At 62.5% G+C, this 240,854-nt stretch overlaps 7 protein-coding genes and 1 pseudogene across 80 annotated transcripts; 4 read left to right on the top strand and 4 right to left on the bottom strand.

Annotated features, from left to right (window-relative positions):
• Nucleotides 1–19,954: 19,954 nt before the first annotated feature.
• PPP1R7 (protein phosphatase 1 regulatory subunit 7) lies at nucleotides 19,955–38,443 on the bottom strand. 8 transcript variants are annotated; one of them, XR_014828780.1, is made up of 10 exons: nucleotides 38,362–38,442; nucleotides 35,470–35,598; nucleotides 31,970–32,025; nucleotides 31,281–31,346; nucleotides 30,635–30,765; nucleotides 30,163–30,325; nucleotides 29,058–29,174; nucleotides 28,024–28,128; nucleotides 23,835–25,046; nucleotides 19,955–22,373 (listed from the first exon to the last, which is right to left on the bottom strand). XR_014828780.1 is itself a non-coding variant. In NM_001243902.1 (10 exon segments), coding segments are annotated over 10 exon segments (1,083 nt in total). In that variant the 5' UTR covers nucleotides 38,414–38,443; the 3' UTR covers nucleotides 19,955–20,081.
• Nucleotides 38,444–38,556: 113 nt separating this feature from the next.
• Nucleotides 38,557–69,093, top strand: PASK (PAS domain containing serine/threonine kinase). Of its 25 annotated transcripts, XM_085000774.1 has the most exons (20): nucleotides 39,782–40,254; nucleotides 40,851–40,891; nucleotides 41,184–41,322; nucleotides 42,200–42,445; nucleotides 43,765–43,997; nucleotides 44,451–44,621; nucleotides 45,255–45,395; nucleotides 45,953–46,087; nucleotides 46,987–47,247; nucleotides 47,997–48,165; nucleotides 49,823–49,949; nucleotides 51,962–53,292; nucleotides 54,377–54,558; nucleotides 55,267–55,434; nucleotides 59,604–59,729; nucleotides 59,813–59,947; nucleotides 62,469–62,668; nucleotides 63,754–63,887; nucleotides 65,321–65,467; nucleotides 66,001–66,541. In XM_085000774.1, exons 1-20 carry the CDS (start codon nucleotides 40,080–40,082, stop codon nucleotides 66,108–66,110), a joined length of 4,371 nt encoding a protein of 1,456 aa, XP_084856900.1. In that variant the 5' UTR covers nucleotides 39,782–40,079; the 3' UTR covers nucleotides 66,111–66,541. The 25 variants fall into 25 exon arrangements, 17 of the variants coding, with proteins under 17 accessions (XP_020931369.2, XP_084856903.1, XP_084856911.1 ...); XR_014830326.1 differs by lacking the exons at nucleotides 39,782–40,254; nucleotides 40,851–40,891; nucleotides 41,184–41,322 and adding exons at nucleotides 38,557–38,656; nucleotides 54,108–54,171; XR_014830325.1 differs by lacking the exons at nucleotides 39,782–40,254; nucleotides 40,851–40,891; nucleotides 41,184–41,322 and adding exons at nucleotides 39,353–39,607; nucleotides 54,108–54,171.
• A 382-nt stretch (nucleotides 69,094–69,475) lies between these two features.
• On the top strand, nucleotides 69,476–79,224 carry MTERF4 (mitochondrial transcription termination factor 4). Of its 5 annotated transcripts, none has more exons than XR_014830343.1 (4): nucleotides 69,476–69,507; nucleotides 70,642–71,125; nucleotides 72,883–73,375; nucleotides 74,916–79,224. XR_014830343.1 is itself a non-coding variant. In XM_085000817.1 (4 exons), the coding sequence occupies exons 1-4, from the start codon at nucleotides 69,487–69,489 to the stop codon at nucleotides 77,809–77,811; spliced, it is 780 nt and encodes a 259-aa protein (XP_084856943.1). In that variant the 5' UTR covers nucleotides 69,476–69,486; the 3' UTR covers nucleotides 77,812–79,224. The 5 variants fall into 5 exon arrangements, 4 of the variants coding, with proteins under 4 accessions (XP_084856943.1, XP_003133860.3, XP_084856944.1 ...); XM_085000817.1 differs by having other exon boundaries at nucleotides 72,883–73,067; nucleotides 77,722–79,224; XM_003133812.5 differs by having other exon boundaries at nucleotides 72,883–73,067; nucleotides 74,214–79,224.
• Nucleotides 75,416–135,534, bottom strand: SNED1 (sushi, nidogen and EGF like domains 1). 27 transcript variants are annotated; one of them, XR_014830334.1, is made up of 32 exons: nucleotides 135,005–135,534; nucleotides 119,386–119,673; nucleotides 116,535–116,675; nucleotides 115,779–115,941; nucleotides 113,907–114,032; nucleotides 113,525–113,638; nucleotides 111,790–111,903; nucleotides 111,600–111,713; nucleotides 108,966–109,091; nucleotides 108,729–108,833; nucleotides 108,430–108,543; nucleotides 107,842–107,958; nucleotides 106,513–106,629; nucleotides 106,192–106,308; nucleotides 105,913–106,026; nucleotides 105,486–105,659; nucleotides 99,749–99,862; nucleotides 99,108–99,221; nucleotides 98,742–98,898; nucleotides 97,340–97,453; nucleotides 96,699–96,995; nucleotides 95,707–95,890; nucleotides 93,659–93,771; nucleotides 92,609–92,890; nucleotides 91,434–91,578; nucleotides 91,275–91,357; nucleotides 90,517–90,618; nucleotides 84,660–84,776; nucleotides 84,087–84,174; nucleotides 81,102–81,185; nucleotides 80,235–80,272; nucleotides 75,416–79,801 (listed from the first exon to the last, which is right to left on the bottom strand). XR_014830334.1 is itself a non-coding variant. In XM_003133813.6 (32 exons), exons 1-31 carry the CDS (start codon nucleotides 135,215–135,217, stop codon nucleotides 80,236–80,238), a joined length of 4,245 nt encoding a protein of 1,414 aa, XP_003133861.4. In that variant the 5' UTR covers nucleotides 135,218–135,534; the 3' UTR covers nucleotides 75,416–79,801; nucleotide 80,235. The 27 variants fall into 27 exon arrangements, 13 of the variants coding, with proteins under 13 accessions (XP_003133861.4, XP_084856937.1, XP_084856932.1 ...); XR_014830335.1 differs by having other exon boundaries at nucleotides 96,699–96,969; XR_014830331.1 differs by having other exon boundaries at nucleotides 96,699–96,969; nucleotides 98,742–98,855.
• Nucleotides 135,535–138,801: 3,267 nt separating this feature from the next.
• Nucleotides 138,802–214,799, bottom strand: CROCC2 (ciliary rootlet coiled-coil, rootletin family member 2). 11 transcript variants are annotated; one of them, XR_002339298.2, is made up of 30 exons: nucleotides 203,482–203,713; nucleotides 189,391–189,541; nucleotides 188,675–188,823; nucleotides 186,532–186,638; nucleotides 185,383–185,548; nucleotides 182,406–182,506; nucleotides 181,726–181,923; nucleotides 180,618–180,714; nucleotides 179,757–179,956; nucleotides 177,975–178,157; nucleotides 177,587–177,731; nucleotides 177,029–177,175; nucleotides 176,647–176,877; nucleotides 172,419–172,612; nucleotides 169,313–169,440; nucleotides 168,766–168,935; nucleotides 167,976–168,152; nucleotides 164,569–164,682; nucleotides 161,878–162,021; nucleotides 158,927–159,144; nucleotides 158,208–158,367; nucleotides 156,801–156,968; nucleotides 155,642–155,999; nucleotides 155,245–155,414; nucleotides 154,602–154,722; nucleotides 154,082–154,215; nucleotides 145,492–145,641; nucleotides 145,116–145,283; nucleotides 140,039–140,816; nucleotides 138,802–139,713 (listed from the first exon to the last, which is right to left on the bottom strand). XR_002339298.2 is itself a non-coding variant. In XM_085000770.1 (29 exons), the coding sequence occupies exons 1-29, from the start codon at nucleotides 203,557–203,559 to the stop codon at nucleotides 140,730–140,732; spliced, it is 4,890 nt and encodes a 1,629-aa protein (XP_084856896.1). In that variant the 5' UTR covers nucleotides 203,560–203,713; the 3' UTR covers nucleotides 138,802–140,729. The 11 variants fall into 11 exon arrangements, 8 of the variants coding, with proteins under 8 accessions (XP_084856896.1, XP_020931363.2, XP_020931364.2 ...); XR_014830317.1 differs by lacking the exon at nucleotides 154,082–154,215; XM_085000770.1 differs by having other exon boundaries at nucleotides 138,802–140,816; nucleotides 172,143–172,612.
• Nucleotides 174,607–174,707, top strand: LOC146396249 (U6 spliceosomal RNA; annotated as a pseudogene).
• Nucleotides 212,145–222,210, top strand: MAB21L4 (mab-21 like 4). 2 transcript variants are annotated; one of them, XM_021075715.2, is made up of 6 exons: nucleotides 212,145–212,290; nucleotides 213,018–213,565; nucleotides 217,270–217,495; nucleotides 219,101–219,254; nucleotides 220,602–220,958; nucleotides 221,738–222,210. In XM_021075715.2, the coding sequence occupies exons 2-6, from the start codon at nucleotides 213,082–213,084 to the stop codon at nucleotides 221,828–221,830; spliced, it is 1,314 nt and encodes a 437-aa protein (XP_020931374.2). In that variant the 5' UTR covers nucleotides 212,145–212,290; nucleotides 213,018–213,081; the 3' UTR covers nucleotides 221,831–222,210. The 2 variants fall into 2 exon arrangements, with proteins under 2 accessions (XP_020931374.2, XP_084856942.1); XM_085000816.1 differs by lacking the exon at nucleotides 212,145–212,290 and having other exon boundaries at nucleotides 212,960–213,565.
• Nucleotides 222,211–226,016: 3,806 nt separating this feature from the next.
• AGXT (alanine--glyoxylate aminotransferase) lies at nucleotides 226,017–236,226 on the bottom strand. Of its 2 annotated transcripts, XM_003133834.6 has the most exons (11): nucleotides 235,865–236,226; nucleotides 235,581–235,773; nucleotides 234,229–234,293; nucleotides 233,601–233,701; nucleotides 232,584–232,654; nucleotides 231,217–231,301; nucleotides 228,865–228,960; nucleotides 228,065–228,134; nucleotides 227,173–227,268; nucleotides 226,646–226,774; nucleotides 226,017–226,383 (listed from the first exon to the last, which is right to left on the bottom strand). In XM_003133834.6, the coding sequence occupies exons 1-11, from the start codon at nucleotides 236,093–236,095 to the stop codon at nucleotides 226,276–226,278; spliced, it is 1,245 nt and encodes a 414-aa protein (XP_003133882.4). In that variant the 5' UTR covers nucleotides 236,096–236,226; the 3' UTR covers nucleotides 226,017–226,275. The 2 variants fall into 2 exon arrangements, 1 of the variants encoding a protein (XP_003133882.4); XR_014830342.1 differs by lacking the exon at nucleotides 228,065–228,134 and having other exon boundaries at nucleotides 228,135–228,960.
• Between the last annotated feature and the right edge of the window lie 4,628 nt (nucleotides 236,227–240,854).

Here is a 240,854-nt window from a genome sequence, read left to right as displayed (position 1 = left end):
CCCTGTCGAATGTCTTCCACGTCGTCTGTGTCCATAGCTGCGATCCATCCCTTGGCCTTAACTTTGGAATTTGGAGATAATATGCAAACATGTGTAAAGGCTCATGAATACGGGTGACACTGGAATTTTATACATTCTAAAATAAAACCCGAAACCAGATGCAGTGCTCCGAGACTCCTCCTATCGCGCCGTGCGTGTGGGCTCAGCCTCGTGGAACCAGGGGTGTCTTCCCGACGCCCAGAAACTCCGTGTGAGTCTCCCAGCTGCCTGTGGCTCTCAGCCTCGTGTTGACAGCCCCCACAGGAGCCACAGTGCTGCGGGGCCAGTGGAGGACACAGTGAAGCTGGCTGCCTGTCTCTGGGCTGCTGTGCCTGCTGGGGGTGCCCTGACCTCGCTCCCCCCACCGCTTAAAGACAAATCTGTTTACCCAGTGACCCAGCAGTTCCACTCCTAAACCTGCCTGTCGGGGGCACCAGTGGGCACCAGGCGGTCTGGACAAGAGCTGAGGGCAGCGTTTTCCCTGACGGGCAGAGTGGATCAGCAGGTGCTCTAATTCACGGAGCATCCAGGACAGGCTGGTGGTGTGGGCCTGTGGGTGCCATGGTTCCAGCCTTCTGGGAAACTTACTTTAAAATGGGAGTTAGGAATTCCTGTTGTGGCATAGGGGAAATGAAGCCGACTGGTATCCTTGAGGACGTGGGTTCAATTCCTGGCCTCGCTCAGTGGGCTAAGGATCCAGCGTTGCAGTGAGCTGTGGTGTAGACCAGCGGCTGTGGCGCCCATTCGACCCCTGGCCTGGGAACCTCCATGTGCTGTGCCGCTGGTGCGGCCCTTGAGAAAAGCAAAAAATAAAATAGAGTTAAAAACAGCAATAAGAACAGAAAAGCAACCCCCTGGAAGGAACTACTTGGGGATCTGGTGATAAGGGCGGGCATCGTGCAGGCAGCCCCACTGCCCACCCACAAACGAGGACATCTTCCAGATGGTCCGGGCACAGTGGCACATCCAAGAGAAATGCCAGCGGCCGTGCCTCAGCCTCACTCCTCGCTGCCAAGGACGATGTAAAGGTGCGGGGGGCAGCTCTGGGAGAGGGTGGGCGGGGTGTGTCGCAGTCTGAAACCTGCCGAGCCTTTGGACGCCCCTGCCAGTGGAGGAGCGTCCCCTCGGGAAGGCAGGGCGGGCGCGGCGTTTCTGGGAGTCTGTGGTTTTCAAAGATGAGGAAGGGGAGTGCCACGTGCAGTCAGGGTCAAAAACTGCAGGGACTGTCATGCTCCCAGTTTTAAGCAGGACTTGCCAAGAAACTTCTGGAAGGAGCCCCACCAGCGTTACTGGACTGTCCTTTCCTCCAGGTGTCTGATGGTCAGGGGGTGAAGTCCAGTTCGCTCCCACGACCTCCCCGCGGGGCGCTCCCGGGGGGCGGGGAGGGGGCTCCATTCAGCGCGCAGAGTCTGGGAGGGGCCGGCAACGCCACCGGAAGAGGTTAACGGGATAAAGGGACGCCTGGGGCTGCTGGTGGTGGCTGGAGGGGGCCGGGCCGGGCTCAAGCAGAGAGGAGATGCAGGCGCAGGCCCTGGCGGGGTCAGCGTGGTGAGCAGACTTCGGGTCGTGACCAGGGTCGGGGGCTGATGGTGGGGCTGTGCTGGGAGCAGGCAGGGTAGGGAGGGGCAGGGCTGGCCTGGAGAGGGTCACTACCATTTGAGGGTCAGCAGGTGTGGGGAGCACCAGAGTGAGGACAGGACCCACATCCACGGGCGCAGCTGGAGCCGAGCCTCGGACCCGGGCAGGGGGAGGGCTGGAGGGACCAGAGCTGAGAGGCCAGGCCCCAGGAGGTCAGGGGTGGGGGGCAGTGACTGGGGGCAGCATCCCAGGTGGGGGCCCGTTTGCCCTGGGGAGGCTGTGGCCTTGGGCTGGTGAGCCTCCCTCCACCAGTGGGCCCGCCTCAGGGAAGGGGCTGGGGAGGCCCGCGGCCTCATCTCTGGGCCCAAGGGCCCGTCCTCTCTCACGCGTTTTGTCCCAAAAAGAGCCTGTTCCCAGGAGAGGGCGGCGGAGGAGGAGCGAGATGAGTCTGCCTTGGTGGCAGGACGAAGCGGATTGCGCGAACTGTGCGGGGCTGGGGGCGGGGGGCGCGCACCGCCTTCTCAGCCAGCGCCTGCTTGGCCAGGGGGTGCTCCCGCTTCATCTTGACCTCCACAGACCCAGGGGTCGGGAACCAGGAGGGCGAGGACCCGGCCCAGGGAGAACACCACTGCGAGGGCAGAGGGCACCCCCTTGGCAAAACACGTGCCCAGCGTGGCCTTCCCCTGCTCTCATCCGTGCAGAACAGGAAACTCCTGGGAGGGGCAGGGGCCAAGGCCACAGGAGCCACCCCCAGCTTCCACGGGACACTCCGCAGGGAAGGCCCAGAGCACTCCGGTGGCCTCACACCGGGAGACAGGCCAGCGGAGGAGTGGGGCCCACAGGACTGAGCGTCTGACCAGGTGACAGCGGGAAGCGCCAGCTTCCAGGTGCGAGCAGGGGGGGTAGGGGCTGGGGACCACCCCGCCCAGGTGCCCAGTACCTCAAACACAATGATGAAGGCCAGGCGGATGGCCAGAAGGTTCCAGGAGGTCGGGGAGTAAAGGGCGTCTTCTCCCCTGAAAGCCCGGTACCTGCAGGAGGGGCGGCGCTCCGCGGGGCGCCATGCCCAGGGCGCTGGAAGCGGGGCGAGTCCCGTATCTCGGGGTGTCAGAGGAGAGCACTGCTGGTTTGTCCGTCCCCCAGCAGGCTGACTGAGCCCGCAGGGCGGATGCCTCATTATCTAGCAAAGGTGACAGTCCAGCAGATGCCATTCTGTGGGGTCGGCTGTCCACCTGCCCAGCCATCCCTGCTCGCGTGACAGATGCCGGGCTTTGCTGGCCCGTCCCGATCAGCCGCCATTCGTCCCCCTCTCACAGCCTCCGCACTTCTGGGTTGTGGTAAGAAAGCACTACCAGGGCCAACTCTGTAGGAGGGAAAAGAAGCCAAAAACCTGGGCAATAAAAGACAGTCGCTGAGAAAAGCTCCCCCACGAATGGGATAAAGTCGAAGTGCCACACCAGACGCAACTCAAGGGGCTCCCTCGGAGCTGGGAGGCCCACGGTGAGGTCACCCTGGATGCGACGGGGAGGATCAGAAAGACAAGGTGCGAAGGCACCTGAGAGACAGAGACGGAGAGGCTCCCCCAGAAGGGCGGCCCGAAGACGGCGGGAGGAAGCAGGCAGAGGCTCTGCCTGCAGGAACAAAACGGAGCCGCGTCCGGAACGAAAGCGAGACATGGCTCTAGGTCAGTAGCACATCCTGAATCTCACTGAGAAACGTTAAACCCACCATGACAGACAGCCGCTGGTGACACAAATCGAGGGAAATGAGAAAGTCTTACATGCTACGAATGCTTCTAACAGGACAAGCCAGTTCACAGAAAGTAAACATTCAGAAAGAGCTGAGGGATAACAACTCTTAACAGATTTTTTTTTTTTTTTTTTTTTTTTTGTCTTTTTGCCTTTTCTAGGGCCGCACCCGCCGCATATGGAGGTTCCCAGGCTAGGGGGTTTCATCAGAGCTACAGCCTGTGCCACAGCCACAGCAACATAGGACCTGAGCCATGTCTGCGACCTACACCACAGCTCTAGGCAGCGGATCCTTAACCCACTGAGCGAGGCCAGGGATCAAACCTACAACCTTATGGATACTTGTCAGGTTCACTACTGCTGAGCCACGATGGGAACTCCCTCTAACTGTAAAATTAAAGCCTGCACAGTAAAATTAAGGAGCCTGACCTAATATGTGAATATGTAGAATCTTGCTCCAAAATTAGTTTTGGTTTTTCGGTTTTTTTTTTTTTTCCTTTTTTGGCAGCCTGGTGTCATATGGAATTCCTGGGCTATGGATCGGATCTGAGATGCAGTTGTGACCTACGCTACAGCTGTGGTAACACTGTATCTTTAACCCACTGTGCCAGGCCAGGGATTGAACCTTCCTCCAGGTGTGCCAGAGACACTGCTGGTCTCCTTACACCACAGCAGGAACTCCCCAATTAATAAGGATTCGTTTTAGGTTCACTTGAAACGTACGCAGAATCCATTTGAACAGACCGTAAAGGAAGAGGGCACTCACAAGAGGTTTACGCCAGAGCAGCTTCTCTGACCCCCACGGAATTAAACCACAGAGGATTCTTAAGAGGAGCAAAAAGAAAACTCTGCGTTTGGGAACTTACTCTGCTGAACAATTTATGGGTAACTAGGGAAGTCACGATTGAAGTGATGAAATATTTAGGAGTGAGGGATGGAAGTGTTATCAGTGCTGGTGGAATGAAGCTTGAAAAAAGTATGTGAGTCTCCTGGTGGCAGAGTGAGCTAAGGATCCAGTGTTGTCACTGCTGTGGCTCAGGTCACTGCTCTGGTGGGGATTCCATCTCTGGTCTGGGAACTTACGCTCTGGGTACAGACCCCCCCCCCCAAAAGAAGTATGTTCAAATAAATTTAGAGGCATAAATTGATTAAAACCCAAGAAATGGGAGTTCCCGGAGTGGCTCAGCAGTTAACGAATCTGAGGAGCATCCATGAGGATGCAGGTTTGATCCCTGGCCTTGCTCAGTGGGTTAAGGATCCAGCGTTGCTGTGGCTGCGGTGTAGGCCGGCAGCTGCAGCTCCGATTCGACCCCCAGTCTGGGAACTTCCATATGGCGCAGATTCAGCCCTAAAAAGACCAAAAAAAAAAAAAAATTTTAAAAACCCCAAGAAGTCCAAAAACGCTTATGTAAGTTAAAGTTTCAACTCCAGAAAAATCGGTTTTTAAGAGGAAAGTGCATATATACTATATCTGGAAAGAGAAGGGGGCTGTAACTACAAAAACAGAACTTAAAATCGTTACGAGAATATTATAAGTTTGTGTCGTTACATTCCAAAGCTTAGCTGAAACAGTCTTCTGTTAACAGAAATGCCAAAATTGCTTCAAGAATTAGAAAAAGAAAACGAGCCCGCTCGCCTGGGACGGGGCTGGTGGTGACACCGCCTCCCCGGCGCCGCCTCACCTGCGTGTGCGGTTGTGCGCGGCGGCCAAGGCGGCGGGGGCGCGCGCCAGAGTGAACTTGACCGAGCCGCGCAGGTCGCGGGCGCCACTCCCCTGGCGGTAGGTGCGCGGCCGGAAGTCCGACGAGAAGGCCGGCAGCAAGGTCCGGGCGCCGGCGGCCCCGCCCCGAGGCCCCGCCCCGAGGCCCCGCCCCGAGGCCCCGCCCCGAGGCCCCGCCCCGAGGCCCCGCCCCGAGGCCCCGCCCCGAGGCCCCGCCCCGAGGCCCCGCCCCGAGGCCCCGCCCCGAGGCCCCGCCCCGAGGCCCCGCCCCGAGGCCCCGCCCCGAGGCCCCGCTGCCCGCCTCCCGCTGCCCCGCCCCCGGCTGCCCCCCCGCCCTCCCGCCCCGGCTGCCTGCCCCCTGCTGCCCGCCCCTCAGGGCAGGCCCGCGCCCTCACGTTACTAATGACCGTCAGGGGCGCGATCCCCGCGAGGATGTGGAACCAGATCCCGACGGCCTGCGCTGGCTGGGCCACAGGACGCCGGCGCTCGCGGGCGACCTTGCGCGCGTCCAGACGGATCTCCACCCAGCTGTTGAGCAGGGCGAAGAGCGGCGCCAGCGGGCAGGCTGCCACGAAGAAGCTCATGAAGCCGAACTGTGGCACTGCGGGCACGGGGGCGGGGGTCGCTGCCAGGCCCCTCGCTGGCCATGGCCCGCGAACCCCGACTCCACCTGTCCTCCCCAGTGTTTGGCCCATCCTATGGGCTTATGGCAGGAGTGGCGGCAGAACGCGCTTCTGATTTAGGGCTGATTCTAGGAAATGGTTCCTTGAAAGGGGTTCCTGGCTCTTAAGCAAATTCCTAAGGAGAACGAACACCGGGACCCCTTGCCAGATTCCAGTGGGGGCACAGGGTCGACCCCACTCACACAATCCCATCAGGAGCAAAAACCCACAAAGCAGGAAGTCCTCCCTCCCAGGTGAGGAGAAGCTGCCAGGAGAGCTGTTTACACCCCTGGAGCAGGCACGAGCCTCTCCCTGGGGGACCTTCTGCTCCCTTTTCCCAGAGACCGATAGCCCTACTGCCACCCTCTGCTTTGGCCGAGGCAGCTCACTCCCAGTAGAGCCGGTCATATTCTCCCTCTGTTGTCAGAGACCCTGGCTGCAGGGCCTAGTGCCCGCATTCCTCAGTCGGCCCACCGCAAAGTGCAATTACCCCAGGGCGGGGAAGGAGCCCCAGGCAAGGCCACCACCCGGCAAGGGCACTTGCTGAGGGTCCAGCAGTGTGCGCACTGAGAAAATGGCTGGAGAAGACCAACTTGCCAGACCCAAGGCCTCCTAGGCGTAGCCTCACCTCTCAGGGGGCCTCTGCACCCACGTCCAGGGCCTGCCTGCCCGTGCACACCACTTCTCACGCCCTGCCTGCCAGAGGCTCTGGCCCTGCCTTTTCCAGGCACTCCCCAGTCTGGCCTCGCAATTTCTCTCTCTCTCTCTCTTTTTTTTTTTTTGGGCCTTTTAGGGCCGCCCCCACGCAGCCTATGAAGGTTCCCAGGCTAGGGGTCCAATCGGAGCTGTAGCTGCCCATCTACACCACAGCCACAGCAACACAGAATCCGAGCCATGTCTGCGACCTACACCACAGCTCACGGCCACGCTGGATCCTTAACCCACGGAGCAAGGCCAGGGATACAGCGAACCCGCGTCCTCAGCGGGCCAGTCAGGGTGGTTTCCACTGAGCCACGATGGGAAGGCCCCGCAATCTTGCTCCTGGTCTTTGCAGGCGGGGCTCCTGAGGGGTGTGACACCCCCTGTCACCCCCACCCCTACATCATGTCTGCAGGCAGATGTAGACAGCAGTGCTGCAGCTCCCAGCCCCTCAGTGGCACAGCCGCCCTTCCCTACCCATGGCAGTGGCCACGACTCCTACCCATTTCAAAGCACTTGTCAGGCAGGCCCTCAAAGGGCAGAAGCTCGTCGTCTGCCTCCCAGGGAGCCTCGCCGGTCTCCACTGAAGCCCCCGCCTTCCTCTTCTTGGCACAGAGTCAGAACTTCTGCCACCAGCCCTTCCGCCTCCCGGAAACAGAGACACCAGGAAAATGGCCCGGTTCTTCCCAGCCAGGTCCTGGTTGCTCTGAAAGGGAAGGGCAGGAGGAGGAGGGTCTGGGCCAGAGCAGGCGGAGCAAGGGGCCAGGCGCTGGCACCTGTGGCCCTCTGGCGGCAGGGGTGGGCGAGTGGGTGGGGTGCCGAGCTCCCCTGCAGCGCCCTTGGGAAAGTCAGCATCACTCATAGAGATCTGGGGGGACTGAGTCCTCCTGGGAGCTGTAAAGAGGTGCCAAGAGCTAGGTCAAGGTTGGGAGGGAACTGATGAGGCTGGGGCGGGGGGTCACTTTGCCACACTGCCAGTCGTCCAGCTACACCCTGTGCCTCGTGATCATGAATTCAGCCGCCCAGCATCACCTGTCCCGAGAGTCGGGCCCCAGCCAGAGAGGGCGCGTACCTTGGTTAGCTTGTGGCCAAGTCCCACAGCGACCGCTGTGTTCCCTGAGGAGTCGCCGGGGAGCTGCCATCAGGGGAGGTCAGGTGGGAAGGGGGTGGTGGAAGCCATCCAGGTGGGGTCCATGCCTGGGCAGGCCCTTGCAAGGGCTCTGGCCTGGGAGGGGGCCCTCGTCTCCCTGACTGGGGCCACAGTGGTGCCAGTGGGTGGCATGCGGAAATGGGACCCCAGTATCCCTGTGAGGGGCACCGGGAGCCCCCGCTTGCTCCTCCCTCTGGGTGTACTGGAGTGAAAGAATGCCCTGGCCTGGCCACAGAGGGCTGCAGACTGGCTGCACTGTCCTGAGCGGAACCCAGGCCTCCCCCCTCCAAAGGCGGCCCCTGCGGCCGGTCTCAGCGGGTGGATGCCCGGGTGGGGAACTCGCCCTTGAGAGGAAGAAATGCACCTTAGGCATGAGCGCAAAACTGCAGTGGGCCTGTGCTAACGCCTAAAGCCAGGATGAAGCGGGACAAGGCGATCTGCCCCACCCCGACCGCCTGCCGGACCGGAACCTAACGCCGCACAGGAGTTCAACAAAATCAGCAGACACATGACCGACGCTCTGCGTAGTGGAGCTGCCGGCAAGCGCTTAAAATACGGGCGGTTATTAAGTTAAAAAAGAGAGAAGAATGGACAAAGAGGTCCGATTAACACCTGGGTATTTCAAAAGAGAATTAGAATCTATGAAAAAAAAAAATCAAATGAACGGCCTAAAATAGCAAAACATGAAGCTCCCTGCTGGCTCCGTGGGTTAAGTACCCAGCGTGGTCACTTGTGTGGCGAGGGTTTGATCCCTGGTCCAGGAAACTTCCCTGCTGCGATTGTGGCCAGAAACTAAAATAAACGAGCAAAACACAGCATATGACATTATGAACTTGTCGGACCAGTTTAACAAGATGCTAGTCTCCACAGAAGACAGGATTGCCAAGCTGAAGGGCAGAATGGCAGGAAAAATGAAGCTCGGAGCAAAAAGGATGGAAGAACAGAACAGGGAGAAGAGGGTCTCGGCTGGAGGGCCCGGCGACTGTCATCCGAGAACCAGGAGACGGTGGCAAAGAAGCGATCGCCGAGCAAGAATGTTCAGAGTTTCCAAATCTGATGAGATAAATTAGTTCAAAGACTCAAAAAGCTCAGTGTGCTCTAAACAGGATTAAAACACTACACCTAGGAAACTCACCGCGCAGCGAACCTTTGCTGTGTTTGCTGCGTAAAAGATAAAGAGAAATCTTAAAAGCAGCAAGAGGGTAAAAACATTATTTTTCAGGGAAAAATAATAATATAGACACCTGATGTTTCAGCTGAAACAGTGGAGGCCAAAAGACAACGGAACGGCACCTTCAAACGGCTGAGGAAAAGGCTGTGAACTGGGCGTCTCCATCCTGCGAAGACATCCCTCAGAAATGAAGGCTAGGAGCTCCCGCCGTGGCGCGGTGGGTTAAGAATCCGACTGCAGAGGCTCAGGCTGCTGCAGAGACGCAGGCTGGACCCCTGGCCTGGTGCAGGGGGTTGAAGGATCTGGTGTTGCCACGGCGGTGGAGTAGGTCACAGCCGTGGCATGGATTCAGTCCCCGACCCAGAAACTTTCGTATGCCTTGAGTGCAGCCAAAAAAGGGAAAAAAGAAAATAGAAAAAGAAATGAAAGCTAAATGAAGACATCCTCCGACAATGCAAACCCGAGACATTTAGTCCCAGACACAAGCTGTGCGGGAATATGAAGGGACCGTCTCCAGGCGGAAGGCAGTCCTCTCAGGTGACGTGCAGGTGTGCCAGCCCGGATGCACACACCATGAAGGACAGACAGACAGACAGACAGGTGAGCATGAAAGTAAAATGATCTCTCTTTACAGAAGACATGATCTCGTACACAGAAAATCTGAAAGAATTCACTACAGGGAGTTCCCGCTGTGGCTCAGCAAGTTCAGAGTCCAACTGCAGCAGCTTGGGTCACTTCAGAAGCACTTGGCTCCTGGCCCAGGGCAGCGGGGAAGGGTCTGGCATCACCACAGCTGCTTGAACCCTCACCTCCCGTGCCTGCTGACAGGTTCTTAACCCACTGCACCACAGCAGGAACTCCATTAGCTGTAAGTCTTGTTTTGTTTTGTCTTTTTAGGGCCTCACCTGCAGCATATGGAGGGTCCCAGGCTAGGAGTCGAACAGGAGCTGTAGCCGCCGGCCTACACCACAGCCACAGCAATGCCGAATCCTTAACCCACTGAACGAGGCCAGGGATCGAACCCACATCTTCATGGATGCTAGTTGGATTTGTTTCCGCTGAACCACGACGGGAACGCCCTCTAGTTTTAAGTTTTTTTTTTTCTTTTTTCCATTTCTTGGGCCGCTCCCACGGCATATGGGGGTCCCCAGGCTAGGGGTCCAATCAGAGCTACAGCTGCCGGCCTACACCAGAGCCATAGCAATGCGGGATCCGAGTTGCACCTGCAACCTACACCACAGCTCACAGCAATGCCGGATCCTTAACCCACTGAGCAAGACCAGGGATTGAACCCACAACCTCATGGTTCCTAGTCAGATTCGTTAACCACTGAGCCATGACGGGAACTCCTAGTTTTAAGTCTTAATGGCCTGTTTTAGACAGTGATTTCTTAGATATGACACCAAAAGCACAGCAATAAAAGAGAAGATTGATAAGATGGGCTTCATCAAAATTAGACCCTACCTGCCTCAAAGGATGTCATCAAGAAAGTGAAAAGGCAGGAGTTCTTGCTGTGGCGCAACAGGTGAAGGGTCAGGCATTGCCACAGCTGTGGATTTGATCCCTGCCTGGCTCAGGAACTTCCACATGCGGCAGGCGTGGCCGAAAAAGAAGAAACAAGTGAAAAGGCAGCCCACAGAACGGGAGAAGAAATACGCAAATCACACATCTGACAAGGGACTTGTATCCAGAATATATAAGGAACTTTTACAACCGAACGATAAAGGGACAAAGTGCCCGATTTTCAGAGGATAAAACAGCAAAGATTTTGCATGGACACTTCTCCGAAGAACATATTCAAGTTGCCAGTGCGCCCACGGAAGTATATGCCCAGTCCCATCAGTCACTGGGGAGGAGCAGTGACGCCCACAGTGAGACAGACGCACTCCACGCCCCCCAGGACGGCGTCCTGCGAAGACGGACGAGAGTGCCGGACGGACACACGGACCCTCGCACGCTGGCGGTGGGTGGAAAGGGCGTCGTCACTTTGGAAACCTTTTCGGCGACCCTTTAAAGTGTTGAACTTGGAGCTGCCGTAGGACCTGGAAACGCCCCGCCCACCAACTCTCGTTCTCGATTTCACTGCTGCGTTAGTCAAAACGCCTTGAAAAGGAAAACCACCAAAAGGTCGCCATCACCCCTTGGGTGTCGGCCTGGAAGCGGGTCGGCCGGGTCCTCGGCAACCCTCTGGGTTTGTGACTGGATCTGCCGCCCCAGCTCACCCCCACCCAGCCGTGCCGGACGCTCCTATTGTGCCGCATCCTCACCAGCACGTGTTTTTTGCTTTTTTGCTGTTTAAATAACAGCCATCCTGACGAGTGCGGGGGAGCTGGTCGGCAGGTGGGCTGGGAGCCCAGGTGGGTGGGCGCTGGCGCGGAACTCGCGGTGGGCAGAGCAGTGAGGTGGGGAGTGAGAAGCGGCTCTGGTGGCTTTTCAGGGTAGAGGAAATGTGGTTTCAGGAGGCGAGAGTTTGAGGTGACTTGAGTTTGTCCCGAGGCCAGAGCAGGAGGGAGGCCCCCTCTGCCAGCCAGCTCCACCCTGCACCAGGGCACCCCTTTCCTGCAGGCTCACCCCACCCTCCAGCACAGCAGCTGGCGCTCAGTGAGGAAGGGGGCCTGGTTCCTCCACCCGTGGGCACCGCGACCATGTTCCCACCCCCAGCACCAACATGTGCACCGCTGGCAGATGCTGGGCGAGGCTCACCCATCCAGGGTGTGGCAGGGCCTCCCGCACTGGCGGCCGCCTGGTGTCCAGCTGGCTGGCAGGAGAGAGGAAGAATGGCAGCATCTGACCGCATGACCCAGAGGGGCTCAGGGCACAGACATGTCTCGGCGGGGGTGGGGTGGCCAGCCCAGGCCCTACCCAGCCTCTCCAGGGCGTCCCCAGGCCTCTGAGCCCCTGGCCCGGGCTCTGGCCAGGTCAGGTTTGTAGCCAGCAGAGGCAGGACCTGGGTGTCCACTGTGCTAGCCTCCGGAGGCTGGGGATAGCCAGATGGCGCTTAAGTGGCCTGTGGACAGGCCACCTCCATGGGGCCCAGGGGCTGGATCCTTTTGCGTTTCCAGATGTTCCAGGTGAGTGAGCCAGTTCCCCGGCCCCGGCCCAGGGCTGTACTGTGGGGCAGCAGGAAAGGGGCACCTGTGCCCACTCTCAGGCCTTGGAGGCAGACATGGGGCCCAGGAGGGCTGGGAAGGAGACCTCAGGTCTCTTCCCGGGTCTGGGGCAGGAATCTTTCCAACAGCCTCGCCTGGGGGAAGGCGGCCCCCAGGACAGGGTGGGAGCCCTAGAGATGGACTTGGGCAAGGAAGGCCCACGACAGGCTGTCCAGAGGGCCTGCCTGCAGCCCCAGGGGGTGTGTCCTCCGGCTTTGACCCAGGGCCCCAAGTTGGACTTGAGTGAGCAGGAGAGCCGCTGAGGCCCTCAGGATTCCTGGGGTTGCCCGAGGTCGGCTGGAACCGAGACAAGGTGGGGCCTGGCACTCTCACCCAGGCTTTATAAAAGGCGCCCGTACCCACCTGGGCCCGGGACGACCCTAATCCCAGCCCCGTCCCTAGTCTCCATCCTGCTTGGAACCCTAATCCTAACCCAAGACCTACCCTGCTGAGAACCTCAGCCGGGACGCAGCTCTGACCCCACTCCCACCCGACCCGCCGAGCTCCGACTCTGACCCCAGCCCTAGTTCTAAAGCCCATCTCGACCCTCCGGGGCTGCTCGCCGGTCACTTCTGGGTTCTGATTAACTGGCAAATGTGGACAGAAGCAGACACGCCAGCAGCACCCAGGACCCGCACTGGTAGTTCTTCTGTGCTTTCTTTTCTGTTTTTAGGGTCACATCGGCCAGAGGCTCTGTGGCCCAGCTCTGCTCCCCTCGCTCGGCGCCGGGAGCCCACCCTGAGGGTTAAGGACAGGGGAGACTTGGGGGTTGCCGGGGTTGCGGGAGGGAAGATGCAGTGGGCGTGGCATCTGCCCCCAAACTCTCGGGGCCACGGTCTTCGGGTCCCGTGTCTACGTCCTAAATGGCCAGCAGCTGAGTCTGGGCCCGGGAGGCGGGACGCTGAGCAGTTCCCTCTGGGCTGTTCCCCGTGCTCCCAAAGGACTCGGCCTGCTCTGCCCCAAGGGCCCACGGCGATCAGGACAGCGCTGTCCTCCTCCAGGGCCCGTCTGCGCAGCATGCCGCTCCTGCACCCCACGAGGACCAGGGCCAGGGCCGGGGTGGGCACGGTGTGGGGGTAGAGGGGCCACCACACAGCCCACTTCAGAGGGGAGGCTGGGGCTGGGAGCCAGGAAGCTCCCTGAGACGGGGCTTCGGGCTCCAGACCAGGCCAGGGAGGGCGCACATGGTTGGGGGGGGCTGGCCAGCAGCCATGTGTCTGCCCACCTGCAAGCTAAGTGCCCGCCTCCCCCTCAGCCCTGCGTGGGGTGGCGGGGCCTGGAGAGCCCCAGAGGGGTGGGCTCGGAGTGCAGCCCCTTCTCTCGTGCAGGGAGCAGCAACCCTTTAGCAGACAGGCAGGGCCTTGACTCCTCCTGGTGGGCTCTGGCTGGAGGGCAGGGGAGGAAGAGGGAGGGGGCCAGGTTGCAGGTGACAGGTTGGCAAGTGGGTAGAGATAGAGGGGAGACGTGTGGCTGGCGGGGGTGGGACTGGGGCTGGGCTGGTGGTGGCTGGGAAGGGACGAGAGTAGAGGGGGCAGGGAGGCCCGGGCGGCCGGGGGGGGGGGGGTCTGCTCATCTAGTCCAGAGGGGCAGGGAGGCCTGGGGGGCAGAGACATGAGCAGAGGACAGAGGCTGCCCCACCACAAAGGTCCCCAAAGGGAGCCACTTCCAGTGTCCAAGGGGCAGGAGGGAAAGTCAGGTCCCTGGGCTGGGGACCCAGCCCAAAGCCTCACTGAGCACCTGACCTTTCTCAGGCCCTGGGATCCGTGGGGGCCTGACAGCCTGGGGTGCTCACCCAGCTCCCTGGGGCCCATCTCCCCGTCCACCCCGTGGCCCGCCTATAGTGGAACAAGTTCCCACCTGGTACGGCGGCTTCCAGAAGAGCCCTCCAAGGTCATGGTCAAGTTCCCAGCAGGAGCCTGGCCTGGGCAGCGCTGAGGGCAGAGAGCTGGGAGGAACCCTGTCCTCAAGGCCCTGCCAGGTGGCGATGGCCACTCACAGGCCCTCTCTGGCTGGCTGGGCCCCGAAGCAGGCAGGAGGGGCGCCTGGTCCAGGAGAGGCCGGCACGGGGCGAGTCCCTCCAGCTCATGGAACAGAACCTGCTTTTGTTGGCGGAGGAGGCGTGGGGCTCCGCGTCTGCACACAGAGCAGCCCGTTTTCCTCGGCCTCCTCACCCCAACAAGCAAATGCCACTGTCCTCGTCTCCCTACTTTGCCTGGAGATGAACCCCCCCCCCGCCCCCCGGCCCCACCGCAGCAGCTGTGGTGTGGGGCTGGCTGGGGACAGGCAGGCTGGGCAGGGCCGGCCCCCGTGCAGGCTGGTGTCACCACACCCCGTGGCTGGGTCCGCAGACACGGGAGACCCAGGCGGAGGCAGCCCCACCACCTCCTGGGTGTGACTCCAGGACCATCACGTCAGCTCAGGGCCCCACACGCAGTGAGGACGGAACCCGGGCCCCGCTGACCCCTTGGCTGTGCTCACACTCAGCCCTGCCCCCACGGCCGCTCCCCTCGCGCCCTCTGCTGCCTGTGGAGCCTGAGTCCGACCCTTGTCTCGGCTGCAGCCACCGCAGCTCCCACGCTCCTCCCGGGAGCCCCAGACCTGGGGACAGACTGGGCCTGAGGACTCTGCCTGGGGGCTTGGGATGGGTCCCTGTGCGAGGCTGGGTGGTTAGCTCTGCGCAGAGCCCAGGAAAGGCAGCCGCGGCCTGATGCACGGCCCGTGGCAAGAAGGCTTGGCCGACTCCTTCCACCACAGGGAGGCAGCGTGCACTCCGACCACCCAGCAAGGGGCCAAGGCTCGGGCTCCGGGCGCTCTGCTCCGGGGCATGGGGCATGGCAGCTCTGGTGGCCCCAGTGCCCAAGAAAAGCATGGGGGGCATGTTGCTGGAGGCCAGCGCATGCGCACACCCCCCACACCACTTAAAGGGGTACACACACCCCTGGGTATAACTTTTAGTTTTTATTTTATACAATGTTTCATGGTTTGAAAATTTCCCACGTTGCATTACTTTGGCAATTAAACAAAAATTAAGGACTTGCCTCGTGGCTCAGCAAGTAGAAGATCTGGCATTGTCACTGCTGTGGCTCTGGTTACAGCTCTGGTGTGGGTTTGATTCCCGGCCTGGGAACTTCTGCATGCCCCAGGTGTGGCCAAAAATAAAGAAATAAATAAGAATAGTTTAAAAAAAAAAAGGGGGGGAGCTCCCATTGTGCCCTCAGCTCATTGCCGAGCTGTGGTGTAGGTCACAGATGTGGCTCAGATCTGGCATTGCTGTGGCTGTGGCGTAGGCCGGTAGTGACAGCTTCTTCTTTTTTTTTTTTTTTTTTTTGGTCTTTTTTTTTGCCTCATTCTAGGGCCACTTCCCGTGGCAAATGGAGGTTGCCAAGCTAGGGGTCTAATCGGAGCTGTAGCCGCAGGCCTGCGCCAGAGCCACAGCAACGCGGGATCGGAGCCGCATCTGGGACCCACACGACAGCTCACAGCAACGCAGGATCCCCAACCCACTGAGCAAGGCCAGGGATCAAACCCACATTCTCTTGGACACTATTTTGGATTTGTTTCCACTGAGCCACGACGGGAACTCCTGTGACAGCTTCTTGATTCAACCTCTATCCTGGGAACTTCCAATGCCCCGGGTGCAGCCCTAAAAAGCCAAAAAGCCAAAAAACAAACAACAAAAACAAAAAACAAAAAAATGAAGCATGCAAACTACATTGAGCACAGGTGCATTGCTGGGTCCCAGGTGCTCGGGAGAGGGCAGGCTGAGGACCTGCTATACTAGCTACATTTGACTAACTTTTGGGGGGGAGTTCCCAGGCTAGGGGTTGAATCAGAGCTGCAGCTGCCAGCCTTACCACAGCCGCAGCAATGTGGGATCCAAGCCACATCTGTGACCTACACTGCAGCTTGTGGCAACAGCAGATCCTTAGCCCACCGAGCCAGGCCAGGGGTCAAATCTGTGTTCTCATGGATACTAGTTGGGTTCTTAACCCCCTGAGCCACAACGAGAACTCCTGACTATAACTTTTAATATACATTTATATAACATTCAGAAATACATTTAGTGGAAGTAAAAAACCAAAAAGGCTCCAACTGCCTTATTCCTCACCTCACAGGAAGCGGGGAGGGACTACCCAGGGTTGGTTCAGTGGCGCAGGGGCGCAGGGATGCCAGGGCCAGAGCCCTTGCTCATGGTTGCAGGATGGCTGCGGGAGGTCCAGCCATCAGGTCCACATGCAGGGGCTATCTCAGCTGTACCGGCCCTCTTCCTCAGGAAGCAGGTGTCCTAAGCATGAATCTCAGGCCCCCGGCTGTGAGGGAGTCTGGAGAGGTGGCAGGCCCGTCCAACTGGTCTGGAACAAGTGCACCTCGTCCCTGGGGAGGGGGCACACGGCTGGTCTCAGCTGAACCCCGGGGGTGAGTCGCCGCTGCGGTGACTGACGCTGAGCCTGCTCTGCACACGGCCTGCGGGGGCGGGGGTCTGTGCCCTGACTGCTGGCTGCCCTGCCCCACCCTGCCCAGACCTTCTCTCCGAGAATGAGCACCGTCCTCAGGTGACTGCTCAGCCAGTCACCGCCACCTGCCACCATCCTGCCCGCCTGCCTCTTGCCCCCAGGGCACTTCCTTCCCCCCAGCCTCGCCCAGGGGCAGGTGCGACTTGCAGCCCCGTGCCCTGGCCGCCCTCTCCTCAGGGACACTCTCCACGCGCCTCAGCTCTGCTCTCAGCAACTGCAGGTATCATAAGCATGAATCTCAGGCCCCCCTGAGATTATACTAAAATGTCCCAGGATTCTTGAAATTTCTTACCCAGACTTGGAATTAGCTATTTTTTCAAGGAACTCAGGTTCAAAGAGATTTTTTGAAGGAATGGGATTTTTCACGTCCTGGCAGTGTCCTGCCAGGAAGCCTGTTCCCCCCCCCCCCACCCCCCCGCAGCCCCGGGCCTCCTCCCCCGTGTCCCCTATCCCCCCTCGGCCCCCCGGGGACCCTCCCCGCCCCCATCTTCCTGCGAGTGCCCCAGTGAGCCTGCCCCCCAGCGCGGACCCCCTTCTAACCTCCTAACTGGGAAGCTTGTTGTTCAACCCACACCCATTGCGCCGAAGTTCACTGGGACTGAAACACCTGTCGGTTCACGGGGCACTGCAGGGGTGACCCAGAGGGGGTGGCACGGAGACAAAGCGCGCCCCCTCCCGCCTCTCGCTTTGTCTGAGCGGCTGCTGGCTCCAGCCAGTGGGGGGGCCTGTTCAGCACGGACCCCCGCCCCCTCCCCTCCCCGCCCGAGGGAGGCACACCGCCCCCCCCCCCCCCCCCCCCGCGCCTGAGGGAGTGCGGCTGCGTCCGCGTCCCTTGACCGCGTCCCTTCACAGCGGACAGCAGGGGACGTGCAGCCGAGGTGTGGGGCTGGGTCTGGGGAGGCCCGCCCCGCCCCGGCCGCTCCCTCCCCGGTGGCGACCCCGTCCTGGTTGGCGTCTCTGGTGGCAGCGGGGCCTCTGCCCCCCCGCTTTGCTTTGCAGGGGTTTCCCCCCCACCCACCGCCAACGCCGCCCAGCGCCCAGCTCTGCCCGCGGAGTTTTCTTGTCGGGCGAGGGCAGCGCGGGCCGGCAGGGCGGGGAGCGCCTCCGCACTCCCGGCCACCGACCTACTCCCCCACCTGCTGTCGCTGGTTTACTTTCCCACAGACTCAGCGCTCGGCTTGGCCCGGGACAGTGTTCCCTCTTCTGCAGACTGTGCCTCTTCGCCCAGCCCGCGCGGCCGCTCCTTCCCAGACCCGCGGGCGCCTTGCCAGCCTCGAGCCTGACCCAGGGCCTGTGCGCTGGCCTCCACAGTGCTTCTAAGGCGGGTCTGAAGCTTTTACTTACTTACTTTATTGGCATGATTTTAAGCCTTCTTTGCCCCCACCCCCCTTATCGGGCCACACCCGCAGCACATGGAGGTTCCGGGTTAGGGGTCCAATCAGAGCTACAGCTGCCGGCCTACACCACAGCCACAGCCATCTCAGCCGCCTCTGGGACCTCACAGCCACGCCGGATCCCTAACCCACTGAGCGAGGCCAGGGATCCAACCCGTGTCCTCACGGATGCTAGTCTGGCTCCATACTGCTGAGCCAGGATGGGAACTCCTGGGTTTGTAGCTTTTAGATTCTGGCAGGAAACCACTTTTGACTTATTTTCAAAGTTGACTGAACTTTAAGTTTCAAGGTTCAATGTGCTTTTTCTCCCATATAAATGTTGGAGTTTAAGAAGTTTCTCAAAAAGTCAAATGGCATGAAAATCAGGATTGTGCTGGATTTAGCAAACCTACCCCTTCTGTTTTGTACCATGTTGTGTCTCTGGGGAGGTCTCCTGTCCCTGGTGGGGAAGGACAGGTGCTCAGACTCGGACTCGTCCCCGTGTCTGTCTGCGGCTTCCTCAAACCTCTCTAGTGTCCTCTTTGCTTGAAGCTTTTCTCCGCCCGTTTGCAGGTTGGCTGCTTCATAGCTTTTGGTTCTATGAGGAGTTGCTGTAAACTTGTATGCTCCACAAACTTGACGAGCTACCGCTCCCTTCCTTCTGCACGACCTCTGTTTCTACTTGCCACGCACGGGCTCAACCTCCAGATTTAAAACCAACCCTGCGGGTCGGATCAGTCATTGTTTTAGGGGCAGGTGTGTCAGGATTTGTGTCCCAGCCTCTCTGAGTAGCTCAACAACCAAATTCATACTTTTGTACCAAAATTTTGCTGGCTTTTAGTGCTTTTGCTTCCCAACCCTATCTTTCCCTTTTTTCAGGTCTTTATTTGGATTCATTTTTTTGTCCGGGAGGACTTCTCCACATCATTTTTTCAGCAAGGGCTCAAACCCTGAATCCTTGTGTGTCTGAAAATGTCTTTTTTTTTTTTTTTAAATACTTTTTTTGCCCTCCCCCCAGTGTATGGGGTTCCCAGGTCAGGGGTCAGATCCAAGCCATAGTTGGGACCTACGCTGCAGCTGCGACACCGCTGGATCCTTAACCTGCTGTGAGGGGCTGGGGATCCAACCTGCGTCCTAGCCCTGCAGAGACGCCACCAATCCCGTTGTCCCACAGTGGGACCGCCTACAAATGCCTTTCTTGTTCCCAGACAGCGTTTGGCTGGGGCAAAATTCTAGGGTCCCAGTGAAGAGCTGGTGCTGGGGCCGTCCCGACCCTGCGACCCCGCTTTGCTCCTGCTCCCAGATCTGGTGACGCGGTTTGCGTCGGTGAAGATCTGAGTCGGGAATTGGACGCGCCCGAGCCCTGAGGCCTCCGGGCGGGCTGCCCGGGGCTCTGACAGGCTCCAGGGCAGCGCTGTCCAGCAGGGCCTCCTGGGAGGACGGCGCCGGGCGGGTGGGCGACTGCTGGGGCATGTGCTGCCGAGGACGCGAAGTTTTATTTTCATTGGAACAAGTAGAAGTTAGAACGGACGCAGCTGCATGAGGCGCAGGGGCTCCTGAACCTGGGGCCGGGGCCTCGGGACCGTTCCGCAGAGGGGGACAAACACCCGAGAGCCCAAGCGACGACAAGGCCCCTGGCCCATCTGGGGGGTGGCCGATGTTGGTCGTGCACGGATCCAGCTGCGCACAAGGGGTGACGGGGTGGGGGGTCCCTGCAGGGAGAGCCAGGTGGGCTTGGCCGCCGGCGGCACTGCGGGCGGGGGTGTGTGCGCGCGTGCATGCGGGTGCGGGTGCGGGGTTCGGGTTAGGCACGTCAGCAAGGCCCGGCGTGCAGCCACTGCTCAGGAGGGTGCGCTGGGTCGCGCGCGGCACACAGGCCCCGTCGTCCTTGCCCGCGGTTTGGTTACTTCATACAGAAAACGAACCTGGCACCACGGGCCTGAGACGCCAGTCTCGGCCGACGGGCAAACACCCTGGCGTCCGCCCCGACGCCCGCCGGGGCCTCGCCTCCCCCGGAGACAGGGAAACACAGGGTCGTGCCCTCGCCACGCGGGGCGCCCCGGCCGTGGGCCGCTGGCTCGAGCTCAGTGCAGCCGGAGGCGACAGAGCTGGCGTCCCGGGGCGCGAGCGGAGCGGCGTCACACACGGGCCTTTCACTCGGTGCCTTTTTATTGCCATTGCGTTTGTGACTGTCGATAGTGACGACTCAGGAGCAACGGGAGGATTAAAAACCGCAGCCAGGAGGCTCTTCTGAGGGAGGCCGGGGCCGCGGTGCGGCTCAGAAGCGGACGAAGGTGGCGTCGATCTGCCGCACGGTGGGCAGCGCCAGCAGGATCTTGCGCCGGTACTGGGGGTCCTTCTGCAGGGGGTTCCGCTCCAGGTACACCGTCTCCAGGCTCTTGGCGCCCTTGAGCTCATCCAGGTCACTCCAGCTCTCCAGGAGGTTGTCGTTCATCTGGGGGACACGTGTGCGTCAGGAGAGCCGTCGGAGCACGACAGCCCCGAGCCCCCCCACGTGGTGGGAGGCCCCCACTCAGAAGACGGGTGACTGGCACCCAGCAGCCTTCCAGCCATCCCTGCTGGCATGCCCTGGCCTGGCCGCCTTTGGGCAGCATCCGAGCTACCTGTCCAGCCTGCGCCTGGCACGTCGACAGGCCAAATCCATGTTCTGTGCAGCAGGGCGAAGATGGAGCCACGGCGATCACAGCCCGCCCCACCCCGTGTCCCCCACCAGCCCATCCTCATCACTGCTGCCAAGGCCCGACAGTGCTCCAGTTGCACCCTGGCCAGCACACTGAGGCCACGCCGCCTGATGCCCAGGGGCCTGCCCACGAGTGGCCTCTGTGGCCTGCTCCCTGGGCCGCCCGCCCTGTCTACGGGGCGGAAATGCCAGGGCTGACCCCTCACGGCCGGCGCCCGTCCCAGATGCGTGGTGTCAGGACAGGCTCAGAGCAGGTTAGGTCCCCGTCCTGGCCCCGCCAAGGCCCATGGGTGGTGGGGGGACCGGCCTCCGCCAGGGGCCCTCTCACTTTTCAGAGCGCCGGCACGGCGAGGGCACCGAGGACCTCCGGGTCGGAGCACCCGTCACGGTGTCTGCTCCCGCTCGGTCCAAACTGTCCGTCAAGCGGACGCCGCGGCCCTTCTGCTGGGGCTCTGAGAGACCGGCCCCCCGTTCTTCCAGTTTCCAAAGAACGTGGTGGAAGGCCACGAGAACCCCACGTGCAGAGCTGCCTCCATGCAGGCGAGGAGCCAGCACAGGCGCGGGTGGAACGGCTCTGTCCAGGCGCCGGACTGGGACCCACCCTGGCCCCCGCCTGAGGACGTTCTGGATCACAGGGAGGGTGGGGGCCCCACGGAGGTGAGGGGCTGCATGTAGACCGCAGGCGGTGGCAGCTGCGATTTCTGGAGACGAGCAAGCTAGGCAGGGTAAAGGCTCCAGGAGTCCGCCTGGGGTCCCCGGACTGCTGGCTGCAAGCAGCTGGGGAACGACGAGGGCCAGGGGGCCGAGGGCCCAGGACAGAACGAAGCCCCAAGCAGAGCAGACAGGCCTGCAGGGCAGGCTTCCCAGCTGCATGCTGAGAAGGCTTTCCTGAGCCTCGAAAGCCTCAAGCAGTGACTCGACTGCCTGCCACATAAAAAGCCCGACGAAACACACTTTAAGGAGAACAGCAAAAGCCCGACACAATTTAGCATCCCAGTGCTTGGCATCGAACAAAAAATTACTAAATGTGTGAGGGAAGGATGGAAAGGAAGTGTGACCCCGGTGAGGAAAGGGACACCCCATAAAACACACGCCACGCGTTTTCTTAGAGTTGAGACGCACGGCATCTGAGATTCCAGCAGGTGGACAGCGAAGCAGGACATCCTGATTTCGGAGACAGAGAAACAGCAACCGGACCGTGGAAGCACGAGAGACAAAAGCCCCGGCTGGGGGTCGGGGGTGGGGGTGGTAGGAGGCCGGAGCCTCCCTGCTGCCCAGTGACAACACACATACAACTGGATTTGCAGAAGGAAACTGGGGAGGAAGGGCAGAAAAACTGTGTGAAGAAATAATTTCCAAAGAGGGTTTTCTGCATTTGATAAAAACTATCAATTCTCAGATCCAAACCACTCAGTAAGCCTTAGAACCAGCATCGCACTCAAGTTGCAAAAAGCAACAGCGATTAAAAGAACACATTAAAAAGCAGTCCCAGGAAAGAGACACGTTACACATAAGGGAACAAAGCTCTGGTCATAAACCACGCGAACCAGAGCGCAGTGGACAAGGTGCTGTCTCAGGGAAAAACCGCATCAAACGAAAACTGTGTACTCTCCTTCAAAGAGGCAGGCAAAAATACACGTTTTTTTTGGACAAATCAAAGCTGAAAGAATTGGTTTGCAACAGGCTGCACAACAAAAAAAATGTTAAAATGCTTCAGGTGGGAGTTCCCGTCGTGACTCAGCAGAAAACGAACCCGACTCACATCCACGCGGACGCGGGTTCGATCCCTGGCCTCACTCCGTGGGTTAAGGATCTGCTGTTGCCGTGAGCTGTGGTGCAGGTTGCAGATGCGGCTCAGATCCTACGTTGCTGTGGCTCTGGTGTAGGCTGGCGGCTACAGCTCCAACTGGACTCCTAGCCTGGGAACCTCCATGGGCCGCGAGAGCGGCCCTAAAAAGGCCAAAAAAAAAGGCGTGAACGGATGGAGAGAGACAGCTGAGACGGCGGTACCGCGAGATGGGGGGAGCGGCTGTTGGTAACAGAAGGCGGACTCCAGGACGAGGGGGGGACAGTAACGCACCAGGAGGCTCCACAGGACGAAGGGACAGTCCACCCAGAGGCCATGACAGTCCTCAGCGCGCGTGGACCGAACATGAACCTTCCAAACACACTGAACAGGAACTGACGGCCTGAGGAGAGGGACGGACAAATCCGCAGCTCCAGTAACATCAGCAGCACAGACAGAAACTCAAACCCACAGGCTCCGGGGCAGGAAAGCTTCACGGAGCCCGTTTCCCGTCTCTCCCTCGGGCTAGCTCACAGCCCAGGACGGATCCCACACGGCACGCGCGCCGGACAGAGTTTGAAGCTTCCCGCTTGGCAGCTTCCCCTCCTGGAATCCGATCCCTCTGCGGTGAAGCGGGGAACTGATCTCAGATCAGGGGAGCGCCTGGACCCGGGAAGCACTCTGCCAGCTCTGCCCGTGCCGGGTCCAAGAATCAGACTTCCTCTGCCAGCCTCAGGGTCAAGGCTGTCAGCCTCCAGAGACTGCCAGCCCGCCTGCCTCCCGGGGGCCAGGGTGCCGGGCTGTCTGCCCTGCCTCACGTCCCACGCTCTGTCCCCTGGCAGGACACACAGAAGGAATCACGCCTTGCACTGCTTCGGTATCAGCTGGCTTCCCAAACCTGCTCCCTAAATTTTCCACCCTCAGGGCCTCTGTTGCTGAACTCCTTTTTCTGGCTGGCTGGTTTTTCTCTGGGAGTCCCTGGCCTCCTCAGACCCAAACCCCTTCGCTCCGGCCCAGCCAGCTTACCCTAGGCCGCACGCACCTTCCTCCAGGGCTGGGCTGAACACCGCACCCACGGGCTTATGGTGGCCTGCTCGTCTCCCCCAGACTTTCTTGTTTTTTGTCTTTTTAGGACTGCACTGGCGGCACATGGAAGTTCCCAGGCGAGGGCTGAATTGGAGCTGTAGCTGCCAGCCTGTGCTGTAGCTTACAGCAACGCTGGATCCTTAACCCACTGAGCGAGGCCAGGGCTCAAACCCGTGTCCTTACAGAGACAAGGTCAGGTCCTCAGCTCACTAAGCCACACATGGGAACTCCAATCCCCAGCCTTCCGAGTGCTGGTTCTGGCCTCGCTCTGGCATCACTCCTGACAACATCCAAGACCGAGTGCCATTTCTTTTTTTTTTTTTTTTTTTTGTCTTTTGTTTTTTGTTGTTGTTGTTGTTGTTGCTATTTCTTGGGCCGCTCCCGCGGCATATGGAGGTTCCCAGGCTAGGGGTCCAATCGGAGCTGTAGCCACCGGCCTACGCCAGAGCCACAGCAACGTGGGATCCGAGCTGCGTCTGCAACCTACACCACAGCTCACGGCAACGCCAGATCGTTAACCCACTGAGCAAGGGCAGGGACCGAACCCGCAACCTCATGGTTCCTAGTCGGATTCGTTAACCACTGCGCCACGACGGGAACTCCCGAGTGCCATTTCTAAGGGGCAAGGGAGTTCCCTGGTGACTCGGTGGGTTAAGGATTCAGTGTTGTCACTGCTGTGACTTGGGTCGCTGCTGTGGTGCAGGTGTGATCCCTGGTCTGGGAACTTCTTCCACATGCTGAGTGTGCAGCCAAAAAGAACGGGTGGGGGCCCGGGACCTCTTCTCAGCGGCCACCTGTGTTCTAAGGAAACCTGGATGACCTCGAAGATGGGGAAGGGAAGCCACGTGGACGCGAGCAGGCTGAGCAGGATGGCTGGGCAAGGAAGAGCCACGCCTGAGACACGGCACAATTCTCGGTGCAGCCTGAGCACGTCAGGGACAAGGCTCACCAGGCTCACGGTCGTCACAGGGTGGAGGGCGCAGCAGCACCTGCAGGGGCCATGACCCCGGGGCCTGGGGACAGGCAACTAAGGTGCCGCAGAACATCCGCGTGCAGCCCTGACACCGACGCTCGGCTTGGGGGTCACTCCGCAAACCTGTCGGAGCGGCCTTGAGGCTGCCGACGGCCTGTTCCTCTCTGCGGGCTCTGCCACACTGGGCCTGGAACCACACCTACGCCTGAGGCAGACCCGAGGCAAACCCCCACAGGGCTGACTGCGGAGGCCCCGACAGCCCTTCCGTGGTGCAGGGATGGACCTGCACTGCGGGCACGTGCCATCCCAGGGCCCAAGGGCACAGACTGGGGTTTCTCGCCCTTCCACATGCTCGGCAGCCACCCAGAATCTTCTTGCCAGTTGCAATTCAGTCTGCACCTGGGGTGCGACAGGCCAAGGACCCTGCATCTTTAATAAGCTCCCGGGTGCCGCCAGGCCACAGACGGCAGCGGGAGCCAAGTCCCGGGGCCCGTGGGCAATGCCACTCCACGCCCGGCCCCCAGGGCCGAAGTTCCTCCTTCCCGCAAACACCTGACTCAGAAGGACCAGCGTAGCGGAAGCGCCGCCTGCCCGCGAGATCCGCACTTACCCAGAATTCCTGCAGCTCGGTTAGATGGCTGACGTTTTCAATCTTTTTGATCCTGTTCGACGCGATGTCCAACATGGTGAGCTTGTTCTGCACGAGGAGATAAAATTTCGCCTGGGTCACCTCAGTTCAGCGATGACTGCGTGGCCGTGCACAGGGCCTTGGGGACAGAGCTCGGAGCCGCGCGGGGGGGCGGGGGGAGTGCGGTGCGGGGGGCTGCTTCTCAGAACGCGGTGACGTCGCCCCCTGGGCCGGACTGGTTTTGTTGACACCCGAATCCTCACACCCACCTCCCCGAGCCCTTGTCACCAGCATTTGCGCCATCAGACTCACAGGTCCTCGCCCACAAGGATCCCAGGAAAGTGCCCTGTCCTGGGAGGAGCAGATAAACACCTGCCCGAGGCAGAGGGAGGAGGCCTGGGGATGGGCTCTGAAGGGGGCAGGTCGGTATCCACGTGGCTTCTGTGTTATCGCAAGGAAGCACACAATTCCAAGTGGCCCTGACATAGTATTTCTTCCTCCCTCTAGGGCTGGGGAATCTGGGGCTCGGCGAGGGGAGGGAACCGCCCAGGCCCCACACGGGCTCCCGGAAGGGCCCTCCTCCCAGCAGGAGGCCGCCGGAGGAAGGGGCAGGGAGTGGAACGCCTGGAGCTGGCCTGGAGTTTACAGGAAGAGGCGAGGGGCGCTCGGCCCGCTGAGCAGTGTCGGGGGCTTGGCCCTTCCTCTCGGGGACACCACCGTGTCTTTAGCGCATCCTGACCTGCCATTCAAAAACCTCAGCAGATGCCTACTTTCCAACACACACCAGCCGAGCCTGGGGAGTAGTTTAAGTTCACAGAGTTTCAAGATTTAACAGAAAAGGCTGAATAGAACTGTAGAAGCTGAGGGTTTTTAAAGCTCGCGTTGCTTTCTGTAGAGTGAAGCCAATGGGCAAGTTTTTCTAAGACCAAACGGAGCCGCCACACGCAGCACCCCCTCCCCGCCCTGCCGTGCCCACTTCTGACATCGGGCTCCCGTTCTTCCATTTCACGTTCCTGGGATTCTGATTCCAAATTCCCTAGGTTTTAAGAGAAAATAAAAAAAGTCTCAATAAAATAAAAACGACCCCCAGCAGGTGGCCAGCAGCTCTGCTGAACCCCCGAGGGCTGGGTGAGCGCCCCTGGAATCTGGGCTCAGCCATGGCAAGGCACCCTTTCACCCATGGCGCGGGTGGCGGCTCAGATGGCGGGGTGACTACAGTGCACCAGGATGCTCCTACCTGAGGGGTTTGGGGTTTTTCTGAACAAACAGGGGCGTAGGAGAGGGACACGGTGGGTAGTGAAGCGAGGCAGGCCCACTGCCCCTGCTCCACCCGAGCCCAGGAACCGGCAGAGCTAAGGTGGCCTCAGCACAGGGCACAGGGGGCGTGCGGCTGCCAGAACCGGCCCCGAACCCCTGAGCACGTGGGTTCCACTGCATGCTCAGCACTACTTCGTGTTGTGCTGGAAGCTGGGCAGTGTTTTAAAAGCTCGTTCGAAAGCAGGAAAGTAAGCATTACTTAAAAAAAAATAAAAGGAGGGGACAGGGTGGGCAGAGCAAGCAGGGCAGAGACCACGTCCACAGCAGCAACCGTCACTGCCAGACAGTGACCCCGAGCGTGAGGGACGCACCAGAGCAGAGGCGGCCGGGCGGTGGGGGACGGGGCGCTCGTGGGGTCGGGACGGCGGACCTGCCACGGGGAGCAAAGACCCTTCTTTCCTGGTCTCACGGCGCGCAGGTAAGTCCAGCTGAGGGACAAAGCTTGGAAGAGACCTGGCGAGAGTCTGGTCTCCGGTTGGATCAAGAGCCCAGAGGAAAAACTCACATCTGATTCTGACGGCTACTGACAGAACTGCCTTCAAAGCCACGGCTGCTTTTCCTGCCTGTTTTGTGGCAGAGGCCCCAGGCGGGCTGGCGCTGAAGCCGGACTGCGGGTTCAATTCCAAAGCCTTACCCCGTCCTGTTTGCCCGGGATCTGGCCGCTCACTGTCCCTGGCGGGCCCTCCGGGAGGCGGTGGCACTGAAAGGGACGCTGGCCAGCTCCAGCCCCCCGGCCTCTGGACATAGTCCCACCTCAGACGTGGCCTCAACCTCCCGTCCTGCTCCGCCCGAGCGGGCACCCTGTTTACACACCCGATCTGCAAACCCTCCATTTGGCTGAGGGCAGGGAGGTGACCAGACTTACTAGATTTTCCAAAATGTTACAGAGATGCTGGTGAAATGAAATCAGAATGTGGATTTCCCCTTGAAACATTACTAACGGTGACTAGGGCCAGGGGCTGCGGCACCGGGGCCAAAGGGGCCTGGGCTAAGGGGAGAGGTTCTGATGGAGGTGACCAGTCTGACTGCATTTGCTGGCAACTAAACAAAACAGGAACAAAAAAAAAGCAGTAAAACTCACTGAGTAGAAGTTTTCATTTGTCTCACATGCTGCCCTAGGGCAGCTGAGGGGGGCAGGCCCCTGGGAGCTCAGGGCCCGTGCCACCCTCTCTGCCTGGCGCCCGAGGGCTGGTGGAGCGGGAGCTCTGGGCCGAGGGGCGCTGCTGGCCCTCTGAGCTACAGGGGCACCTGGGAGCAGCTAGAGGTTCCTTTTTGTGTGTGTGTGTTTTTGCCATTTCTAGGGCTGCTCCCGCGGCATGTGGAGGTTCCCAGGCAAGGGGTTGAATTGGAGCTGTAGCTGCTGGCCTAAACCACAGCCATAACAACGCGGGATCCGAGCCGCGTCTGCGACCTACACCACAGCTCACGGCAACGCCAGATCCTTACCCCACGGAGCGAGGCCAGGGATCGAACCTGCAACCTCATGGTTCCTAGTCGGACTCGTTAACCACTGCGCCACGACGGGAACTCCTAGAGGTTCCTTTTTATAATCTCCCCAAACGCCTCCAGGGCTGTGGGCGAACCTGCCCCCAAGCAGCCCAGCTCGGCACAGGCTGCCTGGGCCGCAGGGCCCAGCAAGCCAAGCCGGGGGTGGAAGGTCTCCAGGAGCCGCCTGGGGGGCGCAGCCCAGCCCCGCCGCCCGCCCTGCCACCCGGCCGGCGCGGCTTACGTTGCTGTCCAGGCCCTCGATGACCTCGATGCCGTTGTGGCTGAGGTAGAGCTCCCGCAGGTTCACCAGGCTCTGCAGGCCCTCGATCTTGGTCAGCCGGTTGCTCTGCAAGAGGGAGAGCCGACAGGCGTCAGGCAGCGTGGACGTGGGCAACAAAGTGGCTTTTCGGCAAAAGGGCTGCTTTTCCCAGAGACGCCCGACAGGGCGTGCGTTCCGCTGAGGCGGCCGGACAGCACTTGCGTGCGGGCAGAGAGAGCGAGGTTTCGAGTCTGTTGTGCTGGGTTAAACGCCATGCAGAAGGAGTCCAGCCTTTTATGCAAAGAGTGCACTTTTTTTGTCAACTTGGGGAAGGTCTTCCTCCTTTAATTTAGTCATTCAAAAAGTCAAAATCGCAGACTTTCTAAAAATAAATTCCCGTTAGAGCCCACATTAACACACAGTGGCCTCTCCTGAAAGAAGTCTGTGGGGAGTTCTCTTACGGCTCAGCAGGTTAAGGATCCGACCTTGTCACTGCAGTGGTTTGGGTCACTGCTGTGGCGCGGGTTCGATCCCTGGCCTGGGAACTGTGGCCTGCCGTGGGTGCAGCCAAGGCGGGGAGAGTCTTCAGAACCCCAGGCACGTGTGGTGTGTGGGGCCCATGTGGCGGGGCCCTGTCCCCAGAACACCCATCGTACCCGCCTCAAGGTCTGGTGCCACCTGTTTGCACCTCCAGATGCCTGCCCACCCCGAACGCGGGCTGCACAACCTCTGCACAGACGTGGGGGGCTCACTTCCACTGTGGAGCCCAACACTTTCGAAGGCTCTGGAACTGCAGCTCAACCTTCTGAGGGCGCCCTTGGCTAAAAACCGCCTAGGGCCTTTATTAGGAAAAGGTGACGCTTCGAGAAGGGAATTTTAGTTCAGCGGGTGTCATGTGCGACTACAGCTGTGAACTGCTCGCCGACAGCGCGGGTGCTGCTCTCCGAGACGGAGCCGGGGAAGGATGTGGGCCTGGCTGTGCGGCAGGCCCAGCGGGGGGGAAGGGGGGGCCCTACCTGCATGCTGAGCACCGTCAGGTTGGTGAGCGCGTCGAGGTTCTGAAGTTTTGTGATCTTGTTTTTCCCCAAAAACAGACTCTCCAGGTTAGTTAACGTGTCGACATTTTCAATTGCCTGTGAAAGTCAGGACGGGGCGCAGTGAGGCACCAGAGAAGGAAGGGCCCTGGGCGAGGGGACAGCGCTCCCTGGACCCCAGCCCTGGGTGTCGGCGAGGCACGCCCCACCCCGGCCGCGGAAGGTGCCCAGGGTCACCTGGCGTGAAGGGACAGCGTGAGGGAGAGAGGCCCGGGGCGGGGGGCGCCCTCCCCCTTGGGCTCCCTCACAGAGCTCAGGTTCCGGGGGACAGTCGGCGGGCCGCCCACGCCCCCCGGTTCTACAACTCTGAGCTGACACGTGTTTCGTTCCTCTACGCGGGGCTCCCTGAAACGGGCTCCCTTCTGCCGGCAGAGGCAGAGGCCCCCTCCCGGTGGAGCTGGCAGACGCAGGGCCGACAGTCCTGTGAGCCCCCAGGACGCCCCCCCAGGCCCATCCCAGCGGCTCCGAATCAGCGGGCAGACCACTCCATCTGCTTCTATGTCCCGGACCGTCTGCCCAGGCCTGGCAGCCCCACTCTGTCCAGTGTCCCCCTCAGAGGGCAGGCAGAGCCCGATCTAGACGCTGGGGCATCAGCTAGGGCTGCCCCGGGGCCTGACCCAGGGCGCACAGGGGTCCGAGTAGGACGGCCACCGTGTGCGAGCAGCCGGCTCCATCCTGCGGCCCTGGCGTGGGGCAGGGTCACGGCCGCCACCCCGGCTGTGCTTGGCACTCGGCTCTCAGAGGCTCAGCAGAAAACCAGGCGCGGCGCACGCAGAAGCAGAGCACGGGCCTTGGGCGGAGCGCGGCTGGGCGCTTTGCTGCGAGCTCTGTCCCGAGGCGGGTGGAGGGCGAGTGAAGTCCACGTGCAGAGGAAAGGCTGGACCCTGCACCGGCCGCTTTCTTATCAACACTGACCTCTGGGCGGCGCTTCTTCTCGTGAAAAACCCAGCCAAGCGCACCCCGCACCCACCCTGCCCAGGCAGGGCCGCCCTCGCGAAGGGACCGGCCGCCAGGGCGCTGCACCTACCCGGATGCGGTTGGATCCCAGCTCCAGCATCTGCAGTTGACGTAGGCTGCTTAGGTTCTCAATTTTATTTATCTTGTTGTTCACCAGGAAGAGTTTCTTCAACCGCGTCAACTTGTCGACCCCTTCGATGCTTCTCAGCAGATTGAAGGAAATATCAAGAATCCTGGGAACAGGCAAAAGGTTTCGCAGTGGGCACAGGCCCCGGACTCAGGTGGTAACCAACAGACTCTCGTGGCGGCCCAGGAAGGCAGGGGGAGCCGGGGGGCCTCCAGGGACCCCGATGCCTGCTGCCCGGGCTCACAGGACAGTGCTGAGGGAAAAACCATGTCATCCCAGCCGGAAGCCTCGACTCAAGCTGAGGCAGTGGAGAGCCGACGCATCCAGGGAGCGGAGGGCCAGGCAGGCCCCCGAGGCTGAGGGGGGCGCAGGGTATGCGGACCACCCCCCGCAGGGCCCTGGGCCCCTGACTCACTCCAGCTCCGTCAGCGCCTCCAGGTTCTCGATCTTCCGGATCTGGTTGTCGTAAAGGTCCAGCTCGCGAAGGCTCTGCAGCGCCTCCAGGTTCTCAATGCATTTAATTAAATTCTGACGAAGACAGAGAGTCTGGCGGGACAGAAAGGGACAGGTGACATAAGCAACAGGGAGGCCCGGAGACCAGGCCAGGGGGCCCGCCTTTCCTTCCCGTTTGGCGGGAAAGGTGCTGCTCTCGGAGAGGACGGGCAGACGCCGCCCGTGCTCGGAGGCAGCCCCACTCGGTGGGGAGGCGCTGCGGTTTCCCAGCAGAGAAGCCTCCGGGCGCCGAGTTTTGAAACACAGATTGAGTGCAAGAGCGTTAAGGACCAGCGCCTGGTGTGTGTGCTCAGCAGCAGGCAGGCCCCGACCTGAGGCACAGCAGGCGGCGGCAGCAGGTCTGAGTCCCCGCCTCCCGGACTGTTCCAGAAACCCTGCCACGCTCAGGACACGGGGTGCCCGCTGGCAGTGCCTGGGGCAGCCTGGCACCTTCACGAGGACGGTTGCTTGCGCAGAACCAGTTCTGTCCTGGTTTCCGCGGGGCCTTCGGGGGCCGTACTTTGGGGCGTCACAGGATCGCCTCCTGGGGAAGGAGGGGCTCCTCTCACCTTCACTTTCCGCAGCACCTCAAAGCCTTCGATCTTCCCAATGCGGTAGTGATTCAAATCCACATCCTGGAACAAAGAAAACCCGAGCTTGGCGGCCAGCAGGATGTGCTTCCTGGAGCAGGAGCCACAGGGGGGCTGGGGCAGGACTCGAGAGCCAGTGCCATACGGGGTCTGCGGTGGCCGGTGACAGGGACACGGGAGGGGCTGCAAGATGCTCTTGGGCTTCGCTATGCGCCACAGTGGCCTCGTGGGAACCGGCCCTCCACGCCAGGGGAGGTGAGCTGCCTCCCTGCCCGGGCTCTGAGGAGACGCCGCCCATCATGTCACCACTGGTGGCGGCTGCGGGCTGGGGAGGCAGGCTGGCTCCCCCCGCCCCGCTCCCGGACAGTCCATGCCCTGTGCTCTTCCGATGCTGGGGATGCAGGACCCCGCCAGGAACAGTGTCGTCATCGGACACCCATGAGTCACAGGTGCTTCAACTGCTCCCCGGCCCTCGAGGGTTAAATGGAAAGGTGAGGTCGACCACTGGAGGTCACACCAGTAAGAACCCAGGGAAGCTGACGCCACCGGGGGAGGCTCAGAGGGCTTCTAGGGACCTCACTTACTAATCTGGCACCTTTGCGAAAGACACCCTGACGGTCAGAGGGCTGTCACCATGCCCGGAGGCTGGGCTGAGCGGGTAGCATTACCTCTGCGTCTCGGTCCAGGTTAATGGTTTCCATATCCACAGGCGGCTCTTGTCCTTCTGAAAAAGTGAAAAGAAAAGAGGCCCATTCAGAGCCCTGGTCTCCAGGAGGCGGTGGGCCCGCGGCGGAGAGCTGAGTCGGGCTGCCCGGAGCACGGAGCCAACTGGAAGGCAGAGGAGGAGCCAGCAGGCTGTAGGCGGAGGGCGTGGATGTGGACGACCTGGCAGAGCTAGCGCCCGGCCAGCACCAGTCACCTTCCAAGGTTCTGTTTCCTGAATTCAGCCACTGGCCAAGGTCTCCAAACTTCCATCTGGGCCGCAGAACTTCCCCAGAAAGGAAATGCAGGCTGAAGCTGTCGGCAGAAAGGGGGCGGGGGCGGCAACGGAGCCTCAGGTGAGCCAGCCAGTGGCCAGGAAGGAAGCCACCCGAGGCCCCCGGTGTGACCCAGAGCCATGCGACGGGCGGCAGCCTGCCTCCCAGTCTTTCCCTTCCAGTGTGTGGCAAAAACTCGGGTCGTTTGGATACAGATCACGTGGGGCGTATCGCATGTTCTGGGATGTGCCTTCACCACTCTGAAAAGAGGCCTGGCGTCGACAAACACCCCTCTCTGCAAAGAGCCAAACGAAATGAAGCACAGCTCGGCAGACACGATCAGAGAGCCCCGCTGATTCATTTCAGCACCTCTCTTGCCTGGGAGGCCGAGGCCCAGGCCCTGGAGAGCGGGCGTCCTGACAGTGGGACTGGGAGAGTGGCGGCTCCCTTGCCCCCACTGGAGCCAACGGGTTAAAGGCTCCCCACCCGCTGGCATCAGGGTCTGCTTGAGGCCACGAATCCTGCCTGGAGGACCTTTCCCCAGGGCTCCTTCCGCTCTGCGGAGTTTCTGTTGAGGACCCGGGCCGCCCGCCTGGTGGAGCTCCTCCTCCTCCGCCGCGGGGGTGTGGCCGCTGTCCCTCCCGTGTTCCTCGGGCCTGTGGTGACGATGCCATGCTGCCTGGCTCCTCTGGCCGCCTCTTCCCCACAGCAAAACGGTGCTTGCTTCTGCTGGGGCGGGCTCCCAGCACCCCAGGCCCTGGGGCCCGGAGGATGGGGGCTCAAGCGCTGGGCTGTGCCCCTTGGCCAGACCAGCCTGACAAAGGCGTCCCTGGCTGAAGGCGCGGCGCAGCCTTCCCACTGTGCCTTTTCCATAACGACCAGTGACAGCTACTCGGAAAATGTGTCCTTTGCTCTAGGTGGGCCACAGCGCTACAGACCATCAACCAACCCCAGAATTAAATAAAAGGAGCTGAGCGAAACCGTGCCCAAATGACACCCCCGACCAAGACAGCACAGCCAGTGGCACCAACTCAGGAAGTCCGGAGGAAAGAGGCACGACGACGACGAGGACGAAGGCTGGGTGTGGCCACTTGGTGTCCAAACCAGGACAGGTGGTCACAAGGCTTAAAGGGTTCTGTCTGCAATACATCCGGCCAGGCAGGCCGTTCAACAGGTCAGCTTAGCCCTTGAAGCAAAGTTACCAGCCGTCCTCCCCACTATCACGTATCCATCTTTGAAAAAAAAAAACTTAGGGAGTTCCTGTCATGGCACAGCGGAAACGAATCCGACTAGGACCCGTGAGGTTGTGGGTTCGATCCCTGGCCTTGCTCAGTGGGGTAAAGATCCGGCGTTGCCGTGAGCTGTGGTGGAGGTCGAAGATGCAGCTCGGATCTGGCGTTGCTGTGGCTGTGGTGTAGGCTGGTGGCTACAGCTCCGATGAGACCCCTAGCCTGGGGACCTCCATATGCCACAAGTGTGGCCCTAAAAAAAAAAAAGGCAAATAAATAAATAAAATAACTCAGGGAAGGTGAAAGGTAAGAGTTGAAACATTTGAAATTGTTTTATTTGAACTTAAGACTGCAATTGTACAGGTAGGAGCAAGTCCTGTTGTTTACAAAATGCACATTCCCAAACCACCTCTAACCAGCTGCCAGGCTGGAGCAAAGACCGCCAGATCTGGACGAGCAGGGTTCAAGCCCAGAGGCTCCGCTTTGCAGCCAGGGGCACCTGGGGGCGCGGCAGTGAGCTTGTGCTTGTGCTCCCGGGCGGGGGCGGGGGCCACAGCACGGCTCCATCCGCTCTTCCGGCCTCCACAGTGCCCGGTGTTCAAACACGAGGGCAGGTGACACTCCCCCGGCTCAGCTTTTCCGTGACTAAGTCAGGCAGCGGTGAGAGCTTTCTCCCATCCTCCCGTGTACTCGTTCCACCCACACCACCTCCAGAACAGCAGCTCTGAAGCTCCGAAGTAAGGTGACTGGGACCTTTGTGATAATCTCCTTTTGCCTTGAAATTAGGTTGCCATAGTTACCAGTCATCTTCCCTGGCACAGAGCAGTGTTATTCTAAAAATTAGTTTTGCATGATTTCTTTTTCGGGCCTGTACCCACGGCATATGGAGGGTCCCAGGCGAGGGCTGAAGTGGAGCTGCAGGTGCCGTCTCAGGCCACGGCCACAGCAACGCCAGACCTGAGCCGTGTCTGCGACCTACACCACAGCTCACGGCAACCCGGATCCTTAAGCCACTGAGTGAGGCCAGGGATCGAACCTGTGTCCTCACGGATGCTGGTTGGGTTCATTCCCACTGAGCCACGAATGACAGGGACTCCCGCATGATTTTTAATGCCTTAAACATCCGTACACCGTAGAAACTTAGAGAATGCAGAAGGTACAAGACCTTCTCAAACCTGCTCAGAGAGAGTCCGCAACGAGTTGATGTGTTTCCTCTGTGAGCAGATGAAACTATATACGATTGGCAGTGTGTTAAAAATAAAGAGACGATTTAACATGCAAACTGTTTGTAAAAAACCTGCTTTTTATCGAATGAAATGTCTTGGAAAACTTTGTTTCTACAGCTTCCTTCACTCTGCAATGTAAACTGATTTTCTCAGTAAGCAAACAAACAAAAAGGCTCAGATCATGGTTGAGTTGAGGGCAAAAAAACCACCTTTACAGGCTGAGAACTTATTTTTCTCATCTCTGACTTCATTTTGTTGTTGCTAACCACTAAAACGACGTAGAAGCTGGTCCTCAGGCCTCTAAGAATGGTGAAGCGGGCCTCAAAATTGACTTCTCTAAGGTCGCATTAGCTTATGCTACTACGGTAGGAAGAGAGAGCATAGTAGTTAGCCAAAATGTTTTATTTTAAATCTTGCTTTCCGAACGTACAGTTAATCAAGCAACGTTCCGGTTCTGGTCCAGATGGTACACTAGTACCAATCTCACTAGCAGTTCTATTTGCCTTCAGTGGAATTAGAAAAAACCTCATCCTGCCTGCAAGTGCCAGGGGCACACGGCCGGTGCAGGGAGCCCCGTGAGGGCACGAGCTCCTAGACCCATGCCGCCTGCCCCGCCCACTGAGGGCCTCCAGCGTCGGCCACATCCACCCCGATGCCACTCCTGGGGACGGATCCTGTGCGACAGAGCGCACACCCTCCCCCGAGTGAGTTGCAGGTTCCTATCTGGGCCTGGTACCTTCGGGCTCCTCGTGCCCCCGCTCCTCTCCATCCTTCAGGCTGTGCTCGCTGAGGTCGGCCACTATCCCGCTGCTCTGCTTCTTCCCTTCTTCGTCGCCCGACTCTTCCGACTCCACCCGCCTGTCAACTGAACCCACACACAGCCATGAGAACTCACACCCGCTTCCAGGGGCTCCTGGAAGAACATGTAAGACTGATACCCAGTTACAAATCACAAAGACGTCGCTCAAAGACGTCTGTTGAGTTCAGCGTGCTCCATGGGTGTCCCGGGCACCCTCTGAGGTGGCCGGTGGAGGGGAGACCTGGGGGCCTGGGGGGGGGGCAGAGCAGGGAGGCCACAGGGTGTGGAGGTGAGTGACCACCTCTTCCTGCCCTCAAGGAACTCGTGGAGAATCGCCAGGCATTCTGAAAGCCCTGGCGCTTTGCGACTCAAGGCGCTAATGGCAACACGTGAAGCACCTCCTGTTCCGCTCGCTTCTGGCCTAGATGCCACGTAGAGGGCACTACTGTGACCCTGCTGCCACATACCTTCGTCCACGCTCCACTATCCACTTGGCCAAGAAAACCAGCCCAGTTCACAGGCCCACGTGCTGAAAGAAATCAAGACTAACTCAAATCAGACTGTGGGCAGGGGGAGCTCTATGAAAAAGGAGAAGACAGCCAGAGGTGCAAATGCCCCAGGAAGGTCACTGACGCTGAGTGTCAGGGCACCGTGATACCAGCACAGAGTTTCGGAAGGCTGATAAATAAATATTTTGTGAATGAATAAATCAGGCAACGGCTAGATGAGGCAGACTCCTAAAAAGCCTTTGGCAAGACTGTCAGATAATTTTCCTTTTTCCTAACTTTCTTTGCAGCCTCTTCCAGATGCCTGTTTGGAAGACCTGGAGCACTAACAGATGCCCTGGACTCCTCGCCCACCCTGGACGTCCACTCTCCTCTTCGACAAGAACTTAGCTACAGAGGGTGTGCTCCTTGAGGGAAAGGAAGCTCTGTTTCATCTTTGCCTCTCCTGCCGGGCCTAGCAAATCAGCACCCAGGAAAGGACTGTGGGCACGTCCTAACGAAAGCCAGCCCTCGAACCTCCCAGGCCATCCCTTCTCCCTGCCCTGACAGCTGCCTTGGATCAGCTGCTCATGACCTGGGGCCTGGGCTCCCAACTGGTCTCTCGGTGGCTTGTCTCGCTCTGTTTAATCTATTCTCCATTGCTAGAGAATGCTCTGATTCTAAAATCCAAATCTGATCTTTGACTCCAACAATTTCTGGAGTGCCAGGGCTCTTCCTGCGTTTGCATCTTGCCCGGCAGACATGGCTTTGGCGTCTTTTTTCCTTCTCCTTCTTCAGTCCCCTTGTCTGTAGAAGGAGGTGGTACAGCCCTTGCATTTCGGAGCTGCTATCAGGCACGAAACATGTGCAAGACACACGTGTAGACATTTAATAGGTTAGCTGTTAGCAGGCACAGGGCACTCTGTGGTCAAGGCTAAGGGGCAGCAAGTTCTCCTGGACGATGGTCTGGCGTGGCTGAGCCCAGGGCGGGCGGGGCTTAGCAAATGAAGGGCAGCCAAAGTGAACCTTGGGACTATCCTGAGGGGCAGGGCAAGGGACAGCAGATCAGCACACAAGGAGACTTGGGACGGGCTCAAGGTATGGGCCGTAGGAATGGGAGCGGTAGTGAACATTTGGAGACATTAAGGAGGTGATTAATCGCATGGGTGGGAGCAGGAGAGAGAGAACTGCTAGGGTTGCCATTTGCCATTTACCAAGACAAGGAAACAGGTGAAGAGGAAGCCCAGGGAGGTGGGAGGTGGGAAGAAGGGGGATGAGAAGCGGTGCTTCCTTGCCTCAAAAGATCTAAACGCCTCAAAGTCCATGACCTTTCACGTGTGCCCCCTTCCAGGACCGGCTCTGGCCAGCGTCGCTGGCACCCTCCCCCACTCAATATGACTGTGCGCTCCTCCAAACGGGTCACATTCTCTCACACCCTCTTGCCCTCATCCAAGCGGCTTCCCTCACCTGAAAGGATCTATGATCTGTCCCGCAGCCTATCCACAACCTGGCTGACTTGCAGTTAGCCTTCTAGGTTCAGCGAAGAGCGGGCCTTGGTTGTGCAGCCTCCACTCCCAAGCATGCCAAGCCTTCCTGTTTTCCCCTCGGCTCCCCACCCTTCCTTCCCTAGCTAGCACCTCACACACGAGACAGCGGCTGCTCTTGGGAAAGCTGCGGACGCCCGTGTGTAAGCACCCAAAGACACCGCTGACTCTCCGGGTCGGGGTTAAGTGTGTGTAGGTAATTACATGCATACACAATACGCAAATAATTTTTTTCAACAAAGCAAAAAAGTTGAAATGTAGGTTTTTTTTGAACTATGATAGCTTTGGAAACAGAAAGCTGTCGATTCTAAAACTCGACTCTTGGCTCCTTGTCACCCCTTCCCCACAACCCACGGGCTGTCGAGGACCCTCCTCCAGCCCCGCCACGCTGACTCGGGCAGGTCCCAGGGAGCCCCGTGCCCGGTTTCATCGTCAGCTGCCGGGGGACCTGGCTCGCGAGTCAGGCTCAAGAGATCCGGTGGGAGGCTCCCTCGGGCTGGCCGACGCCGGGGCTGCGGGACCACCGCGCCCTCAGTCCCCTCCCACGCGCCCGGCTCGCCCCGCCTCTCGCCCCTGGCTCTGGGTTGGGCACTTCCCCAGCCGCCCGCTACGCCTCTGCCCGGGGTCCCCAGGTCCGGGGCCGCCCCCGCCCTGCCGGCTGGCAGATGTCAGACGGCGCGCGCTGCGGGGCCCAAGCCGCGGCCGGAAGCGCGCCGCCCCGTTTCTCTCGGGCAAGTCCGGTACGGGCCGCCGCCCCCACCCGCTGGGCCCTTCGGTCGCCGCCCCGCGAGGCCACTCACCCTCCATCATCTCCTGCGACTGTTGCTGGCCCGTGCCGCGCTCCGCCGCCATGTTCGCTGCTCTCCCCCTTTCCGGAATCTGTCGCCTCAGGCCCCTCAGCCAATCAGGGCTCCCAGCTCAGAGCTTTCCCAGCCAATGGAGTCCCACGCGCTTTGCGCGGCCCCAGAGTCTCATGGGAGTTGTAGTCCTCCTGCGAGGCCGCGCCCATCCTCAGCCCCCCCGCAGCCAGCCTCACCTCCCGGCAGGCAGCTGATTAGTGCCGGGGAGGCTCTGGAAGCGAGGAGCGGGAAAAAGGCAGGTGCAGTCGGGGCCGGACGCATGGAGCTGAGCCTGCAGGCGAGCGGGAGGAGTCTGGGAGGCGATCCGCGCTCGTGGGCTGGTGGCTGGATACGGAGGGGCGGGTCCCTGCGTGGGGCTGCAAAGTGAGGGTCAATCGAGTGCGAACCGGCCCCGCTGGGTCTCAGTGGCTGCGTCTGCACAATGGGCAGACTTTGTCCCAACGTCGCTGCGCGGAGTTGGCCCGTGTGAAGGGGCCGCTTCCAGCTAACGCACAGCTCAGTGCGCCTGTACTCGTTCCGGAGCCGGGACCTTCCGCACGCGGGGTTGGAGAGCAGGTCGGGGCCCGGGACGCCGACCCAGCCACTGCGGGCCCCACAGCGCCGTCAGTCCCCGGCCCCGCAGGCAGCATGGGCCGTGAAGGAGCCGCCTTGCGCGCCCTGCCTTCAGGCCGACGCCTGTGGGAGGCAAGCTCCGCTCTGTTCACCGCCTCAATCCTGAGGCCAGAAGCACGGCGTCCGCGGACTGCGCAGGTGGAGGCGCAGCCCCTTTGGCTCCTCCGAGGCGCCGTAGGCCTCCGGTGCGTCCCTAGCAACCGTTGTCGCGCGCGTCTCGGCTCGCTCGCTGGGTCCCGCCCACCGGCGCCAGGGGTTGGCCCGTGGGGACTGCCGTTTGGCGCCGGCCGCCCTGCCATTGGCTGGCGGGGCAGGAGGCGCGGATCGGTTCCTTCTTGGCGGGTGAAGCGAACTCGGCGGGTGACTCTCCGGCCTTCGGTGAGAAGCGTGCGCTGAGAGCCGGCCCGCGCCCCGCGCCGCCCGCCTTCCCTCCGTGCGGTCCGGCCGGCTGGAGGCCCGCTTGCCGCCTTGCGGCCGTTTGCCGCCATCCGCGCCGCGGCAGGTCCTGGGGCCACACGCCCCCCGCACTATCCTCACCCTCGGAGGGGCTGGGTGCCCTCGTCCCCGCTGGAAGGTGGGCCCCGGGAGAACGCGCGGCACGGAGCTCTTCCGCGCAGCGCGGGGTGAAAGCGTGAGCCCGCTACCTCTCTGGCCTTTGTCTTCAACCTGCTCACCCGCGCCTTTTTTTTCTTTCTGGCCGCGCGCACCGCACGCGGAAGTTCCCGGGTCAGGGGTCGAACCCGATTCCGGGCAGTGACAACGCCGCATCCTTAACTGGCTAGACCACCAGAGAGTTCCTACCGTTGATCCCTTCTAGTGTATTTTTCAGTTGCTGTATTCTTTCGTTCTCATTGCTTCTTCCGTGTGCCTTGTAACTCTGGACGTTCTCACGGCGCTCACCTGTTCTCCTGACATCTGTGATCGTTACCTTGGGCTCTCCTATCGCTTAGATGACTTGTCTTCGCTTAGTTTGGTTCTTGCTCTTTCATTTGGAACATTTTCCGCCATCTTCTCATTTTGCCTAATCTCTGTGGTTATCTCTTTGTATGAGGTCGTTTGGTTATGCCCCTCAGCCCTGGGGCAGTGGGCTTTTGTCGGAGGGGTTCTGTGGGCTCAGCAGCGCGCTCCTCTGCGGCCCCCAGAGCCAGATGCTTCAGGCTGTTCCCTATGTGGGCTGTGTGTGCTCTTGCGTCGAGGTGGAGCTGAGGCCCAGCATTGCTGGTATGTGGAACTGGCCCCAGCCCAGCTGGCTGGGAGGCCCAGCCTGGTGAGGTTACTGTGGGCACATTGGTGGGCTGGGCCCAACCCTGGGTGCTTAGAGACCGGGGGAGGCTTCCAGAATGGTGCCTGCCAGCCCTGGTGTCAGCACTGTGGAGCAAGGTTGCAGAAATGGTTGCAGCCAGGGTCCCAGCGGGGGCGAATCCCAGCTGCCTTTCCGGGAGGCTCTCTAGGATCAACGAGTGGGTTGACCGAGGCTCCTTTGAAACCACCGCCTTGGTGCTGGATTTCAGAGCGAGTGAGATGAGGTGCACGGCCACGAGAGCAGGGTCGCCGTTTCCTGCGACCCTCCAGTTGTGCGGGACGTAAAGCCTGCTGGTTTTCAAGCCAGACACGCTTGGGGGCTTGTCTTGCTGGTTCAGGACCCCGAGGCTGGGCAGCCCGATGGGGGACGTGGACCCCTTACTCCGGGGGAGAACCTCTGCTGTTGTGAAATTCCACCCAATTTTGGGTCCCTGACCTAGGGGTGGGGTCCTGACGGCGCTGAATCTCTGCCCCTCCTCCTCTGCGTGGTTGTGGTTCCTTCTTTGTGTTTTCAGTTGTGGCAGGTGTTCCAGCTCTTTCCCGAGGTGGCTGCTCTGTAAGGGGGTAACTGGGGCGCCTTGGGTGGAGGGGGGCTCAGATCCTTCCTTCCACTTTGCCCTCTTAATCCAGGCCTCTCTCTCTCTTTTTTCTGTTTTGCTACTAGGCTGTGTGTGTCTTAAAATTTTTTTATATTTGAAATTGTTTACCTTTTAAACTATCCTGAATATTAACTCTCTGCTTATGTACGTGTCAAATATTTTTTCCAAATTATGACGTTTCATCTTCTCTGTGGTATTTCTTGGGAACAGGTGTTTTCAGCTTTCACATTAGATTTACCTTTCTTACAGCCAGAGCTTTTGGTATCTTGTTTAAGAGAACTCCCGCCCGGGCCGTACGGAAAGCCTTTACAGTTTTCTCCTAAACGAACCAGAGACCCTGTCTTGTTGTCGCTGCATATGCAGAATCACGAGTCCGGCCCACAAACCGGTAACTGTGAAAGGCCCTGACTGTCCTCCTGTCCTGATGCGTCTTTGAAACGACTTTGAAGCCAGGCCCAGACTGTTGGGCCGGCCTCCGCTGGGTTCTGTGCTGGAATGGGCTGGCATGGGAAGGGCCAGCCACCAGGTCTGTGCCATGCTGGGCGGGCAGCCCCGCCTGCCAGGAAGTTTGGTTGACCTCTGCCTTCTCATCGTTGGAGCCAGAGCTGCTCCTTGGCCATTCCCTGGGTCTGTGGGCGAGAACCGATGACAGGAAGAAGACTGTGTGGGCCCAAGAGGGGGGCCGGGAGCTCTGGGGTGCTCTGGAGCGGGGGGGCGGGCTCTGTGGGCACATGGCCCTGGCCACCTCCACCAAGGCTCCTGGCCTGGGCCTCCCAGCAGTGGATCTGTGTCCTGGTGTGAGGCGTCACTGTTGGGAGACTTGGCCAAGAACACGTGGAGCTCTTCTGTGTGGTTTTCTTATGTCTGCATGCGAATCCGCAGGTGTGTAACAGTAAAAAGTCAGAAACCAAAACAGCCCCGCAGTGCCGGGCCCCCTCCTGACTCAGCCCAGGCATCTTTTGTCGGAGGCTCTGTGTATGATTCTGGGTGCAGCTGGCCTGACCCCCAGGTCTGGGGAAGGCCGAGGCTGAGCGGGTCCTTGTGGCCTCCGATGCTTTCTTCCTGACCTGCAGCCCACGCCTCCTCCTCGGCTCCATCCCGCTCGCTTCTGGCTCCCCGATTCCCTTCTTTGTCCCCACCCGCCCTTCTCTGGTCGGCAGGAGGGCCTGCGCTGTGGGCTCTGACCCAGGAGGTCTTTGTGGCCTGAGCTTAACTCAGCCTCAAGCGGGGTTAGTTGCTCAACGGCCTTTGCTCCTGCATCGCAGACGCTGATCGGTGCGCCTCGTTTTCGGCTGGACGGCTGTCCCCCCAGCTCCTGATGGAGGACAGAAGCTCCCCAGCCCTGGAGGAGGACCACAGGCGCCCGGGCGGCCTCTCCGTGCCGGCACCCCCGGAGGACCTGGCTGCGCAGACCACCTCTGAGCCCAGCAAGTCCCTGTCCGCGGCCCGCAGACACCTGAGCAGGAGGAATGGGCTGTCGAAGCTCTGCCAGAGCAGGATGGCACTCTCGGGTAACAGCCCCGCGTGTCGCCGGGGCGAGCAGGCGCGTTGTGTGGGGAGGCTGGGCCTGCTGGGCTCCCTCTGCTTGCTCTGCCCTTGCCGAGAAGAGTCTTCGTGTGGGTGGTGCCTGTGGGACCCCCCTCCTGCTGCATTTGTGCTGCTGAGATTCACGGGTGTGAAACTCTCTTTTTGGCCTGCAGGTTCCCGGGCCAGGATTCTGGCTCAGGGCCGGGATTCTAGCTCAGGGCCGGGATTCTAGCTCAGGGCCGGGATTCTAGCTCAGGGCCGGGATTCTAGCTCGGGCCTGAGGCTCCGCACTGCTGGCAGGGCTGCAGCAAAGCCGACGCGGTCCTGTGTGTTTGCTTCTAAATGTGCTGACGGATGTGCTGAGGCTCGTGCTTTCCTCCTGGAGGCAGACGAGGGGCCGGAGTGGGCTGAGAAATGGGGGTGCCGCTGCCCCCCACCCTCGTTCCTTCTCTGAGTCAGCTGATGGCTGCAGGGCCCATAGCCAGCAGGGGGTGGGGTGGGGTGGGGGGGACGGTGTTGCTCTGCCTGGTGGCTCCTCGTTGGAGGGGCCCCTGGGAGGCAGCAGGTGCCTGCTGGAAGCTGGGCAGCCCCGGCCCCTGGGGAAGCCTGCTAGGACAGTGGAGAGATGGCTGGGGCTGGAGGAAAGGGGAGGGAGATGGGCCCTGGTGTCAGGAAGGGAGAGGAGGACGGGGGGCTGGCTGTGTCCAGGGGGCCAACGCCGCGGGAGTGGCCTTGTGAGTGTGCGAGGCTGGCGGCCCACCCCCTTTGGGGAGCCCAGGTTCCAGCCAGGGGCCTTGGCCAGGGAGAGATGGGGACAGAGGCAGAGTGGGCGTCTTAGCACCCGTCCCAAGGCATGAGGGTGGGTTGAACTGAGCTTGGGCTGGCTGCTTGGGGCAGGAGGGCCAGGGCAGATGGCCGTGTGGTTTCTAGCCTCAGAACAGTTGGGGGGAGGGGTCCCGTTAACTGAGGAAGCTGGGAACCCTCTCTGGGGGCTCGGAGGGCAGGGAGGGAGGAGTCACGGTGGCTTGTTTGGATTTGAGCTCCAGGATGGAGCGGACATTGAGCAGGGTGAGGGAGAGGGGAGGAGGCAGGCCTGGGTGGAGGGTGGGTCCCTCAGCACTTCGACCACCTGGTGGTCGTCCAGGTGGGCCCTGGGCACGGTTCGGATGCACACCCAGCCTGCGAGTCAGCGCTGCGGGTCAGTTTCACCTGTGGATCCCTTGCAGGAGTTAGAGGTGAGGGCTGTGTGCTTTGTGTGTTTTAGCTGCATGAATGCTAAAGCATCCCTTGCTCTGCTTTCCAGAAGACGGATGGAGCTCCTACTGTCTGTCATCACTGGCTGCCCAAAACCTCTGCACGAGCAAACTGCACTGCCCGGCCGCCCCGGAGCAGGTGGACCTAGCCAGCCCCCTGGGCAGTGCGTCCTGCTGCTCCCTGCTGCGGGGCTTGCCCTCAGGGTGGTCGGCGCCGCTGTTCCCGGCCCCCGTGTGCAATCCCAACAAGGCCATTTTCACTGTCAACGCCAAGACCACCGAGGTGTGTGCTGCGCTTTGTGACCCAGCGTGAGTTTGGGGTCTTGCCTCCAACCTGTAACCTCAAAGAGAGGAGCTTGAGTGTTTTAGGTGCAGTTAGGGAGACACTTGGTGCTACCCGGAGGGTAGCGAGAAATAGGGGTTTGGGGACCTCCCTGTGCCTCCGCCTGCAGCAGGGGGGGGTCCTCCATTGAGGCGGAGGCTCGTGTTGGCTGGAGCCTTGGCTCGGCTGAAACAGGGCTGGATATGCAGTGTTTTGAGTTCGGTGTGTTTGCATAGTGGGTGTCTATGTGCCAACGGCCGCCACCGTCACATGGGCAGGAGGTATGGCTTCTGCGGCACCACCCGCTGGGGGTTCTTGTTTTCCGGCGGTTGAGACACTGCAGGACCCAGTGGGGAGGACAGGTCTCTGGGCTGTGCCCACTGTGACCTGCGTGCCCCCCCCCGTGACCCTCAGATCCTAGTGGCCAATGACAAAGCTTGCCAGCTCCTGGGGTACAGCAGCCACGACCTAATTGGCCAGAAACTCACGCGCTTCTTCCTGAAGCCGGACTCCCACGTGGTGGAAGCCCTCAGCGAGGAGCACGTGGAGGCCGATGGCCACGCCGCCGTCGTGTTTGGCATGGTGGTGAGTGCGGGCCTCTGGGCTGCCGGCGGGTCATGGTCCCTGTCACTGCGGCGGGCAGGAGGCCTCCTAGAAACAGAATCGGGGCTGCCGTCAGCCCAGCACTCCTTGACGAGGGCGGAGGCCGGACCTGCCCCGGGGGCACCGCAGGCACGCCGGTTCCCGACAAGCCTCCTGATTCTCTCGTGCCCCGTGTGCGTCTCCAGCTTGGCCCTCTTGGCGGTCTCAGAGGGGCCCTGGGACCGCAAGGTTTCGCGGGAGCTCTGGGCCTCCCCGCGTGTGTCCAACCGGGATGCTGACGGGCTGAACTGCGTGGTAGATGCTGAGCCTTGGGCCTCAGGCCCCGAAACGGCTTAGACAGGGTCGGCCACCCCCAGAATCACCCGGCTGAGAGGCTGACCACCTGGAAGAAAATGCGAACACTCAGTCGCCTCGGTGTCCTGCGATACCACCCCCACGTCACTGTGAACCTGAGGGTGGAAGCGTCTCCTCCTCTGACGGAACCTTCCCGCCGAGGTGTGAGGCTGCGTGCCGGAAGCCTCATTCACACTCCGGTTCACTTCCGAGGCCGACGCAGGCGAGCAGAGGTCGGGGCGCCGAGCGCCTTGGCCGGGCTGAGCCGGTCTGTGCCCGCAGGTGGATGTCGTGAGCCGCGGCGGGGACAAGATCCCGGTCTCCGTGTGGATGAAGAGGATGAGGCAGGCGTGCAGCCTCTGCCGCGTGGTCGTGCTGGAGCCCGTGGAGAGGCTCTCGGCCTGGGTGGCTTTCCAGAGCGATGTGAGTTTGTCATCGGTTTCTCAGCGGCACGTGGCTTTGCCACACATCACCTCTGCCAGCGCTTCAGCAAGCTCTGTCCTCCCCTGGGCCTTTGGGCAGCAGGAGGGCACGGGGTCTGGAGGGTTTGCCCCCAGCGGCCCCCCAGCCCTAGCGTGCCCTCGGCAAGGACCCCAGCCTCCCCGAGGCTCTGTCTCCTCCCCTGTAAGAGCGGGCTGTAGCCCTGACCCTCCCAGCACTGCTCTCTCGCTCCCATCCAGTGTCGCCTGTGCGTCCCTCAGCCTGGGGGCTGACACGCAGGCAGTGGGAGTGAAGGCTGGCCGGGTGGCAGGCGGCGGGCCCGCTCTTAGCTGGCCTCTGCAGAAGCCTCAGGAACCCCCAGGAGCTCTGCGGGGGAGGGCGGCCTTCCCAGGGAGGCTCCTCTTTGGCCCCCGGGCCTCGGACAGGGAGCTCGCACCGAGGACCCCGCCCTCAGCCTGGAGACGAGGTTCAGGGAGGTTTGAAGCTGCCCTGCGAGAGACGGTCATCGCAGCGCTTCCAAGGCTGGCTTTTCCTCCAAGGGAGCCGTGACGTCCTGCGACGCTCTCTTTGCCCACCTGCATGGGTTCGCATCCCCGGAGGCGGTGGTCGGGCAGCACCTCGCAGACCTGATTCCTTCCGTGCAGCTGCCGCCTCCCGGCGAGCAGGTCCCCGAGGTAGGACCTCCCCCCTGCACCGTGTGGCCGCTGGAGCCTGTTTATCTGGTGACCCTCAAATTCTTAGACCCAAATCCGTGACCTGGGGATAGAAGCTGGGGTTCCTGACAGCAGGAGTGGCCCCTCCATGGCAGGATGGAACAGGGCCTGCTCAGAGCTCTCTGGGCGCTGGAGTCGTGGCCAGGGTCAGAGCCCTTGTGGCTCCTGGCTGCCCAGCCCTGCCCCCTCCATCCTCTCCCTGAGCTTCTGCCCCGACTCTTTATGGAGCAGTCTGGGGGCCGAGGGGAGCAGGGGGGATGGGCTGGTGGCAGGTCTCCCCCGGGCAGGGGGGACCGCGGGTCTGATAGATGAGGTTCCGGCGGCAGCTTGAGAGGCAGTTGGGGGTCTGGGGCCGGGGTTCCGTCATCAGCTGGATGCTCCCAGCTCCTGGGTATGGAGCCTCCACCCGGGGGAGCGCACTTCCTGGAACCCTCCTGATGTCAGCCACCTGCAAGGCCAGACTGATGGCCGAGTCGGGCTGCAGTCGGCTCGGCTGCTGCAGGAGGCAGGAGACGCCAGCTCACCCGCTGGCCTTCGGCTGCGAGCTGAACCCTCTGAGCTGGTGCTTTGCTGTTTATCCGCTCTTCAGCTCAGCCGGAAGCCTCTGCTCTGCACTTGACTCTCTGGGTCCTCTGTTCTGTCCCAAAGCGGTAGGACCCGTGGCCCCTCAGCTGTGGGAGCCTTGGGGGCTGTGGCCACTCTAGGGACCGTTTAGCAGCCTCTCATGCCCGACTCTGAACGTGGGGGAGGAAGAGCCGCGTGGGCAGCTAGGTGTTCTGGGGATGCTGCCCGCCGGGCATGGCTGGATTCAGATTGAAGCTCGGCCCAGGAGGTGCAGCCCAGGGGCGTGTCTCTTTCAGAGCCTCAGGATTCAGAGGTCTGTGGGGAGAGCCAAGGATGGCACCACCTTCCCTCTGAGCTTGAAGCTGAAGGCGCAGCCCCGCAGCCAGGAGGCCGCAGACGGGGTGGCGGCCCCCGGCGGGGGCTACCGGGCGTCCGTCTGGGTGTTCTCCACCATCAGCGGGCTCATCACCCTCCTGCCGGACGGGACCATCTGCGGCATCAACCACAACTTCGCGCTGATGCTCTTCGGCTACGGGAAGGCCGAGCTCCTGGGCAAGGTGCGCCGCGGGGCGGGCGGGGGGCCCTCCCTGCCTGCGCCTGCTTCTCCGGATCCTGTGGGGGGGGGGCAGCCCCGAGCCTGGGTGCCTTGTGCTCCCCCAGGGGAGGGAGGGGCTGAGCCCCAGGGCCCGCGCGTCAGCCTCAGGCCTGCGGTCCAGGGCTTGTCCCCACCTCCTCCGACTGTCCTGGGCCTGCTGTGAGTCAGGGTTGGAGGAAGGTGTTTCTGTAACTGTCTTCCTCGGACTGGGCCGGGCCCTGAGGGCAGGCGAGCCTCTCAGGCAGCCTGAGGGTGGCCCCCTGGGGTGGTCCCAGCAGGCCTCCTGGGTTCCCGGGAGGGGCCCCGCAGGAAGAAGGGGCTGACACCCGAGTGCCTCCTCTGCCCTGCTCCATGCCCATCGGGTCTGGCTCCTAGATGTCGGTGCAAGGAAGGGAGCGAAGTTTTAATTGAGTGAAGTCAGACCGAGTTCCGCTGAAGTTAATGAAAACACAGCTAGAATGATGTCTGGGCAAGGGCTTTCCACAGGAGCGCTGGGGACACTGGGTCCTTTCAGGGACAGTTTACGATTTCCCTGCCACGCGTCAGAGGGGCTTGGGGTCTGCCAGAAGGGGGTTGACCCGGGGTCCTTCCTGACCTTGTCCAGAGACTTGCTCCTGCGTGCGCATCCTCTGCCCGGCACGGAAGGAGGGGTGGTCCCGGGCTGGGGCGGAGTCTCTGGCTCTGAAGCGCACCTGCGCCTGCGTTTTCTAGAACATCACCGTCCTGATTCCTGGTTTCTACCGCGGCATGGACCTGGCCTGTGACGGCTCCTTACCGCTGCCGGACCTGGCCCCCTGCCTGAGCGCCGGCAGCCAGAGGGGGCTCGGGGAGGCGAGCAGGGACCTCCTGCAGGGCTGGGACCCTGCCGGCACAGCCAAGGGTGAGACCTGGCCGCCCGGCCCCCCCAGCCTACGGGGGGATGGGCTGGAGGTTGGGGGCGTGGGCAGGCCCGCGGGGTGGCCATTGTGGGGCGCCTGTTTGGGTGGGTTTGGTGTTCCCCCCTCTCTCTCATGGGCCTTCAGTGTTCCCCGGGGGATGGGACATTTGCGTGGGTGTCGGGGACGTGTCAGCGCAGAGCGGAGGAAGAAGCCCCCAGGTGAGTCCCTTGGGCCTGTGGCTGGGTCCCCAGCCCTCTCTTCTGCGAGTGAGTCTCCGTAGCTTTACCTGCAGCCGAAGGTGAAACTGATGTGGCATCTCCAACTGATCCCTGGGTTAGACAGTCAGCATTGTTTGTTTAGTTTATTTCCAGTTCTTTTCTTTCCTTTTCTTTTTTTATGGCCGCACCCGTGGTGCATGGAAGTTCCCAGCACAGGGGTTAAATCAGAGCTGCAGCTGCCGGCCTGCACCACAGCCACAGCCATGCAGGATCTGAGCCATGACCGTGACTCACACCACAGCTCACAGCAATGCCAGATCCTTAACCCACCGAGCGAGGTCAGGGATTGAACCTGCCTGCGTCCTCACGGATGCTGGTTGGGTTCTTTACTGCTGAGCCACAGCGAGAACTCCTATTTCCAGTACTTTTAGCTTAACATTTGAAGTTATTCCAACAGACACCCTGAGCCCCATGCCGTGTGGTTGTAGGCACAGCACGTAGCTCATGCTGGAGTCCCTGGGGACAGAGCCTGGCTCATGCCCCCCCCCCCCAGGTGCCCGCAGCTCTGTGCCCGTGGTGTGTCACCTGAGGGCGTGTGTGGAGGCTGTGTAAGTGGGTTTGACACAGTCGCTGAGGGAAAGTGTGCCTGTCCAGGGTCTGACTGTTGGGCAGTGCCCAGTCTTCTGGCCCCCGCATCCTCCCCCCCACACCGTGTGTGACCCACGCCTGTGGCTGGGAGGCACGGCTCACGCCCCCCAGTGGCACTTTGGGGACATTAGCCGTTTAATGGCACTGGTTTGCTTTAAAGGATGCTTTGTTAGGATCTTGCCTCTCTCACCCCTTTTCTTAATGTGGGCTTTCTGTTGCTGTTTCTGGGTTTTTCTGTCTGCAAAGACTCTTTTTTTTCAAGGTTTTTTTCTCTACCACTGATATATTTGCTTTCCTCTATTTCCACAACTCCCAGTTCTCCCCAGTGCATGTGTGTGTGGGGGGTGGGGGTCACTAAAGTTCTGGCCCTCTGTCCCCAGGGCGCATCTGGGGAAGTGTTTCTGGGCGCGAGTTGACAGTGCTGCCCGTCCGGCCCGCCCATTCCCGTCAGCTGGGGTGTGTGTGTGGGGGGCTTGGTGCAGGATTTTTTCTGAGAGCCTCCCGGGTCCGGGCTCTAGCAAGGACAGTCCCTCCTCTGGCCGTGGAACCTGTGCTGTCCTGGGCCTTTGTAGGCTGACAGGTGCTTCTGGCCTCCTGAAGCTTGGGGGAGGCAGCTGACATGGGCCCAGGATGAAGCAGGGGGACCCGGTGCCTGTGGCGTCGGGGGCTGTGCATCCGGGACGTGCTGTGGCCGTGGGGCCGACAGCACCGAGGCCAGGTCGGCCCCTCACCCGGCTCTCGAGTCACGGGAGTGAGGAGGTTGTTTTACACTCTCTTCTGCCCTCCCTGCTAGATCCAGGGGAGGACGCGGAGACCACAGACGCAGCGCAGAGCCGAGGCGCTTCCCCGGGGGCCTGGGCCCATGCGGACGCCGGAGGCCGCCCCCCCACCGCCGCCCTGCAGGCGCTGCCCACGCTGGGGTAGGTGCTTGGTCGAGGGGGGTGCAGGCGTGCGGAAGGCGAGGCCGGGGGCAGGGAGGCGTGCCCTGCAGAGGTGCTCCGTCCTTGGTGATGACCGCGGCCATGCTGGCCCCCGTCCCTCTTGATGCGCTGCTTCTCCTGTGTCGCCGGCCTGGTCCCTGGCAGCCCCTGAGAGACGGGCGCTGTTTTATGCGTAAGGACGTGTTTAGGTAGGTTCCCGGGAACTGATGGAAGTGTGGTTTTCTCAGTTTGGAGAGCATTTGAGTCTGTGGTTTTAAACAGTGAAGTGTTCTCTTTAGAGGATTTGAGGACATACGTACAGGAAGCTTAGAGGAGCAGAAGGCCCCCTTGCTCGGCTATCACAGGCCCGCCGTGCACGGCATCTGGGTGTGTTTCCGACAGTTTCTCTTTTTAATTTTCTTTTTTTGTCGTTTTGCCATTTCTAGGGCTGCTCCCGTGGCACATGGAGGTTCCCAGGCTAGGGGTCGAATTGGAGCTGTAGCCACCAGCCTACGCCAGAGCCACAGCAAGGTGGGATCCGAGCCGCGTCTGCAACCTCCACCACAGCTCACGGCAATGCCAGATCTTTAACCCACGGAGCAAGGGCAGGGATCGAACCCGCCACCTCATGGTTCCTAGTCGGATTCGTTAACCACTGCGCCACGGCGGGAACTGGTTTCTCTTTTTAAAAACGTCTCTGGGACACATGGCGTCCAGTCACGTGCCCACCTTGGGGGCCTTTCCCCTCCCAGTCCCCGCATGTCCCCACCGCCCTGCGGGCAGAGCCTGACCTGTGCCCTCCTCACCTCCGGCCGCTTCTGCTCCCGGTTGTGTGGGGTGTGCTCCCCACACGCGGGCTGTCGCAGTCTCCTGAGGTCGGGCTCTAGCTGTGGGACACGCGGATGGGTGTGTTACTTAGTACCAGGTACTGAGCAAGTACTGACTGACTTGGCTAAGTGAACAGCAAAGGCCCCGTGACCCCCGCAGCTTCCGCGAGAACCCCCCCTGCCCCCCGCCAGCAGCGCCCTCCTTCGGGACCCCTCCGCAGGCACGTGCGTTAAGCGCGTGACGCAGACGTGCGCGCAGCACAGGCTTCGTTTTCTGGGACGTGGCTGCGCGACAAGGATGCTCCCCCGGAGGAGCCGGTGGCCGCTCTTCCTGGGAGCCGATCCCGGTGTGTGTGCTCGCGGTTCTCAGCGGCTGCGGCGCCGCTCACCGTCCGCTTTGGGCTGCTTGTCCCCGCCCCTGCTGAGCCTCGGAGGCCGCGCGGCACCGGGGGACGGGCTCCGGGCTGGTCTCTCGGCCGGAGCCGAGCACCGGTGCTTCGGGCTAGCCGCTGCGGTCCGCGCGCCCTCGGCGTCCAGGGCGCCCTGCCGCCCCTCTGTGCTCCGCTCGCGGCCGTCAAGGCGCCTCTTTATGGGCGTTGGGACAGCAGGTGCCGGCTCGCCGTTCGTCCGCGTTCTCTCAGCCCGTGTGGGGCCCGCGCCTGGCCTCGGGCGGCCCGGTGGGTGCCGTGGCGCCCAGGCCAGTGGAGGGGGGTCCTGACGCGGGTCGTCGGCTCCTCCACGGGCGTCTGAGCGCCGCCCGCCCCTGCCCTGCTCCCGGCGCCCCGGGGCCCTGAGCTGAGCCGCCGGTTTGGGCGCTGCGTGTGGCCTGCGGTCCCTCCTCTGCGCTCCTCCCCCACCTCGGCCCTCGGCCCCTGGGGCAGGAGGAGGCTGGCGGCTCGGCGAGCAGGTGCCCCTTGCGGCGCCGTGAGCCGCGCGCCGCGGCCTTGGACAGAGGGCCCTGGGCAGGCTGTGGCTTCTTGGCTAAGCCACTGCGAGGTGCGGGTTTACCGGGAGACTGCGGGGGACACTGCTTCACGTTTTCACGGTTTGTGGAAGTCCTTCTTCCCTGGCCTCAGGTCACGGTGTCACATGCTCGGGCTTGTCTCTGATCGAGGGACCCATGTGGTCTCGTCTTTTGACGCTTCCGTGGCTCCAAAATAACTGTCGCCGTGTTATAACCCCCAGGACGGGGCTCGCCCCAGAAGAAAGCCACCCAGCCCACGGCCAGCAGTCGTCGCCTGAGGACCAGCAAGAAGGAAGCCCGCCAGCCCAGGAACAGTCACCGCCCGAGGGCCAGCAAAACGTGCCAGCCAGATGCTGTGGCCCATGGCCGCCCCTCGAGGAGCAGCAGAGGCCTGCCTTGGAGAAGCAGCAGCTGGCAGCAGCAGAGCACCACAGGCAGGACCTTCCGGGAGGAAACAGGTCTGACCCAGTGGCTGCAAAGCCAGTTGCTTCCCATGAGGATTCGGGACCCCCAGTCCCAGCTTCGAGCAGGAGCAGTGATGGCGAAACGTGTGGCCTGTGTCTGGAGGCGCAGCCGGGCCCTGGGGGCTCAAGCAGCGCCAGCAGTTCCATCCGTGGGGCTGACGTGGCTGAGAGCTGGCCAGCAGGGGAAGGCCCCCGATCCGAGGGGGAGTGGTGCGCGCGGCGGGGGAGCCCAGGCCCGGCCCCCTGCCCCCCGGGGATGGTGTCGCGCTTGTCCTCGACGCCTCTCTTGGATGGGCCGTGGCTGGAGACCGAGGAGCACGGGGAGGAGCTGCAGGTGGGCTTGATCAAGGAGCAGCTGTCCATGCCGAGCTCCGTGGGCCCTCGGGGCACCTCCTATGCCGAGCTGGTCCTGGCAGGGCGGTCCCTGGCCTCCGCCTCTGTGTCCTTGTGTGACCCAGGGGGCACCGACCTGCACGGCGGCCGCTCGGGCAGCTCCTCCGCCTGCTATGCCCTTGCCACCGATCTCCCGGGTGCCCTGGATGCCGCCGAGGCCCGGGAGGCGGGTGAGAACTCGTTTTTCTGGAACCTCAAGGAGCTCTCTTTGAGCGAGGGGACAGACCGGACGCCTTCGAATTGCTCGTGGGCTACGTCGGAGCGTGGGGGGACAGCCCCGCCTTCTCTGGCGGGCTCTGACATGGACGTGAGCGGCTCGCGGGGGCGGAGGCCAGATGCCCTGGACGACAGGGAGCGGTTGCTGCTGACTGGTGCTTACTTCGATCTCGGTGAAGGCCGGTGGTTTCGGGAGAGCTGCCTGGGACGTGACGGGGCAGGACCGTCTGCGACGTGCTTGGTGTCTTCGGAGCAGTACGCAGCGAGTGGCCGGGAGCGCCCAGGCTGTGTCTCTCCTGTGTTGGGCGGTGGCCCCACAGACGTGTGCCCATTAGAGGTGCCCAGGCTGAGCCCCCAGGTCACCTCCACACCTGTGAGAGGGGACAGCTCTGTGACACTCAGGGCCACCGGCCTGCAGCACGAGATCCAGGAAGGCACCTACGTGGGAAGCTGTTACCACTGCGACGGCTCACAGCTGAGTACGTGCTGCCCCAGAGCGCAGCGTGGCGGGGACGTGAGGGCTTCACCCCAGGGGTTGTGGCAGGAGTGGAGCATCCCGTTAGAGGCCTGAGGTTCTGGTTTCCCGCTGGAGAGGCAGGGTTCCAAGTGCACACGCAGGGAAGGTCCCAGCCTCTGCCATGGGGGCAGCAGGGGATAGGCTCCCGGGGGCCCAGGTCTCGGCTGCCACTCCAGGGAGAATGTGTGCGGCTGAGGGGCTGGTGGCAGTTCTCCATGGGCTCTCAGGGTGCGTGCTGCTCTGGCCCCCAAATCTTCCTCTGGGGGTGTGGTGGTCAGGCCCCGTCATCTCTCCCTTCTGACTTTCGTAATTTCCTAACATCGAGTGTTGCATCCACTTTTTTCCTCGTTACTAGTTTCGTAGTGTTGCTCACCAGGACTTTTCCCCTGAACTTAGAATTACGTGAGTGAGTGAAACGTGTTATTTGCAGAAATATTAAAAATATAAACAGGGAGCTCCTGTCATGGCGTGGCAGAAACAAATCTGACTGGGAGCCGTGAGGTTGCGGGTTTGATCCCTGGCCTCGCTCAGTGGGCTAAGGATCCAGCATGGCCGTGAGCTGTGGTGTGGGTTGCAGATGCAGCTCGGATCCCGCGTTTCTGTGACTCTGGCGTAGGCCGGCAGCTGCAGCTCCGATTGGACCCCTAGCCTGGGAACCTCTGCATGCCAAGGGCGCGGCCTTAAAAAAAGCAAAAGACCCCCCCCCCAAAGAAAAACAAGAAAATGAAGTCACCGTAAAGGCCCCTGCTGTGACCGTTTGTTGTGCTGTGTCCCCAGGAGGCGGTGCGCCCGAGGCTCCCTGAGTCCGGCTGCTGGGAGGGTGTCGGGGGCGGTTTTCCAGGTGTGTCGGAGTCGGGGGTGGTTGGGAGGTCTCCTGGGGGCTTCCTTTGGCCTCTGGCTGCCCCAGAGACATATTGGGCCACTGCTGGCCCCAGCCTTGCCCTCCTCTGGGCATGGGTGCCTCTGGCCGTGCCCCAGGTGCTGGTCTGGGGGACGTGGAGCTGCCGTGGTCAGTGGGGGCGACTCTTCTCCCCTGCCCCCCTCAGGCGTGCAGTTTGAAGTGAAGCGGGTGCAGCTCCAAGGCTCAGCCACCCTGTTCTGCTGTTGGCTGGTCAAGGACCTCCTGCACAGCCACCTGGACTCGGCCCTGCAGAGCCACCTGCTCCTGGCCAGCCTTCCCAGCTCCGCCCAGTCCACCTGCGAGCCGCAGGTGTCCGGTATCGGGGAGGTTGGTATCTGTAGAGCTGCGACCTTGTCTGTCCTTCTGGCAGAGACTGGCTCCCGGTCAGGTCCCCCCCTCTCCGTGTCCTCTGGGGTGGGAAGCGGGCTCTCTGTGGCCTGGTAGCACTGTCTCCTCACAGTCCAGATAGATATTAAGCCCCGTGCAGCATTTTAAATCTGCATGTGGAGCTCCCGTTGAGGTGCAGTGAAAATCCAACGAGGAACCATGAGGTTGCGGGTTTGGTCCCTGCCCTTGCTCAGTGGGTTAAGGATCCGGCATTGCCGTGAGCGGTGGTGTAGGAAACAGACATGGCTTGGATCTGGCGTTGCTGTGGCTGTGGTGCAGGCCGGCAGCTGCAGCTCTGATTGGACCCCTGGCCTGGGAACCTCCATATGCCGCGGGAGCAGCCCTAAAAACCAAAAAAAAAAAACTAAAGAAAAACGTGCACGTGCCCCGTGTGCCTGGTGCAGTGCAGGTGTGTGTGCCGGTTTGGACCGACACGTGGAGCCCCCAGTGTGGGCTGTGGAGGGTGGGTCTTGGCCTGGGGACTCTTGGGCACAGGAGGGTGGGGGCGCAGATGGGGCATCTGTGCTGCTGTCCCCGAGGGAGGCACACGGTGCTGGGGCTGGGGGGGCGCCCGGCCTGCCTGCTGCCGCCCGGCTCCTGCAGTGCGTTTCCAGCGGGCCTCAGCCCTTCCTTTGTGTGCGTTCGCAGGCGCTTGGAACCAAACCCTGGTTTGAGGAGCACTCCCGGGCCGTGGAGCTGGAGGGGCTGGCGGCCTGCGAGGGCGCCTACTCCCACAAGTACAGCACGCTCAGCCCGATCGGCAGCGGGGCCTTTGGCTCCGTGTGGACGGCGGTGGACAAGGAGGCCAACAAGGAGGTACCGGGCGCCGCAGCCGCCCCTTGGCGTCCGACTCCTGGGGTCTCCAGGCACTTGCGGAGTTTAGCAAAGCTGCGCGCTGGGCGGCAGCTCCCGTATCTGCATCAAAGTTGGGTTTAGCACAAATCCTCGGGGGGCCTTTGGATTTCCTTGCCCTGCTGGTGCCTGACGGGCGGGCGTGTCTCCTCCGTTGCTTGCTTCTCACGGCCTCTCTCTTCCTTCCCCACTGTCCCCTTGGTGAGGGCCTGCCGCGTGTGTTGAGTGACAGGTATGCGCCCACCCTGTGTCTCCTGCTGTGGCTCCAGCGGCTCCTTTGTTTCTTGAAGGATACCTTCTGTCTGACCATGTTTCGCTTCCTTTGTAGCTCACTGATTTTTGTGTTTTGAAGCCTGATTCGTGGGTTCCGTCGGTTTTCAGTGACCAGCAGCTGTTGAGATGATCACGCCTGGTTCCCTTTATTACCCTAAGAAGTGACAGCCATGGTCTGCCCCCTTCCGTAGACCTGCCCTCGACGGCTTTCTCATAGTCTCTTAGGCAGTGGTGGGTTTGGTTTGCTCACGTTTTTATGTGGGAATTTTTTCCCACTTACATTCATACGAGAGTGTTTCTCTTTCTGCCGGTTGCGTGGGGCCTGCAGAGCTGGGGACGGTGGTGGTGGCCATGCCCGTGCTGTCGCACCTGCGGGCGTTTCCATGGCGACGTCCCGTCCCTTGGCGCTCCTCACTCTTCTCTTTGCTCGACTTGCCAGAGAATTGTCTGTTGTCTTCATCAGATGTTTTTATTTTCTTTAAGTGTCTTTTCTTGTACTTTCTATGAGTTTATTTTGCTGTGTTTCTGCCTCACTGGATAGAATTTTTTTGCAGCAGCACGTGGAGGTTCCGAGGCCAGGGATGCAACCCCAGCCACAGGAGTGACAATGTCAGGTCCTTATCCGCTAAGCAACCAGGGAACTCCCTGGATTGAATTTTCTTTTTAATGTTTTATTTATTTATTTATTTTTTTGTCTTTTTGCTATTTCTTGGGCCGCTCCCGCGGCATATGGAGGTTCCCAGGCTAGGGGTCCAATCGGAGCTGTAGCCACTGGCCTACGCCAGAGCCCACAGCAACGCAGGATCCGAGCCATGTCTGCAACCTACGCCACAGCTCATGGCAACGCCGGATTGTTAACCCACTGAGCAAGGGCAGGGATCGAACTGGCAACCTCATGGTTCCTCGTCGGATTCGTTAACCACTGCGCCACGACGGGAACTCCTGGATTGAATTTTTTAAGCTGTTACTTAACAGTAAGAGTTGTGGTCCCTTCTAGAGGCATAAACACGCTGCCGTGGGAGTCACGTGTTTCTCCGTGGTCTTAACGCTCAGGTTTCTGTGGTCGCCTTTCTCTGAGGCACATCTTCTCATTTTTGGTTTGGATCAGGAGTTCCGTGGGCTCTGTAGGTTTCTTTAGACTCTGTGCCCAGGGAGGAAGAAGAGTCCCAGAGTTCTTCTCTTGGTTTAAGAAGGAGCCACATGCGTGATTTTTGCCTTTCAGAAAACGGAGGTGTCAGTTTAAGTATTGTCAGGCCAACACGCCACTACGTGAAGCATCCAGTCAGAAAGTGTTCGGGTCTTCTCGGGACAGAGCACGGGTTGGTTTGGGGCTGTCGCCGTTCTAAAAATACCGGTTCTTCTGATCTGTGAACACGGGACATCTATTTTTTGTTTAGATCTTCAGTGATTTTTCAACAGTGTTTTACAGCCTTTGGTGTGCAGGTCTTTTGTCAGACCTGCGTGTTTGCTTGTTTGTTGTCTGTGCCTGCGGCCTGTGGACTTTCCCAGGGCAAGAGTGAACCCACGACCTGAGCCACTGCAGTGAAACTCCAGCCTTAACTCGCGGGAGAGCCCCTCTGCTGTTTTCCTAGTTTCTTCTCTCTCCTGTGTTTGTGTTTCCTTTGCTGAGTGTCTCTGTTACTGGTTTAGGAAAAGGATGCAGGGGCGTTTTGCTTAGAACCCGCCCATGCATCTGCTGTGTTTCCCCCCCCCCCTTAGTGGTGATGTGCCTTTTGCCTTCCAGGACTTGAGACACCATGTCTGTTGTCATCTCCCATTATTTTGAAGTGAATTTTGCTGCCAGCAGTCTGATTTTTTCTTTCTTTTTGAATCTTTGGAATTCAGGAATTTCAGGATTTCTCTGTGTGTGTGCGTCTTTCTTTTTCGTTTTTGGCTGTCCTACATCATGTTATGTTCCTGGGCCAGGAATCAGATCTGAGCCGCTTTTGCGACCTACCCCGCAGCAGTGGCAATGCTGGATCCTTCACCCGCTGTGCCAGGCCAGGGATCAAACCTGTCTCAGTGCCGCAGAGATGCCCCAAATCCCGTGTGCCACAGTGGGAGCTCCGCGTGTGTGTGTGTTCTTTGTTCTTGCTCGACACTTGGCGAGACTTGCTCTGGATGCTGAGAGCTTTCTTTGCCGTGAGAGGACTCCCTCCTGCAGAGCTGCTCGTGCTCTCCCAGGCAGCGCGGCTCGGGTGTGTGCGGAGCTCTGCCTGACCCGGCCACCCTTCCCGCCAGGGTGCCCCGTGCTGGGTTTCTCGGCCTCCGCCCCCCATCGTGCTTCCCTCACCTCTTTTGCTGCTCTGACCTGTCACGTGGTGGCGACCCTCCCCTCGGAACAGCTGCCGTGCCTGTCCTCTCGTTGCCCCGTGTGTGCCGGCACCCACACGCCACCTTTGTCCTTGACGTGGCGGGAGCTCTTGTGGGTCTTCCTGCTTCTGCTGTCGCCGCCCCTGCCCGCGGGCTGTGTCCAGGCCCTTCCCGCATCTTCGCTCTGCCTCCCCCCCCCCCCCCCCCCCCGCGAAGTCGCCTCCTCCCCCCCTCCCCCTCTCCGCCTCACTTTCCTGCCGCGGTGCAGTCCGTGGATGTCCGTCCCTGTGGCTGTCTGTCTGTCCCCATGGATGTCTGTCTGTCCCGTGGGTATCTGTCTCCCCGTGGCTGTCTGTCTGTCCCCGTGGGTGTCTGTCTGTCCCGTTGGATATCTGTCTCCCCGTGGCTGTCTGTCTGTCTCCCGTGGGTGTCTGTGTCCCCGTGGGTGTCTGTCTGTCCCCGTGGGTGTCTGTCTGTCCCGTTGGACATCTGTCTCCCCGTGGCTGTCTGTCTGTCTCCCGTGGGTGTCTGTCTGTCCCCGTGGGTGTCTGTCTCCCGTGGATGTCTGTCTGTCTCCCGTGGGTGTCTGTGTCCCCGTGGGTGTCTGTCTGTCCCCGTGGGTGTCTGTCTCCCGTGGGTGTCTGTGTCCCCGTGGGTGTCTGTCCCCGTGGGTGTCTGTCTCCCGTGGATGTCTGTCTGTCTCCCGTGGGTGTCTGTCTCCCGTGGGTGTCTGTCTGTCCCTGTGGGTGTCTGTCCCCGTGGGTGTCTATCTGTCCCCGTGGGTGTCTGTCTGTCCCGTGGATGTCTGTCTGTCCCCGTGGATGTCTATCTGTCCTGTGGGTGTCTGTCTGTCCCCGTGGATGTCTGTCTCCCCGTGGCTGGCTGTCTCCCCGTGGCTGTCTGTCTTTCCCCGTGCGTGCCTGTCTCTGCAGGTGCTGAGCTCCCTGAGGGCGGGGGTGGGCGTCTCCTTTTGACCTGCGGTCAGTGCGCTCACCTTGCAGCAGGTGTTCCACTGAGGGCCACGGTGGTCGTTCCGTGGCTCAGAGTGTTTTCCTCCGTTGATGGTCTTTTCCACGCCACCCTCCAGATGAGTGTCTTGAACTGTACTAATAGCATTTTTCCTGTATTTATCTTGTGTCCACCGATCTTGCTGAATTCTCTGATTAGTTCTCAGAATCAGCACAAGTGACAGGTTTGATTTATTTTTTCTAGTTCTCAGGCGTCTTGTTTCATTTTGCAGCCAGGACGTCCCGTAAGGGGGTGGCACAAGCTGTTCTGGGGAGCCCCTGTCTTTCCGGCGGCTCCGTCTGTCCCCTCCATCCTTCGGCCCACGTTACGGATCGGGCGGGTCTGCTCGGCCTCCCGGTCGGCTGCTGACGAGCCTCTGGTTCCACATGCTGCGGGCTGCTCTCGGGGGCGCAGCGGGGGCGGGGCTCGTGCGGAGGCTCCGGCGGCCACTGTCCACCAGCAGGGAGCAGCGGGCTGCTCCGGGGCGGGGGCGGGGGCGGCGCGTGGCTGCCGTCGTGTCCGCTCTGTCTTCCTTGTAGGTGGTGGTGAAGTTTATCAAGAAGGAGAAGGTGCTGGAGGACGGCTGGGTTGAGGACCCCACGCTGGGGAGAGTGACCTTGGAGATTGCCATCCTGTCCCGGCTGCAGCACGCCAGCATCATCAGGGTGGGGCCGCTGTCGCCAGGGATCCCAAGCGGCTGGCCTCGGGGGTGGCTCGGCGGACGGGACCCACTTCTGTCTCTTTGCAGGTACTGGATGTGTTTGAAAACCAGGGGTTCTTCCAGCTGGTGATGGAGAAGCACGGCTCCGGCCTGGACCTCTTTGCCTTCATCGACCGCCACCCCAACCTTGATGAGCCCCTGGCCAGCCACGTCTTCCGGCAGGTGGGGGCGGGCGCGGCTGGGCGGGTGCGGGCCGGGCGGCTGCAAGGGTTGGGGGCACGCACACTGTTCTCTGCGAGCTGCGCCTGGCCTCAGCTTTGGGATGTATCGCGCAAGAAGTGTATTTTGAGAAGAGAATTCCGTGGTTGAAGTTGGGAAGGAAGAATAGGCCAGAACCCTCCTGGAGTGACTGGGGTCGTGTGTTTGATGATTCAGATTTGTTTATATCCAGACAGCAGCCACACTCATCTGAAAAATGCACCAGCAAAGCTATCAGACTGGACGTTTGCCCTGAATCCTTGTCCAGCTCCGGGAAATCATTGCTCATTTGTCCATAGAGGTTATTGTGAGGTGGTTAGAGCTAAGTCAGAGAATGCCTCTGAGGCCCTGGTGCCTTGCACACAAGTCCTGCACATAGTAGGTGCTTAGTAAATGGTGGCTGTTCAGTTGATCCATCAGCAGAGAGCCAGAGTCTGGCAGTCTTGCTTTACAGTAAGTGCTGGGCTTGGTCTCTCGTGCCCATCTGTGTACTGACCTCAGAGCGTCTGCCTTGTTTGGAGTGGGTGGGTGAGTGATCAGCAAGACAGAAGACGGGCCCGTGAGAGAGAGGAGCTGGGTGGTGGGGTTGGGGCAGAGATGGGTTCTTGTTTTAGTTTTAAGAATATGGTAATTCCATTCTAGACTGTTCCTACTTCGCTAGAAAAAAAGTGGAGCACTGCCTGGAGGGGGGAGGGCGGCTGGGAGAGGGGGGGACCTGGCGCCTGGGGGAGGAGGGGGACCTGGGAGAGGGGGCACCTGGGGGGGGGCCTGGGGGGCACCTGGGAGAGGAGGGTGTGCCCAGGAGAGGAGGGGCGCCTGGGGGAGGAGGGGGTCCCTGGGGCTGGGGGGGTGCCTGGGGGGGGCAGTGTGAGAGGAACTCACAGATTTGCTCTTTGTGTCCTGGAGCTGCCTTGACCTCATGACAGCTTCCGTGAATCCACGCTCCTTCCTCAGCTGGGCGCGCACGCAGGTTAATGGGTTTCTGAAAGTAAATTTCTGAGGCACCTGCTTGTAATTTTGGTTCGGCGTCAATCTGCCGAGTGTCACCTGTCTCCCTCTTCCTGCGTCGGAAGATCAGAGACGCATCTGCTTTACTTCGTGGCAAAGATTTGTTTCTGAAATCTTCATGACGAACAGAGTGTCCGTGTGGCGCAAGCTTAGGAGCCACTTATTGAAAGCTGCCACCTGGCTGCTCGTGCCAGGGCTGCCGCTGTGCCAGGGCTGCCGTGGCGTTCAGTACTTCCCAAGCTTGTGAGAAGCAGGCCCTTGGTCAGTTTTTGAACACAGTACATGTTGTCAATAAATAGGGGGTCACAACCTCCTGGAGCTCTGTCGTCACGCAGCAGGTGTCTGCGCGGTGCCAGGTGCCGGCTCCAGGTGCGTGCCGCTGGGGCCCCGCGTTCTGCAGGAGAAGCAGCTCCTGCTCCCGTTCAGGCTCTTCACCTCCTTGTAGTTAATAAGCTCAGAGAAACGTCCCATGTTCAGATTCACGTGCGGTTTCCGTTTCTGGACCGGAGCCTGACACATACGTGTGCGTGTGTGTGAATGAGCACATGCATGCACGTGTGTGTGCATGCCTGTGTGCACATGTGCACACACGCATGCGTGTGTCCACATAAATGCAGGCGTGTGTGTTTGCATGTATGTATGCAGCAAACTGCATTTACTTAACTTTATTAATTCAGCCTGGTTTATCTGCCATTAACTCTGGCTTCTGCCTCAGAGATACTCATCTGTAAATATCACATTGTCTCTCAGGGGGCTCATGTTGTATCTCAGCAGTAATAAACCCGACTAGTATCCATGAGGACACGGGTTCCGTCCTGGCCTCGCTCCGTGGGTTAAGGATCCGGCGTTGCCATGAGCTGAGACGCAGATTGCAGACGCGGCTTGGGTCCCGCGTGGCTGTGGCTGTGGTGGAGGCCGGCAGCTGCAGCTCTGATTCGACCTCTAGCCTGGGAACCTCCATATGCTGCAGGTGCAGCCCTTACCAAAAAAGGTGTCTCTATGTCCACGAGACCACGCTGTTGATTGGTACAGCTGGTGTCCGGGTCACGAATGAGGTCGGAAATTTGACTGACCTTCCTCAGATTCGGCTCAGCAGCCCCTTCTGTTGATCCCTGTCGCCCCCACGTGCAGGCAGGTGGCGGACGGCCCGGTAACGCTGCCCTTTCGTGCGCCCTTTTCGTTAGTGGAGACTCAAGGCTTAAAAGTCTCTCGTTGGGGTTCTGGCTGCGAAACTGACCGCAGTGGCGTGGGTCGCTGCGGAGGTGTGGGTTCGATCCCTGGCCTGGTGTGGTGCGTCGAAGGACCTGGCGTGGCTGTGGCGTAGGTCACGGAGGCGGCTTGGGTCTGGCGTGGCTGTGGCTGTGGCGTCGGCCGGCGGCTGCAGTGCCAACCTGAGCCCTAGCCTGGGAGCCTGTGTGTGCCACAGGGGCCGCTGTGAAAGGGAAAAGAAAAAGGCAAGATAACCTCCTGGTTCCAGCTGGTGTCGGCAGTGGGGTACCTGCACGCCAAGAGCATCGTCCATCGGGACATCAAGGACGAGAACGTGGTCATCGCCGAGGACTTCTCCGTGAAGCTCATCGACTTCGGCTCGGCGGCCTACGTGGAGAGCGGCAGGCTCTTCTACACCTTCTGCGGAACCATTGAGTACTGCGCCCCCGAGGTTCTCATGGGCAATCCGTGCGTATCACACGGGGCTGGGCCGCTCGCTCGACTTCCGGGGACCCTGCGGCCGCTTGGGGTGGTGGTGGAAACATGGTTTCAGCTGGCGCCGCTTTGGGGGTCAAGCATGTCTCGGGAACCAAGTGGCCGGGCGGGCAGGCAAAGAGGGGTTGGGCAGGGCGCGGGCGCTGGATGCGGGCATCCATGTACTGTTTTTTCGACTTTTACGCTTGGAGTTTTATGTAGGTGAAAGGTAAGAGAATGAAAAAGAAACAGCAGCAAAAGTTAAGAGATAAAAAGGATCCCGAAACGGGGGACTCATCAGGTGAACGAAGAGGGTTTTCTTGGCGTTGGTTCGTTTATGTTGATGGCAGAGCGGGTGCCCCGTTCTGGCAGGATGTTGCTGGGCTGTGGCCGCGCCAGAAGCAAGCAGTAGAAAACTCCCCAGGCAGAGGGTCTGCGCTGGAGGTGCTGTCGCTGACTCGCCTGGCTCTGTGTCGGCCCAGGGCCTGTGCTCTTGCTGAGAGGGGAGCGGGCTCCCGGTTGGGGGCCAAGTTTGCATCTCAGGGACCTGGCGAGCGGAGGGGGCTTACGCAGAAACTGCACCGTGTGGCCGCTACGCACGTGTGCCTGCCTGTCTCGGGCGCATGTCAGCAGCGTGTCTTCACACATGTGCAGCGGAGGGCACCTCCGGTCAGGTCCGGAGAGTGGGTGGAGGTGTGGTCAGGACGGGTCCACGGGGCCTGTGCTCAGAGGGACCGACGGCCAAGCATCGTGTGGGCCTGCGCTGCCTGGCGCCGTGACCCTGTGTGCCATGCGCTCTGGTCCTGTTCTCGTGGCATTTAAACCCCGCAGCCTGAGTCTGGAGCATTCGCTCGAGGCCCCTGCAGTGTCCGTGCTTTGCCTCAGGCTCCGGGAAACCCCTCGGCCTGGGAGGAAGAAGCAACCGGGGCCTGGACCACAGCAGCCGCTTCAGCCACACTTGGCTTCAGAGGCAGGAAGCGGGGGCGCAGGGGCGCGCGTGGCGTCCCCCTGCCCGCTCCCTTCTCTGCACCGGGTGGCCCTGTGGGCAGAGCGAGTGGTGGTCTCCCTCCTCCTTGCAGATACCGGGGCCCGGAGCTGGAGATGTGGTCGCTGGGAGTGACGCTGTACACACTGATCTTTGAGGAGAACCCCTTCTGCGAGCTGGAGGAGACCGTGGAGGCCGTGATCAGCCCCCCGCACCCGGTGTCGGATGGTGAGCTGGGGCGGCGGGGCTTGGAGCGAGATGCCAGCCCTCCCGGCCGTCCGGGTCAGGCTCTGGTCTGAGCAAGACGGCGATCTAAATACGACCTTAAAACGTCACAGCTGTTTTTAGGGGCGTTTGCTCAGAGGCGTAGACAGGAGCAGCCTCTGGCCGTGGCCGTGACTGTGCGGTCACCTGGCGGTGGGTCAAGGATGGACTTGACCCCCAGCCGCTCATTTGGAACCTGGGGATTCTTGTCCCACCGTGAGCTCCCGTGAGCCGGCTCCTTTCAGGGCCACGAGTGGCGGTTTGCATCTGAAGTGAGGGGACTGGAGGGGCCCCTGCTGGAGGAGGTCCGGGGGGCCGGCAAGGGCTGGGTGCGCGTGGGCCGCGGGGTTCTGGGGACTCCTTTCGCCACATGCCCTGATTCGGGTAGTTGTTTACCGTCACGGGTGTTGAGGAGCTGCGTGTCCTCGGACGGCACGTCTGTGCCCTGGGTTCTTGGTCTGCTTGGGCTGCACGACAGGACACCGCAGACACACCGTTCTCACGGTCTGGAGGCTGCAGGTCCGGGATCGGGATCCTGGTGGGGGCCGTCTCCCGTCTGGCGGACGCCGCCTTTTCCTGCGTCCTAACCTGGCAGAGAGGGAGCGAGCTCGCCGTGCCTCTTCCCACAGGGCGCAGATGCCGGCCCGGGGCCCCGCCCTTGGCACCTCTTGGAACCCTCCTGACCTCCCCAACCCCCACCTCCTAATATCATCACACTGGGGGCTTCAACTCCTGCATTTTGGGGGCACAGTTTCGTCTAGAGCAGCCTAGATGTGTAGGGCTTTCTAACGTTCTGGATTCCTGTGATACCATGGCTCTTGCAGCTGTTCCGCCCACAGAGGCCGTTCCGCCCACAGAGGCCGTCCGGCCCGAGGAGCTGTCCTGCACACTCTCTCACTAGGCTCTTAGGACACTCACTTGGGACAATGGCCCTGGTTGAGGTGCCACCCACGCTGATAAAGAAACGGGACCCGAATCTGGACTCGAGGTTGGGGGCCCTGCTCAGAGCTCATGCTCCTTCCTCTGGTGACCGACTCGGCTGCTGGCCGCCCCCTTCTGCGGTGTCACCCCTTGTCCCAGAGCCCCTCAGAGCAGGCCTGGGGTGGGAGGCAGACTCGCACTCGGTGTAGTGAGTGACCTGGGGTCTTGAGCGCCAAGCGTTCATTTCAGGAGCAGCGGGCACCTCCCGCAGCCCTTCCTGAAGCGTGGCTAGGGCCCCGCGTTCTAGAACCCCCGAGTGCTCGTTAGAAACGGGGCTCCAGGGCCACCCCATTCAGTCACAGGCGCTCGTGGGGCAGACCAGCACCTGCAGGTTTGAAACGCACTGCACCTGCCCGAGGCCAGGACCCACCGGCAGCTTCCTGGTCACACACCTGGGGTGGCCTTTCTGTCCCCAGATCTCATGAACCTCATTTCCGGGCTGCTACAGCCTATCCCCGAGCAGCGCACCACCTTGGAGAAGCTGGCGGCTGACCCCTGGGTGACGCAGCCCGTGAACCTGGCTGACTACACCTGGGAGGAGGTGTGTCGAGTGAACAAGCCAGGTGAGGGCCCAGGTGGTTCCCCAGGTGGCGTCTGGGGTCCAGGGACAGGGGAGGGCGAGGTCCCCTCCTCTGTGCCTTCTGGACATGGATGTCAGGGCCCAAGCTGCCTTGTCGCCTGTGAAACAAACTCCAGAGGCCCCTGCCCACCGTGGAGGCCTCAGAAAGCGGCTGAAGGCCCACGGGAGCTGGGGGCAAGGGGCCGAGGAAGGGACTGGGGGTGGCCGGAGGGTTGGGGAAGTGCCGCTGGCCGTGGCTGAGTGGCTGGAGGGGTAGGGAGGCCACAGACGAGGAGTGTGAGGCTCTGGGGGACCCGGGGGTCCTGGCTGGGGCCCGGGCCCTGCCACTCAGAGCGGGCGGACGAAGCTGGAGTGGGCTCTGGGCGCAGTGCCACACCCCCCAGCACGGCAGCGGGACCTGGATCTAGAAATGGCCAGCTGGGGTCCCCAGGCCCCTCCTGGGAATTCCTCCAGAGGGGGCATGGTGTCGAGAACCCTGCTGCCGGCCTGCTGCATAGCTTGGTCTTCTTTGTTTAGAGAGCAGCATTTTGTCCACCGCCAGTCTGGAGACAGAGGGCCGGAGCCCCAGTGCAGTGGCCGGGGCCCCGGAGCTGCCCGGGGCCGCGTGCGCCAGGGCTGGCCCCTGACTGCTGCCCAGCCCGGCTTCCTGCTCTTCACTCGGAAGCTTCCATTCTGAGAATAGATCCTCCAGAATTGGCTCCGTTCACCTTCTGAAAACTCATTCGATATGCAAGCTTGATCAATGTCAGACCAAAAGCCAGTGATACTCTGTTATTTTAGGTTCGTAAAATAGGCTTGGAATCCATTTTTCTCATGACCTCGAAAAAACATTCTGGCGCTCAACTGAGTTTTGTCCTGTTCAAGTGCTTTTAACTTAGGAACTTACTTCTAAAGGGCACGTTCTTTTTATACACGTGTCTGTGTTTTTTTCCCTTTGAGTTGGCGGCTGCTCGTCTGCTCTGTGGACCCTGTAGAACTGGGTAGCCAGTGACCAGAGCATCTCGTTAATTTATTTCCTGATCGTTTTCCAAATTAAAGCAATTCTGTTAGTAAACAATTACCCGACGTGGGCCATAGAATTCTTCTGCAGTGTCAGTCTGGGAAGCATTTCATTTCTTTATTTTCTGTTTGTGCATCTCCACTTGCCACGCTGGCGTGAGCTTCAGCCTTGGTCAGCTTGGGGGTCCCTCCTATGGGTGGGCCCAGGGCTCGCAGCTTGCTCCGTCTAAGGAGACCGGAGGCTGTGGTGTTTCAGGCATTTGCCTTCTCCTTGTGTGCACAGGTGGCCGGCCCACCACCTGTCTGGGCTCTGGTGCTGCCCACGACACCCTCCCAGCACCCCTCAGGCAGCCAGCCCACCTCTGGACCGAGTGGGGGGCATCCAGCTTCAGCCTCACCTCCATGACTGGGGGGCGGGGGGGTGTGTGTCCAGCCTCAGCCTCATCTCCATGCCTGGGGTGGGGGTTGGGGAGGGTCTCCAGCTCTATGTCCTTCCCACTCTTGCTCGGGTCCCAGCGCATCTCACACTTTGACGGCTCCTCCCTCTCGGCTCCAGGCCATCCCCTCTGAAACAGCCTGCTAGCGCACGTACATGGAATCCAGCCCTATTTTATATCCGTGTGGGAGGGAGGGAGTGGTTGGCATAAGGAGACACACTCTCCTTTTTGGCCCTGTTCAAATAGCAAGAAGAAAGCAAACCAACCAAGCCCCCTGCCGACAGCACTCTCTGCAAGGCCTCTGCTCTGGAAGGTGCGCGGAGGCCAGGCGCCCCTGCTATGCCCCTGTGCTCAGGTTCTAGCATTCACTTAGGAAGCAGTCCGCCGTCTTGATATCTTAGGATGTTCAGACAAGTTAATATTATTCTCAGCCACTGGGGTACAGGACCTCGGCATCCCCTACCTTTAGGAATTGCAGCCTGAGTCTCCCGGAGACCCCAGAGACTGACGAGGGCCCGCCCTCCATCCATCGGGGATGGTAGGCCAGGGCTTCTAGAAGAGTGTTTTAAGAACAAGTAGTCAGAAGTAACTTGTATTCTTTAGGCCCAAATGAGTTTCCTCATGTTCTGAAAACTTCGAGTAAAAACCCCAAACATTTTTCTTTGTTTTTTGTTTTTTGTTTTTTTGTAGGGCCACACCCGCAGGATATGGAAGTTCTCAGGCTAGGGGTCAAATCGGAGCTGCAATTGTCGGCCTGCACCACATCCACAGCAATGCAGGATCTGAGCTGCATCTGCGACCTACACCACAGCTCACGGCAACGCCGGATCCCCAACCCACTGAGCGAGGCCAGAGATCAAACCCACATTCTCTTAGACACTATTTTGGGTTTGTTTGTGCTTAGCCACGACGGGAACTCCTCTTTGGAGTGTTTATGATGCTTATAACACCTAAGAAGTTACAGAACTTCTTTATTAGACAGATATGCAATGGGCTGAGAACACAACGTCCTGGGGCCCCCAAGAACTATTCCTTTTCAAGAAAAAATAAAACTCCTCTAATACAATGTCAGTAGAAGGTCTAACGCTTTGGGAGTGTTCTTTGCAGAAAGAACCTGCACAGAAAAGCTTTGAGGCTGAGGCCCAGGGATTTTCTTGTCCATGTTGCAGGTGTAAGTCCAGAGAGCAGGGCTTTCCTAGAGGACTGATGGTGCTGTTGACTTTTCAAGTACCCCCAAACCCCAGCCTCTGCTGTTTCTTTGTTTCTTTTTTCTTCTGCTTTTTTTAGGGCTGCATCCACAGCATATGCAAATTCCCAGGCTAGGGGTCGAATTGGAGCTACAGACCTGATTGAAATAAAAAATGTGTTTCTTTGGGGTTTGTTTGGACTGCAGCCCAGGAAACAGGCGCAAGAAGCACTTGAAGGAGTTCCCGCCGTGGCTCGGTGGTAATGAACCTGACTAGGATCCATGAGGATGCGGGTTTGATCCCTGGCCTCATTCAGTGGGTTAAAGAATCTGGTGTTGCTGTGAGCTGGGGTGTAGGTCACAGAGGTAGCTTGGATCCTGTGCTGCTGTGGCTGTGGCATAGCTGGCAGCTGCAGGTCCGGTTTGACCCTTAGCCCAGGAACTTCCAAATGCCACAGGTGCAGCCCTAGAAAGACAACAAAACAAAACAGTAAAAACATGTGAACTGTGTTCTGTCCAGACTGTAACATGAGGGTGACTTTTAAAGGCAAAAACCAGGAGGCCACAGTTAGTTACATAAGTGGTTCATCAGGAATTACAATTGGAGCTGGCAAGCACTGAAGGTGCTTGTTAAATGATTGTTGGGCTCTGAAACTGATGCATAGTTGTAAGGGCAGACCTTGGCCCTAAGGGTTCGGTTGGCGGGGGCTGCAGTAAATAGCCTGGGGGTGTCCTGGGGTCCGATGCAGTTCAGAAAGTTTAAGTTCCACGTGGTGCAGAGTCTCGACTGAGACCAGGTCCTCAACAGCCATCACGCGCCGTTTTGTGTGCTTGGGGTCACGGCTCCGTCTCGTTTCAGTTTGTCATTAAGCGGCATATTGAACATAACCTTCACACGAAATCTTAACCAACTGCATCTGGGACCGACTCCACCTTCCTCAGGCTGCCAGTCCCAGGGAACGGCTCCGGGAGGGACCTCGCTTTCTGGGCTGAAGCTGCTGTGGAATCCGGGCAAGGTCAGAGCTTCATCTCACCTCTAAGAGGAGTTTTAAGTAACAGGAAGCGAAAGTACGTGGAAGGAGCGGGTCGTTTGCTCCGCTGGCCCAGAGCTCCAGAACGTGGGAAATTCGGGCAGCGGAGGCATGAAGCCGAGAACCTGGGGTTCCGGGGCCCGCGGTGTCGGCGGGCAGCAGGCGGCGCCAGGCCCGGGCCAGCCAGCCCAGCGCTGGACACGTGCGGAGGAGGGCGGGCGGAACGCGCCTCCCGGGCACCCGCGCTGCTCAGGGGGAGGGCGGAAGCGGCGGACCGGGAGGGCGGAAGGGGCGGGCCCGAGAAGGCCGGCTTCCGGCGCCGGCCCCCTGCTGCCCCTGCCTCGGCGCTATGGCGGCGCTCGGTCGGCAGGTGAGGCGGCGCCGCTTGCCGGGGCCCTTTCCCACTGTAGCTTCCCCGGCCCGCGCACGGGGTCCAGGGCCGCACCCACACCTGCTCCGTCAGCGCGGCTTTAGCGCATCTCCCCGCGCCGGGCGCTGGGCCGAGTCCGGGGGTGACTCCGGCGGAGGAAGCAGCGGGAGCGCAAGCAGGACGGGGGGGATGCGGCGGCGGCCAGCGGGTGGGCTTGACGGGCCGCGGGTGCGGGGGCGCCTGCGCCGGAGGGGGTTTGGGACGGGCTGTGCGGCTGTGCGGGGCCTCGGGATTTGGCCCCGACGTGTCACGCGCTGGCTCGAACCCTTGGGGAATTTTCAAGTGAAGGCGAATTGTGTTTAGTTGGCGGACAGGCTGACAGTACTCTTTTTGCGGAATGAATTTAGGTACATGAGTCTGGAGACTAGCATGAGGTCCAGATGTTTCAGGTGTGGGTACCAGCTCGGACCCACAGCAGACACAGAAAGCAGCCTTGGAGCTTCCCTTATGGCACTAAGTGTAGAAACTTGTGGGCGTGAGGGTGCCATAGGTCCTTTCTCCTGGGGAGCTTTGGCCATGAGGTTTTGTTGTTGTTGTTGTTGTTTGTTTGTTTTTTTAAAAAGGAGGGCAGACCACTTGTGTCTGCATGAACACACATTGTCACAAACCTTCTGGATCGCCCATGTGTCCCTTAGAAGCCCACCCATTCGTTCTTCCCATAGAACCCTTTCTCCCCCTCCCTCTCCCCTGTTAAGTTAGCCCCTAACTCTAGCATTTAGGGAGCTGCCTTTTTGTGGGCCACCATTTGCGTACATATGCAACTCTTTTTTCTTACTGTTAATCGGTCAGTTAAATTTGCATGTTCAGGCACTGAACGGAGGAAGAAAAGAGCCACCCGCAAGGAGACTTCACCGGTGGCCTTGAAATAGTCCTGCTCCGTCCTTCAGCTAGAGCAGCAGAAGCCGACCGCTAGGCTCTTGCAAGACTGTTCTCTGGGTGTGAACTTCTTTCTCCGGAGGCTTTTGAAGTTCGGATAAGACTTTGTAGATTGCTTATATAAATACTTTGGGTCAGAAATCCTGGGGTGTCCATTCCATTGGAGTGGTGAGGAATCAATTCCGCCGTGTCTTTCAGGTCTTTCAGTGGCACCGGCTCACGCCTGTCACGGGGACCGTCGTTGCTGGACACACTCCTCAGCTTGGAGAGCAGAAGAGGATGGTGGCTTTTTTGCTGCGTAAACTGACCACGGTCTCTGATGGAGGCGGCCTCGAGGAGCCATCCTTTGTCGAACCCGGAAAGCGTGTGCAGGAACCAGAGCACAGGACGGGTCTGACTCGGTGCCTCCTTGAGAAGCAGAGGACTGCCGTGGAGCCGGAGACGGTGGTCCGTTCCCTCCGGGACCTGGGTTTCAGTGATGTCCACGCTCATGAGTTGCTGCGTCTGCAGCCAGGTACCCGCCCTCAGCAGTTGCTGGACATCATTTCAGAATTAATGCTCTTGGGTCTGAATCCAGAACCTGTGTGTGTGGCCTTGAAGAGAAGCCCTCAACTGTTGGACCTGCCTGTGATGCAGATGAAGAAGCGCTCCAGTTACCTGCGGAAGCTTGGGCTTGGAGAGGGTACGAGAAGGTGTACCTTTCATGTGTGGTGCTGGGCGGTCGGAGCTGGGGCGTAAATAGCGTGGCGACGTGGATTAGGGGCGGTTTCGGGGGAAAGACCTCAAGGGGAGTGAGTGAGCTGGCCTGCGGGTGGGAAAGAGGCGTGACCTCTGCAGAGGGCCTCGCAGGAGGGGAGGGCTCTGAGGAGCGGCAGAGCCTCTCGGCTGCTGTGTTCACTGTGGGGCTCTGTGTCTAGCACGGTGGTGGGCACGTGGTGGTGATTTACGTGTTTATTTACGTGTTTTCACATTTTTCTTTTTGCGGCCGCACCTGTGGTATGGGGATGTTTCCAGACTAGGGGTCAAATTAGAGCTACAGATCCTGGTCTCCGTCACAGCCACGGCCATACTGGATCGAGCTGCGTCTGTGACCTACACTGTAGCTTGTGGCAACGCTGGCATCCTTAACCCACTGAGCAAGGCCCAGGCTCAAACCGCATCCTCGTGGTTACTAGTTGGGTTTTTTACCACTGAGCCATAACAGGAACTCCGGAAACTTTCTTTTTTTTTTGTCTTTTGCCTTTTCTAGGGCCACACCTGCGGCATGTGGAGGTTCCCAGGCTAGGGGTCGAATCAGAGCTGTAGCCACCGGCCGACACCAGAGCCACAGCAACGAGCGATCTGAGCCACATCTGCGACCTACACCACAGCTCGTGGCAAATGCCGGATCCTTAACCCACTGAGCGAGGCCAGGGATTGAAGCTGCAACCTCATGGTTCCTAGTCGATTCGTTAACCCCTGAGCCACGACGGGAACTCCAAGAAACATTTTAAGTAACGGTTTAAATAAGTGTTTTTAAGTTTTTAGGCACTAAACTCTGTCCAGCTGTCTCTCGGAAGACCATTTACCTGAGTCTGCCTGGGATGGCCACAGTTGTACATGACAGTAGTTAATGCGACTGTTAATGGGGCCTCTCACTGCAAAGCGCCTTGGTTTGGACGAGAGATGTGGTCGCCCCCCAGCTCAGTCTTGGTGGTTGTGCACATGGTCTTGCTGTTACCCCAGGGGTTTTCACTGTGGAACACCTTTTGCCGCTGAAGTCGGGCTCCCGGGTCTTGATGCTGTGAGTTTCAGTGACAGTTTTCACATGGAAGGAAACCCGAAGCCCAGGCCCCAGCAGGGGCAGCTCCTGCACCCTTGCTGTCTGACCTTCCCAGTGACCCCGGGGGTTCTTTTCCAGGTGAGGAGGGCAAGAGGAGCCCTCGACTGTGAGGCAGGAGCCTCTCAGCTGGGAGGCCAGAAAGGGGAGGGAGGGTTGGCGAATCTGAGAAGTGGGGGGTCCGCGTGTGTGTGTCCCTCTGGCGCCCCCATTTCCATGATGCTTCTGCGGAGATCGCTCTTTCCCTCTCGCTCTCTTTCTTGTCTTTTTAGGGCCGCACCCGCGGCATATGGAGGTTCCCAGGCTAGAGCTTAAATCAGAGCTGCAGCTACCAGCTTACACCACAGCCACAGCAATGTCAGATCCGAGCCACATCTGTGACCTACACCGCTGCTCACGCAACGCCGGACCTTAACCCACTGAGCCAGGTCGGGGATCGAACCTGCATTCCCATGAGTGCTAGTCAGAGCTACGATGGGAACTCCTGGGAAGATGCTTGCTGCAGCTGGTGCTCCTTCTGCGGAAGAGAGGATTCTCGTTTGTTTAAACACTGGCTCGAGTTGAGTGTGGGCTTCTGGAGCATCCTCACATCAGGCACATGCCTTTTCCGTGTTCTCCAGGGAGACTGAAGAGGGTCCTTCAGTGCTGCCCTGAAATTTTCACCATGCGTCAGCGGGACCTGGAGAGCATCGTCGGGGTTCTCAGGGAGAGGTGCCTTTTCACGGTAAAGCAAGTAACGGAGGTTTTGCACAGATGCCCCCATGTGCTCCGGGAGGACCCTGCTGAGCTGGAATACAAATTCCAGGTGAGCACGACTGCCGGGGCCTCGAGCGTGGGAAGGGGAGTCGCTCAGCGTGGGCAGGTCCGGTGTGGATGGGAAGGCTGGGGCGCGAGGGGCAAGCGGGTGAGGCAAAGGCTAGGCCCCCTTTGCTCTTGCTGACCGGGGGGACTCAGTGTGGTTCTCCCACTTCTTCAGTACAGATGAAACCTCTTTTGCAGCTTTTCTGCTATTAATAGTGGATAACCGAGGCTTGTTCTTCCAGCCTCTGCTTAAGATAATTTTTTTTTTTTTTGGCTTTTTAGGGCTGCACCTGTGGCATTGGAAGTTCCCAGGCTGGGGGTAAAATAAATCGGAGCTGCAGCTGCCGACCTGCACCGCAGCTCATGGCAGTGCTGAATCCTAACCCACTGAGTGAGGCCAGGGTACGAACCTGCATCCTTGTGGATACTAGCAGGGCTCGTTACTGCTGAGCCACGACAGGAGCTCCTAAAATAACTACTTTCAGAATTGTTAGCGGCTTCTCATCTCCAGAACCCATTCTGCGTGTTGATCTTAGAAATGTAACTGTGACAGTTATTACTCATGTTGGGGTAACAGTTACCATGATTTAGGCCCATTGCAGAGGTGTTCTGAATTTTTGCCGAGTTTTCTTGTACTCATTTTTTTCCTCCTCCCTTGAAGAAAAGTGGAATTTAATTTCTCCCTCATGCCACTTTATTTTCTGCTGCAATTTTTTTTCTTTTTTTTTTTTTTTTGTCTTTTTAGGGCGGCACCCTCGGCCCATGGAGGCTCCCAGGCTAGGGGTCGAATTGGAGCTACAGCTGCTGACCTGCACCACAGCCACAGCAGCGCAGGATCCGAGCCTCGTCTGTGACCTACACCACAGCTCATGGCAACACTGGATCCTTAACCCTCTGAGTGAGGACGGGGATCGAACCTGCCTCCTCATGGATGCTCGTCAGATCCATTTCGCTGAGCCACGAGGTCTTGAAATGACTTGAAGTGCTTGGGGAGCTGTCGGCTGTCCTTTGGGCCGCGGGGATCAGGGCGTGTTCTACCTTGGTAGCCGGGCGGCTCCTCTCAGCGCTCGCGGGCACTTGCCCTTCCTGTGCCTTAGGGGCCGAGGAAGGGCTGTGCCCCTGCGCCCTCTAACCACGCCTGTGTGTCCAGTATGCGTATTTCAGGATGGGGCTCAGGCCCGCGGACGTGGTGAGGACTGACTTCCTGCAGTACCCCATGGCCAAGATCAAGCAGAGGCACGTGTTCCTGGAGCGCCTGGGCCGCTACCAAACCCCCGACAAGAAGGGGCAGACGCAGGTCCCCAACCCTTTGCTAAAGGGCATCCTCAGAGTTTCAGAAGCTGAGTTTCTGGCCAGGACAGCCTGTGCTTCTGCGGAGGAGTTTGAGGTCTTTAAGAAGCTCTTGGCTCGGGAGGAAGAGGAGACCGAGGAGCGCGGGGCTGCTGACGACAGTCGGGCGGGGGAGGAGGGGGAGGAGGACGAGGCGGGGGAGGAGGTGGGGGAGGAGGGGCAGCGGGAGCCGTGACGGGAGGACGGGGGGCCAGGAGCCCAGAGAGACGGAAGCGGAGTTTCATTTTCTCACGGCTTTTGGGAACTGCATTTTGGATCTGCTCGGGTTATTTTTTATTCTAGAACTGGTCTTTGAGGAGTGACTTGCTGGCCTGCCCATCAAGGATTCAGCATGTCACGGCTGTGGCAGAAAGGGTTCTCTCCCTGGCCTGGGACCTTCCGCATGCCGCGGGCATGGTTCCCTCAAAAAACCCCAAAAACAAACAAAACTGGCTTTTTTCTTTATTTTTTGTCTCTTTGTGCCTTTTCTAGGGCCACTCCCGCAGCACATGGAGGTTCCCAGGCTAGGGGTCGAATTGGAGCTGTAGCCGCTGGCCTCCACCACAGCCACAGCAACACGGGATCTGAGCCTCGTCTACAACCTACACCACAGCTCACGGCAGTGCCGGATCCTCAACCCACTGAGCGAGGCCAGGGATCGAACCCGCAACCTTGTGGTTCCTAGTCGGATTCGTTAACCCCTGAGCCACGACGGGAACTCCATAACTGGCCTTTTAATGGAAAGTTTTTAGAAATCACTTGAGAAGTGGACCCATCAAACCACAGAGCAGACGGCTCCGTTTGCTCCACTGTCAGGCTCTGCGCAGAGGGCCCTGCTCCGTCCTGAATAAAAGCTGACGTCGAGCTCCGAACATCGGGGCCCAGCCTCAGCCTTTGGTTTCGCCCTCTCTCTGTCGTCTGTGTCGGCGAGCCTTCTGTGACCGTGAGCGAGCCGAGGTCTCTTCTGGGTCGAGTCGTTTTCCATCCTTCTGGCAACAAAGAATGATGAGAGGACAGCAAGTGTTAGGACAACGCAGCGCTTTATTTTATGAGACAAGGAGCAGGTTGTCCACAGAGACACTCAGGTTTTGAATGTGCACATATCTCATTGCGTCGTAGCTGCACTCAGTGTACAGCAGCGTGGAAGGAGGCGGACGAGCGACGTGTGGCCTTGTTCTGCACGGCTTCTCGATGCCAGCAAGGCGCGGCTGCTTGTCCGTATCTGACGCTGAGCTCCAAGGGAGTCTGCGTTCGTGCCAGCTCCTGTGCCGCGGGTCCTGTCCTGTCGGCCTGACCCTCTGGCAGCATCGGAGCGCCGCCCTGGAGCTGCCAGAACACCGCACAGATGGCACTTCTGAGACCAGAGGGGAAAGCAGGCGCCAGGGTCACCGGGTGGGCGGGGTTCGGGGCCTGGGCTTGGTCTCCCCGGGGAGCTCTGCCTGACCCTGGGGGGGACGTGCCCTGGGGGAGCCCGTGCGTCTGAGGAGGGTGGGTGAGCTGGGGTCGGGGGCAGAAGCGCATGTGAGCCAGGGGTCCACTGGCGGGAGGGAGGGTGCCCTAGAGCGTTCTGGGAACCCCTTCCTTGGGGGAACTGGCACAAGGATTGGTGCTGCAGAAAATGCCTTCGGGGTTGTGGCCAGAACTCGGGTCTCTGCAGTATTTTAACGCTTCATGAGACTGCGGGAGCTCGGCCTCGTTCTTCTCAAAGAGGCCGTGTACGTCCTCTCAGCCTTGCTCAGTTAGGGGTCCTCTTGGCCCCAGAGAACGTCGGGCATCCTCTGGGGGCCTCTCTGGCCGCGAGGACCAGGAGCACGTGCCCTTGGGCTCTGTGGGTCAAGGCCAGGGCTGCTGTTGAGCGTCCTCCCGTCACAGGACAGACCCACCGCAAGGCGCCAGCCCGAAGTGTCCCCAGTGCCAAGGCTCAGCCCCGCTTGGGGCCTCGACCAGTGCAGCGTGCCCGTGTGGACTCTGAGAACCTAAGCTTTTAAATGGGCTTATTGCCAATTCTCTTTTATTTCAAAGCAAAACGAAGAGCTGATTTTTAGAGTTCCTTTCCCCTCCGTCCTGGACGCGGTCGATTTGAGCTGCGTTTGGCGTGGGGATTCGGCGCCGAGGTGCAGGCCTTCGCTGCCTCCGGGCCCGTGGTCGAGTGTGGGGTGCGCGGAGAGAAAGCTGCGTCCTGCACGAGAAGAGCAGCTGGGTGAACCCCCACGTGCGCGGCCGGCTGGTGCTGGCGGGCGAGCAGCAGGGCTCCGTGGCTTTCCTTGTTCACTCCTGTCGCAGCCTGTGTGCCAGTGCAAGTACTGTCTTTGTCAGCCATGGGCAGGAGGGCTCGAAGGCGAAGGCACGTCAGTGTTCATGTATTCTTGCCTTTTGTGGCCTCCGGGTGCCCGGCACCTGCCCGGAACCTGGGATGTTGCTCTTGGGCTCTGTTGGGACGAACAGAGTCTTCAGTCTGAGCTCAATTACGTGGTTAGTCGGCCCAGGTTTTGATCAGCACTTGGCTAAGCTGGCAGCGCACGATTCCCCGTTTCATGGTGACAGAACTATGTGCCTGACGACTTTCTGATCCCGTCGTCAGTCTTTCCGGGTGGGCTTGGGCTCTTTCCAAGGGCGATTTTTAAGGAGCCATGTCAAAAAAGGCAGTGGCTCGTTTGTAATGTTGGAAGGATGAGTTACAATACTTGTAGCGTCAGGAAGTCATTTTACTAGGCATCTAACTTAGGGGCCATCAGGACGGGTTGACAAGACAGCACAGCGCCAAGCTGGGGATTCAGTGGCCGTGTCTTGGGAACGCGTCCTGTCTGCCTCGTGCTGGGGGCTTGAGGTCATTCACCTGGCGGCAGTTTCCCCTCCTTCCAGTGGTCTCCCGCGATCTTGCCGTTTGCTTGCGGTGCCGTATCCTGCACGGCGGCGGCGGCAGGTCCCGGCATCACCGCGGGAGTTGGCAGCCGTGTTTGTGTGTGTGGTTTTCTCTCCATTCTCTCGGCCTCAGAGCCCTGGCTGAACCCTGTGTCCTCCCAGCGGGCCTTGGAGACGGGGGACCTGCTGGAACCCAGAGGAGACGTCTCGGGATGGCTGTGCCTCCTTTCTGAAAATACACAGATGTGTGCACGCAAAACTTTAATAAAAATAAAAAGCCTCAGATAGAACTCTGCAGAGAGTGTCTCTCACAGAGGCGAGAAAGGGGCTGTCTGTGGCTGGAATGCTGGCTTGGGCAGCGCCAGGGAGGCGCCTGGCCGGGCTTGAGCCCCGCTTTGGGTCAGCTGTTGAGATGCTCAGCAGGATACAGGTGGGCTTGGCTTCTTTGGTTTTAACCTCTTTTGCAGGAGAAGCTGGTGCTGTGGAGCGGCGGGCTGGAGAGCAGGGCGGCGGGTGGTCACCGCGATCGGCTTGGGAAGACGCTGCTTCTCCCCTGATAGCCCAGCATGACTCAAGCCTGGACTGGAAGAGATCGCAGCCAGGGTCCAGTCTGTCTGCCCCGCTGTCGCCTCGGCCGCGTCCAGGCTTGCAGGGAGGAGCCCTTGCTGCCCTTGGAGTGGGGCTTCCGTGGAACCTGGGAGGCCTTTGGTGCCTTGGTGTGACTTGGCACCAGGGGCTGGCGTTCCCTGCAGAGGCTGAAGCCTGCGACCTCAGAGACCAGGGCACCGCCAGCTGTGGTCGTGGGCTGGCTTGGCCCTGCCTGTCTTTTGTAAATCGAGTTGTCTCGGAACACAGCCACGCGCCGTCAGTCACGCACCTGGCTGCACTTGTGCCTCAGCTGAAGCGCGAGTCGTGGCTGCGGTGACCGTTTGGCCCGCAAAGCCACAAATAATTACTCTCTGACCTTGACCGAAAAGGTCATAGGTGAGAGGTGTCTGAGCTCCGCCTCAGCGCTACTCTTCGTCGTCTCTTTCAAAATCGGCTGGTCTCGGATGGATCCCAGCCTGCGGACGGTTGGCATCAGCAACCTGCCGGCTGGCGGAGGGGCGCCGGGCCGAGTGCTGGATCCACTGCCCCTCAGCTGTGGCTCTGCTCTGGGAGTTGTTGGCAGCAGTCCCTCAGTTTGGTTGTTGGGTCTCCCGGGGAGAAGGCTTTCTCTGACTTCGGGATCCGAGGGCTGCAGAAGCTCCCCGGGAACAGCCCCGCGTGGCAGGCCTGGCACACTCACCGCGGCAGAGGCCACCCTCCAGAGACGGCGGCCGGGTCAGCGTGCAGGCGGGGCTTCTGCCCCCAGGACTGTGCCTCTCAGGGGGCCCTTTTCCATCCGGGTCAGACCCCGCCTGCCTGGGCTTTAGAAACTCGTGAGGTTGGTCCGCGGAACAAGAACCTCCTGCTCCTGAGATGGCAATGGGCTGGGCTGGAGGGGATGCCGGTGGGCCCGCTCCTCTTCCCAGCGGTGGCTTCTCGTGTCTTGGGGCTCTCGGGTCGCTGCCCCCAGAGGAGCTGAAGTTCTTGCCCACCATGAGGGCCCTTGCCACCGTGAGAGACGTGGCAGTGGGGGTGGCGTGGGCTGTGGAGAACTGCCGCAGCCCCCGTGTCGGGGTCCCTTGGCAGCATTGCAGCTTAAATCTGAAGTCTGCAGGCTGCTCCCCTTGGCTGGTGACACGTTGGATCTCGGAAGGCCTGGGCTGTCCCCGGGCCCTCAATGGAGGTGAATTCTTGCACCGTGTTCTTGGGTGCGAGTGTGTGAATGTTTCCTGCTTCTTGGTGTTTTCTCCATTGTCCCCAAAATGGGTACTTTAGAAGCCAGTATTTGATAATTTAACAATTAGTTGAGGGTTTTTGAATTGTTTGTATAGCAACGGGTTTACTGAATCAGTTTTTTAAAAAATATATTATCTTTCAGACGACTTACTGCAGTATAAATATTTCACACTCAGAGTGTATCTGTGGGGGTGCCCTGCATGCCGGCCTTGCAGTGCATGTTTTGGGGACGTGGCGGTTACGAGGGAGGGGGTGCCTTTGGGTCGACGGGAGCCGAGTGCCACAACTTTGCACGTTTGACACACGGCTGCCCGGCCTGCGGGTCCCTGCGTCTGCCTCCCCTCGCGGTGGCGAATGCTCTTTGGTGTCAGCCTGTGCCGGCCGGTGCTCTGCTTCTGCTTGTTCGTCAAGGCCTCCTTTGCTCCCTCAGCCACATGAGAAGAGGTGGCCCTGCCTGCGAAGCTGCTTGTCCCCCGGGCGCCTCTCCCACACCTGGGGGACGGCTTCTGGCTCCCGTCCGGAGCCCGAGGGGCGCTGTCCTGGGCCAGCCAGCCTCCTGTGCATCCCCAGTGACGTCGCGTTGATGGGAGTGGTGGCGGGCTGCAGCCGGGGCTCTGTGGTCTCGCCCGGGAGCTTTCAGACTAGCGTGAAGACGTCCACAGAGTTTGCGTGTGGGGAGGTGGGAGTCACGGGGGCGGAATTGCCAGGAGAGGGTGGGATGTGCTGGGTTGAACGAGAACAGTGTTAGAAAGTTTCCTTCCCTGGGCCCTGTGCTCGCTGGGTCTTTCCCGGCGAGAGGGTCTCGGCCGCCCCGGGCCCTGCGCACGCCCTCTCTCCAGTGCGCTCCCAGGAGCCTGCCTTCCTGCCGCCCAGGCTCCCCTGCCTTCCTGGCCGCCCGCCCCTGCCCGGCCTGCTGCCGGGCTCCCCTCTCTGCGCTCGCCACCCACTGAGATGAGTGGACTCGATGTTTTGGTACCAAGTTTAGGTCTGTCGAGTGGCCTCAGGTGCTCTTTTTCCCTTGCTCGTGTCGACGTCCTTGGGATTCTAAACCCAGGGCCGGGAGCAGGGCACACGCTGCGCTCTCTGCCCCCAGGGCTGGGCGCTGCTTAGGCGCCCCTCAGGCTTTCCAGCAGCCCTGCGGGCCGCGGGAACCTACCTTAAGATTTCTCCAGTGTAGGACTGTTGCTTCGTTTCCTGAAATAGAGAAACGTGGTTTATGAAAAGGAAACTGCGTCCCTGTCACCCTGGAGCGTCCTGGGCCTGGGATCCTGTTCAGGTCCCTCCCGGTCTTCAGCACACGCGTGTCGCAGTTCGGGGGACGTGGAGATCAGTGTTTGGGCTGCAGGAGCCCACCTGGCTCGGGCTGGGAGCCGTGGGTGCCGAGCCAGGCCGCCTGGCTGGCGTGAGCCACGGAGCCTGAACGGGGATGCGGAGGGAAGCAGCGCAGCTGCCTGGCCGGGCAGCCGCGGGGGCTTTTCCTGGACTCGGGAATGCGAGACCCACTGTGTGTGGCGACGGGCAGGTCTGTGGAGAAGGTGACAGAGGTTCGGACTCTGCTCTTGTGCTCAGGTGGTGCGTTATGATAATTCTGGGGTTACCGTGAACCTTGGGGATGAGGACCTGGGTGCGAGTGAATGAGAGGAAACGGATGGAGTGTATTTCCAGTTACGTACTCGGGCCTGTCAGATGCTGCGTGGACGTGCAAGGCCAGAGTGACCTCTCCCGGCCCCGCCTGTGCCCTGTGACCTCCCCCCCGTACCCACCCTGATCTCCCCAGCACCCTGTGCCCTGCAGCCTGTGACCCCACCATGCCCAGCCGTGCCATCTGTGTGTTTCCCACATACACACATGGGCACCTGGCTCCTTAGTGCAACAGGGCTGCACATCTCGACATCTCGGTGGTGGTCGCCTGACTCGGCCGCCGGCCTGTGGCCTCCCACCCCCCAGGCACCAGGGCCACCCTTGCCTCTTCAGCCGGTGACCCCTCACAAGGCACCGCTCAGGCCTCCTCCCTCAGACGCACCTGTCAGGCGTTCTCCTGGTGCGGGTGCTCTCACAGCTCTCTCTGAAGCAGGTGTCTGGGTGCACCTTGTAGACTCTCTTATACCTGCGTCGTGGGAGAATCGGTGAAGCCAGAAGCGACGGACATTGCCCCTCGCCTTGGCCGCACCCACCTGCAGGCATCCGAGCAAAGGCCACTGTTTTCTTAATAAAACGATACCTTGGCTGCGTGTATTAAAATGTCCAACATAAAAATTATGTAATTTAGAAAATCAACTATTGTATAATTTACATAAAATAAGATTTTAGAGTTCCCGTCGTGGCTCAGTGGTTAAGGAATCTGACTAGGAACCATGAAGTTGAGGGTTCAGTCCCTGGCCTTGCTCATTGGGCTAAGGATCCAGCGTTGCCATGAGCTGGGGTGTAGGTCGCAGATGTGGCTCGGATCCCGCGTTGCTGTGGCTCTGGCGTTGGCCGGTGGCTACAGCTCCGATTTGACCCCTAGCCTGGGAACCTCCATATGCCGTGGGAGCGGCCCTAGAAAAGTCAAAAAGACAAAAAAAAAAAAAAAAGATTTTGAGTGTACATCATGATGAGCGTTGACAGAGTCATATGCTATTAAGAGAGAAAATGGCATATTTCAAGGACATGCCTCGCTTGAGACAGTGTGCCACCCTCTTACAGGCAGTTGGTGAGACGTTTGAGAGGCCTTGGAGGTGCCAGCATTAGACGTGGGTGGTGTGGAACAGAGACCGGACTCCCTGTCCTGCCTCCCGCTTGTTGGCTGATGTGCTCTGAGCAGGTCTCTGGAACTTAACCCTCAGTCCATGTGAAATGGAAATTGCTTACACGGCCTCCGTCACAGTTAGTAGAGGATAGTGAATGAGAAAGTTGTTAAAGCATCTGAAATGTCAGAGCTGTTTGAAAGAGCTCCAGGGCGGTCCGGGGGCAAAGCTCCAACTCCTGAGCTCAGTCTCAGAGCCTTTAGAGAAGGCTTCCATTTCCAGCCGTCGGGCAGTAACAGGATCTGGAATTAACTTCCAAATGTGAACAACTGGAGAACTGCCCACGATACAGGAATGAAGTCTTTTCAGATGTTAGGAGGCAGGCAGTGCCGAGCAGAGAGAAGGGAGCAAGATGAGCACTGCCGTCCCGCAGTTCCGCGGGGAGACACTGTGCGGGCTGTGTGCTGGGTTGCGGGGGGGCGGGGTCCGAGCAGTGGTTACCCTGAGCTGAGGAAACAGACATTGGAGTTGAGGAGGCAGAGGCAGCTGGAATTTGTGGCTCCCAGGGCCAGGAAGAAGGGAGCTGTGTGGAGGAAGAGCTCCAGGAGTCTGGAGGATTACGCTGTGCATGCCTGGGTGGGTTGGTTAAGGCCCGTCAAAGAGCTGCCGAGGAGCTGGACGAGTGCCAGAGCCAGAGTGGAGGATCTTGATTAAGAGTGGGCTATTCCAGAGAACAGAAACCCCAGAAGGGCCTTGCCTCAAAAGTGGGGCAAAATTAACCCCCAAATAAAAGGCTATGCTAAAGCCACCCTAAAACAAGACTCATTGCAAACAACAAAAACAAAACAGAAGAACAAGACAAGGATGCCCACTGTTACTGCCTCTGTTCAACATAGTGTTTGAAGTCCTTGCCACGACAATCAGACAAGAAAAAGAAATAAAAGATACTCAAATTGGGAGGGAAGAGGTAAAACTGTCACTGTTTGCAGATGACGTGATTCTTTATATGGAGAACCCTAAAGTCTCCACACAAAACGAATAAATTCAGCAAGGGAGCAGGATACACGATTAACATACAGAAATCTGTTGCATCTCTTTACACTAACAATGGCATATCAGGAGTTCCTGTCGTGGCGCAGTGGTCAACGAATCCGACTAAGAACCATGAGGTTGCCGGTTTGGTCCCTGCCCTTGCTCAGTGGGTTAAGGATCCGGCGTTGCTGTGAGCTGTGGTGTAGGTTGCAGACGCGGCTCGGATCCCGCGTTGCTGTGGCTCTGGCATAGGCTGGTGGCTGCAGCTCTGATTCGACCCCTAGCCTGGGAACCTCCATATGCCGTGGGAGCGGCCCAAGAAATGGCAAAAAAAAGACAAAAAAAAAAAAAAAAAAAGCATATCAGAGAAAGTAAAAGAAAAAAAAATCCTGTTTAAAATCACATCAAAAAAAAAAAAAAAAAAACCAACCATCCAAACAAACAACCCCCCAAAACGTAACCAAGCTAAAATACCTATAAGGTGAAAATTGTAACATTGATACAGGAACTGAAGATGATGCAAAGAAACGGAAGTACATTCTGTACTCTCTCTCTCTCTCTTTTTTTGTCTTTTTGTGTTTTCTAGGGCCACACCCTCAGCATATGGAGGTCCCCAGGCTAGGGGTCTAATCAGAGCTGCAGCTGCCGGCCTACACCACAGCCACAGCAAAGTGAGATTCCAGCTGTGTCTGTGACCTACACCACAGCTCATGGCAACGCCAGATCCTTAACCCACTGAGTGAGGCCAAGGATCGAACCCTCAACCTCACGGTTCCTAGTCGGATTTGTTAACCACTGAGCCACGATGGGAACTCCATATTCTGCACTCTTGGATTGGAAAATTAATATTATAATGGCCAAAGCAATCTACCGATTTAATGCCTATCTTTCACGGAACTAGAACACCTAATCCTAAAATGCGTGGAACCACAAAAGACTCAATTGTCAAAACAATTCTGAGAAAAAGAACAAAGCTGGAGATACAATCCTTCCAGACAAGACTATGCTACAAGATGACCGTAATTCAAACAGCGTGGTATTGGCACAGAGACGGCTGAGCAGGGGAAGCTGCGGTGTGGCCCTGCTCCCTCCACCTCAGTTTCCGAGGTGGTGGCGCGAGGGAGCAGGTGGTAAAGCAAGGCCCTTCTGGGCTGCCTGCCGGCCCTCGGGCTCGCGACAACGCATGAGAGCCTCCCAGGAAGGTCGGGAACATGCAGGAAACATGGCAAGGGCAGAGGAAAGGGACTTACACGTGGTGGCAGACGCCTCCTTCCCAGACCGGAAAGGCCTTCGTCTCAGAGAAGAGCCGCGTGCAGGGCTGGGGCACCTTTCTGCAGGCTGCGGGCACACAGGGCCAGGGCCGCCGCTGGAGGAGCCCAGGCTGGGTGCTCTTCCCTGGGCTGCCCAGAGACCCCGCGGCTGCTCCGAGCCAGGGTCCCGGAGCCTGCAGGCTGCTTCCCCTCGGGGTCACCACGGCCCCGGGCCTGAAGGGGCTCAGCTGTGCGGCCGGCCCAGGAACTGCTCTCCACCGCCCACCCCTCATCCTCGTCTGGAGAGGCTGGGGGCCCTCGGCTCTCCCACCACCTCCCCCTGTGGAGTAGCTGTCGTTCTGGGTCCCTGTGACTGTCCCCAGACCCGCCCGTCATCTGGGCAGCACCTTTGGGGTGGGAGGCCTGGTGGCTTGCTGCCTGCCAGCCACCCTCCCTGTCCTGGAACCTCATGCCTGGAGGTCCTTGTGGCGGACCCGCCCCGGCCCGGCAGGCCCCTCACAGTGGCTGCAGCAGGTGTCTGGAGCCAGGTCCCAGCCACAGCCTCTAACTTACCAAGCTCGCAGCGTCTGCCTTTGAACCCGGGGCTGCAGTCACAGCTGTGGGCATCCACGCCGGGCACGCAGGTGCCTCCGTTCTGACAGGGGTTTTCTGAACAGTTGCCAGGGGCGCCTGTGAAAGGGCAGGGGCCGTCAGTGCCCGGGGCCCACAGGAGGGCCTGTGAACATTGCCGTGCTGCTGCCTCCCGCTGTCCCCAACACCCTAGGGGTGGTCCTGCTTCAGGTGTCAGAGCAGAGGCTTCAGCAGACCCTGCCCGCCCTGCTCACCTCCAGGGCGGGCGGGCAGAGTGCGGCATCACAGGCAGAGGAGCCCCAGCTCACAGCTGGGGTGTGGCCGCGCCCTGCTGGCCCCCAGGAGAGGCCCCCGCTCTGCCCCAGCCCGTGCCCGGCCCCGCGTTTCTGCTGACTTTGCCCCCCACACCGGGATTCTTCTACTTGAACCACGGACGCCAACCCTCGAGGGTCCTCATCTTCCAGTGCCACCCATGTGTCCCTAGGTCCCAGCCCCAGGCAGGTGGCCCTCAGGGCAGGACTGAGCTGGCTGGCATCTGCCTCCCGCCAGCATCCTCCCCACACTGCAGGCCAGGGCTTGAACCCACAACACAGCCGTGACAGCGCCGGGTCCCCTGCGCTGCCAGGGAATGCCTGTCGTTTGTTTGTTTTTAGCTTTGCCGGACAGCCGTTTTCATTTTCACCTAAGAAACTGAGAAACACCAGTAAGAATGGTGCGTTCCCACACTTCCAGTACCGGGAGGCCCGTCTCCCCCCATGTCCAGTCCCGCCTCTCCCCGACCTTCCTCCGCAGCCTCCTGGTGGACGCCGACCGGCAGGCCGCTGCCCCTTTCTGCCCCTCCCAGGCCTCCTGGTCCCTCCATGGCCACTGTCCCCTGTCTGTCCCCCCAGGCCTCCTGGTCCCTCCATGGCTGGTGTCCTCTCCGATACACCTGCTCGCTCTCCTCCCGCCTCTGGCTTCCAGCTTCCTTGTTTCTTTGTCTGTCCTGAGGGGCTGAAAGGGGCTGTGGGCTTTAAAAGAATCTTCCACGCAGCTTCAGTGGTTATTGCGATTGTGTTGGTCTTGTTTAATCCGTTTCCATCTTTTCTTCTGCCCTTCGTCCTCTAGTTGCAAGTTTCAAAGCAGGTCACAGAAGCCATTTCACCTGAAAATGTGTCTGCAGGTGTCTAGTTCGTGAAGACTTCAGAGTTACTCGCATAAGCACAGTGCTATTATCACAAAATTGGCAGCAGTTCCTGGATATCACCAGAGACCACGGGCGGTGTACAGACTGCCCCGGTCGTCTTTAAAATGCCGTTTACAGCTGGTGCCATCGAGTTCAGATTCCTGGAGTCACCCTGCCTCAGTTTAACGTACCTCAAGTCTCTTAATCTGTGCATTTAATCGGCTTCCTCTCTGGGCCTATCGAGAAATGAGGCCCTTTGTCCGGTCGAATTCTGGACCTGACTTAGGGCTTTCTCGGGGCAGTGACCCGCTCCCCTCCCCATGTGGAGAGACGGGCTTGGCAGGGCTCAGGCGCCAGTGGTCCGCTTGGCTCCGGCTGCTCCACAGGTGGCGGGCCCATACCCCCGGCCACACCAGGGGCCTGTGACCTCTGGTTTCATGACGTGAGGACTGACCACTGGTTCTGTGCTGGTGGCCTGATGAATCCAGAGGAAAGTTCTCGTCGGCTCTGCCCCTGGTGCTGGTCCCAGAGCCGTCACCTCGCCAGGGTCGGATCTAACTCAGCCTGTCACTCTGCCGTCTTTCCAGAGCTGGGCCGCCCCTCTGGAGGCCTGCTCGCCTTCGGCTCCCAGCGGTCACCCCGCAGCAGCCCCACGGCAGGGCCGGCCCGCGCTCCCCTCCTGGCTTCGTCGCCCCGCGAGTGAGCTCGGCCACTGTGCTGCGTTCTTTGCTTTTAAGCGTCGCTGCGACCTCGTGGACTTTGACACACTCGGCGGGTTTCCGTCTGTCGCCGCCATGAGTTTTCCTCGTGCTCACACTCAAATTCGTCCATCTCCGGGCAGTGGGAGCCCTTCCAGGCTGGCTCCTGTGCCCTTCAGGCGCGATCCTGTTTTTGCAAAAGCTCCTTTGCTTTTCTTGTACAAGTGTGTCTGGGCTGAGCTTTCGCCGCCTCGGTCTCGGAATCCGCCGTCTCTCCACAGCCACCTGGTTCTTTGCGGTGGCAGATGGTGCTGGAGCCCACAGCCTGGGTGACTGAGGTGTCGGTGCTGCAGGCCTTTTCAGTAGATAGAACTAGGCAATTAGATTTTAACAGTAAAACTAAACGGGAGTTCCTGTTGTGGTGCAGCGCAACGAACCTGACTAGCATCCATGAGGATGCGGGTTCGATCCCTGGCCTCACTCAGTGGGCTAAGGATCTGGTGCTGCCGTGAGCTGTGGTGTAGGTCACAGACACGGCTTGGAACCGAGTGGCTGTAGCTGCGGTTCGGCCGGCGGCTGCAGCCCCCATTTGACCCTGGACTGGGAACCTGCCTGTGCCGCGGGTGCGGCCTAAAAAGCAAAATCGGTCAATCAGTGTAAACACATTGTGATTTCATACCAGCACTTCCCGTTCAACTGGACAGCTAGGAAGAAGAACAGGCTTTGCCTAACTTCTCTGACTTCGTATCTATTTACGCTGAAAGTCGTGGTGGCATTAACATAATTCTTTCTCTTTCTTTTTTTGGTCTTTTTAGGGCTGCACCCATGGCACATGAAAGTTCCCAGGCTAGGGGTCGAATCGGAGCTGCAGCTGCAGGTCTGCGACCTACACCACAGCTCCCCGGATTCTTCACCAACCGAGCGAGGCCAGGAATCGAACCTGCATCCTCATGGACGCTATGTCAGGGTCTTAACCTGCTGAGCCACAACGGGAGCGCCACCTAACGGTATCTTTTGAAGCATAGAAAGTTTTCAATTTTGATGAAGTCCAGTTTTTTTTTCCCCTTTTACTGCTTATGCTTTTGGTGTCTTTGCCAAATCCAAGGTAAAGCAGAATACTCCTGTGTTTCCTTCTAAGAACTTTATAGTTTCAGCTCTTACATTTAGGTCTTTGATGCATTTTTAATTAACTTCACGGCTGGTGTGAGGTAGGGGTCCAGCTGCGTCCCTTTGCGTGTGGCTGTCCAGTTGTCCAGCACCGTCTGTGGAAAAGACGCCTTTCCTCCCTCGAGCGGCCTCGGCACCTTGTGGAAGTCGCTTGGCCACAGGCGTGGAGCTTTATGTCTGGACTCACAAGGCTGGTGCATCGATTTCTGTCTCCCTGTCCAGGGAACGGCGCTGACTTGATTACGTTGCTCCGTAGTTACAGCTCTGACGGTGGGGGCGTGAGTCTCCCTCCTTTCTTAGGATTGATTTGTGATTCCAGGTCGCTTCCGGTTCCACATGAATTTTCGATACCACAGAGACCTGTTGACGGCAGCCTCATAGCACACAGGACCAGGAGCCCGCTAGTGACCCTCATGCTTTGTACGGGGACACTGGGCTGCAGAGACGGGGTGGGCGTGGGGCCGCCTGGGCAGCTGGGCCTAAGCCTGCAGTTATGTGGGGCAGCGGGGGTTCCCCCAGAGGTAGCCTCAGCCTACAGAACAGTCCCAGGCTTATCACCCCCCACACACCCACCCACACACAGACACACTGAGTCAAGGCCCAGAGGAGGCTGCGCGCGTGGACAGGGCTGGGGCCGCGCCAGGCGTGGGTGAGGACGGATGCCTCCTGTAGGAAGGAGAAATTAGAGAGTGAAGAGGTTTCGGTTCTGTCCCCAGACCCCTTGGGTAGGTGTCCAGGTGGATCCAGCTGGACTAGTCCAGACGCCCCCTGCGGTGGGACGTCGGGAGAAGAGAGGAGTGGGACAGCTTCAGTGTTTCCTCCGAGGGACAGTCTGGAACCTTGTGTGAGTGTCTCCTGGGCGCTCGAAGGGGTGGCCCTGACCTGGAGGGTGGCTTGGTGCGGAAGTGACATTTCAGGAGCGCTCACTGCTCGCCGGGTGCCTGGGGCTCGGTGGGGACCCTCCTTTCCTTGAGAAAGAACAGCCTGGCAGCTGCCCGGGGAGCAGGTTGTCGTACAAGGAGGAGGAACGGGGTCGGCCCCCCATGGTGACAGTGGTCCCCGCAGCTGGGACATTGGACAGAGGTTTGAAGACCCGAGCTGGAGACGACTTTGAACCTCAGGCTTTACACCCAGCCTGTTGTCCTTCCAACATGAGGGCCAGCGAGAGCATTTTCAGGCACCTAGGGCCCCGTCTGGCCGTGTCAGGTGGAACGTTCAAGCCCACCGAAAACTTTTACGGAAATAGAGCCGAGAACAGCCGCGGCTCTGCCGGTCAGTGAGAGGACTGGCCCCGAGGGACAGCGAGCCTTACCAAAGAGGCGGTCGCTAAAGCCGCCGGTGCGGGCTCGAGGGAGCCAGGCAGCGGGACAGGGGAGAGACGCTGCCGTGTCAGCCCTCGAGAGACCAGTCAGATCCCAGCAGGTGCTCCCACACCTTTCCTGCCGGCAGGATCCAGAACCCTGGCAAGATCGGGTTCCCGAGAGACTGGGCGTGGACTGCGTCCCCTGCTCCCTGCTGGGAGTGTAAACCACCTAGAAGACACTGTGGCCGTCCCTTGTCATTTGGACCTTCACGGGTCGCAGGCCGGCATTTCTGCTCGCACGCGCGCCTGGAGATGGGTCACCGACAGACTGCGTGCTCGGCCTCGAGGAAGGAGCCACAGCCGCGTGACTGCGGGGTTCCGGGCCGAGACCCGAGGCGCTCCCTCGGTGGGGAGCCCCGCGGCCGCTCAGGCCTCCGCGTGGGCCGTGAAACCACCCCTCCCCGCCGCCCACCCCCCGAGGCGAAGGCGCCCTGTTCCCGTTCGGGGCGGGTCCCAGAGGAAAGGCCGCTGTGTTGGCAGGAGCTGGCTGACCACCTGACTCGGAAAGGGCTGGCGTGGGCCGATCGCGTCGGGGCCCGAAGGGCATGATTCATTCTGGGCCCCTGGGGCCCTTAGAGAGCTTGCGTCCCTTTACCACCCGAAATCTCCTCACTTGCAGGTCAGCAGACACTGCAGGGGGCAGTGCCATCGGGGCTGCCTGCCGTCCTCAGTGCCCGCACATCAGCTAGAGGTGGTGTTCCGACTGGGTCCGACCTGCAAGCCTGACCCTCTGCTGACCCGGGCTGATGGCAGCTTCAGCCCCACGCGGTGAGGGCGAGCTGACCGCGGGCCGCGGAGCAAACCCCCTCGGGCCTGGTCCGCCACGTGCCGGGTGCCCACTCAGCCTTGACGGACTGCCCTGCCTGCTTTGGGGCTGGCTGATGGGTGAGCCCGGGGGCTGGTGGCTCCTAAAACTTGTCTGCAGAGGCAAGTGGCCCCGAGGCTTAGGCAGAGGAGGGCAGAGTGAGGGCCTGAGTCTGCGGAGGGAACACGGCCTGCGGGCGCCGTCCAGTGGGAGATGCCCTACCGCCGGCCCCGTGGGGACGCGCCAGCCGTGCCTCTCAGCAGCGGGACAGTCCAGGTCCCGTGTAACCCGAGTGGCAGCAGGGCCGCGCCCGCCCTGCTTGCCAAGGCTGGTCGGCACCTCCGCTCCAGCCGGAGCCCCCGGGGCGGTCCTCCACAGATCCCTGCAGCCTGCTCTGCGCACTCCTCTGGGGATGGGGTGGGGGCTGTGTGGGCCAAGCTCTCCCAGGGAGACCCTGATTATTAGGGCGTTGCCGCCCCCCAGGCCAGTTCCCGCCAGCGCACTGGGGGGGTGCGGGCCGGGCGCTCTGCTGGCCCAGGCGGGCGCGGGGCCCTTCCTCGCTGTGGGCAGCCCGCTCCTCACCTGGGGTCCTCAAGGCCCTAAGGGCAGCCAGCCCTGAAAGTCCACTCCTGCCGACTTACCATCCGTGTCCTTGTCACCGCTGCGGTCTGGGAGCTGGAAGGCCAGGCTGGCCTGCGTGGGGGCCTCCTCTGCGCTCTCAAGCTGCACCAGCGCAGTGGGTTCTGGGAGAGACCAGGAGGCTCAACGCCCAGACGCCTGCTGCCATGCGCCCGGGACTGTCCCTGGCCGCCTTCTTGAGCGGCTTTTCTCCCCCAGGCAGTAGAGGTGGCTTCGGCAGGGCCTGGCCTGGTGGGGTCGGGGGTCTTGGTGCCACCTCCAGTAAGATGGGCTTTTCTCCAGGCAGTGCCCAGCCCTTGTCCTCCTGCCAGCCGCACCACAGCTGCTGGGTGAAGGTGACCTGCCTCCCATGGGCCTCTTGTCAAGCCGCTGACTGGTGCGCGGGTCTTCGGGCAGTCAGATCCTGCTCCCTCTCCCTCTGACCCCTGCTTCTGGGGGTGCGGTGCTACAAGGCCACCCCCACATCTGCCCTCAGGCAGAGCCTGCTCTTGGTCCTTCGAGAGCCCGCCAGAGGCTGGTGCTGCTGGTCCACGGCCCACACGCCCCCTGAGCCACTAGCCAAGGGGACCTGCCCCCAACAGGTTTATTTTTGTCTCCCGCACACGGTGCTGGCAGCCTGTCCCTTCAGCCCTTGCAGTGGGGTGGGAAGCCTCCTGGCCCCAGAGCCCGAGCCCCCACTAGGGATGGTGTTGGGTACTGTCCTTGTCCTGCTAATGACAGGGCATGGGGTGGCAGTGAGACCCCCGGGGTTGGCACTCACGTGATCTCACAGTGACCCGTTTGCCAGGTGAGCCGCCCCACTTGGCGCTCACTCGTCCTCTGCCGTCCACAAGCTCCGAGAACCTGCAAGGGGGACACCACAGGTCACCAGGTGGGCTCTGTGCCCAGGGGCTGGGGGGCTGGCGGCTGAGGCCTGCACCTGGGGGCCTGGGTCGGTGTGTCAAGGGCACCGTGGTCGTTGAGCAGGCGCAGCTCCGGCAGGCGTGCGGGGGGTGGCCGGTTTCTGAGCACCCGCGGGGGCAGTCCTTCCCGGTGCCAGCGTCTGTCGGCGCCGTCCCTTGGGGCTGTGGGCGGTGGGAGGCCCAGGGGCCGCACAGGGCTGGTTTGGGGCTCTCAGAGGTGGGCGCAGAGGGGCATGTGCCCCCCCCGCCAGAGCCCCAAGCCTTTCTGCTGTGATGCGGGCACTGCTGCTGTCTGGCATCGCACAGACGAGTCCCAGCCCCCACCCAGGCCCAGGTTCTCCACCAGGTCCAGACTCACCTGGGCTGAGGCCCAGGCCACAAACCCTCCCAGGAGTGAGGGCGCGGCTCCTCCGCGGGGCCTCATCAGCCAACCGTGCCCCCTGCCGGGACCAGGCGCCCTCCTCCCCCAGTGAGTCCCTCCTCCCCAACCCAGCTCGCAGAAGCGGGGCTGGTGCCTGGAGCTGGGTTGGGTCTCAGTCTCAGGGCAGGTTGCTTGTGCCCCAGGGCAGGCAGGTGGGTCGAGGGGAGGGAGCCACGCTCTGGTCTCTCTTCGCACCCCCCCTCCCCGCAGCACCCATCCAGACAAGCCACCTTCCCGTCCGCTTTACTGTGTAAGTGGGGTGGGCAGGACCCCAGTGGGACCCGCGGGCCTCCTGTGCGCTGGGAGCAGAGCCATGGCCTCATGGAGGCCACCTGTGCCTCTGCTCTCCTGAGCTGCTCCCACCCTCCGCCCGGCTGCTCTGCCTTCCTTCCTGGCTGTCTGCCCTACCCGCCTGCACCAACTGCTGCCCTACCCGCCTGCACCAACTGCTGTCCAGAGGCTCCTCAGGGGTCAGGCCTGGCTGCAGGGCCGCTGCCCAGAGGCACCTCCACGCTGCCAGCCTCTCGGGTCTGCCCTCAGGGGCCTGCCTGGGTCTGCGGGGGTGAGGCACGCGATGCCCGCTTTTCCAAATTGCAGGCTCGCCGGCCCGGCACCAGCTGCCCAGGGACTCCCCCGCCCCACCCCCGTTTTCCTGTGTGCACGCCTCCTGCTTCCGGCTGTCTGTCTGTGGCCCCGAGCGTGTGGCCCCGGCCAGGGGAGGGTCCTGGGGTCCGGCAGGAGGGGCCGTCTCCGGGCGGAGGCTGCACTCACAGGTGATGATGTACAGGTGCGCGGGCTCGCTGTGCAGCGGGCCGCCCTCGGTGCTCTGCACGGCTGTCACTGAGAGCTGGTACCGCCGTCCGGGCAGCAGGTCCCGCACCGTGTAGGACACCAGCCTCCCGTTGGGGACGGAGCGGCTCTTGGTGCTCTGGCTGGAGGTCACATTGACGACATACGCCTCCAGCGAGGCGCCCGGAGCGGGGGCGTCCCAGACCACGTGGGCGGAGGTGGCCGTGACTCGGGCGGCGGTCAGGTTGGCTGGCGGCAGGGGCCCTGGACGGGACGTGGAGTGGGGAGGGAAGCCAAGGGGCTGACGGGGCCTTCTGCCGGGGACGCAGTTTAAAGCCCTGACACAGGCTGCCGAAGCCGGACCGTGTCGCACACAGCTCTTCGGTCCCGAGGGTTGGCGTGGAGGAGCACCTGTGGCTGCCCAGGACCTGCAGCCGCACCTCGGCCAGCCCCCCGGTGAGGCCCCCACCTGCTCATCCCTCCTGCTGGCACGTGCCACCCTCTGAACCTGGCCTCCACACCTTCTCCTGGGATGTAGGTGAGGGGTGGGCTGGACAGGCAGGGCCTGGGCTGGGGGCTCAGCATGCAGGGTCAGAGCCCCCGTGTGAGTTGTGCTGACCGTCTGCCCCGCAAGGTTGGCCCTGCCCAAACCTGCCCTCCTCACCCAGCTACCTGCCCCCACCTCCCAAGCCTGGACAGCCCACGTTGTGGGGGGGAGGGTGGTGAGGGCTGGGTCCCCTCTACTGCGACGGTGTGGAGCTGGCCAGTGTGGAGTGGGGCATCCTGCCTCCTGCGCCTGCCGCGCTTGCTCCGTGGCCCCCGCCTGGTAGGAGCCCCCCCCAGAGGCTGCCTGGGAAGGCCGTCCCTGGCAGGAGGACCCGCCCAGCCCTGCAGCCGCCCTCCCAGGTGCCCATGGGCACACCACCATTCAGGGCATGGGTTTCCATTGCCTCGGCCACGGGAGGGGCCTCAGCTTCCAGGGCGGGGGGCGGGGGGCACCCGTGTGAGCTGAGCCCTCGCTGCTCTACTTACGGGTCCACACGTGCAGCGGGGCCGAGGCCAGGCTCTCGGTGGGACGCTCCTGCACCCCCAGCCCCGTGAGGGCCGTCGCCCAGATGGCGTACCTTCTTCCTGGCAGCAGGGCCCTGCAGTGAGGGGGGCAGGGAGAGAGGAACAGGCGTGTGATGCTGTGGGCCATCCCGCTGCCGGTGGCCAGGCAGCCCCCACGGAGGCGGGATTCGTGTCCTGAGGCCCGTGTGCTCCTTAGCGGGGAGTTGCCTCTGGGCTCGGTTCAGCATCGTGAGGGGCCTGCCCGGTGGCTGCAGCGTGGTCAGGGCCTGGTGTTCAAACAGGAGAGGCCAGGATAGGGCCATTGCGAGGCTGGCCCAGGGCTGCAAGCCCCCGGGAGGGTCCCAGCAGCCTCGTGGACAAGGGGGCCTTGCTGCCCCTAAGCGTCTGTGCCCAGTGAGGCTCGTGCCAGGCACCACTTCCTCCTGGGAGTCTGGAACCTTCACAGGGGCCCACCACCCGTCCCCAGTACAAGCCCTGGGCGCTGCGTCTCTAACGGGCCTTCCGAGTGGGACAGCGTCTCCCAGGGTGTCACGGCGGGCGGCGGGGAGCTAAGCCTGCCCTGGGCCGGAGGGGCCTGGTCCCGCCTGGTCCTCACGCGCCTCTTCTGCTGATACCACTTTGTATCCATTATCTGTCCTGAGTCCATCTGTGAGCATGGCCTCTGCGAGTCCTGGGGGTCCCCCGAGTGACCCCGGAGGTGGTCCTGGGCACCCTGGCACACGTACCAAGGGTCCCGTGGACTGCGTCGGGGTTTCTGTCCTGCCATTCTTGGGAAGTGGGAAGGATGTAAATCAGAAAGAATCACAGAAACGCTTGAGACAAAGTGGAGGAGGTCCCGTCATGGTGCAGTGGAAGCGAACCCAGCTAGCATCCAGGAGGACGCAGGTTCGATCCCTGGCCTCGCTCCGTGGGTTAAGGATCCAGCGTTGCCGAGAGCTGTGGTGTAGGTTGCAGACACAGTTCGGATTCCCTGTTGCTGTGGCCGTGGTGGAGGTCGGTGGCTGTAGCTCCAATTTGACCCCTAGCCTGGGACCCTCCATATGCTGCGGGTTCCTAGTAAACAAACAAACAAACGAAAAAACAAGACAAAGTGGAGTCTTGCCTCCAGCACAGACAGACATCTGGCTGGACAGAACGAACAAACGTGTGGGAAAAATTGTCTTGGTAAGTCTGCAAACCAGAAATGTGCCAAGGTGTGGGTGGTTCAGAGGGTGCAGGGGCAGCGGACCCGCCAGGCCTGGCCTTCCTTCCGGAGCCCCCTCCCCACGGCCGGGCCGGTGGCTGCTCCGGGCTGGATGCAGCCGAGCTGTTCCCACTGAGCTGGCCGGAGTCTGCCGTCTCGGGTGTGATGGGGGCCCTGCCCAGGAAGCTGCCCGCAGCCGTCCTTCCCCCGCCTTCCAGCTCTGCCTGCCCGCCTGATCCGGGCCCTGGCTGTGTGACCGAGGCTCGCGTGGGGCTGCTCAAGTGTTTGATTCCAGCACCAGCCATTCTGAATGACTGGTACGCATTTGAATTTATTTATTTTGTAGTTTTGTTATGTAGCTTGTAACACTTCAGTGTAAGAAGTTCATTGGTCTACTTCAGGGTTTGCACATGTTACTTGAGCAAGGTAAGAACATAAGGCGGCCCCAAGGTGCCCGTCCAGGGGTCTGAGGGACTGGGCTGGCTTCCGGGTGGCCTGTCCCTCTGGTCGTCTGTGCACGAGGTGCTGTCCTCAGGGTTTGAGGTGTTCCTGCTCTTTCCAGGCTCTTTCTTAGTGTGGCGTTTTGGCCCTGCCCATGGCATGTGGAAGTTCTTGGGCCAGGGGTCGAACCCGTGCCACGGCCGTGACAACACTGGCTCCTTCAACCTCTAGGCCACCAGAAAACACCCGGGGCTCCTTAAAACACGTGTCTGGAGGCCCCACGAGGAGGCAGGGTGCGCGTGAGGCCCGGGGCTGCCCCTGCGGGCTGGGCGGGGGGAGAAGCGAGGGTGGCCGGGAGCCGGGAGGGAGGCCGCCGCGCTCCTACCCGAATGTGAACTTGTCCGCGCTCCTGTCCACGTCTGTGGACTGCTCCTCCTGGGCCTCGGGGTGGCGGATGGACACGCGGACGCTGCTGACGGTGGCGTGGCGGATCCTGTGCAGGGACCACTGCACCGAGATGGCATTGGCCGTCACGTTGGTGACCTCAAGGCCCTCGACAGGGCGGGGTCCTGGGGACAATGGGTGAGCAGCGTGTGCGGCGCCCCCTTGCCCACGGGGGAGGGTGGGGACCCAGACAAGAGGGGAGGCTCGGGAAGGGTGCGGGGGTCCCAGAGGTGGCCTGGCGAGGTGCTGAGCACACGGGGCTTGCCGAGTGTGTCCTCCGGCCCAGAGGGAACTTGGGCCGGAGCACGGAGAGCTGCAGAGGGGCTGCTCAGCCCCTTCAGACTGCTGGGGGCCCGCCTGACCCTCTGACTGGCTGTTTAGTGGCACCGACAGTGACGGCTCTGCCTGGCGGTCCTGGGGCCTGACAGGATAGATGCCAGGAGGATCCGCCGTGGCCTTAGGGAAGGGGCCGAACCCCAAGCCGAGGAAGCTGAGGGGAGACCCACGGCTTCTGGGTGCAGCGCCCCAGCCTGGCGGGCAGTGGGTGGTCCTCCCCCGACTCTGGTCTCCTGGAGGGGACCCCACTGAGGCCCGGGGAGCCCGTCTTCCTTCCAGATGCCTCTGCCGGCAGACCCAGCTGCAGCAGCCTCGCGAGCACTTCTTCCTGACGCCAAGCTCGGGAGGCCCGCTCCTCCCCCCAACCCTGACGGCTCCCCCTGGATGCCTGACCCCCGGCTGGCCCAGGCACCCTCCCAGGGAGCCCCCCGCCGCGCCCTCCCACCCTCACCCCTGCCCGCTGCCTGCTCCGCCTCCGTCTGTCCCGGGCCGGGGCCAGGAGACGTGCCAGCGTCTCCAGCTACGGAGCCGGCGCCTCTGGGACAGGCTTGTGGGTCCCCCACCAGCTGGCTTGCCCTCAGGGCGGGGGGCACTCACGCGTGCGGGCGAGCAGCACCGCGGGCCGGCTGATATCGTTCTTGTTGTTGGCATTGCGCTTGACCGAGAAGACGGAGATGTTGTAGGCCTTGCCAGCCGCCAGGGCCCGGAGCTGGTGCGAGGAGCGGCTCCGGTCCACGACGTCCGTGCGGCGGTAGGAGCCGTCGGAAGAGGCGTAGGTGACCGCGTAGCCGTCGAGCATCTGCCTGGCAGCCTGGCTGTCGGGGGGGCGCCAGGAGATGGACAGCCCGCTCTCCTCCACTCGCTCCACCTTGAGGGCCGTTGGTGGGAAGAGCTCTTCAGGGTTTCGGTCAAGAACAAGGCGGGGTGGTCAGCTGTCGGCCGTGATGCCCCGGCCCCCAGGCAGGTGTCTGGCCCCTTGGCTCTCAGGCCTGGCTGCTTGGGGCACAGGTGGGCGCCTGCAGGCAGTGAGCCCGCCCTGGACTCCTGCCCCTGGCATCTGGCCGGTGGCCCCTGGAGGGTCTCCCACACGCACACGAGACTGCATTGATGCCACCCACGGGCTCGTGTGCCCCTCCCAGTGTCTCAGGCAGAGCCCGGTGAGCCGCTGCCTAGGCTTGGCCCTTGGGGGGCGGGGAGGCCCCCCCACCCCACCCCATGCTGGCCCCTTGCCGCCTCACCTTTGGCACAGTCCTTGCCCGTGAAGCCCACTTTACAAGTGCAGCTGTGGGACCCATTGCTGGCCAGGCAGTAGCCGCGGCCCCCACAGGGGCTGGAGAAGCAGGGGTCACTCACTGGGAGGGAGGGAAGCAGCAGTGAGGGCCAGCGTGTCGCTAGGACCCCTCTCCCACCCGGCCCTGGCCTGACAGCCGGCCATTCCCGTGTGGGTGTATTTGTGGGGTGGAGGTGGGTGGCATCGCAGGTGGTGCTTCAGGGATGGGATGTGTGCGAGAGATGCTCGGGGGGGAGGGGGAGGCTTGCCAGAGGCCCCACGGAGAGGCTGAGCAGATAAGGCCTCTGACTCTGAACCGGGCCGTCCTGCTAACCCCGCCCCACCCCCGAGCCCAGGTGCCCAGGTAGGTGGTGACCTGGGATGACCTCTCCTGGGGCGCAGCTGGCAGCTGGGCGGCTGAGAACACTGGCCCCTCCACGGCCTCCCTCTGTACTGGGGCTGTGGATGCAGGTGTGGCCCTCTGGGGGAGGGGAGCCCAAGGCCCCAGGCCAGGGCCCGCAGGTGCCTCCCCCGACCCTGGCCCCGTGCAGTGAGGTCTCTGCCACGTGCAGTCCACACGGCGCTGGTCCCTGTGCCCACAGCCCTGTCTGCCTGCGTATCTGAGTGGCGCCTGCCAGACCTGGCTTTGAGCGGGCACACTGGAACAGCACTGGTTAGGCCACCGCCACCCCAGGGACAGGCCTACGCTGGGAGGGGGCCATGCAGGCAGGTTGGAGAAGTGGTGGCCAGGCAGTCCTGGAGGTCAGAAAGGGCTCTAGGGAGTTCCCGTCGTGGCTCAGCGGAAATGAATCTGACTAGTGTTTATGAGGACGCGGGTTCGATCCCTGGCCTTGCTCAGTGGGTGGAGGATCTGGCATGGCCGTGAGCTGTGGTGTAGGTCACAGATGAGGCTTGGATCCTGTGTTGCTGTGGCTGTGGTGTATGCCAGTGTCTACAGCTCCGATTGGACCCCTAGCCTGGGAACCTCCATGTCCTGTGGGTGCGGCCCTAAAAAGACAAAAAAAAAAAAAAAAAAAAAAGGTGGGGGAAGAGCTCTAAGGGGGAACAATGGCGCTGGGACGCGGTGGGGGCCCCCTGCAGACCAGTGGTCAGGGAAGGCCTTGTCCAGGAGGGACCTTTCAGCCTTCACCTGCCCCCGAGGAGGGCCTCCCGCAGATGGACGGGACAGAATTCCAGATGTGGCCAGCGGTGAGTGCGGGGACCCTGGGGCCACCGTGAGCCTGGCTCGTGAGGGACAGCGGGGCCATGCAGCTGGACAGGAGCCAGGTGGACACGCGTCCGGATGGTGTCTCCTCGGGGAGAGGTGGGGCGCCCACAGGGGGCCTTGGAGGAGGGAGGGGGCGCTGCACCTGTCTCACAGTGGTAGCCGAAGAAGCCCTCCGGGCAGACACACAAGTAGGCGCCCCCGTCGTTCTCGCAGCGGCCGCCGTGCTGGCAGGGGCTGGGGTGACAGGCATCCACCTCTGGAGAACACCCAGAGGGTCGGCCAGAGCGGCAGGGGGGTGTCTGGGGGGGGAGGAGAGGACAGCGGGAAGGGAGGGCAGGAGAGCGGGTGGGCCGAGCGGCTGGGAAAGGCCCCACCCCCACCCCGGGGCCCCGCTCCCCTCCCGTCCTGGGTCCCGCCCCTCCGGGCCGCCCACCCCCCTGCTCCTCGAGTCCTGGCATCAGAGTGCGGGTGAGGGCCTGGCGCAGGGATCCCCAGCTCCAGCGCCTACCTGTCTCGCAGCGGACTCCTGTGAAGCCTGGGGGGCACTGGCAGACAAAGGCCCCTCGGAGACCCCTGCAGGAGCCTCCGTTTCTGCAGGGTTGCACCCGGCATGCGTCTGTCTCTGCAGAGACGGACACGAGGCTGCATGACCACCCCCGCCAGGTTTGCTGGCGCCACACCAGCCCCTCACTGCCGGCCCCTCACTGCCCAGGCTTCTCGCCCCGCCTGGCCGTCCTGGGCCTGGCTCTCCCCCCCCACCCCAAGCTTGCCCCCTCCCACCCCTGCAGTGTGTCTGTCTCAGGGCTTGGAGCCCTACACAGGCCCGAGGGGGAGCAGGGACTCTCCTCCGCCTCTGGCCACAGCACTGGGGGCCGATCTTCCCTCCCTGCACCCCACCTCCTCTGCCCTCAAGGCCTAGTCTGCAGGAGGCAGGAGAGCGCTTTCTCAGCTGAGCTCGGTCCCCAGGGGGGGTAGAGGCAGACCGGCTTATAAACAGCTGTTCTTGGACATGGGCACGGGCAGGGGCCTGAGAGCGGGCAGTGCCCAACCAGAGACCCGCCCCAGGAAGGGCGGCTGGAGCAAGTGAGCACGGCCGGGGGCCGCCAGTGCCCCCAGCCCAGGGCCAGTGAGGGCCAGGACCTGTCTTACCCAGCTCACAGTGGGCGCCCTCGTGGCCTGGGCGGCAGACGCACAGGTACCCAGCGACGCGGTCCTGGCAGGAGCCCCCATGCAGGCACGGCTGGGATCGGCACTCGTCGATTTCTGGGGAGAGGCAGGCCCGGTGCCGCGGGAACAAAGCAGTGCTGTTGTTAGGGGGCCGCTTGCAGACCAAGGACACCGATGAGCTCTGATGTGAGGAGCGGGCAGAATTCCCCAGCACCCCTGCTGCTGGAGCAGGGAGCCTCGGGGACGAGAGGGGCTGAGGCCTGGGGCCTCGGGCTGGGCTGGTGTCTAGGAAGCCACTGGGGGTGCTCCTAGGTCCAGGGGCTCTTGGGTGGACAGGCCCTAGCTTGCCAGTTCATTAGATGACAATCGCGTGAAACCGACACGTTTGGGGTTGAGTCCTTAACCTGGAAATTGTGCTCCTGAATCACTGATGTTCAGTTTAGAAAAGCTTAATGCTTAGCATATAATTAAGTAAATAAAGGTAATGACTTAAGGACACCTGGGGCCAGCCCCCACCCTGGGAGCTAGAATGTTGACTGGCTCATGTGCCATCCTACTCCTGTGACCTGGTTTTCTGCACCGTCGCCTTGCCATACCGCCTTGTACTCGTCTTAAGCTTTTTATGACCACCTCAGACGATGTGTGGTTTTGTTTCGGCCATTTGTGATCTTAGGATATGGTGGCATAGCACTCTTCTCTCACTCAACACTGTATTAATGAGATATCTCCATGCTGTTGCAGGCTGAAGTTTTCACTGCTGTGTAATATTCCTCAGTCTGATTACATCACACTTTATCCTTTCCTGCTTGGTAGGTACTTGGGTTGGTTCTAGACTTCTTGCTCTTGCAAAAAAAAAAAAAAAAAAAATGCTTCTGCGTCTTTCACATCTCCTGGTGTAGATGTGTGAGTTTTCCCTACACCTACCTAGAAGTAGAATTGCTAGGGTGCCGTTTATACGAGTGGTTGACCTGACAAGCAAATTACCAAATTGCCTTCCAAGAGCTTATACCAATTTCCGCTTCCTCCAGTAATTTATAAAAAATCCTGCTGATCCACATTCTAACATATGGTCTGTTGAAGTGCCAAAGTTTTGCCAACTGGATGTATCTTACTGCGCTTTGATTTGCATTTTGCTGACCACCGATGAAGAGAAACGTTCTGCTCATGTTCACTGGCCGTATGAAATGCCTGTTCATGCATTTGCCTGTTTTCCCAGAGGGTTGATTTTATTTATATTGATTATATGTATTATATATGTAATCTTCTCCCAGTTCTAGCTGACTGTCTTAAGGCCGATGAATTTAATTTTTAGATAGTCGATCGGTCCATTTTCTCCCCCTTTTATAGTTAGTGCTTTTTGTGGCCTAAGGAATCTTGCCCTACGGTAAGTCAAAAAGATGTGGGAGTTCCCGTCGTGGCGCAGTGGTTAGCGAATCCGACTAGGGACCATGAGGTTGCGGGTTCGATCCCTGGCCTCGCTCAATGGGTTAAGGATCCGGCGTTGCCGTGAGCTGTGGTGTAGGTCACAGAGGTGGCTCGGATCCCGCATTGCTGTGGCTCTGGCGTAGACTGGCGGCTACAGCTGCAATTCGACCCCTAGCCTGGGAACCTCCATGTGCCGCAAGAGTGGCCCTAGAAAAGGCAAAAAGACAAAAAAAAAAAAAAAAAAAAAAGATATTTACCTGAATTTTCTACTCAAAACTGTGTAGTTTAAAAAACCATTTAAGTCCTTAACCCATTCGGAGTGCGGTGTGGCGTGTCTAGGTTCGGCACAGAGGCAGCATCGTCTAGTAAAATGCGTTGATGAGTGTCCCTTGCGCCTGTATTTTCTCGAATGGCCCACTACAGTGTTACTCCTCACTTAACGGTTTGAGAGAACGCATCACTGAAGCAGTCTGGCCCTGCCGTTTTCTTGGTGGGAGAATTTTTAATCACAGATGAGACTTATTTAATAACTATGTGGCTATTCGTATTTCCTGTCCACTCCTGTGTCAGTTGTGGTAGTTTGTGTCTTTCTAGGCAGTGTCCGTCCTTTTCTCTACGTTGCGAGACGTGCTGGCCTCAAGGAGTTCGCAGCAGCTCCTTGTCCCTTCGATGCTGGGGTGCCTTCGTGGTGTCTCCTCTTGCAGCTGATGCTGCTGACTTTCCCCTCTGTCCCTCGTCAGCCTAGCTTTCAGGTTGACTATTTGCATTGGCCTTTTCAAGGAGTCTGCTTTTGGCTTCATTGATTTTCTCTGCATGTGTCTTTTTTATAATTACATTTCTAATTTTTGTTACTAGTCTATAAGAATGCAGTGAATTTTGTTGTAATGACCCACATCCACTGAACATGTCACATTTCCAGTCATTTTCCACCGTTTTTCCTGCAGATTAAAGACACGACCTTATCAGCTGCAAATACTGACATGTGTACTTCCTCCTTTAGCATCTTCATAACTTTAATTTCTTTTTCTCTCTTTACTGCGTGGGCTAGTACTGCCAGTGTAATATTGACGAGACTTAGTGATCATAGCCGTCCTTGTCGTAGTCCTAATTTTTAAAAAAAATATATGGCTGCACCCATGGTGTGTGGAAGTTCCCGGGCCAGGAGTTGAGTGTGAGCCGCAGCTGTGACCTACGCTGGAGCTGCAGCAACTCCGGATCCTTGAGCCCATTTGAGCTGAGCGAGGGGTCGTACCCATGCCTCTACAGCGTCCCGAGCCACTGCCATCCGATTCTTAACCCACCGTGCCACAGCGGGAACTCCATCTCGTTGCTGATTTTAAGGGGGATGTTTCTCTATTTAGGACAATGTCTGTTCTAGGCTGAGGAAGATACGGTCCAACTGCTCAGAAGCTCCTTTGCTGCCTCCTGTGTCTGAGTCAGTCCAACAGGAGAACAGCTTTCGGATTCCAGGTCCTCCCCCGTGTGTGGACGTCAGGAGGCTCGTCCAAGCACGGCCCTCCTGGCGTGACCTGTGCCCGCCTTCCTCACTGAGTACGCGGGGCATAACTGCGTCCAGCCCAGCTGTGCCCTGTGGGCTTCACGGGGGGCTTGGGCTCTGCTGTTTCTCTCGTCTAAGCTTTCCCTCCAGTAAATCCCAGATTACTTGACACCACACGGTACTAGGGCGCAGTGTCGTCGTGTTATTTTATCTGGATAAGGAAGTACTTGTTTGATCTTTATTTGACTAAAGAATTTGATCAAATGCTTATTATCCCTTCGTTGAGATTCTTACATAATTTTTCTCCTTCAGTGGGTTAATGGCGCAGATCTTGCTAATATCAACCTTTTTGCAACACCCCAACTGGACAGCCGTGTATACAGTCTTTAGAGACTGTCAGATTTTTGCGTCTGTGTCATGGGTTTCATGGACCCACACTTTTGCTTTCTTCGGCTCTGCCTTTCTGGAGTCGGTCTCACGCTTACGCTGGCTCCGCAGAGCGGGCTGGCGCGTGCTCTCTGAACAAGAGCCTGTCCTATGCTGCAACCGCCTGTTTCTTGGCAGTTTAGTAGGATCTGCCCGTAGCGTGGTGTGGGCTTGGTTTTTCTCTGTAGGAAAATGTCTTTGTATCCTCGGCTTTCCGACAGGTTAAAAGGTGTGACGTTGTGGGTTCTCCTTGAGGTCAAGTGAGAGGGCTGGTGTTTTGTAACTGTCTCCATCCTAGCCGATGGGTGACCTCTGTGTTTTAACAAGTTACCGTTTTATTATATTGCTCCGAGGTCGCTGCTGAGCAGTCTGGTGTCATCTGACTGTGATTCTTGTTCCTTTGTGGGTCCTTGTTCCTTTCTCGGTCTGAATGTTTTTTTTCTTTTTGCCATTTCTTGGGCCGCTCCCGAGGCATATGGAGCTTCCCAGGCTAGGGGTCTAATCAGAGCTGTAGCCGCCAGCCTACGCCAGAGCCACAGCAACGCAGGATCCGAGCCGCGTCTGCAACCTACACCACAGCTCACGGCAACGCCGGGTCCTTAACCCACTGAGCGAGGCCAGGGTTCGAACCCACAACCTCATGGTTCCTCGTTGGATTCGTTAACCACTGCGCCACGACGAGAACTCCCCACGGTCTGAATGTTTTAAGGACTTTTTTCCCCCCTGTTTGTCGCTGATATTCTTAAATTTTTAAATGATGCATCTCATGTTTCTCTCTTCCCCTGCTTGATGTTCTGCAGGCCCTCTCGGCCTCTGGCCATTCGTCAGTGACCCTGGGAATTGAGCGCCGAAGGGGCCCAAACACATGCCGCCCCGCTCTCCGACCCCGGTCACCGCGGCCTCAGCGCTTCTGCTCCCTCCTGGGCCCCACTTCCTGCCACTGGAGCATTTTCCTGGCTTCCGTCTGCTGCAGTGCCTCACACTGACCTTAGCTCGTCAGCTGGCTCTTTGTCGGATCCATCTGTGAGCACATGGTTATTTCCTCTGTCAGAGGTTTTCAACCCTCTTACTTCTGCTTTCCTTTTTTTTTTTTTTTTTTTGTCTTTTTGCCATTTTCTTGGGCTGCACCCGCAGCATATGGAGGTTCCCAGGCTAGGGGTCGAATCGGAGCTGTAGCCACCAGCCTACGCCAGAGCCACAGCAGCGCGGGATCCGAGCCGCGTCTGCAACCTACACCACAGCTCACGGCAACGCCGGATCCCCAACCCACTGAGCAAGGGCAGGGACCGAACCCGCAACCTCATGGTTCCTAGTCGGATTCGTTGACCACTGCGCCACGACGGGAACTCCACTTCTGCTTTCCTTAAAATTCTTGGCTGACCAGGTTTTTATGGCCAGTGCCACGTTTCATTTTGTATGTCTGTCGTGCTCGTTGGAAACTCTCATTTCTCCTCTGCACGCGTGCTCCCAGTAGTGTGTGTTGTCTGGGCTTCGCTGTTCGTGAGGCGACTGTGCTTCTCGGGGGTGAGGGTCTTGCTACCTCGGCTTAAGGGCTCGGGTTCTGGGTGCTCACTTCTCCCCGATGACATGTGGAGGTGAAGTGGCTGCAGGGTGGCCCCCCCAGACCGTCACCACCAGCCCTGGGGACTTGGAGGGACAGGAGTACAGGAGGGTGCTAGGTCCCCACCTGTCTCCCGGAATTCTCCACCTGGTAGGGCGGCCCAGGTCCACCTGGGCTTTGCAGGGCACTTGGGAGGCAGTAAGGAGTCACGTGCCCCACCCAGCTCTGGGTGCTGTCACTGTCCCCAAGCTACTTTGTTTAAAATTCTTGGTTTCACGAAAAATGCCTGATGGTCCCACAGATTTTCTGATGAACAGGGTTTGGAATGCTTTGGCTTGGTGCAACACGCCTGCTCCAGGGGCGCCGGTCAAGGGTGGCCTTGCCTCCAGACATGTGGGGAGGCCCTGGAGGTGATGCTCTCCAGAGCGGCACCCCACACATGGCCGTGGGGGTTTGTGGGTGCCTTGTTCAAATGCGGGGTCTGACTGCACAGCTCGGGGTGGGCTGGGAGCCAAGATGAGTCCTGAACCCCAATCTGCCTCTTTAGGGCTCTGCCTGTGGGTGGCCTCCTGGCCTCAGCAGCTTCCCTGCAGGCGGCACGTGGGTGTGGGACCCGAGCTCTGGGATGCTCTGAGGTCAGGGAAGCCCTTAGAGACAGGGCCAGAGTGGAGCTGGGACTGGGCGCCACCACCCTCACCGGGGTTTTGGCCTCACTTTGCATCGAGAGACCAAAGGGAGGTGGGTCGGGCCAGCTCAGCGCTGCAGCCCCTGCGCCCTCCCCCCCCACCCCCCTAGGGCCCCCAGGTCACCGTGGCACTGGGGAGGCTCGCTCCAGACGCCCTGTGGCTGGCAGACCCGGACGCGGTTGGAGGCACTGAGGCTGTAGCCGCGGTCACACGAGTACACGGCCACCGAGCCCACCCGGGTGCCGTTGAAGCGCAGGGTGGCGTGTTTCACCTCCTCGGGGGGCCCACAGTCCACCTCTGCAAGGACACGGCAGCCCTGTCCCACGCTGTGGGCGCCTGCCTGCGCTGCCCCCCTCCCCTGCTCTGCCCTCGGCCCCGCCGGGCTGCAGGGCCCGGGGCCTGTCCCCACGCAGCCTGTCCCTGGGAAGGACTTCCCAGAGGTCTCCTTTGCTCCCTCCCTCCGCCCGCCGCCCTCCGCCCAGGCTGGGCCTGCTCTGCCCGTAGGGACTGGAAGACGTCCCGCGTCCCGCCCTGACCCCTGCCCTCTCACCTGCCTGGCACCGGCGTCCCGTGTACCCTGCTTGGCAGCGGCAGGAGAAATCTGTGCCCAGGTCCTCGCAGGTACCCCCATTCATACACGGGCTCCGGAAGCAGGGGGAGGGGGCTGCAAGGGCACAGGGTCACGTCGCCCATCACCGTGGCCTCCCCGGAGGCCTCTGGGCTGCACGGAAGCATCCGGCCTCTTGACTCAGCTCGCCTCCCGCCCCTCCATGGTTGGGGCCATCGCTGCCCTGGAGACCTGTCCTCTTGCCTGCCGGCCCCGCCTTACCTATCTCACAGTGCCGCCCGGAGAAGCCTGGGGGACAGTCACACTTGTATTTGCCGATGTAGTGGAAGCAGGTGCCACCGTTGTGACAGGGGCCAGAGGCGCACGAGTCTGGCTTCCCTGGAAGGAGAAGGCACCCGTCGGGCAGGGTCGGAGGTCATGCACCCACCACCCCTGCTCCCTCCCCGTTCTTGGCATCCTGGAGCCGGGGGCCCTGTGGGGATGCTCTGACGAACAGCTGCATGGTGAGAGCCGAGGGCTCCATCTGGCCCTGGCCCCCGATTCTCCGCGGGCCGACCCCGGCTGGGCTGGGGCGGTGCGCACCGATCTCGCAGTGCCTCCCGGTGAAGGGGTAGGGGCAGGTGCAGTGGTACTCGCCGCCCGCCTCCTTGCACGTGCCGCCGTTCTTGCAGGGCCCTGAGCTGCACAGGCGCGGCCGGGCTGAATGCAGGGCAGAGAGAGACAGACAGGGTTGAGCATCCCTGACGCCCCCTCGAGCCGTCTCCGTCCTCCCCGCCCCCGCTCCACGCCCAGGCCTGCCGCTCAGCTGAACCGCTGATCGCAGCTCCAGCAGGTGCCAGGCCAGCCCGGTGCAGGTTGCAGTGAGACTCGCGGTCTGGGGACCCCCACCCAGCCTCCGGGCCCTCTGCACACCCGTCCTCTCTCCCTGCCCCAGGAGAACAGCGGGGAGCTGCCCCTGGCAGCTCGGGCAGCGCCGCACCCGCCTCCGCGTGGTGGGGACTGACATCCGAGGCAGAGGAGCCCTGCGGCAGTGCGGTTCTCATGTGCCTGTTTTCTGTCCCGGGTGGCGTGGGGGGTCCCTCCCTGGGCCCCTCCTGAGCTGGGGGGTGTCACACACTCAAAGTGTGGGGCAAGTGGCCTGACGTCCTCCGACCTTGAGGCGTCACGCCCTGCCGGGCACGTCCAGCCTCCTCCACGTTCTTGGGGGAGCGAGGCAGGAGCAGCCTTTTCTCCCACACGCCTTGCGGGGCCGCGCAGGCTGGCTGTCCACCCGTGTCCCTTTGTGTTCCTCCCTGGACGCCTTTGCTGAGGATGGAGGACCTTGGCAGCACAGACAGGGAAGCCGGCAGAGGGGGCGTCTTGCTGGAAAGGCCCTCCTCTGCAGGGCCGGGGGCAGCCGCGGGGCTCCAGGTCAGAGCACCAGGACCTGCCCTCGGGGCCAGCGTGGGGGCCACAGCAGCTTCTGGGTAAAGCTCCAGCGTTCAGCTCTCTGGACAAGGGAGGGCAGCAGGAGGGCTGGGCATGGCCGTGCGGGGTCTGGCGGCCGGCACTCTGGGCTCAGACCCAGGGGAAGCCTGGGTGCTGAAAAGGGTGCTGAAAAGGGTCCTGAGCATTGCTCCGTAGTGCGCGGAAGGGACAGGCCCGGCCTCACACTGCACGGAGGGACAGGCCCGGCTGGGGGAGGGTGAGGCTGTGAGCCTGCCGTGTATTTACACAGGCGTGTTCACACTCTAAGCAGTTACATGTAAAAAACGCCGACGGTGCCCACAGTTGTGTTACATTTAACAGAGTCCTAAAACATTAAAAAACCCAGTGGTTCTGAACCCGCTTGGAGGAATGCGGAGCAGGAAGGGACGCCTACAGGGAGGACCAGTGGCCCAGGCCAGCCCCCTGCGAGAGATGCGTGCCCACCTTTCTCGCAGTGCCTGCCGTGGAAGCCCCGCGGGCACTCGCACGTGTAGGAGTCGTCGTGGGCGTCACAGGAGCCTCCGTTGAAGCAGGGGTCCGAGTCGCAGGGGGACGGCAGTGCTGCGAGGGCAGAGGGTGGTCAGCCGACGTCCTTCGGGGAGCCGGGGCCCTCCCGCGTGCCCGCGGCCCAGGTCTTGGTTCCTCACGCCGGGCTCTCGGGCCCCCCACAAGTTTTTGTTGGCTTTTCCCTCGTCTAGAGGCTGGACTGAGCTGCAGTCGTGAGGGTCTTGGTACCGCCCCCCCCCGGCCCCCGAGCACCAGTCCCCTGTGCACCAACGGGAGGCGGGCTGAAGGTCCTCCTGCAGGTGCCCGTCAGGCGCGGGGGACGCTCCCGCCGCTGAGCCCGAGGCTCAGGGAGGTGCCGCGTGATGCTCGCGACCGGCCAGCCGCCGGCCGACTGAGGGAGGGGCGCGTGGCCAGGCCGCCCACCCCCGGGTCCAGTCGCCGGCCTCCTCCGGCCACACCCACTGCTTTCCCCGCCAGACGCCCTGCCCCGGCTGCTGGGCAGGCTCGAGCCCACACCCTACTCACCGTGGCTGATGTTGTGGTCGGTGTGGCAGACGCAGAGGTAGCTCCCCCCGTACTCCATGCAGTAGCCCCCGTCGGGGCACTGTGTGTTCACGTTGCAGGGCGTGGCCGTGACTTCTGCAGGGAAGGGAAGCCTGTCTCACGGCCTCGCGCGGTGGGCGGGACCGCGTGTCCTTGAGAAGGACCGAGCAGCCTGAGCCTGGGGACCCCGCCTCCTGGGTCTTGCCGTGGGGATCCGGCCCTGGCCCAAGCCGCATTCACGTGTGGGCAGGAAGGCCCCTGCCCCAGCCCTGGGCACCTACCAAATTCGCAGAGGAGCCCGAAGAAGCCTGGGGGACACTGGCACAGGGTGGTGTTGGTCCCCAGGCACCGGCCTCCGTTGCGGCACTCACAGTCTTGGGGGGTTCCTGCCATGGAGGAGGGGGAGGAGCTGCCGATGTCGGGGGGCTGGGAGGCAGGGCCCCCTGCCGTCGCCCCCTCCCCGACTCCCGGGTGTCTGCACGTGCTCCCCGCCGCCCGGCAGCCCGGTCTGCACTCACTCTCCCTGCAGTGGAGGCCCATGAAGCCTTCCGGGCACTCGCACACGTAGCCCTCATCTGCATCCACGCAGGTGCCCCCGTTCTGGCAAGGGGCCGAAAGGCAGGCGTCGGACACTGGGGGTTTTCCTGCAAGAAGGACAGCGAGGGGTCACCCAAGGCCTCGCGGAGAGGAGGGCTTCAAGCTGGGTTCTGGGGCCATGTGCCTGGAAACTGATTTCAGGAGCCCTCACCCCAGGTCCTTGTTCAGAGCAGAGCGAGAAGCAGGAGTGAGAAGGCCCCACCGTGGGCGCCAGCAGGCCCAGCAGAGGCCAGAGACCTCCAGACCCCCCTGGTCAAGCGCCTCTGAGGGGTGATATGCAGGTCAGGGGACACAGTCCTTCTCAACTCTTGAGCCTGATTTCATGGCCGACAGCACGGCCTGGCATGGGGAAGGGCCGTGGCGTCTGGGGATGACAGCGGGCCCGGTCCCCGCAGCCTCACTGGTCCCCGTGCCGTGTCCTCTGAAGCCCCACCGAGGACGGCTGTCCCTCCTGGGGTCCTGGCAGCTTTGGCTTCCTGTATGCTGATCTGTGTTCCCCGGTGGTGTGTGCTCGGAGTTACTGCGTCTTCTCAAGGAACTTCCTGGGGCCGTTACAAGCGGCCCCTCTCCGTCCCCGGCCACCCTCCTGCTCTCGCGTTGAACCGAGGGACAGGAGTGCAGCCCCTGCAGCTTCTCCCAATCAGTGTCGGCCAACCGCGTCCTTCCGCTCTTTCAGAATTTCTCCTGGGAGCTAAGGTGCAGCGAAATGGCCTGTGCTTGACACTCGCTCGCAAGAACTTTGAGACACATGTCGGAGATGAAGGTGGCTCAGCGCGTCGCCTCCCAGGGACGTTAAAAGGGAAATGAAGGAGTGAGTGAGCATGTGTGCTGGTCGTTGGCATGAGACGGACGGACGTCCCGGGCGCGGCTGTCCCTCACCTCGGGTTCCGGCCAACTTCCTGTTGTACCTTGGAATGCGGCTCATGAGCGTGAACGGGGAGTAAAAGCGTTAGCTCTTTCCTCCCTCCCTCCCTCCCTGCCTCCCCCTCTCTCTCTCCCCCCACAGCTTATGGAGGCTCTGGGCCAGGGATGGAATCCAAGCCACAGCAGTGGCCTCTGCTGCAGCCGTGGCAACGCCGGATCCTTTAACCCACTGGGCCGGGCCAGGGATCAAACACGCAGCTCCACAGCAACCCAAGCTGCTGCTGTCAGAGTCCTAAGCCACTGCGCCACAGTGGGAACTCCTAGTCGTTGTTTCTTATTGTTCACTTTCTTTTTTCTTTTTTTGTCTTTTTAGGGCCACACCTGCGGCATATGGTGGTTCCCAGGCTAGGGGTCCAATTGGAGCTGTAGCCGCCGGCCTGCACCACAGCCATAGCAACGCGGGATCCGAGCCGCGTCTGTGACCTACACCACAGCTCACGGCAGCGCCAGATCCTCAACCCACTGAGCGAGGCCAGCGATCAAACCCGTGTCCTCATGGATGCTAGTTGGGTTTGTTAACCCCTGAGCCATGACGGGAACTCCTTGTTCACTTTCATTTCCATTATTCCTTGTACAAAATGTAGTTTCTTTGCAAAATCCCACTTATTTTCAGACACGAGTTCAGTCAAATGCTTAGATAACGACCGAGGTGGGTGAGTTGCCACCCATCGCCATGATTTCAAGCCGCAGGCGGGGCTGCCCCTGCCCCTCTGCACTGTGAAACCTCACCCCTTCTCAGGCACGGCCAGCCCTGCCAGCAGCCATCCCGCCAAACTCCCATGGCAGGCACAGTGTTCGTGTGCATCTCACTATGGGTAAAACCTAATTTCCTTCTTAAATTTTTGGACTCAAATACATCTGGTGATTTTGTCCTGAGCAGCTCCCTGGGGAGGAGCGTGCACAGCCGTCGTCGGCCTAGGGGCTGAGGCTTTGGGAGGTTGGGCCACGTCAGATGCTGGAGACCTACATTTAGGGAGTTCCTGCCGTGGCTCAGCGCTAACGAACCCGACCAGTATCCATGAGGATGCAGGTTCGATCCCTGGCTTCGCTCTGTGGGTGAAGGATCCGGTGCTGCCGTGAGCTGTGGTGCAGGTTGCAGATGGGGCTCAGATCCCGCGTTGCTGTGGCTGTGGCGCAGGCCGGCAACTGCAGCTCTGATTCAAACTTCCACATGCCCCAGGTGTGGCCCTAAAAAGCAAAGATAAAAATAAAAAATAAAGACCTACATTTATTTTGTAGGTCAGAGATCCTGTGGGTGGTTTAACTGATCTACCGAGTCGTAACTGGCATTTAAAGCACAGGCAGAAGAACAGAAACTGGCAGGTTCCCTCTCGTGTAGGAGAGATGAGCCACTCCCACGGCTGGTTCCCTGCACGGCGAGGGGTCTGGAGAAGGAGGGGGGCCTTGTGCGGCCCGGAATCTCCTGAAGAGGCGAAGAGGGAAGAGGGCCGCGAGTGTGGTCATCCAGCCCTGCACTTTGCGGGCGGAGGCCAGGCCCGGAGAGGGGCACAGGCGTGCTCAGCCTCACACAGCACGCGGCCCCTGGGAGGCAGGTGGGGCTGAGCGGACAGGGAGGGAGAGGGGCAGCCGACCACTGTCACTGAGGAGGGCTGCGGGCACGTGGCTGTTACCTGTCTCGCAGCGAGGTCCCTGGAAGGGCTCTGCACACAGGCAGCTGAAATTCCCCAGCAGGTCCACGCACGACCCTCCGTTCAGGCAGGGCCCGGAGCGGCACTCGTCCACGTCTGGGGGGGCAGAGGCGGGGCTTGGCTCCGAGCCAGCCCTGGCTGCGCCCGGCCCCGCCCCCCCGAGCCCACTCACCTGTCTCGCAGGCTGCGCCCGTGTAGCCGGCCGGGCACACGCACACGGCGGTGCCGCCCTCAGCCTGGCACCAGCCGCCGTTCTCACACTCTTTGGCGTCACATGGAAGTTGGGCTACAGTGCAAAGAGGGGAGGTCGGGTTCCCAGCTGTGGCCCTGGGACGCCCTTGCCCCGCTCCTGACATCGGGGCTGCAGCTCGGGTGAAGCTGGCAGTCTCTGGGGCATCAGGCCGTCCCCACCCACTGGCCCCTGAGCTTGCCGGAACTGGGGGGGGGTGCAGCTCCCCAGCTCCAGGACGGTTCTCCTGCTAAGCTACTGTGACAAGAGCGGGACTGGGGCGCTGGCTGGAGAGATTCCTTCCAGTGGGGGTGGGGGGTACAGCCTCTGATGGAGTCTGGAAGGGTACGCGGTGCCTGGGGTGCAGGAGGGGCCTGAATGCTCCTGGGGTGAGGGTCAGGGGATGCGTCCGGCTGCAGGGACAGTCCTTCCTGCACAGGCTCGCAGCCCCCAGCCAGAGTGGTCGTGAGCCGGTGGGAGCCAGCCTCTGCCTCTCACCCAGGATGCCTTCCACCTCGGGCACCCCTTGGTGGCTGCTGGCCTGTGCACCACGTTCCCCCAACTGTGTCCCTTGTCCCCAAACAACTCAGCACAGGAACCAAGTGGCTCCCAGAGCTGCCCCTTTCCTGGAGTCAGGGAGTGGGGTGGGGGAAGGAGAGAGCCTGGACCCCCAGAGGCGTTCAGGTGCTTGGTGGCTCTTGGCACATGGCGAGCCCTGCCTGTGGGCCTAACACTGCCAGAGGGCATGGCTGGGCACCAGGGGGGAGGGGAGATGGGGCGGGCTGCACCCGTGTTCTGGCAGGACTCTGCTCGGCACCCCGGCTGCAGTGGGCGCTGGGGCTGAGGTGGGTCCTGAGACCAGAGCACCTCTTGGGGGTGGGGCTGGTACTTGTGGGTGTTGCCATAGTGGCCGCTGGAGACCAAGCTCAGGGCTCCTGGCTTGAGTCTCAAGCCCTCCGCAGGCCTCACGCAGCCCAGTGTTCACAGCAGAACTCAAGACCACATGTCCCCGAGGCTGTCCGTCTCCTTAGAAAAGGGGTTTCTACGCTGGGAAGCTGGCGTGGTTCCCTGTACACACGCGGTTTACCAGCGCGTTACTGTGCTTCTAAATCAGTAACACATCAGTAAGTGTGAGCGGCGGGAATCTGGGGTCGCGGTGCTTTGATTTTAAGGGACTCCGTTTGTTGGGCTCCCCTGGGGGCGGGAGTGGGGGCGTCCGCCTTCCTTCTCAAGGTGGGTGATGGGCCAGGGTGAGGGGTCCCCAAAGAGGTGCCAGGGGGCAGGGCAGGCAGCAGAGGCCTGATCTGAAAGCACCACTTCAAAGGAGCTGCTCTTGGCGGGGGTGGGGGAGGGCTGCAGTCTGGAAGCAACGCGGGGGTCTTTGGGAGGGCCTGAAAGACCCTAACCCAGGCCTAGGCTGTGAGACCACCGGAGTGGAGAGAAGCAGCCTCTCCTCCTGCCGGGAGCAGCAGGGTTCAGGGTACAGGGGCACGGGTCTCAGGGTGAGGGTCCAGAGCCGAGACCTCTTCCCTGGGCTGAGGGCCGTGGTCAGTGCTCCTGATGGGATGGGACCTTTCCTCTGGATCTGGCCTCCTGCCCCACTCCAGCCCCACTGGGCTGCCCACATCTGGGCCCCCCTGTCGCCCATGAATCCATGAGCTGGGCAGCTTTCTCATACCTGTCTCGCAGGTGTGTCCCCCGAAGCCAGCCGGGCACTGGCAGCTGAAGCTGTCCACGCCGCTCGTGCAGGTCCCGCCGTTCCGACACGGGTGGGAGGCACACTCATTCACATCTGGAAAACAGGACGGGCTGGGGCCTCGGGGGCGGCGGAGGGAGGCAGGTTGGGCGGGGGGACAGCAGGTGCCCGCTGGTCAGCTCGAGCACCTACCCACCTGCTCGGGGTCATGAAGCCTCTTGTCTGGCTCCCCGCGAGGCACCTCATACCCATCACCCATACCCGGGGACAGAGACCCTGGACCTCGGGCTCCTGGGCTGCTGGCTGTGCCCACCGTGCTCCCGCGGAGCGCAGGCCTCCCGGAGCTGTCCTGCCAGTCACTCACCCAGGTGGCACCTCCTCCCCGTGAAGCCCGAGAGGCAGGAGCAGGTGTAGGAGGGGCTGCCCGTCACGCAGTCGTCGATGCATTTGCCGCCGTTGAGGCAGGGGCGCAGGGCCAGGCACACAGAGGCTGTGGACACAGGAAGAGCAGGGCCGTCACCCGACCCGGGGCCCCGGGAGGAGGCGCGGTGTGGTCCGCTGCTGCCCAGCGTCCACGGCTTCACTTGCAGGTCTGCACAGGGTGCCCCGAGCAGGGCCGCTGGCAGGTCTGTTCGGGGCCCGCCTTCCGGAGAACCCGAGTCCCGGGTTCGGACCTCCAGCAGGGGGGAGGCCCCGGGGGGAAGCTGGCCGTCGTCGGGGGTGGGGGTGGGGGTGGGGCGGGGACACTCCGGAAGGGGCCTCTGGCCCACAGTGCCCTGGAGGCTGTGGGTGTCTTTGCAGATGGCTCCTGCTCGCCCCGTCCATTCCCCTGGCCACACGGGCACTCAGGCCCGACCTGCGTCCCTTCCTGGTCAAGCCGATGTGGGTGGAACCTCAGCCTGACACTCACAGGCTCCCACTCTGGGCTTGCAGCGTGGGGGTGGGGACGCAAAGGCACTGCTCCCCCCCATAGCAAGGTGCTCCTTTGCACGCGAGCCCCCTCCACCTGCACCCCCCAGAGGCCTGGGGCGGGGGGAGGGACACCTCCACAAGAGAACAGGGTCCCCGAGGGACTGACTGGACCCTCTCCTGAGGACCCCACTCCTCAGGGTCACAGCCTGCAGCCTCTGCAGGGGGCATGGACCTGCCCACAGCGGCCCCCACCTGCATGCCTACTTTCCTCCGCAACCACAACCCAGACCGCCCCTGCTCCCTGGCAGGTCCAGCTGCTGCCCACCTGAGGGAGTGGCTCGCAGGGTGCCATCCCCTGCCCTGGCCACCACTGCTGCGAGCCCAGCAGGGTGGGCGGGGTCATGGGCCCTGGGGCTCCTCCCACCCGCCGCACCACCACCCTCCACTCTGGGGTGGAGGTTGGAATCCCTGGCCCTGAGCTCCCTGCCCTGTGAGCTCCCGCTCAGTGCTCACACTTGGCCAGGGCTTACTCGGGGCCCCAGTGAGTGGGTGGGCTCGGGGTTTCCAGGCCTCACCAAGGCCCACATCCAGTCCTGGGCTGGTGCAGCCTGCACCCCCACTGCCCCTGCTCGGGGCCTGGCCCCACCCCAGGTGTGTGGGCCTCCCCTTCCAGCAGGTCTGGGTGCCCTGGGTTCTTTCTTGGGACAGTGTTCAGGAGAAGCAGCCCTCTGAGTGTCCTTGGTCCCCTTGGGGGTGGGAGGGGGTCCCAGCCTGGGTCTCATGTGGCCCCAGGCTTGGCGGGAGGAGCGGCCCAGCAGCCATTGGGCAACCCCTTCAGTTAATAAGCAGTGGTTTCCGGAGGCCACACCGCGGAGAACTGGCAACACATCCTTCCGTGGCCAGTCCGGGCTGTTTCCACAGGCCACGCCCCTGGGACGGACCCTGCTCGAAGGACCCCCTGGTCGCCAGGGAGCTCCTTCCCCACGGGTAGGTGTCCAGGTGGTGAGACCAGCACCCCGCCACGCGTGAGGCGAAGGCCTGCCCGCAGGGGGCCGGAGACCCAGCCCCTCCCCTTTACCCTGCAAACCGTTGTCTCCCCTCGACACCCCCCACCTCTCTGTGCGCCCAGAGCGGAGGCAGGATGCGCCTCCAGGGGGAGACCGGGGCTCAGGGGGAGCCTGGACGAGCCCACGTTCACAGCCCAGGGGAAGGGAGCCGAGGTGGGCGGGGCTATGGGCCCTGGGGCTCCTCCCACCCGTCGCACCACCCCCGCCCTAGGCCCCGCCCCCGCCTGGGAAGCCGGAAGCCCTCTCCGTCCTCTTACTTGTATGGCTGCAGCCCCCCACGCGCACCTGGGCATCATCGATTCTGAACGCCCAGCGCCCGGGCACGCCCACGTTGGTGGTGGTCTCCACCTCGGCCACGTCCGCTGTGCGCGAGCCGGGGATGCTGAAGTAGCGCCGCCCATCACCTGCGTTGAAGCCGGCCTAGGGGTGGGGAGGGCAGCAGGTGCGGGCTGGGTCGCACGTCTCCCTTCAGTTCTTGAGACCCATCTCCCGCGGGGTGGCCAGGGCCAAAGAGCTCATGTGGGAGGGGCCTTGTAAGAGTCGGGGTACCCTCCCCAGGCGGTGCCGTTCCTCCTGCCACTGAGGGCGGTGGGCCCTGGCCGCCCCCTCCCCCAGCCCTTCTCGCTCACTCCAGCATCCCGCAGGACCCCGGGGCAAGTGTGACGGCGGAGAGGGTGGCAGCGGGAGGAGTCACATGGGGAAGGAGCACCCCGCCCTGGGGCTTGCCCTCGACTTCTCCCTCCACACCCGGACTGTCTGCCAGCCGCTCTGCCTTGGGCCGTGGGCCGGGCAGGCCACCCCAGAAGTGCACACAGAACTCTGTCCCCCTGCAGCGGACCCTGTGGGGCCGGCCGAGTGGTCAGAGCCAAGGTGCCTTTGACAGGGAGTGTTTCCGTGATTCTGGCTGTGAGAGGCCTGCAGCCCCCAACCGCCCTCTCCGCGCCCCCGCTGGCCCCTGCACAGTTCCGGGGGTGTGGGGGTCCGCCTGGCTCGGCAGCCCCAGGGGCCCCTACCTGAGCCGCGATGCCCCCCAGGCCTGTGGCGTTGCCCCCGCTGCTGGCGTGCGTGCCCGTGGTCCACGTGATGGTCTCGTAGTTGAAGATGGTGAAGGAGAGCCGGCCGTCGGTGATGAGCACGGTCTGGAACGTGTTGACCTGCCAAGGAGGGGCCTGAGCGGGGGCCCGCGCCCCAACCCAGCCGGACCTGCCCGCCCGCCCTCCCGCGGGCACAGTGCCCGGGGCCCTGAGCCCTCCTCGGTCTCCCCGGCCGCGCGTGGAGGGCCCCCCGACCTTGTCCTACCCCGCCGTGCGTCCCCGGCGCCTGGCCCCCAGTACTCTGTTGCCTGGGAGTGAGGGAAACACGGGGGCGTGGGGGCGAGCGGATGCCAGGAGCAGGCGCTGTCCCTTGCGGGGCACAGAGGGTTAGGCCTTCCTTGGCCCTCGTGTGAAATGGGCAAGAATGTAAGAAGGGAAAGGGATGCCGAGGGGGAGACAAGGAGAAGCCGTTCTTCACCACTGATTTTTTTGGCTTTCGTGGCGTTCTCCTCCGTGAATGTGGCAGTGGGCAGTGTGTACACAAGAGGGGCTGTCTCCGACTGGGCAAAGGGTGAGGCTGTTTAAGAAATGCTCTTGGGGCACGTGGCGACGCTGAACAGCTGTGAAATTGGGGATTTGCACACGCATGGACATAAAAGGCAGACGGCCACAGGAGCGGCAGCCTTGGCGGACTGCAGGCGCTGGGCCCACCCTCTTCCACAGATGGAAGGCGACAGCAGGGCACAGCGCCCCCTTCAGGAGGGCAAGCGTGGGTGCTAGACTGTGGAGGCAGGAGCGCGCTGCGGGCAGCCCCTAGGGAGGACAGCCTGGGGTCAGCAAGGCCAGGCTGCGTCGTGCCCGCGGCCGGGGCCCAGACGTTTGGGAGGCTGAGGATGTGGCCAAGCTTCACCGCCACTCCCCTTGGTCATCCAGCTCTGAGGGCACGCCCGGAGGAGGGCTCCATGGGTCCAGCTTAGAGAGCTGCTCCCACCCAAACTCAGATTCTGGTCCCCTGTGTCACAGGACAGTCATTTTGGAACTGACATCTCCGGTTTGAAAAGAGGAGGGGGCACTAAGGACCCTCCATCAGCTTCCTCCGGGCGGAGAGGAAACGGGGAAAGTGGCGCTGCAGAGGCGCCCGCATCGTCTTTAAAATGATGTTGAGGAGGTCCCGTTGTGGTCCCGTGGTTAACGAATCCGACTGGGAACCATGAGGTTGCGGGTTCGACCCCTGGCCTCTCTCCGTGGGTACAGGATCCGGTGTTGCTGTGAGCTGGGGTGTAGGTCGAAGACGCGGCTCAGATCCCACATCGCTGTGGCTGTGGTGTAGGCTGGTGGCGACAGCTCCGATTAGACCCCTAGCCTGGGGACCTCCATATGCCGTGGGTGTGGCCCTAAAAAGCCAAAAAGCCAAAAAAAAAAAAAAAAAAAAAAGAAAGATGTAGAAGAACATGCGAGAGTGAAGACAGTGCCCACTGGACGGCTGAGTGGGAGAAACTCCGACAAAGCAGCGTGTTCTGGGCGGTCCTGTTTATTTTCGAGGGTGGGCAGGGCACGACAGGCACGAGGGACTGGGAGTCACCTCCTGGTGTGCAGTCGTAGATTCTTTTCTCAAATTTTTGTCATTAAGACATTTTTCTTACAGATGGGTGGTAAGAAACCCAGACTTGGGGAGCGTCAGCAGGCTGTGCGTGAACAGGTTCACGCGGGTGAAATTTGTTTGTAGTGAAGTTTACAGAAAAAGCCCATCCTGAGTCACTGTCACACTCCTTAAAAAACCCCAACCGGGAGCGTGTCACGCACAATGCACCTGCCCAGCTGGCCTGCTTCTCTTTTCCTCTTGGCCCCGGGAGGGTCTGCGGGCACCTCTATCCCTACGTCCCTCTCTCCGCCATCCCTGCCTCTCCCGCCTGTACCATCTACCTGAGTCCCCGTTACCTGGGGACTCCAGGCACTGCCTCAGCCCAGCCGGGACCAAGCCTGTCCCCTGCACCTCCTTGACTTTGGGTACAAGCCTCGCTGTCCCCACCCCCAATCGGTGCAACGCCCCTGTTGGCTTCTCTGTCCCCTCAGCCCAGCATTGTCACAAGCGCCCCCGGTCGTTGCCCTGAGCCTTCCAGGTCCTCCAGCTCAGCCCCCTCTGCCTGGCACAGCATCGGGCAGAGCCGTGCCCTGCTGGCGTGGTTGTTGGTGTCACCTCAGCTAGTGCGAGCCCCACGGGGGAGACTCGTCCTGTGTTCTCTTTCCAGGGCTGCCTCCCCGGAACCCAGAACACTGCCTGCCCCGGATGCGCCCCCGAATGCATGTTTATCAAATGTATGGGCGAAGGTCCCCAAAGGCCTCCTGCTCCCCACTGCCTCTTCCCGGGAGAGCCGCCCTCGTCCTGGGCGGTCGCAGCCGCGGGGCCATCCGTCCCACGTCCACTGCCGAGGGGCAGCTGCTGTCCTCACCGGGTCGTGTGGTGGCTCAGTGGCGTCAAGGAAGGAGGTGTTTGATGGAGTGAACGTTCCTTTAACCTTTAAGGACCGAGCTGTTCCAGTCCTTCTAACACAGGCTGCCTGAGCCCCCCGAGTGTGAACTGCTGTATCGGGGGCACCTGGCGTTGCCCTGGATGCGGTGGCCTCCAGCAGGGCCAGGGCAGGTCTGGCTCCATCCTCCTCCAGCCTGGCCCTGTGACCTTGGCCCTGTGACCTTGGGCGAGCACCTGCCGTCCCTCAGCCCAGCTTCCCCTCTCGGGCTTGGACCAGGGGTCCCGTCTGGCCCGCCCAGCAAGGTGAGGGCCCTGGAGGGAGCCCCGGGGCCCCAGGTGGGCTGGGGCACGGACACTCACGGGGGAGGAGGAGCTGCCTCCGTAGAAGGTGACGCGGTGCCAGGTGGCTATGAAGACCCAGGTGGCCGAGAAGCCTGGGAGCTCAGGGAAGTAGCGCCTGATGTCGCCCGTGGCTCTGCGCAGCGTGGCCGCGTCGGTGGCCTCCCGGTAGTACACGTCCCCTGCCCGCCGATTGTCCACGTCCGCCCAGAAGGCCGCCACCACGCAGCGGTCCCTGGCGACGGGAAAGGCCGCGGGAGTGAACTGCGAGACCTCCTTCAGGAAGGAGATGACCCCGTTGTTGTTCACCTGTCGGGCGGAAGAGCCGGAGAGGGCAGGTGGGGACCCGCCCAGCCTCGGCGCCAGCGCCTGCCCGGCCCGGGCCACGCTTCGCCGCCCTCCTGGGGAGGCTGTGGCTCAGGGCACAGCTCTGGCACATGGTGCCCAGCTGGGGCTGCCAGTGTGGGCCGGGGGAGCCCCGGGGGGGCCCTGGCTTTGGGCAGGTGGGGTGCTCAGACCTGCCCAGGGGCCCCGGCTCCTCAGTCCCCCTCCCGTCAGGGGCCTGGGGAGGTGGGGGGCGGCGCCTCAGCCTCTGAACCAGGGGAAGGGTGAGCAGGACGCAAGCTCCGTGGGCAGGTGGGATGGGTGGGGACGGGGGGAGGCCGCAGGGCCTCCAGGCACTGGGAGTCTGTGCTCAGGGCTCAGGCAGTGAGAGCCCCAGGAGGTTCTGAACACAGGGGTGGAGCCGCGTCTGCCGAGAGACACAAGCGGTTCCAGCGCTGACCCTGCCTCTCGCTAGCTGTGCCACCACCAGGCGAGTCGGCTGTCGCCTCTCTGTGCTCTGGCTTTTCCCCCGGAGAGGGGTGAACACTCGTTCTGGCCTCAGGGCGTGCCGGGCAGGGCCGAGTGGGTTAACACTCCGAGTCAGCTCTAGACAGCCGGCATCCGCCCTGGGAAGGCTGGGGTCAGACTGCCCTTTTAGAAACGGCCCTGGCCTTCCCCGCAGGCTCTGCAGTCTACACCAGGGAAGGCGGACTCGCACGCCTCTCTTCTTAAAGGCACCGAGGAGTGAACAAGGGATGAGTTTCAATTCCAGATCTCGGAGGACACGAGACGGGAGCCCAGCGCCCAAGGCTCCTTTTCCCTGAGCGAGCACACCTGCAGGTGGAGAAGCAACACCCCCAAAACAGCCCCGCAGCCCCTGCAGCCTCGTGGGGGGAAGGAGGTCAGTGCAGGACCTCAGAGCCGCTTGCGGCGCGGGAGCCTGAGGCCCTCCCTTGAGGTTGGGACAGCTGAGGCCCCTCACGACTAGGGTGGCCCCGAGGTGGACGGTCCTTGTCTGGCCATCCACGCCACCTGAGCAGACCAGGCGCTTCGAGCCAGAGCCTAGGGCGAGGTGGCTCCTGGCAGGAAACATCCCCAGGTTCCAGGCAGGAGCCAGGAAGAACCTTCTCTGGAGGAAGATGGCTTTGTCTTGGGCCTCAGGTTGTTCTGGTATTTGTTCCAGCACAAAACTGGGGCACAAAGACAATGAGGAGCAGAAGGGAGACACTGCTTGCGAGAATAAGCAGAGTTAAGAGAAACACCAGCTAGTGGGACTCTCAGACACAGACAGTGAAGTAACCCGGCTGGGGTACCCCATATGCCTCAGGTGTGATCTTAAAAAGCCGCTTAAAAAAACTACAACTGAGGCGTTCCCGTCATGGCGCAGTGGAAACGAATCCGACTAGGAACCATGAGGACACAGGTTCAATCCCTGGCCTCGCTCCGTGGGTTAAGGATCCAGCGTTGCCATGAGCTGCAGTGTAGGTTGCAGACATGGCTTGGATCCCGCATTACTGTGGCTCTAGCGTAGGCCGGCGGCTACAGTGCCGATTCGACCCCTAGCCTGGGAACCTCCAAACGCCATGGGTGTGGCTTTAAAAAAAAAGACAAAAGACAAAAAACAAAACAACCGAGGTAATCCACCAGGTGGAGAGGCTAAAAAAGAAAAATGCCATGATTACGTCGACAGATGCATAAAAAGCAGCGGGCAAAATCCTGCACTCCGTCGCGACAAAGACCTCGCGTAACTCGGAACAGAGGGGGGCTTCCTGAACTCGATAGGGTATCGACAGAAGACCCACCACTGACGCCAGCCTTAGTGCCAAGAAACGATGCTTTCCCACTAAGATAAGCTCCAAGGCGAGGGTCCCCCTTCGCTCATCCCTCCCGGCGTCTACTGCAAGTTCCGGGAGGCGGCAAGAAGAAGAGATAAAGATTCCTCCTCTGTGACAGAGAGTATCAAGAGAACGAGAAGAAAAGCCCCTGACTGGGAGAAAACATGCGTAAACATGACACAGACTGTTTTTCGAAATGGACAGAGAGCTCTTAAAGCTCAGCAGCAAGAAAACAACCGACCTGATTGAAAATTGGGCCAAAGGCCTTAACAAATGTCTCGCAAAGAAACACACAGATGGCAAATAAGCAGGTGAGAAGGTCGGCACCCTCCCTCACCCGGGAAACGCGACTTCAAGCAGGAACGAGATACCACCGGGCGCCTACTGAGGGCGCCAGAGTCCGGACCGCGGACACCGAACGCCCGCTGAGCGCGCGGAGCTGCGAGAACTTTCATTCGCTGCTGGCGGGCCGGCACCCTGGTGCAGCCGCCGGGGAAGACTGCTTGGCATTTTCTTGTCAAACTAAACATGCTCTGATCACGTGACCCAGCAATCGTGCTCCTGCGTATTTAGCCAAAGGAGCTGAAAACTCACGACCACGCAAAAACATGTGCACGGGTGTTTATAGCCGCTTCGCTCATCATGGCCCAAACCTGGAAGCAACAAAGATGTCTTTCAGTAGGTGACTGGAAGAAGAAACTGTGACAGTCAGATGATGGAATATTACTCAGCCCTAAAAAGCAATGAGCTATTGTGGAAAATTATAGGTGGAACTTATATGCATAGTAAGTGAAAGAAGAGCAGGGAAGGCGAGGGAAGGCAGGCGGGGACTGGGGCCAGGGGACTGGGGGCGGGGACGGGGGCGGGGACGGGGCGGGGGACTGGGGGCGGGGTCGGGGGCTGAGGAGGGGCTGGCTCCCCTCCGCCTGTGCCCGCCACCTCCTGTGCTCTCCCGGGGATGGAGAACGGGGTCCCGGCTGCTGTGGGACCCCAGCTGAGGAAGAGAAGCCAAATTCGACCACTGCGATTTAGACCGGTTTGCAGTGGGAACGGCTGCTTAAGGGACCCTGGGGGTGGATTTGGGCCGTGGGGCAGGTGTCTGGGCTCTCCTTTCAGGGCCTGCACGTTGGGACCCGAGGGCATCGCAGGTCCCCTGCTGCACAGAGGAGTCAGAGCAAGAGGCACGTCCTTGTCCAGCAGTGCCCCTGCCCGAGGCAGGCCTGGTGACACCTGCTGAAAAGTTAGCGCTCCCTTTGTCTCTCCAGGAGTGTGACCCATGGGGGCCTGTGACTACCTGACCTGGGGTGGGTCGACTTGAACTTGACCGCTAACAAGCAAGGGCCCATCTGGGTGGGAGGCCAATGGGGAAGGTTTTACATGAGGGAGCGGCAGCTGCCCCCTGGGGGGGCCTGGTCTCATTCCCCCCATGCCCCCCAGCACTGAGCGCAGCCTCTGGCTTAGTAGGACCTGTCACAGAACGTCCTGCCTGATTTGCTGACTGTCCCGCTGAGCCCCACCCCGGTAGTGTCCACTGGGGGGCAGCAGCTGCCCAGCCCCAGTGCCAAGCCTGACGCCGCTGCGAAGGGCTGGTCAGCATGGTGGGCCTGGGGGCGGGCGCTTCAGGACCAAGGTTTGCTGACTTCGGTGACTGCCAGTGGTGGGGTCGAGGGTCTGCAGGCTGTTGTGTGAAGGGCTGGACAGTAAATACTTTTGGCCCATGGACCACATGTGGTCTCGATTGTATATTCTTCCTTTTTTTGTTGTTCTACCCTTTTTTTTTGGTCTTTTGCCTTTTCTAGGGCCGCTCCTGCAGCATATGGAGGTTCCCAGGCTAGGGGTCGAATCAGAGCTGTGGCCACCAGTCTACACCAAGAGCCACAGCAACGCGGGATCCGAGCCTCATCTGCAACCTACACCACAGCTTACAGCAACGCCAGATCCTCAACCCACTGAGCAAGCCCAGGGATCAAACCCACAAGCTCATGGTTCCTAGTTGGATTCGTTAACCACTGAGCCACAACGGGAACTCCTTTCCACCCTTTCAAAAGTGCAAACAACACTCTGAGCTCCTGGGTGGTACTCAGACGGCCGGAGGGGGTGGGGGCTGCACTGGACGGGAACAGAGTGCACGGCTGCTCAGAGCCGAGGAGTGAGTCGCAGGCCCTCTCCACCTGGCCTCTGCGGCAAGAGCCCAAGGCGCCCCCTCCAGCGGGGCTGCGCCCTGGCAGAGCACAGCCTGGCTGACCAAAGACCCCGCCCTGGGGCCCGTTAGTGTGCCCACTGTGAGGTCTGGGTCACTGGGGCAAGTGCCCAGGGAGGTGGGGTAACGAAGATGCCCCTGTGTCCCTCCTCAAGCCAGAGATGGACACGCAGCCACCACCATGCACACAGAAACAATGTCAGGGCCGCGAAAGCCGGTGCCCCGCGCCAGGCCTGTCCACACAGAAGCCGGCCCGTCACTCACTGCTGCTGACCCTTCTCCACCACACTGCTGCCTTTCCAGCCTGGCCGCCCGCTGGGCCACTGCACTGCCACCGCACTGGCACTGCCACTGGCTATCCCTGGCCATTAGTGTGCCGTCTTGAAGACCAACCTGCAGCAGTTACAGTCAGGTGTCTGACTAACACTGCCCCCCACCCCCGCCCTGTCTCACGGGCATCTGGGACCCTGAGTGGCACCCGGCTCCACAGCGCCTCCCCCAGGCTCCTCCTCTGCCGCCTGCCTGCCCTGGTCCTCATGCCTTGGCCTGGCGTCTGCTCCCCGAAGGTGGCCCAGAGAGGGTTTGGCTGCTTCTGGGTGGTGGCCGGGAGCAGAGGGAGGGGCAGATACAGGGCTCCATGGACCTACCCTGAAAATTGGGACCCGCCTGGACCTGGAGCCGTGGTGCTTCCTTCCCCACGGCAGCAGTGGCGCCCAGCCTGGAGGGAGACCCCGGCTGCCTGCCTGAGGCCTGGGGACGCCAACGTCACTCCCTGGGCGTCTCTTGGCTGAGGACACTGCTCGCCGTCACCCGTGGTGGTCCACAGTCCCCGTGGGGGTGTAATGACGCGTGTAAATGGGGCAAAGCCACCTGTGGCCTTGGCCTGCGTCCCGCGAGAGCAGGGGGGGGGGGGGTCCTGTTACCAGGACGGGTGCCCGCCCGCGGCCCAGGAGGGAGTGCACCACGCGGGCAGCGGAGTCGGCGGCGGCTGCCCCTGCTCTGCGCTGGGTCTGCATCCCTGACCCTGAGCCCTGACGACGCCACACGGTCCCACTGGGCCCGATGCCCAGGGCACCCAACCGCCCAGCCGGCAGACACCGGACGGCTGGGCCTTGCTTCTGTCTCACAGACACGAGTTCACCCTCGGCCTCGTGTGTGTCACGTGTGGTGGCCGAGGCGGCAAGTGCTCAGGGACAGGACCCTCAGACCTTAGCCCGGCAGCGAGTGGCCACGCAAGTCGGGCTCAAGGGATCCGACACTGGGGCGTGCTGTGTCCCCTCCGGTCATGTGTTTTTTGCATGTGGAGAGAGTGATCCCACAGCATCTCTCCACAGGGGCTGGGGGTCAACCATCACAACCTGGGGGGTGTCCTGGGCCCCCAGATTGCAGTGTGAACGGGAGAAGGTTCGGGGGAAGCACGAGCGGGTTACCCTAAGAGAAGCCGCCTCTGTAAGTACTGGGAGCATCCAGGGGTGGCGGGAGGGCTGAGCCCTCTCGTGAGTCCTGAGGGATGGCGGCCTGGCCTCGGGCATAGCTGGCTGCACCTGCGACCCTGGGCAGAGCCTCATCTGCTGCCTGGAGCTCTGTGGGTGCAGCCTTGTTCAGTGTGGTGCCTGGCTTCCGTGGGTCGATTAGTCAGAGTGGCTGACGGAATGGCAGACTCGTGAAAGTCTGAGCTTGGCCGAGAAGTTGCGGGGGTGGGGGCCCTGCAGGGGCCCTGGGAGCCTCTGCACTCTGCCGACCTGGGCGGGGTCTCAGGCTTGCATTTGCCTCGAGGGACAAAGGGTTTTCTCCCTTAGGAACAGAGGCAGGTGGCCAGAGGGGAGGTGACGCCCCAAGCCCAGGGTGTGCTGGCTGGGACTCAAACCCTGCCTGGGTCCCACCTGCCTGGGCCACGCCGTGTGGCCCCATGGGGCTTAGAGAGCCAGGGACACATGCTGCTCCTCTTGCTGTGCCACAGTTTCTGACCTGAGAGCCTCCTCTGCCAGTGTCCGCCCGTCAGTGCCAGGCTAACACTGGCTTGGGGGCAGGGGGCGCCCTCACATTGCAGACCTAACCTTGAAGGCTTTTGTAAAACAGATGTTTCCTAGAAAAGCACAACTTACCAAATGTGAGAAATAGAAAGGCTATGTTTTACAAGGTCATGAATTAATTCACATTCAAAACTTCCCACTGAGAAAACTGCAGGTCCAGCCGGACCACCGTGAGCTCCGCTGAGCATCAGAACCCAGGAGCTCTTCTCGAGAGCAGGACTCACGTGATGCGGCTGGCAGGGCCTCGCCCTGGAAACTGAGCAGGGCCGGTCCCCGAGGGACGCTGACAGGCCGATGTCGCGTAGAACAGCTGCCAGAGTCTTTAGACACTCTTAGCAGCCCAAATGCAGCAACATCCACGTTGTACAAGGGATTACTCCCTACCAAGCGGGACTCCTGCTAGGGATACAAGCGAGGCTTCACATTAGAAAACCGGTTAATTTGACTCATTTAAGCGACCAGCTTAACGCGTCAAAGGTGAAAATCATACACATCAGCTAAATAGGTACCGAGGTGTGTTGAATAAGAGCCGACATCCGCATGTGTTGCAAGTCCCAGAATACGAGACCAGGAAGGGCAGGGCGGGTGGCGCCCTCTCCGAGACAGGGCTGTCCTGAAACGGACCAGAAGGAACTCTGTGTTTAATCTGAAACGTGGAGCACTTTCTTTCTGGGGCAGAACAAGACGAGGTCCTGCTGACCCCGCGTCTGCTGGATGCTGGGTCCGGCCAGCCTCGCACGCCCCGCCTGAGTCAGAGTCAGATGCCCAGAGGGGAGACACAGCTGCCGTCAGCTGCCCGTGAAGTGGAGGCCGAGCGTGGACAAGTCCCAGGCGATGTGGGGACGTCAGGGCGGTGCGGTCTGGCCGCTCCCTAGAGATCAGGAACTGCGAGGACCCGCCTGCGAGTCGGCTTGTTAGGAACGAAGCGAAGAAAGAGCGTTTCCCTAGAACAGAGGTGCCAGGACCTCAGGACCGTCAGCTCTGAGATAGCGGGGGTGCCAAAGACCGCCTGGGTGGGCACAGAAGTGGGCCGCGTGCCCGGGTCGCCTGAGTCCGTGAGGCAACAGTGTCAGCTCTCGCGTGGAGCTGTGCGCTCCTCCGTCCTCGGTGGGAATCCCAGCAGAGGGTGTGTGTGTGTGTGTGTGTGTGTGTGTGTGTAACCTGAGCAGCCAAGTCTACACAGAACGTGAAAATGCAAAGCCAAGGAAAACCAAGATTCTCCGGAAAAGAACGAGATGGAAGATTTGTTGCCCCAGGATGGATGCTCGGACGGACACGGAGCCCTCCTGAGGGATGGCGACCAGCCCGGGGGGGTGGGGGGGGGCGGGGGCAGGAGGCCCGGGCTCCACAGCAAGACGGGTTGCGGTGGCCCCGCCGAGCCCCGCTGCACTTGGCGCGGGCACCCGGGACCATGAGAACAAGGTGGGCACGTTTGCTTCCCTAAGATCAGGCCGTCCGGTCACCCAAAGGCGCCAGAGAAGCGCGGAGAAAGGCCAGCTCAGCAGAAAAGAGCGGAAGACCTCACGGGGCCACAAACGGGAATCCCGCCTGAGTGAGCTCAGCCTCGGAAGAGAAAGATCCGCCAAACAAGGTCAACGCAGCCCGCGCCAGCGTGTGGCGCAGCGGGAGCGCCTGGCCTTGGTAGCTGGTGCGCCGCAGGCAGGGGCCCCACGGCGATGCGTGCACCCCGCACCCTGGGCGCCCGTGCACCGGGACGCGTGTTCTAGAAGGTCCATCGACGGCACCGCTGAGAAAGGCCTGCAAGCAGGGAGACCCCGAAGGTCCCTTCAGTGAGACAGATCACCAGCTGGGACGCGATTCTGGGATCATCCGGTGACGACACTGGACAGAGATGCCCCCAGAACACGGGTGGCGAACCCAGTGTGGGGCAGGGAAGGCAGGTGTCGGGGAAGCTGCAGGCGGCTTTGCTGGAGCCGCGGGGGGCGGCCAGGGCCGGGACCCCAGCACGGGCTGTCCACGGGGCTGGCATTATATTTGCTCTTCTCTGTGCATTTACGTTGGGGTCCTTTTCTGCACGTGTTTAGAACAAGAGTCAGGGGGAGACGTCGCAGTGGGATGGGAGGGGCAGGAGGCTGGGGCTTCAGGCCACTTGTGGGGGCGCCCCCTGCCCACCCTCTCCCTCTGCGGGCTGCCCTCCCTCCGGCTGGCTCTGCAGATGCGCTGCTGACTTTCCTTCCTGCCTTCGAAGCGGGGCTTCAGGTGCCTGTGGTGTGTGCAGAGGCCTCCGGCCAGCTCTCCTCTCGGCCCCCACCCTGGCTGCTGCTGCCCTTCCCCCGGGCGTGGGCCCAGGCCCAGCGGCCAGGAAGGAGGGAGAACAAACCAGCCCTGTTCCCCTGCCAGGGCACAGCAGGGCTGGACCATGGCGGGAGGGCTGCGAGCGGGTGGCTGGCAGGCGCGCTCACCTGGACGGGAACTCCTTGGCCTTCCTTGATCCAGACGAGAACACCTGGGCTCCCGGGGGTGGGGAGGGTGCGGCGGACTCAGGGCAGGGAGCTGGGGTGCGGCCGCCCTCTCCTCCCCACACTGGGGTCCCCCTCCCCCTTCAGGGCCTGGCAAATGCTGCCCCCCCGACAGAGCACCAGTTTTATCCTTATCTGTCATCGACCCGCACGAGCACTTTGTGAAACGCGGAAGGCAGGAGAAGGGCTCAGACCCGGCTCCCTGTCCGGTGCCAGCACGTTCTTTAGCAGCCGGCATCTCAGAAACCTGACTGAGACCTGGCTGCCTGCTGGGGTCCAGGGCCCGGAATGTGCTACCCCACACCTGCTGCCCCTAAGGGCCTGAGGCCAGGTGGACCTGCCCAGCCCAGGGGTCAGGGCGCTGGCAGAAACGCAGGGAGACGCAGGGAGATCCAGGGGTAGGGTGGGAGGAGGACGTGCCTGGAGCCAGTCCGCAGGGCCCTCGGCTCGTGTCCCGTAGCCCACCAGCCCCTCCCCGCAGATCCTGACGCCCAGGGCTCCCCGCGCCCACGGACCTGGGGGCAGCTCGGGCTTTGCTCTGCTCTCCCACAGTAGGGGCCGCCCCCGGGGTCCAAGCACCTGGCTGAGAAACACAGGATACCCAGGGAAGGGAAGTCTGTGTGGACAGAGCTGAGCTCATGGCGGGCGGGGAGGGGCCGGCAGGTTCACCCTCCCCGCAGCCTCTGAGCAGGCTGTTGATCTTGTGGGGGAGTCGCTGGTCATCACTCCTGGCTGGTCCCTTGGGGAGGCCCTGAGACCTCACGCGGCAGGAAGGCAGCCCTCAGGGCCTGGAGGAGGCCGGCCCTCGACCTGGGGCGCGTGGGGCCAGGAGGCGCTGGCGGTGGGGCGGCGCCCAGGCCTCTGCTCCCTGGGCCGGGGAAGCGCAGGGAACAGCGCTGGTGGCATTTCCGTCTTGGATAAAATCAGGAAGGGGCGGACATGTCCTGAAGTCTTTCGGAGGCCGCTGCCAGCTGAAAGACTGGGACGCGTGTCTGGCTGGTCCCCGAGCCGGGCAGCTTGAGAGCTGGCTAGTGCCACCCTTGCTGGGCGAGGGGCTCTGGGCCTGGTAGCAGGCCTGGAGGGGAGCCACGGACCCTGCGGCCACAGCACCCCAGCTCTGCGAACAGCAGATCAGAAAGGGCGGGTCCTTGGTTCCTGCTTTGATTTCTCTGCCAGAATAAAACAATAAAGCCCGGAGGCCTTTTATAAGCTTGTTTTGAAAAACGTAGGCATGTCTTTTATTTCCTGGCAGCTTTCTGGGTAATAAGGGTGCCGTCCATGAGCAGGCGGGGGCTGGGGTCCTGCTCATGGGCAGCTGTGGGCAGGCCCCGGGCCCACGGGCAAGGTGGAGTCCTGGATATCCAGAGCTTGCTGTCCGCCCAGCCTGGCAGGGAGGCGGCCCGGGCCCTTGGCTGAGCACCCCGTGTGCGGGGCAGGCCTCCGGGAACAGCACGTGTGGCTGCAGGAGGACCCGGAGGGCCGGGGAGGCAGCCAAGGCCAGGGGCAGCTGGGGGCAGCTGGGCGGCGGGGCAGGGCTTCCCCGAGGGCGGTGAGGGGGCCGGCGTTCCTGGGCTGCAGGCCCTGGGCCTGTACTTCTGCCGCCTGCTGCCCAGGGCCTTCCCGTGGCTGCCTTCTCGTCTCCTGCTGAGCCTGAGCTCAGGCCTGTGGGGCTGCCTCTCTGGGGGGGGGGGGGGTGTTTCCAAGCACCTGTCCCTCCTTGTCCTGTCCTTCCTGCTGGCCTCAGACCCCTCCCCCCCTCCTCCCGTGAACGGCCGCAGCTCCTGGTGCCCGCCCTCTGGCCTCACCTCAGGTACCCTTTGGCCAGGTGCCTCTTCAGGGCCAGGTCTCGACGCCTCGGAGGCCCCTGGACACGCCTGCCCGGGGGCCGCAGTCCCACATCGCCTGGACATTCAGGGCCTCCATCTGGGCCTGTCACCAGCCTGACAGCCTGGCCACCATCCACTGTCACCCTGCAGCCACCACAGCTGGACGCAGTTTCCAAGTGCAGGCTGGTAACGCCCACTCCCACATGCTTCAGCCTCCCCCCCCCATCAGCCTCACTCTTGAGCCGTGGTCACCCCTCTGGGACCCCAGCCCCATCCCCAGCCAGTCCCCAGAGCTGCCTGTGCCGGATGGCCCCTCTGCCCAGAGTAGGTGGCAGGAGACATTTGCTGCAGAATGTGATTGAGGGCCTGAGGGGCTGTGTCTGTGGCCCCCTGGACCAGCCTCTGCCCCAGCCTTGGGGGTGGGGTTCAGGGTTGGGGGCCTGCGCGCCACTCATCCTGCTCTGAGCTCGGCCTCCGGAGCGCAGACTCCTGCTTGAGCTGAGCCCTGGGCTGGGAGCAGGGCTGCGCTTTGCACACAGCAGGTTTTTCAATGGATGACGTGCCCCACTGGAAGGAGCCACTTTTTGGATGTCGAGGCTCTGAGGCTGGACCCCCACCCCCACCCCGTACAGGAGGCGCAAGGACAGGGGAGCTGGGCAGCCCTTCCAGCCCCCGTCACAGGTCCATTGGAGCGGTGTCCACTGGGGCCCAGAGCCAGCCTGTCCTCTCCTCGGGCCTGCCTGCTGCCCCCACCCCACCATCCCCTGGCCCACAAGATGCCCTGTCTGGCCTGGAAGCTGGCGGGCCATAAGCAGCGCCTGTGGCCAGGGCCTGTGGGGCAGCGGCCTCTCCATCCTGCCCCCAGGGGACCCTGGAGCATGGCATGCTGGAGGCACCTGGTGCTGGTGGCTGCTGGCGCTGGGCTGGAGGCTGCCTCCAGGTCACTTCCCGCCAGGTGGGGGGGCCGCCTTCCCCCAACGGGGGCGTCAATGAGGACGCCCTCGGGCAGCAGGGCAGCAGGGACACGGCCCTGAAGAGCGTGTTCCTTGGGACCCAGGTGGCGCACTTGGGGGACTGACCGCAAGGAAAGGGAAGAACTAGAGACGTGGGAGGCTCCGAGGCGCGTCAGGACGGGGTGCAGAGCCCGCGGGGCGCCCGGAACCCACCCACGGGTGGAGCCCCAGCGACTGGCAAAACAATTGTGGTACAACCGTGGGGTGGACTATTATACTGTCACCAAAAAGCATGTTCTCAAAGCAGATTTAAGGCCCTGGAAGACGCTCATGGCGCAACACTGAAAGAAATACACTAACTGGGGTCGTGTCTGAAAGGGCAGCCCCGAATGACACGTCCGGAAGGATGTCACCACAGTGCCCCAAGAGCTTGCTTTTGGATGATGGGATCTGGGGGTATTTAACCGGCGCTTACTGAGCTACTCGTAGGAGCCAGCACCTTCCCGAGGCTGGGAGAGCACCGCGCGCAAAACGGACAAAAATGTCTTCAGTGCAGAAATAAAACCTCGCGGCTGTCGTGTGTCTGCTCCCTGACTCAGAGCCAGGGCTCCATGAGGTTCTGGGTGAATCAGTGACTAAGTCAACGGCGTGTGAATGCTGAGGCGTCTGGGAGGCACAGTTTGGGGAGCTGGTCACTTCCAGCTGCGTCCAGCCCCCGACAGCCGAGGTGTGGGGACGCCCGAGTCCTTCCCAGCTGGCCGGGCTGGCCTCCCGGTAAGGCTTGCCTGGGGCACTAGGGGGCCCACCAGAAGGCAGTCGCTGCAGCCACTTGATGTCTAGACAGAAACGTACAGAAAAGTTCGAGGAACTCCTCAGGCTTTTGATCCGGGTTCACCAAACGCGAGGACCCGGCCTTCCTCCTCTCTCTCCACACTGCTGTTTCCCCCACCGCTTGCGAGCACATTCCAGGAGCACGTTGGCGTGTCCGTGCCCCCAGCCAGGACGGGTCCTGCTGTGAACACACCATCCCCCGGGGGCGGGACACTCAGCCCCAGCAGCGCTCTCTCCACGGCTCTTGGTGGTGTGTTTACTGGCAGCGCCGTGACCTCCCTGGTCCCGCATTTACTTAGGGGATACATATCTGTCACTCTCATTACTTTAAGGCTTGAATTGTTCCCGTTTGACCAGCGAGAGCCCCTTGCAGGTGGCCTGTGGCCTCCCGCCCCACCCCAGGCGTTCTCTGCACTCTCCTACGAGCCGGCACAGAATTTCCCAAGCTCATTTGGTTCTTTTCCTGCCGCAGCCGCGGAATCTCCAAAGAGCCCGCACTCCTCTCAGCGGAGCTTGGGGTTCAGCCCTTGGGTAACCCCACCTGGGCTTTCCCTCGGTGGCCGAAGCTGAGAACGGGCGCACGGGCAGATGCAGGCACGACCCACACAGCGCCGCCCACACCCCCCGACAGGGTGCACAGACCCTGCAGATGCACGTGTGTCCTGGGGCTGCCTGCTGCTGTGGCTCGCCGGGCACACGTCCGCGTGCAGGAGACAGACCCCAGACAAGGAAAGAGCCGAGCGACCGAGGTGGGGTCAGGTGGGGAGCACAAGGACGGGGCTGGGGGTGGGGCTGTTTAGCCTGTTCTGTGTGGCTGGAGCAAAAGGAGCTGGGGGTGTGGTGGGGGCGAGGGGGTCAGGGACACAGGCCAGACCACCCAGCCTCAAGGCCAGAAAGCAGAGCAGGGTCCCCTGCCCACTGGCAATGCCCCCTCGGCCGCCCCTCCCCTTGGACAGGCTGGCTAGGCAGGGCCGGCCCCCGCCTAGGTGGAAGCTGCGCTGGGGCTTCAGCCGGGGAGGAAACAGGAGCTTCTGGCTCCACCGGCCAGGCTCACTGCTGCTCGGTCCCCACGCCCTCCCCGAGTGGACGCTGCACCTTGGCCGGGCCTGCAGGCACGGCACCATTGTCGTCTCCACCCGTGGACTTGTCCAGCTCCCGCAGGAAGGCTCCCACTCAGCAGGGTTGCTGGCACGCGCCACACCCACGCGCAGTACCTGCCTGGTGAGTGTTTAGAACCTGAGCAGTGAGACGGACTCCCAACACTTTCCAGAGCCTTACGGCTCAGCACATGCAGCTGCTGTAGGTAAGAGAGAAGCGAAATGGTAGCGCTTTTTAGAAAGGGACTGCCCCGCACTTGACCTGACGCAGGGTCCCGGGGATGCGGGTGGCATCAGAGGCCTCGCCGTCGTGCTCCTGTCAGCGCATCCAGGCCCCTCCACAAACTGCTCTTTGCCCAGCACTGGACTGGGGCTGAGGGGCAGGGGCCAGGGGTGGGCACCGGCTGGATGCAGGCATCTGGGCTTGGGCAGCTGATGCTGTGCCCGCTGGGCAAGGTCAGACCCAGGGACATGCAGGGACGTGTCCTCTTGGCCAGGTGGCCTGGGAGGCACCTGGTCTGACCCACTTGCTTCAGAACAAATGCCCTCTCTTCTCTGTTTGGCTTCAGCTCCAACCCCCACCCCCTCCTGGACCACAGCACCCTCGAAGTTATTCCAGGCATGGTGGCCCTGGCCTGCCCCTCAGGAACCCCACTCTTTGCTACCGAGCAAAGAGGAGGCAAAGTGGGCTATGTCGCCACGGGCAGCTGTTTGTCACATGCCTTTGTTCCAGGAAAAAGCTCTTATGGAGACACATGTTGAGTTAGGGCCACAGAGTGTGTTTCGGATGGACCGTTTGTTTTGCTAGCAGAGCTCGCCACTTCAGAACCATCTCTCCCAGTTACTTTGGCAGAGGGAGATGTTTTTGGTGAGGCTGTTAAGAGGGTGAACCCTTTTAATACTGTTTTTCCCCGTGACTTTGAGTGGGAGTTGAGCCTGGCCCTGACACTCAAGGAGCATTTGGCAGGGCGCCCGGTTTAGAGGTGCCGGCGCGAGTTATCCCATTTCTAAGGTGAAGACCCTGAGCTCAGCTCTGTCCCCCACCCCATACTCCCAGAAGCCAGGCCTGTCCATCTGTCTGAGTCCCGGCTACAGAGAGAGGGCTGGCCCCAGTTCGGCTGCACACGGGTCGCAGTGGGAGTGGGAGCAAAGGATGCTGGCGCCACGGTCACGGCGGGTGGAAAGGTGGTGCTGATGGAGGAGGGGACGGCAGGGCAGAGGGGCAGGTGGTGGTGACGGTGCTGGGCTAACAGCCTATCGGCCTGGTCCACGGCGTTCGGGGGACAGTGGGGTCCACCCCCCCCCCAGTAATGCTCGATGCAGGAATGAGACACAGCAGTTCATTCGCTCTCACCGCGGGAGCGATCAGAGGGGACAGAACTGGCTCTCAGGTGCTGTCCATCAGCGGAGCTGTTCCTGCTCTTTTGAGCCCCTGGCCACAGAGCTCCCTCTGGGAGTCCTATTGGAAAGGCCTGGGCCTGAGTGGCCAGCCCCAGACTCAGGAGAAGGAGGCCCCATACTGCCCCCAACAGAGAAGCAGGCCCAGCTCTGAGCCTCCCAGCAGGGAGCCTCAGGTGCTGACAGGGGCGGGGCCCTGTGGCCCTGGGAAGGGCTGGGACCTCGCAGGCCAAGTGGGAAACTGAAAGAGCCCGTGCCCTACCCCGGAAACCCAGGACCCGGGAAGCCCTGCTGCTGTCACACTGCTGCCTGGGAAGGAACAGGACTCGGCTCCCCCCGCTGCGCTGGGACCGTCCTGGGACGTGCTCCGTGCATGCTGCCCAAGCTCCAGGCCCTCAGGCAGAGGCAGGGGCAGGGGCCAGGGACGGGCGCGCCCGGCTCCACTCGCCAAGGTGGCCCGGCTGCAGCTCGCACCCCCACCCCCGCCCGCCTCTCCCGCGGGCCGCTGTCCGGCCTTGGCTGCCGGAGGGAGGAAGCGCTGTCCTCATTCCACCTCTGGCCGCCGCGGTGCCAAGTTGCTGGCGGCGGCGGCACTCGGGCCGGCGGGCAGCGGCCGGGGCGCGACGCCCTCCCCAGCGCCCCGCGCGGGCTCGGGTTACTCACGTAGAGTCCGGAGTGCTCCGCGCCGAAGAACGGGAAGAGCACGGAGAGCGGCCGCAGTCCGGAGCCGCCGTCGTCCTGCTTGGGGGTGACGGCATCGCCGCGCTCCGCGCCGAACGGGTAGAAGTCCTCGAGGGCCACCGCGCCGCGCACCCCGCGCGCCCCGAGCCCCAGGGCCGCGGCCAAGAGCAGCGCCCAGGTGGCGCCGCGCGGCATCGCCTGGGATCGGCGGGCGGGGACGGAGTGGGGACGCAGCTGGGACACAGCGGGACGGAGCGGGACGCAGCGGGGACAGAGCTGGACGGAGCGGGGGCGGAGAGGCGACGAGGCGAGGACGCAGCGGGTACGGAGCGAGGCTTTGCGGTCACCGCGGGGCAGGAGCGAGGCTGCGGTGCGGAGTGGCCCGCAGGGCCGGGCGGTGTGCGGGAAGCGCGGACGCGCGGTTTCTGGGCTCCGCGTCCCGCACGGATCCGCCGGCCGCGCTCGGGTAGCCTCTTGCAGAGGAAAGTGCCGGGCGGGACCGCGTTGGAGCCGGACCCGCCCCTGGGCCCGCGGTTTAAATATCCAGCCGGGCGGTCACTCGGGCCGGGGCGGGGCCGGGGCGGGGCCATGCAAATCAGGCGGCTCTTAAAGCGCCAGGCGGGGCAGGAGGCCCAGCCCAACGCCCCGCGCCCCCGGGGGCTGCCCCCCTGCGCTTTGCCGGAGCTCCCTGTGGCAGGGCCGTCCTCCTCCTCCCCCGCGGGTCCCCAGCGGCAGGCGGGCCTTGGCCACGAAGCACTTCCGGACAGACCCTAAGGCCTGCCTGAGGTGTTGGCTTCGTGGGTTGCCTTTCCGCCCTGCCTTGCCAGGGGACTGGGTCACTCTCCTGCCGGGGTGTGGTCGTGGGGGCCACCCTGCCAGAGCAGGGCCTGGGCGATGGCTTCTGGAAGTGGCCAGAGGCCAGCCTCATGAGGCCTCTCAGCCCGAGGCTGGGGCTTTCTGTGTGGAGGACCCCAGTCCTGGCGACTTGGGGCCCTAAACTAAGTGCTTTCACTCCGCGTGGCCACACTGGGGGACGTGGTGCTGGGGACCTGGGTCCAGGGGCCTGAGGAAACCTCACCCAGGAGAATCCTGGGCTGACTCCTCCTCCGGGAAGGCTGGTTTGCATCCGCCTGGCGGCAGGCGGATAGATGCCCTATGTGGGTGCCTGAAGTTCAGATGCCATGTCTCCAGGCTGTGGCCATCATAGCCCTTCTCCCGCCGCTGGGACCGCTGCCCTCAGAAGTAGACTCGGTGTTTGTCCCTCTCAGGGGCCTGTCCCTGGGCCACCTCGGGTACCAGGCCAAGTGCAGAGCCTGACCCTGGGCCTCAGTTGCTCACCCATCCTCTCTGGTGTCGGGTGACCACAAGCCAGGCCTGGCCCTGAGGACGAGGGCGCCTCGAGGAGCATCAGGGAGAGTGGGCAGTGACAACGGCTCCACGGGGGTCCTGCACCAGCTTCGTGTTTTTCTGTGTTTCCTGAAACGTCCTCAGTTGGTAGGTGTCATTTTGGAGCCAGAGCACAGAACATGAAACACGATTTTAAAAAGATTTTAAAGAAAGAGCGGAAGGGCGTGTGCGACCCGACGTGCAGGCGTGCACATGTCCTGTGCCTGGTGCGTGCGTGCGTTGCTTGTGATCTTCAGGTTGGTGTCAGGTCTACGTCCAGACTTTCAGGGGCTCCCACTGGCAGACCTGGCCCTGAACGGGCGCCACCCTGACAGTGAGGGTCCTTTAAATCTCACCCTGGTCCCACCCTGCTCAGCTTCGGGAGGGCCAGCGAGGGGCCAGACGCCTGGCTCAGAGACCCCCAGGCCTGCAGGACAACTGCGGTTCTGAGAAAGGAAGGGTGAGAGAGGTCAAGGCCGCCTGTTTTCGGAGGGAGAAGGTCGCAGACGACATCCAATCGTGGGGTCTGCCCTGGGACCCCGTTCTGTTTCACACGCTCTCAGCAGGGGCCCAGAGGTGGGGCTTCATCCCACACACCCGCGGTCGCTTCGGCCACGCGGCCAGCGCGCGGGGCAGACACACTCGCGGAGCTGGCATACCTACTGTGTCGCTCACGCACTCGCTCACACATGCATAAATCACACACACACACATACACACGCGCGCGCGTGCGCGCGCGTGGGAATTTGCTTGAGCCTCTTCTTGGCAACCCAGTGGCTCAGCTGCTGCTGCTGAGCAGGGAGCCAGGGGCAGCACAGAGGTCACGGCCATGGTTGGTTGAGGGGTGTGGCCTCGCCCTCCTTGGACAGGAGGGTCTGGGTAGGGTCAGAACCCGGCCCCCACTGGGCAGCCCGGAGGGCAGAGCTGCCAGGAGGCTGGTCACCTTGGGGGGAGCCCGGGAGAATGGGCCTTGCAGTCTGTCCGTTTTCTGTGCGAACCTGGCAGCTCTCTACCCTGCGGGTGGGTTTGGGGCCCAGGGCAGTGCTTCCTCGTTTGCTCCCCCGGAGGGCGGGCAGGGGGCCCCACCCTGACAGGGCAAGGGGCTCGGGGACAGAACTTCCCTGCTTGCACCGAGGCGGGGAGCCTCCAGGCTGCCCTCTGACCCCTCCTGTGGGGCGGGGAGAGGGGGTACTCCCTGTCCCCCCCACTGCATGTTCCCCCTCTCGTAGGCACCCAGGCTGCGGTGGTGCCTCCACTGACCTCTCCTCACACGCCTCAGAGACCTAGGCTCTCACTTCAGGCTAAGTGGGGTTCCCCAGGGGGGCTGTAGGGGCAGGGCTGTCGCTCCCTTGGTCCGGGCATGCAGTGGTGCTCAGCAGGTGCATCCAGGGAGGGACTGTCTCTCGGGCAGGGTGGGGGTCCCCGTCCACAGAGTCCCTTGTGGCTTTGAGAGGGGCTGAGGCCCGGCTCCCCGAGAGCCAATGGGTCTGGCTGGGGAGCCAGCTGCGGGCAGACTGGGGTCTCGACCCCCAGCGAGGCCGCGCTGTCCCAGGCTCAGGCCTGCTGACCCTCTGCGGCCCTGCCCTCAGCCACTTGCAGTCCCGTGTGGAAGACGGGGTTAAGGAGAAGCCCCACCACGATGGGCGTTGCATTTAGGAAAAAAACCAGCAAACCCCCTCCTCCCCAAAAACCCACAGCTCCACAGGCAAAAATGAGAAAAAGAAATTTTTTTCCAGGTGCTAAAAATATTATCAGGAAATCCTTTTCAGCAATGTGCTGTTTCAGGTTCTCCTCTGGACTCAAGGGTGCCTTTGTCTTTGCCACAAAAAGTCCACATTTATCAAACCCAAATCATTTTATCAAGCAGCCTCGGGTTCTGCAGCCAGGAAACCCGAGCCTTCCCAAAAGGCCTGTGACATTTTAATTTAGGGCCTGAGTGTGTGTGCAGTTTAGATGGGGAGCCCCGGAGGCCCCCCTCGGGATGCCCCAGGACTCCACGCAGGCCAAGGTGGGGAGTCCGGCCGCTGGTCCCTGCAGGGCTGGGGTGGGGGCGCTCCGGGCAGGACCGCTGATGCCAGAGGCTGGCTGCCCCCAAGTCTCCCTCTTCTCCCCAGAAGAGCTGGCCCTTCCCTGGAGGTGCAGCTGGATGCTCTGCCCCAGGAAAAAGCCCACCAGCTCGGGGAGTGAGCTCAAGAGGACACAGGGCCTGGAGGGTCAGCGAGGGTCAGCTTCTGATGGGCTCACCCCGTGTGGTCGCTACACGGCCAGCGGCTGGGCCTTGGTGCAGCTGGGCCACTGAGGCGGAGACGGGGGCCCTGGTTCAGGGGACACAGCCATCCACACCTCAGCATCTCACACGTGCTCACTCTTGGAAATGCTTAAGAGAACACCAATTTCCATTAAAAAAGTCCTTTTTTCTAAGTATTCAACCTTATGTTGAAGGAGTAAAAATAGTACCGCCTACATTGATTGAACTTTGGTTGAAACAGAAAAATCGTAGAGGCTTCACAGGCATGGAACGTGTCCTGGGGGCCGCCTGGGTGAGGAGGGGCCGGATCGCGCCAGACTGGGGTGGGGGGCTCTGATTTCAATGTCCAGAAACCACTCCGACCCCCCTTTCTCATCAGCGCTGTGTCTCTCTCATCCGCGTGCTCTTCCCCCGCCCCGCCTCTGCTGGGAGCGTCAGTCCCAGAGGTGTGACAACTGAGGTGCCAGGACGGAAACCCGCTCCCCAGACTCCAGTCTCCAGCTTCCGGTTCCTCTCCCACCCGTCACCCCCCACCCCCTGCCCCCCAGGTCCCTCCTCCGCGGGGTGGGGGAGGAGGGGATGGGACCGGTCAGCGTTGCCAGGCCCCGGGTGGCGTCTGTTACATCGGGGCCCTTCCTGCCCGTCTGTGCGGTGCTCTCCAGCCAGGGCCGGCCTGCCGTCCTCCGCTGGATTGCTACCCGCTCTGACTGGCCACGGCCACGGCCAACACCAGGCTTCGCACACCACCGTCAAGGCCTCCTTGCCCGGAGCAGCCGCTGCTAGGCCACCAGGCTCCTCCCTCTGGGCCGGACTGAACTTCAGAATCTCTTCAACACGGCCACCAGGGATGGGGCAGGGTCGACAGGCAGAATGCAGCCTGCCTGGCTGCCTCTTTCTCCTCCGCTTTTGTACAGTTGACAGCAAATGGAAGCTCCGTCACCAGGTTCAACCCCAAGTGCTGGATGGATCTTCACGCACTGGGGCCCCCGCTTACCGTGACTGTTGTGGGCGCTCCAGGGTGTGACGGGTTCCTGGAGTAGGAAGAGCGTGGGGGCACCTGCACCCACGCATGCAGGGGTTTCCTGGGCTGGCCACTGCCCCTTGGAAGTGTGAACACCCTCCCAGGGTGCCCCGTGGCCGCTGCCCCGTGGAAGTGTGAACACCCTCCCAGGGTGCCCCGTGGCCGCTGCCCCGTGGAAGTGTGAACACCCTCCCAGGGTGCCCCGTGGCCGCTGCCCTGTGGAAGTGTGAACACCCTCCCAGGGTGCCCCGTGACCGCTGCCCCGTGGACGGCCGTTGGAGAGGAGCCCCATGGCTCCGCCCGGTGGTATTTTGGGGAAAAGAGCGAAAGCCTAACAGGTGAGCCTGGCAGCAGGCCTAACCTGGCTGCCGTGGTCTCCACGGCGACCGGGGCTGGATTCCCAAGGAACCTTCCCAGCGTTTAGGGGCTGGGAAGGCGGGTGCTCCTCCGCCAACCTTGACTTCACCCCCAGGGCCTCTCACGGCCCGCGAGCCACAGGGGCTTGATTCAGAGTCACTTCCAGCCACCTGCCACCGAGACGGACCTGCACTTCCTGGATACGGAAGGTCCTGCAGCCTCTGGGCGTGGGGGTGTGGTGGCTGGGCCTTGCAGGACATTATGTTTTTGGCTCCAGTGGTGGAAATGGTTTCCACGTGTTTTCCCGTGTTTACAGAGCTAAGGGCACGGAATACAGCTGGAGGCTGCGGAAGCCGGCCTGACGGGGCCTGGCCACCAGGGTCCGAAGCCGTGCCAGGCCCGTTGCGGGCTGCGAGGGGCCTCAGTGCAGCTGTGGAGGGCGTGTCCCAGAGCAGTGTCCCGAAGCGCAGTCCAGGCCAGCCAGAGGCCGAGTCCCGGGGGCCGGGTCGGGGGGGACACTGCTTGCAGGGGATCATGCAGGGTGAGGGGTGGGCTCTGGGCCGTGGCTGCGTCAGCCCGGTGCCCCTCGAGGCTGGCCGCCGAGCAGCACAGGGCGTCGGCTTTCTCAGCAGTGGCTCTGCTGCCCGCTGGTCAGGGCTGTGGCGGCCAGACTGCCTGAGTGTTGGTAGCAGGGCTCACTTCTTGGTTGGAAGGGTCTGGCCGAGGTGGTCGTGTCGCCGCTGCCGCCCTTCCTGGTCCAGCTGCTCCTTTGTGCTGGCCACCTGGGGAAGGGGCAGGAGCTCAGCTGGGTGGGCTGGCCCTGTGGCTCAGCTCCGTGACCAGGAAGGGGGTGGAGGGAGACACCAGCAGCCAGAGAGGGCACATGGCCCCTCTCGTCAGCATCACCCACCCTCAGGCCCTGGGGACCGAGGCCTCTGCACAGTCACAGCGGGTGGCCCTCCCCTCAGGCCACACGTGCACTCAGATGGTCAGGGAGTCATGCTCCTTGGTGAATAAACAAACTGAGCAAGCGCAGTAGGCTTGAAGGGTCAGGGACACTAGCTTGGGGGTGACACGAGGCAGTCACTTTTCCCTCAGTTGTGAAACCAGGGCCTTGCGGGGCGGCTCCCAGGTGCCTGGCAGCTCAGGGTGCGGGCAGCTGGCCGGTGCGTCTGCACACGTGTGCTGAACTTGGCCCGCGTGGTACCACCCGACCACGTGTGCGCTGCTGCTCCCTGTCCTGGACCCTTCGGGGCAGCGCAGGGGCCTCCCCGACCGTGACTGCTGTGCGCCAGGCGCTGTCTGATGCTTCACACCCAGGGACCTCTGGCCAAGGGACTGTTTTCCCCTCTTTATGGGGGCTGATGGCTGCGTGGAGAGGGTGGTGACCTGCCCCAGAGTCCCCTCTGCCCCTCGGGGAGGGGTGGGGGTGGTGAGGGGCATGTGGGACCCCAGAGGTGGTCTGGAGCCCTCAGGCCGGGGCACCCAGCACCCCCCTGCAGCCCCGCCAGGGTCCCGGGGCCCTGCCCACCTGCTCCTCCAGCACCCTCACCCACTGCTGGCGGGTCCTCTCTCAGGATTCCCGTGAGGCCTGTGGGCGGGCCCTGAGCAGCTGCTCGGCCTCTGTAGCCAGGTCCCGTCAGCGCAGGGCAGCCAGCTCCCTGGGGCCCCGGTGTGTGCCTGCTCCAGCCCTGCCCCTGCTCCACCCTCCCCTCAGGCTGCTGCTGCCTCGTCCAGCCCTCTGTTGGCCTCACTCTCCTCCGCTGGGGTGTGGGCGCTGGCCAGGGCCAGCTGGGGGGCCCAGGCCCAGGCTTGAGGACACACATTGGGACCCCACCTCGTCTGGGCCGCAGCCCGACCCCCAGGTGAGTTAACGGCATCCTGTTTCCATGTGGCTGGACTGGGGTCCCACAGGCACCACAGGCTGATTCTCATCCCCCCACCCCCCGCCCCCGGTTGCCAATTCCTCGTCTGGAGAGAGAGGGTCTGTCCAGAGGTGGAAGGGGAGCGCCCCTGGCCGGTTCCCACCTTCCCCCCGGCCCGGTCCCATAGGAGGCCTCGAAGGCCCCGACCATCCCACCTGGCCGTGGGCCCAGCGGAGCCCTGAGAGCTGAGGTCTGGCCTCGTTGTGCAGGAGTGGCCCAGCTCGCCCTTCCCATCTGTGCCAGCACGTGCGTGTGCACAACTGTGCACAGGAGACAGAGGCGCTCTGGCCCTACTTCCAGGACCCACACCCCGCTGGACGCCCCCTGGGCCCCACCCCCAAGGTGCTGCTCTGCCGGTTCTGCCTCCCGGGAGTCTGCTCCTTCGCGGCCCCACCCTTGCTCTGTCTGCAGGGGTGTGGGGTCAGGCCAGCCTTCCTCTGGCAGGGCACATGGGTGTCCCTGGGCAGGGCTCTGGGTCCCCTGAGCATCGGCTGGTGTGGAGGAGGGCACCTCCCTGGCCAGGAAACCCAGTCCCCAGCCACCCAGCGTGTGGGGCTGGGTGAGAGAAGGGGCCGCCGGTCAAATTGACGTCATGCCGTGTCTCCAATATCAGGGAGCCTCTGTGCCCTGCAGGCTGCACCCCTGCACCTGGGCACCTGCGCCGGCTCACAGACCCTGACCACTCCTGAGTGCGCAGTAGGTGCCTGAAGAAACAAACGTTTTTGGTGGGAACGTTTGGGGGCTTCTCTTGTCCCCTGCAGAGGGTCCCCTGGGAGGGAGGAAATGACCCTCTGGGGAGGCCTGGCCTGTCCGCAGCTGGAGCAGGATCTGAACCCCAGGCCCTGCTCTCCAGACTAGGCCCCTCCAGCCCGGCTGCCCCGGCTGTGGCTGCGTCTCTGTGCGGGGGCAGGGCCGTGGCCTCAGGTCGGTCCCCTCCACCTGCCCCTCGCCCTCGGCTGGCTGGCCGGGGTGGGGGTGCCCAGGACGCACAGCTCTGTCGCCAGGGCCGAGTTACGGGGGCTGCGGCAGAGGGTCACAAAAGCCAGGATGCCTTCTTCTGGACTGAGGAAAACAAAGGGTCCCATCCCCTGCAAAAGGAAGTCCTGTTTCTTTAAAAATCCAGTCATGCCCCTGGAAGCTCATGTTAAAAAGAGAAAGGCGAAATCCAAAGTAAATAAAGGGCCGCATCCGGGTCCCTCCTGAGACACCGATAAAGGCTTTATGGGCCTGCGGCCCCTCGCGGCTGACCTCCTGGAGCTCAGTAGCGCTCCTTCCTCCCCCGTAGGCTCCAGGGCCTCACAGTTGGCGCTGCTGCCCGGGCGGTGCCATCTCGGCCAGGCTCCTGCAGCCACGGGAGACCTCGGCCTCCCCAGCTCGGCACTCGGCCTGCGCTTTGGAAGAAGCGGCAGGATCCTGGTGACTGCGCCCGACTGGCCAACCTTTCCTTGCGGGGGACAAGCTGGTCAGGGGCTTTTGGTCTGTCCTGACCTGCTGGCCTCTGTGCCACCCTTGGGGACCCGTGACGAGGGCATTCGCTTTCCCGGAGGCTCCAGGCCCGGCAGCGCCCGGCCCGGCAGCCTGTCCCCCTTGGGGTGCACGGGTCAGTCTACTCGGCAGCCCCCTCCTCCTCGGGGAGGGACCCTGCCCCTTCTCCTTCTGCATCTTGCTCCTGATACAGCTAAGCCCCCTCTTCCCTGCCCCCGTGGCCTGAGGTGGCCCCTGCAAAGTTCACGGGGCCACGTAGCACGGATCCCCGTGTCCCTCTGAGAGGCCCTGACTGGATGCCACTTCCCGAGCTGCCACAGGTGACTGGTGCCCTCCTTCTCAGCCCAGTTCCCCTCGCATGGCTGAGCCCAGGTTGGCACGTCCCCCCCCCCCCCCGCTAGCCCTGCGGCAGAGGGACAGTGGCTGCGCCCGGGTGCCTGTGCCAAGCCAGCAGGGCCATGTCCCGGCACCCCTCCTCTGGCCGGCATGCCCTGCAGATCTTGGCCCAAGGGATGGGCAGCCAGACCCTCTGCCCAGATGCAGCCCAGACGTGCACAGAGGCTGCCACCCGCCAGGCGGCCGGGGCAGTAGGACCCAGCCACATCCTGGCCCCCAAGAGGCCTTGGGAGGGCTGCCCTGCTCCAGGGTCCAGGACTGAGGCCTTAGTGCCCCCACCCCCCCGTGCCAGGACTGCGGCCTCTCCCACTTTGTAGGGGGACACGGAGCCTGAAGGGCCAGGGGCCTGGCAAAGGCTGTCCCCTCCTGCCAGACTGCCTTCCCTCCTCTGAGTTCCTGTCCTGACTCCCTCCCCGGGTTGGGGGTGAGGGCATCAGCAGTCCAGGGCTACCCCCCGCCCCATTCCTACAGCCAGAAGCAGCAGCTGAGGCCAGCTGAGGCTGAGGACGCTGGCTCAGGAGCCCTGCCCAGAGCGGGTCTGCTGGGACAGCCCGCAGAGATGTCCCTGGAGTTGGGGGGACACTCTATCTGGCTCAAAGGACACCCTTCCCTTCCTCTAGGCCTCGGTTTTCCCATCAGTCCCCAGGACGACGCTCAGGCGGCCCCCACCCGATTTCAACCCAAACGGCTCCGCTTTGGCCCCCTGCACCATGGAGAGCGGTCCTCTCGTGCCTGGGGACCGGTCAGCTGTCAGAATCAGGGACAGCGGGTCCTCCCTGCCCTCCCGCCCAGCCCTGGGCCGCCCGTGGCCTGTCTTGCGTGGCCTTGGCCTCTTTGGCTGCTTCCCTGTCCTGCCCCCAGCGAGTGTTGGGGCACCTGCGGTGACGAGACCCCGCGCGTGGCGTGCACTGTTCCTGACCTCGGTTGTGCCGGCCCACACTTCCCATCAGCAGGGCACCCCCTGGGCCTCTGGCCATCTCCAGAGGTGGGCAGTGTGCCAGGACCACCCAGCTCCAGGCAGGACGGCGCTCAAACCCTGGGAACAACACCAGGGATTGCCAGGACCTGTGGTGCTTCCCCCAGGAGCGCAAAGGCGGAGGCGGGCTGACAGCACCAGCGGGCGTGGAGTGCGTGCGGTGACCTGCCCGCGCCAGGCCGACCCTGAGCCTGGAGGTGGGTGGGCAGCCCACTGGCTGGCTGAGACGCAGAAGCCCACCCAAGCCAGCGCGTCCCCCAGCAGCCCCCGCCTCCCCCACCTCTCCAGGGGCCACCCACCTGAGCGGCGAACCAGCGCCCGGTGCCCTGTGAGCGCCCCCTGCAGGCAGGACGTGTCTCTCGGCGCTGCCCCCGCCGCCTGCTCCCTGCGCTGCGGCCCGAGGCTGCATCCTGAGCTGGGCTGGTTCTCTCTCTCAGTGTGTCCACCCTCTGCCGTAGGGGTGCTCCCTGCGGAGCAGGAAACCCAGGAGAGGCCTTGGGGCTCTGACCCCCTGCCTGCCCCTCTGGCCCCACTTTTCCTCCGCCAGCCCGGGACCAGCGGCGTCTGGGTCTTTCCAAGTCTGAACACCTGCCTCCAGCATCTCCTCCTACCCTCCGCCCCCGCCCCAGGACGATTCCTAAAGGGGACACAGGGCCCTCCCTCCAGGGCCCTTACCTGCCTCAGGGGCTCCCGCACGCCTTCCGCCTCCAGACACCTGCGCTGCAGGCCTGCGACCTGCTCCTCCAGCAGCTGCCCCTGCTGGGCCAGGCCCTGGCCATGCCTCTTGCTCTCGTCCAGGGCCTGGCGCAGTGTGTCCACGTGCTCCTGGGTAGAGAGACACAGGCCTCTTGGAAGTGCAGCCGGGGTGGCCTCCAGGGGCAGCCGTGACACCAGGCATCTGCCCCGACCTCATGCACGGCCAGGTCGTGAAGAAGCAAAGGCAGGTCCAGGAAGGGTCCCAGGCTGGACGAAGCCTCTGTCCGGCAGGCTCTCTGCCTCGGAAGACACGCCCACCCTCCCTCCCCTGCTTCCAGCCTTGGAATAAGGACCTCGACAGTCCTCCCAGGTTCCCGGGAGAGCCCTCCACCCACAGCCTCCTTCCCTGCTGCCCGCCCTGTGCTCCCCTGACTCGGGGCCAAGCACTGCTCCCCCGACTGCTGCACACAGCCCCGTCTCCTGTCACCCCTCAGCCGAGCCTTCTTGCGAGAGCAGATGGCGCCTGTTACACCCCCAGGCTGCAGCCGCACACGGCAGGACATGGGGAAGGCTCTGGACGCAGGAAGACATCCTGCCTTTGATGCGACACGGCTTTGAAAGGCCCGGAGCCTCCAGCCTTCAAATCTTCCCGAGGTCCCAGGGGAGGGCTGGCCGGCGCCTTCCGGCGTGGGGGGCTTGGAAAACCCAGGGCCGCGTCTGCCCTATTGCAGCAGCAGAGTGGGAGGGCAGCGGCAAGGGGCCACGAGGGGCGGTCTGCACGGAGCCCGTGGTGCTGAGGCTCGAGGCGCCAAGACGTGGAACTTAGAGGTGGCCCGAGGGTGACTCGGAGCAGATGGTGACACGAGGATGTCCAGGCTTGAGTCGCCGGGTGTCCAGGACCTACACCCCGAGGTGGGAAGGCAGGTGCAGGAGCAGTGGATGAGCCTCCCGGGGTCACTGGGTTTGGGGACAGTGTTGCAGGACAAGTGGCTCTGGAGGCCCAGGCCCTGGAGGCCAGGGGAGGGGTGGTTTCTCTAGCGAGGGGAGGAGGCCGAGAGAGGGGCCAAACGGACGCTGGAGCAGAGAGGAGAGCTGGAGACACAGCCCAGGGAGGGACCAGAGGGCCGGGGGGAGGCAGAGGTCGGTCCCCTGTGCGGGACTCTCGGAGGCCAGGTGGGTATAGACTTGAGAAGGACCCTTGGACGGGACCAGAGCTGCTGGTGACCTCTGTGTGTGTGTGTTTGTGGGGGAGGGGAGGTGCTGAAGGTCTGGGGAAAGGGGGGAGGGGCAGCCCTTCCAGAAACCTGGCTGGGGGAGGGGAGACCCCAGGCCTGCTGAGAGGGGACTGGGGTGTGGAGGTGTGGGGGCCAGAGGGTGCTCGTTTAGGAAGCAGGAGACTGGGCACAGAGCCAGAGAAGGAAAGTCTGAAGCCATGGGGCCCCCCGATGAGCCCTCCCAGCCCTCAAGTTACAGGGTCCCCGTCCCCCCGTTTACAGCCAGCAAGCACGCGTCGTTCGCAAGGACGGAGCAGCCCTGTCCCGGAGCCCTGTGTCCAAGGGGCCCTTCACGTCCATCGGCAGGAGGAGGGGAGCCACCAGGCATCCTCTGTCCCCTGCTGGGTGAGGCAGGACGGCGGGGGACTCCGAGCGTGTTTTTACTTCTTTGGGGCTGACGCTTTAGTCGTTTCAAAAAGGAAAGAAAGGAGGGCGATGCTTGTACCTGAAATTGTGAGGTTTCTTCCTCAATTTCAGAAATTCCAACTTTCTGTTTGTAGACACTTCCCAGTAGAAAAGCAGCGGTTTCCGCCAAATATGGCTTAGATATTTCATGGTCTTTTAAAGAGGCCCCGGGCGTTCCCGTCGTGGTGCAGTGGTTAACGAATCCGACTGGGAGCCATGAGGTGGCGGGTTCGACCCCTGGCCTTGCTCAGTGGATTAAGGATCCGGCGTTGCCGTGAGCTGTGGTGTAGGTCGCAGATACGGCTCAGATCTGGCTGTGGCTGTGACGTAGGCCAGCGGCTACAGCTCCGATTCGACCCCTAGCCTGGGAACCTCCATATGCCGTGGGAGTAGCCCAAGAAATGACAAAAAGACAAAAAAAAAAAGAGGCCCCGAACCACTCGTGGAAGCTTTATGCTTCTCTTGTGATGACTCAGCTTTTACGGAGTTCTCATTAACCGTGACCGTGGAACAGGCACCCTTCGTGACCTTCCCCCTTGGCCCCACTGGGTGGTTCTCCTTTCTGAGCTGCCTGCCCGGGTTCTGAGCCCCGATGCTGTGCGAGGCGGGGGCTGGCCATGCAGGTGTCACAAGCCCAGGCTCTGCGTGAGGTGCAGCTGCCCTGGCCCCTGAGGCTCCACCCTGGGCTCGGTGTGTGCCCTTGGGCCAGCCCCAGCCTGGCTTCCTTGGCGTAGGAGGGGTGTGATCTCAGAGGGCTCCTGCAGGGCCAAGAGCGGGTGGGATGAGAGGTGTGAGGGCCCCACCCCATGGGGGCGGCTGGAAGTGGGGGTCTTTAGAGGACGGGAGAGCCTCAGGCATCGGCTCGCAGCCAGAGGGAAGGTCAAATGCCCTGCCTGTGGTGCCGAGCAGAGCCGACCACGTGCCCGGCCCATCTTTCGTGCTCTTGGAGTTTAAATCCTCAGCCCAAGCCGTTTCATCCTCTGGTGACAGCGGATGGATTTGTTCATCCGCTGGCCAGCGTCCCCTGGGCTCCCAGGGCAGGCCGCCTGGCCCTGGCTCGGGAGCCCTCGGCCACGGGACAGAGGCAGCTCTGGGAAGTGCTCAGATAGAAGACGCCGAAGCCCCTCCCTGTAGACAGGAGCGCGGGGTCTGGTCCTGGCTGGTGGCGGCTGGACCTCTGGACTCTGCCCTGCCCGGCCCACCTCTCTGTCCTCGGTGCCAGCCCCTGCTGCTTGGCCCACACGGATGATACCATCCGTTTTACTGTTCAGCTGCAAAACGTCCTTGGAAAATCTCAAGCGTCCATTCTTCCCTGTCAACTGTGCAACCAACGTGTCCAATTTCCCTGTAAACAAATAGCCAAAACCAAAGCGAGAAAGCCAACCGCCACCAGACAACAACTGGCAAACCAGGGACGTAAGACAAGATCCGGCCAAAAGCTTTGGGAAAGACCATGACGCCCTAGAGCCGGCCGTCTCTCTCTCCGGTGAGACGAGACACAGCGCCAAGGGGAAGCACAGGTGCTTAATTGTTGGTCTAAATGGCCTCTGAGTGACAGAAGAATAAAAACCGAAACCCCTAGAAAACTGGTAACAAAGGAAAAGATTCATGTCCAAAACCGTGAGGCAGACATCAAACCCCAATCAGGGAAAATCCAGTAACACCGAATGTTTTGCTATTGAAAGAGCCCAAACGTAAACACACCACTTCCTCACCGGAAGACACCGGAAAAATGACAGCAAAAGACAGTGTTCATAGAGATGAAAGCTGAGCTGAATAGACCCGACCCAAAGAAGAGATAAAAGTTGCTTCTTTGAAAAGACCAGTAAAACAGCCGAGCTGTTGGCAAGTTAGATTAAGAGAAACAAAACCCCGCAACATCAGAGCTCCTGGTGGCGCCACAGCCTGGGGTCTGGCGTGGTCACTGCTGTGTGGCTTGGTTCCCTGCTGTGGCACAGGTTTGATCCCAGGCCCAGGAGCTTCTCTATACCCGAGGCCTGCCCCCCACCCCAAATATGCATGTAATTATTTTTAAAAACTCCACATCAAGGGCAGAAATAGATCTAACTACAGATATAAATAAAATGAGTGACAAATAGACGAGCAGGTCCTTGGCAGCGCATTTAAAAATGTGAGACTTCCAAACGTCGAAAACTGACCCCAGAAGAGATAGAAAGTCAGACACAGCGGCGAGGGGGAAAGGCCAGGAGAGGGTGGAAAGGTAATATTGATTTACAGGACGGGAGAGGCAGGGTGTTCGCCGGGAAGCTCCACCCAAGTTTTCAGGCAAACTGAGCTCTCAGGCTCTGTAGTCACTGCAGGTGGTAGAAAAAGGCCGAAAGCTCACCAACCCTTCTACGAAGATGAAACACTCTGAACGCACGACGCCCGACACACAGCCATCCCGAAGGACAGACACTCGTGGCGAAAACGGGAGGTGGGCGCTCCAGCCACCGCGAGGCCCCCGCGCAGCCTGAGCTGCCGGCCCCTCCTGCCTGCTTTGCTCTAGAACCTGCACGGAAGCTCGATTTGGGCCCCGAGGAGTCGTCCGGGGAGAGGGAGGGCGTGGAGGACGTGTGAGGAGCTGGTGGACGTGGCAGACTTGGGTGCTAAGAGACGCCGGGGGGGGGGGCCCTGAGCCTCCGAGGCTGTGACCTGGCACGGGTCCGAGGACAGCGTCGATGCCTCTCCCTGGGGGCGCGTGTGGAGGATTCTGGGCGCGTGCCAGGCCCCCTCCCACGCCGCGCCTCCCGCCGGCAGGACCCGGGGCTGTGGGCAGCGCGTGTGCGCTCACCCGCGGGCTGGGCTGGGCACCGTTGATCTGCTGAATTCCCAGGGTAGCCCTGGAAACGGGGAGGGATTTGCTCTCAAACAAGAATCTGACTGTTTGCACAGCACGGCCTACCATTTAATTAGAAAAATATGTGTTTAATTAACGTTCTCTTGACAAACATGTTGGCTTATGTGACACGGGGGAAAAACCCAGTCGGTGAGAGTGAAAATGTTGTGTCAAGCGGAGCCCAGCTCACGCGGGCAGCTGGGCCCTGCCCGGGAGACAGGGCGGGCAGTGGGCGGTGCGACCACCTGCCCCGAGCCCCCGGCTGCTGGGAGTGGGGCAGCCGCGTGTGCTGCGAGCGAGGGCCCCATGCCTCCTGCCTCAGGGGCTCTGCGAACCCCCAGGCGCCCGCCGCTGGGGCTGCGAGTTCACAGGCACCCTCCTCAGAGCTGGAGACCAGGAACTTGGAGGGTTCCTGGAAGGTGGACAGCGGGCGGAGACGACTGGCCAAAGGTAAGAGAGCCGGGAGTTCCCTCGTGGTATCCCCAAGGCTGTGGGTTCGATCCCTGGCCTCGCTCCGGGGGTTACGGATCCGGCGTGGTGTGGGTCGCAGACGCGGCTCGGCTCTGCTGTGGCTGTAGCTCTGGCGTAGGCCGGTGGCTACAGCTCCATTTAGACCCTTAGCCTGGGAACCTCCCTATGCCGTGGGGCGGCCCTAAAAAGGAAGAAAAAAAGAAAAGGAAAAAGAAAAAAAAGATAATCGACAATTGCCAGAATTGCTAGAAAACGCGGGCCTGACACTGGCAGGCTTGAGCACACACATGCCTCGCCCAGCATCAAGTCACCGCGGGTACAGAAGACGTGACCGAAGACCAGAGGAGCCTCTGCTCCCGATGCGGGGCCCCCGGGGCATCTCAAGGGCAGGCAAGTGCCAGGGAGGAGGAGCCTGGGGACGGCCCCGCGGCTGTGCCCTGGCGGGGAAGCTCCGGTGGAGACGCCGTGCTGCCTCTGCCGCTCCCCCGGGGCCCCTGGGAGCCGTCCTCGCTGCCTTTCTTTTGGGCCAGAAACATCTGGACGGGGACCGTGACGTCCCGCACAGGTTCCTCGGCAGCCCAGCTCCGACCACGACCAGACCCCTCTTGAAAGAAGGAAAGCACCGCTGCATCCGTAGCATCCCACTGCGGTTCAGGAGGCCCAGCCGAGGGCCTCGAACCAAAAGGACTGAGCTCGAGCACAGAACGGGGCTCGGGTGGGACAGCAGGGACTGTGGTTCTCCCGGAGGCGACACCAGGAGGAAACCTGAACCCTCTAGCCGGCGGGAGGCTGGGCGGCCGAGAGACCCTCGGAGGCCGGCGAGCAGGGAGCAGGGCGGCGCGGCGGCGGGGGCGGGGGGAGATGCTTTGACGTGGAAAGAACTTGTATAAACGGGGGGACCTGGCTCTGCGCACTGAGGGGTCCCCGCAAGAGTAGCGGGGAAACGCCTCCCACGGCACCGTTTTGAACTTGGAAGCTAAATGGGCCTCAGGCTTCCGCTCTGAGGAACGATTCCAGCATAACCTGCCCAGGCCCGCCTCTCCTGACCCCATCTGAGACGGCGGTCAGAGGGCAAGCAGCTGGCCTGAAATCTAAGGACAACGGCCCTCAGAAGAGGGGATCCCGCTGCACGTGCAGCTGGGATGGGCTGAGTGCAGAGACGGCTTGTGACCTTCGGCCCCTGACGTTGTCCTGTGGTTTCGGGAGAGTCCTTGGGGGAGGGGTTGGCAGGCTAAGGACGGCTCTGCAAGTTGGCCGTGAGTTGGTCCGAGGGCAGTCCAGGCGGCTGAGCCTGGTCCACGCACCCCCGGGGCTGGCGGGCAGGTGGCGGGCGTGAGGGTCCTGCTGCGGCTGCCCAGGACAGCCTCCAGAAGACAAGAGGCAGGGCCTAAGTCCCCGGCCACAGGAACCCCTGCAAGGGACAGTCCCGGGAATGGGGAGGAGTGTGAGAGCGGGAGGGAGCCCAGCCCTCAGGCCAGGTGCGGGTGGGACTTCGGCCGTAGGCCTGGGGCCCACAGTCCTCACGAGGGAGGGACATCATCTGTCTGCGGTGACCTGCGGTCCAGCCACTGGGAAGGAGGGTGCCGGGCAGGGGCTGCTGCGAGCAGAAAGGGCAGCAGGCTCAGCCCAGGGGGCGGGCCCTCCAGGGACCCCACGGGGCCCTGAGGGGAAAGATGGGGGTGGGGCAGGGCTGGGGAGGGGAGCAGAGAAGGCCTCCTTAAGCCTCAGGGCACAGGGCAGAGCCCCTGCGGCTGGCAGGGCCAGGGCCCCGCAAGGGGTCCGAGGGCCCGGAGCACAGGTGACACACGTGCGCTCTTCACGCCTGAACCTGAATCTCAGGGGAACGTGTCCAAGAGGGGACGAGGCCAGAGGCAGAGCCTGAAGGGCAGGGAGGGCAGAGGCCCCGCAGCCAACGCACAGGGGACGTCCCCAGGGCCAAACGGCAGCACGCGGGCCGCAAAGGCAGCAGGCGCCTTGGCGAAGGAAGACGAGCAGAGCCCGGAAGGTGCCCCGAAACTTGTAAGTGGACTAAACTCCCCGGGAAGGGAAAGCACGCGTGAGACAAAGTCAGGGCCCAAGACATACAGAGCGCAAGTGCAGAGGCCAAGGTGGCGGGGAGGGTGACACGGCCCGCATCAGGCCGGGCCGAATCTGAGGCAGACAGCACGGAACAGGGCCGGGGCCTCCGGACCAGTAGCACCTAGAAAGCACGGCCTAGGAATCTGGGAGTTAAAGACCCTTAGAAATAAAAGGAGACATTGCCAAAGAAACTGTAGTGGGAAAATGCAACACACCACTCTCAGCATTCTATTCTGATAAATTCAGGAGACATGGGAATGGCGGAAAGGTTGGTTAAATGGTCTGAATTTCAAAATGTATAATCCGCAAACAGAAAACACTATTTTCAAATGGGCGTGGCACAAATAAACACGTGTGAACACACGTGTAGAAGGACCACAGCCTGCGCTGCCTCCCCTTTGGCAGGCCCCCCCACCCCCGGGCATCTCACAAGCCCCCCGCTGGCACCCGGCCGTGGCCGGGCCCCTCCGAGTCTCTCCCCAGCGGCTGCGGCCACGGGGCCTCTGGAGCAGAAATCCCACTTCATCTCAGCATCTGCTCTGGGCTGAGCGCCTCTGCTCCTGCCCTCGCCCATGAGAGGCCCCTCCTCAGAGGCTCCGGGACCAGGGGGACCCAGGCCCCTGCCACCTGGCCTCCGAGGGACACCAGGCTCCAGGCGGACCCCGGAGTCTCTGGCCCGGCTGGCTGGCTGCCCCGGGGGCCCGTGGGCCTGGTCGCCCACCCTCCTGGCTCATCCTCCCGTGGCGGGGGGGCCTGCAGCTTGAGGCCATGGGGGCCGCTCAGCCCCTGCGCTCTGCGGCCTCCATCAGCCTTGTCTTTCCGGCATGAGGCCCAAGGCCTCTGACACCTGGGGGTGGCCGCCTCCAGGGGCCTGTGTCCCTTCAGCCAGGCACGCAGTCTCTGTGCTCTGTGTCCTTCAGGAGCTCCTGCCCCGACCCAGCTGCGCCCGGGCCTGGTCCTGCTGGGGATCTGGGCACAGCCCCTTCGTGCTTCGACACATGGGCCTGGGTGGGCGAGGGCTCCCCAAGAGCCCCAGGAGTGGGGCTCCCACCCCAGGCCCTGATTCCCCACCTGAAACCTTCAGCCCCCGTGGCCGCCTTCACAGCCCAAGCCCAGCCTGCGGGCCATTCACCAGAGTTCACCCCGTGCAGCCCCCTCCGCATCTGAGTGTCTCACCCCCACAAGCTGAAGAGCTCCAAGGCCAGGCCAGTGTCGCCCTCCGCCTGCCCCAGAGGGACAGAGCTGAGAGGCTGGGGTCTGCCCCCGACTCTGCCCTTTGCTGGCCGAGTCACCCCCCTCAGGACCCAGCTTCCCGGTCAGCAGGGTGAGGGCTGGGACCACCTCCAAGGCAGCTCTGCCGGGTGGGCCCTGCTGGGGTCTCCGGGGCGCTGCCTGCTCCGGCCCAGCAGGGGCTCTGCCCCAGGGGCTCGAACCCTCCCCTCCCAGGAGCCCTCCCAGCCTCCTCCCTCCCAGCCCTGCCCCCGGTGTGGGGTGCTCCCACCTGGAGCCTCCGCTTCTCCTGGGCAGCTGCGCGCACGCCCGCCAGGCACTCTGTTTCCAGCCTCTGGAGCACCTCCTGCTGCAGGGCCCCCGTGGCCTGAGCGCGGCTCGCCTCGCCCTCCGCCTGGCGCCAGCCTGTGGGGCAAGCGGGCGGGTGGCCTGGCTCCCCAGGTCTGTGCGTCTGCGGCTGGGGGAGGGACCCCTCCCACGGCACAGGCCGGGAACCTGAGGCTCGGTGAGCTGCAGTCACGGGCCCCCAGAGGGTGGGGGCTGGAGAGGCCCCCCTGCGACGGTTCCCTGCTCTTCCAGTGCTCAAGGTCCCTGGGGGCAGGGGTGGGGTGCCAGCTCCCCCTGCCTGGCCTGCAGGCCCCTCCCTTGTGATGGGGAAGCACCAGCGCGGGGGTGGGGGGGGGAGCACCTGGGGGCGGCCTGAGCAGTTCCCAGGATTGGCCGGGAGCTGCGCTCCGGGGGAGCCCTCGCAGCCGCAGCCGCGGCCCAGGGGGGTTGGGAAGGGCGGTCACCTTCCTCCGCCTCGGCCAGCGCCCTCTGCAGCTGCTCCGCGCGGCTCTGGGCTCGGGCGCGCTCACTCTCGGCCTCACCTAGCCGGCGGCTCAGGCTGCCCGCATGGAAGCGCCAGGCATCCTGGGCAGGAGGACCAGGGTCAGGGGCAGCCTGGGGGAGTGCAGGGCTGGGGGGGGTGCAGCTCAGGCCCAAGGGGACGGGGCAGGGGGCTGTGGGCCCAGGGCGGGGCCAGGCCACGCGGGCTGCAGAGCTGACCTGCAGATGCTGGAGGGGGCGCCGAGGGGCTGGAGCGGGGGCTGGGCTCCAGGGCCCAGGTTTGGGGAACAGACAGAGTGGGGGACATAGGCCATGCCTGTAGGTGGGTCAGATCCCTGGGGCGGCAGCGTGAGGAGCCTGGTCCCCAGGGCTGGGCCCTCCTACGGCCCTTCCGAGGCTGGGCACTGCTGCCTGGTCTGAGGAAGGGAGGTGGCCCTGGATCGGGGGCAGTTGAGGCTTGGGGGACTCCGGGACCTATGGCTGTTTCGCCCACCAAACGAAGGATGGTCTGGACACGGCACCCAGCGCCCCCCAGGGTCCCGCCAGACCCAGGACAGGGACAGCCTGAGTAGGCGGCTCCTCCCTGTCTCCCGGAGGCTGCCTTACCCGCTCCCGCTGGGCATCCCTCAGCTTCTGTGCAAAGTCCCTCAGGGCGTCCCTCACCGCCGCCTCTGCGCTGCAGTCTCCCGGCGCGGGTGAGGGCCAGCGGAGCGGTGAGCGGGACCGGGTGGGGCTGGCACTCTGCCGCCCAGGGCGACCCTGGCAGCCATCTGAGCCTGCAGGACAGTGCTGGCTGAGGGGACATGGTGGGGACAGGGTGACAGACACGCAGGCACCTCGTGCCCTTTTCCCCCTGCCAGCCCTGCCCACAGGGAGCTTGGGGAGAGGCTCAGAGTCCAGACCCCCGCTACCGGGGTCATGAGTCCTGGTGAAGGGTGGGGCTGCCCCAGAGGGGTGACAGAGCTGGGACAGGAGCCCACTGGAAGCCACCGAGGACACTGACCTTTGGTGGGAGAGCCCGGCCGCTCAGGGGAGGCCGAGGGGCTCTGTGCCCGGAGCCCCAGGCCGAGGCGAAGCGTGGACCACAGCCGGCCCAGCTGGCCCTCTGCACCCCGCCGGGCACCCTCGGCCTGGGCCAGCTCCTGCTCCAGGCTGCAGACCCGGCGGCAGGCCTGGTCCAGGCGAGCCTGGAGGCCGTCAGCCACGCCACTGGCCTGCTGCAGCTTCCTGGTGACGCCGTGCAGCTCAGCCCGGAGGCTCTGCTCTGCCCCCCGGCTCTTGCCAAGGCGCTCCTCCAGCTGCTTCTCCCGGGCCTCGCCCTCGGCCTCCACCTCCGTCAGCATCCGCTGCAGCCTCAGCACCTGTGGGTGGATGCGGGGCTCCAGACAGAGGCTCTCTGAAGACGCCTCAGGCCTCTTGGCCTTACCCCCTCTGTGGCATGTCACAGCTGGGGGGCCCTGGACCAGCCTCCCAGACCATGTCTGACTGTGGGGACCCCCGAGCCCAGGCGGGGGGACGCTCAGGACCACGGGAGTGCTGCCAGGTTCTGGCAGGCAGCAGAGCCCATGGGCAGCAATGGCCCCAGGCTGTCCCCTCCTTAGCCTGGGTGGGGCCCAGTGGGGCCCACCGTCTGGCCAGCCCCATGCTTGTCTGCCATGGCTCAGGCCTGTAATGCTGAGTGCAGGGCGAGGGGATCTCAGGCTGCCCGACACCCCATCGGGAGCCTCCAAACGGGACGGCACCTGTGGGCTGGGGGCTGCAGGGCTGTGCGTGGCCATTTGCCTGCCTCCCTGGCCCAGGCCACCCTTCCTCCCATCTCAGAGGGCGCAGCCCCGGCAGGCAGCGGAGGGGCCTCAGCTGGGCCACACTCCCTCCCCACGTTCAGCTCTGCGGCCCTGGGGCAAACCCTCCCTGGCCCATCCCGTCCTTTGCAGCTGGGCTGCCACTGCTACAGACCTGGTCAAAGCCTGGTCTGTGCCCCCAGCCCCGGGGAAGCCCTTCCTGGAGTGGCAAGGAGCCCTCTAAATACTCGCTTGTACCTGCGAATAAATGGAGGCCCCACTGGCCCCCCAGGAAGCGCACAGCTGGGGACAGAGACAGCCAGGCCCCCAGCTCGAGGCCGTGGCTCCTGTCAGACCCGAAGCGGGGTGCTGGGCTCCTACCTCCCTCTGGGCGCCTTCTCGGGCGGCCTCGGCCTCAACCGCCAGCCGCTGCAGCTCCAGTGCCTCCTGCCGGCTCTGCTGCCGCTGCTGAGCGTCCTGCGCACCCCGGGCCTGCAGCCGGACCACCTCTCGGCTCTTCCTCTGGGTCTCTGCCTCCAGCTCTGTCACCTGGGAGTGCGGGGGCTGCATTGATGGGGGCCCCGGGGCCTCTGGCTAGGAGGGGCTGGGGCGGCCACGGGGCCTTCCTGACGGATCCCTCTGCTCACATGTCCTTGGGGAGGAGGCTCAGGCCAAGTCCAGTCCAGGGCTGGGGGTGCTGCTGTACCCCCAAGACCACGCCCTTGGGCTGACTGCCTCAGCCCCTCCACACCCTCTCCTGTCACCTCCTCTCGGGCCAGGACCTTCTGCAGAGCCTAGAGCCTGGCACTGGCGGGGACTCCTGGGTCAGGGGCAGGGCTGAGGGGGGCGGGTGGCAGGCAGGGGCGCAGCTCTGGGTTCCCAGCCACCTCAGTCCCACCACGGGCTCTGCGGGCCTCAGCATCCTCACCGGAAGTGGACGGGCTGGACGCCTCCCCCAGGATGGCTCTGGGGACGAATGAGGCTGGCACGTGAGACAGGTGGGTGCAGAGACCCCCTCGATAGGGTGCCTGTTCCTGTGGCGACATTCCACCCACCACCTTCTCTGCAGCCTGACAAAAGCGGCGCAGACGCTCTGGCGGGCCCCCCACCGCGAGGGGAGGGCCCTCCTCTGGGTGGGCTTGAGACGGAAGCGTTTGGTCTAAGCGGCCCCTGACTTCGGAAGCTCAGGCTGATGGATGAAGCAGCAGCCGCTGTTCACCCGGAGCCCCGAGCCGGCCCTGACAGGACGAACCCAGACCACTTGGGCCACGGCAGCTGCCCACCCAACCCCCCCGCAGCGACAGCCAGCATTGGCCACCGGACACCTGAGAAGGGACAGGTCAAGAAACCCGGCCGTCAGGCCCTGCTGTGGAGGGTGCCGTCTGCTCCGTGAGTGCCCTGGGGCAGAGCCAAGCTGTCCCCTCCCCGTGGCACCCAGGTCAGATTCCTGGCCCTCAGAGCTCACGGGTGTCAACATGACTGTTTTAAGCCATTAAGTTTGGGGCTTGTCATTGTTCCCACAGCAGACCCGACCAGAGCCCAAGAGTCTGGGCAGGGCCCTGCTCTGTGGCTCCAAAGTCTGTAGACAGACGGCCCCCCAGGCACAGGCTGCGAGGCTGCCCGTGGGTGCCCGGGGCTGGAGGAGTGGAGGTGGGGGGTCACGTCCGTGGAGAAGGGAGGGGACACCTCCGTGGAGGGGGGGACAGCTCCATAGGGAAGGAGGGGACCCCTCCATAGAGAAGGGGGAGACCCCTCTGTGGAGGGGGGACACCAGGAGGCCTCCCTCACCCGCCTGCGTAGGGCCTGGAGCTCCCGGCGGGCGTCCGCCCCCGCCCGCTCCGCCTCCCGCAGACTGGCTCGAAGCTCGCCGGCCTCCTTCTGAGCTGCTGCCCGGGCCTCCTCCAGGACCAGCATCTTCTGCTCCTTCTCCTCCTTGGAACGCTGAAAACTGAGCAGAGCATCACAGGCTCGGGTCGGGGACCTCGAGGGCCTCTCCTGCGCTGCCGGTGCAGGCTGCCCAGCTCACGCCAGCCAGACGCGCCCCCGCGTCTTGATTCTGACGTGTCCCAAAGCCCAGCCTCTTTGGGGCACACTTGTGTCTGGTCTGGTCTGGGGGCCCAGCTGGCCTGGCCCCTCTCCGTGTGTCAGCCCCTCCCCCCCTGCCCTCCCCCACTGCCACCGCCCCCGCCCCCGCCAGCCGCACCCAGAGACCCCTGTCCAGCTCTGATCCCTCTGCTGTGCCGGGGGGACTGCAGCTCCTGCCCATGGGTGGCCCCCCTCTGCTCCCCAGCCCTCAGGCCTCTCACTCTGGCCACCGGGGCCTGACATGCCTGCCGAATGGAACTTCCCGAGGGCGACGACAGCCTGGCTGAGTCCCAGCCCCCCCTCCTGGGCCAGCGCTGTTTGAAAGGCGCGGCACCCTGGGTCTGGCTGGCGTGTCCACCCGCCCCATGAGGCCCAGCTCAGGAGGGCACCTCCTGTCCCCTGCCCCCAGGCAGCCAGCCTACCTGGCCCTCTCCTGCTCCGCCCTGCGGATGGCGGCCCTCAGCTCGGTGTTGGAATCCTGCAGCACGTCCTTCTCGCGGGCCTCGTCGCTCAGCGCCCGGCAGGCCTCCAGGGCCTCCCTACGCAGCCCCTCGCAGCTCTCCTCGCTGCCCTGCAGCTCGCGGCGCAGCGCGGCCAGCCCCGCCTGGGCCTCATCCAGCTGTGCCCGCAGCCTCTCGGCCTGGGAAGGGCGGGGAGTGTGCGGCTCTAGGGCCAGCTGGGGGCCCCGGGCTGGGCTGGGCTGTGGCCTCTGGCTCTGGTCCGGCAGTGCCAGTGTCCCCGGCCCTGAGTCCCCCAGTGCTTGAAGGAGAAGCAGGCAGCCCAGCTTCGTCCACTGCATGGTCGCCTCCCCCCCAGGCTGCTGCGGCTCATGGGCCCAGCCTGGGGCATAGGCAGGGGCCACCTGATCTGTCCTGCCCCAGGTCCTGCCCTCCGCTCCCTCTCTGGACCCTGGGGACATTGGTCCCACACATCTGCACAGTCCCCACCTGCTGTCCCTGGGCCTCTCCTCTCCTTACTGAGGGTGCGGTGCCCGGGCCTCCGTCCGCCTTGAGGACAGCAGCCTTGAGGTCCCCTGAGCCCTGGGGAGCAGGCTTCGAGGTGCCCGTCACAGAAAGGAGGCTTCCCAAGCCCCAGGGGAGGGGCAGCAGAGGCCCGGGTGGGCAGGCTCTGGAGCTAGTGGGACGCTCGGACCCCGCAGCTGGACTCTGGCCTCAGGCTGCTGTGGGCCTCTGTGTGCCGACCTGGGGTGGGGGTGGGGGCTGCACATGTGTCCTTGTCCCCTCCCAGACCTGTGCAAGGTGCGATGTGCTGGACCCAGGACCTGCGTCATCCCTACAGGGCCCTGCTCACTCCGGCTCCCGGGCAGGGCCTGGGACTCGGCGGTTCCGTGAGGCTGAGAGCTGAGCTGGCCTGTGGGGGTCAGGGGTCCTCACTGCCCTGGACACAAGTTGCCTCCAGGCCCGGGCTCAGCGCTGGAGGGGAGTGTGGCCCCGGGGAAGGGGCAGCCCAGCCCTGCACACCCAGGCCACCGCGGCCAGGCCCCCGGCTCCAACCCCAGGCTGGTTCTGGCCCTTCCCTGGCGCCCTGGAGAAGCTGTGCCCCTGGGGAGGCGGAGGAGGAAGCCAGCTGCGAAGCCCCCCGGGCTGAGCCGTGTCAAGGTGCTGTTCTGCCAGAAGCCAGCCCCGCTCTGCTGGCTGTTTCAACGGGACACTGTCCAGGCCCCTGGCCGGCCTGGCTCCCACGTCCGCCTGCTGTTATTGTTGTTCTGTTTTGGGGAAGGGCCCCCCTCCGCTCCCCTCCCGCCCCCCACACATGGAGCCACAGCCCTGTGAGGCATTTTCCGCCGAGCTCAGCAGAAATCCGCCGGAAGGTCAGGGACCAGCGAAAGGGCCGACCCGCCACAAAAGGAGCTGCGCGCGTTTCCCAGGCCAGGAGATGAAAACAAGCAAAACAAGCTCGGGGAGCCCCCCCACCTCAGGAGAACAACCATCCCTTTTACAGGAATTTTACAGCCAAATCGCTTAATGTGATTATAATAATTATTTCTTTACTAGAAATTGTGTAAACAGCCTCTTTTGAAATCTCCTGCAGGGAGGCGGCCCGGGGGCTCTGTGCCGAGGGGTAAGCAGGGGAGGGGCCGTGAGGGGCGCTGGCCTGGGCTTGCGTGCGCGAGCACGCATGTGTTGTGTGCGTTTGCATGCATGTATGTGCAGACCGGTGTGCAGCCCGTGCACGTATGCACGCATGCAGTCATGCATGCTGCTTGCTGCACGTATGTGTGTCCTTGGCGGCGTCCACACTTGCATGAGCGAGTGTACTGTCACTGCGTGCACATGTGCGTGGGGGTGTGGTCTCGCTGTGCACGGGAAGTGCGTGTGCGCGTGTGAGTGTGTGGGTTCACGTGCATGCACCCCCCCCACACGCACACACATGCGTGGACCTCAGGCAGGGCGGCAAGAGGGCTGGACGTTCCTCTAGTTTAAAGGCTGTGAAAATGTTATGGTTTCCATGGCGACTCCGGGCCAGCCTGGCGCCGGGAGGGCTCTCCGGGCCCCCTCTCGCTGCCATTGCCCCCCTTGCCCCCCTCGCCCGCCCCGCCTCCCCCCACCCCTTGCTGGGGGCCCCTCTCCTTTCTGGGGGCGGCCTATCGGGAACCTGAACTTCCCACGAGGCCGCGGCTCCCCCTTCGCCCACCAGAACAAATGCGCCCCAGTCTCCCCGGCTCCTCCCCCACCGCCCCCAGGTCTAGAATCTCATTCTGCTTCCCCGTGTGGTCGCTGACCGGACCTGACTCCGAAATCTGTTGAAAGGAGACCTTTCTCTTTGGGGGCCAAAGTAAACAGCCTGTCACGTTAAATCATGCTCTTCCTCTGGGCCGAGCCCCGCTCCGCGCCGCCGCCCCTCGCAGGCCTGGTGCGTGCTGGCCGCTCCCCGCAGCGCCCGCCTGCCAGCCTTGGCACGCGGCCCGGGAGTGCACGAGGTCGCCGGGTCCCCAGCTCCTCCCCCAGCCCACATCCGTGCCCTCCTGCCCTCCCCGCTCCAGGCGCCCGAGTCCCGTCAAATCCCCTTCACAGACACCTCCCCACCCGCCGCCTGCGCAGCCCCCGCGCCGCCTGGCTGGGGCCTCTCCTGTGGGCCCGGTCCAGGACTGCCCCCCAGCCCAGGACGCCCCACATGGCGCCTGGGGGCCTCTGCGTGCCCCCGAGCCCCCATAAACCCTGCACCGCCCCCGCCACCCGCCCCGTGGGCTCAGCCCCAGTGGCCAGTCTGATGGTGTCCAGGCCTCAGGCCGTGTGCAGGGGTGCCGGGGTCTTCCAGGGCTTGCTGGCCGTGGGTCCTGGGTGAGGGTCCCCTCCCTAGCCTCGGCCACACCTGCGTCACGTCACAGGAGGCCCCACCCTGGCCACCTCACCTCTCTCTCCACCTTGCTCCGCTCGGCGGCCGTCTCTCGGAGCGTCTCGCTCAGAGCCCTGGCCTCCCGCTGATGGGCTGAGATGGCATCTTCGAACTGGGCCTGCAGCGCCTTCAGCTCTGCAGCCGTGGCGCTGATGGTGGCCTGGCGGAGGGGGGGACAGTCAGGTGGCGTGTTGTCAAGCGGCCCCAGGGCGTGGGCACCTGGCCGCCTGATGGGGTCCAGGGGGCAGCCACTCACTGGCCTGGGGCCACACGAGGCGGGCCTGGGGCTCTAGCTCACGTGGCTGGTGCCGCCCAAGCCAGGTTGTGAGGGTCGTCGTGGTGGAGGGCAGTGCAGGGGCCCCGAGGGGAGCTTCCTATGGGGATGGGTGGACTCTGCGCCCCCGAACCTCCAAGTAGGCGAGTGGGACCAGGGCAGCCCCCACGTCTCCCCCAGGCTGGAGGCGTGTGAGCACACGCGACACTCCCGGGAGGGGCCACGGGGCTCTGCCTCCACCCCCGGGCGGGGCCGACCCTGTAGGGACTGCACGGCCTCGCTGGGGGGCTCGGACATCCGGGACTCAGCTTGGCCGGCTCTGCTTTCGGGGCCACTGTGCCCAGGACGCGCCTCTCGGTCTGAGCGCTGGGCGGCCTCTGGGGCCCCGGCTCGGCTGTGGCGCCTCGAAGCACCTCCTGTCCTTGAACAGGGAGGCCACCTGCTTCCGCTGCGCCCCCGAGCCCGGCCCAGCCTCCAGGCCAGGACGCTCCACCCAGACCGGGGGGTCCCTCTGCGGGGCAGGGACAGAGCCTGCTTTGTGCTCCAGGGAGGCCTGCTCCCTGTGTTGCCGCCCCAGCCGCCCTGGGTCCTCAGGCCCTGCCCGAGCGCTCTGGGGCTGGGGGGGCTCTATCAGGCTGTGCCTCCTCCTCTCAGAGAGGGAGCCTCGCCGCTGCGGTCTGTGTCCCCTCCACGGAGAAGTGTCACCTTGGACGGCTAGGGCTGGAGGTGCCCAGCACGGCCCCAGAGCAGCTGCAGCCACTGCTTGGTGTGATGAAGACTGGGCTGGGCCAGGAGCCCCTCCACCCGGGGCTGGTTCCTCGCTGCCCACGACCGTACTCCTGTGTCACGCCACCAACCAACTGGTGCTCTTTGTCACGCATTTGGCTGGCATTTCTCACCTCCCTCCCCTCTCAGTAGGTTTTAATTTCCATTTGCCAAGTGAGGTGGCATAAGAACCCTTAATGAGTCCAGGGGAGCTCAGAGCCAGCTGGAGGGAAGGCTCTGGGGAGGCCCCTGCACGCCTTGGGGGGCTTTTCTGGTCCCCTGGCCACAGGGTGGGTCCAGGGAGCAGCTGGGCGGTGGTTGGAGAAAGGAGGCCACAGCTCTTTAGGAGCTGCCCCCTGCCCGGCTGTGCCCAGGAAGGGCCTCGGGGGTGAGACAGCAGGGCAGGGGCTCCGGGAGGGACTCTTGGGCAAGACTGCCTGGTGCCAGGAGCTGCTCTGGGCTGCTCTGTTCAGTGACCCGGGATCTGGGTCGCCGTGCCTGGCAGGAGGGAGTGAAGAAACACCCTGGCAGCCATCTCCTAATTGCAACACTCTCCCCCCACCCCCACCGGACCCCTTGCCCCCCCCCCCCCCCCACAGATGGGAGCCAACTGGGCAGCCTCCCCAGACCCTGTCACCTGGCATCCTGCCCTTGGCCCCGCATGCTCAGCAGGCACAGCCCGGCTCGTGAGGTCAGTCCGGGCCCAACCCTGCGGCCTCTGTCCCATCCACTCCTCAGACTCAGCGAGTGACACCAGGGGGCACCCAATCCTGCTCCCTTGGGGCTGGGAACACACCAGCGACCAGGGAGAAAGGTCCCCTGGATTCAAGGTGGAGGTGGCCGGGCCAGAAGGACGAAGGCGGGAGGCAGGAGCAGGGGCGCTGGCCCAGCAGAGCCGAGTGCTGGCTGGGGCCCAAGCAGAGGGGCAGCAGGTCCAGCCTGGCCCTCGACCTCCTCCTCAAGGCTCCCTCAAGCCACCGCCAGCCGTCTGCTCCCGCCAGCCCCTGGGAGGGGTGCTGCTGCAACTGCAGCGGCTCCTGTCCTGTCATCTTGCTCTGGCCCCTCCCCCTGTGGTCCCCTTATCTCTGTGTCACCCTCACGGGCTTGCCCCTGCTGCACAAGTGGGCTGAGGCTACCTGGCAATGACAGCAGCGGGTGCCCAGCCCACCCAGGGGTGAGGGCACAGGACCCCATGGACTCTGGAAGAGGAGTCAGAGGCGGTGGGTGGGTAGGGGGGTTGGCCTGCTGGGCTCTCCTGGCCCCTCAGCGGCGGAGGCCCTTCTCCCGGCTCCGTCTGCGGTTCTCCGTGGGTGCCCTTACTGGTGCCTCATTGCAGTGCCCCCCCAGGTGGCCCTCAGGAGGGGCAGCCCCAGAGGCGCTCTGTGCTCTGCAGCTGGGCCCAGCGCCGGCCCGGGGTTGGCTTCCGTGCGCGCCCAGCCCTCCCCTCTCTGGCTTCTGCCAGGCCCAAGGGTGAGGGGCCTGCGGAGGAGCCTCTGCCTCCCCAATGCCTGTCTTCCCTGCCCCCCAACAGGAGACCCAGAGGGGCGGGGAGGTCAAGGCTCAGGTGGCCAGGAGGGAGAGAGGAACCTGGACCCCCCGGAAAGGAGCTCTGGGGCTCCTGCCGGCAGTGCGGGTGCCAGGGCGGGGGGTGGCGGCGGGAGAGCTCACCTCGGCTTGATCCTGCCGACTCTGGGCCTCCTGGTGCCCCAGCTCCAGCTCCCGCGTGGCCCTGGAGAGCGCCTCCCGCAGCTGGCTCACCTCCGATTCCTTCAGAGACAGGGCCTGAGGGATGAGGGTGGGCTGCTCAAGAGAGGGCTGGGGGCTCTTTAGGAGAGGCTCAGCCCCACACTGGCTGCCACGGTCCCCCCTGGACGCAGCATGGCCCCGGCCCCTCGGCCCTGCTCTAGGGGACAGGAGCCCCTCTGAGGCAGCTGTGCCCTGAAGGGGGGGTTCCAGCCTCCAGCCTGTGCTCAGGCAGCCCCCTCCTCCCTCGCCCTCCTGCACCCCCCGTGCCCCTCCCTCGCCCTCCTGCACCCCCCGTGCCCCTCCCTTGCCCTCCTGCACCCCCCGTGCCCCTCCCTCGCCCTCCTGCACCCCCCCGTACCCCTCCCTCGCCCTCCTGCACCCCCTGTGCCCCTTCCTCGCCCTCCTGCACCCCCTGTGCCCCTTCCTCGCCCTCTTGCAACTGCCCGGCCCCTGCTTCAATGTCAGGGCAGTCAGGGGGCTTCACGGACCACCTCCTCCCTGGAGCACCTCCCCCACGCAGTCCGGACACCCAGCAGAGGCTGATTGTTCTCAACCTCCCCCAGTGCTCTGTGTCACTGAGGGTGGGGGTGCACCTGAGCCCCAGGGACGCCGGTCAGCTCTGTCGCCGGCTGTGGGGTGGCAGGAACCTGGCAATGCCCGTCAGTCACAAATGCACAGCCTCTCCGCGGCCTGCCCACCCCACCCTCCGCCCAGGAGGCCACTTGGAGACGTGCGTGTACCCACGTGGGGTTCAGGGTCACCAATGATTCCTTATCACGTCATTTTCAGTGGCCACAAAACCCCAAGGAAGGGAGGCCAATGAGCCGAAGGAGGACCCGTGCCCCCACTGGGAGCTTCATCATGCAGCTGTGGGAAAGAGCCGCCCAGCCCTGCGGGCCGTGTGTGAAGACCCAGACCTGCTGCTCCCGAGAAGGGGGAGGCCTTGAACGCTGGGCGTCTCCCACTCACGGTCCAGGGGCGGGTGTAACACGACGCGTTCCTCTTTCCTGGTCTGGGCACAGCCGTCTCTGGGACGGTGTTTCACAACAGAACTCATCTGCCTTTTGACCCGGGTCCTGGGGGAGCCTCTGAACCCCGGGAATTTCACAAGCGGGGCTGCCTCTGCCCTGTGCGGGCCCTGGGACCGCGTCTGAGCTGTTAACAAGCCATTCGAACCTGGAGGTAGTGGGCCGCCAAGATCAGTTGGACCCTCCAGCCTCAGGGAGGGGGCTGGGCACTGAGTTCAGTCAGTGCCCCCAGGAGAGGAAACCCTGATACACACACTGGGGCTCTCCGGCTGGTAAACATCCCGCTGTGCCCTGACTCTCGGGGGCGGACCCGGCCCTGTGTCTCCTCAAGGCTTGTCCCGATGTGTGTCTTTGCACCAAAACCACAATGGTGAGTGTAGCCTTTCTTAGTACTGCGAGCTATCCCAGCGGATGGCCGACGCAGAGGGGCTGGCCCGGGACCTCACGCCATCCCCAGACCTGCCCTGGCCCTGCGCCCCTCTCCAGCACAACCGCCCCTTCCTCCTTCAGCCCACCCTCAAAATGCTGTCCCAGCTGCAAAGCCTTCTCCCTCTTGGGGAGCAGAAGAGCCGAGCAGCCAGGAACGAGGACCCCAGGGCCCAGCAGTGGTGCCCTGGAGCTCCAGGCTGGTTCCCACCAGTAAAGGGCGAATAAGACCATGGGGCTCACAGTGCTGAGAATCAAACTGGAAATGCAGAGTCTGACATACTCCTTGCTTATTCCTGCTACTGAAACGCCTTCTGTGCAATCTGTGATTTGCGCCCGCATATGAGAGTCCTGCCGTCCTGTGACAGCCCCCACGAACAGCCAACTTGTCTGTTCCGTTCACTCCACAGTGGGTGCCCTAGGGAGGCACGGCACACTGGGAGAGCCTGGGCTCAGAGGGTGGCTTTCACAGGCCCAGAATCTGGATTCCAACAGCCTGTGGGACGGGAGGATGTCAGGTGGGAGGCTGATGGGTGGACACACTGATGGATGACCGGCTGGCTGCCCAGATGCATGGATGGATAATCAGACACACGGATGGATGGTGGATGTGGATGAAGAGTTGAATGTGTGGACAGAGGGAAGGACCTGTGAGCGAACGGGTAGATGAATGGTTGAGTGAGTGGTTGAACAGATGGACAGTCAGATGAGTGGCTGATAGGTGTGAGGGTCAATGGTTAGGTGTCTGGATAGTTGGATGGATGTTTACGCAAATAGATGGGTAGATGTATGGCCAGGTGTGTGAATGGACAATTTGGTATGCTATTAGAAGGCCACGTATGTGGGTAGACAACTGGGTGTATGAATAGAAGGATGGATATTCAAGTGAATGTGGATGGATGATGGACAGGTGAGTGGAGGGACAGTTGAGTGCGTGGATATGTAGATGGGCAGGTAGATTAATGAGCAGATGGATGAATCGGTGAATCGGTGGATGGGTGAATGGATGAATGGATGGATGGATGGATGGATGAGTGGATGGATGGATGGATGGATGGTTGGATGGGTGGGTGGATGGATGAGTGGATGGATAGATGGTTGGATGGGTGGGTGGGTGGATGGATGGATGGTTGGATGGGTGGGTGGGTGGATGGATGGATGGATGGATGAATGGATGAATGGATGGATGGATGGATGGACAGATGGATGAGTGAATAGATTGGATGGATGGATGGATGGGTGAGTGGGTGGGTGGGTGGATGGATGGGTGGGTGGGTGGGTGGGTGGATGGATGGTTGGATAGATGGATGGATAGATAGTTGGATGGGTGGGTGGATGGATGGATGAATGGATGGATGGATGGATGGATGGATGGATGGAAGGATGGATGAGTGAATAGATTGGATGGATGGATGGATGGGTGAGTGGGTGGGTGGGTGGATGGATGGGTGGGTGGGTGGGTGGGTGGATGGATGGTTGGATAGATGGATGGATAGATAGTTGGATGGGTGGGTGGATGGATGGATGAATGGATGGATGGATGGATGGATGGATGGATGGACAGATGGATGAGTGAATAGATTGGATGGATGGGTGGGTGGGTGGGTGGATGGATGGTTGGATGGGTGGGTGGGTGGGTGGATGGATGGACAGATGGATGAGTGAATAGATTGGATGGATGGGTGGGTGGGTGGGTGGATGGACAGACAGGTGGTTGGATGGCTACACGTGTGGATGGTTGGATGGGCAGGGGATGGACCTAGACCAAGGCTGCAGTAACAGTGGTCTGGAAATGTCCCCACACAGCCCCTCGTGGGTCAGGGAAGGCCCTGTGGGGTGGACACGAAGATCCCCACTGCCTCACGGGCCCATCACCTGCTGCGTCCCATGTTCCATTTGGAGGAGACTCTCATCCTGCTCATGCTTCAGGCTCTGAATTTCCTCCTCCAGAGCCTTCCTCTCAGCTGCATATTTTGCCACCAGCTCCTTCTCCTGTTCCAGCCGGCGTGCTGCCGCCTCCTTCTCCTCTGTCAGAAAGAGACTTAGGGTCTCCTGGGCCGAGGAAGAGAGACAGGCTGTGAAGACTCCCAGGTCAGGACTTGTGAAACCAGCAGTGCCTGAGTGAGGCTCCATTCATGGGATGTCAGGGCAGGACCGAAGCCTGGGGACCCTCCAGTCCAGCCAGCCTCACGCCCCTGCCTTACACACAGTGACGCTGAGGCAGGAGCTGTGAAGGGCCATCATCTAACAGCTCATGGACCTTCCTGAGCCTCCACAGGGCACCAAGAACCCCTGTGAGCCAAGTGCAAGGACACGTCACTCAAGGCCACTGGGACCTGTGGCCATGGGATGTCTCGGATGGGGGACAAAGCTCCCTCCAGCTATGGGTCCTCAGACGGCGGCCAGGTCAGCCCACGGCGGCCAGGTCAGCCCACAGCTGGGTGCTTTTCCCGTGAGCAAGAGGACGCACACTGCCCACTGGCTCCCGCCCATGCCCGGGCTGCCACACCAACTGGGAAGTGTCCTCCGGCCCAGCCTCATGTGGCTCAGGTGCCTCTACCTCCTGGCTGGTCTCCTGGCCCCTTTGCAAGTGTCTGCCACCCTTGGGGACACAGCAGACTCCTGGGAGGTGATGGGGCCACTGGGTGGTCCCAGCGAAGCTGACCTTCTCCCTCTGGAGCCGTGCCAGGTCCTCACGATGGGCCAGTGCTTGGCTCTCCAGGGCCAGCTGTGTGTCGTGCTCCTGCTGTGCCACCTCCCGCCGAAGCCGCCCCACGTCCCACTGCAGCTTCGTCTCCTGCACTTCCCAGGCACTTTTCAGCTGCTCCATTTCCACTGTGAAAGGACGGGTGCCTCAGAGATCGGCTGCAGGGCGTCCACTGGACCCCCTGTGGTCCCGAGCGCTCCCTGGGGAGTGACAGCTCAGCTCTGAGGACAGCAGCCCACGCCCCACTGCAAATGTGGGTCCTGCTCCCCTCCCCTCGGTGGCGCCCGCCCTGTGGACCGTGAACACAGCCCAGTTCTGAGCCTTGGCCAGCACTGGAAGCAGGCTGGGCAGGTGCCCAGCTGTCACAGCCACATGTGCTCTGGCCGCGTTTGGGCCCCTTTGGGGGCTGGGGAGTGGGAACAGCTCATTGGGGGATGATCGGCATGGAAGGGGCCCTTCTGGGGAGGACTTGGGGAGGAGCAGAGGGAGCTGGTCTAGAGAGCACCTTGCAGGGCCTGCCGAGCCAGCCGGGCACTCTGGGCCTCTCTCTCCAGCTGCTCCTGCTGTGCCTGCAGCTGCGACACCAGCTGTTGGGCCTCAAAGAGGCTGCTCTCCAGGGAATCCCTCTCGGCCCTGCGGGGAGTCATAAACACGAGGGTCGCCCACGCTGGCAGAGGAGCCGGCCAGTGAGGGATGGGGCAGAGCCCGTTTGCTGGACCAGTGCCCGCCAAGGCCAGGCTAGCCAATCAGAAGGCAACAGAGGACCTCTCATTCATTTTAAATCTCTACAAAGTAACTGGACCCTACATAAAAAATATTTCAGGTGGATTAAAAAGCTAAATGCAAAAGCAAAACAGGCAACTAAACAACTCAACTATAAAAATAGCAGAAAAAATACAGACGGTATTTTATAATCTTAAGCAAGACACAAAAGACGGAAGACACAAATGAAGAGGCCGACATATCTGAACACACTTAAAGAGAGGGATTCAGAGTTTTGGGCAGAAAAGATCCTACAGGGAGTTCTGTGGTGGCCTAGTGGTTAAGGATTCAGCATTGTCACTGCTGCGGCTTGGGTTCAATTCCTGGCCCAGGAACTTCCGCATGCTGTGGGTGTGGTCAAAAAAAGAAAAGTGAAAGATTCCACAAACCAAGTCAAAAGACAGGGGACAGACTTGCAGAAAAAATTTGCACTAAATATGCAAAGGGTTAATATCCGTCATATACAAAGAGCTCCTACCAATCAATGACAAAGCAACTGATTCTGCAGAAAAATGAGAACAACGACTGCTACAAAGAAAATTCAAGTGGCCGATAAACATGAAACTTACTGGTACTCAAGGGGGTTCAAATCACAGCTCTGATAGGATCACATATCACGTTAGCAAAAGTTTAAAATAATGCTCATCTCTAGTGTTGGCAAGGGGGATAAGGGCCACTTTCTTTTGTGGAGGGAGAGACTGGGAAATTTCAAAATGGAAAGTGGGCATATCTTTCAGCCAGCAGTTCCACATCCAGACGTCAGTTCTTTAGAAATACACATGAGCCACTGACGCGGTACGAGATGCTTCCTGCAGCTTCACCCAGCCTTAACCAGTTTCGGCTTCAATGCGGATGAATGGTAGAATGTTCTAGAAAGTATGGTGCATCTAACGGGGATGAAGATTTCCAGCCTCCTGCCCCGGGAAGCGGTGCTCTGAGAAGCAGCCTCTAGAGCAGAAGTCAAATGTAGCACAACCCACGCTTGAAAACGCCGCCTGTGTTCGTGCACAGAAATGCAGATATTCAGAAAATGCCCGGGTTGAACAGGGCAACTTACGGCCGCCCGCCTCGGGCAGGGTGGTGACATGGCCTGCAGTTCTGAGAACTAAGCATCAGTCACCAGGCGTCGGGCGTGTTTGAATAGTTGCTGGGCTCTGCCCTGTGCTGCGGGCTGTGCAGTGCGAAAAACAACCAAGCAAACAAGGCAAAGCCACACTCACCACAAGCACCCAGTGAAGATGCGAGCAGCCGACGCACAACCCCAAACACGTCCGTGGGCCGGGGTAGGGTCGGGGGGGGTCCCTGCCCGCCTGCCCCGGCCCCGCAGACTCCCTTGGGCCTTGTCGGGGGAAGGGCACATGTCACACCTTCCACGGCCGCCGTGTCTGCGGAGCCCGGAAACCCTTCCAGACCCGCCCTTGGCACCCCACGTGGTCCCCACGCCCCACGGACCCTCCCTCTGCCTGAACGGCTCTCTCCAGCTCTGTCTGCCTCAGACCCGCCTCTCCCAGAGGTCCCACTGGTCCCCTCTGGGAGGAGTGGCCCGTGCCGGTCTGACCCCGAATCTTCCCAGAGCCGGAGACCCCAAGAGCACCTCCTGGAGCCTCCTGGTTGGAGTGCACGGTGAGCGTGGGGGCCCCATTGGCTGGCTGGAGCTGGGGAGCAGAGAGGGCATCCCCGCCATGGCAGCCTTGTTGGGGCCTGGGGTCCTTGGTCATCACGAGCAGCAAGTCACATCCCGAGCGGCTCAGACCGGCCACCAGGACCTGCTCTTTCGCAGGCGTGGGACTCTGCCCGGGGGCTGCAGGTCCCCCGAGGGCAGTGGTCAGGGCTGAGGCTGGAGGAGGGTCTGGCCGGGGCCTGTGCTCTGGCAGCAGAGGAAAAGGCCTCCAACCCCTGGCCTTCTGAGCCCTGGCAGGGCCTGGAGGGGCTCAGGCAGGTCTTGGCACCCTCTGCTGCCCACCCACAGCAGCCTTGGCAGGCTTCCAGCTCGATTCTGCCCGCGTGTTCCTGGCCTCTAAGTTCCCTCACGGTCCCAGATTCCAGAATTCTGGGAGGAGATCCTTCTCCAAAAACACTTAGCTGTTGCTGAGCAGGGCCCAGGGGACAGAAAGCCACCAGCTTTTGCACGTTCTCAGAGTTCTGGGCCAGCTCGGCCCCAGGCAATAGCCCGTGGGCACCCCACTCTCACCCACCAAGTGTCATCAGTTCCACGGGCCCACCCATGACCCCTCAGCCTCGTGTTACCCGGGGCTGCCACTACCCTGGCTCCAGGGTCAGGCATGGGCCCCTAGCCTGCCAGTCAGAGCCCGGCGACTCCCTGGTCCATTCACAGACAGCAAGTGGCTCAAGATGGCCATGGGTAGCAGGTCCCTGGCTGCTCGTGGGGAGAGGGCGCCCTGCGTCTGCTGGAGCCGGGAGCTGGAAGTAGCCCCTGGCCATCTCGCCAGCGCTCACCCCTTGCCTGCCCAAGAGTGAAGTCCCAGAGTCCAGCAGTGCTGACAGGGGACAGGCAGCCTCTTGCGGGCACTGTGGGAGTGCCCGGATCCAGCCTTGCCTGAAGCAACACATACCCCGAACTTCTCAGATCCGTGAGCAAGACGTTCCATGTCTTTCCACTGGTCTGAGACGGGTTTCTGCCACTTGCCACCTGGCCTGTGCAGCCACGTCTCTCAGGAAGGCCGTCCAGGGCGTCCCTGCCTGGATTTCTCTCTTCTCGGTGCCCCCGAGCCTGTAGCACTGTGTTTACCCCTGCCCTGCAGTTGCTGAGTGACGGCCCGTCCCCGCCACGCTGCAGGCTTGGAAGGCAAGGCCACACGAGCACGCCCTGCCCACGGGTCCCCAGGTACCTGAGGTCAGCCGCCTCCTCAGCCTTGAGCTGGCCCTGCCTCTGCAGGTCCTCCTGCTTGGCCAGCAGCTGGGCCCGCTCGTCAGACAAAGCCTCCTTCTCCTGCAGGGCCCTCTGGAGAGTGTCCATCTGGGCCTCCTGGTCCTGCAGGCTCTGGGCCAGCTGCTCCTCCAGGGCCTGCTTCTTGCATGTGACCTGGGGAGGGGGAGGGGGAGAGGAGAGTCCAGCAGAGGAAGAGGGAGGGTGACGGGGGCCTCTGGGGGCAAAGAAGGACTTCGGGCAAAGTGGTTTCACGCAGGATGGCGTGGAGGAAAGAGGAAGAGGGTTACGAGACGGACACGGACAGGGCCCCTGGCGGGTTTCCCGGAGAGGGGCCCCGCTCCTGCAACCACGATGGAGAAACTATGGAAACGAGCCCCTAGGCGGGACCCCGCTGCCAATCTGAACGCGACCTTTTGTTGGGCCACAAGTTTCCGGGGTCAGGAGATGTTGCACTGAAATGCCAAAAGGTGCCAGAGGGGCCGGTTATTGCGGACACCCCCACCAAGAACGGCACAGAAATCCAGGCCAGACCCACCACGGCCACCTGCACAAGGCCCGGGGGAGCCGCCAAGGCAGCTCGGAGCAGAGGCAAGCAGAGTGGTGCCACTGCTCGCGCGCACCTGCTCTGTCCTCAGAGCGCGTGCAGATGTCACGGTTTGCGCTGAGGAACAGAGAGGCCGAGGGGAGCTCCCGGCCGTACTGCAGCCTTAGGGGAACGAAACTCAACTTCGCAGCCGTCAAGGCGGGGGGCCCTGATGAACACCCCAGCTTCTAGCTGAGTCAGAAATGGACCATCCCTCAAAAGCTGATGCTCAGGTTTGAACCCCCTCCGCCCTGGATTATGGGGACCGTGTGTCCTCACCGCCTGCCAGAGTCAAAAACAAGCGCTCCCTGGGTGAGGAGCAGCTTCTTCACGGTCCGGTTCTTTCTGTAATGTTTGCGTATGATACTTGGCGTCTCATCCACATGACCAAGCCGGACAGAAGATTCACGATGGGAAGAATCATCCAGCAGCACACCACGCACAAGCACAGAAAACAGATGCACGCGCCGCCCTGGGCCCTGGCTCGCCGGATGTCGGGGTTCTCCAACACTTTAAAGCAGCTGCGGTTAACACGTTCGCGAAGACGGATGCAAAACGCAGAACTTCACAACAGACGCGGACAGCGAATGTGAACGACGTGATTTAAAAACATAATAGCCAACATGAATAGCTGAGTCCAGCGGCAGGTTAGACAGGATAGAAGGCTGATGGTCTAGAAGACAGACGAAGGGGATGCATCCGACGGAATCCGGAGGAGGAAGAAGGTGGATGCACGGGCGGGGATGTAAGAGACATTCAAGACAAGGTTGGAAGGTCCCCATGTGTGTAAGTAGAGTTTCAGAGGAGGGTCTCTTCAAAAACAGGAGCTGGGACGCGGGCTACTGGTAAGAAAATAACGGCCTGGCCTTCCTCTTTCACCTCACACACCTGCGGCCCCGTCCTTAACGCGCTTCAGAGTGACCTGGAGGGAGAATGAAAACCCAGGTCCCTGGGCCCCACCCGCAGAGTTTCTGCCCAGGAGGTTTGGGGAGGGAGCTGAGACCCTGCATTTTAACCGGTTCTCAGGTGACGCTGAGGCTGCTGGTCTGAGGAACACACTCTGAGCACCACTGTACAGGAACGTCAGCTTGAAATGGATCATCAGCCCAAGAGCTGAAGAAAAGAAAGGACACGGTCTCCTCTCTGGGCAACAGCGGACTCTGCCGGGGCAGCAGAGTTCTCAGCACCGAGAAAATACTAACCGCACGGCTCTTAAGAACTTGGTAAACGGAACTCTGCCAAAGGTAAACGTTTCTGTCCTTCAGAAATACTGTCAAGGAGTTCCCTTGCGGTACAGTGGCAATGAATCTGACTAGTATCTGTGAGGATGCAGGTTCAATCCCTGGCCTCGCTCAGTGGGTTAAGGATCCGGCGTTGCCGTGAGCTGTGGTGTAGGTTGCAGACGCGGCTCAGATCCTGCGTTGCTGTGGCTCTGGCATAGGCTGGCAGCTGCAGCTCTGACTGGACCCCTAGCCTGGGAACCTCCATATGCCGTGGGAGCGGCCCAAGAAATGGCAAAAAGACAAAAAAAAAAAAAAAAAAAAAAAAAAAAAAAAAAAGAAGTGCTCGCTTCAGTGGCATGTGTACAAATTGGAATGATCCAGAGAAGATCAGCATGCCCCTGAGCAAGGACGACATGCAATTCGTGAAGCCTTCCACAGATCTTGGAATCTCTGCGGGATGTTAATTTTGCTGGTCTGTTTTGTTTTGTGGTGAAAATGTTTTAGGTGCTATTTTACTAATAAGTAGCTCAACGATCAAGTTCGAAAAATTCTCCAGGTTCCTACCAAAGTGTCTATGGACAAGGAGAACTGGACCCAGGGGTCTTTGTGTCATCAGTTTTCTTATATTCCTGACATTTCGTACATAATACTTACATGATTTTAAGGGTCTTCTTTTAGTGACCCTGGAAGAACACTTCTCACAGAAAAAGTGTGAGTGTATTAATAGACCATGTCAGGTATTTTTTCTCACGTGTTATAAACTAGAAAGTTGAATTTTCCAGCTTGTAAAAAACAAACAAACAAACAAAACTTGAACATTTTGGTCATAGGTCCTTGGAGTCTGGCACTCGGCCGGAGTTTTACTTTCCCATGCCTGATTCAATCTGAACTTCTTTGTCTGTGATGCAGTCTCTGTGGCTTTAATCATTTTGGATTTTACTGACGGCTTCTCGGGAATAAGAGAAACGGGGAGGCAAAAACATACTTTAAGAAAAGGGATTAGACGAGTCACCCAAACTAGGACTCGTATCGAGGTCTGTGAACTCCTATACGTCCATAACCAAAATTAGAAAACCCGATAAAAATAGGCGACAGATACGTGACAAAATACGGTCTATGCGTATTCAGTAAGCATTTAATAAGTGCATGAAAATGTGCTGTGTCCTCTGTTATCAGGAAACGCCGATGAAAAGCGCCGCGGCGGATCGCTTCACGCACGCGGAACAGCTAACAAATAAAACCGCATCATGCCAGAAGCTGGCAAGGCAGAGGAGCAGCTGGGGGCCCAGGCCGAGGAGGATATAACCACGGCCTCGGGGAAGCGCCGGGCGGGCGGGCGGCTCTGAACCCTCTACACGCGCTCTCCCAGGGACTCGGCCCATTCGCTCCTGTGTACCTACCCAAGAGAAGTGAGAACACGCACGTGGCTTGAACACATGTGCTCAAGGCCCAAGCTGGAAACACCCCGAGTCCCGAAGCAGGAGAGAGGGTGTGCCAACCTGGCCCGGCCCTGCAGGGGGCATCGCAGGCGTCAAAAAGAACGAGCTCTTTCTCCATCTAGCAACGCGGTGGCTCGCGCCGACCTGCGGCTGAGCCAGAGCTGCTCCATCGAGGGCGTGTGCCCATGGCTCCGGGTACAAGCCTCAAGCCAGAAGCTGGTCCGCGGTGGCCCGGGGAAGGGCCAAGGCCACCTGGGAGGCGGGGACGCAGGGGAGTCTGCCGGGCGGGTGGAGGCGCCCTGCACGCTGACAGCGGTGGCGGCCGCACAGGTGTGGACCCTTGTCACAGGCCACTGAGCCGCGCGCTGGCTGACTGAACGTGACCGCAGGTCCACTAAAAGGAGAGGACAGGGTGACCCACGAAAGGACAGGGCAGAGTCTGAGGAACGGGACGAGGCTGGACTGAGTCCCCAAGTGACAGGACGCCACTCGGGCCCCGAGACTCCAGGGGGTTTCCTGTGTGCCAACCAGGCTGGGGTCCAGAAGAAGCAAAGGCCAGGTCTCGTCCCTGAAGCTGCCCCACCCCCACGTCGGTGGGTTTGGTGAGCGAGCCAGAGCTCTGCTGTGTGGATGTGGCCGGGGGAGGAGAGAAACAGCTCGGGGGCGGGGGGGGGGGGCAGTCCCCACCCCGCATGCAGGCATCACTGGGCCCGAGGCCTTGGACCCTCAGCCCGGGGTGGTGGGGACGTCCTCCTTGTGTGTCCGTCCCCGACCCCAACTCCTGCCACCGGGAAGCCGGCTTGGAGTCCACCAAACCAGGCAGCCTTGCCATGAGAACGCGCCGGGGCTCCATCCTCAGCCCCCTGCCTTCGCCAGCTGCCGTGTGCCCGTCTGTTTGCCCCCAAGGCAGGGGCCCTGCCCGGGGGGACTGGGAGCCCTCACCTGGCCCACCTGCTCCTGCAGCTGCACCCGCTCTCGCTGCAGCCGGGTGGCCTGCCCCTCCAGCCGCTCTAGCCGCTCCTCCAGGTGCCCGCAGGCCTGCTGCAGGCCCCGCCGCTCAGCCCGCACCAGCTCCAGCTGCTGCTCCGCCTGTGCCAGCTGCTCCCGGGCGCCCGCCCGCTCCCGCTCCAGCGCCTTCTGCTGCTCCCGCAGCTCATCCTGCTCCTGCTCCAGCTGCCGCCAAGGGGGGCGGGGAGGCGTCATGTCCCCTCAGCCCCCACATCCAGGAGGGGCCTGAGATCCAGACCCCGGGGCTAGGGCCAGCCTCCCAGGCCGTTTGGGGGAGGGAGGCTCAGGGCAAGGTCCTCCTGGGCCCTCGTCTCACCTGCAGGACCAGGTGGTTCAGGGAGCCTTTGTCCTGAGCCAGCCCCTCCATCAGGCCAGCCATCTTGGCCAGGGAGTCCCTCTGTTCCACCCCCTCCGCCTTGAGCCGGGTCACCAGCAGCTCCAGGTCAGCCTTGCTGGACTCAGCCTGGGTCGGGAGGGAGAGCAGAGGTTACCCTAGCAGCGGAGCCAGGGAGGGACTTTCAGAGTCATGGGCAGAGCGCTCCCCAGGCAGAGCTGCTGGTGCCCAGGGAGGGGTGAGTCCCGTGCTGTGGAGGTGTGCCAGCAGGAGCTGGGGGGTGGAAGAAGGAGCCCCACAGTGGTGAGGTCTCTGGAGACCTAAGGTGAGGCCAGGAGAGGTGATAGGATGGCCGAGGGAGGGGCGCACTGAGGAGCAGGTGAGGCCAGCACTTGGTGGTGGGGGGGAGGGTGCCCACTGGCCAGGGTGAGTCTGAGACCCCCGGGGATGGCCCGAGGGCCCAGGCAGGAGAGGCCAGAGGCAAGGGGCGGGAGCGGGCCCCGAAGCCGCAGCTGGAGGGAGGGAGGAGCAGGAATGTACCCGGGCCAGGGCGATGCGCAGCCCCTCCCGCTCGCTCTCCAGGAGGTCCCTCTGCAGCTGCGCTGTGCTCAGCGCCTCCTGGGCTGACACCAACTCCTTCTTGAGCCCTGAGACCTTCTCCTCCAGCTGCTCCAGGCGCCCTTGACTGAGACCCGGAAACCAGAGGGCACGAGGTCACCTCAGGGCAAGGTGGGGGCCACCTCACAGGACCCAGCAGGCAGGGTGAGCACCTGCAGCTCCCTCCAAGGGAGGGTGTGGGCTGGCGGTGGGCATGTCAGCCGGCGGGGTGGGGGCTGCTGTCTCACTAGGCACCCCCGCCCCCAAGATGAGACTGCAGAAGAAGGGAGCCCCAGTGAGAGGGCACGTGACCGCCCTCTGCGCAGCCCACCTGGCCTCCAGCTCCCTGCGGCCCCGCTCGCCCGACTGCGCCAGCTCCTGCTTCTGCTCCGCCCACTGCAGGAGGCTTCTCTGCAGCTCTGCATTCCTGGCCTCCAGCCTCTGCCTCTCCTGGCCCGAAACGTCCACCTTCCCTCTCAGCTCCTCCACTGCCTCCTGCAGAGCTGCCTTCTCTCTGGGAGCAGGGGAGGTGGACAATGGGGGCCCCGGATGTGCAGCAGGGGAGGGGAACCAGGGGTCTCACTGGGTATAGTCAATGGAGCATTGGCCTCAGTGCCAGGAGGGTGGGCTGGGCAGGGTCTCGGGACGCGTGGGGAGGGGTGAGAAGATCCAGCCGCTTGAGCTCAGGCTGGCCTGTCCAGGTGGGGTGGCCACCAGTGGGCTCTGCCTGGCTCCTGGCAGCCCCGCAGGAGCCCTTAGAGCCCTGGAGGGCCTTGCCACGCCCCCGCCCCAGGTATGCCCCGCGCTTGGCCCTCTGCACCTGTAGGCTAAGTTAGACCCGTCCTGCAGAAGCCATTGCGGGGGGGGGGACCCCAGAGAGAGTCCTGCAGAGCCACGTCTTGCACAGCTTACCTCCCCTGATGGCCGAGCTTCGAGGGCCAGCTCCTGGTGCACAGCTGTGCTCAGAGCTGACCCACCCAAGTCCTCCCTCAGGTCACCCATCACCTGGAATTGAACTCTCAGGGGTCCCCGCTCCATGGATATGCCCTGACACAGAGTCCCGAGGCCCCCCTTCCCAAACGCCTTTTGGATCCAGCCCCTCGGCCCCTGTACGGAGGGGCCACCTGCCCACCTATGCCCAGGACGCTGCAGCCAGACTGCCTTGAAAGTCATGGCCCAGCTAAGAGCCCCTGGGGCCCCCAGTGGTCCCTGCCCGCTTTGCGCTGCCCCCCCTCCCCCAGGAAGGCCCCCCCCACCTCATTCACATCCTCCAGGGCCCCATGGCTCCTGAGCCCCTGTGCCAGGCTGAACCCCTCAGCTCCAGCTCTGCCCGGCTCCTGTGCGCCTCTCAAGGGCAGGGTTGGGACTGATTTTTCCTCAGACCTTCCATCCCAGGACTGAGGGATGTCAGGCCACTCAGGGAAGGGGCAGCCCTGAGGGACCCGTAGTCCAGGGAGTGAGGGGGGAGCACGGAGTTTGTCCTGTCCCCCCTGCACAGCTCCCCCCACAGGAAAAATTCCTGGGCCGCCAGCCCACTCCCCGCCCCATGACCCGTGCCCCGTGCCCCCTGCCCCCACGCCCCCATGCCCCATGTCCCATGCCCAGCGTGTGGATTTGGGAAGCCCCAAGACCTCCCACTCAGGAATCTCCTGGGGGGGGTCCCCTTCCACACGCCACGCCCCCCCAGGGCAGTAAGATGCACAGAAGCACCCAGACAGCCTCACAGTGGACTGCATCGTGGGTACCAGGTCTGCAGGATGGGCAAGGGGTGTGTGCAGGGCCGCCCCGAGGGAGGGGGTTGGGGCTTTACGGACCACCTGTGAAGGCTGGGTGGGACCCCTGGAGGAGTCCTGGCAGCCAGGGGCAGGTGGGAGAGAGCGCTGCCTGTGTCCAGGAGGGGCGCCTGGGATGCAGCTGAGGGTGGGGCTTTGGGAAGGGGAGTCCTGGGGAGACACAGCCCAGGGGGCCCAGACGAGGGAAAGCAGGTGTGCTCGGTGTGGCCCGGGTGGGGGGCGAGGGGAGGTGGCCTGGCCGGGAGCAGTTTCTGTCTGGGAGACCAGCCTCGCTCCTGCTGGAAGGCCTGATGGAGGGGCACCCCCCACCCCAGCCTCACCGTCCCAGGAGCTCGCTGGACACCCGGCAGCGCTGTGCTTCCTGGCTCTGCGCCTCCAGCCTGCCCAGGAGGGCCTGGTGCTCCTGGGCCTGCTCCCGCAGGAGCCTCCGCAAGGCCCGCAGCTCCCGCTGGCTCTCTGACATCCGCTCCTGGAGCCCGGCCGCCGTCGCCTCGGAGGACTCCAGCTGCAGACGCAGCTCCTGCCCGAGAGCGGGGTGCCGCCTGAGCCCCGTGGCCCGGCTAGGCCTGTGACCACAGAGGCCAGCCAGAGCCCCCAACTCCACGAGATAGGATGCCCTTAAGACCGAGACCCCCCTGCTGTGGGGTTCAGGGGCAGGCCCTGTAACTGCCCTTGGCAGTCTGGCAGCCTGGCAGCCTTTGTGGCTTTGCTCCCAGGGGGACGGGGTGCATCATTGCCTCTGCGGCCACTGACCGCCTCCTGCTATCACTGCCTCCCAAAGGCCGCCTGCAAGCTGGCAGTGCGGGGTCCAGGGTGGCCGGGGAGCAGGCCCCGGATGGGACACAGTCGCGGGGGGCATAGCGCGCCCTCAGATGGCCTTCAGCACTTCTGCTGCACCCCAGCTCCAGGTGCCCGCATCTGCCTGGCCCCCTTCAGGGCGCAGAGAGGCAGGGGCGGAGGGGAGAGACCAAGGCCCAGGGCAAACGGGTCCGTCCAAGTCCCATGGCCAGCTGGAACCATCAGGACCCTGCAGCCCACCCGACACTCCACGTGGGAAGGAGGCGGGCCTGCACTTTTGTGTACTGTAGGGCTTCGGCCTCGGCCCCCAGGCCCCCAGGGACCCGGCCTCCTGCGGGCCCAGGTGCCCCCACTGCACGCCGCCGTCTCCCAGCCCCACGCACCAGTTTCTGCACATCTGTCCTGAGGGAAGAGATGCTTCGGTCCTTGTTGGCATTTTGCTCTGTGAGCTTCTGCACCAGCAGCGTCTGCTCTGAGAGTCTAGGGAGAAGTTGGGAGTCGGGCAGGGTCTTCAGCACCCAAAACAGAGCTCAGGGCACCCGTGGGCGCTGGAATGCCCTGGCTCCATCGGACCCTCCTGCGATGCAGCCTCCCTGCTGACACTGGCCACCTCTGTCTGAGTGGGCCTCAGTCCCCAGTCTGGTCAGACCCTGCTCTTCTGCTCTAGAAACTTCAATGGCTCCCGCTGTCTCGGAGTAAAGTGCCGAGCCCAAGTGCCGCATTCAAGGCCCCATCCTGACCCCGACTCAGCTCTCCAGCCCCGCGGTGGCTTCCCCAGGCCCTGCCCGGTCCTCGAAGAGCCTGTTTCTGGGCCCCTCTGGCTGCGCTCCTCCGCCAGCGTGATGACGCTTGTCTGTCCTTCCCAGGAGCCACTTTCTTCTCAAAGACCCCTTGCTGCCCCACCCTGTGCTCCTCCGGGGCTGGCTGGGGTGTGCTGGACTCAGCAGGCCCGAGGGCAGTGTGGGCTGGCTCTGGGCAGGGCACGCGTGACCTCATGAACCCCAGGTCCCGGGAGCTGCCCTGTGGCAGTGTCAGCTCTTTACCGGGAGCTGCCGCTCGCCTCCTGCAGAAGCTGCCCTCACGCGACTTCCACGCCCCACACGAGAGTCCGTGTCCAGAGCCCCCAGGCTTGCGGGGAGTGGCCCCCTGCCCTTGCACCTGCTTCAGCTTCTTAAACAGTTTCCCTTGAAGCAGCGCCTGGCCCTGGAGCAAAGTGCTTCCAGCCTGATCATTCCACCTCTGGGAGCAGCTCAAGTGTGTCCGGGGCAGCGTTCACGGAACACGCACAGTCACGGGCACTAATGCTGCCTCCGCCCCCAGCCCCGGCCTTCGGGATGGTGCCTATGAACCGTGCTGGGCACTGGGGACGCGCCCTGGGGTCAGGATGGGGGTGCCATTGGGAGGAAGCTGCACGTGAGTGAGGTCCCAGCCTGCAGCTTCCAGGCCGACTGGCCGGGCGCGGGGCCCGCTGTCCCTGCCTCCTGCACCCACCTGGCCTGGAGGGCCACCTTCTCCGCGTCCCAGCGGCCCTGCAGCTGCAGCATCTCCCGCACCTTGTCCCGCAGCTGCTGCTCCAGGGCACCGGCCGTGCTGCTGGCTGTCAGCCGCAGGTTAGAGCCGAGGTTCAGGCAGGCCGTGTGCAGGCGGCGGGCCGACCTGGCGGCCTCCGCTCGCATGTCCGCCAAATCCCTGGGCGACAAGAGCAGCGCCCCTGCTGAGCTGTGGGTCTGGAGCCTCCAAGCCGCAGGGTCTGGTCACATGCCCACAGCAGTCCACCGCCCAGCCGGTCTCAGGAGGGAGACTGTGGCATCGACTGTCCCCACGAAACAGCTGGGGTGTGGGCGGGGGGGGCTGGGCCAGGCCAGACAGGACAGGCTGTGCAAGGCGTCTGGTAAGGACCAGAGGGGCCCCGAAGCTCCATCCATGTACACCTGCCCCTCCCAGAGTGGGTCCCTAACAGGCCCGCCCTCCCGTCTCCCCCCTGCACCCTTGCCCATCGCCCCATTCTTCGTCCACCTGCCCCACTGCCCACCTCCCCTGCTGGCTCCACCACTCCATCGGCCACCCAAAACAAAGTCCAGGTAGGGCTCGAACCGTCCCCATGGGAGCCTGGAGCCCCGCCCTCCCGGAGCCCACACCTGGCTCTGGGCGGGCAGGTGGCTGGCACTTACTTCTCAGTGGCTGCGCGTAGCTCAGCCAAGTGTCCCCGGAGTGCGGTGACCTGTCTCCGCAAGAGGACCCCCTGGGGCTCCCCCAAGCCAGCACGCCGCATCTGAAAGCGAGAGGCTCACGTCCACTGCAGGCGGAGGCCAGGTCTGGGGGGGGGGAGGGGGCAGGGAGCCCTGGACCCCCATCGCCCTCCCCACAGCCCCCAGCACCAGGCGGGCAGCAGGCAGGGGGTGGAGTAGAGCAGCGTCACCTACCTTCCTTCAGCCCACATCCTATGACTTAGTCCAAATAATGCAAACCACCCCCGCGGGCAGGGCTCTGTGCCCCTCCCAGGAGAACCTGCCCAGACCCAGGACCCCTCGACCTCTGTCCCTGCTGGCACAGGGCAGCACTCAGCCCCTGGCCTCCAGCTGGGAAGTGGGGCAAACACCAGGAAACAGGCCCTGTCTTCTCCCCCAGAACCTACTCTTCGAGGGCCCCGAAGACATCCGGAGGTGGGGTTGGCTCTTGGAGGTGCCAGGGCAATAGAAGCCTCTGCCTCTGAGCTCACAGAGGTGGGGATGGGGGTGGGAGCCACCCCAAGGCCAGGCGGAGTGAATTGGGCTGTTGGACTGTGGGCACGGATGGGTTGGGGAAGGGGATGGAGGCCGGCGTCGTGGTCGCGGGGCCAGCCTTGCAGGGAGCTAAGCCGACGCCCAGAAGGTTCTGAGTCTCCACGCCGCCTTCCCAGCCTTGCACCGGGCTGGGTCCTCCTGACCTTCCGGGATCCCCAGAGGGCTCGTCGACACCCCCGTGCTCTCCAGCGTCTCCACGGTCCCTCCCGCCCTGTTGCCGCACACCCGCCACCTGCCGTCCTTCAGAGCTGCTCCTGAGGACTGTCGCATCCTTCTGGGCCTCGGGCTCAGGACCCACGCACCCACTCTTCCTTCATGAAGCCTGTGCTGCTCCCCTCCCTGGCCCCACGCCTGAGGGCCCCCGCTCAGCCCAGGAACGCTCTGCTGTGGACCTTCTGTCGGGGACGCCCCTTCGTGCCTGGAGCCGGAGGCTGCTGCGTACTTGTCCCCCGCCCATGGTGGTCGTCAAAGAGCAGGGACCAGACACCCTTCCTGGGAGCGAGGAGAGCAGAGGCCTGTCCTGTCCTGACCAAGGACCATGGCTTCTGTCAGAAGCAAGTGAAAATCCTTTCCAGAACATACACACGCACGGCGGGTCTCAAAGAACTTTCAGAATCCCACAGCAAAGGGGGTGCTCAGCCGAAAACATTTTTTAGAAAAACCATCAAGGACACAGGGAAACACAGCACCATGATCAAGACCTAGCAGAAACAAGAGACTCGAAGAACTGCAGAGAGCAGACTATCAAAGACGACAAAGTACCTTTTTTAATATGCATCGACAAATACACAGGAGGCTTGCAAATACGAGTTAAGAGTATGACACCAGGAAAACACTCAGAATAAAAATCAGGATTCTTAAAAATGAAAAATGCAATAGTTAGAATTTAAGCCAAGTAGGCAGGTTTCTCAGAGACTGAAGACTTGAAGAGAAAACCGACGACCAGCGGGGTAGGCGTGAGAAAATTATCCGAAATGTAGACCAGGACGAGGAGAGAAGGGAGGCCGGGGGGCTGAGAAGCGTGGGAGGGGGCACAGGCCTGGGTCGGGCGCACGGAGCTGATGGACTTTCCAAAAACCGCGAATAAAGAATCCCGATGGATCCTCAGCAGGAGAGACGGGGACGCCTGCCCCCGGGCCCATCTTAGAGCCCGCAGAGCTCAGAGCGGCCAGAGGGAGAAGACCGGGACCGCCCCCAGGGCTCAGTGGGGCTCCGTGGGCCGGGCGGTGGCCGGGCAGCCAGGGGACAGAGGAAGGGTGTCTTCAAGCGGCCGAGAGAAACGGCTACCTACCGATGGGTGGTTCCAAGACAAGAGAGGAGCAAAGACCCTTGATGAGCCAGTGCCGAACTGGACCCGACACGGTCTCCAGGGTATTCGTTTCCACACACGGTGGTCACTAGGGGCCATGGGGCGGGCATGGTGTGTCTGCAGCGTCTCCCCTGCCCCACACGGGAGCCCGGCCGTTGGCAGCCACCCCGTGATGACAAATGCGCCAGTGATGGTGAAGGCAGCGCCCTCTGTCCTGACGCCGCGCTCAGCTTGTCTGACCCCCAGGCCCCATCCTGGGGTGGGTGCAGCCGGAGGGCCCGTCCGGCCGCACAGTGGGCTCAGGCCTCCCTCTCCGCCAGGTCCGTGTGGGAAGGGCAGGGTGGGCTTGCCTGAGGGTCTGTGCAGGGTCAGCTGAGGCCCGGGCGAGCGGGGCACCTCGGCCTTGGCTTCTGCCCCTTCCCAGGAGAAATCCTGCCCGCGGGCCCACGGGGACATCTGGGGACCATCGGAGCAGAGGCACAAATGCCTCTTTGACACAGAGGTCACAGGCTCATGGGGAAGAGGTAGGCAGGGGTGTGGGTGACCTGTCTGGACTAAGGCCCCCACCTCACGCTGGACCTCTTGCCACCGGTGACCACCCGAGACGGTCCACACGGCACGTTCCTCCCAGCCAGGCTGAGGCTGGAGCACCGCACCTGCTGGCTGAGGCCCCTGCTGGCCTGGCCGGGGCGGGAGCCATGGTGTGCCCAGCCCCCACCCCCCAGGTCTGACCAGGAGTCAGGCCCCTGGAGACCCTCCCTCTCAAGAGCAGGGCGGCCACGCCAGAGCCGGGCTCGGCCCTCGTTCTACTGCCCAAGCCTGGGGCCTGCGGGGGAGGCACCGTCCCTGTCATGGGGTCCTTCTCTCAAAGCGGGGGTCTTCTACCCAGTGCCCCCCACTCTGCAGACTTCCATGGCCAAGCCGAGAGGGGCGGGGTGGGGCAGGAGGCCCGTGGCCTGGCACCCAGGAGGAGCCACAGCTGAAGCTCACCGTCTCCCGGCCCTGCTGCCACCCACCCCTGCCACCGTCCCCAAAGCAGGTGGGGCGGGGCGGCACCTCTCTCTGGGTCCAGCGCTGCGCCTCCCTGAGCTCCAGCTCTCCCCGCAGACGGAGCACGCTGCCCGTGGTCCTGGCCAGCTCCTGGGCCAGCCTGTCGTTGGCCTTCTTCATGTGCTCCAGCTGCTCTCGCAGCAGACTATTCACCTGGGAGAGGCCAGTGCTCCTGGACAGCAAGAACAGAGCACACAGCCGGGGGGTAGCCTCTCCAGACAGACGTACTCCGTGACCCGGGCACCCCAGCCTCCCGGGCCAGTGACCCAGCTTGACTGTTCAGCCCCCAAACTGCCCCTAAACAGCAATGACCACCTGCAATGGGTCCCCAGGGGTTCCCAACCTGGGGCCAGGCTCTGGGTGCCACCTTCCCTGGCACACCTGTTCTCCCGCCCCCCCATCCCACCTCTCCCGGCTCTGCCCCCACAGCCGCGGCCGGCTCCTGACTCCAGGTGCCGAGGTGAACCCCAAGGCCAGCAGGAGGGTCAGGCTTGGGAGCACCAGCTGAGGGTCCCCCGGCTGGAGGGGAGACGCCATGCATGCAGCAGGACGGGGAGAGGGAGTCAGGCGTGCCCCCTGTGGGTGACCCGATGTGGCCCCCTGTGATGTGGGGGCTGCTCTCCACTCAGGGTAGGGCTGTGTGTGGCTGCGGTCAGGGACCTCAGGCCCTCCGGAACCTGCGCCTCCGGCGGCGGGGCTGCAAGGCCGCAGGGACCCCTGCTCCTCTGCCCCTTGGCTTGTTTACCAAGTCTCCTCTCCCTCCCTCCCAAACCGGTTTCAAAGTGCTTCTCATCACTTTTCTTCCGTTTCCGGGGTCCCTGAGAGTGAACCGACGGCAGAAGTGCTCCACAGACGGCCCAGCCTCCGGTCCGCAGACGGGGCGCCCAGGCTCAGCCCTTCCACCGTCCTCCCCGCAGAGTGCAGAGAGCTGACCTGCCCTTCCCGGGACCTGCCGGGCGGGGCTCGCGGTACCCCGGGGGATGCAGTCACCACAGGGGGATGGCTCTCCTCCCCACCCTGCCCGCCGTCCCGCCCCCGAGCCCACAGCCACCTCCTGAAGGCAAATGGGGAAGAGCAGCCGCAGTGGGGTCTGCTGCCTCTTGGGGTGCTGGCCGAGCCCCCTGCAGCCCTGCCCACCGCACCTGCCGGCCTCACCTCTGCTCGGCAGCCTCCAGCCGGCCCAGGGCCTCCTCCAGGTCCACACTGTGCTCCAGCTCCGACCTCCGCAGCCGGGCCTCCGTGGTCTCCAGCCGGGCCTGCAGCTGCAGGGAGACGGTGACCACCTGGCTGGCCGCTTCCAAACCCAGGGGCAGGGTGGCTATGGCACCTCCCAGGGATGGGTGAAGGGGCTCCTCTGGGTTCCCCAGTAGGGGAGGTGGTCGGGCGGGAACAAGGGCTGGGGTTGGGTCCAGCGGGGCCTTGGTGAGGCAGGTCAGGTAGGCGGGCATCCACGCCCTGGCCTGTGCCAAGTGCCCGCAGCCGACTGAGGAGGGCCCCAGGATCTGGTATGGCCACGTAGGGGTCAGGACGGCCCAGATGCAGAGCGGGCCTGGGGTCCCTGCGTGAGAGTGAGCGAACGTGGGTCCCCCTCCCACCTGGGCTCGAACCTCTGTCTGCACAGCCTTCCTCCAGCAGGGGCGGTGGGGACCACACCCCCAGGAAGTGGGCCTGCAGCCCCAGGTGGCCCTGGTGGGGAGGGAGCCATCCATCTGGGCCAGGCCTGGCCCCCAGCCTGCTGGAGGCTGGGCAGGGGGGCCCCGGGGCTCTGAGGGACGAGGGAGGTGCTGGGGAGGCCTGCCCAGGATGCTGACCCAGGGCACAGTCTGGGGGTCCGAGAAGGGGACCAGCAGGCTGGCTGGTGGGGGCCGAGGGGGCAGACGTGCAGAGTTGAAGGCCACACCTGGGGCCTGGCCTGGGACTGAGCATGGGGAGGTGAGGGTCCCCCCTCAGCCATCAGTCGGACTGGAGAGGAGGGGCCAGGGGCCAGGCTGGAGCCGCAGGGCCGGGCGGGGGCTGGGGGTCCACCGGGATGGAGCTGCCCACGAAACAGCCACGCCACCCTGCCTGCTGGGGGGCACTTGGGGGGGCCTGGCCCTCGTGCAGAGCTGCCAGGCCTGTAGCTCAGATCTCACTGACTCACGAGGTTTCCTAATCCGGCCGCAGGATTTCTGCGGCTTCTATTCCCGCCGGCCCTCGTGTTCCCAACATCTCCCCACCCTGTGCTAGGAAGGCCCCCGCCCCCGCCCAGGCCAGGGAGAGCAGGCGGCTCCCCCAAGTGCTCCAGGCCAACAGGGATGAGGAAACCCCACCCCCTGGTGCTGCCCCCGGAGGGCCCCGGGCATCGGGCGGGTGGTGGTGAGCATGGCTGCGACCGTTGGGGGCGGGGCAGAGAACCCCTCTTCGGGGCTGGAGACGCTGCCGCTTGTTCTGGGAAGCCCTTGGGACCCAACAGAAGACAGGGCCAGCCCAGGGCCCGGTCGAGCTGGAGGAAGGGCCAGCTCCAGTCAGGTCTGTCCCAACAGGGCAGAGAGGCCCTGGCCTCTGCTGAGGCTCGTTTCCTCACCTGTCCTGCCGCACAGAGCAAGGGGCCCGCACTGTGGGCCAGGTGTTCCCTCGCCCAGGCCCCCCTTGCCCAGGCCTGCCTTGGGCGCCCCCATGTCTTGGAGGAGTGGACGTGGGACAGAGGCTCTGGCCTAGCCCATTTGCTCACTTTTCAGCCTCAGCTCCTCCACCTGTACCCCCGCAGGCCCTCCCAGCCCCACACGCCATGGGGCCCCTTGCTGCACCTGCCAGGCACCTGGAAGGCACTGCAGCTGCCCAGGGCCCTGAGGGTAGAGGACCAGGGGTCCAGGGTGTGTCCAGGGTCTGTCCACCCCCGGCCGTTGGGGAAGGGGATCTGGGGGCGGAGCCAGGTGTCTCTCAGCTCTGCGGGGGCGGGGGGTCCTCAGCCAACTCGGTCAGTTCCTTCTTTGCTGCCTTCCTCCTCCCGCAGCCGCAGCGGGTGTGGGCGGAGCGCCCACCGTGCACTCACACTGGGCTAGGCACTGGGTCCAAAGTGACAGAACGGCCGCTGCCGTCCCAAGGGCTTCGTGCAGGCAGGAAACGAGTTGACGCCTAGGCTGAGCGGGGAGCCCCAGGCACCTGTCCTGCTCCCACCTGCCCTCTCCAGCCTCAAATTCTCCATCTGTTGCCCAGGGCTTGGCTGTGCCAAGGTTGGCCACCATCATTCCGTGTTCTGAGACTCCCTGGCAGTCCCAGTGGTCACCCTCGGCAGCCCTGCGTCCCTGCGCGCACTCACCCGCTGGCTGGCCGCTTGGTACCTGCTGGCCAGCTCGTCTCGCTCGGCGCCCGCCTGGGCCAGCAGGTCCTCCAGCCGGTCCAGCTCCTCCTGCAGAAGCTCATTCTCCTCCTGCACATGGGCCGGGGTGGCCGGCAGTTCCCGCAGCCCTGCAGGCGCTACACTGTTACCGGGTGGCGGGGGCAGGCCAGCCCCCAGCCCCGCACCCTGTCCCCATGCTGGCCTGCCCAGCATTCCTCGACGTCCCGGCTCGATCCTGGAGATCCCAGTGTGGGGACCACCCCTGATGCCCTGGGCCTCGCTCCCTCTCCCATCAGCTGACATCTATACACCCACACTTCATCCCAGTGAGACCCGCGCCCAGGGCGAACCCCCAATTAGAGTGAGCAGGCTGTAGGAACTGCTGACTCAGGGCGCGATAAGGTGCTTTTCTAACCACGTGGCAGGGGTTCTTTTCCTCCACACACAGCCGGGCCGGTTCCTTTAGGAGGCTGGACAGCCCCTTACTGTAGAGGAGGAGTCGGGAGCACAGGCGGGGCCAGGCTGCCCAGCTGGCTGGGTGGCCTCGGTGCAGGGACCCAGCGTGCCCTGCAGGGGGCCGTGGGGCTGGGGGTGGGGGCTGCTCAGCGTCAGCCTCCGGGATGTCTCAACCTTTCAGATTTTCATTCCTCTCGTGAACAAGGAGCACAGATAAAAGCAAGACGGGCCCCCCTCACCTGGGGGCGGCTCCTCGCCCAGGCTGCCAGCCACAATCTCACGGATGCGGGCGGGCACAGGGGTGGGTGAGGCCCGCCAGCCTCCCCCGCGCACGGTCAGTGTCCGGTCTTCTCTGCTGGCGGCGGGGCTCAGGACGGTGTCCTCTAGTCTCTGAAAAACACACACTCAGAGACACTGGGGCTGCCAGGGCCCCACCTGAGCCAGCTGGAATCAGGGGGGCACCAGGGGCTCCCATAGGCCCTGGAGGACCTGGCAAGGCTGCGGCCACCCAAGGCCCGAGCCTTGCTCTCCCCGCCTGTGAAGCGGGGGCACCCTGCCCATCCTGGTGCTGCCCAGAGCGCAGGTGAGCAGAGAAGGGCCAGCTCGGACGCTCAGCCTGGGTCACCACCCCACCCTCTCCATGGGGGCTGCCCGTCTTGGTGGACCTCTCCGGGGATGCTGGGGGGGAGGGGCCCTTCCCCCCGCCCACGGAGCAAGCAGTCTCAGTTTTCACAGTGGGGGCTGGCAGGCAGGGGTCTGAACCCCACCCAGCAGGGGCAGAGCCCCAGGGGAGGGGCCTCCAACTGGTAGAAAAACTGAGGCGCCACCCACGCTTGTCCCTTTAGGACAAGGGCTGCTGTGCAGGGCTTTCCCCTGTCCAGCGCCGCAGGGCAGGAAGCAAAGGAGGGGCCAGGGGAGGATAGCAGGCCCGCTGCTGCCTCCCCAGCCGGATGGAGCAGCCAACTGGCCACAAGAGAGGTCTGAGTGGGCCTGGAAGCGGGAGGAAGTCCTGGGTCCTGGGCCTGAGCTGGCTGTTTGCCCGGGCCGTGAAGTGTCCCTGCTCCATGAGGGTGGCACAGCTAGGGGAGGGCCTGCGTGGCCGCCAGAGTCCAGAGCGGGGCAGGGCCTCTGTGCCGGCTCTGATGGTGCTGCTGGCTGTGGGAGGACATTGAGGGGCCTGTGACTGCTGGGGCTGAGGCAGCCAGTTCTGTGCCAGCATGAAGCATCTGGACGTGAGAGGGCGGCAAGACTGCCCAGGAGTCAGGACAGCTGCCCACCCGCTTGCTGTGTTTGGGGACAGTTCACAGCTGCCACCTGCCCACTGCATTCAGGATACGATTTTAAGGCAATGAATTAAATATTAAAGAGCAACCAGACCAGAGTTCCCTTCATGGCGCAGCGGAAACGAATCCAACTAGCATCCATGAGGATTCGGGTTCGATTCCTGGCCTCCATCAGTGGGTTAAGGATCTGGCGTTGCTGTGAGCTGTGGTGTAGGTAGACGTGGCTTGGGTCCTGCGTTTCTGTGGCTGTGGCGAAGGCCAGCAGCTGTAGCTCCGATTTGACCCGTAGCCTGGGAACTTCCATATGCCCTGGGTGTGGCCCTAAAAAGCAAAAAAAAAAAAAGCAACCAGATGTTTCCTGGGGGTACCAGAGATGAGTGTCCACGCCAAGGACTCTCTCTGGTGACAAACCAGGGCCCTCCCATCACCCTCAAAGGTCCGACTTCTTAAGCTCATCAGCATGTGCCCTCCCCTCTGCCCTCCGGCTCCTCTTCCCAGGGTCTCCCTCCCTGCCCAGTCCTGGTGAGTGACCACTGTGCCGCCCCCGACGTGCCTGTCCTCACCCCTTCTGATCCGCCCAGCTCCCCACAAAGACCCTCCTGAGGCCTCGACCCCTCCGCCTGGCCGAGACCCTCAGGCCGTGGTGGCGGGGATGGAGGGCTCCCTGGTGCCCCCCTGCTCCCCCTCCCCCACTGCCCTGGTAAAAATCTCAGCCTCCTGAGACCCTGCCTGGCCTCTTTTGCTCTGTCTGCTGGGTTAGACACCAGGTGAGCCCTGTTCCCCGACAGAACCTCAGTGAGGGCAGACACCCAGCAATGCCACGGCCGGAACCCCACTACCCTCCCCGGGGTGAGAACGCTGGTCCTGGTGCACCCAGAGCCCAGCCCCCTGCCCCTGGGGCCTCGTTCCTCATCCTTGAATCTGAGTCCTCAGGGGGAGGCGCCTTCACTCAGCTCCCCCAGATGCACCTTCAGCCTGACCCTGGGTGGGAGGCACCCGGCCCGCCCTCAGAGGGGCATGTGCCTGCTGCCCCTTCTGGGCCAAGCCAAGGAGGGGGCGCCAAGGCCACGGACAAAAGGCAGCTGGAAGGGCTGAGCCCTCGTCTGCCCGGAAGCCCTTCCTGCACACGGGGAAACCGAGGCCCGAGGGACGGTCAAGTCCAGGAAGCGCTCCTCCTAGGCCAGGAAGGCCTCTTCCCCGCCGCCCTCCCCGCTCCCCCGGGCGTCCGCGGCGCCACCCGCTAACGGGAAAGCGGCAGCGGCACAAACTTGACTCATTCCTAACATTTACAGAGGGTCACTTATTAGCCGAGCGGTCCCCAGAGGAGCTGGGGGCGTAATGGGTTCCAGCTGCGGCCGGTGCCTGCGATGGGCCGCGGCCCAGCTGGAGCTGAGGGGCGCGGCGGGGGCGGCGCTGCGGGGCTGCGGGGAGCGCCCCGGGGCCGCCCTCGCCCCCCCGCTGGCCCCGCCCCCGGCCCCGCCCCTAGCCCCGAGGAAGCAACCGCAGGGGGCGGGGCCGCCGGCCAGGGCGTGCACTGGGCCTGCGCCAGCCTCCGGGTTCGGCTTCCTCCCAGCCCCCCACCGGCCCCATGGCGGTGCCACCTGCAGCTCTGCGGGCCGGGGCGGGGGAGCCGTTTTGGCCTGGCTCCGGGAGTGGGCTCTTGGCCGGTAACTGGGCAGTGCCCTGATTTCTGGAAGGTCCCCCCATGGCAGTCTCGGCTGGACAGAGGGGACACTGGGGCTGGGCATCAGTTTCCTCAAAGACCCCAGACTCACGGTCGAGCCCAACGGCGTCCCTTCCTCCCGCCTCTCCTCCCCTGTGTGCTAATGACCAGAAAGGGGTCACCGCCCCCGCGTGACACCCTGCGTGGGCCCTCTGTGGGTGAGACCCTGGAGGGCGGCAGCCTCCCCTCCTTCCCCACTGCGCCTCCCCGTTGTGGCTGCGAGGAGCAGAAAGTGCCCACCCCCGGGCGTGTGGGCTCCCATCTCTCCCACCCCGGAGGGGAGAAGGGGTCCCCCCTGGGAGAACTGGGTTCTGGTTCTCCCTGCCACTGCCAGTGCCTGTCACCTGCCATCCTGAGCCTTGTGTTATCATCTTTGAAAATTGGGGGCGGGGAGTCCCAGAGACCTGGGCGCTGCGGATCTTCGGAGGGTGAAGTGGGGGTCTCTGGGATTCCCACCCTCTGTTTGCCTAGCTGGGGGTGTGAGGAGGCTTGGAGGGCAGGTGGGAGTCACACAGAGAGGTCTCACTGGTTCTCCTGGCTTGTGACCAGCATCGGACCCCGGAGAAGCCCCTCCGGAGTCTGCAGGCTGCTCAGGCACAGGTCTGCAGGGGAGAGGGCGTGGATCTGCAAAAGGTACCCAGTGCTGCCTGGAAGGAAGGCAGCTGCCCTGGGCCCAGACCCCAGTTGGGGAGACCCCTGGGAGGACCAGGGTGGGTCCAAGGCCAGCGAGGGCATCAGAAGCTCCATTTAAAATCACCCTGTGCGAGTGGGGTCCCACGTGACCTCAACTCAACCAGGACGCAGACTGCACCCTCCTGGCTGGAGTGGCGTGAGTGACGGCGTGGGAGTCTGGGGCTGCTGGGCTCCTCTGCAGAAGGTCGGGGTGGCCTGGCCTGTAGGCTGGGTCTGGGTGGCGGAACTGCAACAGTGCCACCGTGTGGCTGTGAGGGGCGCTGCAAGGGCCGTGCTCACGGAGCTCTTGGAGGAGGGAGGCGGGGTTCAGCGCGCCGTGCCCCCCCCCCCCCCCCGCGAGCTCAGGAGGTTTCTCAGGCACAATTTTGATCTGCTACCTCCCGCTGAGGGCAGTGCAGGGTCGTGCAATCACAGGGGCGGAGTTAGGACTGGGACCCCACCTGGCCCCCCACCCTCACCCCCCAGTGCCGACACTGGTGGTGTGGAGCCAGCACCTTCCCAGCAGCCAGAGCTCAGGACTCAGCAGGCGCCCTGGGCTCCAGTCTCCTCTCTGAGGGCAGAGGACCGGGGGCAGCCGGGGGCCCACACCAACCGACCACATCTCCTCCCCCCTGGCCCCTCAGGCCCTCCCTGGCCTTTCCGCATGGGGCGCTCTGAGGACGCGGTGTTCAGCCCAGCGCAGCTGCGGTGCGCCGGCTTGCTGTCCTTCCGAGGCTCGGCCCGCTGCAGAGAGGGCCCTGGGCGGGGGGCCGCCTGCCAGGCTCCGTTTCCTTAGGAGGAAGGGCCTCTGTGAGGGGGTCGCCTGGCCCTGCCATGCTGTGCCTCAGCCCTGTCCAGTTCAGGTCGCTGTGCATTTGCTGAGCCCTCTGGGGCCCTGGGCGTCACCGCCGGGGGCGGGGTCAGGCTTCTTGTGGGAGGTAGTTTGGTTCTGAGCCAATAACAAGGGGCGATCTGGGCCAGGCATTGCTCCAGGAATCGGGGAAGAGGGCACAGTCTCCTTCACCTCTGTGTCCCCAGCCCAGCCCCAGCCCTGCAGAGCTTTGGCACCCAGCAGGCTCAGGCACAGGCCGCAGCGCCAAGTCCGAGGTGTGTCTCACTGACTGAAACAGGACGCATATCAAGGATGCGCAGCGGACAAGCATCCTGTCCACCTCGTTGGCTCCAGTGTCCCCAGAGCCCCACACAGGCTTCCTGGAGGAGGTGGCGGTTGAATTGGACCTTGAAGGATAAATAAGAGTCCAGCCGCCAGGGGGGACACAGGTCAGGTGTCCAGGTGGAGGGACCAGGGGAGGCAAAGGCAGGGGGGTGAGTCCCCAGCTTGTGCGGGGCTGGGGACGGAGGCCACAGGGGTTAGAGCAGTGATGCACGAGAGGTAACTGAAGGCCTTGGCTGTCCCCTCAAGCACCGGGCCCCCATCTCTGGACTGGGGTCCGTGAGTGCGGCGCTCCTGAACGAGGAAGGGGTGTGGGGCCCTTCCGATTGGTTTTCTTTTTAGGGCCACACCTGTGGCACATGGAAGTTCCCAGGCTAAGTGTCGAAGCAGGAGCTGCAGCCACCAGGCTACACCACAGCCACAGCAATGCCAGGTCTGAGCCGTGTAGGTGAACTATACCACAGCTCACGGCATGCTGGATCTTTAACCCACTAAGCGAGACCAGGGATCAAACCCACAGTGGGAGCTCCTGGCCCATCTGATTAGCACAGCGACCCTGGCTGTGTCAGGGCCAAGGGTCTTCCGCCTCCATCCACACAAGGCTTGGTCACACCCTGCACTCTGAAACCCCCCAGCTGCTGTCCCATGGCTGGGTCCTCCGTCAGGCTCTGGGGAGCCCCCTGGGCACCTGCCTCACCCTTGCACAGATGCGGACACTAAGGCAGAGACAGTGGCAGACCGGGACACCACACTGCCCTCCTTTCTGCTCAGGTGGCGGTGTGACTCCAGGGCTGTACCCGCCCCCCTTCCTGGCCCCCTGGCAGCCCCTCCTCCTTGTCCTCCCCTCCCCCTTCCTCCCTCCCCTCGGGAAACACCCCGCCAGACCTTGGGGAGGGCTCGGACCCAGGAGGTGTGGGGAGCAGCACTCCTGCCGCGAGACTGTGAAGCTCCCACTTTTTGTCTTTTTTTTTTTTTTTTTTGCCATTTCTTGGGCTGCTCCCACGACGTATGGAAGGTTCCCAGGCTAGGGGTCGAATCAGAGCTGTAGCCACTGGCCTACACCAGAGCCACAGCAACGCAGGATCCAAGCCGCGTCTGCGACCTACACCACAGCTCACGGCAACACCGGATCATTAACCCACTGAGCAAGGGCAGGGATCGAACCTGCAACCTCATGGTTCCTAGTCGGATTCGTTAACCACTGCACCACGATGGGAACTCCCCCACTTTTTTTTTTTTTGGTCTTTTGTTCTTTTAGGGCCACACCTGAGGCATATGGAGGTACCCAGGCTAGGGATCTAATTGGAGCTACAGCTGCCGGCCTACAGCACAGCCACAGCAACACTGGACCCTTAACCCAATGAGTGAGTCCAGGGATCGAACCTGCAACTTCACGGTTCTCAGTCAGATTCATTAACCAATGAGCCACGACGGGAACTCCTAGCACTTTTGAAGACGTCAGAGCTGCTGAGGCAGCGGGGTAGACGGCTGACATGGGGAGGGGGGCAGCTGTGAGCCGAGCTGTGGCCCTCGCGGCCTGGGGGGACGCTCTGAGTGTGGCCCAAGCGTGGGGTCGCAGAGGAGGAGCGGCGGCAAGGCTGAAGACTGAGGCCCCTCAAAATAGAGCAGTTTCAGAGAGAGGATTAAGATGGCAGAATAGAAGGACTGGGGCTCAACTTCTCTCGTAAAAACAACAAAATTCACAACTAAAAGCTGAGCAGTCCCCACCTAAATGGACCAGAAACCTTAAAAAAGATACCCTACTCCAGAAAAAAAGAGGAGGCCACATCAAGAGGTAGGAGGGGCGATTTCACGATGGAAACAACCCCCTACCTCCCGGGTGGGAAGCTCCACGGACTGAAAACTAACTGGGTCACAGAGAGACTCACCTACAGGAGTGAGAGTTCTGAGCCCCACATCAAACCCTCACGTGCAGGGATGCGGCACTGGGAGAAAGAGCCCCTGGAGCATCTGGCATCGAAGGCCAGTGGGGCTTGTGCACAGGAGCTCCATGGAACTGGGGGAAACGGAGACCCCATTCTTAAAAGGCACACACAGACTTTCACGTGCACTGGGTCCCAGGGCAAAGCAAAGTCTCCATAGGAATCTGGGTCAAACCTGACTGCAGTTCTTGGAGGACATCTGGGAAAACAGGGGTGAATGTGGCTTGTGGTGGGGGAAGGACATTGAAAGCAAAGCTCTAGAGAATATTCAGCAGCTGCCTTTCCCTGGAGGGGGCCATTTTGGGAAAATCTGGCCCCACCCATCAGTCAGCCAGGGCTGAGAAGCCTCAGGGCAAACAACAATCCAGGTGGGATCACAGCCCCCCTCCTTAGTAAACAGGCTGCCTAAAGACCCCTCAGGCACACAGCTGCCTCTAATCCCATCCAGAGACTAAGCCCCACCCACCAGAGGGATTAGAATCGGCTCCACCTACCAGGGGGCAGGCATCAGCCCCTCCCATCAGGAAGCCTACAGCAAGCCCCCCATACCCACTTCAGCCACAACGGGAGCAGACACCAGAAGTAAGAGAGGCTACAACTCTGTTATCTGTAAAAAGGTCACCACACCAAAAACTTATAAAAATGAAAAGACAGAAAACCATAACTCAGATGAGGGAGAAAGAAACCCCAGGAAATCAGCTAAGCCATGAGGAGATTCTCAGCCTCCAGGAAGAAGACTTTAGACTGCTGGTGCTGAAGATGATGCAAGACATTGGAAATAAACTGGAGGCAAAGACGGATAACTTACAGGAAACACTGACCAAAGAGATACAAGATATAAAACTTAAACAAGAAGAGCTGCAAAATACAATAACTGAAATAAAAAACTCACTAGAAGCAGCTAACAGCAGAATACAGGAGGCACAAGAACCAATAAGTGAGGTGGAGGACAGACTAGTGGAAATCATGGGTGCAGAACAGAAAAGAGAAAAAAGATTGAAAACAAATGAAGAGAGTCCCGGAGATCCCTGGGACAATGTTAAACGCAGCAACATCCGTATTATAGGGGTGCCAGAAGGAGAAGAGAGAGAGAAGGGGACAGAAAAAATATTCCAAGAGATAATAGCCGAAAACTTCCCTCACATGGGAAAGGAACCAGTCACTCAAATCCAGGAAGCACAACAAGGGATTAAAATAAACCACCATATAAAATAAACCCAAGGAGGAATACACCGAGACACATATTAATCAAACTAACCAAAGTTAAAGACAAAGAGAAAATCTTGAAAGCAGCTGGGGAAAAGAAACAAGTCACATACAAGGGAACCCCGACAAGGTTATCAGCAGATTTTTCAACAGAAACTCTGCAGGCCAGAAGGGAGTGGCATGATATACTTAACATGATGAAAGGAAAAAACCTCCAACCAAGATTACTCTACCCAGCAAGGCTCTCATTCAGATTTGAAGGAGAAATCAAAACCTTCACAGATAAGCAAAAGTTGAGAGAATTCAGCAACACTAAACCAGCCTTACAACAAATACTAAAGGATCTTCTCTAGGGAGAAAAGAAAAGGCCGAAATCAGAAACAAAAATACCACAAATGACAAGGCTCACCAGTAAAGGTATATATACAGTAAAGATACAAAATAATCCCTGCACAATTATACCACCAAAATCAGAAATCATGAGAAGAGGTGGGTACAAATGCGGGACACCGGAGATGAACTTGCAATTAAGAGACCAACAACTTAAAACAATCTCATATACATATAGACTCTTATATCAACACTTCAGAATAACTGCAAACCAAAAATCTACAACTGATACACAAGCAAGTAATCTCTGGGAAGAAATATATCTCATAGTAAATAAGTGCATAATCCACCATGAAGGGGGTCATTTGACATCATTCTTGGAATGCGGAAGTCTTCTTAGATCTGATTCTGATTTCCTCTCCATCAAAGAATTGATGATAATTATAATTAATGCAACTGTACAATTAAAAAAAAGACAGCAGTTTCTCAGGAATTATCATTTTAAGAACGACCGTAGCCGCCCCCAGCACATCCCACACCCAGGAGCGGCTGTAATGACGAAGCAGGTGCAAGACCTCTGTGTGGAGAACGAGCTTCCGTTGACGTAGCCGCAGCGTAGACGGAAGCGGAAGCGTAGACTCCGCGCAGGAGTTGGGAGACTCGACGTGAGGATGTCAATCCCCCTTAAACCCGCCCATGGATTCAGCCAAAGCCGGGTCCAAATCCCGGGAGGAGTTGTGTTTGCAGACAGTACTGATTCTGAGCTGATTCTCGGGCTCGTATGGAAACGAGGAGCCAAACGTCCGCAGGCGACGGTGAAGGAGAACGAAGCTTATGCTCCCAGACGTGAAGCCCTGTCCGGATCCACCGTGATGAAGACAGGGTGGCACTGGCAGAAGGACAAACTGGCCGGCGGGAAAGGTGATAAGCTCTGGAAGTGCACAGACCCGCACACACGCATGCACACGTGCACACGGACGTGCACACACCTGGCTAGTGACGCACGTGGCACGCAGTGCAGTGGGGAAGGGACGGCATGTTCGGTGTGGGGCTGGGCCCGCTGGACGCTCCGTGGGAGGAAATGCATGGTGACCCTGCCTCCCGCCACCCAGAGGTCAGGCCGCAGGGATTACAGATTTAGCCGTGAACGTAAAACCGCCAGCTTCTGAGAGGGACACAGACGAACGTCTTTGTGACGCGGGGAGACAAGTGTGTTTCGTCAGCAGCGCACGAGAAGCACTAATCTGGGGGGTGGGGAATGGACAGCTGTGCTGCCACGAAAGTGATGAACTCTTCCTCGAAAGCACCTTAAAAAGTCAAAAGGCCACCGACACAGCAACGATTTGCAAAGCACGTGCTCAATAAAAGACTTGGTGCCAGATGATACAATCAAATCCAAATCAACAAGAAGAGGAGGAAGATGGGCACACGGGGACATATCTAGGGGCCAACAAGCAGGGAGAAATGTGCTCCGTCTCACGAGTCGTCAGGCCAATGAGCATTAAACCATCACGACACCCCTGTCCATTTGCCGGCACGGCGAAACAGCAAAATGATAGGAAAAGCCAGGTGTCGGCGAGGTCAGGGGGCAGCCAGCCCCTCACGCGCGTACGTCTGTATGCCCGCGTTGGAACCTGTCTGGCAGTGTCCCCCGAGGCCCAACATATGCAACCCCGTGACCCAGCATTTCCCTGCCCGGGGGTGCGCCCACCAGAAACACATACACGTGGCCCCAAGGATAGGAACTGGCATGTCCACGGCAGTGCTGTTCGCGTTAGGCCGAAGTGGAAGCCCCTCAAAAGGCCATTAACTTACTGAAACAGATGAAAAGTGTGTCTTCACACAACAGGACGCACAGCTGACGGTCACCGCGTGCGGCTTTCTGGGTGCATTTCGCAACTGTGGTTTTGTGCCAAGAGCATAGGCGTGTGCACACATACTCTGACAGTGCTCTCCGGCGTGGCTGCTGGCCGCTCGGTGGGCTCGGGGAAGCGGTATACCCAAGAACTGCGCGTTTCTGTGTGCGTGCCGCGTCAGCCAAAACTTTTTAAAACTCCAGTGATTGCTCATCGCAAAGTCCAGTTTCTGGACCACGGGCTGTGAGGTCACCCCCCACACTGGACAGTGGCTACTACCTGTCCTCCACGCCCGTCCACCCACCCACCCCGGCTGTTCGGCTGTCCCTCTGCCCACCCACTCGAATTTATTCACCCGGCCTCTCGGCCAGAGCGCAGCCCAGGCCATCAGAGCGCAGCCCAGGACATCCGTGGGCCGGATCCAGGCCTCCCGCTGCTCACTCGCGAGGAAAGCTTTCCTGGGAAATAACTGCATGTCTTTGCCCACCCGCTGTCTCTGCTTTCACGTTCCAGCGTCAGAGTCGCTACAGAAACTTTGTGATTTGTGAAGCCTAAAATGCTCCTCATCTGGCCCTTCCAGAGTAAGTTTTCCAGCCTCAGTGCAAACGCTCCTGTGCCTGTCCTGCCCCTTTGCTCTGCACTTGGCACTTGGCTCCAGCAAACCTCCTTCTTGCTTGAGGACAGGTGACTTTCCTCGCTATGGGACCATTCTCACTGACACACACAGTATAATTCACCCCTGTCTTAGGAAACGCATCGCCCCTGCAAGCCCTGTGAGGTGCGCTGTGGTCAAGGTCACCCGTGACCCCACATGGCTGAGCCCCTTGCTGGATCCGCTAGCAGCATGGGGTACTGGGGGTCCCCGCCTCCTCCCTGAGTCACTCCCTCCCCGGCCGTTCTCCCCTCCTCGGCCACCCCATCTTGGTCTCCATGGCTGCTTCCTTCTCGCCTCCCCCGTCTTTAAGGGTGGCTGTGCCTCGCTCCTTTCTGTGTATTGTCACCTTTGCGACCTCACCCAGTTACCCACATGCCAGCACCTCTGGACGGAGAGGTTCGCTGAAACCCGACCCACGTGTCCGTTTGCCTCCCCGCCGTGTCCGCGTAGTTGCTCGTAGGCGTTTCTGCTTTAAGATGCTCAAAACAAGACCTCTGAGCACACTACAGGTAAACTAGATGCAAAGACAAATTTGAAAATCTCTATATGATTGGAAATTAAGGTATTTATACTTTTAGCTAATTCAGGGATTAAAATAAGAAACCACCATGGAAGTTAGAAGACAGTTTGAACTGGGGAAGGATGGAAATGTTTCTATGCAAGTGTGTGGCGTGTAGCTAAAGGAAATGCACAGTACAAAGACAGCAGGACGGCGAACTGGTGCTGCCGGGGGTCGGCGGGGAGGGTCCTCCAGTCAAACCCGGAATCACCACGCGATCCGGCGGTTCCACGTCCGGGTTTGGACCCAAAGGACCTGAGAGCAGGGTCTTGACCAGACACCTGCCCGTCCGTGTTCACGGCAGCACATCCACATCAGCCAGAGGTGAAACCACGCCGCAGCCCACGCCCCCAGGAAGGGCAGGGCCCAGTGCCCCTTGTACAAGGAAACGCCGGCCGGCTTTCGGAAGGAGGGCGGTTCCGACACGCACGACAACGTGGCCGGCCCTGGACCTTCGACTAGGTGAAATGAGCTAGACACGAAAGGACTGATAGCCTATGACTCCACTCATACGAGGTCGCTAGGTTCCCAGAGAGAGCAGGAGGGTAGGTGCCCGGGCTGGGGGACGGGCTGGGGGTTAGTGTTTCATGGGGACAGGATTTTCCTAGTTTGGGAAGATGGAAAAAATTTGGAGATGGAGGTGCCGGTGGCACAGTATGAATGTACACTTGAACAGGGTGAGAATGGCTATTTTATGTACATGTAACTTAGCACAATTTTCTTAAGGAAAAGAAAAGTTAAAAAAAGAAGGTTCTCAGTCGATGAGCTAAGCACACATCCCCCAAATTAGAAAAGCAACAAACCCAAAGAACTGAGAAGCAAAGGAATAATAAATACACATATCCATGAAATCGAAAACAAGAATACCGTAAGAGCCTCAGCAACGGCCAGAATCAGAAATGGCAAAGGAGGTGTGGCTTCAGACCCGCTCACGCAGCCGGCCAGGGACTCCCTCTGCTTTTGGCCCCCCGAGCCTGGATCCCAGGGGACCCCCTGTCCCTAACCCCTCAGCACGCAGGGGTGGGCGGTTACCCAGCTTCAGATCCTTGGGCTTCACAAAGACGGGAAGAGGATCCTGGGAACAACTTTGGGCAGGAAATTTGCACATGTAGGTATAATGGACCAGTTCTTAGAAAAATACCATGAATCCAAACCTAACCCAGAGAAAGCGTCTAAAAATGCCTGAAGCTTCTGAGGCAAGTGGGTTCAGAATCGCGGCTCCTCCCGCCCCGGCTTCCTCGACTCTGGCGCCTCCTCCATCTGCTCTGGGTTCAGGCCCTCAGAGAATCCAGCTCTCGGGGTGGAGGGGGCTGGGCTGCAGGGGGTGCAGAGGTGGGGGTGGCTCTGGCGGGAGGGAGGGGTCGGGACGCCCTCCGGTCTGGTCCCACCGGCACCCCCACCCTTCAGCCACGCCCTGCCCAAGCCCCTCGTTTTCCCATCGGTAGCTGGCGGCGCCAGGGGATCCCTCCGCCCTGCCGCCAGGTCTGGACGCATATCTGGGCATCTGCGGCGCCCGCCTGCCTGTGCACCAGGGAGTAGGCGCCCGGAGATGGCAATCACCGCAGGCAGATCACAGGTTCTGGTGGGGCAGGCGCAGGGACCTCGGCCGCGCCTCCTTGTGGCTTTCAGATGACAGCTTCCCCCAGGCTGCGGGCAGTTGGGCCCCGCCACCTTTGCCAAGTGGATGCTCACTGCCCACTGCCCGACACCAGCACCATATTGTCTCTCCCTCGCACCAGCCTGTAACCATAGCAACTTGCTTCGACTCTCCAGCATCTGTCTTCCTGGACCGCAAAGGGATGACAGGTTCCTCACTGGCTGACAGGGCGCCTGGTGATCGCCCGGGTGGACAGCCCCCCACCCCACAGAGGGCGCCTGGCATGCACACGGGTGGGCAGCCCCCCCCACCGCCATGGTCACCTCCACTCCGGACCTTGGAGTCGGACAGAGAAAGTCACCCCTCCAGGGCCATCTCACTTGTCTTGTTGCAATGCCTGGTTCAGAGATCCTGCACCTGTCATGTTCTGTCCCATGCAGGCACCTGTGTGTGTGTGGGGGGGTGTGCACGGGCAGGCATGCGTGTGGGTGTCTGTGGTGTGGGTGTGCGTGTACACATGTGGCCACGCCACCGTGTTACTTCATCACAGGCACAACTGTGGGCAGTTCCTCCTCCCGGTGACCTGTCTGTCACCCCCACGGCAGCTTCGAAGATCTGAGAACTGGGTTAATAAACTCCTCTGACTCTGCTGGTTCCCCGGGGCTCACCGAGATCCCTGCAGGGTGACCAGGGTGGGGATGCCTGGCTGAGGTGGCCAGATCAGGTGACAGCAGTGGGGGCCCGAAGGGGTGGGACGCAGGGCTGGAGGCAGGTGACGAAGGGGCAGGGGCGCTGGGGAAACTCCCGGATGCTGCAGTTGTTGTCGTGCAGGCGGAAGAGGAGAAGCAGCAGAACTTCTGGATGCGCAGGACAGATACTGGGGACGGACGGCACCTGCCAGTGCGCGGAGACGACCCCCACGCTTTGCTCTGGAAAGCAGTGCCCTGGGTCCCAGAGGGTCCCGGTCCATCCCCACCCCCTGTGCGCAGGCAGCAGGCCTGGGGCTCAGAGAGGGGGCTGACTGCCTGAGCACACACAGCACAGACCAGGGCAGCCGGCACAGGGGCACAGGTCCCCAGCCCCCAATTCAGCCTCTCCCCAGGCTCCTGTCCCAAGTGGAGTCTGCTCACAAGGGCACCTGTGTGTGTGTGTGTGTGTGTGTGTGCGTGTGTGTGCGTGTATGCTCGTGTGTGCATGCTCGCTCTGACCACGTGATCTGGTGGAAAGTGCCCCTTGGAACGGGAGGTGTGGCATCTCTGTACAGGCCCCTTCCCTCCCGCAGTGCCCTTGGGCTGCTCCCAGGAGGATGCCAGGGGGCAGATACCCACTGACCTGGATCACGGTGTCCAGCCCCGGCCGGGACTGCGCGGCGGAGTCCCCAGTGCCAGGCTCACTGGAGGCGGAACTCATTGTGGCCAGAGCACAGGATGCACGAGAAAGCAGGGGCTCTGCTGCCAGGAGAGTCAGCTCCTGGGACCCCGGCCAGGCCAGGCTCTCCTCCGTGCCCCGGCCCCACACCTGTGCAGCATAGGACTCCTCTGTCCTGGTGCCCAGCTGCCCCTCTGGGCTGGCGGGACAGCGTGGCTGACAGAGCCCAAAGGCGTTGCTGTGGCAACCGCGACGCTGAGGGCTGGGTTTCCTTGGAAACAGGAGTGTAGGCCATGTTGCCATGGGGACTAAGGCCCGCTGTTGTCTGGAAGCTGTTTCCCCAGCAACCTCGCGTCGCCCTGGGTGGAGCCGGCCACCTGAGCGCCCAGACCCGGAAGGGACTGCCTCTCCCCCAGGCCTCCCGCCCCCATGGGGAAGGCCCCGCATGCTCCCCTGGGCCGTCGCTTGTGGGGCATTGTGTGGTTGCTGCGACCCCCAGGTGGACGTGGCGTGCAGACCACCCGTCCCTCCTGACCGAGAGTCATCAGCTCTGACTCTGCCTGGCACTTGGAAAGGAAGGTGGCGTTCAGCCGCGCACCGGCAGGTGGCAGGTGGGCAGACAGGCCTGCGGAGGGAACCGCCCACCTAGGACCCGAGGAGGCCCCGCCTTCCCAAGCTGCACCTTCTGGGGTTGCGTTTCCCGCTGAGCCCTTCCAGGCGGCCTGACCGTGGTCCGCAGTCTTAGACACGTGTGAGGTTCCTTTCTCTCTCCCGAGCCTTCTCAGAGCTGCGCAGAGCGCCCACAGCGGCGAACCCACCGGGGTGGCGACAGGGGAGGCGAGCGGGGATGGAGGCCGCCTTTGCGGACGCAGCTCTGTCTGTCCCTCCCGGGGTCCCGGGGCCTCCCGGGGCCTCCGGACCGAGCCTGGCACCCGACATTCGGTCACGCTGGCCTCCCCTCCCCCTCGCTCCCCTCAGGGGTTCCTCGTTCAGCTGGGCCTGTCCCAGGCAGCTGATGCCCCTCCTGGAAGGGCAGCCCACAGACTGTGCTCTAAGGAAGGGGGGACCGCTTGGGGGCCCCGGGTTGGGGTGCGTGTCTCCCAAACTCCGGGGGCCTGGGCTCTTCTGAGGCAGCTCAGGCGGATGGAGGTGGCCTGCGGGCGAGGTCAGAGGGACAGGCAGTGACGGTGGACGCTTAGTGGGGAGCAGGCCACGTCCTCAGAACCAAACTTCCCGATGGGGCTGCAGCGCTTCAAGGAAGCTCTGCCTGAGAAAAGCCCGCGCTCCTTCTCCTCCTGGCGTCCTCAGGCCATCCCCCCTTACCTGCCACCCCGGGACAGAAACGAGGGTGCCCCATGCTGGGACCGGCCAGACATAGTCCCGCTGGGCATCAGGGCAGGCGTGGGGATCTTGGGCAGTTCCTGGGGAGGGAGGGACTAGGATGTCCTGACCTTGGCCCCTCGGGATTCGCTATGGCTTCTGGTTTCTGGGGGCATGGAGCAGAGGTGCCAATTCTGAGCACCACGGCCAGGGCATCTGCCTGGCGCCCTGAGCAGCAGAGCCCCGGGAGCTGGGGGAGGGGTGGGGGAGGGGCAGCGCTGGCCCTTCCTGCTGCCCCGGAACCTGGGCCTCCTCTGACCCTGGGGGCGGGGGGATGACAGGCTGCAGAGGTCTGTGAGACCAACTGTGAAGGTCACTCAGACCCAGTGAGACCCCGCTGGCTGGAAAGGAGGTGGGCTGGTGCCTGTGGTGGGCAGCCTTGTCCTGCCCGCCTCCCTTCCCCCTGGCACCCACCTCGGCCTGTTCTGCCCCCTTAAACCGTCCAGCCCCACCCCCACCCAGCACCCTCTCCTCCATGATGCTTCTCTGGCCCCATACTCCCGCCCCCCGGACTCCCACAAGCCACCCAGGCCTCCCTGCCTGGCGTCCGTGCTGGGGACTTCTTGTCCTGGGCCATCAGTGCGCCAGGAGTGCCATCAGGGCAGGGAATATTCTGAGACATGTGGCAGATGTGCTGGTGGCTTACACATGGGGGGCCTCTGGGGGATGGGCAGGAGGGCAGGGGGGTGCGGAGGACCCACGGCTATCCTGACCCATCTCCTGACCGGCTCTCCTGGCTGGTGCCCTGGACCCTGTGGCTCCCGTGGGAGAGTGCTCGGCATCCCCTGGCCGAGCGCCGTGCCGTGGCCTCTCCCACCACCACCTGCCCAGCACGTGGCCACCTCCTCGTCTTCAGAGGAAGCCCCTTCATTGTGGAGACATTGCCATTTTGTCACTGTTCCTCCTTGTCACAGGAAACCTGGCAGGGTCCTTGGCCCCCACCGTGTTTACAGCAACAGGTCACCTAAAATCTCCCCGAAACAGTCCACTATCCTGGCCGTGCTGGGCCCGCACGCGCACGGAGGCCACAGGGCCTAGGCCAGAGGTGGGTATGTCTTGGCAGAGCCCGGCTGGTCTTGCCTCAATGGCCTGGGGGGCACCAGAATTTGCCACCTCTGATGATCCGGCCCCTCCCCGAGCAGAAGGGACCTCGGAACGCTCAGGAAAGGGTTGACATCCTTTGCTAAGGCCACCCCAGCCCTCAGTGGGCCTCTGTCATCCCCACCCTGAGTGATGGATCAGGGACAGACATGTGGCCCTGGCCACGTGTCCTCTGAGGATGGTTCACGGGCGGGAGGCGGCGGCGGAGCGGGCGCCTCTGCCCCCCACCCGAGGCCTCCAGGCTGCAGGGCCCGCGCAGTCGGCTCTGGGGTCTGACCAGTCTCTGGGCCTGTCTGCGCCTCGGTGACTCTGCCTGGGCCCCACACCTCCCTGCACACCCAGCAGACGTCTCTCCTGGTGGCCAGTTTGGCAGGACGGTGGCGACTGCTCACCAGAGGAGGGGCTCCTGCCAGCAGCTCTGGCTCAGCAGACCCGGGTTCACGGCCTCTCGGCCTGTGTCCCCACAGGGGCTGGACAGGAAGTAGCCTGTGAATTCTGCTCGCACCAGAATACAGCCCTGTTCTGGACCCTGGCTTGGGCACTGCCCAGCACTGCTGACCGGTGACAAGGCTGACTCTGCCACTGCCACTGGCCCCAGGCCGCCGTCTGTGCGTCTGTGCCTCCTGGCCACCTGCCCACAACGGAGGCCTGGCTGCGGGATGGCAGTGGCAGCCCTGTAATTCGGTGGTTGGATCAGAGGGGACATCGAGAGGCTCACATTTAGGGCCAGCCTCTCAGGGCCACCCGGGCAGGCCCCTGGGGATACGTGCCGGGAGAGGCGCCTGGGCCCTGTCCCCTTGTCTAGCTCTTGGGGCCTCTCCCCATGTCAGTGCCCTGGCAGGCACGGGGACTCCAGGCGGGGGTGGGTCCTGAGAGGCTTCCCAGGAGCAGACCCCACTTGGATTCATCCTTGTGAAGCCTGCAGAGGTGGGCTCTCGGGGGTGGTCCTGGGCGGCGGTGGGGGCGGCTCATGGACCCTCCCCTCCAGCACCTGCTCTCGTGGGGTAGGTACAGGAGACACAAGACTCCGAGTGGCGGTGGAGACAGGACCGACAGGAGGGTGCCTCTGCCCCGCTGCCTGGGTGCCCGGAAGGCTTGGGGCTGTCAGCGCCTCACGACCCTCCAAAGACCGGGTGGCGAGAGCTGACCCCGGGGGGATCTTCACGGCCTTGGATTTGGCAGTGGTTTCTTGGGCATGACACCAAAAGTGGAGGCACCAAAAGAAAAAAATTAACTGGATAAATGGACAATGTCTGTGCATCGCAGAACGCTATGGAGAGAGAAAAAGGCCGCCCTCGGGATGGGAGAGAGGAAGTGCCCATCACGGGCCCGATCCGAGAATTAAAGGCCCGAATGTGCAAAGAACACCCACAGCTTCGCAGCCGCAAAACCAAACGACTCGATTTTAACCTGGGCAAAGACTGGAATCGGCATCTCCCCACGGAGACCAACGAGTCCATGAAAAGACACAGGACGTCACTAATCGCCCGGGAAACGCACAGCCAACCCGCAAGCCTGTTAGGACGGCTACTGTAACCAAACCAAACCAAACCAAGGCAAAGCAAACCAAACCAAACCAAAGCAAAGCAAACCAAGGCAAAGCAAACCAAGGCAAAGCAAAGCAAACCAAGACAAACCAAACCAAACCAAACCAAGGCAAACCAAACCAAACCAAACCAAACCAGACCAAACCAAACCAAAGCAAACCAAACCAAACCAAGGCAAAGCAAGTGTGGGTGAGGACGTGAGGAATCGAACCCTGAGCGCATGGTTGGTGGGAATGTGGAATGGGGCGGCCCCTGCAGACAGCAGAGGGGTGATTCTCAGAGAAATGAAACACGGAATTACCAGACGGTCCACCCGCTCCTCGTGCGGCTCTAGACCCCAAAGAATTGGAAGCAGGGTCTCAAGGAGGGGCTGGTACCCCCATGTTTGTAGTGGCACTGTTCACACTGGCCAAGGGCTCCCAGACACGAGCGGAGAGGCCAAATGCGGTCTGTTCGTACGACGGAGTCTCACCCGGCCCCGAGGAGTGAGGTACCGACCCAGGCTGCGACGTGCAGGAGCCTTGAAAACGCCCCGCTTGGTGAAATGAGCTCGTCACAGAAAGGCAAGCGCTGTGTGTGAGCCCAGTCGTGTGAGGTCCCTGGAGCCACAGAATCGCAGAGACAGAGAGTGGAATGGGGTCTGCAGGGGGCTGGGGGAGGGCCGTGGGGACAGTGTGTCGGTTCGAGAAGAAGCATTTTGGAGACGGGTGATGTTGCTGGCGCCATGTGAATGCTCTCAATGTCGTGGAATTTACACTCTAAAATTGTTAAGATGGTAAATGTTATCTTATTTTTTGGCACAACAAAAACATGCCAACAAGGGAGTTTCTACTGTGGCCCAGTGGGTTAAGAACCTGATTAGTATCCATGGGGATGCAGGTTTGATCCCTGGCTTCACTCAGTGGGTTGAGGATCCAGCGTTGCCATGAGCTGAGACGCAGGTCGCAGACGCGGCTCGGATCCCACGTGGCTGTGGCTGTGGCTGTGGCTGTGGTGGAGGCCGGCAGCTGCAGCTCTGATTTGACCCCTAGCCTGGGAACGTCCATATGTCACAGGTGTGGCCCTAAAAAGCAAAAACAAAAACCAAAAAACCTCCCAACTCCTCCTCCCAAAAAGCGTACCGACAGGAAAAACAAACCACCCAACCCTGCCTGCAGCCCCTGGGGGCCAAGTTCTTCTTCCCTGCGTGGCAGCTTCAAAGGGGACCTAGTCGGTTCTTTGGTGGCGGCTGGCGGCTGGGGGCCCCGTCCCGCTGACCACGCAGGTCGACCCCACGCCCCCTCTCCCTGGGTGGCTGGAATATCGGCAAACACCTGCACCGCACACCTGCTCGAGGCTCTGCCCTGCAACCCCCAGCGGGCAGACTAACCCTTACGCCCCAGCCTGCGTGACACCGCACGTACACTGGCCTTTTGTGCAGGAAGGTCTGCTCGCCTCCTGCCGTCAGGGCCTCCCCACCCTCCCCACCAACCTCGAGTTTGTTCTCATCTGCTCTTTCCTCCTCCCCTGCCCCGCCCATCCCATCTGGCTCGGTTCCTGCATGAAGGAGCCACACGTAGGAGGAGGTGACATAGAAACAGGCCGGGCTGTGTGTTCAGAGCTGGGTGCCCCGAGAGCTGTGTGTCCCTGCAGAAAGGGCCGCAGGCTGGGGCGCCGTCTCCCTGGGGGCCGCGTGCCTCCCCCTCAGTGCCCCTCTTGGCAGGGATCAGCCTCACGCCCTCCCTGTACCCACCGGGAGGGATGGGCCACCGTGCTGAGAAGCAGGCCAGAGGGACCTCTGGGAGGGACAGGCTGTCAGGAGCTCAGCCCCTGGGCCGAGACTTAACTCTTGGGCGCTGACCGAGCTCCTATCCTGTAGTCCAGGGGAAATGCCTTCAGAAAATCACTGGGGGAGTTCCCACTGTGGCTCAGTGAGTTAAGGACCCCGTGTTGTCTCCGTGAGGATTCAGGTTTGATCCCTGGCCTTGTTCAGTGGGTTAAGGACCCGGCATCGCTGTGGCTGTGGTGTAGGCTGGCAGCTGCAGCTCCGATTCGCCCCCTAACCTGGGAACTTCCATATGCTGTGGGTGCGGCCCTAAAAAGACAAAAAGAGAAATCACTAGGAATCCAGGGGGAGCTCCAGCCCCAGGGGTGTTACCAGGTACAAGTGTGACGATCAGACATTCGGGGTGGGGGCGGGTGGCGGGCGACCTGGGACACCGGGCACCGAGGGGACGGGGGATGGGCGAGGCGGGGCTGAGTGAGGACGAGGCTGAGACCCCTTCTCCCTCTGAGATCCCTTCTCCCTCCTCCTCCCAGGACTCGGCCTCCCTTCTCTCAGGCTCGGCTGGACTGTCCCCCACCTGTGCTGAGACCGCATGGGGGCCGCCACCATCACGCCCGATGCGCTTCCTGAACGCCCTTCAGGTGGAAAGTCCGCCCCACTCGCTTTGCCGGCACACTGGGAATTCCTGAAGTGCGGGATCCCCGCGCCGGCCTGGGTTATCCTGAGATGGAAGTGATACACACACATACACACACACACACACACACACACACACACGGGCACCTGCGTGTGCAAGCCTGGTCTGTGCCACCAAGGCCCACAGGGAGCTTGTCAGATCCGCCCATGGCGCAGGGAGCACCCATTCTCCCCTCACTCCCCGCTCCTCCCTGCCAGGGTCTGCGGGGCAGGGGTCCTGGGTGCAGCCTGCAGGCCCCTGAAGTCTGTGGCTCCTCCGTGGCCAAACACGGCCCCGGGGGCCAGGGTGGGCGCCTGCCTCCCCTCCGCTCCCGGCCTGTCCCTCTCCTCCCTCCCCTCTCGCTCTCCACGCCCTGCCCGTGCGAGTCCAAGAGGAGCTTGTGTCCAGGTCTGGGGCCTCCAAGTGCCCGCTGTGTGCCAGCCTCTGTGCCCGCCCTGGGTTCGCTGAGAGGCCCATCCTGTCCCGGCTGGGGAGCTTACCCCCTGCCGGGGCCTTCCACCCACCAGGGTCCCCACCACCTGCCGGGGACAGTCCACTGCCCCCCGGGGTCTCCAGGGGAGGGACCTGGCCTGCACTCACGGGGCCGGGCTCAGCGGGGCTCTGATGCAGGCTGAGGTCTGGGAAGGCGGGGGAGACCAGCAGCGGAGGAGGGGGTGGGGAGGTGTGCAGGAGCCCAGGTGGGGGGCAGTCGGGGACGGGCAGGGACCCGTGTGCCGGAGCCGGGCCAGGGGCCGCAGGGGTGGTCAGGGGTCGGCCGGGCAGGGCCTGCGCTGGGCCAGGGGAGGAGGAAGGGGCTCCCGAGAGCGTGGAGGAGCGGAGAAGATGACACCAGAGACCACCTGCGGGGGCGGACTCTGTCTCCACGGGGCAGGTTCTGGGGCTGGGGGCCGGGGCTCGGGATCCTTGGGGAGGCCCTGGGTCAGGGCTGCGATGGACAGGCTGGGGTGGGGTGGGCACGCGGGGAGGGGAGGCCAGGCCCAGGACTAACTGGGCGGAAGCAGGCTGACCCTGAGCCAGGCACCGGGGGTAGGAACGCTGCTGGGGGCAGATCAGGGACCCGTGTGAGCTTGTTGGGTGCAAGGAGCCTGCAGGATGCCTGGAGGCAGACACGAGTGCCTGGACTTGGGCATAGAGGAGCAGGGCTGTCAGCGAAGGCAGCCGAGGGACACAGCAGGGGTGAGACGCCAGCACGGCGGGGGTGGGGCGGCCAGCCTCGGGTGCCTCAGTGTCACTGGCCGGAGGAGGGGGCTCTCGGGGCCACAGGAGGAGCTCTTCCGGGAGGGTGGGGGTTGTGTGCCCCGCTCCAAGGTCCCAAGCTGAGAGGAGATTTCCCCCCCCCCCCGAGGGGGGGGGCGTCGGGCATGGAGCTGGCCTTCCTCTCTGCTCACAGCCCTTTGCTGCTTCGTCTGGGTGAGGGTTGCCAGGTCTCCTGGGCAAATTCAGGAGAGTCGTGAGATTCTTGGGGAAGTGAAGCCGGGGGGTTCGAGGGTCACGAGAGAGGAGCCCAAGTGCAGACAGGGCCCTCGGGCCAAGGCTCAGGGTCTGGGGAGGGACCCCAGCTCCTCTGCAGCAGCACCTGCTCCCCACAGGTCAGAGTCCCTCAGAGACGGAGGGGCCGTGGCAAAGGGCACGGGGAACAGCGTGGGAGGCAGGTGGGGTGCAAGGAAGGCCCATGGCCAGTGGGTTCCTGGAGCTGAGTCACTGCCTTGGGGTGGGGCGGGGGGATAGTTGTGCTCTAGCAGCTCCAGCGGGCAGCACTGGGGCAGGTTTGAGGACAGAAATCTATTTTCTGCCTGACAGTGTTATGTGCTGCCCTGTAAAGTGGTGAGCTCCCTGTCCTGGGAGGTGTGCAAGCAGAGACACGCTCCCTGGGGCTGCAGCTCCTCAGGGGGCTTCCAAGTACCAGCACGAGAGCCTTGGTCCCAGTTCTGCCCGCCGCTCTGACATGGGCACAGCTGCCTGTGGCGGGGGGGGGGGCCGCGGGGGGGGCTCCCCTGGACGGCTGCAGGGCTGTGTCTCCGAGATACCCAGCGGGGGACGTCTGCACATTCACTGTTTACAGACACTGCAGCAGCTGAGCACAGATGTGCGGCCAGCCTGGCGGGGACAAGGGTCGGTGGGGCGGCTCCCCCAAGCTTGTTGGGACTCGCGCAGCCCTGAGCGGGGAGGGAAGCAGGACTGGGCAGGCGCTGGAGGGGGCGGCAGGGCGAGGCTTTCCAGCCTGGCCAGGCGGACCCAAGGAGACTTCCTCCAGAACCAGGCTCGGTCCAGCTCCAGGCCCAGGTGATGACAGGTGGGAGGTGGGCAACTCCAGGGCCCCGGGGCGGGGGCTGGGGGGAGCCAGGGCGGGGGGCGGGGGGCTAGGGGCCAGGAGCTGGACGCACACCCTACAGGAGAAGAGGCAGGATTCATACCTGCCCTTCGGAGGGCACCGAGATTGAGGCTTTAAGGGGGAACAGGTGACTGAGGGAACGTCCGGGTTGCCATGGAAACACAGCCCTGAGCCCTGGTCCTCCGAGAGAGGCCGCTGGGTGGTGGCGGCTGTGGCTGGTGGTCTGGATACACAGAGGGTCCGGAGGCCTGGCCTCACCTTTCTCAGCGAGCCATGGGGGTGTGATTGCAGGGAGGCCCCAATGTCACAGAGTCCCCGCGGCTGCTGCTACTGGGCTGAGGGTGGGAAGGGGAACAGGGCCAGGCCCCCCCTCCAGGGCCAGCACAGCCGGAGGAGGCCCCAGGAGCATCAAAGTCCTGAGCGTGAATGTGCCTTGGGCCTGAGGTGGAGTCAGGGTGCCGGGGGCAGGGGGGATGGGAGGAGCCCAGCGGCGGGAACCAGGCCCCGCCTCCCTCCCGACACACTTGTGACATTCCTAATTGTTGGCAACTGACTCACCCTCACTTCAAACGTCTGGGCCAGGTTCAGCTATTTAACCCGCTGCACCCCGCCCGCCTGCCAGCCAGTCACTCCTGGGGAGCTGGGGCCCCACCTGCCGACCTGTCCTCTCCTGGGCAGGTGCCTCCTCCAACAGGCCTCAGAGCGGTCCTCCCGGGCTGCGCCCTCAGCCCCGGCCCCAGCCATGGCCGTGCAGGTGCCCCTGTGGCACCACTACCTGCAGGCCATCCGCTCGCGGGGGGCACCCCGGGCACAGGACTACCAGCGTGCCGAGAACGTGCTGCTCACGGTGCTGGAGCGAGTGCACGCCCTGGACCCCCGCTTCCTCGTGGACTACTCCCGGGACCTGGAGGCCTTCCAGTTTGCCCTGCGCTCCTCGGAGGACCCGCTGGACATGGAGGTGCCCCTGTGGGTGGACGCCGAGGCCCTCCTGGTCGAGGAGGTGGGGGCCGCGGAGGCAGGGGCCGGCCTGGGCTGCTGCCGCCTGGGCATCCCCGGGGACGGAGCCGGCCTGGAGCACTGGATGGCGGCCGACGTCTTCCACGCCTCCTCGGAGGCCGGCGCCCAGTGCTGCGGTCACATCGTGCCCAGCAAGGTCCTGCGCGTCCTCAAGGACCTCCTGGTGGCGGCCATCGTGCACTGCAAGCACCACAGCCTCATGGCGCCAGGTACCGGCCGAATCGCTGCGCCCGCGTCTGGGAGCGCAGGCGTGGGATGGCTCAGGGGGCATGCATGTGAGTGTGTGACTGCAGGGTCAGGAGGCCACGTGTGTGTACATGCATGGCTGGTCGTGCCCGCGTGTGCACACGTGTGAACACACGAGTGGGTGTGGGTGCACGTGTGCACCAGTCTGTATCGGCTTGTGACTCAGTCGCTAGCTGGAGTCTTGGGCCTGAGTGGGCTCTGGGAGCAGGTGGTCTCGGTGAGACCATGGCCTGGTCCATCCCCTGATCGCCCTGCTGATGTGACCTGGTGGGTGTGAGCCCGGGGCAGCCATGCTCCTGGCAGACCCAGAAGTGCTGGGCTTCCTTCCAGCAGAGGCTGCCCGTACCGTGAAGGCCCTGGAAGGACAGGCCAGCCCGGGCAGGGCGCGGGACAGCAGGGACCCTGGGCGATGGAGCCCAACCTCCTAAGGGTCAGGTCGGAGACGGCAGGGCATAGGGACTGAAACAGAATGTCCTGCTTCCCTTGGGGGCAGCGGATGCCAGTGGCAAAGGGGGCTGCCACCTGCCAGCTGGGCCTTGCATCTGCCATGAAGTCAGCTGGTGGGGTGGTCGGGCCACCAAAGGACCTGCCCTGGGCTGCCCCGTGTGTGGAGCTCAGGTCTGGCTGTGCATCCAGGCTCCGGCCCACCTGGTGGCCCGGGGATCTCAGAGGACTAACCTTTCTCCCTTGGTACTTCCTCCTCTGGGTTCTGGGAAGCCGGGCATCTGTCTGTGTCTTGATAGGAGCAGTTCAGAAGGTGCCCAGGCTTCTGGACAGAAGGCTTCTCCAGCCCTAGACGTGGTGACTCCAACCCTGGCCGCTCCGCAGACCTGCCTGTGACCTGGGGCAGGGGGCTGCCCTCTCAGGCAGGTGATAAAAGCTCCCTTACAGGGCGGCCGCAGCCTGTCATTGGGCCTTCCTAGAGCCCAGCCAGGCCGACACCTTATCTGGTCATCTTCTGAGCCCTTCGGTTGCCGCAGGTGGCCTGGGGGGGCTCTTTCGGTCTTCTTGTGCCCCACCTGGCCCTGTCACCCGCGGGTCATGTGCCCCACCTGGAGGCAGACCCACCAGTGGAGGTGAGCACGAGGGTAGCTCTGCCTGGCCCGGGGGCCTTCAGACGCACTCTGAGCAGCCAGACCATTCCTGCAGGCCCCCTGGTCCCCACCGTCCTCCTCCTGCGGGAAGGAGCAGGAGGCTGGGAACCACACCCGGGCCGGCCTCCCTGGGCTGCTGGGAAATTCCAGGCATTGCTTCCTGACACTTCCCTTAAAAGGGAATCGGCAGCTCCAAGTGACAGGGTTTGGGCTGCCCGCACCCTGGGAACCGGTGAGACCGGGCCAGGCTCAGGTGGGGAGTGGCTGGGCTGGTGGTGGGTGTGGCTGGGCTGCCTCCCAAGCCACCTTTTTGTGAGCAAAACGTGTGACCGAAGGTAGATAAGGAAATGAAACCGCCCAGGGTGGCTCGGCCTGACAGGTGCCTCAAACATTGAAACGGGAAGGGCCAGGCGTCACTGAGCTCCTTCTCCCCTTAACTGATGGGGAAACAGGGGCCTCTGTGGGGGATGAAGCGGCCCAGGGGGCAAGACCAGGGCCCACTCTGGTCTGGGTCCCTGGAGGTGGCTGAAGCCGCCCTGCAGGAGATGGTTGAGGAGGGGTCTGTGTACTGAGGGCCGGGCCCCTCCCTGCAGGCCCCCTGGGGCTGAGGATGGGCCAGGGTGGGCTGTGCAGGCTGTAGGATGGAGGGAAACTGGCTCCCACGTTCAGAGGCCTTTCCTTCTCCAAGGAACCTGGGGCTCCCTTTGGGACATGATGAAGGGTCCCTGGAGCCCCAGCTGGTTGGCCCCCGGCCTCTGACCCAGGCACTCCCTCTGGGCAGGGAGGCCAGGGGAGAGGCTGTGTGTCTGGGCCGCTGTCTGTTGCACCCCCTCTGCTCCCCTGAGACATGCCTGCTCGCTCACCCCCCTGTCGCTGCTGTCCCTTTGTTTGGGGAAGCAACATGGAGGTAGAAGACCAGAGGCCCTGGTCACGCTGGGGAACCCCCCTCCTCTAGGCGGTCTGGGGGCTCTTTGTAGGGCAGTGGGACTGGGCCTGTGGGGTCTGGGTCGGCGGAGGATGGCAGGAAGCCCCTCAGCAGGAGCGGCCTCCACGGGTTTCAGGAGACAGGTTCTCGAGAAAAGGCTGGGTGTCCCGTGGGCATCCAGGGCCTCCGTCCGGATTCTGGGCCAACCGGGCCAGCTCCCTGCATCCCTGGCCCGAAAGGACCCTATGCGTTCAGCCCTGGGGCCCGGCCCTGCCTCTACCCCGCCAGCCCCTTCCGCGAGGTGTGCGGCGGGCAGAGACTGAGATGGGACACTTGCCCGGCCTCACTGGGCGCCCTCAGGGACACCGGAGGATGCGGGAAGGAGGGGTCGGAGAGGAGGGGCCCAGCCTCAGCCCTACCCTCCACTCTGAGGCACAGGTGCCCACAGGGGCTGCCCGCCCCCCAGAAGTCCCTCACCAGCCCCAGGCTGCCAGCGGTGGGGGTGGGGGGGACCTGACTTCAGGCCCCGCTGGGCGAGGTGGCCCAGTAGCAAACCTTGTCCTTTGCAGAGGAGCTGCTCTGACCTGCCAGCACGGGGTGGCGGGCGTTAGTCCAGGAAAGTGGTGCGGGGGCAACGAGAGCACCCACCCCAGGATTTCCAGAGGACTGGGGGTGCTCCAGGGTGCCCCTGGGCATTGGGCACAGCCTCAGAAACTGGCCACTTCGAGAGAAGGGTTGAGAGAGTTGCCTGGGGCTTAGGGCTCTTGGAAGGACAAGGCCCCGCCCTGTTGGGACCCCTCACCCCAGGGACAGGCAGGTGGGGCCCCTGGGGACTACAGGCAGGGAGGGACCCTGGACACAACTGCTCCGTGCCTCTCCCGCCACAGCCTGGGCCACCGCCCCTTCCACAGAGGGCAGCCAGGGGAGGGGACCCGCTGCAGGGGACCATGGGCCTGGGGGCAGCCGGAGGCAGGTGCGGGCAGGCCTGGGGTGTGGGGATGATGGAGCCGGAGGAGGAGGACCCTGACCTGGGCGCCTGCCAAGGGGAACCTCAGTGCAGGCGCGGCTGTGGCCATCAACGCTGCTGCCAAGTTGCTGAGCCTCGCAGCCTCAGTCAGCAGGGGTGGCCGTGCAACAGACACCGGAGACCCTGCGGCTTAAACAACAGAAGCTTGACTCCCCAAAGTTCTGGAGGCGAGACGTCCCAGGCCCAGGGGTCAGCGGTGTGGTTTCTCCTGAGGCCTCTCCTGGGCTGACGCAGCCCCCCGCCTGCCCGCGGGCTTTCCTCCGAGATCCCCGATGGCACTTCTGTTAGCACAGCCTCCTGGGTTAGGCCACCCCAATGGCCTCGCTGTATTTCACCCCCTCTTTAAAGGCCTCAGCTCCAAATGCAGTCACATCTGAGGGGCTGGGGCGGGGGCTTTCTCACAGGAATGCGGGGGGACACAGCTCCGCCCATAACAGCCATGCAGGGGCGTGCGGGCTCCACAGGCCGGCTGGTCCCGGGACGGCTGCAGGCGTGGGGTGGGGCTGGGGGGCAAGAGTTGCCGCCATTGGGGGGGGGGCAGAGGGGCCGCAGGTGAGAGGAGGGGACAGCGGTGGGGGCTGGCTCAGAAGAGGGGCTGGCCTGGCGGGGGGCTCGTTGCAGGCTCTCTGAACGCGGACAGCCTGAAGGAAGAGCAGCTCCACCTGTCCCTGCTGGTGTCCAGCGGCTGGAGGACCATCCGCTTCCACGTGGTGCCCGTGGTGCGGAGCAAGCTCAGGGTGCCCGCCCTGGAGAGGACGCAGCTGACCCCTGGCTTCCCCGAGGGCAGCCTGAGAAGGATCATCCGCCAAGAGGTGGCCCTGGTGCCAGCCAGTGCTGAGTGCTGGAGGTAGGACATGCCTCCTGGGTCCGTGGGGTCCTGGGGAGCCGGCTGGAAGGGGCTGTCAGCCCACTGCTCCCGCGCTCCAGGCAGGAGCCCCCAGCCGCATCTGCCCCGGGCACCCGGACAAGGCTACCACCACGGGCTCGGGCAATTTGGGATCGATCCAAGCAGAATGCCTGCTCCTCTGCTGCCAGCTTCACCCCTCTAGGTGCTGGGGGGGGGGGGGCGTGGGGCGTGGAGCCGTGCCCTCTGTGCCTGGGGGTGGGCTGCCAGGCTGCAAGGGACTCAGAAGAGCAGAGGTCTGCCCTGGACGGCACCTTCATCGCCCAGCTCAGCAGCTTCACCTCAGGTGGTAAAGCCGCGAAGAGGTCGGGGGACCTGTCCTAAGTCCCAGGGGTTCCTGGAGCAGCTGGGAGGGGTCCCCAGGCAGCGAGGGGGGCTCAGAGTCTCAGAAGAGGAATTGGGGCTTTGCCAGCATCTTCCATCTGGACTCTCCTTCCAAGATGCCTGTCCCCTTGTCAGGGGTCCCGACCTGCCGACCCTGGGGCTCCAGCAGCTCCTCCTTGGGTCCTGGCCTCTGCCTAGGTAGCCCTTGCCCAGCAAGGGCAGCCTGTCAGTCAGGGTCAGTGAGGGGGTGAGGGCAGGGCAGAGGCTGAGCTCCCCGGAGCGTCACACCAAGGCCTGGGGCCTGAGCCCCGTCCAGACCTGGCCTGCTGACCAGCACCCTGCATGCAAGGTCACTGGGGTTTGTTCAGAATGACTCAGCCCCCAGCTTAAGGCCTGCAGCGACACCTTTAGAAATGTGACACAACTGGAGTCAGTGGGGTTGAGTTGGCTCCTGGAGGTGCGTGACGTTCGGCCAGCTGCCTGTGCCCTTCGGTGGTTTTCTGCCCGAGGCAGGCCCAGCAAGGAGGCTTGAGCCCCTGCCCGGGCTCCCTGCACAGAGTCAGGCTGCATCCAGGCATGGGAAGGACCACTGCCCACGAAGGAAAGAAAGCGCTGAGCTGAGCAGTCAGGGAAACGGCCTGTCCTGTGCCCCGTCCCCAGAAACAGGGCCTGAGACGACCGTCCAGGGCTGAGACTCCCCAGGGAGGGCCTGTGGGGAAGCGGCCTCGGTCTCCACCCCTTCGGTCCACACAGCAATCGTCTCTGGTGTGCGATGCTGGTGCTGCTGCGGGCACCGCTGGGGCCCAGATCCTGAGTGTGCGGCGGCCTGGGGGAGGCTGGGCTTCCAGAACAGGGCAGGGAATGGATGGCTCCACCCAGGCCCTGGCCTGGGCACCAGGAGCCATTGCTTCACCCTAGGCAGGGAGAGTGGCACCTGCCCGTCCACACGAGAGGCAGGGCTGACCCGGGGCGCCCTGCCTCCCTGCATGTCCTGAGCCCTGGGTTCAAACCAGACATTTCACACTGGACCGTCCCCCGAGGGCAGGTCTGAGAACGTGCCTGGGGGCCGGCCGGGTGCCACAGGCCCAGGGGCTCAGGCTTCTGATCCTGACGAGGCCACGGGGGTGGGGGGGGGCTGTCCTTTCTGGGGGTACCCTGGGGGTGCAGGAGCCTGGCCACCTGGCCAAGGCCCGGCACTGGCAGAAGGTCTCTCCTGGTTCCCAGGGTCTCCACTGACTACCTGCTCACCAGGCTGCTTGCTGCGCTGGGCTCCCTCCAGGGCCACCGCCTGGACAGCCTCTCCATCCTGGACCGGGTCAACCACGAGAGCTGGCGAGATGGTGGCCAGAGCCCGGGCCTGACCTTTGGCCACCTGAAGGTACATGCGGGGGCCTCGGTGGTGCCCCGTACCTGCTCTGCCTCCTCGGGGCTGAGGGCGGGGCACTCAGGTTAGACGCTCCTGTGGACTCTGCCGGTGGACGGCCTGGAGTGAGCTCACGTCTGAGGGTTCCCAGGCCTCTGGGTTCCCAGGAAGCGAGACTAGGCTCATCAGTGTCGCTGTCTGGCTCAGGGCACTGTGGCACTCTAGCCTGCCTCTGCCAGCCTGGGCTGGTGTCCTCGGAGCCCGGTGTCCTGGGAAGCCAGCGTCCTCGGAGGCTGTCCCGGCCCTGGGGCACTAGCTCTCCAACCAGAGCATGGGGCTGGGCCGCACAGAGCGGACGCTCCCCCCAGCCAGTGTCAGCCCTGCGCTCCCCCTCCCAACGGCCCCACCATCCAGCTTGGTGTCTGGATGTTACTGGCCAGAGGCCCCCCCATGGGAGGAACCAGCCCATCCCTGCACCCCTTCCTCTCTGCTTCCTGGGCTGCGCTCCTGGGGCTCAGAAACCATCAGGCACAGAGAAGAGCAGGGAGGCAGCCCTGGGCCTTGACTCACCACCCCCCCCACCCCCGGAGCACAGTGGCTATGGGGAAGCAGCTGGGCTGCAGGGTCTGGGGTCTCTGCCCAGCGTGAGTGGTGGGCGAGGCCTCGCGGCGCTGCTCTGTGCAGGGATGGGAGTTAGAGCTGGGGCTGAGCCGGCAGGGAAGGCCTGAGTGACTGCCTCCCCCGCCCAGGCCTCTGTCCCCACCCCTGAGGGTGCCAGCTTCTGAGGGGTCCTTGGGGACCCGCCCAGTGGACGAGGGGGTGTGGTGGAGGGAGAGGGGTGCAGCAAGGCAGCTTGTGACAGGAAGAGGCCTGGCTGGGGCTCAGTGGCAGTGGGAGGAGAAGGTGTGGGGAGGGGCCGATGGGTCCATTTTGCCCTTCCGGATGTATTCTGGGCGCACAGCTGGGACTGCGCGATGCCACCGGCTAGGGCTCTTAGTGCAGGGCTGCCGGGCATCGGAAGGGGTTCAGTGGGGGGCCTGGCATGAGCCTCAGAATCCCCTGAGAGGTACCGGGGAGGCTGGGGTGGGCCTCCCCATGGAGAAGAGGGGCGCCCGGGTGGGGGCAGCAGGGAGAGAGGGGCTGGGACTCTGGCTGGGGCATCCAGGGGAGGCAGGAGGACGGGGAGTGGTGCTGGTGTACGGGCCTTCCAGGGTCGGGGTGCGGGGGAGGGTGGGGACGGCTTTGGTCAGGGTGGTGGGCTGCAGACGGCCGGGCGCGGGGGCTGGGCGGCATGGGCTGGACCACCTGGGCCGGCTGCAGCCCACCCACCGGGAGGGGCCCGCCCCTGCTGTCCTGCCGCAGACGGTGCTGCTGTGGGCCTCGGTTCTCTTCCCGGCGCCCGAGGACTGGGCAGAGCTGCAGGGCGCCGTGTACCGGCTGCTGGTGGTGCTGCTCTGCAGTCTGGCCACCAGGAAGCTGCCCCACTTCCTCTCCCCGGAGCGGAACCTGCTGCAGGACCCCGACCTGGATCTCGGCGCCCTCTACCAGCGCGTGGAGCGCTTCGCCAGCCAGCCGGAGGCGTCCCTGCGGATCCACGTCACCCACCTGGGCCCCAGCCCCCCGCCGCGCATCCGCGGGGGCATCGAGGCGCTCCTGCAGCTGCCCGCCCGCGACCCCGCCTACTGGGCCACCGCCTACTTCGACGTCCTGCTGGACAAGGTGGGCGCCGCGGCCGTCGGGGGGCAGGTCCAGGGTCACGTGTGGGTGGGTGGGGCCCTGCCCCACTCCCCCTGGTCAGGCAGGTGTGTCACGTCAGCCCTCTGGCCAGCGGGTGTCTGTGGGGAAAGATGTGACGCCGGGGGGTCAGACAAGGCACGAATGTCCCCAACTACTAGTGGCCCCGAGAGCCAAGGGCCAGTCTGTGAGAACCAGGGCAGCGTGTCCGAGCTTCCCCTATTACCCACCAGGGCCACCCCAAACCCACACTGTGTGGAATCTCAGAGCCCCAGCTGCCCACCCGGGGCTCCACGCCTGGTGAGGGGTGTGGCTGTCCCTGGGCCTCATGAGAACGGTCTCCTGCCGCGTCCTTGGACTCCGGAGTCTCATGGCCATGCCCTTTGGGCGTCTGGGTGCTTCTGCCAGCTGCCCCTCCTTGAGCCTCAAGGTTCCACCGGCTCTGCTAGGCCTCCCCTCCCCCACCCGCAGAACCCCCTCCAGCCCCTGGTCCCCCAGGGCCAACGCCCCCCACAAGGGCTTCTTCCAGGGCACACAGGGGCGGGGTGGTGGGAGTGGGAGCAGTGACGCATGCTAAGCTCTCAGCACACACCTGGTGGGGCTGCCTCTGTGTCAGGCCCGTCCAGAGAAGGGCCAGCAGGTGACGGAGGGCTCTGTGGGCAAAGACCCAGAGGCCAGGGAACGCTTGGGGTCCCACACGTGTCTGGGGTCCTGTGATGGCCCCAGATGTCCCTGTGACCCCCTCTGTCCCATCCCGCGCTCAGTTCCAGGTCTTCAGCATCCAGGATAAGGACCGGATCTCAGCCATGCAGTGCGTCTTCCAGAAGATCAAGACTCTGGGCACCAGTGACTGCTGAGCTGGGCACGCGTCTCACCACCCACGCTGGGCTGCACTGCCCCACAGAGGCTCCTGGGACGTCTGGAGAAGGGACTGGGCCCACCCTGAGCGGGTGGGGGGTCGGGGAGGGCCTTTGTCCCAGGGACCACCTGAGCCTGTCTGGGATCAGCCCCGGTGTCTGAGCGTGCTGGGCAGCGGGTCCCCAGAGGCTCTGGGATGACGGGGCCACGCACTTCGTGGGACATGTGTTGGTCCATCTGTGTGATGGCATCCAGATGGAAAACCGAGTGGCCCAGTGAGACCTGCCGCTCGTCCCCACCTGCATCGTGCACTGCTCCGCGTGGTGGCATCGCTGTATCTGACCTTGAATAAATGAGGGCACTGCATGTGCACAGTGGAGCCGGGACCTACTGCTTTGTGGACATCTGTGCGGAGGGCATTTCCCCAGAAACAGAAGCGGGAGAAGCCTGTGCGCAGGCAGATCTGCCTTCTCTACGAAGGACCTCCTGCTCCTGCAGCCTCGCCTTCCAGTTCATGAAGGAAACGGAAGCTGACGGAGGGGGCACCTGCGGCCCCTCCGCCAGCCAGAGCTGGTGCTGTCAGGTGCAGGACTCCCTCCCAGGTAGGGTGGCTTCTCCTGGCTCTGATGCCACCCGCTCTGTCCCTTCTCTCTCCACTCCACCCCACCTCCATTCTCTCATCAGCTCATGGCAGACAGCCTGCAGCCCCCACCCCGCGGAGCTGCTCACCCCGGCCAGCAGGATTTTTCAGTCCACCCTCTTTGCCTCTCAGTGACATTGCTCCTCAGAATCTGAGCTGCAGTCCACACCCCGGGGTTCTGAAAAGGGGCCTGCACACCCCGAGCGTGTCCACATAGCAGCCGCCTCCCTGAACCTCCTCCAGAAAGACCTGGGACTGCGCGCACGCTGGGAAGGGGAATTGCAGGTTTCTCTCAAGGCCGTGGGACTCGGTAACACTAACACGGGGGACCCAAGGGTGCCATCACATCATGCCCACCCCTCCCCTCCATGAGAGTGGGGCCTGCCGAAGACGTCGTCTTGTTTGATCTGAGTCTCAGAGGGAACAAGGGGTCCAGGACCCCCTGGTCTTTTCTTGACGTTTGAGGTGTGTCAGGATGGCTGCACTTAGCAGGAGTGAGAGCGACAATGGTAGGAAAGGCCAAGGCCACAGCCACCTACTCTCATGGCTGAGTAGTCCAGCAAAACATACCTCATGCTGCTCCAGCAGTAAGACCTAGTGCCACCTTCAAAGACCGCGATTCATCAGGGTGACCTCAGGAACAAAGGGTCAGCAGTGAAATGCTTTGCTATAAATCCGAAGGAACATATGCAAGAGCTGTTGGAGAAAACCCACAAAACCCCGATGAACCAACTCAGAGACGATAACGATAGGGAAATGGAGCGATAAGCCACGCTCCTGGGCAGGGAGACTCGGCACCGCCGAGACGCCAGTTCTTCCCAACTCGTTCCAGAGACTCAGCGCCATCCCAATCTCACTCCCGGCAATTTATTTTGGGATGTCAAAAAAAAAATGATTTTCAAGTTTACATGGAGAGAAAAAACCCCGGAATAGGCAACACAACATTAAAGGAGAACAAGTTTGAAGGACCAACACGACCAGACTTCAAGATTCGCTATAAAACTACGACAATCAGGACGGCTAAAGCACAGACAAACACCTCCACGGAACAGAACAGGGAGCCCAGAAGCAGGCCCTATACATGCAGTCCCCTGACCTCTGACAAGGAGCAAAGCCAGGACAGGGGAGCCGGGATCGTCTCTTCCGCAAATGGTGCCAGCAACACTCCACGTCCGCGAGCAGCAGGTAAACCTAGACGCAGACTTCGCAGTCTTACCTCCGAGGAGCTCAAGACAGAGCCCACGCTGCCACGGAGAGCCTAAAACTGTAAAACTCCCGGAAGACAACAGGGCAGAAAACCGACGTCACCTTGAGAATGGCGTTGACTTTGCAGATGAAACACAAAGGCGTGGTGCATGGCAAAGAGACTGATGAGCTGGACTTCACGGAAACTGAAAAGCTTTACTCTGGGAAAGGCGGTATCAAGAGAATGAGAAGACACAGACTGGGATAAAAAGCCACACATTTGATAAAGGACTGTCATCCAAAAATGCACAGAAAGGAGTTCCCATCATGGCGCCGTGGTGAACGAATCCGACGAGGAACCATGAGGTTGCGGGTTCGGTCCCTGGCCTCGCTCAGTGGGTCAAGGATCTGGCGTTGCCATGAGCTGTGGTGTAGGTCGCAGACGCGGCTCGGATCCCACGTAGCTGTGGCTCTGGCATAGGCCAGTGGCTACAGCTCCGATTAGACTCCTAGCCTGGGAACCTCCAAATGCTGTGGGAGCAGCCCTACAAAAGGCAAAAAAAAAAAAAAAAAAAAAAAATAGAGACAAAAATGCAAAGAGGAGTTCCCACTGTGGTGCAGTGGGTTAAACATCCAGCCTTGTCACAGCTGTGGTGTTGGTCGCAGCTGCAGCTCTGATTCAGTCCCTGGCCTGGGAACTTCCATAGGCCCCACATGCAGCCCAAAAAGAAAAAAAAAAAAAAAAGAATAAACTAATGGAAATGAAATTTTAAAAATATCGTTTGCCAGAGCATCAAAATATCAAACACCCAGGAGGAGCTGGAACCGAGGGTGTGTGAGACCCGTTCACTGAAAACTGGAAACAGGGCCAAGAGCAGTTTTAAAGGACCTCAATTCGTGTTCCTGGGTAGGAGCTCATGTCTTACCGGCATGGTTTTCACTGTCGTAACTTGACACAGAGATCGAGTACTGGGCCCACCGAAACCCCAACACGCTATTCGGAAGACGTAGAGGAATGACTCTGAAATTTGCATGGAGACTGAAAAGACCCAGGAGGGAAAGTCCGTCTTTAAAAGGGAGGAGGAAATCGGAGGACACGCGCCCTGGATTTCACGGCTCTCTCTGAAGCAGACGAATTTAAGTCGGCGTGGTGTGGACACAAGGACAGCTAAATTCAACATGGAAACGGAGCAGAGAGGCCAGGGGGCCTGGGCCTGTGGTCACCTGGCAGAGGGGCTACATCAGTCGCACAAGAAGGAAAGTCTGTTTGACCAACATTGGCACAACTGGGTATCCGTCTGGGTACAAATGAACCTTGACCCTGCTCCACGCCGCACACGAAGTCAACACGAGCTGGGTCATAAAACTCAACATAAAACCTGACACCATAAAGCTTCCAGAAGAAAACACAGGGGGGCATCTTCAGGACCTCAACGCGGGCAAAGGGTTTCTGGGAGGAGCCAAATGGCACAGACCACAAACCGAACACGGCGACAGATAGGACTTCAAAAGTAGGACGTCGGACCCGCTGGCCCTCTCGGCCCCTGTGCTGCTCACGGCCGCACAGTGAGTGCCTGGCTCACCCCGTCGCTGCATCTCTCCGGGGCCCCGTGGGGCAGACGGTCTCTGGTCTGCTCGCCCCCCTCCCCCCAGTGCCCGACGCTGTGCCCAGCCGGCACCTGGGTGAGCGACAGGGTGGAGCCAGGCCAACCCCCACCCTAGACAAAGTCACAGGACTGCCTGTCGTGTGTCCCTGCACAAGAGGGGGGCCCTCCCCCGCACCCCCTGGAGGGCCTTAGGACCAGCGAGGACCAGGAAACGGGGACAGGACGATGGCTGCGACTGCCTGACGGTTACCCTGGCCTGTTCGAGACCAGAGGCTGGCCTGTTCTGACACTTCCTAGGAAGGGGAGGCTGGGGGGTCCTGGCACCGGCAGAAACCCCAGGGAGGGGCAGGAGTGAAGGGCCAGAAGGTCAGAGGGAGTAGGCAGAGGAGGGGGAGGGGCTGGGGGTGGGGAGGCCCGTGAGGGTCTCTGCTGCACAGTTGAGGGCCCAGTGGTCTCGGGGCTGCACCCCCAGACTTTCAGTCCTGGCTTGTGCTCCCGGCCATGAGGGCGCCCAGTCCCGTGACCCTGTGGGCCGAGGGGCTTCCGGGGGGAGGAGCTCCGTGAGGGTGTGCTTGGCAGGTTCAGGAACCGGGGCCCCAGCGTGCAGTGAAGGGGCCCAGCCCAGCGACGTAGCCCCACAGCCCCACCTCCGTTTCCCTGAGCGCCCCCTGCAAGGGTGGGTCGGGGTGCAGCAGTGCCTTCCTGCCAGCCTCCTCCGAGGGCCCTCCCCCACACACACCGAGGACAGACAGATAACCAGCCGCTTCTTTATTAAACATTCACAGAAGGCCAGTGGCCGGTGGGGACTGTGGCCCATGGGGGGCTGAGCCCAGGAAGCCGCGCTGGAAGAAGTGCTGCCTGGAGCTGGGCAGCTTCCCTGTCCTGCCCGCCCCCACCGTGCCCGGGGTGGGCAGCGGCTGCCCTGCCCACAGGCCCGCCCCTCCTTGCAAAGTCAGTTTGCTCCTGGGCCCCCACCCCCAGTCCCCGGGTGGGCGTGGGACAGGCCACCAGGTCACAGCTTGTGCCGGGGGCAGTGCTGCAGGGCCTCCCGCAGGGCCTCGATGACTCGGTCCACGTTCTCTCGGGTGGCATTGCAGCCCAGCAGGCCGATCCGCAGCACCTGCGGCAGGGCGGGCACAGCGTCAGCCTGGCCGCGCCCGCGGCGGGCGCCGAGCTGGGGGCCCCCGGGTGGAGGAAGGGGGCAGGAGGGCACGCTCTGCAGAGATGGCCCTGTACCATCCCCGGGTTCCGAGAAGAGTGTTCCCTTCCTGCCACCGGCTGTCCCCACCCTCAGCTGACCGCTCCGTGCGGTGCAGAACCCAGCTTTGCTGTGGGGCCGGCAGCCTCGTCTCTGGGCGCCCAGAGCAGCAGGCCCCCCTCACCTTCCCCAATGAGGGCCCAAGGCCGCCCGTGATCTCGATGTTGAAATGGTCCATGACATAGTTGACGATGTCTCTCCAGTCATAGCCGGCAGGTGCCACCACGGTGGTGACAGTGGGCAGCCGCAGCGCCTGCAGGATGGGCGAGGCTCAGCCACCTCAGGACGGCCGCTCCACCTGCCCTGGCCTGGCCAGCGTGGCCCTGGCTCTGGAGGGCAGGTGTAGGCGAGGGAGAGGCCCCAGGGGGGCGAGGGCACCGCTTCCCCAGCAGCCATGCCCACTAGCTGGTGCCCAGGACGGGGCTTCCAGCCTTCAGGGACCCCTCCCTGTGTGGTGGGGGCTCTGGGGAGAGTGGGGACATCTCTTGGGTGTCCTAAGAGCCAGCAGCCAGGAAAGTGTGGCTGTGTCAGTGACGCCACCCCCAGCCCCTCTGCCTGGCCCAGGACTGTCCCTGCCCCCACCAGGACCCCTACATCCACCTAAATGGGGCTGGGCGGGAGCTCCCCCCTCCCTCACCCTCTGCCCCTCACCGGATCCTTCACAAAAAGCTGCAGGCCCAGCCCTTGCAGGCGTCTGTGCAGGTACGCGGTGGCTTCCTGGTGCTGCCGCCAGCTGTTCTCCAGGCCCTGGAGTGGGGACAGGACACTGGCTGGGCAGGGAGAGGGGGTTCCTTCTCCCCAGAGAGAAGCTGGCTCGCTTCCATGGCGGCGGCACCTTCGGCAAGGGAGGGGCCCCTGGCCTGGGCTGGACCCCGAACCCCTCTGGAGCCCCCGATCCTCCGGCTCCAGGCCCTGGCTCTGCCTCAGGGGCCAGGTGATCTCGTCTGGGTCTGGAAGGGGGTGCGGCTGGACCAGCCCCTGGGGGGGTGCTGAGCCAGGGGTGGGGAGCTGGCTGGGGGAGCACAGAGGCTTCTGCCCCTCCCTGCCTCCTGTCCTCCCACCCTGACCCCCCACCCCACAATTCACAGCCCGGGGAGCCGCCTCCCCTGCCCCTCAGCTCACACCTGTGCCCGTCTTCACAGCCCGCCCCACGTGTGCAGCTGCTTGACCTCTCAGCCTCGCACCTGCCCGGTGCGGAGGGGACGCCCCGGCTGGTGGCTGTGTGAGTGGACACAGGGTGAGCACGGCCAGTGAGCGGGGCAGCCCGGGGGGGGCCTCTGCCTGGGCTCTGGGCTGGCAGCTGGCAGTGCCCCCGGCGGCCGTCCTGGGGGGTGTTTCCTGGCCTGGACAACGCTCGGCCTCTTGTGTCCCAAGAGTGTGGACATTGCACTGGGCAAAGACACCTCCCAGTCACAGTCGCACCAGCTGTCCCGCTTGGCTCCAGTCCGCACCCCGGGCGCTGGCAGTGGCGGAGGGAGCAGCCTTGCTGTCTGAACTTGGTCTCACTCGACACCCTGACCCGGGCCCCACGGCCTGGCCTCACCTGCTCGGCCAGCAGGGCCAGGCTCTCTCTCAGGCTGTACAAGCCGATGACGGGGAGGGTGTGGTGGTACCTGGAAGGCAGGACGGGGCTTGGTCCAGGTCGCCGGGCGGGCCCTGGGCAGCGGTGGCTCTCTCCCAGCCCCCCTGGGGTCAGGTTGTCCGACGGGCAGTCCCCGCCCAGGATGTGCTGTCCGGCTGGGCCGTTAGACGCCGCTAGAAGGGCCGCCAGGCCTGGGGAGGGCGAGGCTCCCAGAAGGGACATGGGTGGGGCTGCGGCGGGAGGCTGGCAGCCCTGGAGACCGGGGGCTGGCTCCCACCCTCAGTCCCTGCGCCCCTGCCATGCCCGCTGGGTGGGCACAGTTCCTGGTGTCCCTGTCCCCATGTGGGGCATAAGGAGCCTTGGGATATGGCCGAAGTCACCTCACAGAGAGCCCCTGTGTCCCCTGCTCCTTTCCGGAGCTGTGTAAGCCGAGGCCCAGGCCTGGGAAGGGGCGTCAGGCCAGGTCCAAAGTGCCTGAAGGGGCGCTGTGACTTCCGGAAGGAGAGGGGCCCAGGGAAAGTGGGGTGGGGGCTGTGCCCGGGGGCCTGGGAGGAAGGGGAAGGCCCCGCTGGGGGCACTGATGGCCTGAATGCGGGCGGATCCTGGGCTTCAGCTGGGGTGTGGGGGCACGAGGGTGGGGGCTCCCCTCCCTTAGCACCCCTCCCCTCCCCCTCTATCCCCACCCCCTCCCTGCTATTCCCCTCCCCCTCCCTGTCTCCCCCCACCCCCTCCCTGCCCAGCCCCTCCCTCCCTCCCCTTACTTCCTGGGCTTGTCATCGCAGCCCCAGAAGTTGGCCAGCCACTTGATGTCCAGGTTGAAGGAGACGGGCTTGGTCTTCCGCGTGTAGATCTTATTTCTGCGGGGGAAGCAGCAGCCTGAGTGATCCCGGATCTCGCAGACGCGAGAAGAGGGAGGGCCCCAGGCCCCCCGAGTCTGTGCTCAGGCCCTGTGGCTGTGGGCCCCCTGCCTCTTTCCTCCAGCCAGAGAGAGGGGGGCCGGAAGGCCTGCGGGTGCCGAGTTCAAGCGCATAAGTGACAGAGGGGCCTGTCGGAGGAAAGCCCCTTGGGAGCCTGTTGGGAAACAGGAAAGTTTGAAGAGAGCCTCCACCACCTGTCTCCAGACTGCTGTTCTGTCCTCCAGAGCCTGGGCCCGGCTCCCTCCGACTGGCCCCACAAACCCCGGAGTCCCAGCTGGCAGGAGCCAACCCTTTCTTTTTTCCCTTTCTTTCTTTCTTTCTTTCTTTCTTTCTTTCTTTCTTTCTTTCTTTCTTTCTTTCTTTCTTTCTTCCTTCCTTCCTTCCTTCCTTCCTTCCTTCCTTTCTTTCTTTCTTTCTTTCTTACTCTTTCTTACTCTTTCTTCCTTCCTTCCTTCCTATCAGCCGCAACCGTGGCACACGGAGGTTCCCAGGCTAGGGGGCTAATCAGAGCTGTAGCCACCGGCCTATGCCACAGCCACAGCCACAGCAGATCTGAGCTGCGTCTGCGACCTACACCATAGCTCGCAGCAACTCCAGATCTTTAACCCACGGAGCGAGGCCAGGGATCAAATCTGCGTCCTCATGGATACCCATGGTCAGGTTCATTTCTGCTGAGTCATGACGGGAACTTCAGATCCAAGTCTTTAATCTCCGCCTTCTGCGGCCGTCTGGGCTGAGTTCAGGGCTTTGGGACAAGGACAGACTCCTTGGTTTGTCTCCAGTCTGAAGTCAAGGGGGACGAGGATGCTCTCCGCCACCAGGGCCCTGCTCTGCCCCCGACGGGGTCTTCCTCCAGGTGCAGGGCTGGTCCCGTATTTCACATGGACGAAATGCGCAGACGCAGCAGTCACGCCACCCCAGGTCTTCCCTCGGATCCTTTACTGTGTCGCGCGTGGAACCGCACCTCGCATCTGTCTGGCCCACCGTGGCTCAGTGGGCTAAGAACCCACTGGGGGAGTTTCCGTTCCGCTCTGACTGGTAACCATGAGGATGTGGGGTAGATCCCTGGCCTCGCTCAGTGGGTTGGGGATCCAGCGTTGCCCTGAGCTGTGGCGTGGATCACAGGCGCGGCCTGGATCCCACGTTGCTGTGGCTGTGGCGTGCGCCAGCAGGCAATTAGACCTCTAGTCTGGGAACTTCCAGATGTTGCACATGTGGCCCTAAAAAGGAAAAACAAATCTGTCCATGTATCTTTGTTTCAACAATTTGAACGTAGGGCAAGCACGCTTATGCTCAACGTTTAATAGTGAGATTTACGCGTAATTAAAAAAAAATAGTGTACTGATTATAAAAATGGCAGAGGGGAGCCTGAGCCTGGGGGCTCAGGACTGAGGCCTCACCTCTTCAGAGGCGACTGCAGCCCTGGCGGAGAACCCGTGAGGCTGGGGTGCTCCTGCGGAGCCTCTGGGGCAACCAGACATCCTCCCCCAGCCGGGCCTGCCCTCCCTCTCCTCCCCCAAGGCCTGGGCGCCTCGGCTCTCGGGCCGAATGCAGCTCTTCTCCAAAAACTCCGGTGGGAGCAGATCGCCCCCCCGCCCCCCCAAGCTCGGGCCTCAGGCATCTTCTGGACCGTCTGACAGCATCCCCGATGTCCTACAGCCAACGGCTTTCCTGACCTCACCTCACGTGGCTCTGTTTGCTAAAAGCACCGTCTGTCCCTGGGGGCAGCTCATGGTAACGGCGGCCTATGTGGCCGGTCCCCAGCGCCCCCCCCCAGGCCTGGTGCAGGGGACACCGGGGCTACAGCGGGAGAAGGGGGCCTGTGCCGGACCCAGGGACCAGCTCCTGGATCAGCGCCCAGACTCTGAGCCCGGGGTGGGGACGCAGCGGGCCGGCCCTGGCCCTGTCCTTGGCTTGAGGCCTGGGAATTGCTGGAATGCCAGGCCCTGCGCCCTGTACCTAAGCCCGGCTCTGTGAGGAGCAGCTTCCGGAGGCCAGCCTGGCCAGGCCGCCCCCCACGCGTGGCCTCCACGTGCCCTGGAAAGCCTGAGCTGCCACACGGTGCGGCCAGGGACCTGTCCGGGCTGGCGGGAGCTCTCCAGAGGCTCTCTGAGCGTGGCGAGGCGGCCCTCCCTCCCTCCCCGGCGTCCAGCCCCCGATGCACGTCCAGTGGGGCCGGGGGCTGGGCTCACTCACCGGGCCTTGTCACTGAAGGAGATGAGCGAGGTGCCTGGAGGGGCGTTCAGGACCTTCTGGGAGCCAGAGTACAAGACGTCGATGCCTGGGGCGGGGGGGCGCAGGCTCAGGGGGGCCGTGCCCCGTGCAAGGGAGGGGCCGCAGGGAAGGGGGCACCCGGAGGCTGGCAGAAGTTGGGGGAACCCGGGCCCACCGTGCAGTGGATGTGGGGAGTGGGGGACAGCGTCGTGGGACTAGACCCTTAGCTGGGGGGCCTGACGCTTTCCCAGGTGGACTGGGTCCCTGACGGGGTGGGAAGGGCTGGGGGTGGCGGTGGGGGGCGCAGAGGCCGAGGAGCCGTCTCAACGGCCCACACACCAAGCTTCCGCATTAACCGACACAAACCTGAGGACACTAACACTGCGGGCAGCAGCAGGGCTGGGAGGACAAAGGCCCAGGGTTGGAATCAAGCCCTGCCTCCCCTCCGACTCCCTGAGGGTGGGGACCTGCGGGGACAGTGCACCCAGGAGTGTGGACAGGTGGACCCAGAACGTTCTTCCAGCTCATGGCCACAGCCATGGGGAGACTGAAGGTCTGCGGATAGGAAGGGTGACCTGGGGTGGGGCCGGGGCCACGGTGAGGCCTCCCGAGCCTGGCCCTGCTGCTCTGCGGCCCGGGGCCTTGGGCTGGAGCCTCCTCGCCCTGCTTCTCCCTCCATGGCGGGGCGGCCTGCCTGGAGGCCCAGGGCGGGCAGCCAAGGACAGCCGGGCCATCCTGCTCTGAGTCCCCAGGCCCCTCGCCGTGCCTGCCCTTCCAGAGCAGCGGTGCAGGGTTAGCCCAGAGGTCCTGCCTCCACCGCCGAATCTCCCTGAGCACAGGATTCTTGCAGCGTGAGAGGGGGGCTGGGCCAGGGGAGGCCGTGGGCCCCTCAACAGCCAGGGTGGATGCGGGCTCCACTCTCCGAGGAAGTGCTGGGCACGGAAAGCCTCCCTGGGCTGGCCTGCGGGCGACCCTGACAGCAGGGCTCCCTGCAAGCGAAGGGCAGCTGGGAAACTGAGGCCCAGCTGGACCAGGGATAGCCCGGTCCTTGCACCTGCTTGGCAGGGGTCCCGGCCCTGCTCCCCGCCCCACCCTAGGGCTTGAGCGCCTCTCCAAATGCTTCCCCTGGAGAAGGCCCCTCCCTCCCGCCCTCACGTCCCCACCTGACAGCGCAGCAGAAACCCGGGTGTCAGCTCATGGGCCCTATCCTGCCCCCAGGCCTTGTGGGGACGGGCCCGGACCCCGTGTGCTGCTGCTGGACTCGAGGCACCAGCGCAGGAGGGAGGCCTCGCAGGGAGGCCTCTGACCCTCAGTGCCCACAGGCGGACAGGGGTTGGGGGTGTCCTTACCCTGCTGGTCCATGTAGACGGGGGCCCCACCCAGGGATGCCACCGAGTCCACCAGGAGCAGGCACCTGTACCTGGGGGGAGGGGCAGCCGAGAACAGGAGGGGCTTCAGATGCTCGGACCAGCTCTGCGTCCGAACCAGGGTGAGACCCCCCTCCCCGAGGGCAGAGTGGGTGTCACCTCGGGGCCTCAGGGAGTCAGGGCCCAACAACTTGGCCCAGGACCCCCCTCCGCGGGCAATGGTGAGGGCCAACCCTGCAGTCTGCGGTCCTGGGGGCCGGCTGGGTGCTCTGCACACTCAGACTCAAGCCTTTGTGAGGTCCAGGGACCAAGGGGCACAGGGCTGGGCCTTTCTCTGCCAAAGCCCACTGGGCAGAAGCAGACCCTGCGGGCACAGAGTCCAGAAACGGCCTGAGCTGGAACCTCTGACTCTCCTCCAGCTTCACGTTTTCTTGGCAAAAAAGGCACAGGGTGACCCAGGCAGACCTATGACATCCCTGGATGACACCTGTGAACTTGCCTCCCAGGGAAAACCCTGGGGCGGGTTGTCCTGGGGCTGTGCCCAGTGGCCCCGTGTGGACGGCAGCCCTGCCAGGGAGTTCCTCCCTCTCCCTGCGGGTCAGCTTTCAGCGCAGGCCCGCCGCTCTCAGGAGGGAGCCCCCGAGCAGGGATGGGGAGCCTGCGGAGGCGGCTCTGGGATCTTGGGGCGGCAGGGGGCAGGCCCGCGTGGGCCCTAGGACCAAGGCTGCAGGCAATGAGAGACACCTGCTCCTCTCAGCTGGGGGGTCTACCCCGCCCTGGCTCAGGGCAAGAGGACCTGCAGCCCACACCACTCGACAGGTGGGGTGTCATGACAGAACAGGGAGCTGGGCCTCGCTGGTTGCTTCCTGGGCTGGAGGGACCTGCCAGGACCCTTTCACCCCCCCAGCCCCATCCCCAACCTGGCTCTGAGCTGTGCTTGGCTCCGCCCCCAAGACAGGCTTACCTGTGGGGACAAGCTCACCTGAGGGACAGGCTCACCTGTGACAGAGCTCCCCATAGCCATCGAGGGGCTGCAGCACACCGCTAGAGGACTCTCCCTGGGTCAGGAACAGCAGCACGGGCTTGTGCTGGGCCAGGGCCTGAGAGGCGACAGCCGTGGGCAGAGCCATGGGGGGAGGGCCTCCCCCGCAGGCCGGGCCCTCCTAGGAGGACTTGTCCCTGTGAGAGCGGGGCACCCCCTCCCGTGGAGGGTGTCCCTCCCTCCGGATGGCTCGATCTGGGCAGCGGGACCGGGACGCCCTCCAGCCCTCTGGGCGGTGCCTATGCTGCGGTGGGGGCGGGGCAGCCCAGCTCTGGGGGGACTCGCTTGTGGAGACTGAGCCAGAGTGGCCCCAGCCTCCCACTCCATCCTGCGGGGGCCGAGGGGAGGGCAGCTGCGTCGGGGTTGGTTGGGACGGACCTCACCTGACGGGGAGGTGCCAGCACCCCGAGAATCAGGGCACGTCCCCCGCCTCTTGCCTCCAGCCCCTCTACTCCTGCCCAAAGCCTGGCCCCTGACTGTCTCCCTGCCAGGCAGGACCCTCCCTGGCAGGCTTCCCACCTGCTCCCAGGTGTGGAAGCGCTGAGCCCACCCAGCCGACGGGCCCCTCCCTGGAACCCACCATACCTCCTCCACCTCCTGCAGCGTGAAGTGGCTTCCAGGGTCCTTGATCATCGGGTGCACGTGAGCCCCTGCAGTCAAGGGCAGAGTGAGTGGTGAGGTGCCCCCAGCACTCGCCATGGGAACCCGTGTTGGGGACGGTGGCCGTGCCCACAACAGCCCGCAGCACGCCCCATGGGAGCCCCTGTTGGGGATGGTGGCCGTGCAGAGCAGGTGCCCTGTGAGAGCTGCCCACACCAGCCCCCAGCCGCTGCCCAGGAGAGGAAGGAGCAACGTGCTCGGTAAAGTCAGGCTTCCAGGTACTCTGGACGGGAGCCCGTCACTCAGCTCCACTGTCCCCTCCAGGGCCACCTTCCCTGAGCCCAGCCAGGCTGGGCACACTGGTCCTGGCAGCCCTCTCCATGTGGGAAGTAAAGGAGCATATATGGGGCTATCTGACCAGATCTTCCCATCAGGGTTGGCCTCAGAGGGGCCACAGCGTTTGATGAATGACTGAATGAAAGAATGAAAGGACAAGGGAGGGCACGACCAGGCTTTGCCCTCTTTGAGGGCCGGGGGTTCCAGGAAGGCGGGCTCTGGTCCCGCCCCCTCCCTCTAGCCCCTGCAACACCCCAGAGTTATGTGTAGGAGGCAGCGAGGCCCTAGGATTGGGGAGCAGGGGGGTGCTGCCCAGGCTGGGAGGGGGCCTGAGGTCCACCTGGGGTCACCGCCTCTGCCCAACCCTGGCTCCCCTGAAAACTGGTGGGTAGGCTCGGGGGGCCCAGGTGAAGGGTCAGGACCCCCTCGGGCTGTCCGGGGTTGTCCATTAACCAGGCCCAGCATGCTTGGGTGTGGAACTGACCGGGCAGGGGCACTGGGCTGTTTCCAAACCCAGAATCAATGATTAAACCCAGCACGCACTCTGGCTTTTGACTTTTGTTTCTCTCTTGAAAAAATGGCACTCTGGAAGTGGACATCCCGGCCGTCTACCTCCAGTATTTCACAGCTCCAGAAACAGAGGTGTTTCTGAGATTTTGAGGGGTGAGAGCTTCTGAAACCCTGTCCCGTGAGGTGGCCCTGGAGGTGGTCCCTGGGGACCTCGGAGAGCTGCGGGGGACTCTCGGGGTTTGTGCTGAGACCAGAGGCAGCCCTGCAGTGCCACCCCCCCCCACCCCCCAGCGCCACAGGCTCCCCAGACTCTGGAGAGTAGGGGACAGACAGGGGTCCTTGAGCACCCCGATGCCTGCTTGGAGGAGGTGGCAGGTTGGTGGGGAGGCAGAGATGCTCGCCTGGGGAGGGGCCGAGGTTGGCACCTGGGTGGGGGGCTTCCAGCGTTCCCAGGGGAGGAGGGAGGCCAAGCCCCCTGCCCCGTCTCTTACCGATGCGCTCCCCGATGTCCTGGGCCCGCTGCCCCCAGACGCCGTTGACCCCGACCAGGAAGGAGTCCTGCGGCTCCAGGAGGTTGGACAGGGCGGCCTCCAGGGCGCAGTGCCCCGAGCCACTGATGGCCAGCGTCAGGGCGTTCCTGGTCTGGAAGGCGTACTGGATGCCTTGCTTGATTTCGTCCATGATCTGGGGGCGGGGGGCACGCGGGTCAGGAGCAGCCCCGCTCCCCGCCCCGGCGAGGACGCCGCTCCGGGGGGCCAGGCCCTCGGGGGCCTACCTGGAACATCTCCTTGTGCATGTGCCCTATCATCTGCTGCCCGCCCGCCGCCAGGACGCGCGGGGACAGGTTGGAGGGGCCGGGCCCCAGCAGGAGCCGCCTGGGGATGGACAGGGGCTTGCGCAGGGCCGCTGGGGGGGGCACCAGCAGCTGGTGGGAGGCCATGGTCCTCACCCAACCTGCCGCCTTGTGCCCCAGGGTGGCGCTGGCCGCGCTCAGGGCCCCGAGCATCTCCCAGCAGGCCGCGCGCGGCTGGCGTGGGGTGGGCAGGCACGGGGGTGGCCGGGAGGCGAGGCCTGGCACCGGGCTTCCGCTGCAGCTGCTGCCTTTCGCTGTGCGCTGCTGTCTCCCGTCCAGTTATCAATGCTCGTCCAACATGTGAGGGCCTGGCAGCGGGGGTGTTGACCCCTCGGTGGGGGAGGAGGAGCCATCAAAGTCCAGTCAGCGGAAAACAGCGCTGGGCGAGCTGTCCCCTGCCCTTCGCCCCCTCCTCCTGGCTCCGTGTTGCCGTCCCAGGTGGATGCCCAGCCCAGTGCCTCTTGCTGAGCTCAGGGGCCGTGACGTTTTTCTTGGTGCCCCAGAGAGCCAACATCTCAGGCTTGGCAGGCCTGCGGGCTGTTTTCAAACTTCTCAATCCTGCTGCGGTGCCAAAGCTGTAATAAGGGTGTGGCCCTGTGCTGAGGAAACTTTATTGACAAAATAAGCAGTGGGCCACATCTGGCCCTGGGGCCGTATTTTGCTGACTGTGGCTTTGCTCCTGGAAAGACTCACTTTAGAAAACATACGTGCCCCACGCGCGTAAACACACACACACCCACAGAGGACGTGCTTATGCCCAACCTTTCGGAGCAAGTGTTTCCTCTGCCCCCTGCCCCCCTCCCGAGGGCCTGCACCCCCAGAATCGAGGGGGGCTGGCTGGGAAGTCACAAGGCAGGTGGGATGAATGCCATCAGGACGCAGGACTGTGGTGACCTGGGAAGGCGGGGGCGGGGGGAGGCTGCGCTGGAGTGACCCGGAGAGGGAAGATCTGGGTGCCCCTTGGGTGGCCCCACGCCTCTTGCAGGTCTCAAGCACCTGGTGGGCGCTGGCTGGGGCTTCCTGCTCCATGTTTGGGGATCTGAAGCCTGGGCCGCAGTAACCAGGGGGGCGAATGGGCTCCTCAGAGCCTTCGGCCATGTCCCCATGGCCTGCGTGTGACCTTCTCCCACGGAGACTCGCTCCTCAGCTCAGCAGGGCCCCTCCCGTTCCCTTGTTGCTGGTGTCCCGGGGCCGCAGGGACTCATGAGCTTTAGCCAGGCTGGACCGTCACGGCCTGAGCACCGGAGCGCCTGCTGAGAGGAGGATGGAAGTGAGGCGGAGGGGAAGGCTGCACTGATGGGCAGAAAGCAACTCAGCGTGGCACCAAGGAAGGGGCGAGACGTGGCCCAGGCCCAAGGCAGGCACGCCATGCCACCGCTTGGCACGCTCCCAGCTCCCTTGCCAGGCCCTCACTCCGGCCAGCACCCGGTCTGGCTGCTCCAGTGATGCAGAGAGAGCAAGAAGAGGAGCGGAAGCCTTCCTGGCAGCCGGCAGGTGGCAGAGCCAGGTGGCAAGGGACTGGGGTCTACACAGCCTCCTGGGCGCTGATCAGAGATGCCCAGAGGGCACGAGAGCCTGGAGGAGGGAGGAGCCCAGGGGCTGCCAGGAAAAGATCCAGGGAGAGGGCAACAGAGCTGGGCCAGCGGGGTTGCACAGGCCTGGCAGGCCGAAGGAACAGCAGGCCCTGGGCACAAAGGTAGGGGCGCTGCCCAGCCTGGAGGCCTGGCAGGAGAGGGCTTTGCAGACCCCCGACTGAGCGGTGGCCTCAGGTCCTCCCCCATGGCGTCCATCTGTGCCCTCTGGGCGTCTGGAGCCAGACGCGGCTGGGGCTGACCTGCCATGACAGACCCGTAGCTCTGTCCACCCGGGCAGCAGCCCCAAAGGGCAGCCCTGGCGGCTCAGCTCTCGCCCTTTCTCCTTCTCAGTGGCTGAGCCGTTGTGCTCTCGCCCACCCTCCACCCTCCTGGACCCCAGCTCACTGCCCACTACCTCCCAGGCCACAGGCGCCCCCACTCCAGTCTGACGAGGGCATCTGTGCCTCTGCAGGAGCTGTGCCCTCGGCCTGGAGGGCTTGTGCCTCCTTTGCTTGGCCCTCCTGCCCCTCCCTCAGAGCAGGGGCCAAGCCTGGCGGACCTGTCCCCTCTGGAGTTCTCGGATGCCTGTCCCACATGCCACACACCCCATGGGTCACCCTGCCCATGTACAGCCTTGGGCAGGATCCTGCTTCACGCAGCACTGGTGGGTGGCCAGCGCGGCACAGGAGGGCGGGGGAAGCCTGGCCGGGGCTGGCCGACCTGTCCTGGCCTGGGGGTGGGTGGGTGCAGCCCAGGGAAAGCAGGAGGTGTGCTTTGTTCCCAAACGGGGGAGGTCCTGTGCTGACACCACCACGGGGGAGCTGTTGCAATCCAGAGGGCGTTCCCGCGGCCCAAGAGCAGAGCCGCTGGCCACTGACGACAGTGGACAGCACGCCAGGTAACCGACCTCTGTCCTTAGAGCCCTGGTGATAAGGGCCACCTGGCCAGGTGGGCCAGGTCATTGCAGCCCTGACGCAAAGGTCAGCAGCAGCACCTGGTAGCTCCGTGAGGACCAGCCAGCTCATACCCTGCCACCTGGCGGGGCCCTAGGTCAGCGGCCACGGGGCCCTGGGTGGGGGCGTCCAGACCAGCACTGGGCACCTGCCCTGCCCGCAGGCGGGCCCTGGTCCAGCCCCCCGTGCACCAGGGCTGTCCTAGCGCTCCAGTCGGTGGTGGAGTCCACTGACTACTGCCTGCCACACCGTGCCACACACTGAGTCTGCTTTTCACATTGAACTTGCGGTTTTCCTTAGTTGACGTGAGAAGCACGAAGGATTGTTTGCCTGGAGGTCTGCACCCCCTGCGCCCCAGAGCAGGGCTGTGAGGGCAAGTGGGTACCATCTGCTCCCTTGGCGCCCAGGCAATGGCCTTGTCTGCCGGCTCTCGTGGCTTCTCATCCTTTCTGCCCGCCGGGGTCTCCAGGAGGCTCTGTTTCAAACCGACGGCTAAAGCCAGCTTGTCCTGCCACCCCAGGTGGGAGGAGACTATCAGATGCCCAGCACTCATTTTCTCTCGGGCAGCCCACCAGGTCCCGGGTGGGGAGGAGCTGGCCTGAGACCCGCAGTCTCACCCCAGGTGGCAGTACCCCCAGGGTGCTTGGCTTCAGGGCGTCCGGGCGCAAGGTGCCTGGCCAGGCCAACGCCTGGAGCGGTCTCTGCTGGGACGCCGCATCCTGGGTGTCTGTGTAGTTGTGCCCTGGGAGGTGCCACGGGCCCAGGTTTTTGACGCCACCTACTCCCACCCCAGCCCTACCACGTTAATGCTGCTTCCTCGCGGTCACGGCGCCCCGGGCGCAGGACACCGGGCCTTCAGTGGGAAGGCTGCTGCTGCGGCAAAGGGCCGGGAACCCAGCCAAGGGCGTGGCCCCGCTCTGCCGTGGGTCCCCGGCCACGGCCACAGGCACGGCTCATGTGCCTTGTCCCCACAACAGCGACGGCCTGCGCGGGCACCCCACCTCCAGGCGCTGAGCGGGCAGCAGGCAGACAAATCGGTGGCAACAGTGAGTGTGCTTCAGGAAAAGCCCAGCTTCCAGGGGCTCCCGAGCCGCCCGCTCTGTGGGTCGAGATCCTCAGGGCCTCGTGGGGGCTCCGCCCTCTCCCATTGGGTCCCCGGGGCGCTGCGTCATTCCTAATGTGACAGTTGTGACAAACCAGAGAGGAGGCAGTGCTCCCCACTCAGGAGCCTCATGCCTGCCCGAGAAGTGGGAGCTCTGGCCAGGCCGCGTGGAAGCACCCTCCGGCCTGTGCCCTGCGGGGCAGCTGGGTGCCCACTGGCCGAGTTTACCAAGACGTGGAGATACTTGAAGTAGCTTTCATAATTTCATGTTTGGGGGTGTCTCCCACTGGCATGACTTCTAACCCAGCAGGGTCTCGGTCTGCAATCGCCCAGGGCACCCCAGCCTCTCCACCCCCACCCAGAAAGTGGCCACTCGGTGTCCTGTCTGCAGACCTCGGTGGATGACAGGGACCATGCAGCTGTCTAGCTGGCCCTCCTGAGGCTGTGAACCAGCCCCATGTGGGGGGCTCGCCCAGGGCCCACGGCTGGACGGGCAGGACCAGCCGTCTTTCCAGCCGCCGCCCTCTGGCCGGGACCTGCGCCTCCTTAGCTTGTCTGAGCACCAGTACTGGGCCACCTGCCGTCCCCAGCTCTGTGCCTCCAGGGCTGCACACAGGCCGAGGGCACTCTGCCCCCAGAGGCCTGGGAGGCAAAGGGGTGTCCAGGACCCCAGATCCGCCAAAGCACTGCCCGTTCCCTGTCACCCTCCCAAGCTGAGGGTGCTCCGGGAGGTGCCCTGCCCAGGCTGATGAGGCTGACACATGGGGGCCTCCGAGGGCAGCCGGGCCTCAGGATGCAGAGTCTCAGGGACTCTTCTAGGCCCTCGCAAACTTGAGGACCCCCCCTCCGACACCAGGACAGCTGGCATGCTCTCCTCTGAGGTGACCAAGGAAGCCGAGGCAGAAGGCGGGCTGTCCTTACGGAGCAGCAGGACAGACATGCCGGCGGCCCTGCAGGGCCGGGGCTGCTGCCCTGTGCCCTCACCACAGCCCTGCTGACAGATTCCTCCGTGGGGCCCGGGAACCAGTGCCTTCAGGGGCTGTGGGTTGGGTGGTGCCCCCTGCAGGTTTGTGTTCCAGTCCTCACTCCTGGTGACCCGTGAAAGCCACCTCCTAGTGGGTCACTGCAGATGTGCAACATAAGAGGAGGTCACGCTGTGGCAGGGCGGCCCCACCCAGTGACAGGTGTCGTTATGGGGGCGGGGGGCGCAGGTCCAGAGGGACACCCTGGAGGGCCGCGTGACGACAGAGGCAGACTGGAGAGACGTGACCACAACCCGGGGG

Source organism: Sus scrofa, chromosome 15, assembly GCF_054392235.1.
Source record: "Sus scrofa isolate SSC_HxYL_T2T_F1_AM1 chromosome 15, Sscrofa_HxYL_maternal_Yorkshire_Landrace_v2.0, whole genome shotgun sequence".
In the NCBI taxonomy this organism is placed as follows: domain Eukaryota; kingdom Metazoa; phylum Chordata; class Mammalia; order Artiodactyla; family Suidae; genus Sus; species Sus scrofa.
This window is presented reverse-complemented; position numbering and strand designations above follow the sequence as displayed.

Coding starts and splice junctions, on each gene's coding strand:
- PPP1R7 (XM_005654201.4), bottom strand. CDS start 38,413: ATGGCGGCGGAGCGCGGCACGGGCCAGCAACAGTCGCAGGAGATGATG. Junction 31,347..31,969: donor ACCTGGACCGAGACGCAGAG/GTAATGCTACCC, acceptor TCTTTGTTCCAG/GATGTGGATTTGAATCACTA. Junction 28,129..29,057: donor TGACGGTGCTCAGCATGCAG/GTAGGGCCCCCC, acceptor TCCCTCTTGCAG/AGCAACCGGCTGACCAAGAT.
- MAB21L4 (XM_021075715.2), top strand. CDS start 213,082: ATGGCCGTGCAGGTGCCCCTGTGGCACCACTACCTGCAGGCCATCCGC. Junction 217,496..219,100: donor GCCAGTGCTGAGTGCTGGAG/GTAGGACATGCC, acceptor CCTGGTTCCCAG/GGTCTCCACTGACTACCTGC. Junction 219,255..220,601: donor TGACCTTTGGCCACCTGAAG/GTACATGCGGGG, acceptor GTCCTGCCGCAG/ACGGTGCTGCTGTGGGCCTC.
- MTERF4 (XM_003133812.5), top strand. CDS start 69,487: ATGGCGGCGCTCGGTCGGCAG. Junction 69,508..70,641: donor TGGCGGCGCTCGGTCGGCAG/GTGAGGCGGCGC, acceptor CGTGTCTTTCAG/GTCTTTCAGTGGCACCGGCT. Junction 71,126..72,882: donor GAAGCTTGGGCTTGGAGAGG/GTACGAGAAGGT, acceptor CGTGTTCTCCAG/GGAGACTGAAGAGGGTCCTT.
- AGXT (XM_003133834.6), bottom strand. CDS start 236,095: ATGCTCGGGGCCCTGAGCGCGGCCAGCGCCACCCTGGGGCACAAGGCG. Junction 235,774..235,864: donor TGCACAAGGAGATGTTCCAG/GTAGGCCCCCGA, acceptor CCCCGCCCCCAG/ATCATGGACGAAATCAAGCA. Junction 232,655..233,600: donor TATGGGGAGCTCTGTCACAG/GTGAGCCTGTCC, acceptor CCCTCCCCCCAG/GTACAGGTGCCTGCTCCTGG.
- CROCC2 (XM_085000770.1), bottom strand. CDS start 203,559: ATGAGTTCCGCCTCCAGTGAGCCTGGCACTGGGGACTCCGCCGCGCAG. Junction 155,415..155,641: donor GCCGGGCTCTCCCACCAAAG/GTCAGTGTCCTC, acceptor ACTGTCCTGCAG/GCTCAGATGGCTGCCAGGGT. Junction 145,642..154,081: donor AGGAGAAGCGGAGGCTCCAG/GTGGGAGCACCC, acceptor CTCTCTACCCAG/GAGCACGTGGACACACTGCG.
- PASK (XM_085000774.1), top strand. CDS start 40,080: ATGAGGTCGTTTGGTTATGCCCCTCAGCCCTGGGGCAGTGGGCTTTTG. Junction 41,323..42,199: donor CGAGTCCGGCCCACAAACCG/GTAACTGTGAAA, acceptor CCTGCATCGCAG/ACGCTGATCGGTGCGCCTCG. Junction 65,468..66,000: donor GTGTCGAGTGAACAAGCCAG/GTGAGGGCCCAG, acceptor TTCTTTGTTTAG/AGAGCAGCATTTTGTCCACC.
- SNED1 (XM_003133813.6), bottom strand. CDS start 135,217: ATGCCGCGCGGCGCCACCTGGGCGCTGCTCTTGGCCGCGGCCCTGGGG. Junction 99,222..99,748: donor GGGCGCCCACTGTGAGCTGG/GTAAGACAGGTC, acceptor CCGTCTCTGCAG/AGACAGACGCATGCCGGGTG. Junction 80,273..81,101: donor ACCAGGAGAACGCCTGACAG/GTGCGTCTGAGG, acceptor TCTCTATTTCAG/GAAACGAAGCAACAGTCCTA.